General features: G+C 38.4%; 5 protein-coding genes and 1 long non-coding RNA gene across 9 annotated transcripts; 4 read left to right on the plus strand and 2 right to left on the minus strand.

Moving 5' to 3' along the window:
• Window positions 1-41,152: 41,152 nt before the first annotated feature.
• Window positions 41,153-56,853, plus strand: LOC121396044 (flocculation protein FLO11-like). Its single transcript, XM_041570633.1, has 11 exons — window positions 41,153-41,225; window positions 41,316-41,591; window positions 44,571-48,256; window positions 48,356-48,704; window positions 49,008-49,631; window positions 50,606-50,724; window positions 51,924-51,991; window positions 53,344-53,531; window positions 56,132-56,294; window positions 56,408-56,657; window positions 56,743-56,853. Exons 1-11 carry the CDS (start codon window positions 41,153-41,155, stop codon window positions 56,851-56,853), a joined length of 5,907 nt encoding a protein of 1,968 aa, XP_041426567.1.
• A 2,609-nt stretch (window positions 56,854-59,462) lies between these two features.
• On the plus strand, window positions 59,463-84,246 carry LOC108697246 (mucin-3A). The gene is made up of 14 exons (XM_041570634.1): window positions 59,463-59,982; window positions 61,720-61,841; window positions 62,692-62,759; window positions 65,159-65,346; window positions 65,788-65,950; window positions 66,475-72,767; window positions 74,269-74,393; window positions 75,088-75,152; window positions 77,009-77,205; window positions 78,066-78,231; window positions 78,920-79,084; window positions 80,123-80,196; window positions 82,628-82,776; window positions 84,196-84,246. The coding sequence occupies exons 1-14, from the start codon at window positions 59,463-59,465 to the stop codon at window positions 84,244-84,246; spliced, it is 8,346 nt and encodes a 2,781-aa protein (XP_041426568.1).
• A 5,831-nt stretch (window positions 84,247-90,077) lies between these two features.
• Window positions 90,078-183,160, minus strand: LOC108697669 (uncharacterized oxidoreductase YjhC). Of its 4 annotated transcripts, none has more exons than XM_041571464.1 (16): window positions 182,836-183,160; window positions 166,400-166,476; window positions 163,786-163,888; window positions 160,350-160,460; window positions 150,123-150,207; window positions 141,677-141,750; window positions 140,059-140,118; window positions 137,048-137,155; window positions 134,099-134,155; window positions 131,154-131,284; window positions 129,067-129,121; window positions 127,787-127,879; window positions 119,334-119,468; window positions 117,994-118,095; window positions 91,460-91,624; window positions 90,078-90,762 (listed from the first exon to the last, which is right to left on the minus strand). In XM_041571464.1, exons 4-16 carry the CDS (start codon window positions 160,353-160,355, stop codon window positions 90,634-90,636), a joined length of 1,200 nt encoding a protein of 399 aa, XP_041427398.1. In that variant the 5' UTR covers window positions 160,356-160,460; window positions 163,786-163,888; window positions 166,400-166,476; window positions 182,836-183,160; the 3' UTR covers window positions 90,078-90,633. The 4 variants fall into 4 exon arrangements, with proteins under 4 accessions (XP_041427398.1, XP_041427399.1, XP_018083414.1 ...); XM_041571465.1 differs by having other exon boundaries at window positions 163,780-163,888; XM_018227925.2 differs by having other exon boundaries at window positions 163,530-163,888.
• On the plus strand, window positions 152,206-155,665 carry LOC121396511. Its single transcript, XR_005963076.1, has 2 exons — window positions 152,206-154,070; window positions 155,403-155,665. It is a non-coding gene; the product is annotated as an uncharacterized LOC121396511 (long non-coding RNA).
• Window positions 183,161-183,281: 121 nt separating the features above from the next.
• On the plus strand, window positions 183,282-187,453 carry ptmap12.S (prothymosin alpha like S homeolog). The gene is made up of 5 exons (XM_018227927.1): window positions 183,282-183,521; window positions 184,787-184,861; window positions 184,956-185,016; window positions 186,450-186,559; window positions 186,711-187,453. Exons 1-5 carry the CDS (start codon window positions 183,471-183,473, stop codon window positions 186,777-186,779), a joined length of 366 nt encoding a protein of 121 aa, XP_018083416.1. The 5' UTR covers window positions 183,282-183,470; the 3' UTR covers window positions 186,780-187,453.
• Window positions 187,454-203,741: 16,288 nt separating this feature from the next.
• On the minus strand, window positions 203,742-222,702 carry slc45a1.S (solute carrier family 45 member 1 S homeolog). The gene is made up of 9 exons (XM_018227928.2): window positions 222,514-222,702; window positions 218,245-218,654; window positions 217,202-217,294; window positions 215,612-215,836; window positions 213,955-214,688; window positions 211,518-211,671; window positions 208,486-208,662; window positions 207,492-207,697; window positions 203,742-204,111 (listed from the first exon to the last, which is right to left on the minus strand). Exons 2-9 carry the CDS (start codon window positions 218,636-218,638, stop codon window positions 203,848-203,850), a joined length of 2,247 nt encoding a protein of 748 aa, XP_018083417.1. The 5' UTR covers window positions 218,639-218,654; window positions 222,514-222,702; the 3' UTR covers window positions 203,742-203,847.
• Between the last annotated feature and the right edge of the window lie 65,656 nt (window positions 222,703-288,358).

A 288,358-nucleotide genomic window follows, 5' to 3' on the forward strand; every position in this document is an offset into this window, starting at 1 on the left:
TAAAAAATGTTTTCCCATTCCCACCCCTAATTTGCATATGCAAATTATGATTCAGATTCAGTATTCAGATGAATCTTTGCGAAGGATTCGGGGGTTCGGCTGAATCCAAAATAGTGCATCCCTATCTAAAAACTTAAAGGGATACTGCCAAAATGAATCATTTAATAGTGCTGCTCCAGCAGAATTCTGAAATCCATTTCTCAAAAGAGCAAACAGATTTCTTTATATTCAATTTTGAAATCTGACATGGGGCTAGACATTTTGTCAATTTCCCAGCTGCCCCTGGTCATGTGACTTGTGCCTGCTTTCTGGCAGGCTGCTGTTTTTCCTTCTCAATGTAACTGAATGCGTCTCAGTGGGACATGGTTTTTCACTATTGAGTGTTGTTCTTAGATCTACCAGGCAGCTGTTATCTTGTGTTAGGGAGCTGTTATCTGGTTACCTTCCCATTGTTCTTTTGTTTGGCTGCTGGGGGGGAAAAGGGAGGGGGGTGATATCACTCCAACTTGCAGTACAGCAGTAAAGAGTGATTGAAGTTTATCAGAGCACAAGTCACATGACTTGGGGCAGCTGGGAAATTAACAATATGTCTAGCCCCATGTCAGATTTCAAAACTGAATATAAATGAATCTGTTTGCTCTTTTGAGAAATGGATTTCAGTGCAGAATTCTGCTGGAGCAGCACTATTAACTGATTCATTTTGAAAAAAAAATTTTTTCCCCATGACAGTATCCCTTTAACATAAGCAATTGTTATTTTGTAAAAAATGTGGAGGAAAAGCATATCTTCTGCCACATTTGAACCAGCCATTTTTCTGCAGCAAAGAGAGAAAGCTCTTGACTAACCTATATACATTTAAATGAATATTATAATGAATAATGTACCCTGCTAAAATGTATATAAGATATTAAAAGTCACGAGGAGTTACGTGACCATAAAAAAGGACAAAGCTGCAGGACGAGTGCTTTTAAGCAAAAAAAAAAAAAAAAAAACATGTACAAAAAAAAAAAACAAGTATAGGTATGGTATTGGTGTAGTTCCTCTTCTGCAAGAGGATATAGTTCTCTACATACCCCTCCAAAATTAAACCATTATCTATTTTTTCATAATATAACAGAAATATATTTTATGCTATTTTGTGAAAATACAGCTGATTTGGAAAGCCCATGTCTCCCAAATGAGTCAATACCAATTATGTATAGTTTTATGGCATCTTGTTGTATAGATTAAAAACCCACAGCATACGCATCACATGGTAATAAAAAATAGTATAAAAGTGTGGTTGTGTGTTGTATTTATTTTCTCTTTTGTCTTCTTACTTTTTCCTTACCTGTTTCTGTGTAATTTATAAAACTATAAAGTACATAAAAAATGTCTATGAGTATATATTTATGTGGACACTTTTATATCTGTAACACTTTCCTGGGGTATGTAGACTGGCAGGAGACACTGGAGAGAAGCAGGATTGCATGGACTGTGGCCATATTCTCCGAATGGCCGGGGGGAGCTGTGTTGTTGCGTCCAGAAAGTTCAGAAAACAGCAACATGTCTTCTGTTGCCTGGTGCTCTTTGGACAATTACTGTCCAGAAACCACTTGTTTCCCCCTATCCCTGTTTGTTACGGAGGGGCATGAAGGGGCTTCTTTAAAACCACTTCTCTGCTGCCCAGAATGTCAATTTTAAGGTCTGAGGCAGTTAAGAAGTTAAATCAATTCATGGGTCACTAAGATGACTTCCAGACTTTATTTTGGTCCCCTGATTAAGAGGTTAGGACCCCTGCTTTTTATAGAAGTTCAACATGTAGGTAGACAATGATAAAAGCTTGAAGTAGAATTTTTTAAAATTTTCAAACAGGATGTTAATCCTTTCACAAGAATAGACTTTATCTGGTAATTATTTTCTGGTATTTATTCAGCGAATGGCAATAAATGAATCACAATCAATGATAGGTGTTACACAAGTTTTCTTTTAGTGTTCTACTTGATTAATAGTCACTTGTGTTTATTTAACGTCATTTATGATTACTTTCTATGTTATATAAATAGAAATAACTTGAAAAAGCAGAGGCTGGCCATTGGGAATCAGGTTACAAAGTACAAAGTAGGAAGGAATGAATTGTGATTGGAATGGATCCAAGCATGGTAGTGATGCCCACTGATAATTGGCAAATAAAAGATGTTTCCCAACAACAGTGTCGGACTGGGATGCCAGGGGTCCACCTGAAAACCTTAGACCATGGGCCCGCTTTCCAAACTATTAATCCTCCTCTCCTCACTCAACCTCTTTATTCTCCTAGTCTTTTATCTTTACATACTGTACTCTATTCTTCCATTATTAAGCCCCTTAAGAAAAAGGCAATACCCATGAAATAGGCCAAATGGTTATAAGCAATAGGGCCCACTGGGAATTTTCCTGGTATCCCGACACTGTCCATCAGTTTGATTGATCGCAAACCTCCTAAAAGATTCAGTGCTGGTAGATCTCAACCTAGAAGCAGGCACTTAGGTCGATGGCAAATTGAGATCTGTGATTGGCACCTTTGTCAAGCATGCTTGACAAAGGGGTACTACCCCGAAACGTTGCAAATAAATACGCCAGTGATCTTCTTAGAATCATTTGTTTGGGAGGGTGCCGATCCCCCCCTTCATCGTGCACCGGGCGTTATTTTTAGAAGGCCAGGGTGTGCGAGCGGGCAATAAAAGCAACAAGAAGCAACAAGCTTTAAAAGAGGAGAATAGATATAATCTACCTGCACCATTAATATTACAGCAAGCAGCTAGACTTAGATCTACTGTTTAAGCAAGATCTGCTGTACCCCCATCTGTTTTTTTTACACTACTTTTTGCATTTTTGACAAGATTCGGAGAAAGTTGATAAGGTGCAGCTGGCAAACAATTTTAGTAGAAGAAAAAAAATTGCTGACATTTTAAGAAAATATATTTGAAGAATCTACAGTTCCTTGCATAAATACCCACCCTTTGAATTTTTCAACCTGGAATTAAAATGGATTTAATTGTGACTTGTCTTACCAAAAACTATTTGACTTTGTGTTTGGTTGAGTTCAGTTATGGTCTCAGACCAGTGAACATTTACACATATTTGACAAACTCTTAACCACCCTAAAATAAAGTCCAGCTTTGTAGGCAAAAACAGTTGTCCCATGGATGGCTTCTCTCAGCTCTAGACCTCTTCTTTCAGAGTTACCACTGTCCTATTGGTTGCTTCTATGACTAGTGATTTCCTTACCAGGTAAATTAATTTTAGTGGACAGGAATGTGCAAAATCCAAGGTGGTAAATGCACTATTAGCCTTATGAAAGGGGTTACTATAACATATACCAAAATCAGAACTCAGGGATTCATCATATTGTTTTGTGGTTTAAAAAGATATGAGTTCCTGGTTTCAGTTTTGTGAGTGCTTTGGGCATCTCTGCTCCCTAAGAACATTTTCTGAGACCCAAGTTAGTAGGCTTCACCACAGTCTCATACACAGACATACTTTATTTTGTGATGGCCTTAACAAAATTCTGCTGATGACAATCATAATTCTCCAACAGATTAAGGTTTGAGGTTAACCATTGGTGATTTAACATGTAGTTGTTTTCTGAAGATGCAGAGGAACAGACTTCTTACAGTTGTTAGATGTTCATTAAGAAAGTGCTTAAAAACGCTGGTTTAATAATAACGTTTGTTATTCAACATACCCAACAATGAATGACAACACAAGTTGGGTTACTTACTAGCAAAGTTAAAAGTACAGGTATCGGACCTGTTATCCACAATGCTTGGAACCTTGGGTTTTCTGGATAAGGGATCTTCATACCTTTCTTATGCTAAAAAAAACTTTTAAACATTACTTAAACCCAATAGGATTGTTTTACTTTCAATAAGGACTGATTATATCTTAGTTTGGATCAAGTACAAGGTACTGTTTTATAATTACAGAGAAAAAGGGAATCATCTTTAAAAATTTGAATTATTTGATTATAATGGCATTTATGGGAGACAGCCTTTCCGTAATTTGGAGCTTTCTGGATAATGGGTTTCCGGATAACGAATCTTATACTTGTACATAATTTGTCTTCATGTCTTAAAAAGATGTATTTATTGTAGTTAATCATTGCTCTGTGGCGTGAGTAAGAGTGTAACTTGTATTTGTATAAACTGTAGCTGAATAGGCACATGCACTGTTATGTACAGTATAAGCAAGAGGACTTTAAGATAAGATCTAAAGGCATCATATATTATTGCGTAAATGATGTGCCACATAGTCTAAATATGAGCAAACTGTTTGCTGAAGGAGGAGAGCATCACCTTGTTGTAAAGATAATTATATTGATGGATTCTTTCCTTTAACCAATAAAACTGATTTAACACATGTATTGTGCTTTGGCTACCGGATCTATAAAAAGATGCCTTAATGGTGTGTACTCACCAACTTGTTGTGAGTAAGGGAATGAATTAAAATAGACAAGATATACTTTATTGTTCTATATCAGGAAAAAAAATCAGAAAAGATTGATATTACATTTGAAGCAGTGTAATGACTATACTTTATAATTGCACTATATTGTATTATTAAAAAGTTGACTTAATCAACAATAAAATGTATGCCATTTGGCTTCAGTATATTCACACTCACAAACACTGCTGCACACTTATAATATTACAACCCAATCTGCTTTATGTCTATCCTTTGTCTTTACTTGTGTCATAATGTACCCGCCAGCCTGATTATGTGTTGCTGTGGGCTGGTTTGGGAGGATTCTCAGAAGACAACAAAAGTAAGTAGGAGAAGCTGTAGAATAACAATACACACTAAATTAACGTGAACCACTTATGATGGCACTCTAAGAGGCCCATTTAACAAAGGTTGAATTCAGAGTTCATGTGAGTTTTTCAAAAACTCCCATGAACTCGAAGTTCGCCCAGTCGAAATGTATTAAAAAAAAAAATAGAATTTTTCAAACTTGGGTGAATAGGATCAACCTGAAAACTCGAATCGAATTAGATTTGAGTTTTAAAAACTCGATTCGAGTTTTTTCTCCGAAAAAAACTTGAATGTCAGAAAGGCTGCAAACAACTCCAAATTGATCCCAGGATTTGGCAGGTTTTAGGTGGCAAATAGTCGAATTTGAGTTCTTTATGGGAACTAGAGGGGGGCGGGCCCTGGCGCAGGACGCGCAGCCGGACCCCCGCCCCCCTCCGTACACCCGAAACTGGCCCAGGAATATGCGCCGCAAATCGGCGCACGGACTGCCGGGGGGCCCTGAGGGGGTGCGGACCCTGGCCCGCTCGCACCCCCTGCTCCCCCAGTAGTTCAGCCCCATGGCCACTGTATGATATATCTTGAAAATCAAATTAGAATTTTTAAAAATAATCAAATAGAATTTCAACAATTCCCTAGTTGAATTCAACAGTTTTGGCCATAAATAAAACTCTAAATTCTGAATTCAAAATTCATATTCAAAATTAGAATTTTCACTTCGACCCTTGGTAAAGCTGCCGCTAAATATCACTTTTAGGGATTCACCAAATCCACTATTTTGGATTCGGCCGAACCCCTGAGCTGAACACCGAACCAAATTCGAATCCTAATTTGCGTACGCAAATTAGCGGTGGGAAGGGGAAAACATTTTTTACTTGTTTTGTAACAAAAAGTCATGTGATTTCCCTCCTGCCCCTAATTTGCATATGCAATTTAGGATTTGGATTCGGTTTGGCCTGGCAGAAGGATTCGGCCGGATAGGAATCCTGCTGAAAAAGTCTGAATCGTGGCCGAATCCCTAACCGAATCTTTCTATTATAACTTTCTATTATGGATAACTTACCATTCGTAGGGAATAGGAAAGCACAAAGACAGATATATTGAGAATTATAGAGGAATTATAAAAATTTTGATGGCCGAGACCAAAAGTCAGAAGCAGCAGATATCTATCTAATTTACATTAATGATACTCCCTTAGAGAAAACCTTGTGTATAAAACCAAAGGACTTCACCCATCATTATGTGAAGGGGAAAATATTATAACCTGCAAGCAAAAAAAAAAAAAAATTTAAATGAATTAAAAATAACTTCAAAAAATATTGGCTTAGCTGTCATGTACTGCCATTGAACCACATAATAAATACTCCTGTTTAGATCACCCAGGAATCCAAGTTTCTATTTACAGTGTGCAAGCTTTTGATCCAGTAAAAGCCTTTGTTAGCAATGAACCAATATGAGAAAGTAAATGTGCATTATGTCTCAATATAGTAAATAACTATTACGTGCCAATGAATCTGAGCCTTTTGTCCGTGAGAACATATACTATCAAGCACATAGACAAATAGTTTAGAAACCAGAGCTTTGTGGTCAGTGCCACGTATGTAACATGATCATCAAGACTGACATGGTCTATCAGATGTACATATGCAGGATAAATTGAAGATGAGAATTTTTCCCAAATGGTATAAGTGAAGATGTACTTTGCTTTCAAACCTGGTGTATATAGTTAAGAAGCCTTTTGGTGACAAACTGAAGGAGACTTGAGCAACAAGGTGATCACATGCTACTGTTTGGCGATAAGTACAATAACGTTCACATTTGGCTCTGGCTGGGATTTCAGTGGAAGGCAGTATGTATCCCATGGAAATAAAAGTGTCCTCCGGACACTTAATGATACTCTCCCAATGGGGATTTAACAGGTAGCCAACTTGAGAAAGTAAAATACTTGAGAATCTCACAGAAATATGTGGAGTGAGCAGGGCAGATTGAGAATCAGAAAATGCACTGATAGCGCAAAATCTCCAGGTGAAGACAGGGCAAAACTATGTCTTATGTTCAACGATGGCCATCAATGAATAGCATATAAAAAAATTGGCAAAGATTACAAAATAAGATAGAAAATAATCCTAATTTTGCCATTATGCCAGGAGAGTATGTTGTGGATGCTAAAGAGGCTGCTGTATATTCTAATGGCAGTTCACCAGCTTGAACCTGGTGAAGTCACTTTAGGAGAAACAAAACATTAATGAGCTTGATAAATTGGCATTTTTCTGAAGTTTCACTCTTTTGTAATTAAGCCTGATAAAAAGGCAAATTTGCCAGCAAAAAGTTAATATGTCACAACTTCTTTGTTTTAGTCAATTTGCCGATGTTGCTGCAAATGTTAATTTTTGGCAAAAAAAACATTCAGTTTCATATTCTAAGCAAATATGTCCAATGTATTCAAGTCAGGGATGTCCAACCCATGGTCCTGCATTGGCTTGGGTACCTGCAGAATATTCGTAAATGGGTCTGGTTGTGAGCAGAAAGTCCCAATTCCCTGACCAGGCAGGCTGTCCATGGGTAGCCTACCTGGGTACCCTGGCTGGCTTGGATTCCCCCTACCTCCCTAAGTAAAAAAGTATTTTTTTTGGCCTAACCTGGTTGATCTGCCTCTGAAGTGATGGCACTTCCTCCCATGGGTGACATGACTTCTGCTTTTGCGGGTCCGTGGGTCATGTTATAGTTCCAGGTAGTGTAGGTAGGGTTGGTTAGCAGGGACAGGGCAGCTGTATAGTGGGTGAGTGGGTCCAAGTTGATTTGTAGGTCAGTGGATCTGGGCTGAGCATGGGTTTGTCCAACTGGACCCACATATCACTCTAACCTGTGTCCCTTAACTGTAATTTGCAGAATCCTTCAGGCAACAGAGAGGTATTTTTATTGACTAAATACACTTGTGACAAATGAGCTGAACAATGGCAAACAGTTGCTTGTACAAAGAATGTGCAAACGATTGTAATTCCATGCCTAATTTACGCCACTTTACGCATACTACTGTCTGTTTTCCAAGGATAGGAGTGGTGCAGTTTTCTGCTACTTGTAATTTCTGGAACAAGTAGACGTTTTCACAACAAAAACGTAAACATAAAACCTTAACCTGAAATGAAAGGGCTATAATAAGAAAAATCATAATCCAGTATTTACTACATGGCACTGATCCAAATATATCCAAATATTTATCCAAATATATAAAGAAAAAGAGAGGAAAACATCGCACTACTTACATCATTTGGTCAGTTCAATGAGTGGTGAAATGAGAGTGTGTAGGGCGTATAATTCACATTTATATAAACATTTATAAATTGCTCCCAGTCTATTAAAGGTTTTATCACGTAGGATAAATAATTCTTATTAAAGTCCCAGTAGTATCCTATTATTGTTTGTATTGTCCCTTTAAAAGAAAACATATGATAAGTAAGCAAATCAGGGCTATAGGAAAATATATATACTGTGTGGGTGATTCCCGTTGCTATTTAAAAAGCGGAAATAACAAGAATATTTACACTATGATTGAATCAACTGCTATAACTTGAATTTCAGAACTGATAATAGAAAGAACAAACTTTTATATAAGATTAACTTAAGATCAAGGTTAAAGGAACAGTAACACCAAAAAATGAAAGTGTATTTTATAATGTAGTGTATCATGGAAAGCCTGCCTTGTACTGGTAAAACTGGTGTATTTGCTTCAGGAACTCTACAACAGTTAATGTAAATAAGCCTTTGTGTAGCCATGGGGCAGGGCTGTATTTATATATAGGCCCCTGAGGGCCTTTTCCTAGAGCCATGGTTTTGGGGCCTGCCTTAGGGGTGCCTATTGTTTTAGTTTTTTTTTTGAACTCTCCAAACCCTTTTGCCACGGATTTCCATAGGACATCCCGTGACAGAGCTAAAGGGGTGAGCTGTGGAAGAATGCGGAAGTGATGTCACGCCCACGGCTCACTGATGTCACTTCAGTTGAATACGTTGCGTGACGTCAAAGAGCAGAATCGTAACTTCAGCGCGCACAACGCATGCCTAGGGCGGCATCAGACCTAAATACAGCCCTGCATGGGGACAGCCATTCCACATAGAAAAAGGAGAAAAAGGCACAGGATACACAGCAGATAACAGATAAGCCCTACAGTAGTACAATGGGATTTTTCAGAATGTATCTATCTACTGAGTATCCTGTGCTTGAATGACCTCCATGGCTACACAGTAGTGGTTTATATAGGATAGACAAATTATTGGGTGGTGCTGGGCATGACCCAGCTGTCTTAGTGCATATCGGTACTAATGACAAAATAAAATGTAGATGGAAGACCTTAAAGAGGGATTTCAGGGATCTAGGCTCTAAGATCTAGGAAAGGTCTTCCAATGTCATCTTTTCTGAAATTTTGCCCGTGCCACGTGCAAGTTTAGGAAAACAGCGGGAGTTAAGGGAGCTAAATGCGTGGCTCAAGTCTTGGTGTAGGAAGGAAGGGTTTGGGTTCCTAGAGCACTAGGCTGATTTTTCCTTGGGGTACAACCTATACAGTCGTGACGGTTTGCACCTCAATGGAAGGGGGTCCACGGTGCTAGGGGAAAGAATGGCTGAGAGGAGTGTTTAAACTAGGCAAGGGGGGGGTGAGATAAAGAATTATGGGGAAGCTAGGGTAGACAGGGCAGTGGGATTAGTAAGGGGTCATGGGGGAGGAGTGCGGGGGCATATAGTTTACCAGCTAAGGAGGTCCCTCTGTTACAAGGAAAACAGAATAATACTAACTTAACATAATAATTCTCCGCTAAGTAATGCAAATTTCTCTTTATATGTCCCTGGTGAGGCCTCATCTGGAGTATGCAGTGCCGTTTTGGACTCCTTAAGAGGGATATAAATGAGAGAGTGCAGAGACATGCAACTAAATTGGTTAGAGGGATGGAAGACTTCAATTATGAGGGTAGACTGTCAAAATTGGGGTTGTTTTCTCTGGAAAAAAGGCACTTGCGAGGGGACATGATTACACTTTAGAGGACATTATAGACAAATAGCAGGGGACCTTTTTACCCATAAAGTGGATCACCGTACCAGAGGCCACCCCTTTAGACTAGAAGAAAAGAACTTTCATTTGAAGCAACATAGGGGGTTCTTCACAGTCAGGACAGTGAGGTTGTGGCACGCCCGAAACGTTGCACTGCGTTAATAAAATTGCAAGGGCTTGCCCTGCTAACTAAACTCCTGTGTGCCGGTGATCCTTCTACGTACCTTGGTTGGGTGGTTGCCAATTCCCCTACCACCGAGCACCAGGACACGCTGCTTGGGTTTTGTGAGGTGTGCGGTTTCTCCAAATTGGCTCTTAACTATGGGCAAGAACATGTCATAACACCCTTGACCCCAAAAAGCATAGGTAACAGTAACCAAGACTGAGCAAGTATGGAAAATTTACTCTATGGTTAGCTACACATAAAATATGGCAGTCCCACTGTCACGAACGGCACCCTAAATCCAGAATCCAAGCTAAGCTCCCTGGTCTCGGCTCTCACTTCTGCCTATAACCGCCGCCTTTTACCTTGGGAGGAGCCCTCGGCTAATTGGATGCCGCCAGGTCTTATTTGAGAGAGGAGCAAAGCTAACGGTTCTGGACGAGCAAAGGGGCACAATTGTCTCACCAAGGATACTGGATGGAAGACGCCAGATAACACAGCGTGGAACAGGCAGGCCGGGCCAGCACAAGCAGAGTAGAATCAGAATTGGTGAGCAAAGAATAGTCAGTGGACAGGCGAATGGTCCAGATTGGAGAGATCAGAGTAGTCATAGGCAGGCAAGGGTCAATACACAGAAGATCAATCAGGATTCAGTTAAGCACTCAGGAAACAAACTGAATTGAACCTAACAATGGGCAATGAGCTATACACTGAATTCCCCTTTTATACATTTTGAATCTCGTGCCATTGTGCGATGACGTCATCACGCCGGCCCATAAACCCAGAAGCGCGCAGGTGCATGCGTCATAGGAGAACCGGCACTGAAGGGGAAGGCAGCAACAGTGCGGCCGTCCATGCCGAAGGAGCGACAGTGGTCCCCGCTGCTCACTAGACCACCAGGGTGAGTCCTTACACCCATACAATGAGAAATTGCTTTACTGTACCAATGTCAATGAGTATTCATTCACTACTTACTGCTTCTATATACAGTATGTGCTATACTATTTTAGTTCTATCCTAATTTCCATATTTCCTTACTTATGTGCCACAATCCTACATTGCTTAACTGCAAAATGTTGAATAAAACAGCATATTAGCATATGAATCAGATATGATGAGGAAAATCACTAGAATGCAAGCACCAATATATTTTGAAAGCCTTACATGATGTACCAGAAGGCAGCAGTCTGTAAAAGGTTAAAAAAAACCTTTATTGGGACATAATTAAAAGGCTTTGTGCCTTGTTCCCCAATACATGTTCTGGTTGAGCAGTGTATATTTTGTCATTAGAATAAGGATGTATTTAATAATGGAAAATACCTTGTTTTTGGCCAGGATAACCCTTCCTCCTCACCTGCATTTCCTTTTAGTGCTGCCAAAAGCAAATCTGTGTGCCCAGTTCTCAAAGTACAAAAGTTGATGCTTGACTAGCAGGCTCAACTTGCACCACACGTATAGGGGTGCATGTACTTGGCTCATGGTGAAAGGGTTACATAATTATTTACAATGATAAGTTGAGTTGAAAAAAGACCAACAAGTTATGTCAGTGACATCATATCTTTTTTCATATTTTAAAGCAGGATTGTCTTTAAAAGTTGTAACTATTAAAAATGTTTGCTTTAACATTTTTTACCATTTGACGCTTATGCCACATTTGTTTTAGGGTGGGCTCATGTCGAGGGCATTAGAGGATCTCTTTTGTCTTTATTTTGCTTCCTTGGACATTTTTAATCAGTGGCCACTTCAAGCATTTGCACCAACATCTCTAATAAAGACATATATACATCCTATATGTACCTGCCCTTTTCAAATTGACCTAAGTGTAAGAGTACTAACGAAGTTTTGCTAGGCAGAAATGAAAGTTAGGGAAAGTTCGCTATGAAATGCTCGCACTGACGAATTAATGTTAGAGAAACTTCACATGACTTGGGGCAGCTGGGAAATTGACAAAATGTCTAGCCCCATGTCAGATTTCAAAATTAAATATAAAAAAAATCTGTTTGCTCTTTTGAGAAATGGATTTCAGTGCAGAATTCTGCTGGAAAAAAAATGTTTTTCCCATGACAGTATCCCTTTAAGGAGTGCTCAGTGCATCATAGTAGGGGGGAGCATCACAGTAGGGGGCGGGGGGTCGGAGGCGGCCCTGGACAGTAGTCCCACTAGGCGCCGGGCCCCCCAGTCTGAGCCTGGGTGTATACTGTCCCTTTAAAAGAATCATGTGCACATACACCTACTGATGCCAGGGAACCAAGAAGATACAATCAAACTTGACGTGATAGTAGCTCTAGAATTCCCGTTGTGAGTTATGCCCACAGCCACACCAGACTTGCATCTAAAAAATTTTACTTTTACACACTAAATTTACTGGATAAATTCTGCTCTATATCCAGTAAATTGAATATTTTGAACAGGACAATCTATCCCTCTGTAGTCCTTATAACTAGCTGCCAGACAATATTACTCCAGACTACCCCTGCTCTTCGCTACAGTACAATATGGTTTTAAAATACTGATATTTGGCCTAAATATATTGATCTATCATGAAATTTATTTTACGCCAAAAATGATTTTAGATTCAATTAATTGAGAAAAAAAATTCTCATAGTTTATCTCATGAAAAGTCATGGACGAGATTTAATTCGTTGAGAAAAACTTTTCTCCAAATTCAGTCGAAATTTGAATTCAGAAAGACCAACCGAAATTAAGTCGTTTTTTTTGAGTCGAATAGGACCATTTTCGGTCAAATAGGTCCGTATTTGAATCGAAGGAATAGCACATTCGATCGAATTAGATTAAAAAATTCCCAAAAGAAATCTTTGATTTTTCAAAGTCCACCAATTGACTCCAAATAGGGTCTAGGTGGTCCCCCATAGGCTAAAACAGCAATTCGGCCAGGTTTTAGATGGCGAATGGTCGAAGTTGAATTTTTAAAGAGACAGTCCATGATACATTTCGATATTCAAATTTTTTTTCGACTATTCCCTAGTCAAAATACACAAAAAATAGTTCGAAATTTTTTTCATTCGAAAATTCACCTCAACCTATTATAAATCTGCCCCTTCATTCCACTTTGGCACAAAAATGATCAAAAAAAACAGAACAGAGAACAAATTGTTTTGTATCCTTACAACACCCCTGAAGGTTTTCTTATAGCAAGGTACATAATCATAAGCAGACAGAAAAATGGACAAAGGAACTGATATCACAAATCAGAACTACCTCGGCTAAAGGGATACGGTCATAAGAAACATGTTTTTCTCAAAATTCATAAGTTAATAGTGCTGCTCCAGCAGAATTCTGCACTGAAATCAGTTTTTCCAAAGAGCAAATGGAATGCTTTTTATAATTCAATTTGTAAGCGGATATGGGGGCTAGACATGTTGTTAGTTTTCCATGTGCCTCCAGTCATGTCACTTGTGCTCTAAAGAACTTTCAGTCACTCTTTGAGGCTATGGACACGCATACATTTTTTCGCTGCGGTTCATGCCGCAGTTTTTAAAAAATGTAAATAGGGTAGCGGAAGTGCCATAGCCTAAACTTGAAACCTATACGTGTATTTACATAGCAGCCGGCTTTTTAAAAAATCGCGGCGCAAACCTCTGCGTCCACTAAGTATATTTACACAGTGGTCTGCAGAATTGCAGTAGAAAAACTTATGTGTGTAGCCTTACTTCTACACTGTGTAGCTATACTTCTACACTGCAAGTTGGAGTGATATTGCCCCCCTCCTTTCCTTCCCCCAATAGCCTAAAAATTGGGACAATGGGAAGGTAACAGGATAACAGCTCCCTGGCACCTGCATTGTTAGGGGTAGATATGAGAACTTAACAGTAAAAATCATCAAATAGGAGAAACAAAAGCTTATCTGAAAGCAGTTCAATTGTGAAGTGCTGGCTCCTTCTGTAAGCACAGGATTAGGCACAATGACCTGAAATAATTGCCTACACACCAATATTACAGCTAAAAAAATATATTTGTTTGTACAGGAATACAATTTTATATGTTAGAGTGAATTATCTATAATGTAAATAGCTTAATTTCAATGAAAACTACACCATAAAATAATTACAGAAACCCTTTAAAGATATAAAAAAAAGATAAAGATTTGAAACCACTGAATAAACTTGTTACGAAATCTTGCTTCAATACATCGTTAACAACGCATGACTTAATACCTAATGATGCAAACTACATCCATAATGAATATCTGTTTCGTGAAGTGAAATCAAATACCCTTTCGGCTGCCAAATATGAAATAAGAAAACGATTTAACCTTACCATATAAGAGCCCTGTTGTCTAGCTGCGTTGTTGAGTGAATGGATCAATTATATTGATCCCTTGTATATTAAGTCATTCCCTGCCCCCTATTGTACTGAAGGATGGGATTAGTTGATTGGATGATTATTAAATTCTAATGCTAGTTTCACTGGTTTCTGTGCTGCCATGTAGTAATGATCTGTATTAATTACTAATCAGCCTTATATTGTGACATTTCTATTCTATGTGTACTGTATATTGTGAGTGGGTCCCTAAGCTCAGTAAGTGACAGCAGCACAGAGCATGTGCAGTGAATCAGCAGAAAAGAAGATGGGGAGCTACTGGGGCATCTTTGCTAAAGGGCTGTGGTTGCGTTTGGCTGGTAGAGAAGCCCAAAACATAATGTACAACATTTCTAGCTACTTCGTTGTTTAAGCTTTAGTTCTCCATTACATGAAATTGCCATTTAGCTCATCCACAAAACATTTAGAGCTGAGGGAGTATAAATAAGATTATCTACATATCACTTGTAAAATATTACACCTGTGTTCCTTCTGCCAACTCTCCAAAGGTGTTGGTCTCCTCCCACCAAACCATGTTCAAGTTGGCTTACAGGATCCAGGACTGGCTAGCTACCTAAAAAAATCTAAAAAAAACACAAGCATCCACAGGTTTCATTTTGCATAACCTATAAGTATTAGCTAAACACCTCTCTCCTTTTCATAGAAGTAGACTTTATTGATGTCTGCATGTGTTTGATTCCACAGTGGATCCAGTGTAAGTGTTTTTCTTTTCTTTCTTTGCTCTGCTGGTTATTATTTATTTATAGTTCTTAAAAACTCGTGACTGCAGATCAAATGAAAAATATTTAGGTCATTTTATGAACAAAATAGCGATACATGGACAAGCCACATTGACGCACCCAATAATTATGATATCTTTCATTGACTATCTAATGAAAAAGGTCAGAGCTATTACCTAAGTCATTGCTATCCATAAATTTCCATGACGTAGGCTAAATTATCAGTCACATTATATAAATGTGATTGGGTGCTGCATTATTATGAAAACAATTATGTCATATAAAGAGGTCTATGAAGATTTTTGGCATCAGCCCTTGGGCCTCCACTTGGACAGCCATGACTGTATGAAAAATCTCGAAATAAAACTCGAATCAAATTTGGATAACTCCCTAGTTGAATTTGAGAGTTTTGAATTAAATTTTTCAATTTGACCCTTGATAAATCTGCCCCTAATTGTTGACTCATGGCTTGATGGTTCTGTGTGATTATTGCTCCAAGCACTATCCACTATGTCTATTCGTGATGGCAGGCAGTGTCCACACTGGTATTATCCTCTATGAAACTGTAGCTCCAGTTTAGTAGCAGGGACTATGAATGACTTTTCTAGCCTGAAAGTTATATTGGATGCCTGTATGAATGAGCAAACCACCTGACTATTCAGGATCAACAGCAAAAGGAGAGGCACTTACCCTTCTTTTCTTTGAGCTCAGCCAACATATACAGAGCTGATGCTTAGCACTTCTATTTTTGCACTTTGCTGTTTACCCCACATAGTAAGAGAGCCGTGCTTATACAAATATTGAACAGGTTATTTATGGCTGGAAGTATTAATATGTTTTCAGTAAAAAATTAAGCTGCTATTGTCACAGTACCAAACCACAACGCACATGCACTACGTCATTCTTTTTATTAATACTGAGAGTCCTCACCTATTACCTGACAAATATTTATTTCCATCGTCATTATTGATCAAGTAAGAAGGCTTTAACCCTTTCATCACAAACTGCTCATTCGCCTTCCAAACATTGTTTCAGCTCTGCCTTTCTATCGACCCATGCAGCACCTGCTAAACTTTCTTTCTTATTCTCACCCAACAACCATCCAGAGACACACATGGATATTCGGGGAGATTTAGTCGCCCGGCGACAAATTGCCTGTTCTTCGGGCGGCTAATCTCCCTAAACTGCCTTCCCGCCAGCTAGAATCTATATTGCCGGCTGGATGGCACTCGGAACGCTTCATTTTCCATAGTCGACCGAAGTTTCCTCGTGAGGCATTTTGCTAAACTCCTACACACCAAAAATACTTCCTTTTTCACCTGCAAAGTTACCTATCAACCCTTATCACTAGTGCTCTGCCCCACCCGTATTCTTTTCAAGCCATTCCCTGTTAAAGGGTGATTGATCAGATTTATAAAATAAAGCTTGTTATCGCTGGCAAGTGTTTACTGTACAGCCTATTCACTACAGAGATTAACAGAGTCAAATGGGAACGCCAATGGTCATTGGTTGTGTTTGGGAAGTGAAGAGATAAGATAAAGACTAATAGAATGGATGGCACTCCTATAAAACACTAACATAAATCCATTGCCACAATAAACAATTATAAGGAAATTGTTGCTTACAAAAAATGTATTAAATAGTATTGTAAAAGTGTCCTCCAATCAAAAAAAGATTTTTGCACAATAAAATATTTTATGATCTGCATCAACTTTCCCAGCAGGCCGCATTCATTAAACATTTCCAGTGGCTTTAAAGTTATTTTCAAAGGTAATTGCACGGTTTATTTATCCCTTTCTGTTTTCTGTACCTGACTCTTACAACAATTTAACAGGAGTTACATTTACAAATATATTTAAAAACATCAAACGTTTGATGTGTTTTGAGAGGTTGATTAGAATAACATGTTCTTTCACTGTATAGAACGTTTCGGGGGTTGAGGACCCTTTAACTCAAAGAGGTCTATAACATTTTTAGAAACAACAATTGTTCAAAACGAAACAAGCTTTTGTTGTATATCTGTTTCCATTATCTTCATAGTTACCTGTTCCTTTAGTAAATATATTGTTTCTGATACATTCCAACAGGCTTCCTTCACTGGAACTGCCATTGTTTTCTCTCACTGCTTGGCACAAAGCTAAGTGGCCACTGGCACAGCAAACACACCCACATTTTAATAATATTTCTTATAGAAACCTTCATTTTCTTATGAAAATCTTCCCTATACAGGTATTGGACCTGTTATCCAGAATGCTCGGGACCTGGGGTTTTCCGGATACTAGAAAATCATGGAAACATTAAATAAACCCATTAGGCTGTTTTGCTTCCAATAAGGACTAATTATATCTTAGTTAAGTACAAGGAACTGTTTTATTATTACAGAGAAAAACGAAATCATTTAAAAAAAAATTGGATTATTTGATTATAATTGAATCTATGGGAGACAGCCTTTCCGTAATTCAGAGTTTTCTGTATAATGGGTTTCAGGATAATGGATCTCATAACTGTACTTGTTTTATTAACTCGGGGGAAAACAAAGAGCCCTTAACTGACTTGTTAATGTCCATAACCTTCCTCTCACTTTGCGTAGGTGCTTCTAATAAGTTCCTTATAGAAGAACTTTTAAAGGTGAAATCCTCACAACTCCAAGTTTTGGGGGTTTCTGTGCAAGCCAAGGCAACCGTATTCCTTTATCAGTGAATATCTGTGTCTTTGGAGATGCGCCAGTGCTTCCCCATGAATCAGACCATTTCAAATACAAAAAAACTGCTCTCATTAACTCTTGGGTTCAAGATCTAAAAGTAAAAGTGACACCAATAAAAGAGAATGGTAACAAGAAAATGTTGATACTTATCTAGCATATATTTGGGTTAGTGAAGGCACCAGTTATTATTCCGCATTAAAGAAGTATACTGTGTATACTGTGACCCTTATTCCAGAAAAAACTGAATTATGTCCCTTCCTAAATCTGTAGTCTACTATCTAGGTTTTGGCTACAAAAACTGATAAATACTGACCATTTTTTGTAATTAATATCAGATGTCCAGTAATTTTAGGGTTAGTTCACACAAGGAGATTCGTCGAGATTTTGTCGTCTCGTCTTCTAATCGACAATCTCCCCGAACTGCCTCAGCGTGTTTTCCCATAGGCTATAAAGTCGCCTGTGCTAATTCTAATGCTGGGCGACAAAATCTCGCCTCGTGTGAACTAAGTCATATGAAATGAAAAGTGCCCTGTATGATGCCTACTGAGAATTTTTGCATGGAATTCTACTTCTCACCTCTCCATGTTTGTCAGTCAGTGACAGGCAGACAGAGGTGTTTTGGCCATCTCTCCTTTCTGCCAGCCAGACTGCCCCTTGTGCCATTAGCTTTAGTTTGCCCAGCAAAACATAATTTCGGCGTAAGTTTGTGCATAAATATTCGCCATACTGCGAAGTTTATTAAAGGGGACCCGTCGCCCCAAAAAAATACTCCAAATCCTATTTTATCACATTAGTCAAGCAAAATGAACTTTGATTACACTGTATAAATTATTTGTTTCCTTCAGTCTGGGAATTCATAATTATTGCAAGCAGGCAGGAGCCATTTTGTGGACACTGTTATTAAGACAAGTCTTGTATCATCTCAGAATCTTGTTTGTGCTCCAGAATGGGGGACCCGATGTCCATCCCCATGTCCTGGATACACAATTAAACGGTAAAGAGAACAGGGGAATGTGTGGAGAGTAGTGACATCTAGGAAGTGCTGAATGGAAAGTGAAAGTAATTGACTGCCTAAGGCATAGAGGAGGGGCAGACAATATTTGATTGACAGCTGAGATTTTTAAATGAGTTTACAACAGCTATGAATGCTTTAATAAAAAATAGAATTTGGATTTCATGTTTAATTTGAAAATTTTCAAAATCCCATAGAAATTAATTGAGAGCTGCGGAATTTCACTCTAGTGGCGGAACTTCACTCTTTGATAAATTTACCCCATAGTCTCATGTTATTGTGAAGTTGCGACCATTACAAAAATAATCATAGCAGGAGCAACTCACTATTCTTTTATTTAGCTTCCACCGAGGCACATTATCAAACTACTAGCCTAGGTTATCCCTGTTCAAGCACGATTCACCTGGAAGATATACATATATACAGTATATATAAGGTTAGAGATGCTAAGCCTCATTTACAGCAGCAGTGTAGTGCGCAACAAGCAGTTTCAGATGCAGATCACACAATGCAGAGTTTTCCTCGCAATTTACCTATTTGCATGTATTCACATTTTCATGGTAACTCCAGAATAATTACAAATGATCTGTACAAAACGATTGCAAATGATGATGGAGACAGTCTGTTAATTTAGTGCCTTTATGTTGCAGTAATTACTTCACGCTTTGCCCTACTGCACTTTATTAATTAATTATAACAAGGTAAATAAACTGACTTTTGGGTAACAAAGCTAATCTTCTGACTTGTGTCCCCAGGGAAACTATTCACTATTGGGGGCCGATTCACTAAATTCGAGTGAAGGATTCAAAGTAAAAAAACTTCGAATTTCGAAGTGTTTTTTGGACTACTTCGACCATCGAATGGGCTAGTTCGACCTTCGACTACGACTACGACTTCAAATCGAAGGATTCGAAGTAAAAATCGTTCAACTATTCGACCATTCGATAGTCGAAGTACTGTCTCTTTAAAAAAAACTTCGACCCCCTAGTTCGGCAGATAAAAGCTACCGAAGTCAATGTTAGCCTATGGGGAAGGTCCCCATAGGCTTGCCTACGTTTTTTTGATCGAAGGATATTCCTTCGATCGTTGGATTTAAATCCTTCGAATCGTTCGATTCTAAGGATTTTATCGTTCGATCGAAGGAATAATCCTTCGATCGTACGATCGCAGAATTTGCGCTAAATCCTTCGACTTCGATATTCGAAGTCGAAGGATTTCAATTCCTAGTCGAATATCGAAGGGTTAATTAACCCTCGATATTCGACCCTTGATGAATCGGCCCCTTAGACTATTAAAGGCCAGTAAAAGCAAAATGTGAAAAATATTATTTTTACATTTAGGGAGTTATTTACTATACTCAGAATCACGAAAAATTCTTGATTTTTTTTAAATCGTATTGGACTTTTAAAAAATCACAAATTTTTCAGAATTTATTAAACCCTGAGGATGAAAAAGTCAGAATCAGAAAATCCGGCATCTCAGAACTGTCGAGATTGCATATAAGTCAATGGGAGAAGTCAATGGGAGAAGAATTTTTCGGGCAAAAATCTGAGTTTTCCAAAATAAAATCATGAAAATCAGATTTTTTCCCACAAAGCATATTTTGGGGAAAATGTAATAATAAAAAAGTTTGTAGCAGAAAATATTGAGATAAATTCGGACTTTGATAAATAACCTCCTTAATCATTAGCGAAGTTATTTACTAAAAATTTGTGATTTTTTTTTTTTTATAAAATCTGGCTTTTAAATAATCACAAATTTTTCGGAATTGATTAAACCCGAGGATGGAAAAGTCTGAATCAGAAAATCCGGCATCTCAGACCTGACGAGGTTGCATATAAGTCAATGGGAGAAGTCTCAATGATTTTTTGATGTGCGCTGGGTTTCGTGCAATACCTCGAAGTTTTATGAGTTTTTTGGCAAAAATCTGAGTTTTCTGGTGAAACATCTGAAAAAAAATCATGAAAATCAGATTTTTGGGAATCACGAGCGGATTTGATCAGAGTTTGTAGCAGAAAATATTGAGATAAATTTGGACTTAAACTTTAGGGGAGTTATTTACTAAACTCTGAATGCAAAAATCACGAAAAATTCACGTTTTTTTTAAAATAAAATCTGACTTTTAAAAAATCAAGAATTCTTCGGAATTTATTAAACCCGAGGGTGGAAAAGTCTGAATCAGAAAATCCGGCATCTCAGACCTGGCGAAAAGTCTGAAAAAAATTGTGAAAAAAAATTGTGATTTTTTTCCTGCAAAGCAAATTTTCAGGAAAATATAAATAAGCGTAAAAAACACGAGAGGATTTGATCAGAGTTTGTAGCAGAAAATACTGAGGTAAATTCGGACTTTGAGAAATAACCCCCTAGATCTGTTTATTCATTACCTACAATTCGACCAATAAATTATTTTATGGAAATAAAGGTCCGATTTTAAATATAAAAAGAGAAGAATGAAGGGCAATTGGAAAGTTAGCCATTCTGTGACATACCAAAAGTTAACTGAAAATTCAACCACTCCTTTAAATGCAAATAAAACTGTTTCATTTTTGGTGTTACTGATCCTTCAAATATTTGATACACTGTAACCTTATACTAAGACTCTGGTAATTTAGGAATCAGCTTCAGTCTTACAAAGCACACGTTGTAGAAAGAACTTTTACATTAGTATAAATCTTCCAATCTGTCTGTTCGCAGGGCAGCAATATGTTAACTGCCAACCAACAGCAAATCATCAGTAAATCACAGGCAAATATTTTCTCGCAATAGCTCACTATCAGGCTGTTGTTTGTTTTGCAGCCTTTGAATCCAAATTCAGTAGGAGAATGGAAACCTTTGTTGATTGCCAAGATTCGTTTCGTGTTTCGGTCAATATTATGTTGTTTATAATTTATTGGGGCGTGGTGCTCGACCTGCACTGAACAGTTTGTTCCCTTTTACCTTCATTCAACTAGGGCCTTGCTGATCCCATTGTGGGCTAAAGTATAAACCAGAATCAGATTAGTTGTACAGGTATGGGACCTGTTATCCAGAATTCTCGGGACCTGGGGTTTTCTGGATAACGGATCTTTCTGTAATTTGGGTCTTCATGCCTTATTTCTACTAGAAATTAATTTAAACATTAAATAAACCCAATAGGCTGGTTGTGCATCCAATAAGGATTAATTATATCTTAGTTGGGATCAAGTACAAGCTACGGTTTTATTATTACAGAGAAAAAGGAAATCGATTTTAAAAATTTGGATTATTTGGATAAAATGGAGTCTATGGGAGACAGGCATTCCGTAATTCGGAGCTTTCTGGATATCGGGTTTCCGGATAAGGGATCCTATACCTGTACTCACTTTGTTTGATATACAGTATTACTTTTGCCTGAAGATACAGTACTGGAATACAAGCATGACTTTATATCCCATCATGCAAACTGAGGTCTTCACTAACATGACAACATTACCACACAGACACAGTCAAGGACACATTAATGGGGTGGTTCACAATTAAGTTAACTTTTAGGTGGTTATATATTAAAGACCAAATGTTAAAGTGGACCTGTCACCTAGACATAAAAAGCTCCTTTTTAAATTAAACATGAAATCCAAATTATTTTATTTATTAAAGCATTCATAGCTGTTATAAACTCATTTAAAAAAATCTCAGCGATCAATCAAATATTGGCTGCCATAGGATTTGGAATATACAGTATTATTTGGTTGACAGGTTTAATTTTTTTTTTAGTTTTTTTACACTCCGATGCTGCAAAAAGCTTGACTCCAAAAATCCGCCATCTCAGACCTGTCGAGGTCCTGTATAAGTCAGTGGGAGAGGCACCTATCTCAAAATGAAGTTATCGGGGTCTTCTGGGTTTTCTCCAGAAAATCCAACCTTTTTTTAGGGTTTTCGGGCAAAAGCACGAAAAAATTCATGCAGTTCGGGAAAAATGTGTGTAATTCGGGGTTTCATTCGATTTTATCTAGTTTTTCTGTGATCCGATTAAATTAGGGATGCACCGAATCCAGGATTTGGGATTCAGCCAGGATTCGACCTTTTTCAGCAGGATTCGAATCCGAATCCTAATTAGCATATGCAAATTAGGGATGGGGAGGGAAATTGCATGACTTTTTGTCACAAAACAAGGAAGTAAAAATGTTTTCCCCTTCCCTAATTTGCATATGCAAATTCGGTTTGGTATGTGGCCGAATCTTTTGCGAAGCATAATGGATTCGTGCATCCATAGATTAAGGGGCCGATTCATGAAGCTCGAGTGAAGGATTCGAATTAAAAAAACTTCGAATTTCGAAATGTTTTTTGGGCTACTTCGACCATCGAATGGGCTACTTCGACCTTCGACTACTACTTCGACTTCGAATCGAACGATTCGAACTAAAAATTGTTCGACTATTCGACCATTCGATAGTCGAAGTACTGTCTCTTTAAGAAAAACTTCGACCCCCTACTTCGGCAGCTAAAAGCTACCGAAGTCAATGTTAGCCTATGGGGAAGGTCCCCATAGGCTTGCCTGAGATTTTTTGATCGAAGGATATTCCTTCGATCGTTGGATTAAAATCCTTCGAATCGTTCGATTCGAAGGATTTAATCGTTCGATCGAAGGAATAATCCTTCGATCGTTCGATCAAAGGAATAATCCTTCGATCATTCGATCGCAGGATTTGCGCTAAATCGCTCGACTTCGATATTCAAAGTCGAACGATTTTAGTTCCTAGTCGAATATCGAGGGTTAATTAACCCTCGATATTCGACCCTTCATACATCTGCCCCTAAATCAAGTTTTTTTATTAATAAATAAGCAAAAATCAAGCATGGGAGTTTGGTTGTGTTTTTTTTAAAAAAAATCTTTAGATAAATTCAGATTTAAGTAAATAACCCCCTCAGTATGTTACAGAATGACTGTTCTTCGTTGATTATTATTTCTTTATAGTTTCTGAATTATTCACCTTCTTCTTCTGACTATTTTCAGCTTTCAATGGGAGTCACTGATCCCATCTAAAAAAAACAAAACAAATGTTCTGTAAGGCTACAACTTGATTGTTATTGGTTCTTTTTATTATACATCTTTCTATTCAGGCCCTTTGCTATTCATGTTCCAGTATTTTTTTCAAATCAAGGCATGGTTGCTAGGGTCATTTGGACCCTAGCAACTAGATTGCTAGAATTGCAAACTGGAGAGCTGCTCAATAAAGAGCTAAATAACTAAAAAAAAACACAAATAAAAAATGAAAACCAATTGCAAATTGTCTCAGATTTCACTCTCTACATCACACTAGAAGTATGAACAATGTAGTTTGTAAGGTCTCACAAGGGCAGCAAATACAGATAGAAGAAGGCTTTGTAGCTCCGCCCTTGGACTGTACTATATACAGTAACTTGCGTTATGGTGGCATTATAAAGTTATGATGGCATAACTAAAGGTTTATTATGGATTAAAGTGAAATTGCCTTGTGTTTAAATATATATATATTTCTATTTCTTAGAACACACATTAAAGCTACTTAGTGTTTTCCATTTGCAGCCTCCCTTGAGCACCTTCTATTATATACGCAGTGTAGGTCATGGGAAAGAACACTCAACAAACAAAGCCCTTGTGTCGAATGCATCATCTACTGATTACTTTAAGTTGTGCACTCGTGTACAATCATGTTCTCCTGCCACACTTTTTTGTAAATATTGTATGATCTTATTTTGTTTCAACTACCACCCCTACCCCTTCCAATAGGACACCACCTCTGAAATATATCAATAAAATGGACAGTAATGTTACCTTTATTTTACAAGGATAATAAAACCCATCTCTTATGCAAAGTAAAACAATTATCAAAAATGTAAATCACAGTCTTGAATGATTCTGGAAAAAATGCTAAAATCTTAAAGGGGCACCAAACCCCTTATTTATAAAAACCCCTACCCCCCACCTTACATAGCTCCGCTCCCCCCCAGGCTAGTTATAAACTCTGGTAATTGCCCCTAAGTCTTTACTTACCTCTCTTTGCAGATTCAGCGCAGCAGTAAGTAAACACCATATCGGCAAATCTGCGCAACTGCACATGCACCGAAAATAATGAAATAGCTGAAGGGAAGGAAGAAGAGCCAAAGATTACCGAAGCGCCAGAAGATGTACCCCGTGAGCTCCCAGCGCTGAATCTGCAAAGAGAGGTAAGTAAAGACTTAGGGACAATTACTGGAGTTTACACCTAGACTGGGAGGGAGCAGGGCGGACTATGGAAGGTAGGGGTTTTTATGAACAAGGGGTTTGGTTCTCCTTTAACTCATAAAACCAAATTGGAAGGAAAAATGTATGCAGGAAAAAAGTCTGGTGTCATTTGGTGGAAGGAAAATACATTGACAATGATAGTTCTCAGCTAATATTTATGTTACTTTATCAATAACAATGACAATAATTCTGAAAGTAGCTTAAACGGTTTAATAATGTTTCTTTTTGTCAAATTAGAGGTTCAGATTTTAGTGATTTCATTCATAAGGATTGCCTCCTTTTCATTACGCAGCACTGTACATGTTAATGAGTTTTTTTTTATAAAAAATGCTATTGATCCAACATTTTCTTACTCTGATTCCAAGAATAAATCTAAAACTGGGCTGAGCAGGGCTTGTGGGTCGTATGTGGTCCTTTAAGAGATATGGCCTATGGGTCAGACTGCTCAAGAACCTCATTGACCTCTCTGGAAAACATCACCATGACTGTAGTATTCTCTGTTGTTCATATTATTTCAGGGGTAATTTAATAGTAAAGTATAAACTTAGCTCCAGGTTTAGTTAACCTGTAAGCACCAACCAGCCGGCAGCATTTCATGGTCTTCTCATTGGAAACAGTTTGAAAAGCTAATATCTGGTTGACTTCTATAGCCATTAGACATGTAGCAAAAATTGGGCCTGATTTCCCATAGTGTACTCTTTATAGCATAATATAATGCTGCAAAGTAATAATCATTTAATACAACAATATTTTTTTTTCTACTATAAAATCTGAATGGCAGAGGTCCTATGTGCAATTTGAAGATATTATGGCCTGTGCTGGGTTTCGTAAGGTAATCCGAACATTTTGGGCTTTTCTGCCAAATCCCCAAAAATTTTGCCTTTTTGGGCATCAAATCTGAAAAATGTATATTTTTTGTGCGACAATCTGAAAAAGTCACTGTGTTGTCCAAAAAAGTTGTGCTTTTCCCCAATCCGATTTTTTTCGTGTTCTTTTCAATGATAAATAAGGGTAAATTGTGGATTCTAGTTTGGTCAGACTTTTTTTTATTTAATAAAGAAACCCCTTAATATTTTTTGAAATCATTTAAAAATGTTGGTGTGTCATCTATGAAATATTTTGGTCATAAAAAAATGAGGCTTTAAAACTGGCTTGAAATGACAAATGACTTTAATTAATGATAATGATGTTTACTTTTACTTATCACCTAAACTTCTAATCATGGTGATGTCAGTGCCAAGTTTGTTTTAATTAATCAGCCACTGATTAAACGCTACTGATAATTCCACTGATTTTGTAGACTTCAGACACTAAATCATACAGAAGAGCTGTATGCAGCAGCTGGCCACAGATGTTTTTCATGCAATGGGTCTGATTCAATACAGCAAGAAAACGGTTTATCATTAAAAACTAATAGAGGTATATTTATCAATGATTGAAGTCTGAGATTTTCCCAGTCCGCTAGAGTGAAATTCCGCCACTCTCAAATCATTTCTAAGGGATTTTAAAAGAGCATTTATCAATATGGGAAAGTGAAAGTTCACACTTTAAATATGTATAAAAAGTCCCAAGGTTGAGGATTTGATTACGACCAGCGTTGTCTCCTTAAGGTAGAATATCGAGGGTTAATTAACACTCGATATTCGACTGTCGAAGTTAAATCCTTTGAATATCGAAGTCGAAGCATTTAGCACTATTCGTTGGATTAAATCCTTCAAATCCGATTAAATCCTTTGAAATTGAATGATTCGAAGAATTTTAATCCATCGATCGATCGAACGATTTTCCTTCGACCAAAAATTTGTTAGAAAGCCTATGGGGACCTCCCCCATAGGCTAACATTGAGGTTCGGTAGGTTTTACTTGGCGAAGTAGGGGGTCGAAGTTTTTTTTAAAGAGACAGTACTTCGACTATCGAATGGTCGAATAGTCGAACGATTTTTAGTTCGTATCGTTCGATTCGAAGTCGTAGTCGAAGGTCGAAGTAGCTAATTCGATGGTCGAAGTAGCTAATTCGATGGTCGAAGTAGCCAAAAAAATCATTTGAAATTTAAAGTTTTTTTTTATTCTATTCCTTCACTCGAACTAAGTAAATGTGCCCCATAGTGTCCCCATTATTCCATTACACAGTGGCCCAAGCAATATATGACACAGTAACCCCAGCATTTTATGTAATAGAAACCCAAGCATTTCATGACACAATAGCCCCAAGATTGTATGCCTTAATAACCCAAGCAGTGACCCCAGTAGTATATGATACAGGTGTGGGATCCATTATCTAGAAGCCCATTATCCAGAATGCTCCGAATTATGGAAAGGCTATCTCCCATAGACTCCATTATAATCAAATAATCCAAATTTTTAAAAAGTATTTCCATTTTCTCTGTAATAATAAAACAGTATATTGTAGTTGATCAAAACTAAGATATAATGAACTAAACTAAACTGAGATATAATGAATCCTTATTCGAAGCAAAAACATCTTATTGGATATATTTAATGTTTACATGATTTTTCTAGTATGAAGATCCAAATTACGGATTATCCAGAAAATCCCAGGTAGCTGTACCTGTACAACGAGTGAACTCAGCATTATAAGGCACAGTGTTCGTAGCAGTTCTTGACACAATGGCATAACAAAATATTACAGTTTGTGTGTAAATTGCTACATTGTGTTTGCCATCATGCAATTTAGCAACAAAAGAAGAGGTGACATGATGGACCGCACTATAAACCACTGTCTTTTAATTTAAAGCTATCGTGAAAATGAAAATTTAATATAAGCTTCAGCATACTGAAATAACGCATTTTCTAAATACAAACAATTGCAAATTCTGCATCACTTCTGAAATAATCAAGTTTATGTTCACTATCCCTCTCTCAGCATCTGTTTCAATCTTCAATGTCTTCATGCAGGAGCTGTCAGATATTTATTGACAGTTAGATCCAATATATCTTATAGGGGGGCTTCCTTTCCTAGCACATATATTATAGCTCATTCAAATAACGGATTCCAGCACAAACAAAATCTATCAAAATAACTGCCTTTTGCACAAATTCTGCATGTAGAGAGACAGGATTTCTGGTGATTTTAATAGAGTGAGCTCTAATACATCTTCTAGGCAAAAGGAGCCCCCCTATAAGATATATTGGATCTAACTGTCAATGAATATCTGACAGCCAACTCCTGCAAGAAGACAGAATGAAGAGAAACAGATGCTGAGAGAGGAATAGTGAAGATTAACTTGATTATTTCAGAAACGATACAGAACTATTAATTTTCGCGATAGTTCCACTTTAAAAATGTTAGACCCTGCTCCCATACCACGTTATTGTGAAACAATGAAACATGCATCGTTGATTACAACTTTTCCACACTGGAGTGAGGCCCGATGCAGCTCCACAACTTAATATGCTTACTTTGATTGCTGACCTTGTTTTTACTCTTAACTTGCCTTTTGGATTACCAACTATACTTTGACTCTCATACCTCCCTTGAGGGCATACTGTGTGGAGTGTTATAAGAGAGTGTCCTTCTCCCAGCCATCGGTTACAGACACTCAGTAAGACTTACATAAGGTATTGCTAGAAGAAGGGTATGGAGGATGCCAGCTTAATAAGTAAGTTAAAGGGCAGATAAACTGGATGTACCCAATAAACTTGTGTTTGCATGATTCTTGTATGCACCCTGCATGCATTGTAAACTTTAACTTTAACAGCTGTGGGCTGTAAGGGAAAATATAGAAATAACTGTACAATAACATATAACTCTGGTATGGAATGCCATAATTATGCATTAACTGACTTTATTGGGTAGCGATAAGGTTTCTTCCTAGACATACTTGGAAATACAAACATGTCATTAAAATAGTTGATACACAGTTTCATAGCAACAGAGTAAAAACAGCTAAAAGGAAGAACAGGGCAATCATCAAGGTAACCATGCCTTCGTACTGTTTAATGAGCTTGGTATGAAAGACTGTACAACATGAGTTATTATGCTTTGCTATTTTTAAGAAAAAAATAAAAATTATGAGTTACAAAACAAAGTACAATGACCTTGTGTATTTTCTAGCCCTTGGGGCAAAGGAGAATCCCCATGGCTTTTCATACAGTGGGGCTTATTTATCAACACTGGGCAAATTTGCCCATGGGCAGTATCCCACAGCAACCAATCAGTGATTGTTTTTTTTTAGCCAGCTGCAGATAAAACAATTATTGCAACAATTTGATTCCGGATAATGGATCTTTATGTAGTTTGGATCTTCATACCTTAAGTCTACTTTAAAATCATTAGGCTGGCTTTGCTTCCAATAAGGATTAATAACATCTTAGTTTGGATCAAGTACAAGCTACTCTTTTATTATTACAGAGAAAAAGGAAATAATGTTGTAAAATTTTGATTAATTTCGATAAAATGGAGTGTATTATAGCCAGGCCCAGATTTCCTTACTTGGCGCCGCTAGGCCGCCAGGTCGTAGCGCCCCTCAGCTTTTGTGCACACCTGCCCTTGCCCCGCAAACAGGAGCGTGCATTCATGTGCTGGATCGCTGGGAGCTGCAGCTGAACCTGAATCTTGGGGGCTGATTCACTAACATTTGGATTTCATATTTTTTTATTTACAAGTTTGTGGGGTTTTTTTATTTAGGGGCACATTTACTAAAGGCGAAGTGTGTTTTTTGGCAAAAATGTGCAACGACATAAAGTAAAACAATCCGCTAGTGAAAAAAACTCAAGTTTCACGCCATTTCACCAGGTGAATTTTCACCCAGGCGAACAATCGTCAATCGTTAATCCTTTTCCACAAAGTCTTTTTCACAAGGTTCTGGCTGATGAATTGATAAGATGGAGCTTCATCCTCAACATTATTATGTCAGTGACATCATATCCTGTACTCTAAATAAGTCAAAAAAAGAAGACAAAACTGTGGTGTTTTTTTCATATATTAATGTGGGATTATGTTTACAAGTTGTAACTGTTAAATATATGTTATTTACACTTTTTTAACCATTTGAAGCTCATGCCACATTTGTTTTAGGGTGGGCTCATGTCTAGGAGAATAGAGGATCTTTTTTTGACTTTATTTTGCTTCCTTGGACATTTTTAATAAAAAGTGGCCACTTAGAGCAGTTTTACCAACATCACTAATAAATATATACATATGACTTTAAGTACACACCATATTTAAATCAATGTAAGTACAAGTACTGTATGTTAACAAAGTTTTGCTAGGAAGAAAGTAACGCTAGAGAAAATTCACGAGGAAAATTTTTGCTGCTGAAAGTACTCTGGTATTTACTTGTCAAGAAGAAGTTTCGCATTTTGATGAATACGAACAACATCTAAGGTAGTTGTGTAAAATATGGCGAAGATTTCGTAAGGGAAAATTCAGACATAAGTAAATCTGTCCCTGATATTCTAAAACCATGAAAAAACTTTAATACAAAACTTCGGAAAGTAAAATCAATCAAGGTCCTATAGAAGTCAATGGGAGCTGTGCTGACCCTATAATCCGATAATAGTTCAATATCTTTCATGCAGGGGAGCTTCGCCAATGAGGCGAGTTGAGGCGGTCGCCTTAGACAGCAGCGCCCCACTAGGTACCAGGGGGAGCAACAATGCTGCTCCTGGTACTTTAAGAGAGAATTTCTGGGGGAGGGGGGCAGCAGCAACTGTTGCTGCCTCAGGCGGCAGAGGGGCCAGGATCGCCCCTGCTTTCATGCCATTTGTGTTTTTGAGGAAACGAGTTTAATGGTTTCAGAAAGCTCTAATACCACTAAAATTCGACCTTTAATAAATGAGCCTATTAGGGGTAGATTTACTAACCGTCAAATTTTCGCCAGCGTCAGCTGCACACCCAATGCAACACTTTGCCAGGCACAAATGCGATTAGACACTCTAATATAATCACTAATATGCAGAGTTTGGTCTGTTTCACTAGCAAATTGGTGCCTGTGCCTATTAGTAAATTGGTGATGTCCCTGCAGGTGGCAAAGCTGCCGAAAAGTCACTAGCGTTAACCACTTTGATCCAGAAAGAATGAAAACTCAGTGTTGACATAAACATTGGGACTGGCTCCAGCAATCTTTACAGGAGAAGGAAAGCTACGGAGGCATTTTATTGCCAATAGATTAGCTGCAATAATGAAAGCTAGAATGCTATATTTATTCTGTAGAATGTTTTACCATACCTGAGTAAAAAGCTCTAGAAGCTCTCTGTTTGTTTAGGATAGCAGCTGCAGTATTTGCTTGGTGTGACATCACTTCCTGCCTGAGTCACTCCCTGCTCTGGGCTCAGATTACAGCAGAGAAAGGAGGGGAGCAAACTGAGCATGCTCTTGCCTGGGGCAAGGAGGTTTAAGCTGACGGCAGGAAGTCTAATACAGAAGCCCATGTGTACACAATAGATGGAAAGAAATGAAGTGTTTCTTTTGACAGAGACTCAGAGCAGCACTACTTTGAGGGTTTACTGGTATATTTAGGTGGACCTTATTGATAAGGATTACTTAGTTTTAACCTTTCCTTCTCCTTTAAGAAGTTTTCTTTTAAACATGTGACCAATGGTTGTATTGCGTGTGTATTAAATTCTGTCTATAACTGAGAAAGAAACTGGGCATAGAACCTTGAGTTCACCTTGGACCTGTATAAAAAATTTGCTGTAACTGTTACCAGTTTGTAAGATACTAGACAGATAGCAACAGATACACAAGACACTGTGGGGCAGATTTATCAAGGGTCGAAGTGAATTCGAGGGAATTCGAAATTCAAAGTAATTACTTCGACCGCAGAATACCCAAATTCGATGAAAAAAGTTTGAATTCTGTATTGTATTTAACAGGGCTTGTTCTCTTATCAGGGGCGGATTTCAGCCGAGGGCGCCCAGAGGCCAGCATCCTCCGGTGCCCCCTCCCTCCCTGAATATTGCGCACATACTTTCTGACTGGATCGCTAAATGTCTAGCGCAGGGGCGATCCTGGGCACTTTGCTGCCCGAGGCAGCCTTCCTTTTGCTGCTCTCCCCACGGCACACTTCAGCCTTTTCAGCGACGGAGGGGGTCGGGGGTGGTCTGTGTTGCGACGGAGGGGGTCGGGGGTGGTCCGTGTTGCGACGGAGGGGGTCAGGGGTGGTCCATGTCATACTGGAGGAGGTAGGGGGCGCTCCACGTCGCTAGTGCAGAAAGCGCAATTACGATCTCTGCACCAGAAGAACCGAATTTCTAGGTTGAAAAATGGAAATTCAGATCATAGTTACCAGGAGCGCCATTTTTGCTACCCCTGGCAACCAGGGGGGCACTGCCGCCTGAGGCGGGTGTCTCAACTTGCCTCATTGGTGGAGCGCCCCTGGTCTAGCGTATGGTGCTCCAAAATCGATCATAATTACCCAGCGGCTGGGCAGCATGCTGCCCCTTAATTTATGCCGCCCTAGGCCTGGGCTTTTGTGGCCTCACCGCAAATCCGGGCCTGTCTCTTATTGCCCATTACTGTCTCTTGACCTGGGAGTGAAAATGACAAAGATAGTTTCCCCGGCTACAGAAGAAAACCCAATGCCCCTCTGCTTACTTAGGTCTACTTAACACTCTCTTTCCTGACCTCAGCTAAGTATATTACACCTAGGAGAATGGCTGAGTAATAGTGAGTGTGTTGTAAGTAAACATTGTCGACAGAAATTCTCTAGATTCATATAGATATGCCATTACCTACAGATCCAGTAAGGGGGATATTTATCAAGCCTTGACTTTTTCTGGTTGAGTTTTAAAGGGGAGAAAATCAAAATTTTTGAGGGAAAAAAACTCTAATTTGCTATCCTCCTTACTCCAGCTAAAACCTGTCAATGTAGAAGTCAATGGCAGATAGTCCCTTAAGCAATTAGAACAAGTTTTTCAGGCCACTGCCAGAATATAGGCTACGGTTACTGCTTACAGATTGAGCAGTATAATACAACTACTAATACAAGTGCCAACTCACTTGTGTGTCTAGGGGCAATCTTCAGGTTTGTAGTATTTTCTATAAAAATGAGAATATTTATTGCTGTTTCAAATAAACAAGTTACAGCATAAATGGTAAATACAGGTTTAAGGTGAATCAAATAGATATACAGGGAGACAGCAAAGATGTTCATCGCTGCCCTCTTGGGTTGGCTGAATTTATGTTTGTGGTAAAAAATGCTGACACTGAGGGGCCGATTCACTAACTTCGAGTGAAGGAGTCGAAGGTAAAAAACTTCGAATTTCGACGTTTTTTTTTGGCTACTTTGACCATTGAATGGGCTACTTGGACCTTCGACTACGACTTTGAATCGAAGGATTCGAAGTAAAAATCGTTCGACTATTCGACTATTCGATAGTCGAAGTACTGTCTCTTTAAAAAAAACTTCGACCCCCTAGTTCGCCATCTAAAAGCTACCGAAGTCAATGTTAACCTATGGGGAAGGTCCCCATAGGCTTGGCTAACTTTTTTTGATCTAAGGATATTCCTTCGATCGTTGGATTAAAATCCTTCGAATCGTTCGATTCGAAGGATTTTATCGTTCGATCGAAGGAATTATCCTTCGATCGTTCAATCGAACTATCTGCGCTAAATCCTTCGACTTCGATATTCGAAGTATTTTAATTAATTTAATTTTCTCCTGAAAATCCATTTTAATGAAGTAATTTTCTTTATTCTTTTAAGCATGCCCATCCCAAAAATGAAAAAAAAAAACATGTTGAACAATGTTAACGTTTGTCCTTTAAGGATCCATAAGAACATACAGTACATAATTGAGTTGGTTAATGTTGCATTAAAAGAATGTGCTGAATCTGAGAGTTTTATTAATGCTCATCCTAGGCACTAAAACCTTGGATTTAGATTCAATGCAACATATACTTCAACATCATGAGGCTCCTTTGTGGGGACAAGTATGATAATATAAAAAAATGCTGCTAAAGGGTAAAATCAGAAATAAATTACATATCTACGCACATTTCAAATACAGTGGAGCTGACCAACCAGTTTCAATAATCTTCCTATTATTCTCATTTTTGACTTCCCCAGCCTCCAATTAAATAATTTCCAACAACAAGAAAATAAAACTGTAATCAACTGTTGAATGCTTTCAATGCTTAAAATAACTCATGACGTAGAGAAAGTAAATGCTACTGAACACTGTAAAGTTGCTAATGAAGAAGTGATATTGGCTTGCGTGTGCTTTTTGCAATATTAGCTAATAAGCCAATAAGAGACGTTTGCTCAAGGTGTGGGCAGCTAAAGCTAAATGTTGGCTTATCGTCTCTCACTCCGAAAGCAACACCTGAACAAGGCTTGACTTCTGAAAACTCACACATCTCAATATAGCAGAGACATTTTCTGCAGTTTGGAAATACGAGTTGATATTTTAATAGGAAATTTCAATAGATTTGAAGGCATCACCTAATACATCACCAAGATCTGTGTTGGGTTCCTTCAAAAACATTTTAATGCCGCACTTTTGTTCAGAACTCCTTTGGACTGAAAGGTGACAATATGTTGAAATTTAATGGAAAACGATGGACTTATTGTATAGCTATAAATATTTTATTGTTTTCATTGAACTTTGGAAATGGAGGTAAGAATCTGATTTCTACATTATGTAAATAAATTTCTAAGCAGAACTAGATATTATCTTCTCTTATTTCTTTTATTGTATTTAAGTGGAACTGGAAATTATGTTCTATTTTTTCATACACATTTTTACAGAATGAAGTGATCAGCTGATCCAGAGTATAGTGAAATTCAATGGCTATTGTTTAAGTCTGATATAACCTTTATAATATGTTTACGTTTTTCGCATCTTTTAGTGTTGTTTTCAGTTCACTGCTTATAAAAGTTCGAATTTATGCTGATGTAGTGCAAATATGTTTATTTTACTCTAGAGTCTTTTGTACCTAGAAGTGCAGTTCCCTTAGTGTAACCCACAGTCTATGTCATGCTGTGTCCATAATACTTTAAAGGGATACTGTCATGGGGAAAAAATTTATTTTCAAAATGAATCAGTTAATAGTGCTGCTCCAGCAGAATTCTGCACTGAAATCCATTTCTCAAAAGAGCAAACAGATTTTTTTTATATTCAATTTTGAAATCTGACATGGGGCTAGACATATTGTCAGTTTCCCAGCTGCCCCAAGTCATGTGGCTTGTGCTCTGATAAACTTCAATCACTCTTTACTGCTGTAGTGCAAGTTGGAGTGATATCACCCCACCCCCCCTCCCTTTTCCCCCCACAGCAGCCATAGAAAAGAACAATGGGAAGGTAACCAGATAACAGCTCCCTAACACAAGATAACAGCTGCCTGGTAGATCTAAGAACAACACTCAATAGTAAAAACCCATGTCCCACTGAGACACATTCAGTTACATTGAGAAGGAAAAACAGCAGCCTGCCAGAAAGCATTTCTCTTCTAAAGTGCAGGAACAAGTCACATGACCAGGGGCAGCTGGGAAATTGACAAAATGTCTAGCCCCATGTCAGATTTCAAAATTGAATATAAAAAAATCTGTTTGCTCTTTTGAGACATGGATTCAGTGCAGCATTCTGCTGGAGCAGCACTATTAACTGATGCGTTTTGAAAATAATTTTTTTCCCCATGACAGTACTGTATGACAGTTTTGAAAAAAACATGTTTTCCGATGACAGGATCCCTTTAATGTCAGTTTCTGTTGCTAACACATTAGTTCTAGAAGGTACTTAGTTTAAACTTTGTCTTGTTTGGTAGCAAATGCAAGTCAATTGGATTACAAGTGTCCTCTCCACAAATAAAGATAATGTTGCTTGACCTAGGAAAATAATGCTGATTTTATTTGATAGATATATGAAACATTTGTAGCTTCTGAATTTCTAAAGAATATGAAAATGTTGCTGAAACAGTCAAGGAATTCTTTCTGCATATTTTCTGGAACAGTAGCATTTTTTTGTAAACTGAAATATAAACATTTCTTCAAAATGTGGAATGTAAAAGTTCTTCATATGATTCAAATCATATCATACCCATTGGGTGAAATCATACTGTATCTTTAACAGTTTCATTAAAAAAAAGTATTTCCTTGACTAAACCTCAGATTTTAATAAATACAAAATCATTTGAAAGAAAATATCATGTCATGTTGCCCTGCACTGGTAAAACTGATGTGTTTGCTTCAGAAACACTACTATAGTTCATATAAACAAGCTGCTGTGTAGCAACAGCGTAAATTGGAAAAAGTCTATATGGCACAGGTTAAATAGGGGATAACAGATAACTCCATTATGTTCTACAGAGCCTATCTGCTATCTGCTGTGTAACCGAAGTTATTTTCCTTTGAATGGCTGCCCTCATTGCCACACAGATTATTTATATAAACAAAAGTAGTGTTTCAAAAGCAAACACAGCAGTTTTATCAGGGTAGGGTAACACTGCATTATATTTGTACAGGTGCTCTGGACCTGGGGTTTTCCGGATAACGGATCTTTCCATAATTTGGGTCTTCATGCCTGAAGTCTACTAGAAATTCATTTAAACATTAAATAAACCCAATAGGCTGGTTTTGCTTCCAATAAGGATTAATTATATCTTAGTTGGGATCAAGTACAAGTTACTGTTTTATTATTACAGAGAAAAAGGAAATCATTTTTAAAAATTTGGATTATTTGGATAAAATGGAGTCTATGGGAGACAGCCATTCCGTAATTCGGAGCTTTCTGGATATCGGGTGCTTTATTGAAACTGACATGTCTAGTGCAATGTCAAATGTCAGAATCCTGCTAAAGCAACGTTATTAAACAATGCATTTTGGAAAAAAAACCATGCTGTCCTGTGACAGAATCCCTTTAAGGAATGTGGTTTCTGTAGCTTCCATACATATTCATTGCTTTTTGAGGCTAATAATGGAATCCAAAGGAGACATATAATAAAATATTAGTCAGTGGGAAATGTAGTAAATGAGGATAATGAGCTTGGGGGTCTGAACAAATAAACAAAATAGAAGGGAGCACATGGACTAAACAGACAAAATAGAAGAAGCATTAAAGTAGAGTGGAAAGAAAGTTAAAGATTAGGGTTAGACGTAGTGAAGGGAACCTGGCTTTGAATACATGTTTATGAAACTGCAGAATTTCTCTAAAATCCATTGGAGTCAATGGGAAGGTTTAATTACATTGTGGTTAAGATGTTTTAACTCTGCAGTAACATATACATTGGCAGACATTTTAAAAATCTGGTTTCCACAATCGTAGGGGCCCATTCACCAAGCTCGAGTGAAGGAATAGAGGAAAATTTTCGAATGGTTTTTTGGCTAATTCGACCATCTAATTGACTTCGACCTTCGACTATGACCTTCAAACGATTCGAACTAAAAATATTCGACTGTTCGATAATCGAAGTACTGTCTCTTTAAAAATTTCTTCGACCCCCTAGTTCGCCACCTAAAACCTACCGAGGCCAATGTTAGCCTATGGGGAAGGTCCCCATAGGCTTGCTAACTCTTTTCTGATCGAAGGATAATCCTTCGATTGATGGATTAAAATCCTTCGAAGGATTAAATCGTTTGATCGAACGATTATTCCTTCGATCGCTCGATCAAACGAATTTCGCAAAATCCTTCGACTTCGATATTCGAAGTCGTAGGATTTTAATTCGGCAGTTGAATATCGAGGGTTAATTAACCCTCGATATTCGACCCTAGGTAAATGTGCCCCGTAGTGTCTATATATCCTTTAACTCAGTTGCTCAGGCCACAATCATCAGTTTTCCCAAAACCCCCTCTTAGTTTTCCATTAATTTTGCCCTGTAGTGAAAGCAGGTGTCTCTCCTGAGTGCATAGAAGCAGCAGATGTGGAAGGCAGGGGGCAGATAAATGAACTCTAATGAGATTGTGGAAAACAGCAATTCACTGGAACACAAGGGTAATGCTGGCAGGGTGAGTCCTTGCTAATTTATACAGGATGCAACATTTCGGGGTAAGACCCCTTTGCCAAACATACAGGAAATCAGTGCATGTAGAATTGAAAGGTTGAACAATAAACAATAAACTGGACGTGGCAACAGGTGCTTATCAAAGGTAAGTTACAGAATCAAAAACCTTTGATAAGCACCCGTTGCCACGTCCAGTTTATTGTTTATTGTTCAACCTTTCAATTCTACGTGCACTAATTTTAATTCTGTATGCTGAACAAAGGGTCCTACCCCGAAACATTGCATTACGTAATAAATTAGCAAGGGCTCCCCCTGCCAGCACTACCGCTGTGTGCCAGTCAATTGCTTTTTTTCCACATTGATTACGAGGTTGCTGATTCCTCTGTCACTGTGCACTGGAGATACTGCCAGGGTGTGAGAGTGTAATTTGTATTTCTCTGATGAGATGGACCTCATGGAAAAATTCTAGCATAAATTCAGGACAAAAATAACTGCTGACAAAATCACAAACTTTGCAAATAAACTGTTCCAGGGGAAACAGTTTGCTCATCCTTAGTTGAAATACTTCAGGGTTCTATATATAAAACAAACTATTAAATTCTATTTCAAAGCACCCATCTATTGGCAAAATAAATGGTCTATTTATTAAGTATTAGGTAATGTTATGCCAAAGTATTTGCTGCTATCAGAATGGAAATTGCATCAATATAGTATAATAATCATATTCCTATTATTTTATACTATGTCGGTGTCTTCTGTTCTTTTCTTTTACAACAATTTAGAAAGAATGTTTTCACTAACTTTGCCAAGAACCAAAATAGCTAAACAATAAATGTTCCAAAAAATGCAAATTTTGGGGGATAAAATAAGAGAAGTTGATGCTGGCATGGCTACAAATACTCATACATGAATGTATTTACTTGCAAAGGAGATCATAGTTTTTGCACCCATATTTTAAATAACTTTTCTTCTCTGTGTCTACTGGTTTTTCACCCATGAAGAGTAAGAGATGCTTGTGACTGGGGCCATATTATTCCTGCACTACAGGCTCTGGTATTCTCTGTATTCCTGTCTCCTATTTTATATCCTATCCTGAACACTGAACTAAGGTGCATTGTTGAGTGTGAGGCATCATATACAAACATCTAGGGGCACATTTACTATGGGTCGAATATCGAGGGTTAATTAACCCTCGATATTCGACCATAGAAGTAAAATCCTTCGACTTCGAATATCGAAATTGAAGGATTTACCGCATTTACTTGGATTGAACGATCGAAGGAAAAATGATTAAAAGGATTTTAATCCATCAATCGAACGATTTTCCTTCGATTTTCCTTCGATCAGAAATTACTTAGAAAGCTTATTGGGAAGGTCCCCATAGGCTAACATTGGTGCTCGGTAGGTTTTAGGTGGCAAAGTTTTTTTTAAAGAGTCAGTACTTCGACTATCGAATGGTCGAATAGTCGAACGATTTTTAGTTCGAATGGTTCAAATCTAAGTCGAAGTCTTAGTCGAAGGTCGTAGTAGCCTATTCGATGGTCGAAGTAGCCAAAAAAACTTCGAAATGCGAAGTTTTTTTACTTCGAATCCTTCACTCGAGCTTAGTAAATGTGCCCCCTACTGCACATAGAGATAGCAGTCTTCATTAAACATCTGCCACCAGATGCCCCAGATGCAACTGGTTGTGGTCAGCTATAATTGCTGGGTAACATATATTTATTGGATGAGAGGCTGTCTGTTTCCCTGTTTATCTATATGGGACTCTTTATAGAGATGTAATAAAGGTTATCTAAATGGCAGGAATCGGCTGACTTCTGGAAATTGTATAGGATGAATGGGGGGAATATTGGGTTGGCAATAATAGGTGTTGGGTAAGAGGTTATTGAATGTACAGTAGGAATGTGCATGAGTAAAAAAGAAAAGGGAGTGGAAACACCATTCTCCTGTGTCATTGTGACAGATGGCTCAATACTTATCAACATTCGCCCAGTGACCCTTTCTGTAAATTGCCTGACACTCCTTAAAGGGATCCTGTTATCGGAAAACATGTTTTTTTCAAAACACATCAGTTAATAGCGCTACTCCAGCAGAATTCTGCACTGAAACCCATTTCTCAAAAGAGCAAACAGATTTTTTTATATACAATTTTGAAATCTGACATGGAGCTAGACATTTTGTCAATTTACCAGCTGCCCCCAGTCATGTAACTTGTGCCTGCACTTTAGGAGAGAAATGCTTTCTGGCAGGCTGCTGTTTTTCCTTCTCAACTATTGAGTGCTGTTCATAGATCTACCAGGCAGCTGTTATCTTGTGTTAGGGAGCTGTTATCTGGTTACCTTCCCATTGTTCTTTTGTTTGGCTGCTGGGGGAAAAAAAGGAGGGGGGTGATATCACTCCAACTTGCAGTACAGCAGTAAAGAGTGATTGAAGTTTATCAGAGCACAAGTCACATGACATGGGGCAGCTGGGAAATTGACAAAATGTCTAGCCCCATGTCAGATTTCAAAATTGAATATAAACAAATCTGTTTGATCTTTTGAGAAATGGATTTCAGTGCAGAATTCTGCTGGAGCAGCACTATTGATTGATTCGTTTTGAAAAATTTTTTTGGCCATGACAGTATCCCTTTAAAAGAAGAACTAAAGCTTAACCAAAGAAGTAGCTAGAAATGTTGTATATTATGTTTTGGGCTCCTGTACCAGCCCAAGGCAACCACAGCCCTTTAGCAGTTAATATATGTGTCTCCAAAGATGCCCCAGTAACCTTAATAAAATAAAATAAAGTTGCTATATTGCCCTACACATATGTTAGGAAATTCCACCTATCTGTAAATATAAAACCCATAGCAGACCCCATTCGAGGAGGAGGAGGTTGAGGAAGTAATGTTAAAAGTAAAACTATAATCAAAAGCCTTTTTTAGGATATTTTAGGACATCATCAGGAGAACACACGCTCCTGCATGCGCTCTCGTAAAGAAGTATGCAGTCTTTCCTCTTATTCTACTCACTTATCCGAAGAAACTGCAGTCACACCTCTGTGCTGCCCACATTTGCTGTTGCAATCTCCCCCCTCGTGGCTCATTCCTCAGCCCTCATTACAAAAGCTCTCCTTCCTCAGCCTTGTTCGACATCAGCGTGTCTCTTTGCTCTCTCTGTGCGTGCTTTGCTCTCCCCCTTCCTCCATGAATTGTTACATTGGGCACGCATGCACAAACTCGCCGGCTGGCATATTCACGGATGCGCTTGTGCGTGCTCGCGGACGCGCACACATGAGTACTCAATGGTGTGCCGGCAAGGGGACAAAGTGGATGACCGGGTTGCTTTGGGCGCCCGGCTGGCTTGGCCTGGGCCTGGTTGTGTGTATTGCCCCTTAAAATGAACTCGATCTGAGTCTTCGCTACAAAATATCTAGTTTTTTCATTATCTTTATTATCTTTTTTTAGGTACGAATACAACAGTGATAGAACAAAGCTCTTCCCCCACAAACCCTACAGTATCAGAAAACACTCTGAGTTCACTTTTCCAGTCTAGTGTTATAACTACAGCCCAACAGCCTCAATCATCAGTAACATCAAATAATACATCTGTGCAGGAAAACTCAACATCGTTAACTGCTGAAAATAGTACCACTCCTGAGTCTGCATCAGTGACTAAAAGAATGACAACTTCTTTCCCATCAAATACAACACTGAATGAAACAACGCCCTTGGACTCACAAAGTAATACACTTACCACAACATTTGCTTCTGAGATATCTGCTACAGTTGACATCACAACTCATTGGGAGACTTCACTTCCAACCACTTTAAGCTACACAACTATACAAGGTACCCACAAGATTTCTGCTAAAATAAACATAAAATGTTTTTCTTTTGGTATAATATTCATATTAGAGTGTATTTAAGAGTGCAAGCCCAAGTGCAAAGCAAACAAACTAGTGCATATCTAAAACACTAGGTACTTGCATCTATAAACACTGCTTGGAACTTGCATCTAGCCAATGCACTGATTCCGCCTGTTTTGATAAATTGCCTGCAAGGTGCAAAGTACAGGGTTATGAATTTATGGGAACCCTGGAATTAGACCCTGTCAAGAGAAGGTATAATTTCAAAGGTTCCTATAGAATATTCTACCTGTACAAGCAACAGGGTTGCTTATCCGCATTATGCTAATGAGGATTATGATGCAGTGCACATTGGAGGGCCAGAAGTAACGCTCTTGACACACACAATGACTACGATAAAATTCTGTTGCAACTTCAGCTGATTTTCCAACCTGGAAGCTAATTTGTACTTGCCTTGGTAAATTCATGACCATCTACTATTATGCTGAAATCCAACAATTGTATTGTGTGAAAAACATTGCTATTTGCGTGCATGGATGTGGACTTTCCTTTAATAAATGAGCCCTATTTTGCCAGAACAATGAAATTTTTACAAGGTAGTTGAGGTTAAAAAAAACATATCAATTGAGTTCAACCTAATGCCTACATCACTTATAATTGATGCTGAGTGGGTGGAAAGATCCATCTGTATTTTACTATTTTCTGTTTTTTATTTTAGTGATTCTTTCAATAAATGCTTCTTGTCCAGTAAAAACAATCGCTCAATCCCTTTATTGAAATCCCACATTCCATTTAATAGCTTTGTCTCCCTTGTCCAAAGTAATCTAATTTCTAATGTGCATTATAAAACAAAACTCTAAATTAGAAGAAAAATTGCATTTTGCACAGGACCATAACAGTTCTCTTGCATTTTATAATACGACAACAAAAAGGGACACATTCACTATGGCTACAGGACAAGTTGTTGAGCACCAATAGGCATAAGATCCCTAAACAGTAAGCACTTGTGTCATATCCATGTTTATATCTAGTGCAAGTCTGGTATTGAACTAACTTCGAGTGAAGGATTCGAAGTAAAGAATTTCGAAGTGTTTTTTGGGCTACTTCGACCTTCGACTACGACTTTGAATCGAAGGATTCGAACTAAAAATCGTTCGACTATTCGACCATTCGATAGTTGAAGTACTGTCTCTTTAAGAAAAAACTTCGACCCCCTAGTTCGCCACCTAAAAGCTACCGAAGTCAATGTTAGCCTATGGGGAAGGTCCCCATAGGCTTTCCTAAGTTTTTTTGATCAAAGGATATTCCTTCGATCGTTGGATTTAAATCCTTCGAATCGAACGATTCGAAGGATTTAATCGTTCGATCGAAGGATTATTCCTTCGATCATTCGATCGCAGTTTTTGCGCAAAATCCTTCGACTTCGAATATCGAAGTCGAAGGGTTTTAAATCCCAGTCGAATATCGAGGGTTAACCCTCGATATTCGACCCTTGGTGAATCGGCCCCTAAATAAAGGGCTCTAGATGAACTTCCATCTAGTGATGGGCGAATCTGTCCTGTTTCGCTTGGCAAAAAAATTCGCAAAAGGGAGAAAATGATATGCATTGAAGTCAAGGGGCGTCAAAACAAATTTTATACTCGCAACTATTTTCTCCAAATACATCTGAATCAATGGGCGTCTGAATAATTTTAATGCGGGACAATTTTTATGCGAGCATTAATTTTTTCAATGCAGTTTTGCAAATTTATTTGCGGATGACGAAACATGGAAATTCACCGCAACTCCATGCCTGACGAATTTATTCGCCCATCACTACTTTCATCCCCTGGCACTCCTTTATAATAGCAGAACCTCATACAGAGACAGCTGGAGCATTTTGTGCAGCATTGCCATACATTTTACATAGATGGGGAATGCGTGGTGAAAAAAGGCATTTTGCATGTGTTTTAATTATGCATATTGTAATAAACGAGCAGTAATATGTAGCTTGCAATTGCTAATAAAAACTGCTATGCTTGTTACTGTTAATTCCACAAGTATTATTTTCCCATGGTGGATATACTGTACATGACCTCAATATTCTAAAAAAAAGTCTAATATGTCTATGCTAAATTGCATGCTTCACTTAGATGACCAAATAGCCAAGTTGTTTAGGTTTCCTGCATGAAAAGTTGCTGCATGGACTGAAGATTTACATTTCACAGAGATAAAGTAAATATAATAGTAAGACTTTTAAAATTATATGAGATGGTCCGTAAATAACACCCCCATGCAGTGAGTGGACTATTTATGGATCAAACTGGGGAATCCAGACAGAATAGGGTTATATAATAATTGTAAGTTTCTTTTGCTGTTGAATTGATAGGATTTGGTAAGGATAGTATCCAATTAGTAGCCATGTCTTTGATGTCACTAAAGGGAACTGTAACAACAAAAAAGGAAAGTGTAATATATGCATTTAATTATAATGTACTGTTACCCTGAGTTGGTAATAAACTGGCATTTGCTTAAGAAACACTATTGCACTACTACTTTGATATAAAAGTTGTTGTGTAGCCATGGGGGCAGCCATCAAGTAAAAAAAAGGAAAAGAATATATAGAATATAATGGCTTCAGTTCTTACACAGGTTCCAAATGTCAGCCATGGCTCTCCACATAACTACAGAATAGCAGAATGCAAACCTCTTAGATAAACTAGGATGTCTGTAGTCAGCAAAAAGTTTCTTTATAGATGCTCTGTAAACTAATACACATCTAAATGTTACAATAGTACATTATTGGTACTTTAGTATTAGTAGAAGTATTTTGTGTTAGTACTGATGATTTAACATCTTCACATTTTACTTTTAGCCTCAACAACACAATCAACAAATGAAATTAAATCTTCATCCGTTGGTATTAAGCAAAATACAATTATCGAAACCCAGAGTGTTACTACATCACTTACAAGTACTGAAGCACCATCAACCAATATAAAAATGTCTAGTGCAATTCAGACTACACCTTCAGCTTCATCCCTTAGTACTGAGCAGAAGACAACTGCTGTAACAAGTACTGAACGGCCTTTATCCAGTACAGAAACCTCTAGTGCAATTCATACTACACCTTCAGCTTCATCCATTAGTACTGAACAGAAGACAACTACTGTAACACATGAAACCCAGAGTGTCACTACATCATTAACAAGCACTGAAGCACCATCAACCAGTACAGAAATCTCTAGTGCAATTCATACTACACCTTCAGCTTCATCACTTAGTACTGAGCAGAAGACAACTACTGTAACAAGTACTGAATTGGGGTTATCCAGTACAGAAACCTCTAGTGCAATCCATACTACACCTTCAGCTTCATCCATTAGTACTGAACAGAAGACAACTACTAAAACACATGAAAACCAGAGTGCTACTACATCATTAACAAGTACTGAAGCACCATCAACCAGTACAGAAACTTCTAGTACAATTCAAATTACACCTTCAGCCTCTTCCTTTAGTACTGAACAGAAGACAACTACTCTAACAAGTACTGAACTGTCTTTATTCAGTACAGAAACCTCTAGTGCAATTCATACTACACCTTCAGCTTCATCCATTAGTACTGAACAGAAGACAACTACTGAAACAGATGAAACCCAGAGTGCTACTACATCATTAACAAGTACTGAAGCACCATCATCCAGTACAGAAACCTCTAGTGCAATTCATACTACACCTTCAGGTTCATCCATTAGTACTGAGCAGAAGACAACTACTAAAACACATGAAAACCAGAGTGCTACTACATCATTAACAAGTACTGAAGCACCATCAACCAGTACAGAAACTTCTAGTACAATTCAAATTACACCTTCAGACTCATCCTTTAGTACTGAACAGAAGACAACTACTCTAACAAGTACTGAAATGCCTTTATCCAGAACAGAAACCTCTAGTGCAATTCATACTACACCTTCAGCTTCATCCATTAGTACTGAACAGAAGACAACTACTCTAACAAGTACTGAACTGCCTTTATCCAGTACAGAAACCTCTAGTGCAATCCATACTACACCTTCAGCTTCATCCATTAGTACTGAACAGAAGCCAACTATTGTTACACATGAAACCCAGAGTGTCATTACATTATTAAGAAGTACTGAAGCACCATCAACCAGTAAAGAAAACTCTAGTTCAATTCATACTACACCTTCAGCTTCATCCATTAGTACTGAACAGAAGACAACTACTCTAACAAGTGCTGAACTGCCTTTATCCAGTACAGAAACCTCTAGTGCAATTCATACTACACCTTCAGCTTCATCCATTAGTACTGAACAGAAGACAACTACTCTAACAAGTACTGAACTGGGTTTATCCAGTACAGAAACCTCTAGTGCAATTCATACTACACCTTCAGCTTCATCCATTAGTACTGAACAGAAGACAACTACTCTAACAAGTACTGAACTGGGTTTATCCAGTACAGAAACCTCTAGTGCAATTCATACTACACCTTCAGCTTCATCCATTAGTACTGAACAGAAGACAACTACTCTAACAAGTACTGAACTGGGTTTATCCAGTACAGAAACCTCTAGTGCAATTCATACTACACCTTCAGCTTCATCCATTAGTACTGAACAGAAGACAACTACTCTAACAAGTACTGAACTGCCTTTATCCAGTACAGAAACCTCTAGTGCAATTCATACTACACCTTCAGCTTCATCCATTAGTACTGAACAGAAGACAACTACTCTAACAAGTACTGAACTGCCTTTATCCAGTACAGAAACCTCTAGTGCAATTCATACTACACCTTCAGCTTCATCCATTAGTACTGAACAGAAGACAACTACTCTAACAAGTACTGAAATGCCTTTATCCAGTACAGAAACCTCTAGTGCAATTCATACTACACCTTCAGCTTCATCCATTAGTACTGAACAGAAGACAACTACTGTAACACATGAAACCCAGAGTGCCACTACATTATTAAGAAGTACTGAAGCACCATCAACCAGTACAGAAAACTCTAGTGCAATTCAAACTACACCTTCAGCTTCATCCATTAGTACTGAACAGAAGACAACTACTCTAACAAGTACTGAACTGCCTTTATCCAGTACAGAAACCTCTAGTGCAATTCATACTACACCTTCAGCTTCATCCATTAGTACTGAACAGAAGACAACTACTCTAACAAGTACTGAACTGCCTTTATCCAGTACAGAAACCTCTAGTGCAATTCATACTACACCTTCAGCTTCATCCATTAGTACTGAACAGAAGACAACTACTGTAACACATGAAACCCAGAGTGTCACTACATTATTAAGAAGTACTAAAGCACCATCAACCAGTTCAGAAAACTCTAGTGCAATTCAAACTACACCTTCAGCTTCATCCATTAGTACTGAACAGAAGACAACTACTGTAACACATGAAACCCAGAGTGTCACTACATTATTAAGAAGTACTAAAGCACCATCAACCAGTTCAGAAAACTCTAGTGCAGTTCAAACTACACCTTCAGCTTCATCACTTAGTACTGAACAGAAGACAACTACTCTAACAAGTACTGAACTGCCTTTATCCAGTACAGAAACCTCTAGTGCAATTCATACTACACCTTCAGCTTCATCCATTAGTACTGAACAGAAGACAACTACTCTAACAAGTACTGAACTGCCTTTATCCAGTACAGAAACCTCTAGTGCAATTCATACTACACCTTCAGCTTCATCCATTAGTACTGAACAGAAGACAACTACTCTAACAAGTACTGAACTGCCTTTATCCAGTACAGAAACCTCTAGTGCAATTCATACTACACCTTCAGCTTCATCCATTAGTACTGAACAGAAGACAACTACTCTAACAAGTACTGAAATGCCTTTATCCAGTACAGAAACCTCTAGTGCAATTCATACTACATCTTCAGCTTCATCCATTAGTACTGAACAGAAGACAGCTACTGTAACACATGAAACCCAGAGTGCCACTACATTATTAAGAAGTACTGAAGCACCATCAACCAGTACAGAAAACTCTAGTGCAATTCAAACTACACCTTCAGCTTCATCCATTAGTACTGAACAGAAGACAACTACTCTAACAAGTACTGAAATGCCTTTATCCAGTACAGAAACATCTAGTGCAATTCATACTACACCTTCAGCTTCATCCATTAGTACTGAACAGAAGTCAACTACTCTAACAAGTACTGAAATGCCTTTATCCAGTACAGAAACCTCTAGTGCAATTCATACTACACCTTCAGCTTCATCCATTCGTACTGAACAGAAGAGAACTACTCTAACAAGTGCTGAACTGCCTTTATCCAGTACAGAAACCTCTAGTGCAATTCATACTACACCTTCAGCTTCATCCATTAGTACTGAACAGAAGACAACTACTGTAACACATGAAACCCAGAGTGTCACTACATTATTAAGAAGTACTGAAGCACCATCAACCAGTACAGAAAACTCTAGTGCAATTCAAACTACACCTTCAGCTTCATCCATTAGTACTGAACAGAAGACAACTACTGTAACACATGAAACCAGAAGTGTCACTACATTATAGAAGTACTAAAGCACCATCAACCAGTTCAGAAAAACTCTAGTGCAATTCAAACTACACCTTCAGCTTCATCCACTTAGTACTGAACAGAAGACAACTACTCTAACAAGTACTGAACTGCCTTTATCCAGTACAGAAACCTCTAGTGCAATTCATACTACACCTTCAGCTTCATCCATTAGTACTGAACAGAAGACAACTACTCTAACAAGTACTGAACTGCCTTTATCCAGTACAGAAACCTCTAGTGCAATTCATACTACACCTTCAGCTTCATCCATTAGTACTGAACAGAAGACAACTACTCTAACAAGTACTGAAATGCCTTTATCCAGTACAGAAACATCTAGTGCAATTCATACTACACCTTCAGCTTCATCCATTAGTACTGAACAGAAGACAACTACTCTAACAAGTACGTGAATGCCTTTATCCAGTACAGAAACATCTAGTTTGCAATTCATACTACACCTTCAGCTTCATCCATTAGTACTGGAACAGAAGTCAACACTCTAAGCAAGTTACTGAAATGCCTTTATCCAGTACAGACACCTTAGTGCAATTTCATATACACCCTTCGCTTCATCCATTAGTACTGAACAGAAGACAACTACTGTAACACATGAAACCCCAGAGGTCACTACATTATTAAGAAGTACTGAAGCACCATCAACCAGTACAGAAAAACTCTGAGTGCAATTCAAAGCTACACCTTCAGCTTCATCCATTAGTACTGAACAGAAGACAACTACTCTAACAAGTACTGAACTGCCTTTATCCAGTACAGAAACCTCTAGTGCTATTCATACTACACCTTCAGCTTCATCCATTAGTACTGAACAGAGGAGAACGACTGTAACACATGAAACCCAGAGTGTTACTCCATCACTAACAAGTACTGAAGCACCATCAACCAGTACAGAAACGTCTATTCCAATTCTGATCTCAACTTCAGCTTTATCCCTTAGTACTGAGCAGAAGACAAGCATTGTAACACATGAAACCCAGAGTGTTACTACCTCATTAACTACTGTAACAAGTACTGAACTGCCTTTAACCAGTGTAGAAACTTCTAGTTCGATTTATACTACATCTTCTCTTTCATCGATTAGTCCTGAGAAGAAGACAACTACTGTAACACATGAAACTCAGAGTGTTACTACACCATTAACTAGTAGATTGCAAACTCAGTCATCAGTATTTACTTCAGAAACAAGTTCTCAAACTATTACCACAGATTTGGGAATTTCCACAACATCCAAAGCTTCATCAACTTCATGTTCTGGGAATTTAAGTGGAAATAATTGTCAGAATGGACAAAACTATGTAAATGTTGTAATAGGTAAGAGTATTTTTTTTTTTTTTAAATCAAATTATCTATTGTTTCATAAATAAGTCTAAAACCAGATTAACCCATCTAAGATAGTATATCAGAACCACAAGCTCTAATAGTAACACATTTTTAAGCTACATTTCGGTAATTGTTCTTAATTATGAGGAAAATGTCAGATATGTAGAATAAGACAAAGATGAAGTCTTTTATCTCTTGGAGATATTTCTACATAATTGATATCACTGCATATAAAATTAAAACATTACATCTACATCTGGCAAAATGCATATTTTTCTACAAGTGATATAGATAAAGGTAATGTTTTTAATGTGACTACTTATAACATTTTTTTCTTTTTGTCTTGATAATGGGGGGAAAATAATGTATTTTAACAGTAAAGGCTGAGAATGTCAACTGTAGGGTTTAGAGGTGACAAACCATTGAATCTCTTGGGCTAGGAGGAGGTAGGCCAAAAAAGCTTGAGTGGAAAACCTTCAGCAGGGGAGTGCATGGCTCTACGAGTTTCGTGACTGTATGGTCACTTCATCAGAAGCCAAAAGCACCACCTGCTGGCAAGATTCTTATACAACAGTTAAAACACACACAGGTGATTTCATCAATTTTAAAACGAAACAGTCACTATAGCGTCAACAAATTGATAATCAAAGCTTTTGGCTTCTGATGAAGTGGCCATGCACTCCCCTGCTCTATACATCCACTCCAAATAACAATGATGTTTTTAACGTATATTTAATAAAATGAGATTTTATACCAGTACAAGTTGTACCAGAATACCCCATCCTGTTTTGGATCCAGCTACGCTTTGAGTGCGTCTATCTGTTATTTTTTCAAGTGTAATCCACGTGACCAGAGTGGAATAGCTGCAGCTGTACGGAGGTTTCTCTCTCTCACCGTCTCTCATCAGTGCAGCTTTGGTATGCGTGCTGTTTTGATTATAATAATTTCCTATACATGTTTTGCAGGTAAAAATGCACCCCAGAAAAACATAAATTTGCTAATTTCATTAAATCTCACATTCACTTCAAGTCTGCAAGACAACTCTTCTGAAGCCTACAATTTACTTGCAACTGTAACTAAGAAGGTAAGATTACATTTATTAGTTACCTTATACTTTCCAGCTGTAACTGTAATTGCAGAATAATGTATTATAGACAGTATGGGGTGTAATTCATTGAAACTTTGGTGGAATTTGGGAAGAGCGGGCTGTGGTTGTATGTGACTAGCGATGGGCGAATATTTTCGCCAAGTTTTTCCATGAAAATGATGCCCATAGACTCCAATCGGTAAAAAAATTGTCGCATGTCAAAAAAGATTTGTTGCGCATCAAAAAGATTTTGTCACCCATAGACTTCAATGTGTTTCAGTGAATTTTTCGCCATTTCACGAATTTTTACGGCAAAGTGAAATGGGTCAGATTTGCCCACTAGAGGTGACCTGACATGGTCTGGGACATAAGTGATTCAATCGCTATTTAATCACTAAAAATGAGGTAGAGTACAGGGAAAACATTTTTATATTGTGCCGATATTAAGTTTGGAGTATACTTTACAATATGTTTCCATGTGATACAGTGTCTCCTATCAAACAGGCCATACCAACTTGCCCTCTAGGTGTAAACCTGCTTCTTATATGAGTATTGTAACACTAAGAAAAGGCAATGGAAGCAGATAAAGAAGAAAGTGACAAAAATAATAGAATGAAGAATTTGCAGAATTTATATTATATCCTCTCTTATACAGTAAAGGTGGCCATACACGGCCGATAAAAGCTGCCGTCAGACAGAGTCGGCAGCTTATTGGCCCGTGTATGGGGGGCCCCCGACGGGCTTCCCCGATCGAGATCTGGCCGAAAGTCGGCCAGATCTCGATCGGATGGGGTTAAAAATCCGGTCGGATCGCGGCCGCATCTGTTCGTTGATGCGGTCCCGCGATCCGACCGCCCGTTTGCGAACGTGAAGGATCCGATCGTTGGGCCCTAGGGCCCGCGATCGGATCAGCCCGATATTGCCCACCTCAAGGTGGGCATATCGGAGGGAGATCCGCTCATTTGGCGACATCGCCAAACGAGCGGATCTATCCGTGTATGGCCACCTTAAGTCTATTCCATTAGATAAATAGAAAGATAAACAGAAAAAAACAAAATCCCCAGTAATCGCCAGTAGCACGTTGATGTATGTATAGACTGTCTGTAATCAAAGGCAGAGCTTCCTTCTCTTAAATATTTATCAAGTTTCAGTTGTATACTGTATGTGTTGTTATTTTTATGTTATCTTTATTTTAGGTTTTTACTGAAATCTACAGTAAAGCTGCCCCACAATCCTTTGCCGGGTTTATTCTATATGGATTCAGGTATTTATATTTGACTTTATAATTTTTCATGCCACCGACATCATCTGCATTTCTTTTCTCATCCATGGTGTATTAATATATTGCATTTCAAGTCTTCAAAGGACACTGTGTTACAATGCAGTATATGTTTTATCTTCTTTTAATTTGCTAGGTTTTGAAGAATAGAGCTTAATAAATGTTTAAGCCCCATGCCCAGATGATGAAAAGATTTATCATATATAAACACTGAACTGGTAGGAGAGTACACAGTATAGACTTTTGCCCCACATCTCACTCTGGGGCAAATTAACTAAAGAGAACAATCTCCCACGCAAATTCGTTAATACTACGCTAATTCACTAAGATGTGAAGTTATGTCTCTGCAGTCGTACGCTGGCGAAGTTTCGTTAGCGTTAATATAATAGTGCAGCATTTCATAGCGAACTTTCGCTAGCGTTCATTTCTGCCTAGCGATACTTCGTTATTACTCTTACACTTAGGTCGATTTGAATAGGGTGGGTACATATAGGTCGTATAGACGTCTTTATTGGAGACGGTGCAAATGCTTGAAGTGGCCAGTTATTATTAAAAATGTCTAAGGAAGCAAAATAAAGAGAAAAAAGATCTTCTAATGCCCTGGGCATGAGCCCACCCTAAAACAAATGTGTCTTCCCCCGCAAATGGTTGGGGAAAAAAATGTAAACACAAAAATCTTTAATAGTTAGAACTTTTGAAGGCAATCCCGCTTTAAAATAGGAAAAAACACCAGCTTTTTTTTAGGACTTTTAGGACTTTTCGACAAACAGGATATGATGTCACCGACATAAGATTGAGGAGGATGTAGCTTCATTTTAACAGTTTGTCAGATCTAAGGTGGTGAAGGAAACTCTGGCGTAAAATACGCACTTAATGAATTTGCCGAGCAACGATCGTTCACCTGAGCATAAATTTGCCTGGCGATAGGGAACGAAACTATTCTAGCAACGGTCACTTTCACTAGGGAAATGTCCTGTACACCTGTTAGTAAATTAGAGATGGGCCTGCAGATGGGATTTCTGGTGAATTTTTGCTAGCGAAGGCCCCTTCACCCTGTGGTCTGGGTGCCTATCCATTCACTGCTTTAAGCCAGCAGCTCTGGATTTTAAGGTCAAAGCCCTCAAAATAAAATATAGCTTAATAAGAATAAAATAAATTAACATATTAATAAGGTATGATCTTTATAATCATCTTTTGACTCTTACATTGAAAGTGTATATACTTTGTTCTGACTATATAAATACTAGTATTTATTGTGGATCCCTACGTTTATTTTATACATAAACAGAATTTATTTCACACGGGCATTTCAGTAATAACACTCTTATTCACCCCAGTAAAGGAAGCGTCATTGCTAACACCTCTGGGATCTACAACTATCCCAACAATCAGACAGGGATTGACTTTATCAACAATAATCTGACAACGGATCTCATCTATGAAATAACTAACATGAACACAACTGAACTCAATACAACCGTGACTAATGTGACAGCAACAACACCTGAAGCCTCTCCAATAACAAGTATGTATTTGAAATGATTATGGTGGGAGAATGATACTAGAACACAGTCAAGTGCAGATGTACCACAGCTGTTAGGGCTCTGGATTTTATACACGGGGGTTGGAGAGCAATCATGTCTTATTATTTGCAATCTATTTTAAAAAATTGCAAAAGATAAATGCCTTTCTCTTGTAAATGTTGGCAGTTTATGTGATTTCGAGTTAATTAGAGTTATTTAAGTTACTCATTTGTTGTTAAAGTTACAGTACAATAAGCTTGTTTTACCTGTGGACTAGAAAGGTTGGCCAGTACTGGTATGGGACCTGTTATCGAGAATGCTTGGGACTGGATATCGGAACTTTCCTTTATTTGGATCTTCATGCCTTAAGTCTACTGGAATATCATGTTAATGTTTAATAAACCCAATAGGCTGGTTTTACCACCAATAAGGATTAATTATATCTTAGTTGGGATCAAGTACAAGGTACTGTTTTATTACAGAGAAAAACAAAATCATCTTTTAAAAAAAATTGGATTATGGCCTTCATGAGCCTTCTGGGTTTCTGGATAGTGGATCCCATACCTGTATTGGGACCTATTATTGAATCAGTGCCATTTGAATTTTTTCTTAGTTACATTTTCTTATTCCTTTTACAATACCCAATAGGCTGGTTTTACCACCAATAAGAATTAATTATATCTTAGTTTGGATCAAGTACAAGGTACTGTTTTATTATTACAGAGAAAAACAAAATCATTTTTAAAAAAAATTGGATTATGGCCTTCATGAGCCTTCTGGGTTTCTGAATAGTGGATCCCATACCTGTATTGGGACCTATTATTGAATCAGTGCCATTTGAATTTTTTCTTAGATACATTTTCTTATTCCTTTTACAATTTGCATATTATGTACTAATACAGATGCTAGAATGTGGGCTGTTGCTCTGTAGGTCCCGACTAAGGACCTACAGAGCAACACTACTAGACAAAACAGTCACAGCTACTACTAGACAAAACAGTCAAAAGTCACTAATGGCTAATCTACAATTTTGATCAGATTTATCTGACCCACAAAACCTTTATGGGATGCTACAAAATCAAATCCCCCCTGTTGTAATGTAAGTAGGGTCAGATGAAGTCAGATGGTATGTGACACTCAATGGGGCAAATACACTAAAGAGCGAATTTTCACCAGCAAAGGCTCCACTACACTTTGCGCCACTTCGCCAGATGCAAATTCGCTACCACTACACTAATTCACTAAAAATGCGAATTTGGGTCTCTGTAGCCTCACGCTGGAGAAGTTTCACTATCGTTAATTAATCAGCGTGAGCATTTCATGGCGAAATTTCGCTAACCTTCATTTCTGCCTAGCGAAACTTTGTTAATACTCTTACGCTTAGGTCAATTTGAATAAGGAGGGTACATATAGGTCTTTATTAAGGTGCCCATAGACGCACAGATTATATAATACAAAACAAATTTTCGTATGATATTCGGAGCGTGTATTGTGGGAAAAGAGCCGACCGATATCGGCTCATCGATTGGGCTGGATGGAAAATTTTGATCAGGTACATTTGAAGGCACCCAAACATCGGCTATTGTTACTGCTGAATCGTCACATAGAGGTAGAATTCTATTGTTTCTATCTGTATATCTGATGATTCAACTCTACACGTGTGTATTGAACAAATGATCTTTCTTAGAGAGATCTTTTCCAAGAAAGATCGTAATTGTTACGTCTATGGCTAAATGGTGCAAAAGTGGACACTTATTATTACAAATGTCCAAGGAAGCAAAATAAAGACAAAATATCCTCTAATGCCCTAGACATAAGCCCACCCTAAAACAAATGTGGCATGCCCCTCAAATGGCTGGAAAAAAAATGTTAACCCAAAAATCTTCAATAGTTAGGACTTTTGAAGGCAATCCCACTTTAAAATATGAAAAAACACCAGCATTTTTTAGAATTTTTATGACTTTCCGGTATGCAGGATATGATGTCACTGACATGAGATTGAGAAGGATGCAGCTTAATTTTATCAGTTCACCAGGTCTAAGTTGGGGAAGGAAACTCTAGCGAAAGAGGTAACGTTCTGTAAAATTTGCACTTTAGTGAATTTGCAGAACAACGATCGTTCTCTAAGCCTGTTAGTAAATTGGCGATGTCCCGGCAGATGAGATTTCTGGCAAATTTTCACTAGCGATGGCCACTGCACCCTTTAATAAATCTGTCCCAATGTATTTGATGAGAGAAAAAGACATAGCATGGAGCAACCCTTTCCAACAGACGTGCCATGTCACATGGCAAATCTTTCATGTAGTTCACCCATTATATTTTGATCTGTGCAACTACACCCAACTTGTAGGATCAGATCTGTCCCTCCATCACCACCCTACAAAATCTCCAGTTGTAGTTTACTCCTAATGGTTAGAAAGAAACAAGTGTAATCAGTTTGCTAGCTTTCCTGGTCAAAAAAATATGATTTGTACAAGATGAACAGACAAAGCAACTTTTTGTCCTGGACATTTTTAATGTTCCATCCATTATACATTGATATTGTGACTATTATAAACATATTTAAGCAAAATCTTGAACAGTTCATGTTTTGGTTTTTTAGATGTATCCGAACTACTTAACTACATGTCATGCAGTCTGAACTTTACTGGTTATAACATCACTTGTAATGAGTCTTGTGCATGTGTGGGACCTTGTGAACAGAATCCTGGTTACTGTCAACATGAAGGCACTTGCTACAATCAAGCCAGTGGACCAGTATGCAAGTAAGTTTACAACTGACATGACAAAAGTACGTAATTTGCAGATTAGGGATCAATAAACAATGTAGCATACAGACGTTAATGAAATAAAATTAAACATGAATTTGTTCTTATAGTTGTACAGGTCCATATACTGGAGACCAATGTCAGGATCAAATACAGACACCACCTTCCATCACGACAGACCTTTCTCCCACAAGTGAAACAGTAACTTACATTTCAACTTCTACCCCTGAGTTACCAACAATTACATCAGCAAAAACTATAGTTCCAGAAACTTCAGCTTTGTTAACAAGCATGTCTACAACCACAGAACTTTCTCCCACCAGCGAAACAACAACTTCAATTTCATCTTCTACCACTGAGGTACCTACAACTACAACTACATTAACTATAAATACTACATTTTCAAAAGCGTCTGCTTTGTTAACAAGCACGCATGAAACCACAGAACATTCTCCCACTAGTGAAACAACAACAACTTCAATTTCATCGTCTACCACTGAGGTACCGACAATTACAACATCAACTTCCACAGTTCCAGAAACGTCTGCTTTGTTAGCAAGTACTTATACAACCACAGAACTTTCTCCCACCAGTGAAACAACAACTTTTATTTCAACATCTACCAATGAGGTCTCTACAATATCAAAAGCAAAGGCTACTTTTACAGAAACGTCTGCTTCATTAACAAGCACACATACAACTACAGAACGTCCTTCCACCAGTGAAACAACTTTAATTTCATCTTCTGCCACTGAGTTACCTACAATTAGAACATCAACTTCTACAGTTGCAGAAACTTCTGCTTTGTTAACAAGCACGCATAAAACCACAGAACGTTCTCCCACCAGTGAAACATCAATTTCCATTTCATCTTCTACCACTGAGTTACCAACAATTACAACATCAAACATTACAGTTCCAGAAAGTTATCCTTCTTTAACAAGCATGTATACAACCACAAAACTTTCTCCCACCAGTGAATTAACTTCCATTTCAACTTCTACCACTGAAGTTCCTACAATTACAACGTCAACTTCCACAGTTCCAGAATCCTCTGCTTTGTTAACAAGCACGCATACAACCACAGAACTTTCTCCCACCAGTGAAACAACAACTTCAATTTCAACTTCTACCACTGAGTTACCGACAGCAACAGTATCCAATTCTACTTTTTCAGAAACTTCTGCTTCGTTACCAAGTACACGCACAACCACAGAACATTCTCCCACCAGTGAAACACCAACTTCTGTTTCATCTTCTACAATTACATCAACTTCTACAGTTGCAGAAACTTCTGCTTTGTTAACAAGCACACATAGAACCACACAACTTTCTCCCACCAGTGAAACAACAACTTCAATTTCAACGTCTACCACTGAGGTACCTACAATTACAACTGCCTTTACTACAAATACTAAATTTTCGGAAACGACTGCTTCGTTAGCAAGCACGCATAAAACCACAGAACATTCTCCCACCAGTAAAACATCAACTTTCATTTCATCTTCTACCACTGAGTTACCAACAATTACATCAGCAAAAACTATAGTTCCAGAAACTTCAGCTTTGTTAACAAGCATGTCTACAACCACAGAACTTTCTCCCACCAGCGAAACCACAACTTCAATTTCATCTTCTACCACTGAGGTACCTACAACTACATTAACTATAAATACTACATTTTCAAAAGCGTCTGCTTTGTTAACAAGCACGCATGAAACCACAGAACATTCTCCCACTAGTGAAACAACAACAACTTCAATTTCATCTTCAACCACAACACTTTCTCCCACCAGTGAATTAACTTCCATTTCAACTTCTACCACTGAAGTTCCTACAATTACAACGTCAACTTCCACAGTTCCAGAATCCTCTGCTTTGTTAGCAAGCACACATACAACCACAGAACTTTCTCCCACCAGTGAAACAACAACTTCAATTTCAACTTCTACCACTGAGGTACCTACAATTACAACTGCATTTACTACAAATACTAAATTTTCGGAAACGACTGCTTCGTTAGCAAGCACGCATAAAACCACAGAACATTCTCCCACCAGTGAAACATCAACTTTCATTTCATCTTCTACCACTGAGTTACCAACAATTACAACATCAAATACAACAGTTTCAGAAACTTCTGCTTTGTTAACAAGCACGCAAACAACCACAGAACTTTCTTCCACCAGTGAAACAACATCTTCGATTTCAACTTCTACCGCCGAGACACCTAAAACCCCAGTATTTACATTTTCAGAAACTTCTGCTTTATCAAGAAAGCCTACAGCCACAGAACTTTCTTCCACCAGTGAAACAACAACTTCAATTATAACTTCTACCACCGAGGTACCTACAATTTCAACCTCATTTACTACAAATACTACATTTTCAGAAACTTCTGCTTCATTAGTAAGAACACATAAAACTACAGAAGGTTCTTCTACCAGTGAAACATCAAATTCCATTTCAGCTTCTACCACTGAGTTGCCAACAATTACATCAAATATTACATTTCCAGAAAGTTTTCCTTCTTTAAGAAGCACACATACAACCACAAAACTTTCTCCCACCGGTGAATTAACTTCCATTTCATCTTCTACCACTGAGTTACCTGCACTTAGAACATCAACTTCTATAGTTTCAGAAACTTCTGCTTTGTTAACAAGCACACAAACAACCACAGAACTTTCTTCCACCAGTGAAACAACATCTTCGATTTCAACTTCTACCGCCGAGACACCTAAAACCCCAGTATTTACATTTTCAGAAACTTCTGCTTTATCAAGAAAGCCTACAGCCACAGAACTTTCTTCCACCAGTGAAACAACAACTTCAATTATAACTTCTACCACTGAGTTACCAACAATTACATCAAATATTACATTTCCAGAAAGTTTTCCTTCTTTAACAAGCACACATACAACCAAAAAAATTTCTCCCACCAGTGAATTAACTTCCATTTCATCTTCTACCACTGAGTTACATACACCACCAATATCAAATGCTACGTTTTCAGAAACGTCTGCCCTGTTAACAAGCACGCATACAACCACAGAACTTTCTCCTAGTGAAACAAAAACTTCCATATCGACTTCTACCACTGAATTACCTACAATTTCAACATCAAATACTACAACTCCAGAAACTTCTGCTTCGTTAGAAAGCATGCATACAACCACAGAACTTTCTCCCTCCAGTAAAGCAACAACTTTGATTTCAACTTCTACTAATGAGTCACATACAATTACAATATCAAATGCTACATTTTCAGAAACATCTCCTACAGAAAGAACAAGCTCAAATTCCAATAATCTACACACCAGTAGTGAACCATCTAAACCCCACAGTGTTACAACATTTCCTTTTACTGGTATTTCTGAAAATACCTCAGGCTACTCTACATCTTCAAGTATCATTAAAGGGACACCAACAAGTAATTTACAGAATACCACAGCATTTGAAATATCAGTCCAGTTTACATCAGAGTCATCAGCAAGTACCCACATATCCGGATCTACACAAGAGACAACTGGAACCGTTTCAATTACTCAGAGCAGCATTCCTGTGTCTAAAACTATTTCATCAAGTCTTTCTGCTACAACCAAAGCTTCAACCACTTCATGTTCTCAGTATTTAAGTGGAAATGATTGTCAGAATGGAGATAACTATATAGGCCCAGTAATAGGTAGGTGTATTCTATATTTCTCAAAACACTGATGGGGTTTTTTTTGCCTTCCTCTGGATCACCTGGCAGTTAGGCAGGTTAAAAAAAGTTAAAAGGTTAAACTTGATGGAGTTGTGTCTTTTTTCAACCTAACTTACTAGGTTATTGCATTCATCTTAAACAAAGGCTGTTACTGCTCTATTGTTAATAGTTATGTTACCCTCTTGATCATCTTGTTAGAAATAGCATCTTCCTTTATAGACCAACTCTTTTGCCTTGTTTGAATATTTATAGCCTATCCCAAGGGTTTCCCAAATTAAGGTCTGGAAGTCCAATACATAGAAAAATCTGAATAGCACCAATCTAGCAAAACGTTTTAAGGTTAATGTGAGACAGAATGAAGATAGCAGTGTAATACAGGGCATCTCTGCAATTTAAAAAATTAAATGTTGCAAGATAACCGTGTAACAGCTACAGATAAAGTATATATATGGTTTTCGCATTAAACATAGCATAGTATTTTAGGTTGAAAAAAAAACCTTTCAAAGGAAACAGGTGTTATCACAATTTATTTAAACAGAGACCTATGTTAGGACTTAGTGGGTTTGCACCGTCTGATCTTAATATGATGATGAATATTTGCATGTTAGATGTTTCAAATCTTTTCCAGCCTAAACAAATGCCTTGATCAGTATATATATATACTACATGGGGCACCTTAAATAAATCATTCCCTCAACCAAGCTTTAGGTTATACATTTATAAACATTACATTTCAGTTTCTTTAGCTATTGACCTTGTTATATTAGGGTATCTTCAACTCTTATATCTAGAGCAGGTGGTAGGGGATGGTCTTATACAGTGTTTGCAATCACTTTAGTAATAAAGCATGGAGTAGGATAACCTGAATTATCAGGTTAAATTCTATCAAATGCAATAAGTGGAATTGCTTTAATATCAAACTGCATTTTAGGATTAGGCCACACTAGGGGGCAAATTTACTTATGGTCGAATATCGAGGGTTAATTAACCCTCGATATTCGACTGCTGAATGGAAATCCTTCGACTTCGAATATCAAAGTCGAAGGATTTACCGCAAATAGTTTGATCGAACGATCAAACGATTAAATCCTTCGAATCGTTCGATTCAAAGGATTTTAATCCATCGATCGAACAAGTTTTCTTCAACCTAAAAATACTTAGAAAGCCTATGGGGACCTTCCCCATAGGCTAACATTGACTTCGGTAGGTTTTAGGTGGCGAACTAGGGTTTTTTTTAAAGAGACAGTACTTCGACTATCAAATGGTCGAATAGTCGAACGATTTTTAGTTTGAAACGTTCGATTCGAAGTAGCCCATTCAATGGTCGAAGTAGCCAAAAAAATCATTCCAAATTCGAAGTTTTTTTTATTCTATTCCTTCACTCGCGCTAAGTAAATGGGCCCCTAGGCGTTTTGGGGAGATTTGGTTGCCTGGCGACTCGCCTCGTCTTTGCGGCGACCAATCTCCCCAAACGCCTCCCTGACTCTGCGCCTCCCTGACTCCGGCTAAAATGAAAAACCGCCGGCACTAATCACATGCGGTGATTCGTTTTCCGAAGTCGCCCGAAGTTTCCTCATTTCGGAAAAAGAATCGGCGCATGTGTTTAGAATGTGAAACCCAATGAGTTATAGTTTTATTGATTCTGTTCACTGTGCACTTTCAAATGTGAAGAATCAAATGCCTAGAAGCATGATCATGTGTTTTCTATATTTGCAGATTACAACGCTGTGCCCCCTAAAACCATCAATTTGGCAATTTCACTAAATCTCATTTTTGTTGATAATCTGAAAAATGATTCGTCACAAGACTACATTAACCTGGCAAATGTGATCAACAAGGTAAAAATACATTTAATTACAATGCTTTTGTACAGGAATTGAATCGATAATAAACGGTTATACAGAAAGTTTAGGAATACAGAAATGCAATTTCTTTATAGTGCCTTTTTAAGAAATAATTCTTAATTTTTTTTAACTGATTTGCTTTCTCTCAAAAAGATATTACCATGTACGTTATGTACATTGATGTGTTGTACCCAGTACTATTCAGGTTTGGAATATTAGGCTCCAGTTTAATGATATGCAGCCAAACAGATATGATATATAAGTGAAAATACTATAATCTTCATGTCTGAATTGTGTTTTGTGTACCATACCTCTCAGTTTTCATGCTATGGTATAATCTATGGCATGTCCTTTTACTGGCTAGGAGGTACTTTAGTGGTGCTGTGATGCCAGAACTTTCTTTAAGGAGTAGTATAACAGTACAGGAGAAGTACCGTATATACTCGAGTATAAGCCGAGTTTTTCAGCCCCCAAAAACGAGACGCCGGCACCTGCAATGGGAGCAGAAACCCTCAATTTTTTGATTGAAACTTACCAGAAGCTGCTGCATTTCTCACCCTAGGCTTATACTCGGCTTATACTCGAGTCAATAAGCTTTCCCAGTTTTTGGAGGTAAAATTAGGTACCTCGGCTTATACTCGGGACGGCTTATACTCGAGTATATATGGTACTATAGCACAATAGTTGCAAAGCTAAAACTGAGTTGTAAAATTGAATAGAAGAGTCATAAGTAATTGTATATACCATCTTCTAATAGCCAAAAGCTGAGTTTATTTCTGTATCTAAGGAAACAAATCTTTGAAATATCTGTGTGATATATTGTATATATCTTATTCTTTTTTAGGTCTTTAGTGAAACGTACAGAAAAGCGGACCCACTATACTTTGTAAAGATGATTCTGCATGGATTTAGGTACATCTATTTAATGTTATGAAATTTTTTCTGCTATATTTTTTGTATTACATTTTTGTTATTTAAAGGGGTTGTTTGATTTATGTAGCTGCAAGGATGTGAGGGCATGGACAAAAATATAATAAATAATCAATAATACAATAATAAGAGTAACAATAAAGCCGAAACCTCTGTTTATCAGTGACGCCTGACAGCCAGATTGTAATTGAATTATGGCCCAGGAGAAGGCAGAATAATACTTAAATCGATAAAAATATATCCAAAATGACTTGTATACTTTGAATCGGAAACCAATATTTCCTAGTTTAATAAAAAATTGTAATATGTCTATTTAATTCTAAACCAATATTTGTCATAAAGTTGATTTATACATGTACGCTGGATCCCAAGTAATGAGGTTTAAGAATCCCTAATCTAAAACATACTAAACATTTACTCGAAGGTTAACTCCCCCATAAAGGAGAACTAAACCCCCAACTAATGAGAACCCCTACCCCCTACCCTCCATAGACCCCCCCCCTGTTTTCCCCCGCACAGGTGTTAATACCTGTAAATGCCCCTAAGTCTTGAATTACCACTCAATGCAGAGTCAGTGCAGCGGAGCTCACGGGTGCCATCTTCAGCTCGTTGGTAATCTTCGTTAAGTAAGCAGCGTATCAGTGCATGCACAGTTGGAGCAGTCTTCCGCTTCGTGTTAACTGCACATGCCCCGACAGTGGTGAAAATTACTGAAGCACCGGAAGAAAACCAGAAGATTACCGAAGCTTCGGAAGATGTTGCCCGTGAGCTCAGCTGCGCTGACTCTGCATTGAGGGGTAATTAAAGACTATGGGGCATTTGCAGGTATTAACACTTGTGCGGGGGGAACAGGGAGTTGGGACTATGGAGGATAGGGGGTAGGGGTTTTCATTAGTTGGGGGGTTAAGTTCTCCTTTAAGGGCACAGTGACATGGCATGCAGTAGAAAGTTTTTCACCCTGCTGATGCACCAGTGGGTCAGAGTCTGTGATAAATTTCTGAGTAGTACTCTCCTCACCATGGGTGCACTGGCAGGGTCAGGACGATTCCTATGTTTGTCTGTGAAGAGACATAGCTGAGCTTTTGCTTGAGGCATAATGCTCAAATATTGGCAGAGTACCTTTGCCCTTGAAGGGAAATTATTCCATTCTTCATGGATAGAGATACCGAATGTTAAAGGAGAAGGAAAGGTTAAAACTAAGTAAGCCTTATCAGAAAGTTCCACCTAAATATAACAGTAAACCCTCAAAGTAATGCTGCTCTGGGTCCTCTGTCAAAAGTAACACAGCATTTCTTTCCTTCTATTGTGTACACATGGGCTTCTGTATCAGACTTCCTGCCTTCAGCTTAAACCTCCAGGGCTAGGGCTTGAGCATGCTCAGTTTGCTCCTCTTCCTCCCCCCTCCTTTCTCTGCTGTAATCTGAGCCCAGAGCTATGAGTGAGCAGGGAGAGACTCAGGCAGGAAGTGATGTCACACCAAATTTATTTGGCAGCTGTTATCCTAAACAAAACATAATGTTTATAGAGCTGTTTACTCATGTATGGTAAAACATTCTACAGAATAAATATAGCATTCTAGCTTGCACTATTGCAGCTAATCTATTGGCAATAAAATGCCTCCGTAGCTTTCCTTCTCCCTGCTAATCTATAGAGATGCCATATTTATTTTGCTCACTTGCTTCATTCCTTAGAAACAACAGAAAACATATACTGTATATGTTTTTACAAGGGATGATACTTTATTATGGTTTTTGGAGAATGTTTCAACAGGATGGTGCATAGATGATAAAATCAAGTGTAGGACAGAGGAAACTTCAGGCGCACCGAGTGCCATCCCGCCGGTGATTTAGATTCTAGCCGGTGGGAAGGCTTTTCAGGGAGATTAGTCCCCCGAAGAAGAGGTGATTTGTCGATGGGCAACTAGATTTCCCTGAATCTTACCGTGTTACCAGCTTTAGAGGTCTTGTCTCAGATCTGTGTCGACCAGTTGAAAACATATGGCTATATAAATAGCAGCGACTCTATTACGGTTTCAGAAGTATGCACGGCGGCAAATAAGCCTTCACACCAAAATGACTCACTCCCATATATTTCATTAGGCCCCACCGTTTAGCAACCTCTGAGCAATTTTTTCATACTAGAACATACAGTAAGTAAATGAATATCAAAAGAAGTTAAAAATAAACACACCAATAAGGTAAGTGCTTATTATGCCAGCTTTTCATGGTGGGGTAATGGCACTGACAAATGGCCTTTGACTATATAGATACAAGAAAGATCAATTCATGAATTTTAATTTTGTCTATGGTGGTTATGTAATAGAATTTAGCTCACAAAGGCATATCAATACTAACTACTCTTTTGCTTATTTAACTGTAAAGTAAAGGAAGTGTCATTGCTAACACCTCTGGGATCTACAACTACCCCAACAATCAGACGGGCATCGACTTCATAAATAATAACTTGACTTTGGATCTTGCTAATACATTCACAAACCTGAACGTAACCGAACTCAACACAACTGTGACAAACGTGACAGTGACAACACCTGAATCATCTCCAATAACAAGTATGCTTTTCATATTATTATTATATCAGGAAAAAAAACAAAAAAAACAAAACAATCCCAAGTTCTACTTCTATTATTCTAAATAGAAATTGATTTTGTATTGAGACAGATAGACAAACACTAACCAAATAGGCAACAGCAGACCAACCTGGTATAATGGTATAAACCTTTCCCCATTCATACTGCCTACAGTTGGTGCTTTGCTGGACCCACAAAACAACAAGCCCCCCCAGAATCCCCCTTTCTTCCATGACAAATACTTCTGCATGCACTGAAGATCATTTTTACAATAAAGGCAGGAGATTTAGTAAAGGACAAAGCTAGAATAGTTGATTTTAAAAAATCCGTATGCTCACTTAACTGAATTGTACAAATACAGCAAATTCTTATTGCCCATCAAATATAATTCAATAAACTTCAAAATATATTTTGATCTTTTAGATGTTGTGCAACTCAAGAGCTACATGTCATGCAATCTCAGTTTTGCTGGTTATAGCATCCTCTGCAACCAATCTTGCTCGTGTGTGGGACCTTGTGAACAGAATCTTGATTACTGTCAAAATAATGGCACTTGCTACAATCAAGCCAATGGATCTGTCTGCAAGTAAGTTAAAAGCTTACATAGAAACATATTATTAATGTTTACTGCACAGTATAACAACATATTTATAAGGAGATACAAATATGTTTTCAATAACTGTGAAATTAAATGTAATAACATTGTATATATGTATATATATGTGGTGGCTCTGTGTACAGGTATGGGATCTGTTATCCAGAATGCTTGGGACTTGGGGTTTCTGGATAACAGATCTTGCCATAATTTGGATCTTCATACCTTAAGTCTTCTAGAAAACCATTTAAACATTAAATAAACCCAATAGGCTGGTTTTGCTTCCAATAAGGATTAATTATATCTTACAAGTACAAGGTTTTTATTATGACAGAGAAAAAGGAAACAGTTTATAAAAATCTGGGTTATTTGGATAAAAAGGAGTCTCTGGGAGATGGCCTTCCTGTATATATGTAACATTTATATAAACAGATCATTAAAATAACAGAAAAACAGTAAAACAAGGCAGCATAAATAATAATAATTTGACAATATACATGATTTTGTCTTTATAGCTGTACGGGTCCATACACAGGAGACAGATGTCAGTATGAAGTACCAGCAACATCCTCCTTCCCTACAACAGGTGAATCGGTAACAACCTCAACTGAAACAACAACATCCATTCCAAAGCCAATAACTGAGATACAAAGTGCTACATCTTTGGAACCATCAGTTCAGTTTACAGAGACCTCTGCAAGCACACATGCATCAAATTCTCCCCCAGAGACAACTGAAACTGTTTCCATTACTGTATCATCTCCAAGATCTGTCATAACTACACATGAATACACCAGTCTAATAGAAAGTAGCAGTTCTACTGCAGTCCTTACTGAACGTTTAACCTCAAGTTCAACCCAACCAGCGAGTTTGACTACTGGAACATCAGAATCCCAAAGTATATCTAATCATATCTTTTCAACTGCTAGTATAACAGAGCCAAACACGCTGCATCCGACATCATCCAGCACTGAAGTGCCCTCCACAAACACAGAATTCTCTGCTCCAATTAAGACTACATCTTTACTGCCATCTTCTACAACTGAGAAACCTATAGTAATTCAAACAACTACATTTTCTTCTGAAACACCTTTTCAATATACACAAACACCAAACAGCACCAATATTCAGAACACTACACACCAAACATCTGAAGCCAGTTCAAACACTATTATGTCAACAGTACATGAAACTGAAAGCAGGATTAGCAGCGCAACCTCTTCAGACAACCCTGGCTCAGGTTCCACCACCAACACCACTGTAACAAATGAAACCCACAGTGTTACAACTCATCCTGTAATTAGTTCTAGGACATTACAACAAAGTACCCTGTATCTCACATCAATAAGTAGCACTGAAACTTCAGCATTTTCTCAATTTTCCTCAGTTTCACCAATTCCTACTGAATCCTCAAAAGTTAGTTTAGAGAGTACCACATCTTTGGAAACATTGTTTACTGAACTGTCAAACTCAACTCATCTACAAACAAGTATAAGTGGAACATCTGAAACTCACAGTGTTACAGTCTATCCAGTTTCTCCTACTGTCATTTCAGAGCAAACCACACTATATTCAACACCATTAAGCAGTAATACATATACAGAAACAACAACCAGCATGAATATACCAAGCACTACAAATCAAACTTCTGAAGCCATTTCCATTATTGTATCTTCTCCAAGAACTGCTATGTCAGCCATACTCACAACTGGAAGCAGTATTGGCAACACAATTTCTTCAGAAGCCCCAAGCTCAGTTTCCATCTATACCACTGTAACAATTGAAACCCACAGTGTTACAACTCATCCTGTAACTAGTTCTGGCACATCACAACAAAGTACATTATATCCCACATCAATAAGTAGCACTGAAACTCCATCATTACACACTGAAACTTCTGCATTCTCTAAATTTTCCACAGTTTCACCAATTCCTACTGAATCCTCAAAAGTTAGTTTAGAGAGTACAGCATCTTTTGAAACATCTTCTACTCAACTGTCAAGCTCAAGTTCAACTCATCTACAGACAAGCTCAAATGGAACATCTGAAACCCACAGTGTTACAGTCTATCCAGTTTCTCCTACTGGCATTTCAGAGCAAACCACACTATATTCAACATCATTAAGCAGTAATAAATATACAGAAACAACAACCAGCATGAATATACCGAGCACTACAAATACAACTTCTGAAACCATTTCCATTATTGCATCTTCTCCAAGAACTACGTCAGCCATACACACAACTGAAAGCAGTATTGGCAACACAATTTCCTCAGAAGCCCCAAACTCAGTTTCCACCAATACCGCTGTAACAAATGAAACCCACAGTGTTACAACTCATCCTGTAACTAGTTCTGGAACATCACAACAAAGTACATTGTATATCACATCAGTAAGTAGCACTGAAACGCCATCATTACACACTGAAACTTCTGCATTCTCTAAATTTTCCTCCGTTTCACCAATTCCTACTGGGTCCTCAAAAGTTAGTTTAGAGAGTACCACATCTTTGGAAACATCTTCTACTCAACTGTCAAGCTCAACTCATTTACAGACAAGCTCAAGTGGAACATCTGAAACTCACAGTGTTACAGTCTATCCAGTTTCTCCTACTGGAATTTCAGAGCAAACCACACTATATTCAACACCATTAAGCAGTAATACATATACAGAAACACCAACCAGCATGAATATACCGAGCACTACAAATAAAACTTCTGAAGCCATTTCCATTATTGTATCTTCTCCAAGAACTACTATGACAACCTTACATGCAACTGAAAGCAGTATTGGCAACACAATTACTTCAGAAGCCCCAAACTCAGTTTCCACCAGCACCACCATTTCTGGAACATCACATCAAAGTACCTTATATCTCACATCAATAAGTAGCACTGAAACTCCATCATTACACACTGAAACTTCTGCATTCTCTAAATTTTCCACAGTTTCACCAATTCCTACTGAATCCTCAAAAGTTAGTTTAGAGAGTACAGCATCTTTTGAAACATCTTCTACTCAACTGTCAAGCTCAAGTTCAACTCATCTACAGACAAGCTCAAGTGGAACATCTGAAACCCACAGTGTTACAGTCTATCCAGTTTCTCCTACTGTCATTTCAGAGCAAACCACACTATATTCAACATCATTAAGCAGTAATAAATATACAGAAACAACAACTAGCATGAATATACCGAGCACTACAAATACAACTTCTGAAACCATTTCCATTATTGTATCTTCTCCAAGAACTACGTCAGCCATACACACAACTGAAAGCAGTATTGGCAACACAATTTCTTCAGAAGCCCCAAACTCAGTTTCCACCAATACCGCTGTAACAAATGAAACCCACAGTGTTACAACTCATCCTGTAACTAGTTCTGGAACATCACAACAAAGTACATTGTATATCACATCAGTAAGTAGCACTGAAACGCCATCATTGCACACTGAAACTTCTGCATTCTCTAAATTTTCCTCCGTTTCACCAATTCCTACTGAATCCTCAAAAGTTAGTTTAGAGAGAACCACATCTTTGGAAACATCTTCTACTCAACTGTCAAGCTCAACTCATTTACAGACAAGCTCAAGTGGAACATCTGAAACTCACAGTGTTACAGTCTATCCAGTTTCTCCTACTGTCATTTCAGAGCAAACCACACTATATTCAACACCATTAAGCAGTAATAAATATACAGAAACACCAACCAGCATGAATATACCGAGCACTACAAATAAAACTTCCGAAGCCATTTCCATTATTGTATCTTCTCCAAGAACTACTATGACAACCATACATGCAACTGAAAGCAGTATTGGCAACACAATTACTTCAGAAGCCCCGAACTCAGTTTCCACCACCAGCACCACCATTTCTGGAACATCACATCAAAGCACCTTATATCTCACATCAATAAGTAGCACTGAAACTCCATCATTACACACTGAAACTTCTCCATTCTCTAAATTTTCCTCAGTTTCACTAATTCCTACTGGGTCCCCAAAAGTTAGTTTAGAGAGTACAGCATCTTTGAAAACATCTTCTACTGAATTGTCAAGCTCAACTCATCTACAGACAAGCTCAAGTGGAACATCTGAAACCCACAGTGTTACAGTCTATCCAGTTTCTCCTACTGGAATTTCAGAGCAAACCACACTATATTCAACACCATTAAGCAGTAATAAATATACAGAAACACCAACCAGCATGAATATACTGAGCACTACAAATAAAACTTCTGAAGCCATTTCCATTATTGTATCTTCTCCAAGAACTACTATGTCAACCATACATGCAACTGAGAGCAGTATTGGCAACACAATTTCTTTAGAAGCCCCAAGCTCAGTTTCCACCAATACCGCTGTAACAAACGAAACCCACAGTGTTACAACTCATCCTGTAACTAGTTCTGGAACATCACAACAAAGTACATTGTATATCACATCAGTAAGTAGCACTGAAACTCCATCATTACACACTGAAACTTCTGCATTCTCTAAATTTTCCACAGTTTCACCAATTCCTACTGAATCCTCAAAAGTTAGTTTAGAGAGTACCACATCTTTGGAAACATCTTCTACTCAACTGTCAAGCTCAAGTACAACTCGTCTACAGACCAGCTCAAGTGGAACATCTGAAACTCACAGTGTTTCAGTCTATCCAGTTTCTACTACTGGAATTTCAGAGCAAACCTCACATTATTCAACATCATTAAGCAGTAATAAATATACAGAAACAACAACCAGCATGAATATACCGAGCACTACAAATACAACTTATGAAACCATTTCCATTATCGTATCTTCTCCAAGAACTACTATGTCAACCATACTCACAACTGAAAGCAGCATTACCAACACAATTTCTTCAGAAGCCCCAAGCTCAGTTTCCACTACCATCACTGTAACAAAGGAAACCAACAGTGTTACAACTCATCCTGTTACTATTCCTGGAACATCACAACAAAGTACCCTGTATCTCACATCAATAAGTAGTACTGAAACTCCATCATTACAATCTGAAACATCTACATTCTCAAAATTTTCCTCAGTTTCTCCAATTCCTACTGAGTCCTCAAAAGTTAGTTTTGAGAGTACCACATCTTTGGAGACCAGCTCAAGTGGAACATCTGAAACCCACAGTGTTACAGTATATCCAGTTCCTCCTACTGGTATTTCAGAGCAAAGCACACATTATTCAACATCATTAAGCAGTAATAAAGTATCACCAACTAGCATATCAACATCTCCTGTATCAAATTCTTTGCCAGAGACAACTGAAGCTGTTTCCATTACTGTATCATCTCCAAGATCTGTACTATCTACACATGTATACACCAGTCTACAGACTGAAATTAATAGTTCTGCTACAGTCCCCACTGAAACATCAACCTCAAGTTCAACTCATTTTGAGAATTTGACTGCCATAACATCAGAATCAAAAAGTGTAACTACCAATCTCCTTTCAACTGCTAGTATAACAAAGACAAATACACTGAATCCAACATCATTTAGCACAGAAGTGCCGTCCACAAGCACAGAATTCTCTACTGCAATTAAGACATCATTACTGTCAACTTCTCCTATTAAAACTACAACAATAGTTTCAGAACAAAGCACCTTGTACCCCACATCACAGGGCATCAGTGAAAAACCTTCCTTAAATACAGAAACATCTGTTGCATTTAATACTACATCATCTGTGTCACAGAGGAGCACAGGACCTGTTACTTCACATAATATTACATCTACAGAGTCTCCAACAAGCACAAACATTTCAAGGCCTTCACTACAGACATCTGTTTCTCTTTCTACATCTTCACTTATACCAGTTGTATCTACAACACTAAGAACGAGCAATGTAACCACTACAAATAGTAGTTCCAGGACTACTAGTTCTACTGCACTCCAAACAAGTAACAATATAACTCTATTTACTACAACACTAAGAACAAGCAATGTAGCCACTACAAATAGTGGTTCCAGGACTACTAGTTCTACTGTACTCCAAACAAGTAACAATAAACCTCTATTTACTACAACACTAAGAACAAGCAATGTAGCCACTACAAATGGTAGTTCCAGGACTGCTAGTTCTACTGCACTCCAAACAAGTAACAATATAACTCTATTTACTACAACACTAAGAACAAGCAATGTAGCCACTACAAATAGTGGTTCCAGGACTACTAGTTCTACTGTACTCCAAACAAGTAACAATAAACCTCTATTTACTACAACACTAAGAACAAGCAATGTAGCCACTACAAATAGTGGTTCCAGGACTACTAGTTCTACTTCACTCCAAACAAGTAACAATATAACTCTATTTACTACAACACTAAGAACAAGCAATGTAGCCACTACAAATAGTGGTTCCAGGACTACTAGTTCTACTGCACTCCAAACAAGTAACAATATAACTCTATTTACTACAACACTAAGAACAAGCAATGTAGCCACTACAAATAGTGGTTCCAGGACTACTAGTTATACTACACTCCAAACAAGTAACAATAAAACTCTATTTACTACAATCAGCCAATCAACACCTACTCTTTCAACTGCTTCAACCGGAATCAGTCAAGGCAAAACAATTAATTCAACTGCCTCAGTTCAAACAACAAGCACTGTTCCAAACACATATTCTACTTCTACTTACACTTCTACTCTTCAGTGCAAAAGCAATGCAAATCAGAATTGCACCTATAATGCTTTTACACAACAATGTGACTGTATTTGTAATCAATACTTCATTGGAGCATCTTGTGAATACGGGCAAAATAGCGCTTCTGCTATTGTAGGTGAGTATTCCAGTCCAAGTATTTTCATTTTAATAGAGTGTATACTTAACAGTTGATGCAGTTTAGAGGGCATATCAATAGCTCTGTCATGCAGCTAATGAGAGAAAGATACAACCACCAGAACCAAGTGGCACCATCAACAATTCAAAAGTTCAATAGTCATTCTCCTTGGTACTTGAGATTGTAGAGATTAATACTTTAGTTGTGCCATATGCTTTATACAACTTTCTGAGACTTCCCAGGAACCCTGTCTCTAAATACGATTGATTTTATCTGCTGCATATAGGGTTGAATTGTTAATATCCAAATGATGACCTTTCCACCAAGCACAGTTGTAGCTGTAATGTAAATGAGAAAAATGCAAATTGCAATAAATTTCAGCAAGAAGGGGAAATCATGTGAGAAGCATGTGAACATGAAGATCTATTGTATTTGGTGCATATAAATATGTAGATTAAATAAGTCTAGTTTTTATCTTTGTTCTTACTTTTCTACTGATGGTCCACTTTTTTTTGATGAACTGGTGATATGATGGGCACGTTGCCCACCGTTGCGTTTCTAAAAGAAATTCTCAGGTGCTTTAAAAACATTTAGCCTTATTCCAATTTAAAAAATACCCTGCTCCCCCTTGCAGCTCACTGCGGATGTGATACATTTAGTAACAGAGGTAAAAAAATATGTCAAGATACATACAATGACTAAAGAAAAGTAGGAATTCTTCCATAGCCTACCTCAAATATGATTTGACAGGAGATGTTTTAATGAATTAACACAGGCATGAAATGAGATTTTCTGAATAAAGGATCTTTCACAAATTTGGAGCAAAATGCTGTAAGACTGCTTGTGTGAAAGGAAACCAATAAAAAAAATTATATTGCTTATTAATGAAAATGACATGCCGGTATTTTGGTAATGTATAAAGGCTGGAGTGACTGGATGTCTAACATAATAGCCAGAACACTACTGCCTGCTTTTCAGCTCTCTTGGTGTCCCCTGGTTACCAGGCAGTGACCAATCATTGACTTGAGGGGGGCCACTTGGGCCATAAGAGCAACGGCAGGGGCGCCCACTATGTAAATCTGGCCCTGCTTGCACCTTGAACTAGGGGAGGGAGGCACAAGTGTTTTTGAAAATGATCATACTTAACTGACCTTTAAAATAAATAGAAACTAGCTCTCAGTTAGTCTTTTAAAATTTGTCTCATAGCTCCTCTCCAGCCCTATCATATACTGCAATTCATGTTTGACTGAGGACTGCATATGAACATGAATCCCATATTCAGGACAATCAGTGTAAAGTATTTTCCCATCTCTAAAATGCACAGGACTACCTTGGATGAGACAGAAGTGGCTCTGTTCTAGGGAGAATTAAGGAATTGTTTCTACAGAGAAAACCAGTGTTGTAACTTCCCTTATTAACATTTTGCAAATACACATGACAGATAAAGTCTATAAAACACAATACAATATATGACAACTACATTCTGGTTGAACTTTTACAGATAATAGCACGGTTCCAAGGAAGAACATTACAGTCGAACTCTATGTAAACCAAACATTTTCTAATGCCTTACTGGATAAAACGTCACAAAAATACATCGACATGACAGATGGGATGATTAAAATTGTAAGTATGGTAGGAAATTCTGAGACTTAATTTATAAACATGGTGCAGCATAAGCAGCTCTACCCCCCATACCCTATACCCCAAACCCTCCAGTAGGTGGATTATTATATCTGTCCCTAGCAATGGATTAAGTAAATGGCAATGGTATGCGCCTGTGTATGATAGGTAAATTAGACTGTTAACTCCCCTGGTAGAAGCATTCATGTGTATTACTGAAAAATCCTGTTTAATGTGTTACAGAACATACCAACCCTATAGTCATTAGGAATGGCAATGATAAAGGCTATAGTTTTAAGAATGTTAAAACTGGGTATACCTGTACACTTCCCTACTAGCCTATTGAGTGTTGCACCAACAGTCCACAGTCAGCACCCAGTAGGCATTTTTATACAAAGGGTAATGTGGAATCTCTATTGGCTCCCAAGGGCTTATGTGCCAGAACTCTTCAACCAGTTGTAGTTCTATAAGAGGGTGGAATCTGCAGGTTGGATTATAAATAATAAGGTTCAGTACAGAGGATTTCCCCCAACTGTCTAATAAAGATAATCATTGATACTAGAATTATTAACAGGGGGAAAATATATCAGAAAAGTTTACATTGTTGTATAGTTTATATATTTGCCATCAAACGGATAATTGAATCGCAGCCATAATGATATCAGTGTTGACATTCTCCTTATTTCTTTCTTAACAGCTTACGCCAGTCTACAGAAAAGCATCTCCAGAATTCTTTGATCGAGTAGAAATCACTGACTACAGGTATGTTATGATGCAAAACGTTTTCAGAAAATTATTCAGAAATAAGCATGAAAATGCACCAAAAAGGAGATGTCCTTTCTGTACAAAACTTAGCAGCCCCCGACAGCAGTTCAACCACATCTGTAGAGCTACCGGCTGCCTATCTCTGAGGGCAATGTCTTAGCGCACAGATTGAGCACAATAACGTTTCAATGTAATGGGCAAAATGATGGTTTAAATGTGAACTAAGTCCTAAAAATGAATATGGCTAATAATGAACTTATTGCACCAGCCTAAAGTTTCAGCTTGTCAATAGCAGCAATGATCCAGGGCTTCAAACTTGTCACAGGGGGTCACCATCTTGGAAAGTGTCTGTGACACTCACATGCTCAGTGGGCTCTGAGCAGCTGTTGAGAAGCTAAGCTTAGGGGTCGTTGCTAATTATCCAACAGAAAATGAGGTTGGCCTGTAATATAAGATGATGCTACAGGGCTGATTATTACATCCTGGTGCTAATTGCACTGGTTTCTGTGCTGCCATGTAATAATGATCTGTATTAATTACTAATCAGCCTTATATTGTGACATTTGTATTCTATGGGGCCCATTTACTTAGCTCGAGTGAAGGAATAGAAGAAAAATAGTTCGAATTTCGAATGTTTTTTTTGGCTACTTCGACCATCGAATGGGCTACTTTGACCTTCGACTACGACCTTCGAATCTAACGATTCAAACTAAAACTCGTTCGACTATTCGACTATTCGATAGTCAAAGTACTGTCTCTTTAAAAAATTCTTCGACCCACTAGTTTGCCACCTAAAACCTACCAAGGCCAATGTTAGCCTATAGGGAAGGTCCCCATAGGCTTCCTAACAATTTTCTGATCTAAGGTATATCCTTCGATCGATGGATTAAAATCCTTTGAATCGTTCTAAGGATTTAATCGTTTGATGGAACGATTATTCCTTTGATCATTCGATCGTAGGAATAGCGGTAAATCCTTCAACTTTCGAAGTCAAAGGATTTTACTTCGACGGTCGAATATCGAGGGTTAATTAACCCTCGATATTCGACCCTAGGTAAATGTGCCCCTATGTGTACTGTATCTTGTGAGTGGGTCCCTAAGCTCAGTAAGTGACAGCAGCACAGAGCATGTGCAGTGAATCAGCAGAAAAGAAGATGGGGAGCTACTGGGGCATCTTTGGAGACACAGATCTTTACTTATAAAGGACTGTAGTTGCCTTGGACTGGTACAGAAGCCCAAAACATTTCTAGCTACTTCTTTAGTTAAGCTTTAGTTCTCCTTTAAGAGACTTTCCTGTGCCTCTTTTGTATGTAAATACTTTTTATCACATCAATGTGTTTGTCTTATCAAATATTTTCATACAAATCAAATCTCAGTTTAGCATTGGAGAGTTATATAACGAATGTTTATTTTATATCAGTGCCTCCATGAAACCTGGATGTATGTAATGAGTGTTTTGCCAGTCAGTCAGTTCTAGTTAACTTAACCCTTTCAGGACCGAATGTCACCAGCAATCCCTGAACAAACAGAATAGTATTATTTGCCCATGTGTGGATGGCCAAAATCAGTCTGCTGGGCCAAATGGTTTAATACCTGCAGACATTAAGGTAGTTGACATATGGATATACTACTGGTCTCTCTGCTAGCCAGGTTGTAGTTCAACTACTGGATGCTGTTAGATAATATATTCTGCATCTTCTACAAACACAGAGACAAAAGAGAAGCTAAGCAGTTGTACAGCTGTCACTTAACTAGTGTACAAACCAGACATATAAATTGGGCATTAACTTTTAAAACTGGTATGACATGAATTAAGTAGAAAATGCACATCAATCTTTTCTGTATTTCGACAGCCGAGGAAGTATTATTGTGAACAGCGTAGGACTTTACCTTTACCCTAATAATCAGACTGGGATAACTTTCCTGAACACCGATCTAGAAACTGCGGTGAAACAGACTTTCCTGGAATCACTATCTAATCTATCAAATCAACTGAATAATGTCACCACTTCTTTGCGTAATATAAGCGCAGGGGCCTCAACTATAACAGGTAAAATAGGAGTTTTTATTTATTTACTGTCTTGCTGACTTCTGCACATGCCAGCTTGAGCCTGTTAGTGTCATTATTCATGTTTTGAACTAACTCTCATATAGCCTGTGTTTTTGGATTAGATATAATCTTTTAGTCTTAATTTGGTAAAATAATGCAATACCAAGATTTCCAGATCACTTGAAAAACTAGGGATACCTGCAATAAAAGCAACTTGCTGGGCAGTACTGATTGTAGGCTGATGGTGTTTACATTTAATTCAATTAGCACATCAGCCCTTCTAGTTGGTCTTTATCAGAGGCTGAATATTTTATGAAATATTATTAAACATTATTATCATCGTTATCATTATATATGAATACTTTTGAGCTGGAGAAAAATGATGGAAACAGTCCTTCTATATATGAGGTGGGGAGATTTGTTCTCCCCTTATATAATATAATAAAATATCATTCTCCTTTGGGCTGCCTGGTTTTATACACTGGAAGGAGTTCATTATATTTTGAAGAGTAATGTTCTTCATGCCATTGGAACTAAGGGCTAAGGCATTTCCCTGTGTATAAGGATCTCCAGCCTCCTATTCTGGAATGGAATGCCAAGAGTATTCATTAGACAGGTATTCACTAGTCCAGCTCCCTCTAGGATACATGCCCTGATGTGCATTGTTAATAAAAGATAATTCAAATATATTTTACTTAGAACAACAGACTGTCTGACTATTGTATCTACAGACACCATCCTGCCTTCCTCTTAAAATCCAGATATTGTTTTGATATTAAGATCACATTTTTCTAAACAAAAGTACAATATGAATGTTGAGTGCCTTGTCAAAGTACTTACTGTACCCTTTGCTTTAACAGACATTCATCAGATGAAAAACTATGTTTCCTGCAGTGTCGTTTATACAGGTTACCTGGTCAGCTGTAATAATCAGACCTGTTCTTGCACCGGCCCTTGTTTTAATAATTCATCCTACTGTAATTACCACGGAGACTGCTTCAATTCACTGGATGGACCAATCTGCCAGTAAGATTGTGTTACGTTGTTGATCCATGCAACATCTTAGATAATACGTTATATTATGTAACATTACGGTAATTGAAACCAAGGCAGCGATCTTTGCATTAATTAGGCCAGGATAAGAGGTCTAGACTTGTCCGATAACAAGTGCAAATCTGTTCCATAATCCACAGCAAAGGGTCCAACAATTGTTAATATTAATACAGTAGAAAAATACACTAGGGCAGATTTAAGGTGTTTAAGGTGTTTACTACTTAAAACAAGTGAGATTTATCCAATGGTATTTTCAAAGTGTAGTGTTGGTTCAAACTGCAAAAAAAAAACAAACACTAACCACTAGCAATGGATGAATCTGTCCTGTTTGATTCGCCGAAAAATTTGCAAAACTCCAGACAGAGGGGACGATGGAGGACGCTGCCTCCAGGCGCTCTCAAGGCAAAGCCGCTCCAGTTAAAATCAAACATACTCTTTATTATTGTTCACTAGACTTTTGAATTTAACGTGTCAATTCCAACTCAATGAAACATAGCGAAAAAGTGTCAGGAGTTAATAAAAGTCAATTAAATTCAACTGCAGGAGTTGAAAAAAAGTCCATTAAATTCAACTGTTCAAGTACCATATTTATTTTGATGCATTGATGATTATTTTAAATGTTTCGAAAACATATGGCTATAACTGGCTTCTCTTCATTTAGGTGTTACACTTTCCAATATTACCAGTATGAAGGAAAGCAATGTGACCTATTCGCGCGCACGGGAGGTTTTTACGGAGTGCTCTTTGGTGTACTTGGCTCGGCCTTGCTTCTTCTCATTGTGTTATTATTTGCAATATTAGTCTTCAAAAGGAAGAGAAAGTTTGGGTAAGGAAACGTGGCTTTTATTTCTGCATTTAACTATAAAAGCTATCTGAGCAAAACTATGAACTACACGCACATTAGCTATTCTGTACCCTAATATGGATTCAGTATAACAATATTAAATATCAGACAGGTGGAAATGGTCACTTACCATGTGTGCTAATTATTGTAAGTTCCATTACAAATAATTTACAATTGTTACACCCATTTTAATACAAGATAATATATATAAAAAGAGAGACAGAGAAAAAGATATATACATACAAACTGTCAGGAGCACCCGATGATGCCATTATCAATCACTGTCACATTCAAGATGGCAGCGCCCATGATACACGTGGGCCGATGCCGGGAAACCTTGACGCTGGCGCGAAAATGTAAAATAAAAGGACTTCCAGATCACGGATTCAATGCCCGTTTATTGCTGTAGTGTTCCTGGATTCCTGACCCTCTACTAGACCCTGATTCTACACCTGACCCCTTTGGATACCCCAAATTTGGACTTTAACCCCTAAGCTTCCTCCTTGGTCCGGAGTTCTCCGCTAGGAGCCGATAGGCTGACACATATAACAGCAGTTATACATCAGCTGCACACCAGCCAATATCTCTATAGTATCAGCTACATCTGTTACTTGCTAGACTGCTTAATAATCAGCTCCATAAACATCTCCTAACCCATTTATCACTAACCAGCCAATTAATGTATGTATCTATATTATTTTAGCAATATAAACATTAATAAAGTTCATATCCTCCCACCGCACATGATACTATAAATTAAATTAGGCGATATAAAAAAAAATCTCATAGGAATAAATAGCGAGTGAGTGAGTTTCACATTTTAAGAAATCTGCCCCGATATGTCACCTTACGTACCCTGTGATTAAAACATTCTCAGGTTCTCTTTTATCTGAATAGAATTAATTAGTAATTGTAACACTCCAATTTGAACTGACGCATTAAAAATGTTTTTTTTAATCTGCTTTCAAAATGTAAAAATAAGCTGTAATATTCAATTCACATATTATTTTATTGCTTTAGTGCATTTAAAGAGCGACGGGATTCTCGAAGGTGGTTTACACTTGAAGAAGAGTCGTCACACTTTCCTCACACTGGTAAGTAGTTCTTTATTACACTATTCTCCTGGGGTTCCTTTTTATAACAAGGTTCTTTAATTTCTTCTTTTACTAAACTAATGGCATCAGAGGTTCTTTATAAGCCAAGGCAAGACCCTTAGTAACTTATGTAAATCCAACATTCTAGAGCCAAAACTTGCCAGAGTTTGCTTGCTATTGTTGCCATTATTTACAGCCACAACTCTAATCAGCTTTCTATCACAAGTATTTTGCAATGCACCAGACACAATATTGCACTGAGACACTATTTTGGTATTCAATTGCTCATCACTGGATGGTTGGCACAGAAGCTTTTATTTTCAATGTGAAATGTTGGAGAGCAGAGTATGCAACATGCCTTCATTTTCTCCATTGGCTGAAGGAACTACATTCATCCTGTACATGAATACAATTAACATGATACAGTATGTTCTATGAAAATAATACCTCATAAACCAGCCACCATCTGTGTACACATCACTCATCATAGTGCATCAATATTTCAAATAAATGTGTGCAGACTATGTGCTGCACCAGAACTAAGGACTTAATATGTTGTCTCTAATAAAAGCAACTTCACCAGTACCACCACCATGCGGACACATGGCACCACGCTCCTTGAACAAGATCAAAGAGGGTTAACACTAAGCGTTAGCTAGAAATAAACCTTCAAGAGGATGTGTAATTGTAGGGCTCCAACATATCCAGAGGTCACCCTGCTTTATCAATATATGTTGAAATGCTTTATTATCAGGACCTCATGCAGCTGCAGGGTCTGCTTCTTCTAAAAAAAAAGTCTAAAAATCAGTTCAGAGAAACAAGGAGGGCACTGGTAAAACCATCAGGATTCATTGTGACAATATTCACTGTATCAAGGAAGAATTGAAAAATGTAAACAAAACATAGACAGTAGAATAATAACTGTGTAAGCTTGGAGTCATGCAGTTCTTTATACTTTTGCTGTATTTCAACCCTTGCAAATCTTTGGCAAATAAACACCCAGATCATAAGGGATGTGCTTATAGAATGACTTGTCAAGGTGCAACTGGTAGCCCTCTTCAAAATAGGCGACAGGGCTACGATCCATCGTGCAGCGCTTGATTTCTCCTCCCTGGCAAGGAGGTGAAATCGAGCGCTGCATGATGGATTGTCGCCTTGTCGCCATTTCTAAAGAGGAGTGCAAGCGGAGAATCGGTAAGTTATTTCTTAATAAAGACTTAGCGAATTTAAATTTAAATGTGTCTTGGTGGTTTTTTTTGTTATGTAGAAACGATTTTAAATTTTTTTTTTTATTATTATGTTACTGGTCTTTTAACTCTCTGCACCTTTCCTGGGTACACCTACAAAGATTCTAGCAGAAGAAAGGTGCAGAGCGTTTTTTTTTTAACAGCATCATCAAGTTTAATTCCATCTTTAAAATTGTGTTGCTTATGACAATTTTATTCAAACATTTATTAAATCTCAACTAAAGAATTCTTAATAAATGTTCAGTGGAGAATGGGTGATAGAACTGGTGCAAATGTTGCCCTGGGCCTAGGTGAAGTAAACCATATCAACCAATTCATGGGAAAAGGAAAAAAAGAGTGCTTAGGGTGAGAGAAATGTTATATACAGTAAATTAACCACTAGGTAGTATTATACTGTACTTATGGAAAATTCCAAAGAATATTTAAGTCAAGCTCTAATTTATGCTGGAGGCGTAATAATAAGTAGGTTCCTTTTATTACATTTGGTTCCGCATATTGGGAAGAAATCTGCACTTGTATCTATAAAACACATACAATTTCAGACCATGATTTACCTATAGTGTTTTTTCATTTTGATGTTAGTAAAAAAAAGCTATTATAGGTCATAAACTGGCATCTCGTGTGCTTCAGGCAGCAAAAGCAAAGATACCTAGAAAATAGGAAACAGTGCCACCTCTAACATTTTTGGAATGGGTCACACTGGTGGAGACAATGAGAATGATGGAGGAAATAATGTATATGTTACACAATGAGATATCTCTTTAATTGGTCTATATGGACACCTTGGTTACAAGGAATTAAGGTGCAGAGAAAGAAAGATTAATATTAACCAAGGTAGTGGACATATTGGTGAAGAACTATCAAGGAACCCATTTGGTGGTGATAACACATGTAAATACATGGCGGTTCATTATGAGGCATGAAGCATAAAGATTTATTACTTCTTATATACTGTTTGTATAAATATATGTATATTATGCAATTTAACGTTTTATAGATTTATTGCAATGCCCAATTTTTACTCTTTTAAGTATTTCTCTTTTTCCTTTTCTGTACGCCTTCCTTCATCTTTATATTGTTTTGATAATAAATGATGTTGTTGTGTTTTTGTTTTTAAAAAGAACCTTTAGTGTCTTCTTGATGGTGATCAAGATTTAATGTATATTTCAACATTTTGTTTTAAGATATGGACGAAGTGTCAAGAGCCTCAGGCTTTGGAAATTTAACATTCGGGTCTGGATCTTATAATGTTCAAAGAAATGAACTTGGCCAAAGTGATCTTTCCCAAGGAGCCTACAGGCCTAATCTGGATAATATAGATACTCTACAATCGGTAATGTCTTATCATTAAAATATAGAAAAATTGAATCTCAAAATAAGAAACAAAAGAACAATTTGAAAGTAACCAGATAGCAGCTCCCTGACACAAGATAACAGCTGACTGGTAGATCTAAAAACAACACTCAATAGTAAAAGCCCCACTAGTCAAGTCTCACTGAGACTGATTCAGTTACATCAAGTAGGAGAAATAACAGCCTGCCAGAAAGTAGTTACATCCTAAAGTGCAGGCACAAGTCACATGACTGGGGCAGCTGGGAAACTGACACTATGTCTAGGCCCATGTCAGATTTCAAAATTAAATATAAAAAAATCCATTTGCTCTTTTGAGAAATGAATTTCAGTAAAGAATTCTGCTGGAGCAGCATTATTAACTGATTCATTTATACTGATTTCTTAAAGGGATACTGTTATGGGACATGTTTTCCCATGACAGTAACCCTTTAAGAAATCAGTATAAATGTATACTAAGGGGGTTATTTACTAAACTCAGAATGCAAAAATCACGAAAGATTTGTGATTTTTCTTTTATAAAATAGAATAGAATTTATTAAACCCCAAGGATGGAAAAGTTAGAATCAGAAAATCTGGCATCTCAGAACTGTCAAGGTTGCATATAAGTAAATGGGAGAATTCCCAATGATTTTTTGATATGCGCTGGGTTGTGTGCCAATACCAAGACGTTTTCAGAGTTTTCGGGCAAAAATCAGTGTAAAAAATCCGAAAAAACCCCGTTAAAATTGGATGCAAATTCCAAAAAATTTTGAAAATCAGATTATTTCCCGCAAAGCACATTTTCGGGAAAATGCAATAATAAATAAGCACAGAGTTTGATCGGAGTTTGTAGCAGAAAATTGAGATAAATTCAGACTTCGAAAAATAACCCCCTAAGTGATATATTTCTCACAAATTGCAGAGATACATTTTACGGAGTTTTAGTTTAGGATTGTAAAGAGATTTCTGATGCCACTAGATTTCCCTTTCTAATATGATGTGACTTTAAATTAACTCAAGGCCAGTTGTAAGGAAGAGAGGCTGTTAAGTACAAAGGGCATATTGTATTGTGTAGGAGCCATTCGTTTTAATATACACATAAGGGGTGTCCAATCAGCAGCCTTCTAGCTGTTGCTTTAATGTGACTCTTGGAATCCATGACAGTTTGCAGTTCAATAACTGCTAATTAACCTAAATGTATGGAATATTTTATATATGTAATATTTCCTATCCTGTATTGCCAAGAAGTAGGGCAGATGTATGGCATGTATAAAGAAGAATTTGCAATGTTGGAAAAAGAATTAAAAAAATACATAGAGCCCATTGCACCAACAATTTCCATAAATCATTAATATTAATCATTAATATTAATTATCTGTAAACATGTCTCATTTTTAATAACGCTCTCTCTTTTTGACAGTTCCATATACAAAGACCACAACTGATCGTCCCCAGTGATGAACAAACATAATCCCAGGAGTCAACTTAGTAGGATGTATTCAATATTATATAACTCCTGCTTACAGTAATGGGCTAGGCCATACCAAGCTGTACTACTGATGGAAGAATAGGTGTGACTTACAGTAATATGGAAGAAGTAAAACAGATGGGGGAAATTACAGCTGATGGTTGAATATATATGGAAGGAAGACAAACTTATGTATAATTACATTTAAGACCCGACCATTTGATTACAATGATTAATTGTTCTATTCCCATTAATTAGCTTTTTTTCTCTGAGTCAAGTAATATTATACTAGAATAACACCTACTTCCACATCTCTAAAGAAAATGGCTAAACAATGATGTATAAAGCTTTAGGGGCAGATTTATCAAGGGTCGAATTTCGAAATTTGAAAGACTAGGAAATTCGAATTCAAAAAGACCAACCGAAATTAAGTCAAAGTTTTTTTTTTTTGCCCGAATTGGTCCATTTTTGATCGAATAGGTCTGTATTCGGCCGAATTCGAATCGTACGAATAGAAGTAATATTGCATTCGATCGAATTTGAATCAAAGTTTTTCCCCAAAAAAACTTTGATTTTTCAGAGTCCACCAATTGACTCAAAATTCATACAATACAATAGAGCAATTCGGCAGGTTTTAGATGGCGAATGGTCGAAGTCTAATTTTTAAAGAGACAGTACATGATAAATTTCAAAATTCATAATTTTTTTTTTAAATTCAAATCGAATTTGGACTATTCCCTAGTCGAAGTACACAAAAAATAAATCGAAATTCGAATTTTTGGAATTTGAAAATTCACATCGAATTTGAAAATCTGCCCCTTAATATACCTTTATACAGGGGCGTAACTACAGAGCAAGCAGACCCTGCGGCTGCAGGGGAGCCAAGGAAGTATAGGGGCCCCATGAGGCCCTAATTCAGTTTCAATAAAAATTGTTAAACCTCTAGACGTTTTGAGGGCCTAAAAAATTATTTGATATTGGCCCAGTCATATCTGGTTAAGCCACTGCCTTTATACAAGGAATAAACCCAACCCCCCTTCTTACTCTCACCCCAAAAATGTTTGATTACCCTTATTTATTTAAATAAATGTGTAGGCAAGAGCTCCTTTTGAACATTTATATGCCGAATTGTGTATGTTTATATACAGTATATTAAGATTAATATATTTGACATATTTTTATTTTGTCTACCAGTAATGAATATTTGAACAAAGCCATATTTGTATCTATGTTTACTGCCGTAATAGTGGATAAAGGGAAGACAATGCACTTATTTTGCACATGTGAAAATAATGAATGTATTTGTTTTAAAGAGGAACCGAATGTATTTACAGGTTAAAATATTATTTATCTACTTTGCTGTTATTATATTGAAGGATATTTCATGAAATGATGGTAATTAAAAATGTTACCAGATGATATCATGAGAAGCCAATAAAAAAAATTTCCAGCCTCTAAATATTGGAATGACTTTTATGTAGTCTGGTTTTGTTTTATGAAAGACTGACACATCTGCAGTGGAGTAAAATAGTCATTTCCCTTATATTAAACTCATCTGACATTTATTAGTAAGATTTCTCCCCATGTAAGATGAATCGGAAGAACAAAAAACTGCTCAAAACGCAATGCTTCCAGGTGCAAGGCAGTACTTAAAGTAATAAACATAACTTAAGCTTTTCTAAAAGTAAACACAATTTCAAGCAACTTTGCAATATACATCAATTAAAAACTATGCAGAATTTTCATGATTTTTAATGGTTTGGAACAGTTCCCTAAGCCTAGCCCCCTGCTCTCCTGCTGATCTGTCTGACTACTTTGCTGAGCTGACTGACTACGGTTACTTTTTATCAACAGCCATCTGTCCTTAGCATGCATCCTCCAAACCCCACAATTCCCTGCACATGTGACTTCAATAAGAAATGGAACATCACAGTGCAATGCATTGTGGATTATGTAGTTCCTGCATGTTGTCTGTTAGCTGTGGAGAATTTGTAACATCAGTGTTTAGTCCCTTTCTGTATATTATGCAGAAAGAGAAGAACTGTTATACAGCTGGATTTCAGCATATAAAATGGCATTTATTCATACTTTTTGAAGAAACAGCTAACTGTGATGGGTATATTAGGGGTTTCTGTGTTATGTGGGCCTCTTTATCAAATTTTGGTTTGGAAGCTGGAGTTCCCCATTTAATAGCTGCCACAAGCAGGGCTGAGCAGGTGTTAAATTCAGGGCTGCATAGTTCCTGGCTCCCCTGATGCTCCTGTTATATGCCTTTCATTAATAATGCTCAAGGAAGGGATGAATGAAAGACACCAACATCCCACCCAGAAGCCACCCCTCCTGTACCCGGTCCTGCATTCAGAAACAGATTCAACACGGGGAGGCACATTTATCAAGGGTCGAATTTCGAATTCAAGTGAGGTTTTTTTAAACTCCCCTAAACTCCCATAAATTCGAAATTTGACTACATGGTAACATAGTAAGTAAGGTTGAAAAAAGACACACGTCCATCAAGTTCAACCTTTTTTTTTTTATCATATCTGCCTAACTGCCAGTTGATCCAGAGGAATGCAAAAAACCCATCTGAAGCCTCACCAAAATGGCAATTGGACAAGTCCCTGGATCAACTTGTACTATGAGCTATCTCCCATAACCCTGTATTCCCTCACTTGCTAAAAAGCCATCCAACCCCTTCTTAAATCTATCTAATGTATCAGCCTGTACAACTGATTCAGGGAGAGAATTCCACATCTTCACAGCTCTCACTGTAAAAAACCCCTTCCGAATATTTAGGCGGAACCTCTTTTCTTCTAATCGGAATGGGTGACCTCGTGTCAGCTGGAAAGACCTACTGGTAAATAAAGCATTAGGGAGATTATTATATGATCCCCTTATATATTTATACATAGTTATCATATCACCCCTTAAGCGCCTCTTCTCCAGCCTGAACATCCCCAATTTGGCCAGTCTTTCCTCATAGCTAAGATTTTCAATCCCTTTTACCAGCTTAGTTACCCTTCTCTGTACCCTCTCTAATACAATAATGTCCTGTTTGAGTGATGGAGACCAAAACTGTACGGCATATTCTAGATGGGGCCTTACAAGTGCTCTATACAGTGGAAGAATGACCCCCTCCTCCCTTGACTCTATGCCCCTTTTAAAACATCTCAAGACCTTATTTGCCCTTGATGCTGCTGACTGGCATTGCTTGCTACAGCCAAGTTTATCATCTACAAGGACTCCAAGGTCCTTTTCCATAATGGATTTGCCTAGTGCAGTCCCATTAAGGGTATAAGTGGCTTGGATATTTTTACATCCCAGGTGCAGGACTTTACATTTATCAACATTGAATCTCATTTGCCACTTAGCTGCCCAGATTGCCAGTTTGTCAAGATCATGTTGCAAGGATGCCACATCCTGGATGGAATTAATTGGGTTAAAATGTATTAATAAAATGAAATTTTTACAACTCAAACAATTTTAAACGACCCGAAAACTCGAATAGAATTCAATTTGAATTATAAAAACGCTATTCAAATTTAAAAAACTCAAATCAAGTTTTTTTCGGAGAATGTCAGGAAGGCTACAAACGTTACTAAATTGATCCCTGGACCTCTCCCATTGACTTATACAGTTATTTGGCAAATAGTCGAATTTGAGTTCTTAAAGGGCCAGAGTATGATAAATCTCAAAATTTTAATTCAAATTAAAACTTGAATTGTGTTTGGATCATTCACAATTTCGAATTTGAGAGTTTTGACCAAAAAACAAAAATTCTAATTAATAAATCTGCCCCTTCATATTCTATTCTTGAGTTATAAAGAGTTGCACCTGGAGCCAAATATTGAGGGGGGTGGTTTTTACAGTAGATGGGCAGGTGAATGGTGGACAAAAAAAAACCTGGTTCTTTGTCCTACCTCACGTGTCTGAATGACACATAAGTTAGTGGACACCTAAGGCTAGTGCCACACGGGGGTGTTTCTAAACTTGTGAATAAATGCAAGAAACAGCCTCTCCACTCTCATGCGCAATCTCCTGTGTCTGAACTGTACTGTGTTGGCCTGGATGCAGACATAGCAGAATTTTGGTGTGAATATATATATATAATACACAAAAGCCATGAATATCTTGTAAATTACATCCTTATAAACGGTGAGTTCTGATGTCATCAGTTATAAACGGTGAGTTCTGATGTCATTTCTGTCACATGACTCACTGAAATTGTGTATTATAATAAATAAAGTACCCCCAGTTGCAAAATATGAGGATATTAGAAGTTACCTCGGAGTTCCATGACCTGTATAAAAACACTCAGCCTCGTACTTTTATATGGTCATGAAACTCCTCGGTAACTTATAATATCCTTATATTTTACAAGAGGGGGTACTTTATTCACTATATACACACAATTCAAATATGGACCAGCACTCCAGTAATCTTCAAGCAAAATGTGTTTATTGAGTCATCACTCGTGAAACCAATGTTTTGGCCCTCATAATACTTCTTTGACCAAGCACCTGACATTGAATAATGGAGTAAGAGTGCGGGTACAGTTATATATATATATATATAAAATATATATATATATTTATTTATATAACAAACAAGGGAAAGTTGTGCTCACCACTATTTTTTAAAACCATTAGACGGGGGTGCAATGAGGGTGTGACCACAAAATACATATAGACAAATAAAAGAGTCCTTGTAATTAAGCGTAGGACTGGCCAGATATGGGATGACTTTGACGTAGTTGGCCAGCTTAAATATATTGCAATATATGGACAAACAATCCCTGTTTTGTTTAAAGGGTAAGGCATTTTTTAGTAGCAGTATGCACAAAATGTCTCTGTCTTAAATATATTGATAATGGGTTGAGTGCAGAGGACTCATATATTTATATATATATATATATGTTTGCTGACAGTGCCACCTGGGTGCAGACACAGGACAGAGCAGATGACAATGGATCGGCTGAATCAGCCATGCTTGGCATTAAGCTAAGTCAGTGATCCCCAACCAGTGACTTGCCAGAAACATGTTGCTCACCAGCCCCTTTGATTTTGCTCCCAGGTGCATATTTTTGAATTATTGACTTGGGGGCAAGTTTTGGTTCCATAAAACCAGGTGTATTGCCAAACAGAGCCTCCTGTAAGCTGCCAGCCAATCACAGCCCTGCCCTTAGTGATTTGTTTGCACTTTGTACACTGCAAGTTGTAAATAACCCCAATAGTCTCTCACAAAGCAGCATTTTTGTCATGTTTTATGAATGAACTTCCAGATATGTTTATAGTATTTAGTCACATCTTATCTGAGACCCATTGATTGCAAATAATTAACAAGACTAAGCAGTGGGCCAATTGAGAAAACAACTCCAACACTGGATACCTTTCTTAGAGTACTGGCACATAAAGAAATTTCACTTGCGTTAAATCTGCGCTACTCTGGACATCACATATGCTGAAAATGCTTTCCCCTTCACTTACCTTTGGCTCGCTGCTAGTAAAACCCATCTGGATTAATTGCAGAAAAATGTGAAAGAAGGCAAGTTCCCACAATTAAGCCAGATCACTGCAAGTAATGTGTTTTATTAGCAGCAATCCAAAGCTTTTTTGTTAGGTGGCCAACACTTTCAGTTGAAATCGTCAGATCTTGGGCAATATGCAAAAAAACTGTCAGTGTTAGTTGAAAATCCTGCTAATTTACAAACTGAATGAAATCGACAGCCCTGATTACTTTACTGTATAAAAAGGGAGGTAGATATAAACAGACTTTACTTCAAATAAAAAAAAAAAACACTCTACAGTTGTATATTACACAAAAAGACCAAGAGATGGTTATATAATATGGTTTTATTATACAATGGGTATTATTATACAATTGACTTTTCCCCCAAAACATAACGGTTAGTTTTTAAATGGCAGTACAGGTATGGGGCCAATTATCCAGAATGCTCAAGACCTGGGGCTTTCTGGAAACCAGATCTTTCTGTAATTTGGATCTTCATACCTTACATCTACTAGAAAATCTTGTAAAACTTAAATAAACCCAATAGGCTGGTTTTGCTTCCAATAAGGGTTCATTATATCTTAGTTTGGATCAAGTACAGGGTAATATTTATTATTACAGAGAAAAAGGAAATAATTTTTTAAAAATTTGGATTATTTGTATAAAACAGAGTCTACGGGAGATGGCCTTTCTGTAAATCAGATCTTTCTGAATAACGGGTTTCCAAATAACGGATCCCATACCTGTACATGGATCTAACATGAGCTTTTGTTAAAGCCAGCAAATAGTACAGCAAATGACCAGACACATAATATATTGTACTGTATTAATTCTAAAATAAACAGCGCCAGGCATATAAAACATACATAAAGTAATGCTTTCTATTCATTCTAGCTTGTCATTGGCTAGATGCACTACTATGCTCTCCTTTCTTGATCTCTCAGCCTCAAACACCAGCAGGTGACTTCTAAGGGTTTCATCAGGGCCAGAAAGTATACGCGAAGGGTCATTATTCTGTTGGCAATAATAAAAAAAACAGAACATAATGAAAAAACGGTGACATTATATTTAAAAGTATTGTCTGTTTAACTCTCCACCTGTGCATAATTGTTAATTATTGGCTCAAACTGATGTTTTAATGATTCTGCAGTCAGGTCCATTTTACACCAGTGTCCTTGGCACAGTATTAATGAATGGCAAAGTCAGTTGGTTCCATTAATTGTTGCCCAGGTGATCAAAAATTATATAAAATTTAGAAATCTGACATGGGGCTAGACATTTTGTCAATTTCCCAGCTGCCCCTGGACTTTATTCTTTTTATAAAATCGACTTTGTCTGTATAATAGAACACAATTGCTGTTGCATCTTCCATGAACTGCAGTCCTATACAGCTCAAAGTTCAGCCTCTTGTTTACCCCCTACTTACCTTCCAGGTTGGTACTTTGCAACCCACCTCTTCCTCTGCTTTTTCTGGATCAAAGTGCTACTTGTTGACCGTAGGTGCAAGAGACCAGCACATTTGCACATCAAATACCCTGCACCAATTCCCTGGTCATTTATTAACCCCAGCACAAGAGGAGCAAGAGGCTTACATATGAAGAACCCAGAGGGTATCTGTACAAACACTCCTGTTACATTAAAATGAACAATGCAATACATAAAACTGCTTATTATCGAACTGTGGTTAGAAAAGCTGATTTAAGGTGCTTACAGCAACAGCAGAAATAAAGCTCTCCATGATGTGATAGTCTGCTCCACCGTGCGCCATTAATCCCATTGGGATAAAGGCAGGCTTTGGAGCGGCATACTCTGTCTCCTTCCTGGTGAGAAAATCAAATACTCGAATTGGTCCATTTCCCCGACAATTTAATTCACCCTGGAAAATGAACAACAAAAGTCAAACTAATCTATTTTATTTGTATATTATGGGATAAAACACGAAACAAATATATACTCTAAGTACAGCTATGGGACTTTTTATCCAGAATGCTCTGGGCCTGGGGTTTTCTAGATAATGATCTTTCCGTAATTTGGGTCTTCATACCGTACTTCTACTAGAAAATCATGTAAACATTAAATAAACCCAATAAACTGGTATTGCCTCCAATAACAACCAATTCTATTTTGGTTTGAATCAAGTACAAGGTACTGTTTTATCATTAGAGAGAAAAAGAAAAAAACTTTTTAAAATTTGGATTATTTTATTCTAATGGCGTCTATGGGAGACAGACTTTCTGTAATTCGGAGCTTTCTGGATAACGGGTTTCCAGATAACGGATCCCATACCTGTAGTAGCATGTTTTAGTCTGCCTACTTCTTCTATAAACATTCATTATTAGCCACTGACTTCAAATTTCAAGATAAACTATAGATCATTATTTATATTTACTTGCTTCTGCAGAGTATAATCTGAGCAGTGTCATAAGCAAATATTTTTGAACCCACACCAATAAATCAAGCACTTTTAACCTTGGGCTGGATAGAATGCCCAATTATCTGACTCAATATCTGATTAAGTCCATTGTTATTTTGATATTTCAGTTCTAAAGAGCGATAACTAGTAAATCCTTCATCCAACCACTAGAGGTCACTCTACACATGCTGCATCAGAAAACAAATCCAATTTATAAACAGTTGGTTCTGCAGGATTTTTTAAAGAGAGACTTGTAAATGGAAGGCAGCTGACCAGTAGGGTGTGATTTTTAGATCACTATAGAAAGTATCTCCTTGTGGGCAAATTGTGTGTTTTTTTTATTAGATTGTATACATAAAAAGGTATTTGGACAGTTAATGCTGAAGAAAGAGATCAGGGTATTAAGTGGATGAAACTCTTTATGGGTTATATAATAAAAGGCGCTAAGTTTGCTCTAGGGCAGTAACCCATAACAACCAATCAGCAGGTAGTATTTATTGGTCACCTGTTCAAATGGCAGCATCCTATTGGTTGCTATGGGTTACTGCTCCTGGGCAAACTTAGTGCCTTACAGGGCAACCATCAGGGGGGGACAGGGGGGAGAGTTGTAGGGGGCCCCGAGGGTAAGGGGGGCCCAGCCACGCCAAACTTATTTGATTAGCCGAGGCCCCCCAACTTTCTGAGAGCTGCTGACTTCAGGAAGGCATGGACGTTTAAGGGGCCCTGTCCAACAATTTTCTCATAATATGGGGGGGGGGGGCTGGCCACCAATTTTTTTTCTCATGTGGGGTCCTAGCCACCAATATTTTTTAATGGGGGGGCCCTGGCCACAAATGTTTTTTTATGGGGGGCCCTGACCACAGGGCGAGAAAAAGCAGGTGGGCGGCTATAAAGCCGGAAGCCGGCATTTGAAGGTGGCGGGAGGGGAGAGCAGGAGAAGAGCTCAACCCGCAGCCCGCCACCAGCGAATAGGAGTATGAGGTCAGCCCAAACCCACCCGACCCGTGATCACTTCCAGTATTTACAATTAGCGATAGGCAAATAAATTCACCAGGCATGGATCTGTGGCGAATTTTCACATTTAAATGGCAACGAATGTTTGTGCGAAACTACGTCAAAAATTTGCCGGCGAAAAATCCGGTGTGACAATCATTGACTGTAATTGCATTTGGACAAAATAGTCGCGCGTATATAAATTGTCACTCACGTCAAAAATTATTTTGACACCCATTGACTTCAATGCGTTTCACAAATTTTCAGTTTCGAGATTTTTTCCACCATTTCGCAAATTATTCGGGCGAAACGCCCCAGATGCACTGGACTCAGTTTGGAACTGGAGGATGGATAGACCAAGCAGCACAACTATAAGCATGTGCAAGGAGCGCCTTTTGATGCAATGACGCCCATAGACTCTAATGGGTGAAAAAATTTGTTGAGCGTCAAAAATTTGTCCGGCAATTTGTTGCGAGTTAAAAAAACAATTGTTGTCCATAGACTTCAATGCATTTTGGCTAATTTTCGGCGTTTCACGAATTTTTGGCCGAAACGAAACAGGCCAGATTTCCCCATCACTATCAATAACCTTTAATTAATGGGATTTTTGTGCCGCAACTGCTGCCAAATCTGCACTGCTGTAACTGTACTTGTGGTCCTACATTCAGTTTTTTCCCTAGGGGGCACTAAAACACTGTGGGTTGCCTATGGTAATACATACTGTTTGATACATTTGTTTATGAGTATTATTTTAACCAGACACTTACATTGGGGAGCTGCTGTACTATACCTTTAAGCAAATCAAACCAATAACCTTTTCTGTCCTTAACTGTTAAGTTGTTGAAATAAGAAAGCTAAGTAAAAGAAGAAAAGAAAAAAAAACCCCAAAAGCTGCTTTAGCCCCAGTTATGCTGTGGAGTTCAGCTGATGAATCCAGGGACATGTCATATGAGAACATTGCAAAGAATTAGTTCAATCACTATCTTCCTGTATCCGAGATACAAATAAATTGCAGGGCACTCAATCTCCCTTGATGAATTCCTTATAAAAGTATTGCTTTTGTGGAAAAGTACAGCTTTGATTTCGGCGGATGGATTGAATACAAGTCACCTCTGATCAGACTAAAATAAAAGAGAAAAAATACAATATTATAAATAATGACTTGAGACTAGCAAACATGGGCTGAGTTTTAGAAACAAAGCAAAAAGAATGTGACCTGGTGTATAACAACATCTCTGAGTGCTGCCTAAAGGTTCAGGTCAGGGGTCGGGTGTGTGAATGTAATCAGAATTAGCATTAGAACAGCAACTTTCTTCTGGCCCACACGCAATTAACTCCCACAATTCTTTCACACAATAGATGAGTAAACTCCAGCAGGCCGTCCTCTAAGCAGCAGCCAAATCTCAGCGTGCTGGCTGCATTTACATACAGAAACACATGTGGCTTTGTTGTAACATTCCTATTCTTCCATGCTGTTGGCTGTTCTGCTAGGAGCTATTTCTTTCTATAAACACTGCTAATCCTTAATTCTTTACAACTACTGTACGGGGGTCACTGCATAAAGTATACTGCCAACATACTGGAATATGAAATAAATTATCCATCCATCAGCACTGCGCAATATGTTGGTGCTCTAAAAATACATGGAAGTAATAATAATCCATTCTTAAAGGACCAGTAACACCAAAAACTGAAAGTGTTTTAAAGTAATGAAAATATCATGCAGTGTTGCCCTGCGCTGGTAAAACTGATGTGTTTGCTTCAGAAACACTACTATAGTTCAGGATAAATAATGGATAACAGATAGCATTATGTTCTACAGAGCTTATCTGCTGTGTAACTTGAGCCTTTTCTCCTTTCAATGGCTGCCCCCATGGCTACACAGCAGTTTATTTATATAAACAATAGTAGTGTTTCTGAAGCAAACACAGCAGTTTTACTAGTGCAGGGCAACACTACATTATATTTGTATTACTTTAAAACAATTTCATTTTTTGATGTTACTGGTCCTTTAATAGAAACAGATACAATTTCCTCCTTCCCCAAAATAGCAAAATGTGCTGTCAGTTTCCTTGTATGGGCTATTGCCTTTTTGTATAGACTTAATTTCACTTGTGCTGCTTTTTCGCTACAAAGTGCCAGAAACAGCAATCGACAGAAGACTTTCTTATGAAGTCAATATGAAAGTGATGATGCTATCAGGCGATTCTCATAGGGGCCAATGGAAAGTTATATTGGGGCATTTTCTCTGCACATTCGGGCTGCTAAAAAAAACAGGGTGGGCAAAACTATTGCTCTAAGGGCAGAGACACACGTGGAGATTCAAGGAGATTTAGTCGCCCGGCCACAAATTGCCTCTTCTTCGGACGACTAATCTCCCCGAAGTGCGGGATGGCAGTCGGAGCTCTTTGTTTCCGAAGTCGAATCACAAGGAAACTTTGGCCGACTTTAGATTTAGATTTTAGCCAGCGGGAAGGCAGTTCGGGGAGATTAGTCGCCCGAAGAAGAGGCGATTTGTCGCCGGGCGACTATTCTCCCCGAATCTCCACGTGTCTCTGACCTAAGAAGTCTGTTAAGACAATCTGCACCAAGATATTTCTGCTTATCTCGCAGGTCTGATCATGCTGAGAGGGCTGCTTCCTTTGTTGTTGGAATTCTTGGCAGCAGTTACATTTTTCCAAGGGTTTTAGTCAATGTCTCTGCAGAATGGTTAACAAATCATTTATAAGTTACAGGTATGGGACCTGTTATCCAGAACGCTTAGGAACTGAGGTTTTCAGGATAATGGAGCTTTTTGTAATATGGATCTCCATACCTAAAACTACAAAAAAAAAACCATTTAAACATTAAATAAACTCAATCGGGTTGCTTTGCCACCAATAAAGAGTAATTATATCTTAGTTAGGATCAAATATAAGATACAGTTTTATTATTACAGAGAAAAAGGAAATAATTAAAAAAAAATGTTAGCAAGATTTATTTGATTAAAATGGAGTCTATGGGAGATGGCCGTACGAATAGAAAGGAAAGTAGCTTTAAATCAATTAAAGGAATTGTTCAATATAAAAATAAAAACTGGCTAAATAGAAAGGCTGTGCAAAATAAAAACTAATTGTATTATAGTTAGGTAAAAATGTAATGTATAAAGGCTGGAGTGACTGGATGTCTAACATAATAGCCAGAACACTACTTCCTGCTTTTCAGCTCTCTTGGTTTCCACTGATTGGTTACCAGGCAACGACCAATCAGAAACTTGAGGGGGGCCACATTAGTCTTAACTAGGGTTGCCACCTTTTCTGGGAAAAAATACCGGCCTATATATTATCTATATATTAATCTTTTTCCCTATTAATAACATTGGGATCAAACATAATTTTTACAGCCAGGCCGGTAAAATACCGGCCAGGTGGCAACTCTAGTCGTTTTTGAATCTGAGCTGAATGCTGAGGATCAATTGCAAACTCACTGAATAGTTATGTCCCATGTGGCCTCCCTTATAGTTGTTTTCCTTTAGATAAGAGTGAACTGTTAATCCTCTACTACACTTTTCTTTGTCCACTCAGTGGCATAACTATAGAGCTTCCACTATAGGGAACTTCGGACGACTTCGGAAAACGAAGCGATCCGAGTGCCATCCCACCGCTGATTTAGATTACATTATATTATATATATATATATTAAAATATATTATTATTAACAGCACTTATTTCCTAGTCCCTATTAATAAATGATGTGTAAAAATGTTCAGCTCTGAGTACTACAGTGTACACATAAAATCCATCTCCATAAATCCTGTTGGCTGTTACAGAAAAACAAAAGGCTTGATAGCGATGGGTGTTTCCCTGCAACATGCTATTATACATTAACCAGCTCCTTGTGTGCACTCTGATACTAACAGATTGGGCTGCAGAGGTGAAACCTGATCCCCAGCATTGGAAGGCAGGCACTGAACAAAGGCAAACACCACTGCTGCTGCTGCACACGCTACTAGTTGTTTCCTTGGCTACTCCAGGATTCCAATCTACACAAGATTATTTTTTTTTTTCTGTATTAATGTCATGGAAACCCCGGTAGGGCGCCATCACCTGTCACAAACAAACGTCGTTCACGGCAAATTTTTCGGTCTATACCGAATTTGTGTCTTTAATGCTTGTGTTTCTATGGTTTTGGTGGCATATAAGTGAGATATATACTTAATGACCTCCTGTAGGCTGGGAAACATGAGCATCTGAGCACCAGTCTTTTCAACAGCAGCTGCACCTCATTGGGAATAGTTCTGTCTACTCTCTGACTACTCTTCAAAATCATTCTCATTTAAAGGCAGTGGTCACATGTTAAACACAGATTTATCAAGGGTCAAATTTCGAAGTAACGGGAGTTTTTTTGAACTCCTATAACTTCGAAATTCGAATTAAAAAAGACTAATATAAATTTATAGTTTTTTTTTGGGGGGCAACAGGTCCGTTTTCGATTGAATTAGAATCGGACGAATCAAAGTAATAGCGCATTCGATCGAATCCGATTTGGAGTTATTCCAAAAAATAAACTTAGATTTTTCAAAACTCACCAATTGACTCCAAATGGGTTCTAGGAGGTCCCCCATAGACTAAAACAGCAATTCGGAAGGTTTTAGATGGCGAATGGTCGAAGTATAATTTTTAAAGAGACATGATAAATTTCAATATTCAATTTTTTTTCAAATTCAAATCAAATTTGGACTATTCCCTAGTCAAAGTATACAAATATTAGCTCGAAATTCAAATTTTTTTAATTCAAATTTTCACTTCGACCATTGATCTGTTTTAATCTGCCCCTATACTATGTTTGGTGAATAAACAATTTATTTGGGTGCACGCAGCCTGCAATGGATTCCATGCAACATGGCATTCATCATTAATGACCCTGCAATAAACCTGCTTTTTTTCTGGAGTGCCGTCTTTCTTTGGTTGTGGATATTGTGGGGACGCTGTGGACAGAGCACCCGGATTTTTATGGGGGAGCAGCCACGGGAGCATGAGTTTTTGAGCGGTGCCCTTTGTTTCTTTTGTATCTACATTCATCATTAGGATGTCAAGGTGCCTGATTCTGAAGGTGGCCACCCTAGATGACTTCCTAAAACACTTCCATGAAAGGATCACTTCCATTGAACAATGAATGTCTCTATAAAAATATTTTGCATAAAACAGCTTATATGTAAAACCCTGCTTTGTGTAAATGAACCATTTTGATAATTAAATTTTTTTTTGTAGTATGTGCCATTGGGTAGAAAACTAAAATAGATAAACTATCTGTTGCTGAAGTATTCATTTTGGGGGTATAGTTTTCCTTTAAGAATCAGTGTTCTGACCAGGGCCCGATTTCTGGGGTCTGTGTTGCCAGTCTAAATAGGGCAGCTGAGTATCAGGGATGTGCCGCAGTTTTCAAGGCACCGTTAAATTACTATTTAACAAAATGTCCCAGTACTCATAAAATTCAAAAGTTCATTCAATCAGCATCATAATAAAAATTAAAACATACTGACCCCGTGTGATCCAACAAGTTTCCTCGTGAGGCAACTTCGGGCGACTTCAGAAAACAAAGCACCGCGAGTGCCATGCCACAGGCATTTTTCATTATAGCAGGTGGAAGACAGGGGAGCTTAGTCGCCCCAAATAAGAGGCGATTAGTCCCGAATCTCCCCCCCCCCGAATCTCCAGGTGTGACCTTACCCTAAGATGCTAAACATCAGTAAAACTCAGCAAGAGACATGAAATGATACTTTTATCTGTGGAATCAAATTCCAGAAGACTTTATCCCAGGCTGACTGCCACTCGACCTACCAGGAAATGGTTTATAACAGCTAGGGGGCAGGAAGACATTAACTGCTGATGAGGGTTACTAGATCTGATCACTGGAGGACACTTAAAAAAGCAATTACCCAAACTGAACTGATTGCATTAAGACAGGGGTGCCCAAACTTTTTGCTACGAGGGCCAGATTTGGTGAGGTGAAAATGTGTGGGGGCCGACCATTCATCCTGACATTCTTTGAACCATTAACATTAAATTACAGGAATCGAGTAGTCGTAGCAGTAATATTTGGGCACATTAGTGAAATGATCTGCTACTTGGTCTATACTGCTGCCTGTATGCTGAATGTGTTAGCAATAGACACGTACTGGCACGTAGTGACGCCATACTTCTTTAGTTTACTGTACTGGCACGTCAGTACGTCACCTTGAGCCCTAAAGAAGTATGTGAGAGTGGCATGTCTCTACTTGCCAGTAAGTGTCTATTGCTAACACCTTTAGCACACAGGCAGTATAGACCAAATCATGTGCCCAAATATTACTGCTATGGGATTCCTGATCGCACTGTGCTGGGGGCCTCATTATTATTAATTTCATGATGGAGGCTGAGGGCCGGTGTAAATTTGAAAAAGGGACGCAATTGGCCCCCGGGCCGCACTTTGGACATGCCTGCATTAAGATGTGCTGCGTCCTATTGTACAGCTTTGTACATGTGTTTTTAATATGTGTTCGGATTGCATAGTGATCTGTTATACAATGTTACTGATTTAATAAACATATACTGTCCTAGTGCTTACTGTATATTAGCTCTTATTACGCATAATCACAGCATATGCAGGTAATATGAACACCAATCAGGAGTCCTTGAATTAAGGAGTCAGAAAGTGAGCGGGCAGCTGCCCAAGTTTCAGTTGTGCTCTAAAAAGTGCATAGACAAGCATGTGATGGTGGTCATTTGTGCACTTTTAATAAAACCTATAAAACCTATGAATTACAGTTGATACCTACATATACATTGAATGCATGTGAATGCAGCACACAGCATATTTAAAAAGGTTCCAAAGGCAATGTGAATATTCAGCACTTTAAGGTATACATAGGAGCAAATTCACGACCCTCCAAAAATTCGCCAGCGACGGCTTCGCTCACATCTCAACACTTCGCCAGGTGAAGAATTGCCAGGACAACGCTAATTCACTAAAATCCGAAGTTGCATCCAGGGCGCCGAACGCTGGCGAAGTTGCACTTGAGTCACTGCGCCAAGCGAAGTGAAATTGTGCTAGCATTGCCTAATTTGCATACGACGGAAAGTTAAAGTTGAATGGACGTATATGTTGCAGCAAATACATTACACTACACAAGTTCGGGAAACCTTGATAAAATAAAAGAGTTGTTATATTGCCCTACACATGAGCCCAGTGTATAGTTTATGTGCCATATGTTAGGAAATGTAGGGGGGAAGCCGGTTACCCCCCAAAAAAATATGTTCTACTCTATTGCACTTCGCCTGGTCTGAGGTGGTAAAGGCAAGTCTGGTGCAAGAGCTAACATTCAGTAAAATCCGCATCTTAGTGAATTTGCATAGTTACGTCCATTCGCCAGAGCGCAAATTTGTCTGGCCTTAGGGAGCGAAGTACCGCTAGAGTCTATCTCCTTCGCAAGCGAAGTTATGCGGGCGAACGTTAGTAAATCGCCGAAGTTCAAAGATGACGTCACACTGGCGAATTTTCGCCAGCGTTAGTCACTTCACCCTTTAGTCAATTTGCCCCATAGTCTGAACTATTATGGGAGACTTTTGTGTTTTAATATTAGAAAGCCTCTGGCCCTTTATTGTTGCAGTCATAAATGTAGGTGAAGCTGTTGCCAGCTATACTCTTACTATAGCACTGAACTGCCATCTCCTGTGTTGGCCATAAAGGCTGGACTAAGTAATAGGGGTTGTTTTATTAAGTCTTGTTAGATATTGGCTGTGAACTACTGGTCACGGTGATCTTGGCCATACTGCTGGCATTAGGTCATTAGAAAGGAGGTCATGCAGTAAGAGCTTAATTTCCTGTTTAAAACTTGACTCCTAAAGGTTCATATATTTTTAAAGGAGAAGGAAAGCCCCAGGGCGCAAAACCCCTCCCCCCCTCCCCTGTGTTGCCCCCCCTCCCTCCTCCCCCTGGCCTACCTGTCCCCCTGGGCAAATGCCCCTAACTTGTTACTCACCCCTCTGCGCAGGTCCTGTCCACGGAGTTCACAGTCGCCATCTTCTCCCACGCGCGTCTTCTTCCTGCTCTGACCGGCGTCTTCTGGCGCATGCGCAGTAGGAACAGGTACCGGTACAGCTCTACTGCGCATGCGCCGAATGTCACGAAGTTTTCCGATTTCACTTCGTGACATTCGCGCATGCGCAATAGAGCTGTACCGGTACCTGTTCCTACTGCGCATGCGCCAGAAGACGCCGGTCAGAGCAGGAAGAAGACGCGCGTGGGAGAAGATGGCGACTGTGAACTCCGTGGACAGGACCTGCGCAGAGGGTGAGTAACAAGTTAGGGGCATTTGCCCAGGGGGACAGGTAGGCCAGGGGGGAGGAGGGAGGGGGGGCAATACAGGGGAGGGGGGGAGGGGTTTTGCGCCCTGGGGCTTTCCTTCTCCTTTAAGGAACATTGGCAATGTTCCACCTCTGCAGTAGTCCCACCTCAGGTAGAAATGTTCCACCATCACAACAGATACTCACCTGCAAACAATTCCCTGGCCTACCCCAGATGCTGAAATACTCTTGACCTCTGCAACTGAGGCATACCTCCCAACTGTCCCTTTTTCGGAGGGACAGTCCCTCTTTTGACAGCTCAACCCGCAGTCCCTCATTTGTACTGGAAAGTCCCTCTTTTCTATGCACTGAACAGCCAGAAAAAGAAACAAAGTTTCTCACTTAATTGGCTTTTAGCAGAGAGCCCAGAACAGCTAACAGGTGCAAATAAGATACTTTGTAACAATTTTGAGACACAAAAATACAGTTTAGATAAGGAGAAATATTTTCAAACTTTCATAACCTGCCAAATTTTGTAAAACAAACATGGTAATAAGGGGGTGTGGACACAGAAAGGGGTGTGGTCAAAAATTGCTGCGCTACGTGTGGGAAAAAATTTTTTGATCCTCTTTTTACTTCCAAAATGTTGGTAGGTATGACTGAGGCCCTGAGCCTACTACCATGTTTGATCTGGCTGCACATCCCATGTGGAGACTTGTATCTGCCACAGACAAGTTTCTACTTTACTGAAACACAGCCATCTGAAAAACATAGGCCAAGAATCAGCCCCTATGCTGGCATCAAACTTCTTTTTTTGCCTGTACCTGGAACCATGTAATGCTTCCAGGTGCAGGCAAGGAAGAAGGCCGATGCCAGCATAGGGCTGATTCTTAGCATACTTTTTTTCTGCATGCTGAGATCAGCCAAAAGCTACTTGCTTGCCCATAGGGAATCAACAAAAAAAAACCAAGGGTATTAGGACATGGTAGTCAATGCCTTGTGGATAACTAACCCAGCATACAGATATATCAGTGACAAAAAAAAAATACCTGGGATGTTTAATTAATTTTTAATAATTTAGCATGGTGATCCAAATCACTTAGAGGCATATTTATCAAGGTTCGAATTTCAAATTCATGTGAGTTTTTTTATAACTCCTCTAAATTCGAAATTCAACTAATCCAACTTTATTAATAAAATCGAATCAAATTGTCGAGTTCTTAAAGGGCCAGAGATTGCATTAAGATTCGAAGCGAGTTTGGATAATTCACAATTCGAATTTGAGAGTTTTGACAAAAACAAAAATTTGAAAATTCAAAGTTCAAATTTTCACTTCGACCTTTGATAAATCTGCCCCTTAAAGAAAGTCCCTTTACCTAAAAACCCCCATATCCCAGGCTGCAGATAATAACATCTGTATTATTAACCAGTATGGAAAAACATAAATTATAAACAGTTTTGGAAACATTCCATTCTTATTCCATCTTATGAAGAAATTAAATTCACCTTTCAAGTAAACAGAGGTGACCTATTTACAATCCATGGTGAATTATTTCCCAGATTCCTTAGATTCTTTCATTTTAATTAGGTTGGCATTATAGGTTTTCCCTTAACAGCAGGGCAAGCTGCTATAATTTATGCATAGAAGTATTAAAGCATGAACATACTTGTCCTTCTATGTGGAAAAATATTCTTTGAAACGCATTACTGCTTTAGTGAAATCGTACAAATATTTGTATTCTCCACATCCTTGCTGCTGGAACATTACCATAATACATTCATTTGAAAGGGTCACTATTACCTATGACTTTTGGCGAACTTATGTTTAGTACAGAGGAATATGTACAGTGATATGGATTTATATGTCCATGATATGCAGGTCCATGCTACACAGAACTGTTGAATTGACCATTCCCCATATACCACCCTCCCTGGGCTATTAGGTCATGCCTTCTGCTTCTCTGCAATGCAGTTATAACACAACAGGAGGACTATTCAACTAAAAATTCTAGGTGAGTCAGTATCAAATTATAGACAATAAGATAAAAAATAACAAAGCAAACAACTAACTATACATTCAGCTCCTAATTTGAACAGTACACAAACCCTACCAGTTACCAGTTCATGCTTCAGTTGATGCCACTTGTATTTTCCATTGATATAGTATTTCTGATATTGGAGAAGTGTCATCAACTGTTGCACACCATTCACATACCCTAATACAAACTAAAATGTTAATATGTACGTCATTAAAAACCAAACTGTAAGACTGCTGCATTGTGGTTTAGAATATTTTGGCACTTTATAAATACATGTATTATAATAACATGTATAATTATAATAAGTGCATGTTTTTATTATTATTAATAATAATAATAATAATAATTGCATAATGTTTCTGCACAGTTAATCAATACAGAGGACTAGAGGGCTTAGACTACAGAGGTTGAGTTGAAATGCATGTAAGAACTTGTATGTACATGTTCAGCATTTAGAAATATGTTGGTGGGAAGAGTAAAAAGATATTAAAAATGTAACATACATTCTTGGACCATTACACATCACAGGCATTTAAAGCATCCGTTTAATACATTAACTACAATATATATATATATATATATATATATATATATATATATATATATATAATAAAGAAGAAATATCTGTCACTCAGGCAGTGGAGTAACTAGAGTGCCCCAGGGCCCCATGCAAAAAATCTTTTCAGAGGGGCCCAGCTCCGATCCCCTTCCTCTTGTCTCCACCCCACCCAACTCAGCCCACTCCCCCGCCCCCAACTCCGCCCACTCAGGGCCAACTTGAGTCCCCCTTCCTCACTGCAGGTTAGAGAGAGGCTGGGGAGGAGGGGGTTTTCTTATTAACTATAGAGGAAGCAGAGCACCCTGTTCCCTGTGCCCCCCTGAGACTGCAGGGTCTGCTTCCTCTATAGTTACGCCGCTGAACTCAGGCTGACAGGTAAATCTGCCTGGCTGCCATCCACGAACATATGATTTACCCAATGGAGAGAGGTCTGCACTCACCTGCCTGTATATATTCAGTGTAAATATAGAAATGGCTACAAAAACACAAACTCCAATATGGGGTGTGGTACCAACAATATGGATTTATGCTGAGTTAACAAAGTACAAAATATTGTTTTATTATTACATATAAAAAGCAATTTAAATCAAAACTGAAATGTTTGTTTAAATAGGACGCTATGGGAAATGATTTGTCGCTGCACAACATCACTAAATGGTCATGTGTTTTCCCTATCTGCCACAGGAAGACAAGCAAGATAAAGTAATAACGTTGGGTAGACTGGTAGTCTGGTATATAGTTGGTGCTGCTGAACCAGTTTAAAAATCTACCTAGAAGATGTCATTCATAATGCAAAATAATAGAGGAAAGGGTCCAGTTTCTGTTTGTGCCCTTACGGATGGAGTATTTTTATGATTAATATTATAAACTGATACACATTGCAGCATTATCACAGAGTAAATACACAAGGTTGGTTCCACCGTGAAAAAGCATCGACTCTAAAAGGGAGGGTGAGTATGGATGTCAAGGCAACACCAATGCCCACATTTTACTATACACCCCGTCCTTGTTCCTATGTCCAGAGACTGCATAATTCCCATGCAATACAATGGGAAGCAGATTTTGCACCTGGAGCTATGATAAGTGTATTTATTCATGAAGATTGAAGTAACCAAAACAATTGGTGTCTCCTCTGGGCAATGTCACTCAAGGCATTTTAAGGGATGTGATCTTCTGAGCTCCCAGAAGGCAACAACACTGAGGTCTGTCTTTTACTAGTGACCCTCACTATTACACCCAGTAGAAGCTTACAGCCTGCAGAAAAAAATAACTAATGCATGGCCATATGAGTGCTTCTTCAATCTTGGGTGCACCAAACAACTGGTCTACACATCTGAACTATAGGTGCCTGAAACACTCACAGACATATATATATAATATTGAATTGTTCACAATATGCAGTATTTAAAATGTAGTTGGTTTGTCTTTCATAGATTTCTTATTTGATTTTCTTTCAGCTTTTAGGTTTTTTTCTCTCATCTGATTTCCAATCAGATTATTGGCTTTTATATACAGAAATCATCGTAAAAGGCAAGTGCAAAGAACATTACAGTAGTAGCCTTTGCAAACACGTTATGTTATTCAATATTACATGATTCCTGATAGCTGCCTTCTCTGCTGGGATTTTTGTTTTTTTGTTTGGCTGACAGAGGTTGCTGGGAGTTGTTGTTTCATAAGGGCTCTTACACATGAGCGTTTTTACCTGCGCTCCCCTGCATTCCGTTTTTCAGCGTTCAGCCGCAGGGGAGCGCAGGAATAGACGCATTTAATTATTTCAAATGGGGCTGTACTCACACAGGCGCATGTAGGCGCCGAACGCAGGTTGAGACGCAACATGCTGCATTTTTCCTGCGTTCGGCGCCTACATTCGCCTGTGTGAGTACAGCCCCATTTGAAATAATTAAATGCGTCTATTCCTGCGCTCCCCTGCGGCTGAACGCCGAAAAACGGAACACAGGTAAAAACGCTCATGTGTAAGAGCCCTAAAGATCTATGGGAGCCAGATTGGAAAGCCTTGGTGAATTTATTCACATTTAAACTCTGTACTTACTGTCATAGATTGCATTGTATCAGGTTTTGCATGATTAACAGTTTTGCTGGCAAGTATTTCATTGCCTGAGGTGCTCAAGCTTGCCTGCATTCCATTCACGTTTTCAATCACTTCTTTGAGCAATTTGTATCAGGTTACAAAGTGATTTGGCCCAGCCAATCAATTGACAGTTTATTTTTAAAGGACTCAATGGGAAAACAGGAGAAGGAAGGGAAAAAAAAAATACCTTCAGGTACAATGCAGATAAAGAAACTCAACAGTCGTAATTGAAAACCAACAACAGTAGAAACTGCCTGCCTTTCTAATATTATATTTTTCCATTAATAGCTTTAGATATTAATCAATATTTTTACCAAGGAGGTAAAGTACTGTCAAATTGGCAACCCTATCATAGTGCCATGCCATATTTTCAGAAGTAATAGTGATTCATATAAACAGGAATGTAACAACAGAGAGAACATAAACAATTGATAGGTGGCCCAGGAATGTAGGACTGTTGGGATCCTAAATCCATCCTCACAGGTTGAGGGTTCATTGGTTCACTTGAGGCAGTGAAAAATTTAATATTCTTAATAGCCACAGTGCACCAAAGGCCACTCCGAAATGTCCTTCCTACTGAGGCCATTGCTGATGTGCCATCTTGCTCATAAATCCCATGGGGGGCCATGGATATAACTATCCCTACTAGAATGCCCAAGACTCTAATGTGTTACAGTACACTAGATTTTACATTTTTCAGTAAGATTTGCGAAAATGTAGAATTGGGTAACTATATTATACATAATATACAGGTGGGACCACAACAAAAATTATGTAAAATTATGATATGGATATGTTCCTGTGATTTTTATAGGAACGTGTCGGTATTGCTTTAATAAGGTAAATTAGCAAATTGTTTGTACACAGCTTTGAGCACAGACAGATCACTGCTTGGCATTTTCCAGTCACTTCTTCACTTAATGCTCTTACATTTTTGTACAATCAATCAACTGAACGCTCCCAGCAGGAGGCCAAGAGTTCTGGTCTGACAACTTTCTATACAATGAAAGGCCATGCTTGAGTATGAAGAAGAATTATATTGTCTACAGCTATGAGTAACTTCCTTTATACAAGTACTGTAACACCCATTTGTATTTAAATTATTGCCATGTATAATTCACATATTGAAAGGTCCACTTGTTTGCTCAGGTTGCCAAATCTATTTGGTGTGTAGAACTGACTTTCCTTATCGCTTGGCCACGGATCAAATCATCCAAGAACCTGCAACTCAGTCAAGGACCACGTGGGTAGTCTGTTTGCCCCTATTGAGTAATTTTGCTCACGAATCATATACCAGTGACTATATAAGTAATAAATAATACTGACCAGACTGTATGAAAACAGTGTAGCCAATTTAAAAACTTCTTAATTTAAGTGATAATAAATTAGATACTTTTCACAACAGTTTTATATTTATTTATATCCCTAAAGGACAATCGCAGCTCCTACCTATATATATTTATATGTCTCTGTGTAAGCAACCAAACTGTTAGGCCATTCTGTAAAAATCTAAATAGTGCAAAATATTTCTTGTGTGTTTCAGACCCACAGAAACAGTGTTTAGTGTGGCACTTGCTGATTGTATTTTTACCCTGTGATATAAATCAATTTACTAAAAGTGACCTATTTAAAAAATTAGGGACACCATCACTTTAACGCAAAATGGAAATTTCCCAGGTCCCACTAGGATGGGGGGGCATCATCAGCCCTTTTATCTGCATCATCTCCCATAAATGGCAGACCTCTCCCTTTAATTGAAGAGCCCACAATATTGGCAAATTTGGTTTATTTTTCTATACTTTTCTTTAGAGACCTACGCTATAAGTTTGTTTTTTTCCACTGTAGGACCAACAGAAATAGGTGACTAATCAAGCACATTCCAGACTTAAACCATCTTCAACTTTTAGCCAGATTATTTTTATTTCAATAAAGGTTGAGTACATTTTTATCCTTCCAAAGGGGGCAATGCTACCAACATAACACAAGCTATAATCAAGAAGCCCTGATGGAGCTACAGTACCTTGTTCACTTTAATCACAACACCTGCAGACGAACTGGTTAATACATTTTCGGTCCTGTTTTTTTTCTGGGGGGCCCATGGAGGTTTGGCTATAAACCTGAGTTTAGAATTCTGTATTTTCTTTTAATTACAATTGTCTGTTAAAGGGAAATTATGTGAGTTTGCATTTTCAATTTCATTATAAGTTTGAGCTGTTTTAAAAAATCAAAACAAGGACTACAGTTTTGAATAGTGCTGTGTCTGTTGAGGAAAAGGCTTTGAGGAAAAGGCTGTGCAAACAGAGATTGTGAGCAAAACTAAACACAGAACAGGATATGATAGCAGCTATCAAATTACATGCCTTGCCCCGCAGGCTTTGGCACTCTCCCCCAGCAGGGAATTTCTACAAGGAAACTCCTACACATATGTTTTCACAACAAAGCAATGAGCACCAGAAATGCTAATACTAAGGCTGCGGACAAACGTGGATGTAGCGAGTAGTTTCAGCATGGTACTTGCCGACATGTATGCGCTACCGATATTGCACCGATAAACACAGCACGGACCGCGCCGAGACCGCTTGCTACATCCGCATGTGTGTCCCTAGCCTTAGTATTAGCATTTCTGGCGCTCATTGCTTTGTTGTGTCCATAGCCTAACTGCACATGCTGTTTGATAACATCTCAGTTCCATTAAATATATGATACTTTGTTATCAAGGAAATTCTTGGTTCTTGGTCAATAACATAATAATATTCTGGCAGATGAACCATGTCATTATCCAGTAATGTTTATGACTGTGATATGGATTTTACTGGAAGAACATCCCATTAGCCAAGAAACATATCATGCATGTATGCAGTCTGCTGGTGACTGCCCTGCACAGATTCCAATTGTGATCTGATTAATGGTCTTGGGGCTTAAAGTTTGGATCAGCCCAATTTGGTTCACCAATTAGGTGGCAATTAGTTATTCAAATATTCACTTATTAAATTGGCCAGACTAGTAGATCTTAAGGGTAAGGACACACAGGCAGATTCGGGGAGATTAGTCACCGGGCGACAAATCGACTCTTCTTTGGGGAGACAATCTCCCAGAACTTCCTTCCCCTACCTTCCCGCCGGCTGTAATGAAAAATCGCCAGCGGGATGGCACTCATCCTGCTCATGTTATCATGTTCTTTATCATTTTCTTACTACTATCATATCACAATGATACACCCATCATATCTGACGTTTAGCATTATTTATTTAACATATTGCACCTGCTGAGTGTGCACTGTCTTGTCTTGTCCCTGCACTATGCTGTCCTGTCTTGCAGGAGTTGCATATTTTTGCACTTGCACTTTTCGTCTGTTGTCCAGTACATCTATGTTGTGTGTAGCACCATGGTCCTAGAGCAGTGATCCCCCAAACAGTAGCTTGTGAGCAACATGTTGCTCACCAACCCCTTGAAATTTTGAAACGACAATAAACTCACTATTGACTCTCTCTTGACTCTCTCTCTTGACTTGCGGCGCTTCATTTTCCAAAGTCACACAAAGTTCCTTGTGAGGCAACTTCAGGCAACTTCGGAAAACTAAGCGCCGCGAGTGCCATCCCGCTGGCGATTTTTCATTATATCCGGCCGAAGGTAGGGGAGGGCAGTTCAGGGAGATTGTCGCCCAGAAGAAGAGGCGATTTGTCGTCGGGGCAATTAATCTCCCTGAATCTGCTAGTGTGTCCTTACCCTAAAAGGTGGCCATAGAAATTACAATTATGATATTTCCTGGAAAAGATCTTTCCAGGAAAGATTGTTCATTTCAATACACACGTGTAGAGTTGAATTGTCAGATATAAAGGTAGAAACAATATAATTTTTCCTGTATCTGACGATTCAGCACTAACAATGCCCGTTGTTCAGGGGCCTTTAAAGGAACCCAATAAAAAAAATTTCCGTCTGGGTCGATCGACTAGTCTTCTGCTAATATCGGTTGCCTTGTCTCCCACCATACACACACCATACACACACCGAATATCTTACGATAATTTTTTTTGTACAATATTATCTGTACGTGTATGGCCTTAAGTCTTCCTTAAATCTATGGTGAGCTTTATTCTTAGTTTTGCATGAGTGGCAAAAACCCAAATATAACATTTTGTACAATATGCAAGCATATTAAAACATTTACAGGGATTGGAAAGATATTTGTAAATGCAATTGCTATTAAAACCAATATCTGTTTGTCCTTTGCTATTTTCTGGTTCCACCACACACTGTCCATTACTATGCAATAGGCCTGTGACTGAGAATATATATTATTGCATATCTGAACAAAATTTTTAACTATCTGTTACTCTAATAATTCCTGAATAAGGCTTGTAAAATCTGACCTATTCTAATTACCTCCAGGTTTCAGCCCTGTAATTCTGAATATTTCCAGCAGAGGTCAAACTTTGCCTATTTGTACAAATAAGGGCTTATTTATCACGCTGTGTAAAATGCTTTATACTGGAAAAATAATGTAAAAAGCAGTGTGAACTGAATGGCAACTTTATAAAGGTATTTATTTTCTTTTATGCCACCTAAGCATGGTATTTTACTCTGTTATTTTATAGCATTATCGTTATAAAGTAATCCATTTAAGTCAATACGAAAAAATCACAGCAAGCTAATTCTGGCAGTAAAAATGGAGTAAAACCAGCAATGTATGCTCTTTTTTCCCATATTTTCTGGTGGCTGCTGCATTTTACATGGAAAATTTTTGTGCTGCTTGACAGCCTGATAAATTCACAGTTTTTTTTTTACAGAGTGTTGCCTGGGGATTCAACAGTGATGTGCAGTGTATTTGATCACCATTATTTTAAGACACACATTCTTAAATAGGTCCCAAAATGTACATAGTAATTTCTTATTTTTAAATATTGTGTACATTTAAGGGAAGCAAGCAAACTGCTAGCACAGCGTGGCAGCAACCCTTACTATACAACTTGTTTGCACTTTCTATATAGTCAGTTAACTGTGAGAGAGCTGTTTAGCCAAATGTCTGGTATTAGCAGTCTAAAATGGCTAATGTCTCAGAAAACTGAAATTGCTTTGGTGTTCATAGAAGTATTTTAAGTAAGTTTACAATGTTTGATTTTTAGATCCAATTCTAGCCCGACTGCATAAAAGCTACATGCCATAACATTAATAATTATCCATACCGTGAGCCTTCTTTAATAAGAGTTTATACTTACACTCAAGAGCATATGGTTCTAAATGAACAGGGACTATATAATGAGTTAAAAAGAAGTCTAACCTGCCTGCACAACAACTGTTTCATTTTTCATGTCAAGGAAGGAGCTGCCACCCACTAACCTTTCCCACTTCTATTTATGGAGCCCTGTTTGTGAGATACAAAGTCAATCTGAATAGGGAGTTGTTTTCCAGTGTGTTACAATATATATATATATATATATATATCTCTCTTGTAAAAGTGTATCCACCCAGCAGTGTTAGCTTTGTATCTTATCTGCTAGATATTATATAGCAATATATCTGAATCCATGTGTGAGACATAAGAATAACGCACCACTCTGTAAAGAGAAAAAGATAGAAGGTGGATTATTCTCTTTATATTGAATTTAATCCTCAATAGGACCTTGGGGATTGAAGGTGTGTATTCCTGACCAGTAAAATAACTTTCCCTTTAATGTCACAAGATCTCTATTTGCAAACGCAAAACTCTGTGTTTTATTATCATCATTTACATTACAGATTGTAAAGCGGTGACATGCATCCTATGGCCTTTTGATGTTGCTTAACTACAACACATATCTCACCAACAATTGAGTGACTCAAGGAGTGGCCATACACGGGCAGATAATGCTGCCGATATTGGTCGTTTAGACCAATTTGACAGCTAATCTTGCCTGTGTATGGATCCTTCCGACGGGTCTTTCTGATCAATATCTGGACATGATATTGATCGGGAAGGTTTGATTTTTCTCCCGACCGACCCATCGGGGCCCATTGCGCTCATCATAATCCGATCGTTCGGCCATAGGCCCGAACGTTCAGATTACCCCTGATATAGCCCTGCCGTTAGTGGCATATCAGGGGAAAAGATCCGCTCGCTAAACGAGCGGATCTTATAGTGTATGGCCACCTTTAGATAAGATAGTCAACTTGCATCCACCTGACAGATCAGCTCACTGGCAGACTGGTTGGATATTTTTTATATATATTATGAGGCCAGCTCAAGTGTATTTATAATAAATCCCAGGTCAGATGGGGATTTAGGTATTGCAGCGCACTGAACGACAACTCCCAGCCTTATACTAAATATACTGCTTGTATACCACAGTGCGGGTTAAGGTGGCCATACACAGGCTAAGTCGGCATCTTATTGACCAGTGTATGGGGCCCTCTGATGAGCTTTCCCACCCGATACCTGGCCAAATTGGGCAGCTGATTATCGGCAGGTTTAAAAATCCCATTGGATCAAGTTTTGAGTACTGAATTTTCAGGCAGCCCAATAGCAGCCCCAGTTGCCCCCTCGACTTACATTTAGGGTTGCCACCTTTTCTTGAAAAAATACCGGCCTTCCTATATTTTTTACACATTTCCCCTATTAATAACATTGGGATCAAGCTTAATTTTTAAAATTAAAATCCCGGGCAGGTGGCAACCCTACTTCCATTGTATATGCCTAAAAGCCTTTCTGCAAGCTTGTCAGGTAATACCACATTTGCAGCTAACTATCTCATGGGAATCATTTTCAAATTGGACATAGACGCAAAGATCCGATCGTATGAATCATCGTACGATTGGACTTCCCCATCTCCCGACCTGCCGTTAACCATTCTGATCAAATAAAGTAGAAAAGAACAGATCAGCCGATGTTCTGCCCCTGACAGCAATCGTACAAAAGTTATGTCCGACCAAAGCTGGTGACAGTCTCTCTCTGAAAATCGTACGATCAGCCAACAGAAATCTTTTAACCTGTCCGATCGACCAAAAGACCGATCCCCCGTCGGACGAAAAATTTCGGGACTCTCCACACACGGTCCGAAAATGGTACGAATCCTCCATTGGCCAGCTTAAGGCAATAGTTGGCAATTTGGGACTACTTAAAAGCATGGTGCACCCGAAGGCACCCGTGTGTCATTACTCTTAGAGTTACCCCTAAGCCTTCATGAACATGATCTGGTTCTGTACAAATACTGAAATGTTTCATTGGACAGGATGCCCTGTGAACCCTTTATGCTTTTTTGCCCCACACCCCTCCCCCCACTTTATCTGTTACCTTTATTAGTAGGGTTGCCACCTTTTCTTGGAAAAAATACCAGCCTTCCTATGTATTTATCTTTTTTTCCTATTAATAACATTTTGATCAACCATCATTTTTACCGGCCAGGTCCCTAATTGTTAGGCTCTTGTGATATGAAAAAGGCAAAGGCCAAGATACAGGATGATCATTTAGATACTATTGTAACATGGATAACCACGCATAAATGGGCAAGGGAAAAAGATGGAACTGGTCTGCAGTTTGTGATTCAGGTGATCACATGATACATGAGCAGAACTGGATCATCTTGCTGTTTTTCTGTCTTAAACAATCAACTTTGGCTTTGATCACCTTGGCCTGTGGCCATCACAGGGTGTTTTTGACTGCTACCGTAATCAGGCAGAAACAGTCTCCCATTGATTTAAATAGGAACCATTCTACATTTAATTTCCCATTGGTGGTTCTAAAGACTTAATTAGCATTGATTAACCTGTTTAGGTTTGAGTTCAATTGGGTCTAATTAGACATTTACGCGTATGTCGTTGAAGGTACGCATGAAAATCCGCATTTATTGCATCAACTCTATCAATTGCACCAACTTCCGCATAATCGTATTTAACGCGTAAATTACAGCATACGCACTGCGTATTAAAACTAAGTTAAATTCCGCAAGAGAAATAAAAGAATCAAGAAATTGATATACGAGAATGGAGCATATGATAAATACGCATTACGCATTAATAACATACGTGTAAAAATAAAATGTTACGCATAATTAACGCGTAATGCGTAAGTTACTTCAACTCACACTCTTTGATTCAACTTAGTATTACGCGTAAGAATACGCAAAGTACGCATTAGATAAGTTTAAGAAACTACAATAGATAATTAAACATAGACAACTTTATCTTTTTATCTATGTATCTTTATATGTTAGCAAATTATATTTGTTAAGGCCTCATTGATTAAAACAGTCAAGTTTATATGTTGATGTAAAAATCTTACTAATATTGAGGATATTTCATTATGATGATTGCTATTTTCCTGGAAAAAATTTTCAATAAAAATTATTGAAACCTAATTTCCCATTGGTTCTTGGCCCATGGGAAAAGTGGAGAAAATGCCCCGTGTGACATGAGCCTTAGGGGTAAATAAATGTAAGTTAAATCCTGCATAGAAATAGGGTATATGTTCCACACTGAGCAACATGCAAAGTCAGAGGATGTTTTCCAACAAGCCCGTCAGTTGAACTGCTCTGACATTCGGAGGACTGGCTGAATGAGATCACAGAGATCTCCATCTGCTCTTCCAATGGGGCTTTTGTTACACAAAACAGTGAGGCTGGCACTGTAATGAGATAAGGGGAGGTTAATGACATCAAGGCTGGATATTTGGAAAAAAAAAACAAGATTAAAGCCATCCATGAGGCCTTCTGTGCACTGAGGAAACCCATATAAACCTACTGAAATAACGTACATGTTTCATATTATCTGTACCTTTTAGAAGACAAATGAGTTCTGATGGGCAAATCAATGCTCGAGTACCAGTAACAAAGATACAGCAAAACACATTATTTATATGATTTGAAAGACAGAAAAAGCTAAACAAAAGCATTTGTTTTTATGGAATGAGGAAATGGGCCCAGCTGTGAAAAAGAGACATCATGGGATAAATTTACAGTATATCTCTGAACCTGTTTGTTTTTACTACTACAATGTCAATATTCAGTAATTTATGGCAAAAGGGCATTATACTGATCTAACTGATAATGTATATGGCACACTCATGATGATTCATTAATATGCAACATGTGGCCACCAGAACTCAAGACCTTGTGCTGACCCCCTGATATTCAGCTGAAATGGCCAATTTGCTTCTGGCCAAATAATATCTATGTAGCGCTGCTTACAAGACTAAACTGCTAGGAGACTGTGCTCTGGAGGGCTCATTTACACACCAAAGGGGCAAATGCTAGTCTGGAAGCAAAATTGAGCACACATTGACATTATTCAGAAAAATACTAGCATTAGATACAAGCAATGCAAGGGAATTCTGGAATGGGTTTAGGTTGATGTCAATAGCCAAAGTGAATTGAATGATCGTGCTATTATTAATGCACAACAAGCACAAGTTCACGTGTGATTTATGCTTATACATAGGTAACACTACTATGGACCCCACATGAAAGCTCAATGTAAATATCTCTCTCTGAATGTGCACTGCTAGAGCTTATATTTAGTGATGGGTGAATTTATTCGCCAGGCGCGAATTTGCGGCGAATTTGCGCGATTCGCGTCCAGCGAATAAATTCGCGAAACGCCCGCGAAAATTCGCAGGAAATTTTTTTTTTCGAAAAACGTGCGCCGGCGTCAAAAACGGGCGCCGGCGTCGAAAAACGAGACGCTGGCGCCGTTTCGCAAATTTTTCGCCGTTTCGCACGAAATTCGCGAATTTTTCGGCGAAGCTAAACGGCGCAAATTCGCCCATCACTACTTATATTCAGGAATTTATATGTCTTATGTATTTTGAAGGGAAAAAAAACATCAGCAGACCAATATGGAGAGGTGTATTTGCTGATTTTTGTGGTAGCTACCTGCATGAGCTTCAAGGCAGTTTTATATATCTGAGGTGTTGTGTGTTACTACATATTGTACCTAGTTACTGCATAGGGTATTTTTGTGTGGGCTGTTTAGAAGTAGTAACTACCAGAGAGAGAGCGAGCGGATTGCCTGCAAAATGTTACAGGGGTCAGAGACCCCGTGGCTAAGTCCTAGGTCCAAACTGAGAATTAAACTAGGCCCTGTCATTTCAGTTACAGAGAGGCCCAATCAGCCCCACCAGCCCACTAAATACTGACTTTCTATGGCACCTTATAGCAGCCCCTCTGGCATTTGCTAGAACCCACAGATTGCCAGTCTGCTTAGTCCTGATAAATAAAAATAATCTAGAAATGAGTGGAAAAAATAGATAATACTAGAATTATTCCATCACGGATATATAAACATAAAAAATGGCCAACACATACATGGCTAAAGTCTGTGTCATACACTATTTTTAATTCCATATGACCCAGACTGAAAGGGTAGTTTAGGCAACATCTCAAGTCAATTTGCTTGCCCATGCAAATTCACATAGGAGTAACCATCAAACAATAATCAATTTATGTTTTGTTATTGAGATCCAGCGAACTGTCAGTTTAACTGATTTTAATGGAAAACTATACTGCATTCTACCTGTAGCAAAGATTTATATAAAAAGGAGATTTGGTCAATGACGGTGATACAGTCTCCAGACATTATAGTCCATAATTCAACCAAAAAATAAAATGTAGGTATTTCCTCCTGGCAAACCATCATAGTGTTAGTCTATATTACAGTGCATGCCCCAATATATTATACCATTGGTAATATGACTCTGTGAATCAGACATTTTATTCTACTTTAATAATTAATGTTGTTTAATGGCGTTTGCACTGTTACAGCAGATGTTTTTATGAGCTTCAAAACTGATGAAAGGTCTGAATGTGGTAGACTTCATTCTAAATATCAGAGTCAGACCAGAGCATTAGCAATGTGGTTACTATATATCAATAATGCCTTTAAGTAAATGTGTAGGTAAATGTCATTAATGTTATGCTATATTCAGTGATGGCTGAATTTCTCCGAAACATTTGCGAATTTCCGCGTCAATTTTGATGCTGGTGATAAAGTCAATGGGCATCCGAATAGTGTTGACACATGACAATTTTGACGCAAGCGACTTTTCAGATGCGCATCCAAAATGTTTGGACGCAGACGAATTCTCGCTGGCGAATTTTCACAAATTTATTTGCCTGTGCCGAAAATTTGTTGCAGTTCGCCCATCATTAGCTATATTTCTATATTTCTATAAATCCTATATTTATGCATTTTATTTACAAAAATCTTAAACACTCTTGTACCCTGTGGGTAACTGTCTGCTTGGCACTTCAGAAACAAAGATCCAGTAGTTTGCACAAGTGATAAATCATATGGCATAAAACTGCTAGTTTATCCAGCTGAATTATTGTATTACAAGGGGCCTGAGTTTTGTGTGTGATAATCCTTACAGAAATGTAATACAGAAAAGTAAATGCCCATTATACCTTTATTTTTTAACATTTCCCTTTCAATATGTCCAAGTAAAAATATGAATTGTATTATAGAAACCTTCTTGCAGCTGATATTAATTGCAGTAGCTTTCTTGGTGAGAACCTTTGTGGGGCTTTTTTTTTAGCTGCTTACCTTTATATTAAACAATAAAAGCATTGTCTGTGGCACACCCTTGTACCACATGCAGAATATCCCATTTGCCATGGTGCTTAAACTAAGTCTAAAGTAATTTTTTAACCATAGGGATCCATCACTAGTCCCTTGACCTCAAGAAGGTTCCCAGAATGGGCCATGTTCATGAATGCTATGGGCTATTTAGCTGCTTACCATTCAGGTGAATAAATTAAGATTTGTTTTAAAACCCTCAATAAAGATTGCCTGCTAGGTGATTTGACAACCTGGTAACTGTGTGTGGCCACAATTATGAAGGGTAACATTTCACTTTCTTTGCAGCCATTAAGAAGATTTACCTTAGATCCATAGATTGTGGTAGTTCTTACTCCTAGAGCATGCGTGAAGGCCATCATAGTAAATGCAGCAGTCATCCCACCCTCAAACTCCATATTAACGACCTATTCCGTTAGAAGAAATCAGTTACCATGCTGCAGTGTGCCACATTTGTAGAGAACAGAAGTGGTAGTAATAACAAAAAACAAACAAACGAATGTTTCGAGTAAGGATGAGAATAACACAGTAATGGAAGAACCAAAAGACATTATTGAGAATATAAAGATGCAATTGCTAGAGAGCTAAGGGATTTTAAATCCCTTGGCAGCCATACATAAAGCATTTCTACTTCTATCTTCTAGAATTGGCAGGTGCAAGCTGTGCTCTGCACCTTCTGTTGCCCTTCTGGGGACAAAGGGAAGCCCTGTACTTAAGGCTTGTCTTGGGATCAGCCGCCTGAGGCAGCAGCAGTTGCTGCCCCCCACATGCACTTACCTTTTTTGTGCCTGAGGGGGTTCAGGGGGTCCACGAGGGCAGCAGAGAGGGCCAGTATGCCAGTGCAGAGAGCCCAACTGTGCTCTCTGCGCTAGAAGAGCCGAATTTCTGGTTTGAAAACTGGAAATTCTGCTCTTAAAGTACCAGGAGCAGCATTTTTGCCTGAGGCAACAGCCTCAACACTCCTCATTGGCAAAGCGCCCCTAGGGTCACCTTAGAGCTTTGATATTACCAGCACTCCCCAACTGATACCTCAAGGAGCAAAGCAGCAAACTGAATGGAACATGGTTCAAACACAAAAAAACACATGCTTTGCACCCAATTACTGCAATTTACACCATGCGCCAATTTTTTTGCTTGGCCATTAGGGCCAGTTTGTTTGGTCATAGGGGCAGAAATCAGAAAGCAGAGAGAGCCTGTGTGGTTTGCAACAGATCTCCTCTTTTATGTCATTTTGTAGTGGCTGAACTATTTTTAAGTGCCAATATATTTTACAGCAATGTTTCAATATGATGTATTTAAATGAACATTAGCATTGCACCTGCATTATAAACTGACCTAGCAATTCACTCCAAAACACTTATATTTAAACCTAATTTGATGCCGGAGGCTGATGCTTGGCTATACATTAGGTGTCAGGTTGCCCTATAATGTAATGGTCACACCAGCTTAAAAGTAGGGTTAATGTTCAACATTGACCTTTGGCCAGGAAAAGAGTTTTGAGACTCCCTATGCTACCCCTGGGGAAAATTACTGTCACAGCAGGGAACACTGTTTGATCCAGATCCTAGTAAGATTGCAATGAACCAAGGCCTCTGAGTCAAAGTCTAGCGCATAAGAAACAAGAAGATTTTAATAATAGATGTACCTGGTTGGAGACAACATCATTGTCACATTCGTAAACACATCTTCCATATGGTCCTGTCTTTAATGCTTCTGTTAGTGATTCGATATCGTAAACACCATTACTGCATACCACAGATACTGGCCACATAAAAGAACCCTATAAAAAAGTAAATTGCTGTTACGTATACAGGTATGATTTTCAGATTTAGGTATGAAATGATTTCTAAATGCTAGCACTGTTACAGGATATAGATTAATAATTCTCATACCCTCAATTATAGAAAGTGTAAAATAAGAATTAAAAGTAGAGAAGCAGAAAGAAACAAATTGAAAGTGACATCCAATAATCAAAAGTTAAGAAAGGGAAAACTAGAATAGTTTTTCTAACAGTAGGGCATGTCCAACAAGACCAAAAGAACATGGGTCCTAGTGTAGATGAATGTGGAATTTGATCAGTTGTGGCTGAATATAATATAGTAGTGTTGAGTTATGGAAGACTAAACCTGGGTAGACAAACAGTATATCATGCACATAAGGTACTGAGAATGTGAGGAATGATTACAGAGTTAACAATATGAACTGAAAGTAGTGTCAGGCTGTGAATCCAATATATGTAGAGAAACCAGATGCAAAAGTGTTTGGTGAGATGTGGGCCAAAGAGTGAATGAAAGCACAGATTAGTAAAGGTTAAAGGATCCTGTTGTCGGAAAACATGTTTTTTTTTCAAAACGCATCAGTTAATAGTGCTACTCCAGCAGAATTCTGCACCGAAATCCATTTCTCAAAAGAGCAAACAGATTTTTTTATATTCAATTTTGAAATCTGACATGGGGCTAGACATTTTGTCAATTTCCCAGCTGCCCCCAGTCATGTGACTTGTGCCTGCACTTTAGGAGAGAAATGCTTTCTGGCAGGCTGCTATTTTTCCTTCTCAATGTAACTGAATGTGTCTCAGCGAGACATGGGTTTTTACTATTGAGTGTTGTTCTTAGATCTACCAGGCAGCTGTTATCTTGTGTTAGGGAGCTGCTATCTGGTTACCTTCCCATTGTTCTTTTGTTTGGCTGCTGGGGGGGAAAGGGAGGGGGTGATATCACTCCAACTTGCAGTACAGCAGTAAAGAGTGATTGAAGTTTATCAGAGCACAAGTTACATGACTTGGGGCAGCTGGGAAATTGACAATATGTCTAGCCCCATGTAAGATTTCAAAATTGAATATAAAAAAAATCTGTTTGCTCTTTTGAGAAATGTATTTCAGTGCAGAATTCTGCTGAAGCAGCACTATTTACTGATTCATTTTGAAAAGAATTTTTTTCCCATGACAGTATCCCTTTAGTTGACCGGATTAACACCGACACGTGATCTTTTTAAAACAGAATATGTTTTTGTTTTAAAGATCAGTGGACGTGTATTTCATGCTAATAATTATTACAATGAAAACTGGAAATTTATTCCTCAGTGATCCACCAGTAGCTTTAGTAAATCAGACTCTTCCACAGACCAATGGAGTAGCCATCTCCACCTCAGTAACATGAAATAACAAGAAAGTCTGGAGAGTCTTTGCAAGTGTGTAGTTTTATTATCGCACTAGATGTTTCGGACCCATCTGGTCCTTCCTCTGGTGCATGTAACATGCACCAGAGGAAGGACCAGATGGGTCCGAAACATGTAGTGCGATAATAAAACTACACACTTGCAAAGACTCTCCAGACTTTCTTGTTATTTCATAATAATTATTACTACAGGAACTATAAGATCTGAAAAGGAGGGAGAAGTGATGGGAGAAACATCAGTTAAAGGACACCTATCCTATTACTTATAAATTGTTGCCTGCGCTTTAGATAGGGGAAGGTCTCCCACTGAGCAAGCTCCCAGTATGGTGGGGCACATCCATGTTTATAAAAAGCTAGTTCCCTTAGCGTGCTCCTTATGAGAATGACGTAGATTATTCAGTGCATTCCCCGTCATGTCACTTGCATGTGCGTTATGAACGAGCCATGGCATCCATTCATTATGTTTTTGACCAAGCAAGCCCCCGGAAATTCATCCTGTGCACACTTTGTTGGCCTTCACCTTCTGAGGGATAACAATTTTTGACACTTTAACACTGAAACTTCCTGAGGTATTTTTCTCTATTTTTTACTTAATTCTGACAAAGTGTGTTTTTCTTTAACCAGAAAAAAATATGATTTTAATTACAAAATTTGTGTTTAAACAATGTACAAGTTTTCTCACCACTAATAAGTACAAGCTTGGCCTTGGCATGCCCACTTGCTGGATTTGCACAAACCATACCACAAATATTAGAGTAGGACTAAACAGACGTTTTTGGCGCGATCCAACGCGCTGCGACAAAACGCCTGTGACAAAAAAAGCAACGGAAATAAAGTAAGTGAATGCATTGTTGGATGAAGTCACAGTGTTGATCCGACGTGACACGACTGTTGAATGCAGACGCAGCGTGCAGCTGCTCGAGTTCTAGGAAGTAAGGTGGGGGTTGCCCCCTGACGTTTGAAAGTATGATTGTTTCCCTGCAGAGCAGTTAGGGACCATCTATTCCTATCCGCAGCAAGTAAATGAAGGGGGAATTTCACTGCATACAGTCAGATTTATTATAAAAACGGTACATTTTTTTTTTAATTAAAATATATTGGAGATATATTTATTCATTATTGCCTTTATAGACCAGTTAAGCCTATTATCAAATCAGACTATAAATATGTGCTAACTAGCTTTCACTGGGGTATCATAAAAGCTGCCATGTTTGCCCCAGGCCTAGTAACCCCCAGCAGGTTGCTAAAAAATAAATCTGAATAAGAAACCTATTATGCCCTAAAGTGAAAACCATGAAACCTATTTCTATCATGCTCTAAATTCTATAGGTCTAATAAAAAAAAATCAGTTTATATAACAAAACAATTTCCCCACTATGTTTAATTTAACAAAGGGGCAAGATTAAAAAAATAAATCTTAAAATATAACCCCTCAATTTTTTTTTTTGTATAATGACCACAACAGGAACTACAGCGAATCTTCATGCTATGTGTGTGCTTACAAAGAAGCTCTGCGATGATAATTCTTGGAAAATCACAATAACAATTTAAAAAAATCTAAAAGCAGATAGTTAGTGCGTCACTTCCGACTGGAAAGTGCCGATTTCATTCATGGTTTTCACCACAATATGATTTCACTAAGGACAATAATCCAATATTAATATGCACATATTTAGCTGAACTTTTCATTGCTGAGCCAACCCGTGTCTCTCATCTTAAAGCAAGAGGGGCGAACAGATGTCATGTTCAATACATAAAGGAAAAGGGAAAAAATACATCTAAAGGCTTCTGCAGCTTGCTTAGCAGATGTATAATAAGTATCTTGTGTCTGGTTCTTGGCAGAAGTAAGGGCCTTTTGTATCTGCTTGTGGAAGTCTCTGCCCCTTTAACTTTTCTATTCATGTGGATTTTATTCTGGATCATTTGTCTAGCATACTTATGTTCCAGGTTTGGCATGGCTTTAATGAGCAGATGGCTACCTCCTATATAGCTGGCTTTGAACAAAGGAATCCATAATAGCCAGTGCTCCTATACTGTCATTTGTAAAGAGACTGCCTATTGGTTTAATAAGGATAAAAGGATTTTTTTTACTGTGGAGTTTATTAGCCATCCTCTTATACACTGGTGTGTTTATTACATTACAAGATATTATATTGTTAATAAGGCACAACTCACACATTATAAAACTACCGTTCACATACTATAAAACAATAATAGATCAAATAAACTGAAAGGAGCTTAGGAATAGAGATAAGCAGAATTACTCAGTGAGTTTTAGTTTTCCAAACTTCATTGAAAACATGAATATGCAGCTGGAAAATACTTAAATGAAATCATTTCAGAAACTGCACTGGATAATCAGACTGCAGGGATTGTGGCCTCAAATTCTTATAACAGCCTGTCTGGAGTTGACCCGGGGACCTGGTTTTTCTGTGCTGTCTACATTGCCACTGCTCTATGTGAGCAGAAAGCTAAGGCCCTGGTTCAGTGTTGGACTAGGATGCCAGGGGCCCACCAGAAAACCTTACGCTGAGGGCCCTCTTTCCAAACTATTATATAATAGCTCCTCTCCTTCCTCAACCTCTTTATTCTCCTAGTCTCTTTTCTCGACACACTCTACTCCAGGGGTCCCCAGCCTTTTTTACCCGTGAGCCACATGCAAATGTAAAAAGAGTTGGGGAGCAACACAAGCATGTAAAAGTCCCATGGGGTGCCAGATAAGGGCTATGATTGGCTATTTGGTAGCCCCTCTGTGGACTGGCAGCCTACAGGAGGCTCTACTTGGCACTATACTTAGTTTTAATGCAATTAAAACTTGCCTCCAAGCCAGAAATTCAAAAATAATCACCTGCTTTGAGGACACTGAGAGCAACATCCAAGGGGTTGGAGAGCAACATGTTGCTCGGGAGCTACTGGTTGGGGATAACTGCTGTACTCTATTCTTCCATTATTAACCCTCTCAGTTCCCAAAAAGAAATAGGGAATAACCATGAAATAGGCCAAATAGTTAGAAACAAGAGGCCCACTGACACCTGGGCCCACCGGGAGTTTTCCTGGTATCCCGGTTGGCCAGTCCGACACTGCCCTGGTTCACTACTATGGCTATGCTTTATAAATGCAGGTAAGCATTGCTAGTTTCACCTGTTTCCAATCTGGCCACAGGTGATCTGTGTAAGCCATTAGTCTGGCTATAAAACCTCCTACACTGTACTGACTAATTGCCCAACATAGGTCTATTTCCTAGGTGTGATTTTCATCTTATTTTCTGGTCCTGATCTTTGCCTGTTTTTGTTTCTGAGTAGCAGAGGGCTCCCCCGAAGCCAAAGGCAGCTGCTATAGGTGGAAGCGTAAGTGGAGGCCAGGACCTTGGGGTTTGTTCTGGATTTTGGATACCATACATTACAATTCCCTCCTGTACAAGTTGCCTCAAATTCCCTTCTGTACCATTTGCAATTATACTCCATTGAAGGTGAGGCAAAGCATTACTGGGGCCAATATAATTTATGTAGAAAGTATGAAATAAACAGGAACAAGTCAGGGCGGGACAGCATGAACAGAAAAGCGTGAAAATCATTTCACATACATAAGTACTTTAATTATTTGTATGATCAAATCAGTAAGGTGCCACACTTACACTAAATCGCCTTTTGCAGCGTCGGGTGCACAGCTGTGTTCCTCTCTGCCCAAGGAAAAACTCCACTGTAAATCAATAATTCCAGCAGCAGTCCGATATGTGAATCAATGATTATTTATTCATGCCATTAGCAGAGCGACGTTTTGGGCTATTCCAGCCCTTTATCAAGCCCAAGGCTTGATAAAAGGCTGGAATATCCCGAAACGTCGCTCTGCTAATGGCATGAATAAATAATCATTGATTCACATATCGGAGTGCTGCTGGAATTATTGAGTTAATTATTTGTATGTCAACCATGCATATTTATCTTGAAGTTGTTCAGAGAATATATTAATGCTGATGCTACATATTGTTCCTCCTACTACCACTGGCCTGTCTGATTCCACAGACCTTTATAATTGTAATATTATTTAGCATTTGCTTATTGTTTTAAGAGTGGTGTAATGGATGTCAGGTATCCTGGTGGGACCTAGAAAGTCAAGTCTAACAATGCACTACCTATAAAAAAAAAAAAAACAGAGGGGGCATTAAATAAAACTTTAAATAAACTATTAGTATGAAGTAGAGAGTGATATTCTAAGACAATTTGCAATTGGTCTTCACTTTTTTTATTATTTGTGGTTTTTGAGTTATTTAACTTTTTATTCAGCAGCTCTCCAGATTGCAATTTTATCAATCTGGTTGCTATGCTCCAAGTTACCCTAGCAACTATACAATGATTTGAATTAGAGACTGGAATATGAATAGGAGAGGGCCAGAATAGAAATATAAAAAGTAATAAAAAGTAGCAATAACAATAAGGGGCAGATTTATCAAGGGTCAAATAGTAAATTCAAATTAGAATTTTTGAGTTTCACACATTCAAATTTTAATCTGCCTATTTGGATGTAAATTCGAATGTGAGATTTATCACACCTCGACCATGGAAACAGTCCTAATTCAAATATTTGCCACCTAAAACCTGCCAAGTTCATGTCTGCCATGTCAAGTCAATGGCAGAGGTCCAGTAAGCCATTTGGAGATGTTAATAGCCTTCCTGACATTTAAGGTTTTTTTTAGGAGAATAATTTGATATGTATGAATTTTCAGGTCGGAACCATTAATCGGAAACTAACCATTCAAATTTTCTCTTAAATAACCTCCCAGTCGAATTATGAGTATATTCGAATTTAAAAAAATTCACATGAAATTCGACTATTGATAAATGGGCGTCTAAATGTGTAGCCTTACAGAGAATACAGACCCCCTATTTGAAAGCTGGGAAAAGTCTGTCAAATAAATAAAAAACTATAAAAAATAAAAAATTAATAGTTGCTTAGAATTGGCCACTCTATAATATACTAAAATTTAACTTAAAGGGATACTGTCATGGGAAAACATGTTTTTTTCAAAACGCATCAGTTAATAGTGCTGCTCCAGCAACATTCTGCACTGAAATCCATTTTCAAAAGAGCAAACAGATTTTTTTATATTCAATTTGAAATCTGACATGGGGCTAGACATATTGTCAGTTTCCCATCTTACCCCAGTCATGTGACTTGTGCTCTGATAAACTTTAGTCACTCTTTACTGCTGTACTGCAAGTTGGAGTAATATCACCCCCTCCCCCCCCAGCAGCCTAACAAAAGAACAATGGGAAGATAACCAGATAGCAGCTCCCTAACACAAGATAACAGCTCCCTGTGAGATCTAAGAACAACACTCAATAGTAAAAGTCCCACTGAGACTGATTCAGTTACATTAAGTATGAGAAATAACAGCCTGCTAGAAAGTAGTTCCATCCTAAAGTGCAGGCACAAGTCACATGACTGGGGCAGTTGGGAAACTGACAACATGTCTAGCCCCATGTCAGACTTCAAAATTGAATATTAAAAAATCTGTTTGCTCTTTTGAGAATTGGATTTTAGTGCAGAAGTCTGCTGGAGCAGCACTATTAACTGATGCGTTTTGAACATGTTTTCCCATGACAGTATCCCTTTAAAGTTGAACAACCCCTTTAATTATTGTAAGCCATGCTTTTAAGTCCATGTACATTTCAGGGGAGTAACTACATAGGAAGCAGACCCTGTGACTACAGGCAGGGGCGATCCTGGCCCCTCCGCCGCCTGAGGCAGCAGCAGTTGCTGCCGCCCCACCTCCCCCATGCGCTTACCTTTTTGCGCCTGAGGGGGTCCACGAGGGTGGCAGAGAGGACCAGTACACTAGCGCAGAGAGCCCAACTGCACTCTCTGCGCTAGAAGAGTTGAATTTCCGGTTTGAAAACCGGAAATTCGGCTCTAAAAGTACCAGGAGCGGCATTTTTGCCACCCCTGGTACCCAGTGGGGCACTGCCGTCTGAGGCGACTGCCTCATCTCGCCTCATTGGCGAAGCACCCCTGACTACAGGGGGGCCATATGACGCCCTAATTACAACATATATTGGTAAAAAAGAACAACTTCTGAATATATTGGGGGCCCTAAAACTAATTTGCTGTGGAACCCAGTAACATCTAGTTATGCCACTGGTACATTTCAAAGAGAGTGTGAAGCCTGATTCTCAGAAAGCTGTGATTCACACCGTGATGGATCTCAAAACACTGCACATATGTGTTACTTCTGCTAGTGTGTTCTGATTTCTCTCTGGATAAAGTCTAACTTGTGGAATCCCGGGGGAGTGAACTGACATGCTATTTGGTTTTCTTTCTATAAACACCCAGTGACAGCTTGGTGAACTATTCATTCACATAAATGACTCTCTGCTTACTCTGTTCTCTTCTCTTGAATAAGCTTTCTGTAGAGTGTAAGCTCTCTTGCTACAGTTTGCATTTGTATAAATTATGTTATTTATTTAATATTGTACAATGCTGTTCTAAAGGTTTGGCTCACTATACATAAACATCTACCATCACTTTCAATAATTTCCGGCCATTCTTCCTAAACTTATTCTCTCCAATTTCTATAGTAGATAGTTAAAACAGAATAAAAAGAAGGAATTACACAGGCTATTTTGTAAATTAGTAGGAATATTATGTTGGGTAATAGCAAATAAAGTTGCTGTTCCATGTTAGCCAGTAAATATGTTACTGGGCAACCCTTTTGAAATAAAAAAAATAACAAAAGTGGTATAAAGGTGATACCTTTATTTAACTAATATAATCATGTTGGCTAATACATATGGGAATTCCTCTTTTTGTTTTTTTGTTTTGTTTTACTGACCATATTGTTCCCGTTACCTATATAAGTATAACTTCAATATGAATTAAAAATCTATAAAATCACAAGCAAGAACAGCTTACAAAATGCTCTTACCTGCTCTGCTCTCTTGAGATAAATCTTCTTTGCAGAAAACGGACACTTTTCTTCAACTGAACAATCCATACAGCGACTGCTGGCGCCCTTGGGCTATATATAAAAACAAGAGGAGGTTTTTGACTACTCATTGGATTAGAGAAAAACAAGAGTAATTTGTCTTAAATGTCCCCAAGTGAGACTGCCTCAACTGTTATGGTTACTAATCTATTAATTGAAATGAAATAAAAACAGTTTAGCACCACGTCTTTCAGATAGGGGATCTATACTTTGAATGATATTGGTATGACATCTGAAAGGAAGTGGACAGACGAAATACATGCCTATATTCAATAATAACACTTCAAACTTTATGTCTAAAATCTGTGGTAAACATATCTCCTTTGTACCCTGGAACCTATATTCTATTGTATTAAAAGAGCTATAATGGTACATGTGCACCGCAAGCTGCAACCCAAAACTAACAAGATCTGAGAAATGGAGAGGAAGTGAGAATTAAATCTTGTTAAAAAAAATAATTAATATTTTTTGTCAGGAAGGAAGCAAACATGAGTGCCAGGAAACACATTCCCAGAAAAAAAACACACAAAATGCTTAATGAAAACATCATCAAGCACATTTTGCAAACATTGAACACTATTTTCAGTTATTTTAATTTGGCTGCCTAGGAGTTATTAGCTAACTGTAGGTAGCATTACGGAAAAATGTTTCAAATTATTTAACAGTCAGGAGCTTAATTAGGTGCATTTTTGAAGAAATACTCCCTTTTCATGATATAGCTTATTCCACAAGGACAGTAGTCTAGACTGAGTGGATATTCATATACAGGTCTGAACCACTGGTTTGGTAAAGCTGCAGTATATCCTAAAGTTCAACACAAGTTCAAGGAACGCTTCTGCTGAACATCCTTTGTCCTATTTATAAAACATCTTTAGTTATTATTTATTCTCAAAACAGGGCAAAGACAAATTACCAGATAAACCATGGCTGCGTTGGTCCGGGTGCAGGCACACAATGCAGAAAAATCCCTATAAAACAGGCCTATATCTGATCTTGTATCTTTCCACTTCTAGCCCACCTAACAGCAAATTTTCATTCAGTTTGATTAATTTCTAACTAAACTGTACGACTGAAGATGTTACCCTCCTAAAATGTAAAACCAGGCTGTACACTGTCCTGTTTCTCCAATGGTATCATATGCCATCTTGTAAAGGCTCTTTGTTAAATATTTTCTTTTTCATTTATTCTGATCATCCATGCCGTCAGTTTTAAATACATACCTTATTTTCCTTAGTAAAATGTGACAGAGTCCCAAAAGAAGAAACCTTCACGCATCTACAGAAGAAAAATAATTTTAGTTTTACTTAAAATAGCTTAAGTTTTTGCTGTCTTTCAGCAAAATAAGATACTAATTATACAGTATTGAGTGGTTCAGTTACCAACATTCGGATTTCTGTTTTTTCTCTTAAAAATTTATGTTTTTTATATATTACTGTAAAACTCTAAACATTCAAAATGTATTAAGTGTAAAAACTACAAAAAAACTCTGATACAAAACTGCGCCAAGTAAAAGCTGTCGAGGTCCCATAGAAGTCAATAGAAACTGTGCTGATACTATTGGACTTTTTTTTTAGCCTTTCAGACTTTTGGAAGTTATTGGATTTTTTTCCCTCTATATACATACATACATGCATTTTAAATTTGGATCTTTTAATAACTTTCATAACATTCTTGGTTTTAAAAAAACAAAGTTTAATTGTGGTTTGAAAAAGCGCTCATACTAAAATTCAACCTTTAATAAATGGGCCTCCCCATGTCATTGCTGGTAAAATCTGAATATTCGACCTAATATTCCAATTAAAAGCAAGTCATTTACATATCTAGTGCTGTGATTAGTAGAAGAATAAGTATAGAAGTATAACACAATTAAATAAATCTACTAGTGATGAGTGAATCTGTCTCAATTCACTTCAGCTAAAAATCGAGCGAAACTGCTGAAAAATTCCCAAAACGGTAAGAAAAATCACAAAATGACAATTTTTTCTTATACACATGACTTTATTTTAGGCGCACAACTTTTTTTATTACTCCAAATGCATTAAAGTCAATAGGCACTTTTTCTTACAGCAACTTTTTTTGTCTCAGCGACTTTTATGTCTTGATGAATTCTTTTTGTGGCAAATTTTTGCATAGCATTTTTATGGCAACCTATTAAAGGAAAATATATATTTCTTCATCACCAAGTGCATTTATACAGTTACTAAAGTTACTACAAGGTGACTTTTAATATTTTTATAAAGTTTAGCAGGGGTACATTATTAATTATAATCTATTCTAGTCTTAAAGGTTTATAGGTTAGTCGAGAGCCTTCTCTCTTTTCTGCAGAAAAATGGCTCGTACATATGTAGCATATGGTATTATTTTTTACAAAATAATAATTGTTTATGTTAGTCATAGGCAGTGTGAGATCCCAATAAGTTATAAATGGCGCACACTGTATGGGAATGGATGTATTTTACAGTTTGGTCCCATAGAGAAATGATCAAAATGTAGATCATAGATCTCAATAAAAATGAAACAAAAACAATACTCCCCCCAAAAAACACAAGTCATTTAAGGTATTGTATTTACCCCCCTCCCATGTAGATTTTGAGTAGTATACATATATATTGAGGGATTCAAAGTTTACTGTCCCAGATTTTAGAAAAGGGTCTGATCAAGTATCTCTAATTTCTATATTACTTTACTGTATCAAGCTGGAGAGTTGCTGAACAAAAAGGGGTAAGTGGACGTCTAAATCAATTAATATTCAATCCACCAGGGCACAATCCTCACCCCATACCTTTGTTGTTACTGTTTTGTTAGCAGGAGTTTATTAAGCAAGTTATTTGTCCACTGGTAATCTAATTATCTACCTTGCAAGGACCAAACATGGAGTAGCTTCAGTTTCCCTGTTTGCCCTTTCTAGCTCAAGAAATAATAAAAAAAAACCTTAAACTTATTTAACTTGAAAATAGTGGTAAATCTGTGATCTTTAAGGGGTGATACTTGTCCTTTCTTAGTAAATGAACTTGCTTATATATTCGTGCCTGACTTTAACCATTTGGTTTTAGCTAATCAGGAACATTTCCCAGGAAGGAAAATAACTGATTTAAATGATTGGTTTTTATATTTCCTAGAAAATATAAGCTCTGTTGCTTTTTACATTCAATACCGTTGCCTTTGAGCAGCTAATTTTGCACAACATTCAAAACATACTGTTAGGAAAAACCACTATATGATGCAAATACTTGCTTTAAGGACTGCAAAGGTAACACCATTTAGAACCAGAGCTATTAAAGAGAGCAGTCACTTGTTCATTACATACCTTTTCTTTCCAGTCCAAAAGCATATGAGGTCAATATCATGGCATGACTTGGCAAGAAGTGAGAATGTGCTCTCCTCTTCTTTCCGCCAATTTCCTCTAACATAAGAGTGAGCAAAATGCCAGTCCCCAACCTAAAAAAATAAATAGACTTGATGCAAGCATGTGTTTTTATTTGCCTTGGCTGCCATCAATGATTTTTTTTACTGTTTTTAAAACTTTTTAATCCAAAAGGAATTCAGCTGCTACAGCCACCATGCAGGGAGGAAAAAGTATGTTCACTGCTCTCATATAACTTTATATAATAATAATTATTAACCATCATTTTAAATTAAGACAGAATGCTCAGTGCCTGGACTGGACTCCATATAAAGTAGAATTGGGTTCCTTTTCTATAAAAAGCATATTTTTTCAAAGGAAGTCCCTTGAACTTCCTGTACACAAACATCACCACTATCTCCTCAAGCTATTGAAAATGAAAATGTTCTCCTGCACTTTTAGGTAGTTCTGGCTGTCCTAAAGATGATGCTATTATAGTTGAGAATTGATCTCATCTGGGGTGATATTTGTGATGTCATACAGATCTGATTATATGGCAGCTTATATGCTTGGCTAACTTGCACTGGGTCTTGCACTGAACTTGGCCATTGCTTGGCCCTTTTGTGCTTTTTTTAATGAACCTTTTCTTTTTATTTGCACCAATAGCATTCATATATGTCAAGAAACATACATGGGATCTGTTATCTAAAACCCCATTATCCAGAATTACAGGAAGGCCATTTCTCATAGATTCCATTTTAATTAAATCATTCACAATTTTTAAAATAATCCAGTACAGTAGAATGAGTACATTGTACTTGATCTCAGCTAAGAGATAAGTAATCCTTATTGGAGGCAAAACAATCCTATTGGGTTTATTTATAGTAAGATTTCAAATTTATGTGATTTTTTTTTTTTTTACTCTAATAAATTTGAATATGCAGGTATGGGATCTGTTATCAGAATGCTCGGGACCTGGGGTTTTCCGGATAACGGATCTTTCAGTAATTTGGATCTTCATACCTTAAGTCTACTAGAAAATTATGTAAACATTAAATAAACCCAATAGGCTGGTTCTGCTTCCAATATGGATTAATTATATCTTAGTTTGGATCAAGTACAAGGTACTGTTTTATTATTACATAAATAATTTGGATTATTTAGATAAAATGGAGTCTACGCGAGATGGCCTTTCTGTAATTCTGATAATGAATTTCTGGGTGTTCCGGATAACAGATCCTATACCTGTACTCACAACTCGAATGGGAGGTTATTTAAGAAAAAATTCAAACATCTAATATTCCATTGAATAATCCCGACCCGAATATTCGAATCGAGTTTTCCCTCCGAAAAAAAACTTGAATGTCATGAAGGCAATTAACATAATCAAGTGGTTCAACAGACCCCACTGACTGAATGAACTTGGCAGGTTTTAGGTGGCGAATATTCGTATTAGAACTGTTTCCATGGTCGAGGTGATAAATCTCACATTGAAATTTACATTCGAATGGGGGGGGGGGATTAAAATTTGAATGTGTGAATTTTGATAACAAAAAAAAAATTCAAAAATTCGAATTTGAATTTACTATTCGACCCTTAATAAATCAGTCCCTTAAAGTTTACATTATTTTTACTAGACTTTTAAGCTATGGAGATCCAGTTACAGAAAGGCCCCTTATCCAGAAAGCCTCGGGTCCCATGCATTCTGGATAACAGGTCCCATTCCCAAAGACAGAAGAAAAGTCACAGCTCTGTCATGTCAGCACACCTTCTACAACATCCCATTCATGACAAAAAAAGTTGTTTTTTTGTGTTAATTTTTCTGTTCAGACCCTCTTCTATTCATATTTTAGTTTCTCGTTTAAATCATTGTTTAGTTGCTATGGTAATGTAACCCCTAGAAACCAGGTAGCTACTAAAATGTCAAACCAGAGAGCTGCTGAACAAAAATCTAAATAATAAGAAATGAACTCTCTACATCATGCTGAAAATAGATTAAGGGGCCCATTCACTAAGCTCGAGTGAAGGATTCGAATGAAAAATACTTTGAATTTCGAAGTATTTTTTGGGTACTTCGACCATCGAATGGGCTACTTCGACCTTCGACTACGACCTTCGATTCGAACGTTTCGAACGAAAAATCGTTTGACTATTCGACCATTCGATAGTCGAAGTACTTTCCCTTTAAAAAAAACTTCGACCCCCTACTTCGGCAGATAAAACCTACCGAAGTCAATGTTAGCCTATGGGGAATGTCCCCATAGGTTTGCTAACCTTTTTTTGATCGAAGGATTTTCCTTCGATCGTTGGATTAAAATCCTTCGAATCGTTCGATTCGAAGGATTTAATCGTTCGATCGAACGAAAAATCCTTCGATCGATCGAACGAACGTTTAGCGCTAAATCCTTCGACTTCGATATTCGAAGTCGAAGGATTTCAATTCGAGGGTCGAATTTCGAAGTATTTTTAACTTCGAAATTCGACCCTTAATGAATCTGCCCCTAAATGTTTAACAACCCCTTTAAAAGTTGGATAAAGTACTTCATTATTATAAAACTTATTTGACTAAAAACATCCCACCCATTTATCTGCTCCTCCTTCCCGGGGATCACATTAGCTGTTTAAGTATACCTGATATCAAAGTAGAAATCTTTAATGATAGTATTGACATTATATGTGAGGGGTGTGTGTATGGATGCTGGGTTTTCATTTGGAGGAGTTGAACTTTATGAACTTTGTCTTTTTTCAACCCAATTTAACTATGTAACTATGTAACTATATTAACATCTTGCTAGTTCTTCGGATGTATTTATGAGAGGGTGACCCTACACACATGGAATGGTGACCATACAGTTTGTTTTTGGAAAATGCATGAAAAACACTGTTCTATGTATTGCCAGGATACTTACGGGTTCTAAATGTTGAATGTGTACAACATCTCCAATAACACCAGACTCTACCAATGCCTATGAAAACAGATTTAGAAACATCAAAATGAGTGACTGCCATTATACCCTACATAACCTAATTCTGCTTCTTTTCCTAATTCTGAACTTCAACCTAAAAACACAGAGCTAAAGAAAATAATAGTCACTCGTTTTGTAATTTGCATGGTTCTTGGCAGTGGTGTAGAGTGGTGCACAAGGGAGCGAAATTGTTTTCTCTGCTCTAACATTTCCAATTTATGGTAAAATACAATACAAAAAAACAAACAGAAACTTGATTCTTCAAGTCACTAGGGATGTCTTCCCAACTGCCTCATTACAGAAGGGGTTCTCTCTCCTTGCCCTTACACCCCTATCTTGTTCTCTCTAAACATGTCTTCACACCACACAGTCTCCATCTCACTCTCTCACTAGACATGCCCTCTCTACACAATTTCAATTTTGTTGTCTCTAAACAAATAGTTCCATCACACATACATCATCTGACATGTCCTCACTCTCTATCTTTGTGACCCACTAGCATAGCAGTATTTTGAGTTTGCGGTTCTCATCCACAAACCGTGACCACATCCTTTAAAAAGTACAGTAGAATTGGTAGTTCATATAAACCTGCTCTGTACACTAATAATCATTAGTGAGTTGTATATCAACAGAGCAGCAATGGCTGATGTCCTCATGAGTGGAGCTAAATCAACTCTCAAAGTTTATGCTCAGATGAGCAGATGTGAATATCTTTTTCGGCTGTATAGCTTTAAATGAGTGACATATGTGTTATCTGATCTTTAACTGCTCACTGAATTTGCTACTTATTAACACAATGGTTAGTTAAAAGCTCAAAGATCACAATTTTGCAGTGTCCAATTACAACCTGCAGAGACAAAAGTAAAAAATTTACTTTTTTAATGAATATAGTGCTCCCTTGACAAACTGCATGGAATTAGTGACAATTATTTGCACTGGTATAATTTCATGCCCATTTGTCAAAGATTTATCTGACAATAAGCGATGATGATGCTATAAAGGGGGCAATACAAATCAGGAACTGTTTTAGTTCAGAATATATATATATATATAATATATAATTGTGATTCATAATGTACAAATTCTCACACCCACTGCTGAAAAAAACACTATTAATTTTTGCATGTATCTGAATCCAACTCTTTTTAATTCACACATTTCACCTTTATTTAGAAGAGCATTACCGTATATACTCGAGTATAAGCCGACCCAAGTATAAGCCGAGGTACCTAATTGTACCTACGAAAACTGGGAAAACTTATTGACTCTAGTATAAGCCTAGACACAACTACAGCCCTGTCTCCCAGCAACGCACATTCTGCCAAAGCGAACCCCCCAGCGATCAACCGGACTTCTTTGCAAAGTTGATGGTGACAGAGAATTGCCAAACGGATTACTGACAGAGAATTGCCAAACAGATTACTGTGTGCATTGTCCCACTGTCCCACTACCATGTGCAGAGGGTGCTGTGTGATATTGCCATCACTGTTAATCTTTTGTATAACCAACAGGGGGCGCTGTGTGATATTGCAGTCACTGTTATTCTTTCATATAACCAACAGAGGGCGCTGTGTGATATTGCAGTCACTGTTAATCTTTCATATAACCAACAGAGGGCGCACTGTTATTCTTCCATATAACCAACAGATGGCGCTGTGTGATATTGCAGTCACTGGTATTCTTTCATATAACCAACAGAGGGCGCTGTGTGATATTGCCATCACTGTTATTCTTTCATATAACCAACAGAGGGTGCTGTGTGATATTGCAGTCACTGTTATTCTTTAATATAACCAACAGAGGGCGCACTGTTATTCTTTCATACAACCAACAGATGGCGCTGTGTGATATTGCAGTCACTGTTAATCTTTCATATAACCAACAGAGGGTGCACTGTTATTCTATCATACAACCAACAGATGGCGCTGTGTGATATTGCAGTCACTGTTATTCTTTCATATAACCAACAGATGGCGCTGTGTGATATTGCAGTCACTGTTATTCTTTCATATAACCAACAGAGGGCGCACTGTTATTCTTTCATATAACCAACAGAGGGCATTGTGGGATATTGCAGTCTCTCCCCAAGTGTACTGTTGGTATAGGAATGATTAAAAGTGACTGCAATCTCAGCTACGCAGGTCGGGTACTGCTGACACTAGTATAAGCCGAGGTAGACTTTTTCAGCACATTTTGGATGCTGAAAAACTCGGCTTATACGGTAATTGCAGGCCCGGACTGGCAATCTGTGGGTTCTGGCAAATGCCAGAGGGGCTGCTATAAGGTCCTATAGAAAATCAGTATTTAGTGGGCTGGTGGGGGCTGATTGGGCCTCTGTGTACCTGAAATGCCAGGTCCTAATTTAATTCTCAGTCTGAACCTGATTAATTGTTTACACTCTTATGAAAACAACAAGTGGATTTTTCCCCTTGTATGCAGACCAAAAGCCAGTGATATTTGCACACATGATTGGATTAAAACAATGGGAATAGGCACCATTGGGGTGTCAACCACATCAAACCTGTCTGATTGACATGTGGCCAATTTTTGGCCAGACAACAGTTGGGGAGGGACCCATACACGAGCAGTTAATCAGTCTAAAGGACCCAAATTAGCATCTGAAATCTGCCCGTGTATGGCCAACTTTAGAAAACAAAGGCAAATATCTAATTGGTTGCTATGGGTAACAACACTTGAGAAATTCAACCTTGTTAACTCTCTTAGGTTCAGGCCACACAAGCAGATTCTGGGAGATTAGTCACCCCAGCGACAAATCTCCTCTTCTTCGGGGCGACAATCTCCCCGAACTGCCTTCCCCGCAGCACTTTGTTTTCCCCTAATCTGCTTGTGTGGCCTGACCCTTAAGGTATTATTAACTGCTATGAATCTTACCTTTATTTCCCGTGAGACAGGATGATAGCGCATGACATGTCCCACCGTAAGCATGACTCCATTCTCCTTGCACACCGATACAATTTCTGAACAGTCTTCAGGGGTAACCTTAATATAAAAGGAAATATAATGCTAAAATGTCCTCTATTATAAAGAATGCGTTCCTAATACAGCACAGGCATGGCATACCATTTTCAGAGTTTTCCAGCCTCTGGGTTTAATAAATTCCGAAAATAATCATCATCATCATCATCATTTATTTATATAGCGCTGTCAAGATAGGCAGTGCTTTACTGCAGTTATAGCAAACAGGGAATAAATGGTGGATAACAGACAAGGATTACAGAGTACAATAGGGTTTACAAACTAAAAGGTTAGGGTACAATTGAGACATTAGGATTATATAAACACTTTGTCATTTTTGATACAGCAATGATTAATTAAGGTACATCGAATAGGCCTCTTTAAACAGATGGGTCTTTAAGGAGCGCTTGAAAGTTTGGAAGGAAGAAGAAAGTCTGACAGCTTGTGGCAGAGAGTTCCAGAGAAAAGCAGAAGCCCGAGAGAAGTCTTGTAGACGAGAATGGGCAGAAGTGACCAGAGGAGAAGTGAGGCGAAGATCAGAAGCAGAGCGTAGGTTTCGTGAAGGAGTGTATTTGGAGATTAGTGATTTTTGCATTCAGGGCTTAGTACCACGCTTATACAGTTACCAGCATTCCCACAATGCAATCAGATGATTCCTGTTGTTATATATATATATAGTTGCTCAGCTAGTAAATTTATTTTGTGTTTATTTTATGTTAAACAACTAATTAACTAACTGCGATTCACAAAACCGTTAATGTACTCACTTGTGCTAGCAGAAGATAATGACTGCATAAATGATATGTTAAAAACAATTAAGGGTGAAACATTAAAAAAAGGTGCCATTAATGTGTCTATAGCACTTATTTAAGCAAAATCAAATGCTTTCCATCTGCTGCAGATTCATACAATAAAAGAGCAGCCTCAGTCTTGTCTATAGCTATGAAATGCTAAAACATTACACATTCCAAGTGGAAACCATTGCTGTGTATAGGGGTTGATTCATCTGACAGCAGCATGGTTTTCCCTCTACTATTTTGCTTTTTATTCTTCTCATTCTGTCAGCCCCTATTTAAAATTACCCCCCTGCTCCAACATTATGGTACATTCAATTTCATCAGAAAGCTGTCATAAATAGTCCCTTGCAGAAAAAGAATCTGGGCATATATTTATCAAGCAGCAAATTGTCAGCACTTTTTTTATATACCTTAAACCAGAATGCTTAGTATAATCCAACCATTTTTTATTTTTAACCTTTGCATCATGGATCACCCATCACTTACACTACAAACAACTGGTGGATGCAGGAGGTAAAAAGTGTCCAGCTCAGCTTACAAACAGGGAAGCACAAAGTGCAAATACAGGTGCAAAGCCTTGGCTAATATGTTCTTTAAAAATACAGTTACAGTAAGAATAAGTAATCAAGAACTTGTTGATTAGCAAGTGTGCAACCCGTAATTGTGTCTGTAAAAAGGTTCTTACCCAAGAACACGGGACTTGTCTTCACAATTCTCAATTTAGACACTTGGGGGCAGATTTATCAAAGGTCGAGGTGTATTTTCGAATGAAAAAAAATCTAATTTCTAGCAATTTTTGGTGTACTTCGACTATGGAATAGTCCAAATTCGATTTGAACTTGAAAAAAATTAGAATATTGAAATTTGTCATGTACTGTCTCTAATTAAAAATTCGACTTCGACCATTCGCCATCTAAAAACTTCAGAATTGCTGTTTTAGCCTATGGGGGACCTCCTAGAACCTATTTGGAGTCAATTGGTGGACTTTTTTGGGAAAAACTTAGAATCGAATTCGATCAAATGCACTATTCCTTCGATTCATACGTTTCGAATTTGACAGAATACGGACCTATTCGATCGAAAACGGACCTATTCAACCAAAAAAAAATTAGACTTAATTTCGTTGGTCTTTTTGAACTTAGAAGTTTTTTAACTTCGAAATTCGACCCTTGATAAATATGCCCCTGAAATTTAAACATATGTAAACATAAACAAACTATAAAAAGTGTTAAGCTCTCTATAAATAACCCACGTTGTTGGTGACAAAATATTTATGGAAATGTTGCAATGGTTATATATATATATATAAAATACACAAAAGCTATGAATATCTTGTAAATTATATCCTTATAAACGGTGAGTTCTGATGTCATCAGTTATAAACGGTGAGTTCTGATGTCATTTCTGTCACATGACTCACTGAAATTTGTGTATTATAATAAATAAAGTACCCCCAGTTGTAAAATATGAGGATATTAGAAGTTACCTCGGAGTTCCATGACCTGTAAAAAAACACTCAGCCTCGTGTTTTTATATGGTCATGAAACTCCTCGGTAACTTACAGTATAATATCCTTATAATACACAAAAGCCATGAATATCCTGTAAAATATATCCTTATAAACGGTGAGTTCTGATGTCATCAGTTATAAACGGTGAGTTCTGATGTCATTTCTGTCACATGACTCACTGAAATTTGTGTATTATAATAAATAAAGTACCCCCAGTTGCAAAATATGAGGATATTAGAAGTTACCTCGGAGTTCCATGACCTGTATAAAAACACTCGGCCTTCGGCCTCGTGTTTTTATATGGTCATGAAACTCCTCGGTAACTTATAATATCCTTATATTTTACAAGAGGGGGTACTTTATTCACTATATATTTTTCAAGAGGTGGTACGTTATTCACTATACAAATAACCCCAAATAAAAAGTTATTTGCTATGAAAAAGGAAAATTCTTGGAACAGCACAGACAAATAATGCAGTCAAGCGGATAACCCTTCTCATACCATCTTACATATTCCACACATTGAATTCCAGATGTGCTCATAAAGATTTCTATACAGGAGCTACTAGTGAAACATTTTCTTTTACACTAACAACAAATATGATGATCTCATAACTTACTGCCATAGGCTTTTCCAGAAAAATATGGTACTGTTTCCTAGCAAAGGCTACTGCTGGATCCTGTAAAAAATAACAGATTACCATCATTTCAGCATCTCGGCCCATGGGTTATAATTCAATGCAATTTAATGTTATCAGATATTGCAGACCTTAACAATGTCCGCAAACAAATTTATCAGATTGACACATTTGGATGCAGTATTCGATTTGTTTAGAAATAAATCTTTGGTAGTATATCTTTCCTCTATCCATTCCTTGTCTCCCAATGTATGAGTAGTTTTTAAGGACAGAGAAATGCCACTTGGAAACTGTGCATGAAGGGGACATTATAGCTGAATGATGGCCCATTAGGAGACTGTTTAGGAACCCAGGGAAGATGTATAAGAAGCTACCATTGGGAGGTTGTGTGAAAGGTTGCAGATGACCTCTAGTAGCCTGTGATATAGGGTGCAAGTTTAATTGCAGGGGTATTGGGAGGCTTTCATGTAATGCAGGGTGGTTGGAAGGCTTTAAAGGAACACCATAAAATTAAAGTAATGATGACCTGTTTGCTTCAGAAACACTACTATAGTTCATATAAACAAGCTGCTGTGTAGCAATGGCGGAAATTGAAAAAAGTCTATATGGCACAGGTTAAATAGTTATCTGCTGACTTTATAGTGATAAACTACAAGGTCATGAAGTGGTTATGATGCACGGCAAAGGAATTTGTAGCCTGTGGGGACACTTATGGATGTTTGAAACCTCTGATGCACTGAAGGACATGGATATTGCTTGCAGTTGTAAACAATGTCTCCAAACGTCAGATAAAACAAGATAGTAAGTTGGGGCTCTATATTTTAGATGATGTCCACACTCAGACACACATGTTTTAGCTTTTCTCTGTTTTTTAGTACAGGTATATGATATGTTATCCAGAAACCCGTTATCCAGAAAGCTCAGAATTACAGTATGCTGCCTCCCATTTTATCTAATTAATCCAAATTTTAAAAAATGATTTCCATTTTCTCTGTAACAATAATACAGTACCTTGCACTTGATCCCAACTAAGATACAATTAATTCTTTTTGGGAAAAAAATCTGCCTATTGTGGTTATTTAAGGTTTAAATGATTTTCTAGTAGACTTAAGGTATGAAGATCCAAATTATGGAAAAATACGTTATCCAGAAAACTTCATGTCCCGAGCATTCTGTATAACACGTCCCTTACCTGTATTGAAAAAGCAAGGAAACCGTATGTTTAACGTCATGTAGTTTCTTTATTGCTAAAACCGGGTCGCCTGTGGTTGACTGGACCCTTGAGCACCAATGTATGTCAGTGTGACCTAAACTAAATTCAAAATTTCCAATATTTACCAAATACATGCCCACATTCTGGCAAATACAAATAAATCAAGATTCATTATTTCTTTTGGGACTTCTAATTAATGTGCATTGAGAAGTGAGTACTTGAATAGTAATGAAATGCAATTTCTTAAATTTAACTCCACTGTGTGAATTTAAAAGCATGATTACGAGAACTAAGAAATGTCATTTTCCAGCTGCTTACAAAGTGTAATACAATGCTATTAACATAAGTTTGGAATACTGTGATCAAAAATAATCCAAAATAATGTACCTTATGCACTCGGTCTGGGGTCGCAATAACTACTGCGTCAGCAAATTTTTCTCTGGCTGCTGCGTCTCTCCAGTCTGAAGAAAGCAAAATGTGTGTGTGTGTGTGTATATATATATATATATATATATATATATATATATATATATATATATATATATACAGTATATATATATATATACAGTATATATATATATATACAGTATATATATATGTATATATATATACAGGACCGCCATCAGAAATCGCAGGGCCCCATATGACAAAATTTCCTGGGCTGAACCCACCGCAAGCCCCACCTACAGGTCCGCCCTCCCCACCCCACAGGTCCACCACACAGTAAAAAAACAAAAAAAATTATTGGCTAGGGTTCCCACATGTTAATAAAAATAAAAAGATATTGGTGATCAGGGCCCCCCATAAAAAAACATTTGTGGCCAGGGCCCCCCCATTAAAAAATATTGGTGGCTAGGACCCCACATGAGAAAAAAAAATTGGTGGCCAGGGCCCCCCCCCCACATTATGAGAAATTTGGTAGCCAGGGCCCCTTAAACGTCCATGCCTTCCCGAAGTCAGCAGCTCTCAGAAAGATGGGGGGCCCGGCTAATCAAGTAAGTGTGGAGTGGCCGGGTCCCCCTTACCCTCGGGCCCCCTACAACTCTCCCCCCCTGATGGCTGCCCTGGTCGTGATGGATGCATGCAGTTTGTTTTTTATTATTATATTATATTTGGTGCATCCGTCATGTCGCATGTGCTTCCTCTCAGCGTGTCGGATCTGAAGACATTGCGCTGTGTAGTTCAACCCCTATGCTGGTACATGAATGTGGGGTATATAATGGGGTAAAACGCAAGCTTTGTGATGATTTTCAGAAATTTAATAAAAGGCATTATGTTTAGCATAACTTTGCAGTTTGGTAGTTTGCAGTAGAAAGACGTATTTACCCGTTTCAGATTTGTCTGAATGTGTACTTTCAGAAAATATATGGTTTTCTAGGGTCTCCACACTGTTAGGGGGTCTCATGGCGCATAATACACATACTAGGTGCTTATATTGTAACAGTCAGTGGAGGTCATTTATCAACACTGGGCAAATTTGCCAATGAGCAGTTACCCATAGCAATCATTCAGTGATTAGCTTTTTCGGACACCCAAAAATGCTTAAATGTGACATGTTTCTCTACCACCAATGGCACTCTTTGTGTACCATTAGGCTTAATATTTGAGGGTGTTTGGGTTTTTTTTTTTGATAAAAGAATTTGTCTATGTATATTTGTATTATTTTTTTATACTGTGCTACTTATGTTCACTTCACTGTACAGCATAACAATAAATTTATTAAGGATGCACCGAATCCAGGATTCAGTTTGGGATTCGGCCTTTTTCAGCAGGATTCGGCCGAATCCTTCTGCCCAGCCAAACTGGATCCGAATTCTAATTTGCATATGCAAATTAGGGGGTGGGGTGGAAATCATGTGACTTTTTGTCAGAAAACAAGGACGCAAAAAATGGTTTCCCCTTCCCACCCCTAATTTGCATATGCAAATTAGGATTTGGTTCAGTATTCAGCCAAATCTTTAGCAACGGATTCGGGGGTTTGGCCAATTCCAAAATAGTTGATTCGGTGCATCCCTAAAATTTATAGTACAAACGGGTCACTACATTTTTTAAAAAATATTCTAAGTACAATTTAGATGAAGAGCTTAGTGTCAGAGACATTTTTGCCATGCCCTATTGATCTTACCATCTGAGTGTATAGATACTATTTCTGTGTTGAACTCTGCCTGATAGTATATTATTTACATGTTTTCTCCACATATTTTGTTTAGGCAGCAATGTATTACATTTTTTAATGTGCAGTTTAGCATCAGATATTGTAATCCTATTTTGGGATCTTTTCTTCACAAAATAAATTGAGCTTTTTAAGGTACCCCTATAGGGTGTGTGGTGAAAAACAGAAGTCTCTATCCCTTTTTACATTAGAAATGATCTTGCTGTTGCTGACTGAAATTGCTACAGCTAATACAGTCATATACTTCCTTCAGCTTCCATAATTGAGTCCTATTGGGGATGCTTATTGTTCAGTGTAATAAGTGTGTGTTTGTGTCTAAGTGTAACACTAACCTGGGGTAACACCATCTGGGGTTGCAGAAAAGGAGGCAGACGATTTGGTGATGATCGAGTGAGTGGGCGGTGCTGTGGGTATATGAAGTGCAGGCAGCAGCAGGACACGTAGAATTTACGTGCCTACTGCTACCTTGGGGCCCCTGGGCGATTGCGCCCCAGGGGCCACTGGATCCCCCACTCTGCTCCGTTGCCTAGAGGTGGGGGAATGAGCAGGGATGGAGCAAGCTGCAGCCAGTCCCCCCTCCTCCTGCAGTCACCCCCCCTGCAGCCACCCCTCCATGACGTAGAGAGTGATATTCTCAGACAATTTGCATTTGGTTTTAATTTTGTATTATTTGTGTTTTTTTTAGTTATTAAGCTTTTTATTCAGCAGCTCTCCAGTCTGCAATTTCAACAATCTGGTTGCTAGGGTCCAATTTACTCTAGCAACCATTCTTTGATTTGAATAAGAGACTGGAATATGAATAGGAGAGAACTTGAATAGAAAGATGAGTAACAAAATGTAGCAATAACAGTAAACGTGTAGCCTTACAGAGCATTTGTTTTTAGATGGGGTCGGTGAGCCCCCCCCACACTTGAAAGCTAGAGAGAGTCAGACAAAGGAGGCAAATAATTCAAAAACTATATAAAAGAAAAGATATATGAAGGCCAATGGAAGTTGCTTAGAATAAGCCATTCCATAACATACTAAAGTCCAACTGGCAAAGGAGCTTAGAAGATTCAGAGAAGAGTAGGGGGTCTATTCATCATGCTGCATAAAAAGTAGAGAGAAGCATTACTGGTGAGATTGCTCAGAGAAGAAACCAATCAGCAATTACATGTCAACGGGTCTGATTGGTTGCTATGACCAACATCACTGGTAATGTTTTACTCTACTTGTTGCACAGCATGATAAATAGACCCCTACATGTGTGGTTTAGACCTAAGTACTGTTGTGTGGGGTCAGGTCAATCTCACCCCTCTGGGGGGGGGGCGCTCTACATCCACTTCCTTGTTACTACAATGAGGATTTATGCACTTCCCACTGTACAGGAACAAATAAGTGAACTGGCCCAAGTCTCCTCTATGGACACTGTACCCACAGGAGCGCAAGCAATGCAGATAACATTGGCCATTCCCATGCTTCATTCAGCATTTACATGTGCCTCGCTGGCTACACTCCCTATAGAGGAGGCGCGGATCAGTTAATACCGGTGATTCGTTGTAACACAACAAATCTACTTCATGAGAGGAGCTGTTACAAACTCCTGCGTGTTAGGTTGAAGAAGCTTATTAATAATAATAATAATAATACAAAAAAAAAAAATTGCCACTGTGTGTTGAAGAAGTGTAATAATAATATAAAAACCAAATAATTTGCCACTGGGGAAAATGTAGCAGAATAATGATGATTTTGTTTCCCCAGAAGCTATTTATAAATGGTATCACATATCAAAAATGTGGCCCTCATCACTGCTCTAAAGTGCTTCATGGTTAAGACTGTTACTTCTGTCATCTCTTCACATTCATTAGGGCAGCTGATGTCACAATACAACAATGACATCCACTGCTTTCAAACCTCTGACAAGACCTTTAATCAATATTATTGATACCGCCCAGAACATCAATGTTACAACATTATCAATGCAGACAAGCACATAGATTCTCATCACCACTGTAAACTGCCCTCTTTCACCCTTGCTGCCCCTCCCACATTTGAATAGCTTGTGATGTCACAATGCCCTGATGTCACAATGCCCTGATGATGTCACAATGCCCTGATCTCATAATGCAATGATGATGTCACACATACTCAAACACTGAAGTACTTGATTCAGTCTTTACAGACATTCATTCCTTACAGACATTCATTCCTTACAGACATCTTATTCTAATCAGTCAGAACTATGGATATTCTTCAATATTACATTATTTTCATGATATTTTCTATTGCCGAAGGTATTTCCGCAGATACCATTCACTGTAAGTATTTTTTTATTTATCATTAGCTCCTCTTGCTTTGGTGAAACCCTTCAGGATGATTCCTAAGCTCTTACATATAAACATAAAAACACAGTGGGTCATTTATAAATATTGGGCAAAGTATGCAACGGTTTCACCTGTCACTGTTGCATTTTGCACTCTTCCCAAACGAGGCCCATAGTCTAAGCTTTAGGCTTTCCTCCCTCACATTTATAAATTATTATAATATAAGGAAACTTTTCTATACCACAATGGTGGTCTATACAATAAATGGCCTTGCAGTAGATCTAATTAAGGAATTAAAATACTCAGAGGCATTTAAAGGGCAACTAAAACAAGAAACAGATAAGAATTTAGTGGCAAAACTAGACCAACTGCTCCTGTTCTACAGTCAGTCTATGTAAGTTTAGTAATAATATATGTTTTTCTCTATTTGTAGGGTCGGACAGGGTACCTGTTATAGGCAGCATTTATCATTTTATGAGCGAACAATTGACGACATTTTGTGCTGTGTGCGTTTTTTGCCTGGGTTGTTGTGTGTAAGTATTGGTTAACTTTATCATCTGTTAATTCTTATTTCCCGATAACAGAAACAGAAAACAATAGAGAACTAACATTTCTCCCCTCTTTACTTGTACTTCCGGTGCATTGCTATATATATTCCTTTTCTTTTTTTTTGCAATGCTAGAATCCAGGATACTTGGAATCTAGGTGAACTGTGAGTTTCCTATAGAAATGTAATCATCTGACACTTTCTTGGTTATTCTTCCCCTTGGCAGTTTCAGAAGTGAAAGTTTTAAAGTGTGTATGAAGGACTTATGCCACTTTTGCTTCACTCCGCATAAACCCTATGATGAGGATGAGCCACTTGGCGAAGTCATTACTGGAGAAGGTAAGGCACAAATATATATATATATATATATATACACACACACACACAGAAAGAATATACAGAAAGCAATAGCAGTAATGTGGCCATTATTTAGAACTGAAAGTGGTCCCTATTGCATTTTTTTATCAGTATTATTTTCTGTTTTTCAGATTTGCTCCAGATGATAAAAGCACAAGATGAGGAAAATGAATCATATGTAAGTGAATCATATGCAAGTGAAGCAACTACAAGTGAAGCAACTACAAGTGAAGCAAGTAAAAGTGAATCAACTGCAAGTGAAACAAGTAAAAGTGAATCAACTGCAAGTGAAACAAGTAAAAGTGAAACAACTGCAAGTGACACAAGCTAAAGTAATAAAAGTGATAGTAGCGAAGATGAAAATAACAAGAAGCGGAATTTTCGCCACATTGTCCCAAATGTGTTTTGGTAAAAGCTGTCACTATATTGCCTGGTCCCAACAATGGAATTTAAAGCACCCACAACTCTTTGCCAGTGGAGTGGAGATGTATCTACTGTTTTATATTAATTGTTTTCAAGCAAGATATTAAGCGAATATTATTGCTAATTGTAAAAGCATTACAATATATTATATGGTATCTTGTATTTTCTATCTGTATACATATTAATAAAATTTACCAATTAAATGTTTAGTCTCTGACTCCATGTTTGATACAAAATGCACGGTCAGCTGTTCCAGTGTAGGTGGAAAGAAATGGAATCCTATACACCCTAATTATATCCGCAGTCACATTCTGTACAAACTGAAATGGAATGTGTCACGATCAGCTCCCTAAATCCAGAACAAGTGCTAGGCTCCCTGGTCTCGGCTCTGCTTCTGCCTGTAGCAGCCGCCTTTCACTTCAGGAGGAGGCCTCCGCTAATTGGATGCCGTCAGATCTTAATAAGAGAGGAGTTTTGGACTGGCAAAGGGGCACGGGTGTTAGCAAGGTTTTGGACGGAAGGTGCAGTTCTAGTAATAGACAAAAGAGTAGTCAGACAGGCAGGGTCGGTGCGGGCACAGTTCAAGCAAGGTCAGACAGCAGGCCCGGACTGACAATCTGTCGGCTCGGACATTTGCCCGAAGGGCCGCTCCACTTACTATTGAAATGGGCCGGGCATTACAGCGCACAGGCTCTGCTTCTCCCTTCTCAAACACTGAGCTGCCTCCTCCTCCATTCCTCCCCCCTCCTGTGATTGGCTAGCAATCAGGAAAAGGCAACGTCCCTCTCATTGGCCAGCAGACAGGTTGGGAGGCGGCTATCTGTCGGGGAAAGGCAGCGTCCCTCTGATTGGCCAGCAGACAGGTTGGTAGGCATCAGAGAGTTCCAGTCTTTTTACACAAAGCTCCGGGGAGAGAGGTAGCGGGAGGGGAGTGTGTGTTTGTGTGTCTCTTTGTGTGTGTTTGTGTGTGTCTTTGTGTGTCTCTGTGTGTGTGTCTGTGTGTGTCTCTGTGTTTGTGTGTGTGTGTCTCTGTTTGTGTGTGTGTGTGTCTCTGTTTGTGTGTTTGTGTGTATCTCTGTGTGTTTGTGTGTCTCTGTGTGTGTGTGTTTGTGTGTCTCTGTGTGTTTGTTTGTGTGTCTCTGTGTTTGTGTGTGTTTGTGTGTCTGTGTCTCTGTGTTTGTGTGTGTGTCTTTGTGTGTGTGTGTGTGTCTCTGTGTGTTTGTGGGGGCTGCTTTTTACCCCCAGCCGGCTCTGTCAGACAGGCCGGGTCAGGGCAGACGGAGTTCAAAGAATCGTCAGGCAGGCAAGGGTCAATACCGGTAGAATCTGAATAGTGCGGCAGGCAAGAGTCAGGATTGGCAGAGTTCAGAATAGTCAGGCAGGTAAGGGTCAAAACAGGAATCAAACAGGACAAGAATCACACCCAGGAGCTAACAAGTTAGACCTAACAACGGGCAATGAGTTTTAGCCCGAGGCCCTTTTAAATAATTTGAATTTTGTGCCAAAACGCAGTGGCATCATCACGCCGGAACATAAATTGCTGAGGAATACCGTGCGCCATAGGAGTCCCGGTGACAGAGGAACCAGTCGCACAGGGCGTCCCTGCCAGCCCACCAGGATGAATTTTCATTACAGAATGGGTCAGAAACATAAAGGGTTAGTTATTTATACACAGTGGCATGGCCCAGGTGCAGGGTGTGGATGCGCCAGGACCAACTAAAAGTTCCGGTTGCAGAAAAAGGGCCTGGATACTAAACACCTGTATATACACAAATATAATATAAGAAATGGAAATATCACACCTAGAAACTGCATGCATCTGACGACTGTCGGATGAAGACGAAACATGCGGCATTCTCGCATCTGACAATTGTGTCGTGATCAGGACTGCCATCAGAAATTGCAGGGCCCCATATGACAAAATTTCCTGGGCTGCACCCACCGCAAGCCCCACCTACAGGTCCGCCCTCCCCACCCCACAGGTCCACCCCCCACCACACAGTAAAAAAACAAAAAAATATTGGTGGCTAGGGTTCCCACATGTTAATAAAAATAAAAAGATATTGGTGATCAAGGCCCCCCATAAAAAAACATTTGTGGCCAGGCCCCCCCCCCATTAAAAATATTGGTGGCTAGGACCCCAGGGCTTTTAAAAAAAAAAAATCATCAAGGTAGATAGAGGGTCCATGGACTCAGTCCTAAGCCTTCAGCCAGTGGAGAAGACAAACCTTTACAGGAACAAAAAAACACATATTTGGCCTTAACATTCCCTTTACCCAAATTCTGCCATATCCGGATATGTGCAGCCAAGCTGAATGTATTGATTACGACTAGTTACATTTTTATCTCAAGTGAGACAGGTCAATGGCTTGATAATCATAAAGCCAATATCAGATGAGGTGGTTTCCTCATTGGTGTAATGACCTCCGCTCAATTTTATAATTGATAAATGTACCTGTGATTTACCTATACAATTCTGTATCTGCCTGAGTTTGTGCATTATACTATTATACTGTATGTATGTCATGTTGTGATATATTTTCTTTTGTTTTTATTGTAAATTAAATAAAACCTTAAACAATAAGCTGTATATTATATATGCTTTTGCTAATGGCATGAGAGACATTTTGACTATATTGATATATAAATAGTTAAATAGATGGATATATACATAATTCCTCATACACTGTACTAGGATGAAACATCGATAATCTTCACGTTCAGTAATTAAAACCTCCCTGCGGAATTTCTTTAGATGTTTCTCTAGATGAGTCCTTAAGTGTATCAATGGGACCCCATCCGTTTATTATATTGTGTAATCAACTGTTGCCACAGTTTATATTTATCATTTGGGAATAAAAAAAAACTGGTTGTATAAAACTGGTTTGATAAAGGATAATAATAACTTGTGAGTTCTAATAACCTTCACAGGGGCTACTCCTGGCCCATGATCTACATTATGTTCTATACCAAGTACAAGGACTACAAACAAAGATTAGATATCAAAAAATTAAAACTAACATTTCTTACCTTCAAATATTTTGTCATCATCGATATTGTGAGTTTTTTTAAAGTCATCTCTTGTGCATGAGCGGGGATCAGCAACACCAACCACCTGAGTATAAATTAAATAAAATAGTTAATACATGGATATCAGGTAAGAAAACTTGCATGCAGAAAAAAATATTTTACTTAATCATTTGCAAACAGTAGATATTATAAATTATATGGTAAGTGTAAATTATTTGTGAATATCTTCGTTTACAAGAAGCCAGGGTTCATTTTGCTTGATATAACCTGTTTTTAAAGTAACCCATGCTATATTGTTGAAATAACTTTATTATTGATGTTGGAATCATGCATTCATATCTACATAGTTGCTAAACTTTGCCAACACCAACTCTTCCATGTTTTCTCCTTCTTCACTAGTCTTTTAGTTTAGCCATATATTTTTGGTATTTACACAACGATTCATATCAGCAAGTAAGCCGACAGGTTTGCTGATTGTCTTTCAATAAACACCAGACTGACTGAAGCCGTCTGAGTATTTTGCTTGATTACCATGTTAATGCTCAGACCCAGTATTTTTCTGCCATTAGAAATATGTGTTTTTTCTAATATTTGAGTATGACGTAAACATTCAGACTGATATAAAAGTTGTACCACTTATTTTATCCCAACCTGTTTTACAGAGGAAGAGGTAAAAGCTCCCACTAGTATTCCTTTGCTTGGTTTATTTATAAGCTTTTTGTGGTATAGTTGCTTTCCTATGGTTTCAGATACGCTAGGTAGCTTAAAACTTGCTCTTTTTTTAGGATTTTTTTTTTATTCTTTACTGTACAGGCACACTGTTTATGGTTTTTAGCAGAAAACACTTTGTTGCAGCCCCACCAATATTCCAATTTCACTATTAAAGCTGCAGTCTTCTCTCCAGCAATACTAAGTTTCCAATGTGTTTTACATGTTTTCTACTGGCTATTAGCCATTGCTACCCATGGGGTCTTATAAGAGGCTGAAGTACCTTAGTATACCTTGAATATTACTTTGAGATTCTTGGCATTCCCCCCACTGCAGCAGCCAGGTATTGCACTTATCTCACTTGAGCATCTTATTTACCCATGTAACAGAACCTTAAATACACAAAGCTCTACATTGGTTTAAATTAAGGGCTATGCTGTGCATTAATCATCTGAAAATCCCTAATAATGAAGAAAAGAGTTTTCTGAGAAGGCTGGAGCTATTATATTTAACAGTGCCAACATATTCTACAGCACTAACAGATATGATCCATTAGTCCCTGCCCAACTGAAAGGAGGGATATCATTTCGCTGGGACATACAGGCAACACAGACAATTTCTGTTTCATCCGAGCCAATTAACCTTTCACAATATTTTTGTACTTTGTTAATCTGGATTGCTCAAAGGAGATTAACAGATAGAACTCTGGAAAGAAACAAGCCCAGCCCAAAGTGCAGTGGAGTAGCAAAGCTTGTTTAAAAGCAACAGTTGTAAGCAAGGGCCACATGAGCTAATTATCAAGCAGTTCTCAACTGTTTGGACCATGGGTTAGTTATATAATCACATAATGGGGCCCATTCACTAAGTTCGAGTGAAGGAATAGAAGAAAAAATACTTTCGAATTTTGAAGTGTTTTTTTGGCTACTTCGACTTTTGACTACGACTTCGAATCGAATGATTCGAACTAAAAATCGTTCGACCATTCGATAGTCGAAGTACTGTCTCTTTAAGAAAATATTTCGACCCCCTAGTTCGCCACCTAAAAGCTACCGAAGTCCATGTTAGCCTATGGGGAAGGTCCCCATAGGCTTTCCAAGTTTTTTCTGATCGAAGGATAATCCTTTGTACGATGGATTAAAATCCTTCGAATCGTTCGATTCGAAGGATTTAATCATTCAATCAAACGATTATTCCTTTGATCGTTCAATCGAACGAATTGCGCAAAATCCTTCGATATTCTAAGTCGAAGGATTTTAATTCACCAGTCGAATATCGAGGGTTACTTAACCCTTGATATTCGACCCTTAATACATCTGCCCCAATATGTTGTTTGGTTACACATGTGAATAGCATGATTTTGCAGAGTCCAGTCACTTCGTGATCTCACTTCCATCCCACCTGCTGATTACAGTACTTCTTCACAGGGGTAGGATGGGGAGGCAGTTCAGTACTATGGAAAGCATTACTATTTTCTGACATTAGGAGAGTAGAACAACATGATCGGAGGGGTGGGTTATTCACCCTGTCACTCCTGCAGGATGAATAACAGTTGAGACCACCGTAGCTCATTGAAGAACTCCCTAGGGGGCCTAAAGACCAGTTATAATTAGAATTAGGAAAAAGTACCTAATTGCTACCCAGCTTGAAGGGACATTAATGTGAGATTGGGGGCTGAAAACTTTTTTTCTTGAACTCTGGAAGAATGAGCAATGGTTTTCTATATCCGTAACCTTGTTATAAGCTAAGGGTCGTTGATAAAATGCTGGACCCCTCAAGGAGGGCTTGAACATAAACCACTGCTCTACACCCCCAGAATAGGGTACCTGAATGATTTTCCATCTGGAATGGTTACATTCAATCACAAGATTGATCTATTTGAATATGAACAAACAGACCTATTGCATATGGGTATATTTGTGTCCACCTTAAATAAACTGCTTACATTTGCATGCTTTATAGCCTATTTCAGAACGTCCCCGAATACGACAGCTAAATTGCCCTGAAAGACTTCTTAGTGCACTTGTTCCTATGGCCCAAAATTCTTATTTCATATGGTAGACTCGCACTTTTACCTCTGTCAAATCACTATTAAAGCTTAGTAATGCATGGTGATCAGAACAGCAATCTTGCTTTAATATGCTCAATGTGATAATAAAAGCTTGTTTTTATTTTCCTATATTCTTGACATTTTGTGGACTGACAGTTGCATTTTTTTTTCTCCAGTCAGCCACATGGAACAGTGCTACAATTTTAAATCTGCCATTTGGTTTCAATTCCTTCTTCCTCTGGGCTGCTGGTCTACTTGAGCACGCCTCTTGCAGCCATGATATTATAAACCACAACTGCTGCTGGAGGAAGAGAAATGAGGAACTGATTAACAGACACACAGAATGCTCTCGTAACTATTTCTCTTTTTTTTTTTTTTTAATCATTTTAAACAATGCACACAGTAAAAAAGTAATAAAACACGAAGCCACAATATCTGGCTTAATTAATATATTCTGTTAAAGCTTAAAACGAATGGCAGTTTATTCTTTTGTTTATGAAATGCAACATAAAGCTTTAATTGTGATGATATCCAACAACAAAAATCCCATCATTATCCCTGTTTAATGGCCAGTGCTCTCTCATTCTGGGTGTCTCAGCTGCGTGTATTGTTTCCTTTGCACACTGCCAGTGAATGAAGACTGCATTGTGTGCCTGGATTCACGTACAGCCTAGCCCTTGTGTTTACAGCTTTTGTTACACTCCTGCTAAATACCCTTCATCCAACAGAAGGCAGGGGGTGGGTGCTCAAGTAAAACCAAACAAGGAACCCTATCTACAGTATAATATACTATGTAGTTTTGTTGTTTGTAAAAGCTAAGAAAAAAGGAGGAAATTACATCACATTCGTTACTTCCAAGCAAAGAGTTAAAGCAGTCCAAATTCTCTCTCTGCCCTCCCTCTTACTGGAGAGATGTTTGCTGCAGAATCCATTACAGACGTGGATAAAGACACGTATTTAAGCAATGCAGACCATTGCAGCAGAGTCTTCAGGGTATACACATAAATGACAGGCATTTAAGCAAAAGCATCCCATAATAAAAGGACTACATGTATGCGCTTTTTTTTGGGACCGATGAAGATGAAGATAATTTTTTTTTTTAAGTGAAGGAAATTTTCAAGAAAGAAACAACAATTGATTTTCCTCACTTGGACTTATACACTAATCATGGTATTATGGGGGCAATATCAAAGGTGATTTTTCTTTCTGCTTATATCATTATTATGTGGTTAAATCAGTGTTAAAGATGGCTTGCCTTGTAACGGTATTATTAATTGTTGAAAAAAACAGATTAATATGAAAGGACATAGCTGTATTCTGATACTATGGATTCCTTGATAATATATCACACAAAAACTTACAAAATTGTCTGTCATTTAAATAATGGTTTCTTATTTTACTTATTTTTTCTGCTAACCTTCTGTAAATGCATCAGAAAATCAGAAAAATGGCATATGATATATATATATACACACACACACACAAAATTAGCTAAGTAAAATATATAAACTGACTGCTAGACATTGGTAACACCTCTAGAATAAACAGGCTGAGAATCATCCCATAGTGCTTTAGAACCATTTGTGCCTAATTGGTGACTGCATTAACTTGTTTTGTGATTATACTGACTGCCAAAGTTTCAGCATTACTCATTGTACAGTACAATAAAACTGTATCTTATTTCATTAAAACTTTTCCCCCCATTTACTGCACTGGCATCATTTGTTCAGTTATATAAATGGCATTGTGGAGGTGGTAGAATGAGCCCTATATTTTCATTGGTAGGAGAATAATTCCATGAGGCAGAACACCATTCATCTGTAAGGAATAATCAACAAGATTTGCAGCTGGCTACATATTTAGAAAATACACAGTTATCAATTAAATAGTCTAGTTTGAAATGTTCCTTTTGAATGGCTATACGATTTTTCTGTTATTGCTAGTAAAATTGTTTTTAAAAATGTAATATGACTCAATGTACTATGTTTAGCATTGCATCCGGTACAGTAGGCAGTGATAAGTGAAATACACAGATAAAATTATCTGTAGATGAGGATCTTGCCTGGAAAAGGGCTGACAATGTTTGAGGAACAAGGTCAAGTAAAGGGTGAAGGTCAAAGCAGGCAGATATATGGGGAGACTGCATTAATGTAAGTTTAGTATCAAAGGACATAATACAGAATATTATAGTCTTTTTGAATATCCTTTATAAGCCAAAATATTTGTTGCCACATATATTGTTACATATAGACAGACAAATGCAAAGTTGCTTCTAGCACTTTGTAACTATACACACTGTCACTGAGACAAATCACACACTGAACAGAAACAGCTTTAACTGCAAAATAACCAACCCCTTCCTTCCCTGCTTTTGCTTTTTGGGTACTTACAAGAATGACATTTACCTAAGGAGGAAGGATTATAACATTCTAATGATGAATGCGTTTTGAACTGTGAGACATAACATAAGCACACATGCAGACTTTATTAGCATGCATCTCTATTTATATTTTTTTTACTTAAAGGGTATCTACTCTGCCACTGCCTATGTATCCAAAAGCCTCACAATACAATATGAAGTACTTATTATTAATAAATCCCAAGGAAATGAACACAGGATTGTATGAGATCCACAGTAGTTCCTTCTCTCAGCTTCTGGATGTTTCCTTAGCGGATGAGGCAATTAGCAAGCACAACCCACAGAATGAAACCATAAGAAGAAGGGGATTGAAGGACACTTTACATGAACTGTACATTAAAAAAAAAATTAAAACCTGGAGAACATGAATTTGCCTCTGATTTATTGCGTGGAATACAATACTAGAACTTAGGTTCCATTTTTCCTATTCTCCTTCTTAAAATGATGCATTTAGGCTCCATTCAGTGTTGAGGGGGGGGCAGACAATCTGCAACTACTCAGCTGTCACAGCAGTAGAGGTTGCCTGTCCCTGGAAGGAGCTGTAGAAGCCTGACCAGACATTGTAGCAACCAATAAAATAAATATGTTCTTTGTTTTTATCTCTATCTTACAAACCATAGTAGTGTACATTTAATATATTCTATTTGCAAGGAGCACATTAATAATTGTATATAATATAAAAGGTCCTGTCTCCTAACACATTTCAAGCCACTGGATTCTTCAACAGTAAGACCTTCATTTCATGAGGTCTTACTGTCAAAAGTTATAAAGTATAACTAGGTGGCCATACACAGGCTGATAAAAGCTGCCGACAGAATGAGTCGGCAGCTTATTGGCCCGTGTATGGGGCCCTCTGACAGGCTTCCCCAATCGAAATCTGGCCGAGAGTCAGGCAGATGTCGATCAGGCAGGGGTAAAAATCCTGTCAGATTGAGGACCACATTTGTTTGTTGATGTGGTCCCACAATTCGTTCGCCCATTATGATCTGATCATTGGGCCCTAGGGCCCACAATCGGATCAGCCCAATATCGCCTACCTCAAGGTGGGCATATAGGGGAGAGATCCGCTCATTTGGTGAAAACGAGTGGATCTCTATGTGTATGGCCACCTTTAAAGTCTTATGTTAAAATATCTTCCTCCACCAGTTACTACTACATCAGTGATCCCCAACCAGTAGCTAAGAGCAACATGTTGCTTTCCAACCCCTTGGATGTTGCTTTCAGAGTCCTCAAAGCAGGTGCTTATTTTCGAATTCCAGGCTAGGAGGCAAGTAGGCTGCCAGTCCACATAGGGGCCACCAAATAGTCAATTACAGCCCTTATTTGGCACCCCAGGAAGTTTCTGCATGCCTATGTTGCTCCAAAACTCTTTATTTTTGAATGTCGCTCACGGGTAAAAAAGGTTGGGGACCCCTGTACTACATAATACTTAGACAAGCAATAGTAACAAAGGAATGAGGAATGAAGCACCAGAAGTATGTATATGTTGAGGTAATTGATCAAAGAGGTAATTTATGGAGGAGTAGGTGGCTTGCTAATAGCACTTGCATGGCACATGTGCCTATCCACGATGCAGTGCAGGAGCACTCTATCAGTGGTTGTGCATTTGTCATCACTGTATATGGCAAAAAGAGCTGTGATATATAGCTCAAAGCTCCTTCTGGCACCCATGGAACAGCTTGTTCGTGGATGCTGGCCTTGAGTTGAATTCACTGTCAGCTCAAATGTTTGCACCTGATTCAGGAGGCACAAAGACATGTGGCTGACAAAAACAGCAAGCAATGTGTATTGTGGACATAAACATACTGATTTGTGTCAGTTTTTTTAAGTGAGCCCTTATACTGTATATCCTACTAAGTGTCAGCCAGTAGAAACCAGTATAGTGGCAAATTTCACAGATTCAACAACTGGAAAAAAAATAAAAAAAAGTTCATATTACTTTTTGTAGTGCTATATAAATATGGATATCTGCATGCATGAATAACATGCACTGATGTACAAATACTCTTTAGCTATATTGTGTTGTTTATTAACACTAGGGTTGATACGATAACAGATGTAGCAATAGGCAGTTATGGAGGAGGCTTTGCCTGCTCTCATGCCTCAAATGAGGTTATGTGGTTTATTATGCTGTTAAGATAAGATCTCTTTGATCAGCCCTGTCACCTTCCTTGCTTGCTAGCCTGCAGAATCACTAGCTGGTAAAGGGCACACGTTTGTTATTCCACTGAAAAAGAAAGGACATATTTACAGACAAGGTTTCTAGAAATAAAGAACATCACCCTCGCAGTCCACCCATTTCATATTACTGGCAGCAAGCACCATTTTTACTGGCTGGCTGGAAAATAAGAAATATCCAGGTGGCAACACAAGTTATTCAAGTTAAATTCTTCTATATTATTTACTTACATGTTCAATTAAATTATCTTTTTGTGGCAATTAAATTATCTTTTTGTGGTTCTCGGGGAGTGTATTTTGCCAAGCGATACCAGGTAAAGATGACAGTAGACATTACCAAAAGGAAATGACAGTTTGCTACAGGTGAACCATAAAGCTCTCATTTGCATAGAATTTCTATTATCATCCTTTATATATATAATGCAAATATGTTCTGCAGAGCATACATCATTCACAGCATTTCTGGGCCCAGGTGAGCTTACAATCAAATGTCCCTATCACACACTCACACATACACTGTTGTCAATTTGTTTTTATAAGGAATCAATAAACCTACTTGTATATTGGGAGAACACTGGAATATGCAGAGGAAATCACACAAGCAGTGGGAAAACTCCCTACTGGGTGAAATTAAAACAAACCCCCCAGCAATGCAAAGCAGCAGTGCTATCTATTTTAGTAAAATGTGGGTAACTGTCTTTTCACCCTTTGATAAAGTTTAAAAATGATACAGGGTTTGCAGTGCAGTCCAGCATGGGTTCAAAAACAAAAGTATTATCAATATCTAAGTGCAAAACACTATATACGGCATAACTACAGTTCATTTTGAGTTGCATTTCAAACAAAATTTCAGTCAGCCTCCACAAGGTGTCGTTATTGCTACGTTTACATAAAAGCACAATATTCTGCAAAAGATCAGCTTTCCTTGTTTATTTTTCCTTCTGCCAGTATTATAAGCATTTCCCTGGAGTTTTTCTCTTCACAGCTATTATGCAGTTCATAAAAAAAAAAAAACCAAAGCAAGGAAAGATATTTTTATGAGTATCCCTGGTGAAAGCTCAGCATAATGTATTTTTAGAAGCTATGAAAAGAAAACAGTTGCTAGAAATCTGCAAAGCTCTATAAAAAAATCCTGTGCTGTAGATTCTCTTTTAAAATAATATCATTATCACTTAAGATTGGTTGTATGCTGCAAACACAGATACAAGTGAAACAAAGCATTGATGAAAACAGGACCCTCAGCTTTGGCCCTATGCTAGAGGACCCATCAGGTCACCCTTGGTTGCTCCTTGCATAGATATAGCGAAGTTCTCAGAAATGTTTGTATGCATGCACATCTAAAAAATAATGACAATTTACTACATTTAATATTAGTACAATGACATTGTTTAAATAAAAGATCTATTAATTGTTAATAACAACCTACTGGGACAAATTTACTAAAGGGCAACTTGGCCGTCGCTAGTGAAAATTCAACAAAACGACTCTTCGCAGGATCGTTAGCAATTTGCTAACAGGCATAGAGGGCCATTCGCTAGAGAAAGAGCTCAGTGCTAACAAAGTTTCACACCCTTTCGCCAGGTGAATTTTCGCTTAGGCGAAGGATCGTAACTTTCCACTACGTAACCCCTTTCTCAGACTATACCTGGCGAACTGAAAAGATGACGCTACATCCTACTCAATCTTATGTCAGTGATATCATATCCTGTATGACAAGACGTCATAAAAAAAAAAAAGACAAAACACTGGCATTTTTTTCCTATTTTAAAGTGGGATTATGTTTAAAAGTTGTACTGTAACTGTTAAATATGTTTTTTTACATTTTTTTAAACTATTTGAATGGCATGTCACATTTGTTTTAGGGTGGGCTCATGTCTGGGGCAATAGAGTATCTATTTTGTCTTTATTTTGCTTCCTTGGACATTTTTAATAATAAGTGGCCACTTTAAGCAATTTCACCACCATCTCTAATAAAGACATATATATATATATATATATATATATATATATATTATTTATTATTATTAACATGTTTTTATATAGCATATATATATATGACCTATATGTACCCACCCTATTCATATTGACCTAAGCGTAAGTGTGTTAACAAAGTTTCGCTAGGCAGAAATTAACGCTAGAGAAAGCGAATTTTGATAAATTATCGTATGCACTGCGAATTAACATCGGATGAAGTTGCACAAAGTGTGGCGGAGCTTCCAGAGGCGAAAAATTTGCCCTTTAGTAAATTTCCAGATATTTCCTGCAATTGCAGCATACCTGCATCCTCCAAAAGTTAAACATTTTTTTCCCAGATAGTGTTTGACACATAGTTGCACCAACAATGAAATGTGCTCTATACATGTGGGACAGTTTTAACAAAAGTGGACTGTACACAAGCAGTGGGGTAACTACCAGGAGTGTGATCACATACTTTCAAAAAGAGGGGGGATTGATCAATGCATATTCTCTGGTCCCCTTTCTCATACGTAATCTAGTATCTATGCAAGTGCATTACTAAAACAGCGATTTTCATTTACAAAGTTATGATCATAAAATTGGTAAGCCACCATACCACGTTATGGTAAACCCATTTAAATGATATAAATCTACATTTTCCAGAGGACATTTTGGATAATTTGCAGTTGTTCTTAATTTAGTTCTTTGCATAGTCATGGTTGTAATGGAGGCTTGATGTAGGATAAAACTACAAGCATTGAACAAGAGCTTAGTAGGTGTAGGAGATGTTTTTATGTTGAAAAGTTTTTTAGTAGCTTTCTTGCAGCATGCCTGTGCACCATGGATTCAGATATTCACAGTCTAATGACAGGGACATCACTCTAAAAGGCCACATATACTAAGACAAGAAACTGTTTACCTTCATTCGCTTGGGGAAATATACAGCATACCGGGAATAACATTCTCCACGACTTCCAGCACCCACAATTAGAACATTAACGCACTGAATGTCTTCTTCAGGTGGTTCTGGCTGTAATAAAGAACAAGGTCATTTTTATCACCAATAACTAATATCATTTCTGACACTATATACCAATGTATGAATGCATTTTACCAATGCAGGCCCAAATTAGCAAAGAAAAATTGAGTCAAATTGACATCATTTCTGGCCAGAAATTGTGCAAGAATGTGATTTACTATGTTCAGTTCAGTTTTGTGTATAGAAAGAACATGCAAAGGTGTGTCTTTTTCTGGCTGTTCAGTGCAGGAGATCAAAGAGAAAGTCGGGACATTTCAGTAACAAACCCGAACTGCGGGTTGAGCTGTCAAAAGCTGCACTGTCCCAAGAAAAACAGGACAGTTGGGAGGTATGCACTAGTTGCCTTGATAGCATGATTCAGCCTAATGCCTAAAACGGAGTGTAATTGAACTGATTTCTGCACTCTTGTTCCGCCCTTCCTGCATCCTCCCTAAACAAACTGCCAGAGAACTACTTCTGTGTCTCCAACCACCTTTCTGAGTCACAATTGGCTCAAGCTTAAATGTCTAAATAAAAAAATGAAAGTCACAGGAAGAGAGAACTAGAGCAACAAATGATAAGTAAGGAGTGAGCACATTTGAAAGGTACAGAAATTGAACATACTTGTTGATTATTCTAATTGTGCCCCACCAGTCAGTCATTCCCAAATCACTGTGTCATAGCAAGATTAAGAAGACTAAATAGAATGTAGATATTATACCTGTAATGTATCAGACACCGCTGATGCTGTTCATTAAAGACTTATCACAATAAGAATGATAGCATCTATTATTTTCCAACTGACACTTATGCACAATGAAACCGCTAACAAGATTGTATCATGGCCGGTCAAAACTGAACACTGACCTGCCTTAGGCTAAGGCCACACTAGGCGATAGCGCCGCGATTTGACTCGCGGCGACTTTTCGCCGCGACTTTTAAGCCGCAATCGCTGGGGAAACTTTTGCACTGGCGTCTATGGGGAATCGCGAAAAATTGCCAGCGTAAAAACACACGCGGCGATCTTTTTTCTATTGTCGCTCGAAATCGCCTAGCGAGGCAATTTCGAGCGACAGTAGAGAAAAGATCGCCGCGTGTGTTTTTACGCTGGCGATTTTTCGCGATTCCCCATAGACGCCAGCACAAAAGTTTCCCCAGCGATTGCGGCTTAAAAGTCGCGGCGAAAAGTCGCCGCGAGTCAAATCGCGGCGCTATCGCCTAGTGTGGCCTTAGCCTTACAGGCCCACACAATCTGTAAGTATGGTTGAAATGGACAGAACTGCCCAACTGAATATTGCCATGTATGACCAATTTTACTGTGTTTTACTTTAATATGAGATGAAATACATATTGGTTGCTTGGATTAATAATAGAAGGTACTAGATGCTATGCTGATGCTAAACTGTTGTTCAACATGCACATTGGTCTGTAAAGCACTACACTACACTGCTGGAATGCCTGTGTTAGGAGAATGCACAGGCCATATAGGACTCACAGGGAGCTGCTGGGAGTGTTCCACACAGCCAGGTAAAAATACACAGTGTGAAGCAGTAGCTCGAAATGGACCGAGGAAATAGGGACAGTCGGAATGCAAGATTTAACGGAATTGTTCAGTATAGAAATACAAACTGGGTAAATAGATAGGCTGTGTGAAAAATGTTTTCAAGTTAGCTAGTTGCAGTCCTCTTGGGTTTTCACGGATTCCACTGGTTCCAGGCAGTAACCAATCAGAGACTTGGGGAGGGGCAGGTGGGTTATAACCAGGGTCGGACTGGAGGGCCCACCTGGGCTGCTGTTTTAGGGCACACTCCTGAAATCCAGACCCCTGCCCACGCCTCCAGAAACGTATCGCATGCAAAAGACGCAATGTGCATGTGCAAAAGACGCGATGCTCCTTTCTGGGGCAGCAGGTCTGGGCTGAGGGGGTCCATGAAGGACAGGGCCCATCGGGTTGTATTCTGTATTCTTCTATATATGACACTTTTTATTACAGGGACATTTTTGATGGAATGTGTTGGTAAATATGGTCCACTGGCTGCTGAATATCTGACTTATTTTCTTGACATTATCTACCTTTGCCCCAGACACCAACACAAAAACCTGCACAATGCTTTGTACAGTATAATTAGTACTGTATATGAATAAATATATTGCTAAACTGCATTAAAATAAAACTATAGGGGTCATTTACATTTCCTCAGGGTGTGAGTGCTATATTGCTATGTGGCGCAAGACAGTGCCCTTAGTGCGCCCCACTATGGTTTGTGCCTTCTATGGCTAATTTGTTATTCCCTCCGCCCACCCCTCTTGCAGGCAGGGCCCTATTTAAGGTGCTTATTTAAGGTGCCAACTGCAGGTCTCTGCTCTCTGATGCCCGATTATGTCCTTTTGTTGGTGCACTTTTTACACTGTGTTTTTTTAATATCCAGGTATGTAATCCCCAGGTCCTGACAATCTAGGCACAATATTTTTCTCAGAGTGCCATATTTTTAGCATTACAGCAGCTCTAATTAGGGATGGACGAATAAATTCACCAGACACGAATTTGTTGCAAACGTCCGTGTTTCACCACAAGTGATGCAAAAAAAATTGGTGTGCGTCCAAATTGGTGTGCGTCAAAATTATTTCCGTTGACTGATGCATTTGGACAAAATAGGGGTATAAAAATTGTCGCTCGCGTCAAAATTATCTTGATGCCTATTGAACTTCAATGTGTTTCACGAATGTTTTGTAATTTTCGTGAATTTTGCGCTAAATTCTCTAATTTTTCAGCAAAATGAAACGGCATAGATTCGCTCATCACTAGCTCTAATGTCTTCACACTAATTAGTATAGGAAATTGAGTCTCTTACTGCATTCTTTTGTCCATGAAAACTGTGTGTTAGGTGGGTTTGGGCAGGTGGTGATGGGTGAAGGCTCCAGTACCGCAGCCAATAGCGCCTTAGCACTAGTGCCTGCTCTTTGGCCTTTATTAGTGGTGGTGGTTTCATACTGGATCCCAGGTCCCTCATATATCAACCCAAAAATGTGGAAACATGCAGTGAATTGGTTAACATCCTGTACAAGAAGAGAGCTAATTACCTGCTGTGAAGAGCTGGGTGGCTTGTAGTCTGACTTTTTTCTGCTGGATCTGAAAACTCGCGAGAAGAAACTCATATTGTTTGTTTCTAGGAACAGTAAGACTTTCTGGCAGAGGAAAGAGGCATGCAAGGATGGGGATTTGTATACAGAACTAAGAAGGATTGTTATTACCGTCCAGCTCCAGACTACTTCCCTGAGCAATGGTTAAACTGAGAAGCCACGCCTTCAAAATGTAAATGATACACTTTACCCTTACTGAAACGTGTATGTTGTGATGTCAGCAAACCGGATTTGTTTTCTCAAAGCTGGGAGTGTTCTGTATCCAGAAGTATTACAATACAATGTACTTCAGTGGAGACCTGGAAGCAGAAATCCTCTTCTTACTGAGCATGTGATACATAATTATAAGAATACAAACTTCCATACAATAATCTTTATATGCATGTCAGTAGGATTATATATATAGTTACATAGTTAAATTGGGTTGAAAAAAGACAAAGTCCATCAAGTTCAACCCCTCCAAATGAAAACCCAGCATCCATACACACACCCATCCCTACTTTTAATTACATTCTATATACCCATACCTATACTAACTATAGAGCTTAGTATCACAATAGCCTTTGATATTATGTCTGTCCATATATATATATATGTATATATAGTGCTAGGTTAACAACTCTATATCTCCACGTGTGGTTTATTATTTTAACATCTCTTTCTAAGTAAGTTTACTAGATTATCCCATTCTCTGTGGATATTTATAGCAATGAAGTACTGCAGGGAATCATCTTAATCCATTCTTCCCTGCAAATTATATGTTTAATTAGTTAAATAATATGGGAAGTTTACTTAGTTAAAATACAAGGACATTTAAGGGGGGGGGGATACCAAATGTTAAGTATTCCCAAGTGATTAGAATTGCTTACCTGATACCCTGGGCTGATGCACCTGTTTGCTAAAAACTGTACTGGGCTGTGGTATATCTGTAGGAGCACCACAGTATCATCTACTTCACTTCTTTGTTCTCCACAACAGGTGCGCAGTAAAGTGAAGAGCAAAACGTCAGAATTTTCACTCTTCATTGTATGCACTGGCCTAGGACCAGAATGGAGAAGTGGAAATGGAAGAAGAGGATTGCTCCATGGTGCTATTACAAAAACTCCCAAGGCTGGTACCGTTTTCAGCAAACAGAAGCACCAGTATCAGGTAAGTGATTATAACTTTACTTCTCCTTTAAAAGGGTTGTTCACCTTCCAAACACCTTTTTTAGTTGAGTTGTTTACAGATTGTTCACCATAAACAAAGACTTTTTTCAATTACTTTCCATCTTTTAAAATGTAAAGTTTAATGTTCCTGTCTCTAGTGTTTCAGTATGGCAGCTCAGTAATCTGAAACAATTACAATTTGCTACATTTAGTTGATACAATTAGTTAATACATTTCTCAGCAGTATCTGGGGAATATTAGCAATTATTGTATCAATTCTAACAGCTGCCTTTAATGAAACTCAGGGATTCTGTTAAGCAGGGATAAAGATAACAATTTAAAACTGTTAAGGAGTCGTCGACCCCCTCCCCTTCCAGATCTGCTTTAGAAAAAACTAAAGTTATAAACTTTTGGTTTCCCTGGGCCACATTGGAGGAAGAAATATTTTCTGGGGCCACACTCGAAATACACACAAACACTAACGCTAGCTTTTGATTTATTTTATTGTAAAAGTAAAAGAAAAGAGGGTATTATAAACCTAGTGGGATTTTTGACATTGTTTTTGACATTTTTAGATAGAAAATTTATATCAATATCTGGTTCAATGGAATTAGTTGCAATTCTCATGGTGCTCATCAGATAATGTGGTTCTAGTTTTACTCTTAGGGGGTTATTTATAAAAGTCTGAATTTATCTCAATATTTTCTTCTGCAAACTTCAATTTTTTTTTTTTGCGCTTATTTATTATTATATTTTCCCAAAATTTTGCTTTGTGGGAAAAAAAAGTCAGATTTTCATAATTTTTTCAGATTTTTCATCCGAAAACTCCGCTTTTTGCCTGAAAACTCCAAAACCTTTGGGGTATTGCACGAAACCCATCGCACATCAAAAAATCTTTGGGACTTCTCCCATTGACTTATATGCAACCTCGACAGGTTTGAGATGCCGGATTTTCTGATTCTGACTTTTCCATCCCCGGGGTTTAATAAATTCCGAAAAATTCGTGAATTTCATGTAGGTGCTGCATTAATCCCTAGCATAGCGGGCGATGTGGCTGAAGAATGCTTACCTGCCTTTGTAAGTAACCGAACGCTCACTTGTTAACTGCTTTTCCTGCTCTAGAAAGCCTCACACTGCACACCCCATGTAAAATTTAAACCACACATGCACACAATTAGCGACCGTGTACATACGTGTTCTGTGCCTGACATTGCAACATGACATTTCCTGGATTGGGGAAATTCAAGCTGGGCCGCATTCATATCCATCCTGGGCCGCATGCGGCCCTCGGGCCGTGGGTTGGACACCCGTTATAAAACTTTACACTTTAAAATGAGAAAAACGGTCACAAATACAAAATAGAAAGTAGTTGAAAAAAGTCTGTTTATGGTGAACAATCTGAAACCAACTGTACTGGAAAAAGTGTTTGAAGGTGAACAACCCCTTTAACAAGGAATGTTGGGGCTCATACCCTGTGCTCCCGTCAGGGGCAGAACTAGGGGTAGGCAGAAGAGCTACCTTCTCTGCCACCTACCCCTAGTTGGGTCCTCTGTCTCCACTCTCCTCTGCATCTGTCTGCATCTATGTGTGCACGCTCTTTCGCATGTGCATATTATAATATTACTTATAAAAATAAAAACTAAATAGATAATTGTTACATACCCATTATTCCTTGAAAGCATCTTTTTTTCTAAAGTACAGCATGCTGTGTAGAGCTCAAGAACAGTGCCATCTTCTGGCTGTATTTTGTAGTAAAAATATATTGTACAATTAGGGCTTATTTAGTAAAACAGGACAAATGCAAAAAAATTGTTAGCAGTTCAGCAAAATTTTTCTTACCCATAATACAATATTAATTTCTAGAATTCCAGCCAGACTGCACAGAATTTTTAGACAGATACCTGATGTACAGATGTTTTCTCTGATTGATACATTGCATCTAAAATACTTGTGTCTGCGATGTAAGGGGCCGCACATAGATGAGATAAGAGCATACACTTACTGTATATGACCTTCAATCGCATTTCAGAATAAGATGGAGTGCCTTTATTTATGCATCAGAGTATGTAGCACATGCACAGTGTCGGACTGGGACACCAGGGGCCCACCATAAAACCTTAGACCAGGGTCCCACTCTTAGTACTAATATTCTTCATCTCCTCACTCAACCTCTATTCTCCTAGTTTGTTTTCTTTACATACTATAATCTATTATTCCATCTATTTAGCCCCTTTGTTCTCATATAATAGGGAATGGTCATGAAATAGGCCAAAAGTTTAGCAGCATGAGGTCCCACTGACACTTTGGCCCACCGGGAGTTTTCCTGGTATCCTGGGGGTCCAGTCCGACACTGCACATGCATACTGGCACAGAGCTCTAGTATATGTAAACCCAAGTGTGGGTAGGTTTAAAGGGGTTGTTCATCTGTAAATAAACTTTTAGTATGATGTAGAGAGTGATATTCTGAGACAATTTGCAACTGGTTTTCATTTTCTATTATCTTTTTTTATTATTTATCTTTTTATTCAGCAAAACTCCAGTTTGCAATTTCAGCAATCGTGTTGCTAGGGTCCAAATTACCTTAGCAACCATGCACTGATTTGAATAAGAGACTGGAATATGAATAGGAGATGGCCTAAAAAGTAATAAAACAAAAAATACAATAATATTACATTTGTAGCCGTACAGAGCATTTGTTTAAAGATGGGGTCAGTGACCCCTCCCCCTTTTAAAGCTGGAAAGAGTAGGAAAAATTAGGCAAATGATTGAAGAACTGTAAAAAATATGAATGAAGGGCAATTGAAAAGTTGCTTAGAATTAGACATTCATTCAACATACTAAAAGTTAACTTAAAAGTCAAGCACTAGTGATGAGCAAGAATTTTTTACAAAGCTAATTAATTGCTAAGCTAATTGTTGAAAATTTGTCAAGAATTTGTGGTGCAAGTTGCCCATACACTTCAATGCATTTCGGCTAATTTTTGCCCTATAGTTAGTTTTCAGCGAAACTGGTCAGATTCGTCCATATGGCTGAGACTGTGTGCCCCTTTTTCTTACCTAGTCATCCAAACATTCTTATTTATCTGTTTTTGCTTACCCTTTTAAATGAAATTATTTTTGAGGATATTCACTTCTGCACCAATGTCACAACTAGGGATGCATCGAATCCACTTTTTTGGATTCGGCCAAAGCCCGAATGTTTCTTGAAAGATTCGCCTGAATACCTAACCCTAATTTGCATATGCAAATTAGGGGTGGGAAGGGGAAAACATTTTTTATTTCCTTGTTTTGTGACAAAAGTTATACGATTTCCCTCCCGCCCCTAATTTGCATATGTAAATTCGGATTCAGTTTGGCCAGGCAGAAGGATTCGGCCGAATCCGAATCCTGCTGAAAAAGGATGAATCCTGGCCAAATCCAGAACCAACTCCTGGATTCAGTGCACCCTAGTCATAACACAGGGTAAATTTTAAAGGGATACTGTCATGGGAAAAAACATTTTTTTCAAAATGAATCAGTTAATAGTGCTGCTCCAGCAGAATTATGTACTGAAATCCATTTCTCAAAAGAGCAAACAGATTTTTTTATATTCAATTTTGAAGTCTGACATGGGGCTAGACATTTTGTCAATTTCCCAGCTGCCCCAAGTCATGTGACTTTGCTCTGATAAACTTAAATCTTTTCCCCCCAGCAGCCAAACAAAAGAACAATGGGAAGGTAACCAGATAGCAGCTCCCTAACACAAGACAACAGCTGCCTGGTAGATCTAAGAACAGCACTCAATAGTAAAAACCCATGTCCCACTGAGACACATTCAGTTACATTGAGAAGGAAAAACAGCAGCCTGCCAGAAAGCATTTCTCCCCTAAAGTGCAGGCACAAGTCACATGACCAGGGGCAGCTGGGAAATTGACAAAATGTTTAACCCCATGTCAGATTTCAAAATTGAATATAAAAAAATCTGTTTGCTCTTTCGAGAAATGGATTTCAGTACAGAATTCTGCTGGAGCAGCACTATTAACTGATTCATTTTGAAATATTTTTCTTTCCCATGACAGTATCCCTTTAAGTTCAGTGACTTCCAGACTCAGTAGAATGCTCTTATGTAGAACCAGATTAGAAAAACAGAACAATCAGCCACCACTAGGTGGTCTTCCTTTCCTTTCCTTTCCTTCCCTGTCAATAACAAAACCAGTAATATACCAATACCAGCCAGGTGCAAAACCAGCCATTAATTCTTAATTTTGACCAGAAATATAAAGGTAAGGGGTCTGTACATTAGGTTGGTACCTGGAGTGTTCCACATGAGGGTACTGATTGATTATTATGATATTTCCTTAATGTAGAGCACAATGCATCACAGGTAATAAAAAACATTGGAACGGAAAGATGTAAACTGCAGGATTATTCTGCACACAATTTATGCCATCAAGGTGAGGCAGACACACATGCACAGATATTATTGTATAACCAGCAAACAATAGAAAGCCTGGTCATTTAGTATACAGAACACTTGCTTGTTTTTAGTCAAGTCTGCTTAATCAACGTGACCAAAATGAAACCTTGCATCCAAATATGGTATGTCTACCTGCATGGCCAGCTTAACTATCCTACTATCACAGAGAAACATTTTCTCTATAATAGGTTTCTGAATAATAAATCATATTCCTGTACAACAAAGTGAAATGAGGTTAAAATTTACAATGCAATGTCATTAAGTTGTGAACCTGGTAGATGCCATTGGGCAAGGAGGAGTGCCATCTGATAAATGAGCTCCTTGCACCCAAGCCTTGCTACAATGCCATTAACAGGGTCGGACTGGGCAGCAGTACATAGGGAAAAAAACCTGATGGGCCCAGCCAACCCAGACCACTCCCTGCTGGAAACTGGGTACTTCGTCTGAACCCCCCCCCCCCCACACACACACATCACAGCTGCAAAGGAAAGAAGTTAAAGCCACCTCAGTCCGACCCTGACCATTAATAGTAAAGACTTAATTTTCTTCATTAGTATTTTAGCTTACGATGGTTAATAAATATTTTTTTAAAAAATGGAGAAACTGTGTTAGACCTTAAATATTCCTTATTTTACCCCACATATGAAATGAAACATAATCATCTAGAGGTTCATCTCAGAGGAGGGGGGCATTTGATTTGGGCTTCCAGCCATTGGCTCCTTAAAGGTATAGCTGACATACTGTAACCTACATATACTGTTATAATGAGTAATAATTGTTCAGAATTGTCCACTGTATAGTCTACCAACTATTGCTGAACTACAAAACCTAGGATCTTCCCATTGCTTGCCAGATGAGAATTGTGCTTCATTGATAGCTAGAGGGCCTCCCCTCAAGTTGGAGGCTCAGCTTTTTTTGCATTGACCTTGGTCCTTCTTCATATGACACAAAGGAAATTTTCATTAAAAAGTGGTACTGAAAGGCCTCTGCATTTAAGATGCATTATGACAATGGATTCTTGAAGACAAATGAAGGTATATTCTGATAAACCTCGTGCTGGGGGGAGGAATATGAATACTGTGCCTTTGTGGGGGATGGAAGGCAGATGAGACCATGGCAGGGGGTGGGAGGATGCAGATACAATGGAACCTTTGCAAGGGAAATTGAGTGGCATTTCAGTACAGAATGTAAGACACCATCAAAGTGGACGGCACACAAAGAGAATGGCCAGCAAAAAAAGAATGGAAAAACGACACCAGGCAAGAAAAATGGACCTGTGTCTTCTTGCAAATCAAGGCTTAAGTACACGAGCAAGGATTTCTCTACAGGGTGTTTGTTTTGTTTTTGGATTATTCTATAGATACAAAGCTGTTGGACTCAGGTTAAGACACAGTTAAATTACATTCAGCTTTGATTTCAATGGTAGAAGTAGAGCTGATTTTAAAAAATACATCTGACCCTAGAGTAAAGTTATTACATTATGGGGTCAATGTTTCCAACTCCGCTCGTTAAACTGTTCACAGTTCAACCCTGTAAAAATGAGGAGATATGAGAGGAGTCAATGATACTTTAGTATCCTTCAAAAACATACAAAATGCTTGAATTTTACTAACATTTTAGTGTTTTGCATCATGACATAAATCTGCATTCAACATTTACCTTTTATTATTTACCTTTCATTATTATTAATATGTATTTTTATAGCACCAACATATTGCATAGCACTGTTTTCAATGATTTTTATTAGTAAATGTAATTATAAAGTATTTATTTTCTTTCTTTTTTCCAGTTATGATTCTTGAAAGATTGTAGAAAAAGTATTTTCATTTCCCGGCCTGTTGATAAGCAGGCTTCTGATACATTCTTTCAGGAGTCAGGACCGGTAGTGCAGTGAATGTAAACAGCCGAACAAATGGTGCTTTCAATACCAGTTGTAAAGGACTATTTGGAAAGTTGCTTAGAATTACATTTTATTTCACTGATGTCAGGAAACGAGCTTTGGGGTGGAGATCCCCTTTTTCCAATTACTACAATTAACAGCTATTTCGTTATCCACTCAACTTAGGCAGAAACTTCTTAAAGCTTTCTTAATAAACAATTTCAATTGTGATAGACTGTTAAAGGCTTTATATAGGGCCCACAGAAGTAATAGATAGGAAGAAACTTTTGATTTATCACCTTAATACAAACAGAATCTATTTTTTGTTGTTTCTTTTTAATCATGAGAGTACATGTATTTTTAGTGCAATTAACAAGGCAGTGAGCCTCAATTTTACACTGTCACGGTGCATTCAATCAAATTATGGGGAAACATTGTAATCAATGAGGCCCACCTGTTAAATAGGTAGCATTATTAGGCTTATTAATGGTTTTGATATATACTAATTGATTTTGGAACTCTGCAATCCATAAACATTTAATAAACAGGTATGGGACTTGCTATACAGAATGCTCGAGACCTTGGGTCTCCAAGATATGGGGTCTTTCCATAAGTTGGAATTCCATACTTTATGTCTACTAAAATATTATTTAACATTAAATAAATCCAATATTATTGTTTTGCCTCCAATAAGGATTAGTTAGGTTACGTGCAAGGTACTGTTTTACAGAGAAAAAGGACATAATTTCTAAAAATTTAAATTATTTGTTTTTGGGACATGGCATTCCCATGGTTAAGAACTTTCTGGATAATGGGTTTCCAGGAAGTCTTGCTTCTTTTCTAATGTGCTGCATCAAAAAGCAGTTAGATCAAGGGTTACATAAAGTAGTCTTGTTCCGGTACAGTGCTTAGGTGGAAAGCAGCAGTAGTCAAAAAAACCAGCAATCGTTTGTCAGTGTTTTCCACAGAAAGCGTATGGTACAAGCTAGAGCTAAAAGGAGGACTCTGCTTATAAATACATTAACATACAATTTCAGGTATTAAGACTGCTGCTGTTGTCTGCCTGATCACACCAGCGGTCAAAATGACCCATGTGCCACAGGCTTAAAGGGGAACTATCGCAGAAATTAAAATTTTATATTAGCTTCAGCATTATGAAATAAGAAACTTTCTAAATACAGTCAATTAAAAATTCTGTACTGTTTCCGAAATAATCAAGTTTATATTCACTATTCCTCTCTCAGCATCTGTTTCTCCACATTCTGTCTTCATTCAGGAGTTGGGTGTCAGATGAATATTATATTCTAGGCTCCTTTTGCCTAGAAGATGTATTAGAGCTCACTCTTATTAAAATCACCAGAAATCCTATCTCTCTACATGCAGGATTTGTGCAAATGGCAATTATTTTGTATATTTTGTTTTTACTGCAATCAGTTATTTGAGTGAGCTCTAATTCATCTGCTAGGAAAGGAAGCCCCCCTATAAGATATATTGGATATAACTATCAATGATTACCTGGCACCCAACTGCTGCATGAAGACAGAATGAAGAGATGCTGAGAGAGGGATAGTGAATATAAACGTGATTATAAACCGTGCAGAATATTTAATTGATTCTATTTAGAAAGTTTCTTACTTCAGTATGAGGAAGCTCATATTAAATATTCATATTCACGATAGTTCCCCTTTAAGAAAGCATTCCCCAGAAAGGAAAACATTTGCAAGTGATGTATTGCTTCTACAAATTCTTCATGCCTGATACTTCTGATCTTATACTAAACTGTAGAATTAAAACAGGCATTGGCAGGCTTTGCTTTTCTCTGTGGGGTACCTTTTGGGGTTAACAACGGCATATGCCCATAACTATACATACTCAGGCAATGCTTGTGGTTGGGTGCCTGCCAACAGCACTTCCTGTAGAACTTTTAATAGAGTTGTGGAAAGTTTGCTTCACAAGCCCCAGCCTTGGCTCTTGGTAGTCTAAGCAGAATTATGCAGTGTCTGTGACTGGAAGGCTTTAATGCCTGCTGTGGGCCACTTTGAAGAAAGGAAGGGGTCATCATCTTGTGCCACTGTGTGACCCTCTTGACTTTATAGAAGAGAAACACATAAGGACCATCTCAAACTCTGAGGCTTGGATAAATTACAGTTAAAGGAAAGTTTGTACAAAAAAAACACGTACCCCCCACCCCACGTAGACCCCCTCCCCCCAGGCTAACTGCCCCCCCCCTGGGAAATGCCCCATACTTAATACTTACCCCTCGCCGCAGATTCTGGCAGCGGATTTCACGGCATCCATCTTCCCGGGTCCTCGGTAAGCTGACTGGGAGATCAGTATGTCGGAGTATGCGCAGTTGGAGCAATTTGCCGGTTTTTGACAACTGCACATGAAATTTTTCTTTTCTTTTAAAGGAGAATTCAACCTGTTCTGAAGAAACCCCGTACTCCCCACCCCAGGTAGACCCCCCCTCCCTCCAGACTAAGTACCCCTCCGTGGGGAAATGCCCCATACTTAATACTTACCCCTCGCCGCAGATTCTTCCAGTGGAGTTGCACGAATCCATCTTCCACGATCTCTGTAAGCTGACTGAGATCAGTATTTCTGCGCAGTTGGAGCAGTTTGCCGGTTCGCGACAACTGCGCATGCGCAAAATTACACGGAAATTGCCAATCTCTCTGTCAGTTTACAGAGACCGCGGAAGATGGATTCATGCAACTCCGCTGGAAGAATCTGCGGCGAGGGGTAAGTATGGAGTAAGGGGCATTTCGCCGGGGGGGGGGGAGGAGGGAGGGGGGTCTACCTGGGGTGGGGGTACGGGTTTTTTTCAGAACAGGTTGAATTCTCCTTTAAGAAAGCATCCCTTTAAGCGTAGGACTACATGGACGTTTTCGGCGCGTTACAATGTGCTGTGGCAAAACACCTGTCGGATGCAGACACAGCGTCTGAATCCGACAGTCGTGTCGGATTAACGATGCGACTTCATTGCAATGTTAGTTGTATTATCTTCTAAATAATAAGTATAAAGAAATGTTTAATTTCATTAAACTAGTTTGCTATATATTCCAGAATGATATAACCCTACTGTCAGTGGCATAACATTGCTACTGCTGAATGGCAGCGAAAGATTAGAGGCCAGGGGGAGGACAGCTCAGCAGTAGCTCACTTTTCTCAGCATCAGGAATAAATTCTTATGAGCACTCATAATCACAGCAATATTAGTTGTGCAGGCCATGCAGAAGGATTCTAATATGCCTATTTACAAATTTTCAAGGTCGTGAAAGCACGTAAGTAAACAACTGCCACAAAACTGGTGCAACTTTTTTTCTCGAATGCTAGATTAAGAAAAATCTGTGACAGGATATTCCCGAGTCACACACCTAGAGGCACATTGATCAAAGCTCTAATTTAGAATTTTTGTGAGTTTTTAAAAACTCCCATAAACCTGGAATTTGAACAATCGAAATTTGTTTAAAAATGTAATTTTGTAAACTCGGATGAATGTAATTGACCCGAAACTCGAATCGAATTCAAATCTAACTGGATTCGAATTTTAAAAACTCAATTCGAGTTTTTTCTCCAAAAAAAAATCGGTCTGGAAGGCTGCAAAAAACTCAAATTTGATCCCTGGTCTCGCATTGACTTAAACAGCAATGCGGCAGGTTTTAAGAGGTGAATAGAGCATGATACATCTCGAAAATCTAATTTGAATTATTTTAAAACATTGAATCGAATTTGAATAACTTCCTATTCGAATTTGACAGTTTTGACCATATAAAAAAAAATATCTAATTTTCAATTCCCTTGATAAATCTGCCCCCTAGGGTTGCTACCTCACCCTTAAAAACCCGAACACATATGGAAGGCACAGCCTGCATGGCTAATTAGCAATTCATTTAGATGCATGCTGCATTTCTGCATATAAATAAGTACAGTCTACATCATGCATCTAAATGAATTGCTAATTGGCCATGTAGGCTGTGTTTTCCATATGTGTTCAGTTTTAAAGGGGTGAGGGGGCAACCCTACACACGCCAGCAGGAATCACATTGTTCCATTCATTTTCAGTGAGGCTAAAAACTTTTAATGAGCCAGAAAAAAATATATATAATTAAAGCTGTTAGAGACAATTCCCATTGACTCCAATTGAACCTAGCCAGATTTTACTTACCGAGTTTTTTCTGGTGACTTTTCCTGTTTTTATTCTTTAATAAATGGTGACTATTCGCTAATATTTTTTTTTTTTTACTGCGTTTTTTTCTCGAATCGTGAATAGAAAGAAAACCAGACTTTTGATAAATTGGCCCCTTTACCGGTTCATCAGTATTTATAGTGACATCATCTAGAGACTGTCTGTGGGGTCAATGACAATGGGTAGCAGGTGCCTGTTTGAAAGAGTGCCTTAAGGGTATGCCCAACCTACTGTAATTTATAAGAAATTCAGACACCACAGAAAAAGTATTTGGTTGTACAAAAACACCAATGAAGAGAAAAGCACTTTCAAAACCAAAAATAAAATAAACAAGTTCACATTTCCACCATGAAAGTGCTAGATGCCTATAACAAGAGTAAGAAACACACATTCCACCCTGCTGGGCAACCAACAAGCCATTTTTTAAAGTGATGTTGCACATACCTAGTATTTTAGCAATATAAAGGGCAGCTCTCCAGCTTCTCATCCCTCAGTCTCTCTTCATACACTGGCGTCTTTCAATAGATTCTTACAAAATCCCTAAACTTTGTGGTAAGCCTTTATGTCTTCATTAAGGATATATTAAAATCACTTTGGAGTCCTATTACTTTTTCAAAGACACTTGGTTTGTCACCTTATACCATACCGCTGCCTTTAGCCTCATCTTTAAAATGTTAGTGCACAAAGGGCAATTTCAGGGTGGAAATCTACACTTAAGCTGGCCATAGACGCAAAGATCTGATCGAACGAATCATCGTACGATCGGATTTTTACCTGCCACTAACCATTCCGATCAAATAAAGTAGAAAAGAACAGATCAGCCGATGTTCTGCCCCTGACAGCAATCATACGAAAGTTATGGCCGACCAAAGCTGGTGACAGTCTCCCTCTGAAAATCGTACGATCGGCAATACATGCAGAGATATTATCTGCAGCCGACAGAAATCTTTTAACCTGTCCAATCAACCAAACGACCGATCTCTGCCGGACGAAAAATGTCGGGACTCTCCACACACGGTCCGAAAATCGCACGAATCCTCGATTCGTACGATCAGATCTTTGCGTCTATGGCCAGCTTTACACATTTCTGTGCAAAAATCGACTACATGTGTGCAATGACAGGTAAATGGTGAGCATATGGAGATGCACTTAATCGGTTGAATACAGAATTTTCCACAAAGGGTTTGGCCGACTCCCAATCAAAATCCAAATTCTAGTTTGCCTATGCAAATTAGTGAAAATCCCATGGGGTTAAATATATGCGCTGTGAAAAACCTGGCGCTTTTGGTTGTCACATAGTTTAAAGTCATGTGTTCAGATTCAGTTCGCCAGGCACTCAGTTTTGGCCAAATATGAATCTTGGCCAATCAAAGTGCCTGATGAACTGAATCTTGCCAATAAAGGCTTGGGCACAGATTCACTAAGCGTCGAATTTGCGCTAGTGTCTGCTTCGCTCACATCGCAACACTTCGGCAGGCGTAAATTCGCCAGGACAGCACTAATTCACTAAAATCCGAAGTTGCGTCCAGGGTGCCGAATGCTGGCAAAGTAGCGCTAGCGTTACTGTCGCAAGTGAAGCGAAGTTGAACTAGCGTTGGCTAATTTGCATACGGGAAGTTAAAGTTGAATGGATGGATATGTTACAGCAAATACATTACACAAGCCCGGGAAACCTTAATAAAATAAAATAGAGTTGTTATATTGCCCTACACATGCACCCAGTGTATAGTTTATGTGCCATATGTTAGGAAATGTAGGGGGGAAGCCGGGTACCCCAGAAAAAAATTATGATCTTTTGCAGCCTATCACCCTGAAAAATGAAAAGTTGCCAGCGTTTTTTGGGACTTAGAAAAATTTTCAACTATTTTTTGAGGAAGTCCTATCTACTCTATTCCACTTTGACTGGTCTGAGGTGGCGAAGGCAAGTTCGGCGCAAGAGGTAACGTTCAGTAAAATCTGCATCTTAGTGAATTTGCGTAGTTACGTCCCCTCGCCAGAACGCAACTTCGCCAGGTGTAAGGGAGCAAATTACCACTAGAGTCTATCTCCTTCACTAGCAAAGTTACGTCTGCGCCCATAGATCAGCGAAGCACGAAATGATGTCATGCTGGAGAATCTTCGCTAACGTTCGTCACTTTGCCCTAGTGAATCTGCCCCCTGGATTCAGTGCATCTCAAACTGTATACACTGCACCTCTCCTTTGCTAAAGTAGGGCTGAACTGATACAAATATAGTAAGGTGGTATATCTGCTTAGTTTGTTTCCCCCAATGCATTTGCCATAAACAGCAAAAATCACGACTTCTGTTTTTGTTAGCCCATGCCAAAAATGGCTGGTGTGCACATGTCAAATAAATTATTTTCAACTTTTTTTTTTTTTTTTTAATTGCTTCTTTAATAAACAATTAGCCCTTATTACATGTCTGTGGTAAAAGGCCACAGTAAGTTCCTTCTGTTGTCACAAAATAGCTCAACAGTTCTGTCCAGTTACTTAGCAGATAGTTTAGTCACACAACATTTTTCAATTTCTGTTTCCACTACTCAGGTCAAACTCGGCTTCAATGGTTATTCAGATATATGAGGACATTTCTTTACTGAAATTCTATACCTGCTGTTTTGCATATTCTATTTATCTGCTCTAACATCTGTGACATCCAGTAGCCCTATTACTAGCTCATCTTCGATTAACTAGGGTCTCATGTTCCACAGGCTGTCTAGTTCACTCCTCTGCCACTTTTCCTCTATGGAAGTTTAAAGAGACTTGTTTACCCCACTTTGCATCGTTTCTAGACTACGGAGAGAGACGTAATCATGTGTCACACGAGGCTAAAGTGATCCATCTCCCACAGAACCCCAAATACAGTGGTGCTACCAGAAATGTGCTCCCGCTTGGGGCATTGATGCACAGGCTGTTTTATTACCCGTGTTTAATTTCAGTTAGCTCAGGCAACAAAACATCAAACGTTTCCTTACTGCTGGCACTGATTTAAATCACCATCTTTCCCCGCGCCAGAAGGGGGCCACATTGCTAGTGCAGAAAGTGAAGTTGCGCTCTCTTGCTCTTAAAGGTACCAGGAGCTTTTTTTTGCCTGCTTGAAGCAGTCACCTGATGCGATATATTTAAAGTTGCCATGTGTTTTCCCATCAGTTATTTAAATTATTACCAGTGGGAAGGGGACTTTGGACATTTTGTTGCCCACACTGAAAGAGAGAGTAAAAAAAGTGAGAGCAGAGCTTTTTATTCATTCCTATGGGAATTTAAGAAGTGTATTTATAGATGAATGTTAAGAGTTCATTTCATAAATACACTTGAGGTGAAGGCTAATAACTAACACCTATTTGGGCTGCATAGCACACAAATAGTTAAACTGTCCAGCTAGCAGTAGAAGCATGGGTTACACTGCGACTCACACAACAGGGTCAGGGCCTTCGCCATGTGGAAGTGTTCCCTCTATGGTGTAGTCCAACTACATCCCCCAGGCTACTGTGCATACAACAAAAGATGGGCGCCAGGAGGTTCTTGCAGTAAAACAGAAACGGTTTATTAACTATGCACGAGGCAAGTGACCACAGGTTTAGTAGTCACGCAGGAGCTGGGGCAATAGCACATTTCTCACACAGAGCTGCAGGCATTAGGCATTTCTCACAGAGGAAAGGTCTCCATTAGGCATTTGCAGAATTCACACTCATTCCCTCCTGGAAGTTGTCAGGAAAGCAGCTTCTACCCTACAGTCCCTCTTCACTGAGGTCCCTGACTGGAGGCAACACATAAAGCCTCTGGGAAGCTACTCCCTTACTGCAAATCCTTGTTGGAGCTTCAGCTGCTCTTTCTCTCTCACCTCTCTGCCTTTCTCTCCTAGAGAGACTATTACAAGTCTGCCCTAGTGTAACTATTCCTCATTCACGGGGTTACCTGGTCCCCGACTTCTTCTCCAAAGCACATGGGCCTTTCTGGGTCTAACTGTACCCAGGTTCCCCTGAGCACATCCAGCTGGATCAGCATCCACAGACAAAGAGGAAGTGGCCACTCCCTACACACACTATATAGCAGTGTAGCAGGGGAGTGTCATTCTCTCCTGGCAGATCACTCTAAGAAAAAGGTGGGGGCCTTAAAGCTGCAGGGCAGATTAACCCATAGGGGCCCCTACATAACATTTTGATAAATATGCCCCTAAATGTCCCATTGCCCTAACTGTGCCGTAAACCCATATTAATAAGCCCTACCCTAGAGTCTAGGTTGGACTCTGTTTAATACCTCAACTGTCACTGTTCATGCCCAGTGAGTGTATTTGTGATTTAGAAACATCTTAAAATCATTTCCAACACCCACAGCTAATTAACTTAAAATAAATGATTGTAAACAGCTGCATAATGTGCTGGCACTGTATAAATGAATGGTGGTGATCCTATATAGTAGTCATGGCTGGGCATGGCCCATTTGATACAAGTGACTTGTAAATGTTTTTAACAGGAGAGGGAGATGGTGCAATGTTCCTCAAATAAAAAAGTACACATCTGACAGACAAGATGGCTCCTGGAACAAAACAGGTCGTTTATTAATTATTTTCCTTGTTCTTCCAGCTCTTTCCGGCTTTCAAAGGAGGGGGTCACTGACCCCACCTAAAAACAAATGCTCTGTAAGGCTACACATTTGGGGACACATTTTGAGTGAAGGATTAGAATGAAAAATACTTAGAATTTCAACGTTTTTTTTTTTGGCTACTTCGACCATCGAATTGGCTACTTTGACCTTCGACTACGACTTCGAATCAAATGATTCGAACTAAAAATCGTTCGACTATTCGACCATTCGATAGTCGAAGTACTGTCTCTTTAATAAAAACTTCGACCACCTACTTCGCCACCTAAAACCTACCGAGCACCAATGTTAGCCTATGGGGACCTTCCCAATAAGCGTTCTAGGCAATTTCTGATCGAAGGAAAATCGTTCGATCAATGGATTAAAATCGTTTGAATCGTTCGATTCGAAGGATTTAATCGTTCGATCGAACGAAATGGGGTAAATCGAACAAAATGCGGTAAATCCTTCGACTTCGATATTCAATGTCGAAGGATTTTACTTCGATGGTCGAATATCGAGGGTTAATTAACCCTCGCTATTCGACCCATAGTAAATGTGCACCTTATTGTTATTGCTACTTTTTATTACTCATATTTCTATTCAGGCCTCTCCTTTTCATATTCCAGTCTCATATTAAAATCAATGCATGGTTGCTAGGATAATGTGGACCCTAGCAACCAGATTGCTGGAATTGCAAACTGGAGAGCTGCTGATTAATTAGCTAAATACCTCAAAAACCACAAAAAAATTGAAAACCAATTGCAAATTGTCTCAGAATATCACTCTCTGCATCATACTTAAAGTTAACTCAAAGGTGAACAACCCCTTAAATAGGGTGATTCACCCTTAAGTTAACTTATTAGTTACTTTTCAGTTGCACTAGATCTTTTTAATCGTTTTTGAATTATTTGCCGCCTTCTTCTGACACTTTCCAGCTTTCAAATGTCACCGACCCCATCTAAAAACAAATGCTCTACAAGGCTACAAATCTATTGTTATTGCTACTTTTTATTCCTCAACTCATTGTTACTATTCAGGCCTCTCCTATTCATATCCCAGTCTCTCATTCAAATCAGTGCATGGTTGCTAGGGTAATTTGAACCATAGCAACCAGATTGCTGAAACTGCAAACTGGAGAGCTGCTGAATAGGGAAGTGAAATATTTTGTTGAGAAAAACACCTACAGACGCTAATGTATAGTAAGAAAAATGGTGTAAAAAATGCCCATTGGCGTCAATGAGTTTGGTGAATTTTTTGCTGTTTCACGAATTTTTGGCAAAGCGAAACAAGTCAGATTCACCTGTCACTGCTGCTGAATAAAAATCTAAATAACTTAAAAATCCACAAATAAAAAAAATTAAAAGCAACGGCAAATAGTCTTAAAATATAAATTTCGACATCATACTAAAAGTTACGTTTTGAACAACCCGTTTAACGACAAATGTGTCTGCAGTGCTCGGTTTGCCCCTAGCTTACAGGTCCCTGAGGTGCGGCGATAGTGTGTGTCTGAAGGATTACTGGGCGCCCAATGAGATGCTCTTTCAGGCACGGGATGTTGAATTCTGACTAAAGAAATCTTTCTATGGTTCTGTCGCGCTGCTACTGACCAGGATTGCCAGGTTTGGCGGTTTTCCAACCAAATTGGGCTACTAATTTAAAGCGGTTTTTGAAAGTACAAACTAGCCAAGGTACGGATTTGGGCTACTTTTTGAGCCTTTGGCTGGTTTGTTGTTTGGAAACTTTTTTTCTTGCCCTAATGGGCAGAGCCTGCGTCTCCCAATGCATGTTGGGTAATGTAGTTTTTGTCTAACCATTTGGCAACTGCCAAGTTTAATATGAGACTACAATACCCAGCATGCAATGGGACTGACTTGTGTAGAAGTCGGGAGTTACCAGCCAAATTGGGCTTCTAATTTAAAGCGGGTTTTGAAAGTACAAGCTAGCCAAGGTACGGATTTGGGTTACTTTTTGAGCCTTTGGCTGGTTTGTTGTTTTGAAAGTTTTTTCTTGCCCTAATGGGCAGAGCCTGCGTCTCCCAATACAATACCCAGCATGCCCCTAACGTTTTACTTACCCCTCGGTGCAGATTCAGGCCCCCCTCTGTAATATTGCCCCAGGTGACTCTGTCCCATTTTGTTTCATGGAAACATTTGCCAAAAAGTAAAAATTTAAAAAAAAAAGGTGTATTTACACATATATCCATTAATTTTTTAGACTTTTTTTCACTGTACAAACTGTGCTATTTTGGGGCTACTTTTAGGGTTGCCACCTGGCCGGTAAAAATGATGGTTGATCCCAATGTTATTAATAGGGAAAAAAGATAAATATATAGGAAGGCCGGTATTTTTTTCTAGAAAAGGTGGCAACCCTAGATACTTTTGAAGTGCCTCTTGGGCTAGTTTTAGGCTGGTTTTGTAGCCGACTTTGGCAACCCTGCTACTGGCTGACCCGAGCTTCACGAGAGAGCCAGACGTTTCTTTACGTTCCTTATTTACACATATATCCATTTATTTTTTAGACTTATTTTTTCACTGGACTTATTGTGCAATTTTGGGGCAACTTTTGAAGTGCGCCTTGGGCTAGTTTTAAGCTGGTTTTGTAGCCGACTTTGGCTACTGACCGACTCCTGAGCCAAACTTCTCTTTACTTTCATTATTTACACATATATCCATTTATTTTTTAGACTTGTTTTTTTCACTGCACTTATTGTGCTATTTTGGGGCAACTTTTGAAGCGCCTCTTGGCTAGTTTTAGGCTGGTTTTGTAGCCGACTTTGGCTATTGACTGACTCCTAAGCTTCACGAGGGAGCCAGACGTCTGTTTACTTTCATTGTGAACAAGTAAAGACCTTTGTTTCCCAACTAAATTCTACATGACGTTACGTGTCACCGCAAATAGCCCTCAGAGTCCTCTCCACACGAGCCCTGCTGTTTATGCGAGGGAAAGGCGGCTAAACACAGGCCACGGCAAGATGTTTCTAATACTATGCCATTACCTGATAAATGAGTCGCTGCTTTCGCTCCACAAATGGTAACACCGGAAATATTGGTTTTAAACTCAGGAGAAAACAGAACCCCATCCCCCAGAGTAAGATGCGCTCCAAGCAGCACACTCCTTCCCCTCCGAGAGATCCCTCATAACAAACCAATAGTAACAAGAGAATAGAAAACAGGACGGACCGTGGTACCAGCCAGTAACAATGAGCCGTAACAAAGGGGCCAGGTTTATGCCATTCAATGACACTGCTTAACCAATGGATGCTGAGGAGCATCTATTCAACTGAACAGGGGTCATTACCATATTGGGCGGGGAAAGCCCCGACATCCAGCCAATTGCAACGCGGCTGCCTAGGTAACTGTACGGGGCTGGATTATGTTTCATAATAGACAGTTTTGTGCGCAAACCAAAATGAACACACATCGTCCAGTCAGCCAGTCAAAAAGCCAGAATCGCTATAGTCCCGCCCAACTACAGTCCGTATTTAATTCTCTGCCTGTGGTACAATTGTTTCATTCCTCTCCACTGGCTCGTGCGGTTGGTTGGTGACTTATTTCCATCCATTCGTCACTCGAAAACCCGGGAGGACTTTTTCGTTTTTATCTTTTCCCTGAATTAAAACTCGCAAAGGAAATGGCAGATACCGACGTTGATACCACCACCGCCGAGGTCCCCGTCACCAAGGTAAAAAAAACGCCTTCGCTGCTGTGTTCTCCGTCTGCCCCATTGCCTTTCCATTGTTCGCGGCAGGTTTCTTTGTTGTCCTTCCGCGCACGCGGTTTGGCCTGTGAGGGGGAGCGAATGACCTGTTCCCTTTTTTTGACGCCTGAACTTTCACGCGCCGAGCAGAGCGCGCTCGGACACAAGGAACCTGTCAGTGATGATGGGAGTTTGGGATTTTCTTCAGAATCCCTGCGCTCAACGCCGGCGTAGAGAGAGGGCAATGGGGTTTCATTGAGCCGCTGATTTATAAGGAACTTATTACGCTTCTCGCTTTGCTCGTTCCTTCTCCTTCCGCGCATTGTGTTGGCTGCTTTGTGTCTCTTTATAGAAACAAGTAGTCCTTTTGTTTAGCTCTAATAGCCTTATAGGAATCGCTTCTCTATCCTGCCGGGCGCAACCATAGCTACCGGGTAGACGGGAGGGTACCAATATCTCATAGAGTTGGAGCATCCCAATGCGCCCTATACCTGTGTAAAGGTGTTCTGCGCGCATCGTTTATGTAAAGTTCTGTAGCTATATCTATGTGTTCTAAGGTAAATTGTTGTTTTTTTTTGTTTTAATTGCCACCCGCCTCCCCCTCTTCGAGTCTGCCACCTGCGCTGGCACCGTTCCAGGCTTCTTGAGAAGCGCTTGAGTTCAAAAGCTTCAGGGAATCGGCGGGAAGGAGGGAGGGGGGTGTGCGCGTGCGCGAGAGGAGGGGGTAAAAGTGCGGGAGAGTGAGCTGAGGGGACGCGCGCTCTCTGGCGCTCGTGCACGGTTTCCTCTTGCGGAGGCGGAGAGCCGAGAAGATGGCGCTGGAAAGCGCGAGGCTCCTTTGTCTTTCGCGCACTCTCCCTCCCTGAGCGAGAGGCGGCGGCGCGCCTGGCAGATGTTGCTGGGTGCACGCGCTTAATTAGCTGGTGGTTTTGCTTATTCTCCTGCCACTTGCTCTCTCCTAAGGCAGCCTTTTTATATAGAGAATTTATTATACACTAGAACATCCCCTGATTTTTTTTAACTTTCCCTGCATTTTACATTGTTGTTTTTGTGGTCCCACTTTTATATTATGCTTAATACATTTTCCTGGATTTTACACCATTTTTCTCTGGTCCCCTGAAAAACGTAAAAAGGGAGTTCTACTGTAAATCCGTAATAAACCGCAATATTTGTTTGTTTGGTTTTTTTCGAAAGTGTATATCCTGAATCTTTTTAGATTAAAAATGATTTTTTTTTTTTCTTCTTTTAAGGATCTTAAAGAAAAGAAAGAAGTGGTAGAGGAACCAGAGAAGGCAGAGAATGGAAAGGGAGACGCCAATGGCAAAGTAAGTGTCTCTGCCCCTTTAAGTTGCTGTCCAGGAAGGTGCCAATGTGGGCAGGTGCTGAACATGACTTCATGCTTCTGTTTTTCCCCTATAGGAAGAGAATGGCGCTGACCATGGTGCACAGAATGAGGATGCAGAGGAAGAGGATGAAGAAGGTATATATTATGTGCCCCAGATTATTCTATTATAAAAAAAATAGCTTCTAGAAAAGTCTCTAGGCCATGGTTGGCTAAAGAATCCCATTAGGGGGATCAGTGTAGGCCTTTTATATACAGTTCAGTAATATGGAAACTTGAAGTCGTCCAGCTGGTGAGCTACATCTTCTAAGCAGACTAACAAGAGTGTCCTTAGTGTGCTCTGAGTTGTAATTCAACGGACATAAACCACAGTGCTCATATTGCGTTAAATGAGTGATCTCTATTGTACAAGCTTTTAGTCTTCACAATGTGACTTTCTTAAGAAAATCAAACAACTGCTGAACTATTGCCCTTTCTACATAGAGCACCCAGGGCATTGACTTACACTTAAATAGGCAGGGTACACTTGTATACACCCCTACAAAGTAAACAAAATAAGTTCAGTATATATTAAGTTTTAGTAATGGAGACATTTTTTGCTTTCACACTTAGTAACACCATCCGTTTTATTCAATATGAGCTCTGTATAAACAACCCCCTTCATGTCCTTCTGACTGTTAAGGCTTACAGATAAGTGGAAGCCTATTATGCAGAGGGATTGTCTGCACAGCTATTCTAATCGCCTACCAAATAAATGAGAGAAATAGAAGATATGCCAAGTTTCTTTTTGCCCTGTTTAGCTGATGAAATGTCAACAAAGAATTTTCTCTGCAAATCAAAATAGGCAAAAAATAAATATTTCAACTAAAGCCCTATTCACTGTGCACTGTCCTTTAAAGGGCACCTACTGGGCAAAAATATCCCCAAGAAAAGGTGAGGGTTAACAGAGATAAATGTAGTTTTTTTAATTGCATTCTTCCATCGCTGGGCCACCCGCACCAGGAGGGAGCTCCCGATACAAGCAGCCATTTTGGGGCACACACATGTGCATAATGAACGGATGCCGCAACTTGCTCATTATGTGTATGATGCGGTATTCACAACATGGCCGCTCCCTCCCAATGCAAGTGCCTTAGCGCTGGTGGGGGGCAATTTCGGGGGAAAAAAACTACTGTTACCCCCCCCCCCCAACCTGAGTGTGGTTTATATTAGCTCACACCTTTGGTTGGGGATAACATTTTTGCCCATCAGGTGCCCTTTAAGCATCATAATGTTTGTATGTGTATTCACGTATGTTTAAAGCAAAATATTTAACTGGCTGCTGTCTTATCCTTCTTATGGATCCACACACACAACAAAGATAAAGACACTGTCATTAAACATTGGGACCCCTTGACTCTGGCAGCCCCCCCCCCATCCCATTTAATAAATACCACATTTCTTGTGGGGTGGGGGTTGTTATAGAGGTCCTTGTATAATTCTTCATATCTTGAATATTTACTTTGATTAGGTGTCTTACATGGTTTCAGTTCTGAAATATGCATTTAAAATGACCAATTCCAACCTTCCAGGTGATGTAGAAGGTGAGGGTGAAGGAGAGGATGAAGAGGATGAGGAAGAAGGTGAGGGAGATGAAAATGAAACAGATGGCCTTTCAGTAAAACGTCCTGCAGAAGATGAGGTGAGTGCACGTTGCCATTATGTTGTATTGTTGCCGTGCATAAGGTGACCTTGCTTGCGCTTTCACTTACTGATGCAGCTGCTTGCTCTATTTTTAATCTGACCTGTGCAGCTAGTAAGGACTGTAGCTAACCTCGTTGTTTGCGTTACAGGAGAAAACTGAAACTAAAAAACAGAAGACAGAAAACGGAGACTCCACAGAAGTGAAAGAATCTGCCTAACTCTCCTTCCAGACATTTTATAGCTCAAGTGACATGGTTGACTTTAAATTGTAGAGAATGTGCTTTATATCTGTACATTTTACAAAACGACGTTTTTTATATACTGTAAACCTACATGCACTAGAGACCTGTAACATCGCAGCAAGACAGCTAAGGTTTTTTGTAAAATGTTATTTATTGGTGCTTGTTTGTACTGGTTAACTGCTTCAATAAAAATCAACTTTTTTTTTTTTTTTTTTAAAGTGGTACAGCTTTGCTTTTGTACATCATTGAAGCACATGTCTTATCATATTAGTGCAGCCATGTGTATTCTTGAGTGAAGCTGCCTTCCTGTAATATAATGGTGGTAGGCTAGAACGTTCATATGCAATGAAGGCCAAAGATGTGGATCTTATTTAGCCAGACTCAACCTGGGTATTCTGTATAGATCTTTGGGCTTAATTTTGTTGCTGTTCGGTATATAGTTGTGGTGCAAGCAAGGCTTGACAATTGCAAGGTTCAATATGTAAATTTCTGTGTATCCTAAAGTGTGTGTTCTGCAGAGATTTTGAGGCATCAACAGTGTAGTTTTCATCAATTGTAACCAAGCTAAAAACTGTATACCTCATTAGTTTATGCTTACCACTACTTTGTATATTCAGGTTAAGTACTATAAATAAATCTTTTATATATAATAAACGAGTTTGTGCTTCATTTACACAGCAATCTTCTAATAATGCATATAGCCTTTCTTCAGTGATTATGTGTGTGTGTGTGGATCTGACTGCTTGTATGAAAAGCACCGGAGCTTTGCAGGAAAGATCAGTGATTACAAATGAATATAAACTGGGCGCTTCCCCACCTGTAACAGGTTAATCAAGCTGTTCTCACATATTGCATCATCACCTTGGTCTAAATCATCAACTGAAGTATCGTTCTACAGTATCAGTTTAGCAGGTGACACCTGTGCAACAGCCATAAAGGGCAGTGTTGCAATGTTTAGTAAATTAGATCTTATCCTATTTTGGATGTAACATTTGAACTAGGGATGCATCAAATCCAGGATTTGGTTTGGAATTCAGACGAATCCTTGTGCATGGCCGAACCAAATCCTAATTTGCATATGTAAATTAGGTGTGGGAAGGGAAATCACATGACTTTTTGTCACAAAACAAGTCCCACCTTTTCCTTACCCTCCCCTAATTCTGTTTGGTATTCGGCCGGATCTTTCATGAAGGATTTGGGGATTCGGCCGAATCCCAAAAAAGTGTATTCGGTGTATCCCTAACTTGAACAATCGCACCTAATATACAATTGCTCAGGCTGCTGTTATGAGCACATTGTCATTTACCTGTTTATTGTTTTGTGATCATTGCAGATGCTTCACTGGGGGGGTCTGAGGAATTGAGGCATTTGTGGCTAAGGTTAGCAATTAGGGATGCACCGAATCCAGGATTTGTTATGGGATTCAACCTCTTTCAGCAGGATTTGGCCGAATCCGAAAGGAAATCACGTGACCTTTTGTCACAAAACAAGGAAGTAAATTTTTTTTCCCCATCCCACCCCTAATTTGCATATGCAAATTAGTATTCGGTTCTGTATACAGTCAAATCTTTTGTGGGTTCGGCCGAATCCAAAATAGTGTATTCGGTGCATCCCTTTTAGCAATGGTATTCACTGGAGGGGCCCCAGATACTGAATTTTCACTTTACTTGTACTGCTAAGATATTGATGAAAGACTTGTCCTGCTCGGTTCTATTACCCAATGTCCGAGGAGGGGTAGAATTGAACAAAGTGTTGGAGCCTTTCTGCTAATCTGTTTAGGTGCCACCAAGACAGATGGGGATTATTCTTTTGCACATTCATATTAGCAGTGTTAAATTGAGAATAAAAAACTAAATGTTAATTTTAGGAGAGCACTTGCCAGTTTCACATTATGTTGTGTGGGAAGGTTCAATTTCCTCTTTTACATAGTAACGTAGTAAGATAGGTTTAAAAAAACACACATGTCCTACAAATTCAACCTTTTAACTTTTTTTTTAACCTGCCTAACTGCCAGTTGATCCAGAGGAAGGCAAAAAACCCCATCTGAAGCCTCTCCAAATCCTAAATTGCATATGCAAATAAGGGGTGGGGAGGGAAAACGCGTGACTTTTTGTCACAAAACAAGGAAGTAAAAAATGTTTTTCCCTTCCCACCCCTAATTTGCATATGCAAATTAGGATTCCGTTCGGCGTTTCGCCGAATCTCTCGCAAAGGATTCGGGGGTTTGGCCAATCCAAAATAGTGGATTCGGTGTATCCCTAATTAAAATATATCCTTGGGAGTGTTTTCTACCCAACTATGGCGATGTGCTAACAAGTCAGGTATTGCTGACCAGGCCTGTGAGTAATTGTATCAATTATTATAGTCTATAATGTGCAGGTATGTCCTTATGGACTGGGTGTATCAGCAGAATATATATATATATATATATATATATACATACATATATATATACATACATATATATATATATATATATATATATATATATATATATATATATATATATATATATATATATATATATATATATATATATATATATATATATATATATATATATATACTATAGTAAAGTCTATAGTGGTTAGGAACAAGGTTACCAAAAAAGTTATTTTTAAATCCCAGAACAAGGTAAGTGTCTGGGGTCATGTGGAATTAATTTAAATTAATCTTATTTATTACCCTTTGACAATTGCATAATTCTGTGAGTAGACATTCCTCACCTGTATTTCATGGTTTTATACCAATATTAATTCCTGCACCCCTTTCCTGGTGGCTGAAGCATGTCTGCATGTGCCAGTGCCTCACAAACAGAGGCCAAGGTACCCTTGCTATCCATATCTAAAATATTTTTTCCTTTAAACTAAATAAAGGAATGTCCTGTAATAGTACCCTGCCCTCCATTATTACTGACTCTATGGAGTATAATGCTTGAAAGGAAAACTATACCCCCAAAATGATAGTTTACATCATATTAAGTGGCATATTAAAGAATCTCACCAAACTGGTCTATATCTTTAAGTAAATCTTGCCCTTTTACATCTCTTGCCTTGAACCACCATTACATGATGGTCTGTGTGCTGCCTCAGAGATCACCTGACCAGAAATACTGCAGTTCTAACTGTAACAGGAAGAAGTGTGGAAGCAAAAGACACAATCTGTCTGTTAATTGGCTCATGTGACCTAACAAATATAGTTTGTTTGGTATGTTTGTGTGCACAGTGAATCGTATGATCCCAGGGGGCGGCCCTTATTTTTTAAAATGGCAATTTTCTATTTATGATTACCCAATGGCACATACTACTAGACAAGTATATTATTATGAAAATTGTTTATTTACATGAAGCAGGATTTTACACATGAGTTGTTTTATGCAATATTTTTTTATAGAGACCTACATTGTTTGTCTCGGCACAAATCAGCATTTAATTTCTAGGTGCCGGATATGATTTGCCTTGAAAAATTTCCCTTTTTTTACCCTCCACTCCTCTACAGAGCACATGTAAAGTACGGCTATCGCCTCTTGGGTTTTACAGTGTCACTGAATGGTAGAATAGAGCATGGGTTGGCAACCATAAAACAATTCATTTTTATTATAGTCAATAAATGTTCCACCACTATACATATAAAGGAGACCGTAGGATCAGCAAACAACTCTTGTTTTCATGTACCCACCTCAAATTTGCACCATTTTCTTTTTCTTACAAAGTATATTTAGTTTGAGCAGTATCTATAACGGGTAATGGAATGTCAGGTTCAATGTTTACTGAATATCTAGTATCCCTACAAAACCGATGTGTGCTGTCATGCTGTAGAAGATGATGGTTACCTGCAGATTGGGTAATGGAACTGGAGCTTATTCTGCCCTTGTTGCTGCATAACACATCTACAGTTTGCTTCTCTACTGTAACAATGTCAACCTTATTCACCCCACTATAGCAATTCACAGCACTTTCAAGTCTGTAACATGTTTTTGTGGATTTGTTTGGCAAACACACCTGCTGACGTAGAATGGTTATAAATTGTGTTCATACCTCTATATAAAAAAAAACCTTCATATGGTACTAACATAGTTTTACAAATTTCTAGGCTTGGGTTTCTGCATATAATTTTTGTTTTTCAAAAGAATCCTGCACTTTCATGAAACCCATTGTGTTCAAATGGGACATCAAAATAATGTGTTTACTGAAATTGCTTTCTATTCTTTTTAAACATTGTGTATATGGTTTCAGGGTAACATATCTGTGCAGTTTAGAAGATTTGACCATATTTCAGGATTCGGCAGAACCCCAAATCCTTTGTAAAAGGTCCAGCCATATACCATACCTGATGAAAAAGGCCCGAATCCTAAACTGAATCAGGGTCGGAATGGGCCGGTGGGACACCGGGAAAAAACTCTAGGCTTCCGGCTCTAGTGGGCCCCGCCGGCCCAGATCCGGAACCTGGATTTCTTTCCGTGGCTTCTGTCTCAGGACCCCACCTCCGGACTCTGAGGGCTACTGCCTCAGGGCCTCCCTTCCGGCAACCTCATTGCCGCTCGTGTGCGCAAGTACTCACTCACGCGTCAGCGCACACAGTTTTTTGCCGCAACCAGACAGTGCGTGCGCTGACACGCATTTGCAAGTGCTCATACGAGGAAACTTCGGGCGACTTTGAAAAACTAAGCGATCCAACTGCTACCCCGCTGGTGATTTAGATTCTAGCCAGTGGGATGGCAGTTCGGGGAGATTAGTCGCCCAAAGAAGAGGCAATTTGCCGCCAGGCGACTAATCTCCCCGAATCTCCACATGTGTCTCTGCACCTTTAACTCAAAGTTTATCTGTGAGTGAATCACACGTTTGATTGTGCCTACAGTAAAAGTGGAGGTTCCTCTTCCCACAACAGTCATGACACAACTGATATGATTGTTTCATGTTTGGGAAATTTTACAAACTCTTGAATGTCTATGTTTACTTTTGGTTTATTCTCCTTTTGCTGAAGTTAATTCTTAACACCTCTGTTTCAGATTGCATGTTGTCATGTAAATCTACCTTGGGTAAAAATTCATTATATGTTTGTTAATTTAAATGAAATATTGGCAGCACTTACAGTGTAGCTGAAGCCTCTCCCTTTCCACCCTGAAGAGAAGCTATTTGCAAACCAGGTAAACTGTTTTACGCTACCAATTCTGACATCCAAAAGAACCCTTGTTAGTTTTAAATGGGATTCCCCTTCAGGCAAGTCTGTGCTTCTTCAGGGAGGCACTCCTTCCGTATAAATCCACAATCCTGTACTAATTGCTCTACTACACCAGATGTTAAATGGTTTCACCTAATTTATCTTCTTTGTGTTACACACTTAACCTGAAACTGTGAGTTTCTTTAATTTATACCCCTTTAGCAAGGTCACAGTTGGTAACTTTTATAAAACATGGGTAAATTCAGTACTGGAGGTGATCATTTAGTTACTTTTGTAAACAGTAAGGATAATAGAAGTGTTGTGACCAAATAAAAGCTGTTTATATATACAGCGCTATACAATGAGTTACGAGTTATGAGTTTTACTTTGGATTGATTTAGTGATGCAGGCACAAGATAATTTAACCCTGAAAACTCCTTATCCAAAAGCTCTGAATTGCAGGAAGGCCATCTCCCATGGACTCCATTGTAACCAAATCCGATTTTTAAAGCGGACCTGTCCTTTGCAAATTAAACATGGAACACAAATGATTTTTTTCATTAAAACATCCATACCTGTTATAAAGGTGTTTAAATATCGGACCTGTCAATCAAATATTATCTGCTGAGGCATAGAGGTGGGGCAGTTAATTACTTTCACTTTCCATTCAGTAATTCCTACATATCACTGCTCTCCCCACTAGGCATGAGCATTTGGTCCCCCATTCTGGTGCATACACAAGGTTTTGGGGTGATACACAATTTGTCTTAAAAACAGTGTTCACAAAATGGCTCCTGCCAGCTTGCTCCAAGACTGAAGCAAACAAAATTTAAATAATAAATATAGTGTAATTAAAGTTTATTTTGCTCAACTAACATGATATTAAAGAATTTGGAATTATTTCTTAGGGTGACAAGTCCCTTTAAAAATGATTTCCTTTTTCCGTTTAATAATGAAACAGTACCTTGTACTTGTAAAATGAATCCTTGCTGGAGGCAAAACAATCCAATTGAGTTTATTTAATGTATGTAATGTTGATGACTTGATGTGAGGCCATGGGTGTCTGCAGAAGGGGGCAAGAGGGGGCAATTGCCCAACCCTGACTTTTCCAAAAAATTGTCTGTAAATTGAATTCCCAACAACACAAGGCATTTTTGTATACTTCCCACACAAGGCAAGCCTTAATTAGGTAATTGTCATGATACAGGCCTGTAATAGTTAATAAAACAGGCCAAGGTATCATGAGAAATATTTCTGCCAGCATCTAAATCAGACACATATTAAGCCTCTTTTCACTATGACTGTGGTCAGAGGGGTCAGAGCTGTAATGCCCTTCTGTAAGCCCTGGCTGATAAGAGCCATTTCATGGGGAGGGGGAAGCCCAAGGAATGAGAACTTAAAGTTCCCAGTAAGACCCTCAAAGGTGAAGTGAAGGTCACATATAATGTATACTCAAATATATTTATCCTCACAGAACCCATACCTGTTGTACCAACAGTATAAAAAACTGGTGATGGGCTCAAGGAAATTTCAGCTTTCTGATGAGTCCAAACATGACTAGGTTTGGTACTCTGTATATCAGATGTGAATATCTGGGCAGGGGCAGGTCACACAGTATTGATGTTTAGTATCTATGGAATCCCTGAGAGAATTAATAACCAATGAATATAATATCATATCTCTCCTATGTTCCTATAAGGAATTATGGTCATTATATTCTTGGTCCAGTTCCTACTCACAGGAGGTCATAAAAACTCAATCTGTGTCCTGCTAGGCCACACCCCCTTACATTTCTGAGGGAGGGGGGAGTGTGCAGTTACCTGATGCCCTGAAATCACTAATAAATAGTCAGCTCTTCTGACTAAACTTTGAATTTACTTTGGAGGACCAATTGCGATTGGAAGTTATCCTGTTTGTTTCCCCTTGCCTCCAGGACCAGGAATTCTATATCTTTTGAGTTAAGTATAGGCTTTCCATGTTTTCCCTTTTATTTTAGAACTGTTTGTAATTGTATTATTGAATGTATGTCTCTTTTTGTAACATCTTTTGTATATTGCACTGTTATACCTTTTATAATATTAAAGAGAATTTAATAAGATTGTCTTTGATGCTCTAAACGAACCTAGCCTGAAAGAGTGTAACTGTGAGCCTTAACCCTCTGCATGCTGAAGTACTTGTTGAATCAGTAGGAACTAACTGACTATAGTGAGAGAGTGTTTAATTCATTGGTGTATTGTGAGTTATTACCTGTTAGAGAGAATAGGGGAATCGTCACATTAGGTTTCAATCGCCTGTGAATGATAGATGGTGGCAGCGAATGAGTGTTGTGGGTGTTGGTTGGTGTTTGGGGTGCTTTTGTGTTAGTCTAACCTGTGTGCAAGGTGGGTGAGAGACCCCTGATAGCCACACCTAAAGTCACGTGCGGCTGGAAGTACCGTATCCGTGACAGTTATCTTCTGCATTGGGCCACCCATCTTCATCAGTGAGTGCGAACAATTTTCATATATACATTGTTTATGTAACAGTGCCGAGAAAGCTGATCCCCTTTAGAGACGGACCAGGGGCTTTGCACCCAGGTCAATTTTCATACAGGGTGAGCTTCGGCTTTTTATTCGAAATAATTAAATACTGATAGAGCAGCGGGTTTTTCTTCTTGTTTATCTTCCGCATTGTCAAGAATAAGTTCATCTTCAATGGGATGCTACCCTATGTGATATAAGCTTACTTGCCCCCCTCCCTGGAAAATTTTCTGTGGACACCCATGTGTGAAGCGTTACTACTGGCCTGGTCACAGCCGGCCCCAGCCACCGCAGTTGCCATCCCATCTGCCACTCTAAACCTACTTAACAGCTACCCAAGTTTGTTGCATGCACAGCGCTCACTTCAAGTTCAACAGTCCACTTCACAGGCTCCACTGTCCGGGAATGTCTGGTCCACACCCTCTGTCACACTGTCGCTACTCACCCTGTTACTCCTGACCTGTTATCTGTTCACAGTTTTTTATGCCTAATTATGCCTTACTTATGCCTCTATCTTGGGCCTTGGCTTGCCTCGGATGTTATTGTATCTGATGAAATCTTCAATGAGGATGGTGATTGGGAATCATGATTTAGGGCCAAATATATAAATATTCTTTTTCTGGTTTAGTGCCTCCCACCTCCACCTGTTCCATTGCACAATAAATCAATCCCAGTGTGTTTATTTTATTAAATAGTTTTTGCCTAGTTATGCCTTATGCTTCTGTATTGTGCCTTGGCTTGCCACATTATTATCTGCTGGAATCTTGGGTGAGGATGGTGATTGGGGCCAAATATAATATATCAATTCATCTTTAAAGTGCCTCCTCCTCCCACCCTCTCAATATAAATCACATGAATTGCCTTGGGAAGAATTTCTTAGTTTTCATGAATCCATTTTGCAGTGATCTTATTTTCGTGTCTGGGTTAAAGGAATGATCATTGGCCATTTCTGTAGTCATCGTCATTGACATGTCTGGGGTTTTTCATTGTTTTGGGTTTGTTTTTCTCCATGGTATTTGGGTTGTGGCTAAATATTGGGCATGGTCAAAACGTGAGTAACGTGGCAAGTAGCAATATCCCTCTTTCTATTTTTTAAATGTTGGGAGGTATTCTAACTGTCAATCTGCCATACAGTCATTATGTATGTGTGTCTGTGTTGTATGGTGAAGGCATTGGAGGACAAGTTTTCTGCGCATGATGTAGGGGCATAATATAATGGTAGGGTGCTATAGAATTAAAATTAATAAAGCATAACAATACTTTGAGTGGTTATAATGCTGTTAGTGCAAAATGTTTTTGCTGCTTATTTAAACATGCTGCATCCTTATGCTATATTTAAACATCTCTTTAGCAAGGTCACAAGTGTTCATTCCCATAGAAGAAACATTTACAGTGGAATAATATGACCTCTGCGGACCCTGCTGTCCCAAAAAAAATATTCCTGGTGATTTCTGCTTTCCCCTACACTCCTGGATGTGAGCTTAGTTGAAATGCCCCTAAACATGTAAATTGGATTGTAAGCTCTTGTGAACAGGGTTTTTTTTACTTACTATATCATCTATATATCTGTCGTTGTGTAGCCTTATGTGTAATGCTGTGAAAAATGCTGTATAAATGAATGAAATAATAACAATCATAGCGCAGCGTAAATTACTGCCTGTTTTGTCCTCTGTGATGCTGCCCTCTGCTGGATTTCACAGATTTTACTAATTTGTCTCCGCTGTCTCCTGCAGTAACATTTCTGTACAGCAAGTTTTCTCAGTCCCCAAGGTTTTACATGCTCATTATTATAGCTATAGTCTAGGTATCACCTATTGGAACAAATACTCAAAAAAAATATTCTTTTTCTCTGTTATATTATACAGTACCTTGTACTTAATCCAAACTTATATATAAAACATCATCATTGGAAGTAAAACTAGCCTATTGGGTTTATTTAACATTTACATGATTTTATAGTAGACTTAAGGTATGAAGATCCAAATTACAGAAAATTATCTGGCAAATTCTGGGTCCCAAGCATTCTCGATAATACCTGTAGTCATAACCCAAAGAATACAGTGTTTTTTTTTTACAGATATAAAAGAAAATATTTTGTACAACTCATAAAAATTGATTCAGGGACCATTCATTTCACTACAGGAGGTGAGTGGCAATTTGGATAGACTCCATAGTGAAAAAGTACAAGTGAATTGAAAAGTACTGCTGTTTGTCACTGTTGTTGATACTTAATTGAATCTGGATTATAAAACAGCTGTATACCCCAACTCACAGTTTCTGCCCCCCTTCCTTTTCCCAAAATGGAAGCGCCCTGGGCAAGTGCCTCTGCTGTCTGCCCCTAGTTGGCCATGGCCTAGAGTCTGTGGCGCATACAGAATGTTAACCATTGCCACTTGCAGCATTAATCAAAATGACATTACCTTCCTGAATTAACTCAGATTGACTTAAAGGGATTGTTCCCCTTTAAATTAAATTTTAGTATAATGTAGAGAGTGAAATTCTGAGACAATTTGCAATTGGTTTTTGTTTTTTATTATGTGTGGTTTGTGAGTTATTCAGCTTTTTATTCAGCAACTCTCCGGTTTGCAATTTGAACAATCTGGTTGCTAGGGTACAAATTACCCTATCAACCATGGACTGATATGAATAACAGGCTGGAATATGAATAGGAGAGGCCTGAATAGAAAGATGAGTAGTAAAAAGTAGCAATAACAATACATTTGTAGCCTTACAGAGTGAATTTAGATGGGGTCAGCAACCCCGGTTAAAAGAAGGAAAGAGTCAGAAAAAGAAGGCAAATCATTTAAAAACTATAAAAAATAATCAATGACAACCAATTGATAAGTGGCTTAGAATTGGTAATTCTATAACCTAATAAAAGTTAACTTAAAGTTGTACTACCCCTTTAAGGTAATACTGCTTTCCCAATGACCCAGTTCTTTAAATTATATGGGTTTTTTTAGGCCTAATGGCAGATGATGGAGGTTGGCATGAACCAGGACAGAATTCTTTACTGCCACCACAAGTATTAGCAGCCAAAACACGTGCTAGAATCACATGACTGGAAAGTAGCAGATTGACCCATGTAGACCATGAAATATTCAAGTGATTTTTCCATGTGAAATAAAATATTATTTTTTCCACCATTCACACTGTTTTCAAGGAAAAGCAAGAACGTTTATTGTTTTTTTTCCCATTAACACAAAACATACCAAAATGTACCTCTGGTTTCTTCCTTTCTCGGTCTGGTTTCCAGCTGTTCATTATAATGTGTAATGTACGCAGATGTATATAAGGTAGGGCTCTAAACTACAACATTTGACAGCACTTTAGACTCAGGAGTTATGCAAGAACTAACTGTTGACGTCAGTATATCAGCGATGCCTCCTTTTTGCACTTGGGGTTGATTATTTGATATATCACCTGCTTGGGGGCAATAATTTAATCAAATGATGTCATGCAAAGAGATATATTGAGTGATTGGTAAAGAAGGAACCTGTAACAATCATTTGGCTGATGAATTATCGACAACTATTTTATATTGCTGTAGCATGCTCCCTGAACTTGAGTACAACATACCTGCCCATTCATTGTCCATTGCTACAGATATCCAAATGCATAATACAAAAGTATGTAGGTAATATTGCTATTGTTACTGCTTATGCTTGTGATGCACAGGTGATTTGTGTCAAAACTCAACTGTTTTATCAAACTGTATGATTATTGGTACCAACCAGTTTTGGTCAATTCTCATGCAGCAGCAAAATCCAGCCAGAACGAACAAAACTGCCAGAATGAAAAAAATTACACTGAATAACATTTTAATGACTAGATTTTCTTCCACAAGAAAGAAAAATGTATGCAAGAGTATAACAGTCAATAAATGTATGGAAGGCACAATGGCTTAACCAGAAATTTTATTTTTATTTACATGATTTCTCAACTTCCAAAGATTTCTCTCATAACTGTCCCTCATTTCTTCTGCCTCCACCTCTCCCGAAACCTGGCCCTTTACTTCACCTTCTTTCCCTTTTCCCTCTTCTCACCTTTAATAATAACAACAGTTATCCCCAACAGTCCCCTTACAAGAATGCTAAACTTCTTCAAGGATCTGTAGACACCTTCTAACGGCAGTACTCACTAAGTAATACGTCTAGAGACTTGAGCAGGTCTGACTTGACCCACAACCTATCCCCAGGCTTATAACCCATATTTGTACCGACGCTGACCCATCTACAATAGCTTCACCTGCACTTTGACCCTCTAGCAACTGCTTTTAGAGAAGTAGAGCAAACTATTCTACCATACCTGACCATAACGTTATTAAGCTTGCACCCAGATTTTACTAACTAGTACTTCACTGCTTGCCCATTTGCGGCATTAAATTGAGAGTTCCTGACCTTTTTGATGAATTTTATGCAGTCTGTAGAGTAGAGCTTATCAACAGAGCACATCACTGAAATAGCAATGGCGGAGTAAAAAAAGATTCTATTCACTGAAAGATTCACTTATGTATACTCTCGACATATGCACCAATATTTTATGCAGGTCAATCAATTTCTAAGCAAACTCGAACTATGAACCTTGCTGTGTGTGTCTCTGACTAGTTTGATGTAATCATACTAAAGTTCATTAGCCATAATTGAAATCCAGGCCATACAGTGGCACTGCACCAATCAGGTGGCAGTGTCCCAGTGATTACCAGGTGTGGCAAAAATGCAGTTCATGGTACATTTAAGAGCTGAATTTCAGTTTTTTTGGCTCTCCAAGCACAGAGAGCAATTCTCTGCATTAACGTTGTGGACCCCACTGGTCCCCCTCTGGCGCCAAAAAGGTGAGCTGGGGGGGGGGAAATGGCAGGATTGCCCCTGAGGAGAGGTCATTTACAGAATGGTGAAATGGGCCCACCATTAGATAATAAATACTGAGCTTGTTTATGTTACACTTTTGAAGTCAGCACCCAGGGCTATCCTTATTCCCCCCATAATCTCATTGAAATCCATGCATTTACAACACTTAGCACAAGAATGAAGTTCTTTAAAGATGATGATTTAGTGGATCCTTGTGTAAATTTTGAATAATAATACTGATTAGTTTGTGTTGGAGACACTCTTATTCTGTACACAATCTTCTGGGACTGTGTTTGAAGGTTTATAAATCAAAAGGTTGAATTTTAGATGGGGAATTACAAGCTGTATCTTAAATGGTGATTTGTGATAACTATATATAGAATTTGGCGGAGGAGACTCATACTTTATATTATCATGACAACTGTGGGCTGTTTGAAATGTACATTGTCCCTATCAATCATTTAGTTAAAAAAAACCTCAAAAGAACATGATTGGCCTATAAGTCATTTTACAGTTTTTGACCTTTGAAGAAATGAGGAGTGGTGTAATTGTCAGGCATTCTATTTGTTATTGTCCAGAAGCTAAGGGATGTAACTGTGTTTGTTTGCTGCCAAGTCAGGATGGATGGTAAATTCATCCATGGTACCTTGTACAATCCTTTAATCCCTTTGTCACATTGAGAATAGAGTTACAGTATATTGGTAGTCATTAATGCCACTTATCCACTGTAAGTAATGTGACTGTTTTAGATAGTAATACCAAAATAACTCCTTTTGTGCCATTCTATAGACATTTTAACCAGGTCCTTTACCATCCAGATGCACAGTGTCATCAGAGTAACGTAGTGTCATCATATTTTTCCCAAATAAGTACAGACTGGCTGTTGTTTTTAAATGAACATTTTACATACAATTTGTGGAGCCAAAGAAAGGTAGTAAGAAGTGGTAATTATGAAGGAGACTAATTGGTTCAGTTGTTGCTTTCCATGTTTACTTGACAGGGGCGTCGGCATAAAACCTATTGCCTCTCTCTCCTGGGGCTTCCAGTCCCACCACATCTGCTTCTCTTTCGATGCATGCACACTTTGCTGAGCAGGTTTATATGCTGCATCTCTGCTGTCATCTTGTGAGAGGCATTTAAATAGGCACATTTTATCTTCCAAGCTAGCATCTGCATTACTGCTGTTCCTGCACAAGCTTAATTTCTCAGTGCTGGATAACTTTTTAGATTTTGGACTAGGGGCCTATTTTACAGTACCTTTTTTACTGCCTGCCTGGGACCTTGTTTGGACCCTTTTCAACAATTAATGTTTCCTTACTTTACCTTCCTCTGGTCTCTAACTACATCTAGAGTGCTGAATTGTTGTTACGTTAGTCTCTTCCAGTGGTTTAACTAGTAAAGGCTGCCCCCCCATTACAAAAGAAAACTTTGATGGGCCTATAGTTCAGCTACCACCAGCTGCCTGCCCAACAGCTTGTTTATTTGGACAGGTAGCAAACATTAAACCAGCACAAGGAAGTGGGTAAATTCACTACCATAAAGCAGACCCCTCAGTCCGGGACCTCCTCCTGCCCCCCAGACCCCCTTCCCTTCCTGAGGTCTGCTGTATTATAGTCATGTAACTGGCCTATCAAATGTTCCACATTTTCCAACCTTTCCTGGTTCCATTTTCCTGGAAATGTTTTGACAAATTGACCCACTGATCAAATTCAATTCATTCAGAATGTGTCCTGCTTTGAGAAGTCAAATAACATTTTGTTCAATGAGGTGGTAGTGCTCAGAATTGCTCGGCACCCGAACTGAATCTTTAATCCCATAATCAAATCACATGCAGGAAAATCAAATTGTTAAACAGTAAATTAGTTTTTTTGCTGAGTGGTAACAAAAGCAATAAAGATACTGCTTGGTAAAATATACCAGCCATTGATAAATCAGACCCACATATTTCTCCAGTGGTATTAACTAGGTAGGCTGGTCAGTGTCAATATTTATTTATTAAATAATATTTATAATAAATAAATGTATTAGAATTTCAGTCTCCCACATTTTCAGTCTTGCATGCCCTGGTTATTCACAACTCATGCTGGACTATTAAATGTCTTCATGGGTTGTTTTATGCCAAATTGTAAAAAGGCGTAATATATTTGTTTCCTTTAACATGTATTCCTTTTATTTTCATGGAACCCTTGCTTTCCTGCTCCCGTAGCTATTTGTGGTTGTTTGTTTGGTCTATGTGTCTCAGAGGTACTGGAAGATGATCTGCTGCCAGGTGAATCCCTGGAGTGTAGGGACTTCTCACAACCACAGCAGAGACTAAGAATTCAACTGATAAAAACAATAACCTATTACTATGTACACTGTAGAAATTCTGGTAGATCTTTCACACAATAATCAGTGTGTGTGGTGGGAGACAAGGCCACCGATATTGATAAAAAGCCTTGAATATTAGTCGTTTCATCTATTGTGCAGGACTGAAAATTATGATGGCGCCCGAACATCATAACATTAATGCTGAATCGTCAGATAGAGCTAAAGAATTATTTTTGTTTTTACCTGAATATCTGATGATTCAGGTCTTAACGTTAGTAGAGTGGCCAAAAGTTCTTTAGTAAGGCCAATGGTCAAGGGAAAGATGGTAATGGTAGCATATACTGTATGGCCACCGTAAGAATTAAACTGATAAAAACAATAGTCTGTTACAGTGTACACTGTAGATATTCTGGTAGCTCATTATTTCTTGATTTTTCTATTACACAAGGAAAGCAAATACATATTTGAATTTTTGTGTGTGTTATGCATGTCCACACCCGAGCTACATTTGTAATGTCTGGGTTGTGGATCTTTATATATTTTTTGTAACATTGCTCCACCTTGTGGTTTAGAACAGATATTGTTAACTGTGCATATTGTAATTGTTTGCAAATCAACAACGTTCATGTGGTCGCTGGTGGCTCCATAGTTCCATACTTAATCCAGTACTGGAATGTAAACTTTTTAATAATTGATACATTACATTAGATACAACAAGGGCTCAAAAATCTACAGAGCAAATGGCTCACTTTGCACAACTCATCCCCAGTACTTGCTATACGGGATATGGCCATCTATGAACGTAGCCTGCCCCATCACAGTAGGGTTAAACTCTTTCCTTAAAGGAATACCAGTTTGTAGTTAGTATAGATTTTTCAAGATGAATTATTACTGATGGGAAGTTAAATGGACACCTAATTCTGACTCTTACCACGTAGCCATTTAAGAACTAAGGCAGCAGATCCAGCAGTTACTGAGGTCCTGAATAGGGTTTTTATTTGGTAGAAAACAGGTCATCTATGTGATCATCTATGTGAAACTCATTACCTTGTGTTTTGGGGCCTATTAGCTCCAAGCCTCCAAGTTTTGCTACAGTTAGTAGCCATAAATTCTGTTCCTATGGGATGGTCTTTTTTAACCTTTACAACTTTGTACTGACTTAGTCATTTGCTTGTCCTGTACCTTGAATGCTTACCAGTTTGTTCTTCCTTACTTGTTCCTACAAACCAGCTTTTTTACCTATTTTATTCTCTGTGCACTGTGGTTATCCACCACTTTTTGATATTGTCTCTAAAGGACTAGGGTCCATGTAGCTCTCACTTCATATTTACATCACCTATCACATTGATAAACAGTATTACGTCTGATCTGGTTAATACTTATTAATAAGGAATATTTCATATTTGCACATTTTTCCCATTACTGTGATGTCCATGCTCTAAGTAAAGTGGATGAGCATATATTAGCCTGGGACACAGCAGTGTCTAAGTACAGTTTATGATTTAGTCTGATGGGTCACACTTTTGTATGTTCTCAGTAAAAGAATGGATACATTAAAACCCGTGAGCATGTCTTATAAACTGTTTTATGCTGTAGAGTAAATTTATTATAGTGTAAATGGCATGCAATGGTTATTCAAGTCACTAGATTTGAACCCATCTCAATTTATGGGATATTCTGGGGTAGCTTTTCTCACTGCATAAACCAATGGAACTTTTTTTTGGAAAACAATGCATTTTTATCTCGCTTCATCTGGTAGGCCCTATCATCAAATTCTTTGCTGCAATACTGCCATCTTAGTGGGCTCATCTCAGCTACTTTATCCAACAACTTATTTTTCTTGTGGTCTGCCCAAGACAATAACAGCTTATTTTACTAGCAGTAAATGTGAATTGCTCATTTTGTTCATGCTGAATGTTGCTTTTTTGTTGTTGGTTTTAGTTGTATTATAGTTTGTAAATTATATAAAATGCTTTACCTATTGACTTTTCTTTATGATTCCTTTTAATTATTCAATAATGGATAGTTTCCCATTGTGATGCATACATACAACAGTTCATACAACTTTTGCAATAGGAGTTACTTTAATTTTGTTGAACTTTGCCATGAACTTGTAAACAATTGGCTAAAAAAAAACAGGACTGTTTGAAATTAATAATTTTCAACTTAAAAAATAAATAAATACAAAACAAGTTCATTTCTTCCTCATATGTTAATCAAAAGGGGTTGCTGCTCTTCTTCACAATCTCCAGATGGAACTTCATATATGACAAACAGAGAAGAGTAAAAGCAGCCAACGAATGCCATGAGACTGGAGAAGTACATCACTCCATTGGCGCTGCCAACTATAGAAGTCAAAGGTCCCATCACAATGGATACAATAATCTGTGCAAGGAAATACTGACAGCTTAGGAGAGATATGTCCATGCCCATGCCACGTTTAGATCCATCAGAACTTGAACCTACAAACTGATTAAAAAGATTAAAAAAGGAATATTTAAAAAACAAATTGAAATATCCAATATCTATATTAATACACTTTAAGATATTTGAACACATATTTCATATTTCTTAAGGCAAATTGGTGTACTACAAATGAAATGTTATCCTCTTTCTGTTCTGAAGATCTAAAATTTACCTTGATCACAATGCTGGACAAAAGAACAAGAAGTTCCCAGTTAAATACTTCAAACATAACATGTATAGCTGATGAAATTCAAATAGAACCAGTACGTTTTGCAGTCATTCTTGCAGTATTTTTCTATAAATGAGGCCACATAATGGGGGTGGGGAATGTAATAAAAGTTGTTAATGGAAAACATATTCACTATGCAAAAATGTACAATTTTTGCGCAAACAGTTTTTCCTTTGCATGAATTTAATATAGCTTTTTGTGAACTCAAAAACTGTTTAGCAAACACATCTGCTACAGGAAGCAAGATTGTAAAAAAGCTTTTATTGTGCCACCTTTAAAGGAAAACTTTACCCCCAAAATTAATATTTAAGCAACAGATAGTTTATATCATATATATAACAGATAGTTTACATCATATTAAGTGGCATATTAAAGAATCTTACCAAACTGGAATATATATTGAAGTAAATATTGCCCTTTTACATCTCTTGCCTTGAACCACCATTTTGTGATGGTCTGTGTGCTGCCTCAGAGATCACCTGACTAGAAATACTACAACTCTAAGGGGCAGATTTATCAAGGGTCGAAGTGAATTTGAGGGAATTTTCGAAGTAAAAAAATTCGAATTTCGAAGTAATTTTTTGGATACTCCGACCATTGAATAGGATACTACGCCTTCGACTTCGAATTCGATTCGAAGTAAAATTGTTCGAATATTCGACCATTCGATAATCGAAGTACTGTCTCTTTAAAAAAACTTCGACTTCAATACTTTGCCAAATTAAACCTGCCGAAGTGCTATGTTAGCCTATGGGGACCTTCTAGAGCATTTTTCTAAGTTTTTGGAAGTCGAAGTAAAATCGTTTGATCGATCGCTGAAATCCTTCGAATTGTTCGAACGATTTTACTTCGACCATAGGATACCCAAATTTGATGGAAAAAACTTTGACTTCGATATTCGAAGTCAAAGTATTTCAATTCCATGGTCGAATTTCGAAGTATTTTTAACTTCTAAATTTGACCCTTGATAAATCTGCCCCCAACTGTAACAGGAAGAAGTGTGGAAGCAAAAGACACAACTCTGTCTTACATGAAGCAGGGTTTTACATATGAGCTGTTTTATGCAAAATCTTTTTATAGAGACCTTCATACTTTGGGGGGTATAGTTTTCCTTTAAGCACATCTTAAAAGTGAACAATGCATAATTAATATTCACAATGCAATAACTGTCTAAAGAACAATATGAAATTATGATTTGCATTTTTTTAAATTATTATTTATGCAATCTTTTTCCATTTGTGGCTTTTATTACACCCCCCCATGTCATTTCTTTTTTAAATAAGATACGAACATTGATATGATAAAAATATATGTAGGGACCCATAGGTTTACTAATGTCCCGTGACTTTAAATCCAAACACTTCCTCCCTACTTGCTGGGCAGATGCCCGTAGTCAGTGTCGGACCAGGTGCCCACTCTCGGTACTATTATTCTTCCTCTCCTCACTCAACCTCTATTCTCCTAGTCTTTTTCTTTACATACAAGTTGCACAATATCATGGCTAATTGTATATTTGTTGAACAAAATATTGCAGTTCTTGCTGGGCAGGAAAAGGTTAAGATTTTCTTCACAGATTGGCCACTGAAAAACCCTTTTCCATGAGCAAATACAAATTAAATTTAATAGACACATATCATCGCTGGGCAAATTTGCATCTGGACAGTTGTCTATAGCAACAAATGAGTGATTCGATTTTTCACACGGTAGAAGTTTAGAACAATAAAAGCAGATCCCTATTTGCTTAGTGTTGATAAATGAGCCCCAGCATGTTTCACTAAAGACTTTGAAAAAATGTAAGCAAAAAACATAACTATAAACTAGGAGTTTCTCTTTAAAGACACAGGGGGGTCATATGCTTATGCACAATGGTTAACACTGCTACCTTGCAGCCAGTTCAACATTGTTGTCACTTGTCCAGTTTTGTACCAGACAGCCAGTTTTTCAATAGGTTTTTTGGTTCAAATGGTTTTAAAAACTGGACAATTATCGTGGAAACCACACCGTGTGTGATGTCAAAATCACTGCCTCACCCCCTTCATCATCGGTTCTCCCCCAGCATCATTGCTCTACCCCCTTTCTCCGACTTTCACTGCCAGCAAAGTTGGGAAAGGGGTAGTAAGTCGAGTCCAAATAAGGCCCTTATATGGCAGAATATGTTGGAACTATATAAAAAATAATAAAATAACCTTTTATAAATAAAAAATAATAATAACAAAATCAGTACCAGTATTGAATCTATTATCCAGTATTCATGGGACCTAGAAATTTATGAGCAAGGAGGCTTTCCATAATTTGGATCGACATACCTAGTTAAAATAATTTATGTAATAAATAAACCCAATAGGACTGTTTTGCCACCAATATGGATTTATGCAGGTACCATTTTATATGGGGGGTGGCCTTCCCATAATTTGGAGCTTACTGGGTTTCCAGATAAGGGATCCCATAGCTGTCTGATTTGGTAACTGGCCTGCTAAATCAAATGTATTTGCACAAAAGTGCAATTGGATTTGAATATGTTGAACGCAACTGGACTTAACAATATTGTTAGTTAAATTTAAATAAATAATACGGAAATATACAGTATTTTATATATGGTGTGCACTGTAATGCTATTATATTTTGTGTGTAACCACAGGTCAAAATGATTTTTGTCTCGAAACAAACACATACAGTAAGGGGGTTATTTATTAAAATCTGAAAATTTCTCACTATTCTCTTCCACTTCGACCAAACTCCCATAAACATTTTTACTGTATCAATAAATTAACTCGAAAAAATCTGGTGCGAGAAAAGACTCTTGTATGATTGTATGATTGTTTCGGAATTGACACAGGACAACTCAGATATTTTCAGATTATAGCCTGAAAATCACCATTAATTGGATTTTTGTGCGAAAACCAGAACAGATCATGATATCTTCCAATTGTAAATGGGACATCTGCCATTGACTTCTACATGACCTTAGCAGGTCCGAGATAGAGTACTTTTTTATTCAGACTTTTGGCAGCCTCTGGATTTAATAAATCATGAAAAATTCAAGTTTTTTTCCTCCAAAAAAATGGTGTTCTCCCCTTTAAAATGCCAACCAGGAAAAAAATCGGACTTTAATAAATAACCCCCTTTGTGTATATTGTAAACAGTCATGGCTTACCTTTTTATTCTGGTAATAATCACACAGTAGGGAATATGGCAGTATGCAAAGCGTGGAGAACAGGATGCCATGAGTTATGCACAGCGATAAGATAATATAGTGATTGCTAAATAGAGTAGCTAGACCGGTGCCCAATCCAAATGCGAGGTATGCAATAAAATACAGTGTGCGAATACTGAAAACATCCTCAAGCTTTTCCAATATGGCTAGAATGAGAAAGAAAAGAGAGGTTTCCTGGATGAATTGGGTTGAAGTTTAATACTAATCTGACTAACTAGTGAATAAATATTCATACAGGATCATATTATCAAATGTAATTGAAAACGACTGCATTTGTTCAGCAGCAATTAACCAGCACAAAAGGCATACGATCTTAGTGAAAGAAGGGCCATTATTATAAACTGTGTTCCCTTTAAAGTTGTTCTGAGAAAGCTAAGCTGTAGGCCAAATGTGCTTTTTCCACAGAATGTTTATTGCTGACTACATTTTGAACAAATGTTTATGTATCTTTAATAAAAGCAATGTGGGCTGTCAACTGGGAATGATTACTTTTTGATCCTTGGAAGGAATCAAAATCCCATCACATTACATGTGTTTGCCCAAAATAATAATTCAGGTGGCTTTTCACGTACTGACCATGGAGCAGACAGACTGGTGTAATATTGGACATACACGCATATGGCTAAATCATCAGTTATCATAAAATCAGACCAGGGAGCCCAGGGAGGAATAGGGGGCCCAATGAGGCCCAAATAAAGAGCAATTTCAAAATGTATTGGTGAAACAGGACAACCTTTGGATATATTGGGGGTACTAAAATGTATTTGCTGTGGGGCCCACTAACATCTAGTTATGGCACTGCAAAGTGCAAAATGCATTGGTTTATAAAGCAGCCTGTAAGCATCTTAAAGATGACATTTAAACCTTTATCAGTGTTGCAAACTATGCTTCCATCCATATCTAAAGCCGAAATCTAAAAAAGTTTATAGTTTACCTGAGTAAAAGGCAGCACTGAAAGCATATATACACATCCCCCAACACCCCATCGTGACACCAGCATTGTATTTGTGGTATTCATCAGAATCATGGGGGGCCTTAGGATCTCCTTGAAATACCACCTCTCCCATAAAATCGGTATAAAACAGCAGCATGCCTTCAAAAGATAGCCATCCTGAGAAAAGCAAACGTAGACAAAGTCAGTTGCATGGCTTGTTTCTCGGCAAGTTAATACATTTCAAATCGCTCTTCTGTAAAAATCTAATTATAAAAACATACTTTACTATGTTCCTTTGTGCTTTGAGTAAAGGAAGTATTTTTCTTCTGTTCATATGATATTAGCCTGCCCACCAATATATTACAAGGACATGTGCAGCATGCCTATTACAGAAACATGATAAAACATATATCCATATTGATGTGCCAGTAGTGATGGGAGAATTTGTCCCGTTTCTCTTCGCCACGAAACTGGCGAGAAAATAACGAAATGCGAGTCTTGACGCCGGTGCCAATTCCAATGGCGCCATCATTTGATGCGCATTAACGTCAATGGGAGTCCGTTTAATTGACACCGGCATCAAAATTGTCGCCGGCATCAAAAAAAACATTGACGCCGGTGAATTTTTGCGGCAATTTGGGGAATATGTTCACCAGCGGCGAAACATGCAAATTAGCCGCGAATTTGCGCCTGGCGAATAAATTCACCATCGCTATGTACCAGTATTGCACTACTGTATCACTATGCCACTGGGGCTCATTTACCATTAACAGGCAAATTTGCCCCAGTACATTCACCTATAGGAAAAAAACCAGCAACTAGATTCTACTTTAGGCTTAATAATGAAAGCAAACTCTGATTGGTTGCTGTGGATTACTGCACTAGGGCAAATTTGCACATATCGGGGCAGATTTATCAACGGTCGAATTGAAAATTCTATTTTTAAATTTTTTTTATGGTTAAAACGGTCAAATTCAACTAGGGTGTTATCCAAATAAGATTCAAGTTTTTTTAAAAAAATTGAGTTTTGAGATTTATCATACAGAACTTGAATGCGACTATTCGCCACCTAAAACCTGACAAATTGCTGTTTAAGTCAATGGGAGAGGTCCAGCGATCAATTTGGAGTTGCTTGCAGCCTTCCTGACATTCAAGTTTTTTTCATAGAAAAAACTCGAATCGAGTTTTTAAAATTTGAATTGAATTCAATAAAAATTAGACTTTATTAATAAATTTCGATTGCTCGAATTTCAAATTTATGGGAGTTTAGGGGAATTTTTAAAAACTAACATGATTTCGAAATTTGACCTTTGATAAATGTGCCTCCCATTGTAAATGAGCCCTGGCTGGCTATGTGGTGGTACAGAACTAGAATATAATTAAACTAACATATATGTTTTTAACCAATTTGGTTTTTCAATGGACTAACAAAACCCTGTTGTGTGAATATTTAATTACACTCCTGGGAAATCTGCATTTCAATTGTATATCAAGAATGGAAATGTATAATAGAGTTTTCTATATAAAGGTAAAGACATATAGACATAAATTACTTCTAATGAAACTGACCTTGGTTCAGTGGTTCCAAAACTTTTGAGCTGACCCTGAGAACAGGGACTGAATGCAGTCCATTTAGGGCGTCAGGAAGATTTGTAATTGAATACCTCTTTACGTTCTGGGATATCGCTAAAAGCTCTATGTTCGAAATGGCCATGTGTTCTTTTATCTGTACACTTGTTATGAACTAAGGGGGCCAACCAAATGTTGGAAGAAAAAAATGAGGCCTTTACTCAAAAAGTGAAAAGAAATCTGGCTTGGTATTTGCGTTCTTAAGATAGTGTCCATGGGGGCCAGGGACAGGGTGATATTAAGAATGAAACATTTTCAATTAAGTGCTAGATAATATTGTGGTGCTATATAAATGAAGGAATATGAATAAAGATAGACAGTTTGATTCTGTTCAAAATAACAAACAGCATGTGCCAGGGGAAGAATACATTTTAGTTTATGCAGCAATGACCTATTTAATGTTTAATGTTATGTAGAGACCCATAGGTTTTACTATGATCCTATGGCTTTAAATCCCTATCCTTCTCCTTTACTTCTCTAGTTACTAGGCAAAAGTCTATGTGGTATATTTATCAAAGAGTGAAGTTAGAGATCACCACTGTCCTCTAGAGTGAAATTCTGCCACTCTCCATTCATTTCTATGGGATTTTTAAAAAAGTATTTATCAGTGGGTGAAAGTTGATAAATACGCCTTTCTAAATCCCATAGAAATGAATAGAGAGTGGCAGAATTTCACTCTAGAGGACTCTATACCCCTATGTATCTATTTGAGTATTTGCATAACCAGTATTTATTGGCCAAAGGGTGTAATGACCACTTCCTGCCACACTTCCATATAGTGTGTGGAAAGGGGTGGATCTTCCTCTTTGGCTCCTGGTGTCCTTCCAGCTAGGTTGTTCCCATTGAGCCTGGGTACACCAAGGCCCAGTAAAGCCACCACCCTAAAGGGACAACACCTTTAGTGTTCAAGTTGGGGACCAGGAAACCCAGTGAATGTGGTTAATAAGCACAGGGTAATTTATTTATAGACTCTCTATGAGAGTAAGATAGTCAGATTATATAGAAAGAGCAGTTGTGTGCTCCATCAAGGATAATAGCAGGGAATAGCTTCCCACAAGGCTTCCTTGTATGCCTTTAGTTAAGGGACCACAGCGGATAGGGTGTTAGACTAGACCACTTAAAGGTGTATCATACGTGAGTAAACCTGTGGTCAATTGCTCTTTGTACAATAAACCATCTTCCTGTTTTTATCATAAGAACCTCCTGGTCCAATTGATCCTATTTTTGTTATACAGTAGCCTGTGTGTTATAGTTGCACTACTTCTTAAGGGAACCCATGCTCATTACCATTAGCTGGACATTAACTATCTGGATAGCCCAGATTAGCATTACAGTTAATTAATATTTTGTTTTCCATATAATAGAGGGGCCAACAGAATATCTAGATGGCTGCATAAGATTACCTAGGAAATGATTGATGCAAAGGTTACGTAGCTCCTTAGGCATGTGGTAGATGGATGAATACAGAAGTTTCATTGAAAGCGGCTGCTGAGACATCTCAGATGATCCATTAAGATCACTCTCATACTTTACGCCATTCAGCAAGACATTAGCCACCTGCACCATAAGAACTCCATATCAGCACACAATACAGAAATACCTAGAAATCAAACCATGTACAGTAGCATTAAGTCATGCACAGTTTAGCTTTATAGTACCTCAGTGACAAGAAAAGCAGCTAAAATACATTGGCAGCCTGCATGAGTTAAACCTCTTGTTTAGTTAAATTTATACTGTATTTCAGCCTACTTACTAATCTAATGCATGCATCAACATATTTTTTTAATCTTTTAGAAATGTGTATTACTTTGCATTTTTTACAATGAAAACGTATTAAAAGAAAAAAATACCCTCCCTTTCCACACAATATATATTTATTTTAGCAGTCCACTTTATGCACCTTTTTAAGCCTTCCTGAAGTAGCTTAAAGGGCATATCAACCCCAAAAATAAAAATTTCCCTAATAAAAGAAAACACAATTCATTTATTTTAAAAATACGGTGTTTTTAAAGTTATTTGTAAATGTAATTGCTTTTGAAAACAGCCCTTGCTTTTCAGCAAATGTTGCAAAAGTCTTCGTTCCTGAGCATGCGCAAACAAGCGCTCTTCCGGTGACGTGCATGTGAGCTCTTGCTACCGCTACCCAGGGGAGTAGGAGATTGTTTTAAGTAAGTGGGAGCAAGGTCCTGGGCTAGGGTAGGCTATAGAAGAGGTACAATACGTGCCTGGTAAACCCCCGCTCCACCACCATTGCACCCTAGGCCTTGTCATAGCCATTAGAGCAGAAAATAGAAAGGGACAGACAAACACTGCTTTCAATAGGAATGCATATACATATAACTAAGAAGCCATAGAAAATGTGTAGTGGCTGCATATCGCAAAGTTACTTAGAATTCTGTTTTCATTTATTAGACTTTTTTTATTTTGGGGTTGACTTGACCCTTTAAGTCAAAAATAGGAGTATTATTTCTGTTTGATTAAAAGTTTCACAACATTAGTAAATTAAAAGGATACGGGTATATCAAACCTAGAAATGAATCTCACTTGGCATATACTTACAAAGTGCAGTGGTTTCGATTAAAATAATTTAGCATTATACTCTTCTTGTCATTGATAACTAATTAGCCATTTATTATATCCATGTTAGCACTCAGTGCACAATAGAAAAATCTTGTTGTTAAGATATGCACAGCATGCAGTTTCTCCAGAGGCTTATCCCTGCCTGCCTTTTAGTTTAATGGAAACTGTCTGTCACTGCTGGCACAGGTATTTTTCTGAAAATTCTCAAATGCACAGAAACTAGGGATGCACCGAATCCACTATTTTGGATTCGGCCGAACCCCTGAATCCTTCGCGAATGATTTCGCTGAAAACCGGACAGAATCATAATCCTAATTTGCATATGCAAATTAGAGGTGGGAATGGGAAAACATTTTTTACTCCCTTGCTTTGAGACAAAAAGTCATGTGATTTCCTTCACAGTCCCCTAATTTGCATATGCAAATTAGTATTCGGTTTGGCCGGGCAGAAGGATTTGGCCTAATCTGAATCCTGCTGAAAAAGGCCGAATCCTGGCCAAATGCCAAACCGAATCCTGGATTCAGTGCATCCCTATTAGAAACATAGGTTGGGAGGTAGTGGCCAAGAGAATATCAAAAAATTGTGCTTCGCCTTTTATTCCTCCATGGTGGAAGATGTAAGTTTCTTGAAGGTTGCTGTTCAACACAAAATCTGTTTTCTCTGTTCAGAGAAGCTTGTGTTTGGGTCCTGGAAGCTACAATGGTTTGGAAGGAACAGAAGAGCCACCTATTCCATTCAACTGATCAAATTAAGGCAGACTTTTCTTAGGAAAGTTGTTTAATTGCATTTAAAAGCTCAATATGGTCTCTCTGAACAGGACACAGTGGGAATGGGGTGCTGTGTAAGGGAGGCAGGGAAATTAAAGAAATTCTATGCTGTGGATTCCCTTGTAGGACCACCTGTACCATTGGTGGCACTCAGATTTCAATAAACATAATTAAGGGCAAACCAGGCAGTTCCAGATGTTTTTCCACCAGTGGTAACTGTCAAGACATTTGCATAAAAGGAACATTGCTTATTTGGAGCAATAATCAGAATTATCTAATAATAATAATTAATATGACTAATTGAATGACTGTTATATTAAATCCCAAAGACTAATGATGATAATTATGTTTTCAAACATTCTAGATGAGATCTTAGAGACCACTCTAATGGTGCCTTCCACATTTAAAAAAAATACTTCCACACAGAAGCAGCATGAGTTTAGCTACATTCCATTTAATAGCAGAATAGCAATACAAGCACAGGAAGAGGTACCTGTTGACTGAATGTCACATTTCGTCTTCTGCTGCTCTCAGGACACGTTCCAGTAACCACATCTGGTATAGCTAAAGACTGAGGCCTTTTCAGAATTCCTGAGGATTGAGGCTTTGAAGCATCAAGAGACCCAACTCTTAAGTGACTTCTTTCTGTTCCAGGAGACATAAAGTTTTCCACAGAACCTCTTACTCCATTTTGAGAGCAATGCAAGCTCTCTGGTAATCGAGGAAGACTACTTGCTTGTCTTGGCAGACTCCCAGAGGGTGCTGAGTAATTCTCATGCCCTGCTGTAAAGCAGTCTATGAGAACACTGTCAATATTTGTAGTTCCAAAAGAAGAAGCAAATTCATTAAGGCCAGTTAAAGAACTGTCCCTGCTCATCAAGCTGCCATACTTTGGTGTAAGTGGACTAAGAGGTGAGATTGGACTGGTAAAACTTGCATACAAATGATTTGAATTCCGGGTACTGGGGTCTTCAGTTTGATTCTCTTCAAAGAAAACAGGTGGAGAAGGGGGCAGTGGAAGACTTGGGCTTTTCATGACTTTGGACTTCTTATTAAACAGCTGAAGTGGCCTTTCTGGGATGCTAATTAAGGTTAAGATGGTGGTGATTGCCAGTGTTATTGAAGTAAAGATATAGATGACTCGCAGCTGTCCTCCCATTGCTTTCCCAAAGCTTGTTTTGTTCCAGTTTATTCCGCCAACTACATAACCAAAACCACCTCCAAGGCCTGTAAAATAAAAATATGGGTTTACATTTTAGTTTACCTGTGTATTTTTCTTGTCTGAGACGATCTCTGTCCTTGTGTTAAGATTCAGAAGAAGTAAAGGTGGCCATACACTATAAGATCCGCTCTTTTGGTGGACAATATCAGGCTAGGGACTTGGATCACAATGATGGGAATAGGTGCTGTTGGGACAATGACCGCATCAACTAGCCAATGTAGTATTCAATCCAACCGGAGAAATCATATGTGTCCAATCGACATCTAGTGGATTTTTTTTTAGACTCAGTCTAAAAGAGCTGAGTCTTAAATCTGCCCTTGTATGCCTACATTAAGCGATTACATACAGTATATAAGACTTTCTTCCTTTAACTGATTTAATTATGTTAGAGGGCAATAATCACATACAAGGAGTAATTTACTATCTCAATCATAAAAAAACACCAGCACTCAAATGCTATAAAAAAGAGAGTAATTAAAGTGTATATAGTATAGTATTTTCAACTGACACACCAATTTGTAAGTGAATAGAATAAAGGGAATAATACACCCCAACTGTAATGTAGGAGGATCACCAAGACATTAATGAGTTCCATGACCTCTATACTGTAAAGGCACAAGGCCAAAGTGCTTTTATACAGGTCATGGAGCTCTGCTTCTAATACCTTCATATTCTACAACAGGGGGTACATTATTTTTTTTTTATAAAACACAAGTTTCTGTGTCATGTGACGCAAGTTTTATCACTATGCTGATTATAACATATGACATAACCAAGCACCATTTATAATGATACAATTTGTCTCTCAAAATAATGACATTTTGCAGTGTTGTTTTGGTATTGGTACTGATTTATATTTCTGTTGCACTACTTACACATTTATTTATACACACTATGAATAAACATTATTAGCAATAAAAATACTTACCTGCTAACAGAGCATGTATATTGAGCCCCCGATCTTGATCCTCTGGGCTGCACACATCCATCATGTAGGCATGACTGGGATTATCAGCGGAATCTGCACTGAAGTCCATGAGAACTACTCCGCAAATCGTCAAGATGAGTCCCCATTTATGATTATTCACAGTGTCTGCCACTGACACCCCTATATCCCTTCCATTGAGCAGAAGGGTAAGCCCAAGTAAGGCTCCTGATAACCGTAATTAAGAAGAGAATGATAAAACAACAAATACATATTAAAATGAAAGTTAAAAAAATGTAATCAAAGTTACAAAAGTAAAAAACACTTTGGGATCTTTACAAATGTTTTTATTATATATATATATATATATATATATATATATAGTATGTGTCAGGATTATCCCCATTATCTCCCATTATCTCGTTTGTTGAACATGCTAATTCCATTGGTCAGTAACTACCCTGTGATTAGTCATATGATAATGGACAACATTGGCTTATCGGACCCATATCATTTGGTTATGATTTGCAATCTGGATTCTAGATTCAGCGAATCATTACTTAAAATGAAGGCATTGTACAATAAATGTTTTATTACATTGGCTCCTATGCCCAGAAATAAACATTGTGCAACATTTAGCTTAAATGGGTGTATGTGTATTTATAATCTGAAATAGCAGTAAGTTGAAGCAGTTTTATTGTTATGTTGTGATTGCCTAAAAAGGTCTATGAGATAAATTTTTCTGACACCTGTCCCATGTGTGGCCAATTATTATCTACTGATTATCTTTTCTCTGTAATAATAATAGGTCTCATTTACAAGTGCAAGTGCAAAGAGCACGATTGTACGGGTGCTTAAATCACAAAGTTTGTTGCACCTTTACACGTTACTTTTGGTTTGCACCAATGTGCTGATTTAGACTGCTTTTCTAAATTACAAACAGTTAGGGATCATTGTTCCTACTGCCAAAGTGGATTCCCTAGGCGAAGTACACAAAAAATAGCTCGAAATACGATTTTTTTTCATTCGAAAATTCACCTCCACCGTTGATAAATCTGCCCCTTAGTGTGAGTCATACACTTATGCTGTTATAAATGTCACACACGTAGGCGTACTGGAAATGATGCCTTTCACTCACAATGAATAAGAGAAAACTTGCTTAGACTTGTGCTCAGTTTATCAATATGGATCCTAATCTGCTCCTTTTTTGGTAACTGTGTGCAGCACAATCTGCTATTGCAATTTTGTGAAACTCGCTGCTTGTCACAATTGCCTACAAAAATGGCAAGCACTTCCAGGGCCAGACCCTCTCTTTCTCTCGCTCAGGGTCTCGACTAGATAGATAAACAGATACGGTACAAGCTTAGCAACACCCCATCATTGCCCGGGCATGTGCTAGTCTGTCTACCCCTATTTTCAGCCTTGTAAAGTTAGGTTTGTTTTTTTTAGCATGTAAATGTAAAAGGTAAGGTCAGGTGCTCCATATCAAATAGACCCCTTAATAGGAAAATCCTCAGCACATAAGACATAAGTATTCCAGATTATAGGTATTTACCTGTCCTTTATTGGAATTATTGTGCAAGGTATACCTACCTATGGCAAGAACTAGAATAAATGGCCTCCTTCTACCAAACCTTGATGTACACGTGTCACTCCATGCTCCTAATAATGGCTGAAGCATAAAACCTTTAAGCAAAAGAAAAACATTGTTACTACATGCAGCCTACAGTTCTGATCTTCAAAAAAATGTTTATGCAGGTGTCAATTATAAATAATAATAGTTAACCTCAGTTAACTAATAGAGACAAAAAAAACTATTGAAGAAAAATGAAGTTTTAAAGAAAAACAGAGAAAATGCCGATACTGCCCAATACTGGCTCATATCTGTAGTCATCAATGTCAGCCATCTGTCACTGCATGCAAGAACCAGATTCACCAGATAAGCACACACTTGAGCATTTCTGGACTAAAATTGATCCCATGAGCTCAGTGACAGATTGCGTCATTGCCTACAGACATGATGGGTAGTTGGTGAATTTTTCCACTGCAGTGGAAAAAAATTATTTAGCCTTAAGGTGAGATTTGGGGTGAATGCCTAGTTAATAAAGCTTGAAGGTCAGTTTGGAATAAAGAGAGGTTTGGAATAAAAAAAGTATTTGTAGTCTGATATTCTTGGAACCAGGCCTAGACAGGGACTCAAAATAGGCCCTGGTGTTTCAAGTACACAGGCCCAAACAGCCAATCACCAGCCCACTAATTAGTGACTGACTATGGCAATTGCAGTAGCCCCTCTAGAATTTGCTAGAATCTACAGATTGCTGGACAACTGATTTACTGAGCCTCATATTTTTTGTTGACCTTGAGCTAAGGTGCATGGTGACCTCACCTCTCTAACACAAATGAATTCACCAGAAATCTAGAAGTACATCCCTTGGAAGTACTTACACAAACACAGAGAATTGCACATTTACAGAAAAAACAAACATTCATGCCTACTCATGTAGGGACACCATTAAAAATACTCACAGAGCATTTGTTTGTAAGTGGGAACATAAAAAAAAAACACTTGGTACCAAATATAATTTGAAGTCAGATCTTATATTACAATAGTAATAATTATTTAAAAAAATTATTACCCAGTATTGGACTAATAAACCACACCATGCTATACAACTCATCAGGGAGGCCCATCTGTAGAAGCACCGGCGTAACATATGCAGTCTCCATTGCATAGCAAAACTCAATTCCAAACAATATGCAACCATTGAATAATAGTTCCAGAAAAGACCTTCGAGGACGAAGATCAACAAAATCAATCAGATCAAGAGGACAAGGAGTATTGGGAGGTGGGGGTGGTGAAGGCCGGATTAGTTTTCTTCTCTTTGGATGTCTTTTGAAATTGTTGGCTCTGTGACTGATATGACCTGTCACCGAAGTGCTATAGGCACAAACCTGGGACCTCCAATATTCTTGAGATGCCACATTAGGGAGAAGGGTGTCAGCTGGTGGAGACGTTACAAATGAAGACATGATGCTAATTTTACTTCTGTGGAGAAAAGTAAGAAGATGGTAAATTTTCTTTATTTGATAGCAGCTCCACATTATAGAAATTGTGTCTGAGATCATGATTGCTCTTGTATCAAAGAGCATTCTGCATCCAATCTTTGCACTTTGCACCCTGCCTTGAACAAAGTGAATGACCCCTAATAGGTTTTTAATTTAGCTCAGAAATAAAACATTGCAGAATTGCAAAGAACAAATAAATCAAGTTCTGTCTTTGGGTGAGATGTATAGATGGATAGTACATTGTCCTTATATTAGAATGCAAGTATTTAGTATCCAAGTGTGTGTACAAAACAGTTGGGGAAATATACAATAAAGTCACAGCCTGCACTGCTGGTTATATGGATGTATCTAGGCTATCTAATAATGTACTATCCCTTACTAAATTAAATAAAGGGGGTATTTTATTAAAGTGGACCTGCCACCAAGACATACAAATCTGTATAATAAAAGTCCTTTTCAAATTAAACATGAAATCCAATTTCTATTTTTTATTAAAGCATTCATAGCTGTTGTAAGCTCATTTAAAAATCTCAGCTGTCAATCAAATATTGTCTGCCAAGGCATAGAGGTGGGGCAGACAATTACTTTCACTTTCCATTCAGCACTTCCTAGATGTCACTGCTCTCCACATATTCCCCCCATTCTCTTTACCATTTAAATGTGTAGCCAGGGCATGGGGATGGATATCAGGTCCCCCATTCTGGTGCACAAACAAGATTCTGAGATGATACAAGGCTTGCCTTAATAACAGTGTCCACAAAATGGCTCCTGCCTGCTTGCTATAATTATGAATTCCCAGACTGAAGGAAACAAGATTCAAATAATTTATAAAGTGTAATTAAAGTTAATTTTGCTTGACTGATGTGATAAAATAGGATTTTTAATCATTTTTTTTGGGTGACGGGTCCCCTTTAAGCTCCGATTTTTTTCTGGTCGAACTTTTAAAGGGTAAAATAAAAAATTTTCGGAGAAAAAAAAACTGGATTTTTTTTTCAGGATTTTCAAGAGCGCTGGTGTTAAAAGTCTGATGAAAAAAAGTACTATAACTCAGACCTGCCAAGAACATTTAAAGGTCATTGGCAGATATCCCGAAAAAAACGGAGGTTTCGAGTGCAAAATCTGAAAAAAATCATAGGATATGGATTGTTTGCAATTTTATTGTGACTTTTTCTGCACCAAAAAAATTTTTGGGAATAAATAAGGGGGAAAAGTCAGTGTGGATTTGGTTGGAGCAGTTTTCAGAGAATATTGAAACTTTTCGGATTTTGATAAATAAACCCCTTAGTCTCATTTAAAAAAATCGGGAGCAGAATTCTGTACTATTCACATTGCTCGGGGTTTGGACTCTAAGGTCTATGCACCTGGAATGGAGCACAAAGAGCTTTTATCATGTCTGTGGTTCCACATATGTGAGTAACAACAAACCAATCAGTTTGTGTGCAACTAAAAATGATTAACTCCGAGTTTCAACTTGCTGTCCCTTATTTCTAATATTTCTTTTAATAATGCCAAAAAAGGGATTTTGAATTTCACCTGCTTCCATATGCATCTATATTGTAAATTTGCAGGTACATTCCTTGTATTTAAATGAAAGTACCAACTGATCACAGTTGCTAAAAGTGTACGTGCAAAGCATGAGCTCAGATCACTGGTACAATGCTGCTGGGGTGAACTGAGGAGATGCAATTTCAGATCAATAAAAGTGGAAAGTCAGGCGCTTTTATTCTCCTCCCAGGAATTTTCACACTGAAAATCTTAAGGTTGGATCCAAGATCATCATTTATTTATTTATACAGTGCCAGCAAGTAATGCAGCACTTTTAATTTCAAACAATGGTTTAACAGACAAAGGTTACAGAATAAAAATTGGATCCGAAGGCCAAGCTCACAAGAGCTTATGATCGAAAGGTTCAGAAACAGAAGAACTATGAAAACAGTTGGTGTTTCTTTATGACCAGTTGATTTTAGAGCAGTCATGAAGCATTAAATATTCCTCTCATACAGTGTCGGACTGGGCCGGTGGGACACCGGGAAAAAACCCATTGGGCCCCGGGCTCTTGCGGGCCCAGATCCGCATCCAGATCCCACATCTGAAGAATTCTTCCAGCCGCGACCTCCCCTTTTCAGATGGTTTAGACAAAAATCATAGTGTGCGAGCAGGGACAACAGCACCGGTGGGCCCTGGGTCCCCCAGTCAGACCCTGCTCTCTCATGATTTCTGTGACAATGTCCTGAAGTATGGTACAGCTATGGGATCTGTTATTCAGAATGCTAGGGACATGGAGGTTTTCAGATAAGGGATCCTTCTGTAATTTGGGATCCCATATCTGTAAACTCACAATTTTGGTGGCTGCGTGAAACTTTAAGGGATCGACAGTAGACATAAGGTATGGAGATGCAAATTATGGAAATACCCCTGACACAATAACCCCCAGGTTCTCCACATTCTGGATATAATAGCTGTAATTGGATAATACACTTTACTGATGGGTTACATCTAAGACCTCCCATGCTGAGAACCACAGTATCAGACAGCAGGTTACCCTAATTTAACAAACCAATGTTTTTTGACAATTTAATTCGAGATGGCAGATGGCAAGCAAATCAGCAGCAGAAGCTAAACACAACTCCCCTGGACATAAGCAAAAGAGCCAGACCTATTACCTGATGTTCCCTGAGGCCACATTGTACCATATACCATGGCGGTGCATTGTTTTGATTTCTCCCAGATTCATTTAATTGCACAACACCAATGCCACAAAAATGCTCTTTCTTTTATCATTTCTGTTTAGCTATTACATCTGAAATGTTGCTTCAGATAAATGCAAGTCCTCCATGTGAGTTATTCCCCATGCAGATAAATGTGTTCACCTAATAAACCAATTATGTTTGATTTGTGGTTTTGGAGACATTTACATTGCAAATAGTTGCAGGGAATTAAACTTGTCATGAATGATCCTGACAGCGGGGCCATTTATCCATTGAGAGCATTAGCATGACTGCATTATTATTTATTTAGTGGGGGAAATAACAGCGTATAGAGCATGGGATGACCGTGGCGGCAGCTGAGTCAGCACCAGTTGGGCTAGGCCCATCTTTCCAAGGGGTGAACAAAATAAACAGATTTACTGCAGCAAAAAAAATGACAGTGAAGCCACAATTAAGTGAAATAGCAGATGTTAAATTTAAGGCTCTCAAGCTCTCAGGGAGTTACAGCTTGAGCGACGCAGTTTCAACACCCCTGCAGTGGATGAAATTTAACCCGACATAACAACAGCAAAGTGGGAGGGATAGTGGATTCTAGTGCTGGATAGGGGACATTAGATGTCAAGCAAGTACTGTAGTATAAAAGATCTAGGATTATTGTTTATTCTGCACCAATTGGGGTTCTGCACCTTGTATTCATTCTGAGCAGTATTGCAGTACTACAGGCTTTCAGGCAGAAGGAGAAAGTACACACAGTCACATTAGCAGCCAAGCATTAAAATGTGTGTTTTGTTAGACAAAGCCTGAATATTGAATGCAACCCCATCCTGGCAGATTGTAGAGTAGTAGCCACAATAGAAAGCACATGCACAGGCTCAGCCATATGCAGGATTGTTCCTGAACACAAATACAGCCTTCCATAATGCCTCCCTGCAGTCACCGCAGGATCCTGTTGGTTTCATATTCACTTCTCTGCCATAGGGCACATGAATTTGATACAATCGCATATTTAGAACAAAAGGACACCACCCGTATTACCTAATCTTATGCCCCAGGCCATACATAGACAAATCATACCTGCAGCACCTTGACAGTGGGGTGCGGAAGGCTGGAATGAATAATGTGCTTTCTTACCTGAGACTGTAAATGAAGGGTCATAATTTGTCTCTGCTCTTTCACTGGTGGGATGATGCTGGACAGGGAATCCCAAGCTGACACTGCTGCATCCTCCCTTCCCTTCATCCAAGATCCCCCCCCTGCCGGCAGTCAGAAGGTGGGGGGAGGCGTATGTGCTGACATCACTGCACTCTTTTCCTCCCCACTCTCATGTTTTTCTGCTCAGCTTATCTTCGGTATTCGGACTCTGGTTCTGGAGGATGGATCCACAGGGAGAGAAGTGATAGCCCACGGATGACTGATAAAAAGGGTCACGATGAATAATGCTGGGACTCATCTAAAATGCTGTATATTATAATTATTGCTTATGTAAGGCTACGCCAAACTGGACCTATAGACGCTTTGGCCTCGGCCTCGGATGAAATTTGATTGGCCTGTGTGATGAGTGATAAAAAGGGTCCCCTGTGAATAATGCTGGGACTCTTCTAAAATGCTGTATATTATCATTATTGCTTATGTTACGCTATGCCAAACTGGACCTATGAACGCTTTGGCTTCGACCAGAGATGAAATTTGATTGGCCTCGGCCAGAGATGAAATTTGATTGGCCTGTGTGATGAGTGATAAAAAGGGTCACCGATAAATAATGCTGGGACTCTTCTAAAATGCTGTATATTATCATTATTGCTTATGTTACGCTATACTAAATTGGACCTAGTTTAACCTAACCAAACTGTACTGCCTCAGCCAGGGATGAAATTCTATTGGCCTGTGTGTGCAAGTCAAGCAATTGGATCCCACAGATCCCACAACACTATCTATTGTCACCTTCTACATCACCACAGGGCTCATTTACAAACTCAAGTGCAGTGTGCAAAGTGCAATTCATCAGGTTTTTAAAGGGGTTGTTCACCTTCCAACACGTATTTCAGTTCAGTTGGTTTTCAGATTGTTCACCAGAAATAAAGACTTCCTATTTAATATTTGTGAGCTTTTTCTAACACTGAAGTGTAACATTCCATTTTTCATCTTCTTATGTTTTACTAAAGCAACTTTGGGGGGGGGGGGTCAGTGAATCTGTAACTGCTCTAAATTCATACATTTAGTTGATACATTTCTTACTTTTGGTCCTGCTTTTCATTAAAGGCAGCTGTTAGAATTGATACAATAGTTGCTAATATTCCACAGGTGCTTCTGAGAAATGTAACAACTAATGTAGTAAATTGTAACAGTTCAGAATCTGCAATGGATCACTGAGCTGCCAGACTGAAACACGAGAGACAGGAACATGAAACTATAAACCTCAATTTTGGAAAAAACTTAAATAATAAAACATGCAAAGCAATTGAAAAAAAAAAGTCTTTATTTCTAGTGCACAATATGAAAAAAAAACGGAACTTAAAAAAGTGTTTGGAAGGTGAACAACCCCTTTAACTCGGACTACAGGGCCTATGAGGGGAAGTTGTGTCTGAGGCAACTGCGCCCAGTTTGTCAAAACACAAATGCATGTGAATTATTTTGTAATGAAAAATGTATGAAATATAAAATGCATATATATAAAATTGCCTTAAAAGCATAGAAAATATAGTCAGTCTTAGACAATGATACATGAGCATGACCTTCACTTATTTTAAAATAGAGTATAGAAATTGTATGCCATATATACAGTAAATATATATATATATATATATATATATATATATATACACACACACACACACACACACATATATATAATTAAGTTAAAGTTGAATTAAGAGAAAAGTCTGTTCACGTGTATTGTATCACTGCTTAAAATTGACTGCAATAATGGAATGTATATGTCTAAATTTGAGCACTAGTCTAAATGATGAAGATGGTTTACTTTTTGGATCTAAATATTTCTGTTATGTTTTGGGTAGCCGAGGATGAGTAGAGTATAACAGTGCTTTATTAGCAGAGTCATGCAGGCATTACACAACAGGAAGCTTTCACTTTGAAAGCTACCAGGAAGTATGCACAGTACATCTACAGGCCATTTGCATGAACACCACAATTTACTTAGTAGATGGCTGCCTTAGTTTGCCCAAAATGCTAATTTGGCACGATTCTACATTTCCAAAATCTGATACACAGATTGGGGTGGGGGGGGGACTCCCGGGTGGGGGGGACTCCCAGCATAGAAACAATAGCAACAGAAACTCTATTCCAAAAGAGCCTAATGAGTTAGAAAAGAGGGTAGAGTCTCACCCACAGGTGGAACCCTTCCTGGTGCTGGATGCCCAGAGTGTATCCAAGGAAGAGAAGTGAACACTGTTTAATATTCACTGTGGTCCCTACACCAGTTGAGCATTGATCAGCTAGTAGACAGAACATCCCTTGATATTCATGAAACCTATGTAACCTGTTTCCCTATTTTACAACCCTCCATCACCAAAACCTCAGCATGGGTAAAAACATTAAAACAGCATATGAATTTAGAAGCATCTTGGTGACTGGGTTTCCCTAAATGCTCTGAATACAGAATCTTTCTATAAAGAGGTAAAATATTTCTATATAAGTAGTAACTGTATGTGTCTGACTCTTGACTCAACTGGATGGTTCTTATTTTGATACGGCAGCTTATTACCGCCCCTTGTAACCGGACACTCGCTGCCGCCTGAGGCGGTTCTCACCTTGCCTCACTGCAGAAGTGGCCCTGGCCATGAACAATATCATTGCTAACACTATCTTTTTCGGTTTCAGTTGGAGTTGTTCTGGTGGTGGAACACTGAAGGCTGCAATGTCTGGAATGACTTTGGGACTTGGGGGCCAAAAAGTGTCAAAATTGGTAAGAAGGTCAGTAGCCCCTAATACATGGATTGCAGGACTGTATGAAAGTTGCAGTGGTAAAACACAAGTAGAGGATAAGAGAAGACCTGTTTTATTTTAGCTTTTGTGTGTGAACTTGTCTAGTCTTTGCTTTTTAAATGTCAAAATCAGTCTCTTTTGTTTGGCACTCGTATGGCATTTTCTGTGGCCTTCTCTGGAGGAGCTGGCCTAGGTTATAAGTGATATAATGGCTACCTTGCTTGCTATAAAGTGCTTTTAACTGCTTTTGGAGAAAAGTACCTGGGAGCGCTAGTCATGTACTGTTTGTCTGGCTACTCCTAGTCCATGCCCATCCAGGAAATCATTATCCTATCACTTACCTGCCCTTTCCCAATGCTCTTTTATCTCTTCACCCACCCCTGTTATCATCACAGTGTGCGCAAATGCATGCTTGCACTGCCAGGGGGCGTAATTGGGCCAAGGTGGCTGACCAGGTTGCCTATGGGGTTCAGAGTAAGTAATTCCACTGGCACACAGGTAGTTGCAAGCAGGGACAACCCTTGCTGTATTTTATTTGCGTGATGCAACGTTTCGGGGTGATCCCCACAGATCAGTAATTCCACCGGCACACAGGTCTTAGTTGCAAGCAGGGACAACCCTTGCTGTATTTTATTTGCGTGATTACTGATCTGTGGGGATCACCCCGAAACGTTGCATCACGCAAATAAAATACATCAAGGGTTGTCCCTGCTTGCAACTAAGACCTGTGTGCCAGTGGAATTACTTACTCTGAAGTTTGTGGGTTTCCGAAGCCTTCTCAGCCGGGCATCGGGCAATATAAGATTTGGAGAGCCAGGGAGTGCAAGCAGGTAACTATACCTGTGCCTATGGGGTTCAGCCAGCCTGGTCCAGTACTAAGTCTCAGTAATGAACAAGTGATGAAACTGAGGAAGTGGGAGTTCAAGAAATGTCACAGGGTTGCAGCTATGTCCACATTTGTTTGCTACAAGTATACATATTATGCTCATTTGAGTCCTGGGGCGATTGTTTGTTTATCATGCCACTAGGAGGGCAGCAGAACATCTTCAGAGTAGGCAGTCGGGTTTGATAGGTAAGACTGCAAACATTAGATTGTTCGTTTTCAGGAGTAGGGTTTGGCAGCAGTTCCTATACAGGTTTACACAAGATCAGTTTGACAGAGCCCTGATATTTTTATCTTGCATCTGGGTAGGAACGATTTGGAAATGATGCTTCAGCTCACACATACACAACACATACACACTGTGACTAGTGATCATATATGTAAACAAGAGATTTGAAAACGTCTCCAGTGAAGCTCGTTGTTAATGCGGCAAGAGCGTGGAATGTCACCCCTGAAACTTTGCTGCCCTAGGCATCGACCTGAAATAATGCATTTGCCCAGTGAATGAGGATTAGTCAGGTCTAGGTCTGCACTGCAAGCCCAGGTACCAGGAGTAATAAATATTCAGGCCTAGATAGCGTGCAGCCAACCCTTCACACAGGAATTGATTTGGTTTTACTACACTGATGGCATTTACCATTCTAGGAGAGTATTGCTGATTAGAAAAATCTAAGCTGCATCGATGCACTGAATCTGAACAGCAGGCTTCCCTGGCTGTGCTTCAAAACCCAGTGGTCTAGGGCTTCCTTCCCAAAATTCATGAATATATGACATGTATGTGTTACTTTACTATTAGGGTTAATTGCTATGCAAAAAAAACTGCTCTGTGTTTTTCATCTGCTGGGGTCAAAATGACATAGCAAATTGTATGCACTATTCACATTTTGGGGTCACTATATTTTATACAGTTGAAAATGCTAAAAAGTACACATTTCTTGTAAGATAATAGGCCTGCTTTATTTTTGTTCTCTATACTTCAAAAAGGCATAAATTCTGTGAAAATTTTGAATCTAGGTAAATAACACAGCTTGTCTAAATGCGACCGCAACAATACTGCGCCAATTCTTAGAAAACATAAAATCTGCGCCAATTCTTAGAAAACATAAAATCTGCTGATGTAAAATCAGGGTTCTACTGTATTTGATACAACTTGTAATTTGCCCAGTAGATGGCAGCAACAACACACAATAAATTAGACATCGCACTGACCATGAACTTTATTCTATTGGAATAAACACACCATGTGGTAAGATATCATTACTAAAATAAATTGGTCTGAAGCTGGTCATACACATGCAATGACAACATGACTCACACCCCTCTTTAAACCCACTAATTTAATGGTGGGCTGAATTCAACATGATGCGAGAACACTGCTACTGTGGCTCCTTTTCACCAGTAGGGATATACTATGTCCTAAAAGGATAAAAAAAACTTTAAAAAATAATGTAAAATTGTTTGGGGTGCTTTTCCAAGTGCATTTTACATTACATGGGTTGTTTACCTTTGAACTAACTTTTAATATGATGTAGAGAGTGATATTCTGAGACAATTTTCAATTGGTTTTCATTTCTTAATATTTGTGGTTTTTGAGTTATTTAGTTTTTATTCGGCAGCTCTCCAGTTTGCAGTTTTAGCAATCTGGTTGCTAGGGTCCAAATTACCCTAGCAACAATGCATTCATTTGAATAAGGGACTGGAAGGTGAAAAGGAGAGGCCTGAATAGAAAGAGGAGTAATTAAAAGTAGCAATAGCAATACATGTATCATGTTACAGAGCAATTGTTTTTAGATGTGGTCAGTGACCCCCATTTGAAAGCTGAAAAAAATGGCCAAAAATTCAAAAACTATAAAAAATAAATAATGAAGATTAATTAAAAAGTTGTTTAGAATTGGCCATTCTACAACATGCTAAAAGTAAAACCACCCCCTTTAATTGTTTATTTTTTTCAGTTTCATTACTATTTACATTTTAACTGCCAATGTAATTAATTTTGTAAGCACAATGCCACCTGTTGGTCAGTTCCTGTAACTGTACAGTGAAAGGCAGCAAAAGTAACACAGATGCTTTGATGTTGCTTAACTACAAAAACCCCATTGACCCTTTTACATGCACAAAGATTATTGAAGTTGACAGATACTGGTCAAATATATTGGGTTAGTTCTGCTGCAGCAGGTGCCTCGCAAATGTCACGGGAGCTTCTTGGTGACGGGATAGAAATAAATCAATAGGAGTTCAACAGCCATATTGACAGCATTCAATAAAAGGTACATGCATCAAAATATGCTGCTTGCACTCGGCACTTATGTGTCTGTTACATCCGAGCTGCACCTGTTGAACTCTGGACCTGCTGCAGCTTTGCATGTGGCTGTAATTTAATGGTTCCCTCAGTGTGTTGGGTCAACAGGCGCAGCCGCGCAGCAGACTTGCACTCCAAGAATAACAGGCAATTACTGTTTGGAGTTACATTTTTTCTAATTTCCAGGTTGCAGTAGAAGGTCCTTGTTCTGTACAAAGCAATGCATAGCAGAACAGACGTAAGCAAATGTAACAAATAGTGCAAACTCAGTATTTACTGCAATCTGTTAATACTTTATCGAAATTCCTGGCTTGGGTCTGCTGTGTGTTTGCTGGCACTCCTCCCACCTCCACCAGGCTCTATTGCACTCCCTGCATGATGGTAAATTATGTCTTTGGCTTGTACTGTCTAGAGATTGTTCCTCTTGTACCACAATATGGAATTCAAGGGGGCTTTATGATCTTTAAGCAACTGATCATGTTTTGCTATGCCATAAATTGTATACAGTACAAGAGAAAGCAAAATCATCCCTAATACAGGTATGGGATGCATTATGCAGAAACCCGTTACCCAGAAAGCTCCGAATTACAGAAAGGCTGTCTCCCATAAACTGTATTTTATCCATATAATGCAAATTTTAAAAATGATTTCCTTTTTCTTTGTCATAATAAAACAGTACCTTGTACTTAATCCAAACTAATATATAATGAATCCTTATTGGAAGCAAAACCAGCCTATCGGGTTTATTTAATGTTTACATGATTTTCTAGCAGACTTAAGGTACAAAGATCCAAATTACAGAAAAATCAATTATCCGAAAAACCCAAGGTCCCAAGCATTATGGATAAAAGGTCCCATATCTGTAATACAGAATGTAAGACAATATCCTTAATGTAGTAAGTCTTTTGGGGGTTGGGCTGGGGGAGGCCATACATTTGTGTGGAAGTTTGCTAACTTACCAGTCTATAAATATTAAATACACCCAAGGGCCAGAAAGTATTAACCCCTCTTATCTGTGGCCCTCCTGCAGTCTTCTTGAACTTCCCAGATCCTGCTTATTGTCAGTGTGGTCATCAGGTGGGAGTTTACTGTTTCCTTGTATTTAATTTTTTCAGTTTCAATGTGACTTGTTTCTGTGTATCATATGTAGGGACATTCCACATCAATCAACTCTATTGAACATGATATACACACACACACACACACACACATATATATATATATAGAAAAATTATATAGCAACAGTTCATACATTCAGTTCATATAGCAGCAGTTCATATACTTCCTTCTGTAATAGAAACTTTTCAGTAATGCAACAGGCATTAAATCATATAGCTTTCCCTGTGAGCTGAAGCTGCATGTTGAGTGATTGGAATGGTTGGCAATGTGAGACGTTTAATTGTATAATGTTTCTTAGGCTTTTGCTTCAGTGGTATCCTCAGTTATATTACTGCAAAACAATTACTTACCTGCCTCATGATACCCAGTAGCACACAAATCCGTTTTGGTAAAGCAAAAAGTGACTTTTATTGGCTCATTGCAGACTTCAAAACATGGCAACGTCTCGGGCCACACAGGGCCCTTTCTCAAGCCTGTGTGGCCTGAAACGTTGCCATGTTTTGAAGTCTGCAATGAGCCAATAAAAGTCACTTTTTGCATTACCATTAACGGATTTGTGTGCTACAGCAATTTTGGACTTTGTTGTAACTGTGTTGGCTCTTCGCAGGGGGCCTTGTATGCTGTTTAGCTTCAGACACCTGAAAAGGTCTATGGAGTAGCACGTGAGCGCTCTAATTTGTGTCATGATACCCAGTAGTGATGGGCGTATAAATTCGGCAGGCACAAATTTGCAGGGAATTTCCGTGTTTCGCAGCCGGTGAATAAATCCACTAAACTCCAGTGACAATTCGCCGGTGTCAAAATTTTTTGGATGCGCGCGTCAAAATCATCTTGCATCAACACTATTCAGATGCCCATTGACTTTAACGTTGGCGTCAACATTTGCACAAGTGTCAGAATTGCCACGAATTGCCACAAAATTCGAGTTTTGTAATTTTGGGAGAAATTCGCCCATCACTAATACCCAGCACTACGCTTGTGGGAGATAAGGAATTGTGGAAGAAGATGGCTCGGAGGCACACAGGTTGTGGACAGTATCTGAAGCATCCCCAAAGCTTGTAGAGAGAGACCTATCAGTAGGTTAATCTTGTAGAAGTGGTTATTTAGGGCTCTGTTTGATGTACTTGCATGGGATATCCCTGCTAAAGCCCTAGAAGAGAGCTGGGGGTTCCTAATTAAAGTAGGGATGCACCGAATCCACTATTTTGGATTTGACCGAACCCCCGAATCCTTTGTGAAAGATTAGCCGAAATACTGAACCGAATCCTAATTTGCATATGCAAAGTAGGGGTGAGAAGGGGAATTTTTTTTTACTTCCTCGTTTTCTGATAAAAAGTCACGCGATTTCCCTCCCGCCTCTAATTTGCATATGCAAATTAGGATTCTGATTCGGTTCTGCCGGGCAGAAGGATTCGTCCGAATCCGAATCCTGCTGAAAAAGGCCGAATCCTGGCGAATCCCAAACCGAATCCTGGATTCGGTGCAGCCCTAAATTAAAGTGTTAAGGATATACATAACCCTGTTCTTTTACCCATAATTCCTGCATAATTGCAACTGCTGAAGGGAGATTCACAGCTTTGACTGATGTGTCAAACATTGTGTTTGCCTTGTGACATGAATCAAATGCATATACACAATCACATTTTCTAGGTGGCAGAAGCTTCAGGGTTTCCCAGCACCAATAGGCGCACATGTGCACAATTTGCAAAAGGAGACACAACTAGGCAAAAGTTCAAGGAGTGGCTCCAATTTCCTTTAATGGGGTATATTTATCAAAGAGTGAAGTAAGAGATCACCACAGTCTGTTAGAGTGAAATAACGCCTCTCTCCGTTAAATTCTATGGGATTTTTAGAGACGTATTTATCAAAGGGTGAAAGTGAAAGTTCACCATTTGATAAATATGTCTTTAAAGATCCCATAGAAATGAATGGAGAGAGGCGGAATTTCACGCTAGTGGACTGTGGCGATCTCTAACTTCACTCTTTGATAAATATACCCCAATAATGTGTGATTGCAAATGTGCTTACTCTCCTATGTGTGCCCTGCTGTATACAATATATACTGTACTTACTAACAGTGGTGTAAATAGAGTGTGCCAAGCCCCCCTGCACAAATTTTTTTAGAGGGGCCCAGTGCACTCCGATCCCCATCCTCCAGCCCACGTCCCATCCCTTCTCTGCCTGCCCGTGTCCTGCCTCTGCCCCGCCCACTCCCCGCCCTGCCCCCACCCACTCCCTCCCAACTTGCATCCCCCTTCCTCACCCCAGGTAAGAGAGCCGCTGGGAAGGAGGGGGTATTTTATTAGTTATAGAGGGAGCAGACCCCATAGTCCGGGGCCCCCTGCAACTGCAGGGTCTGCTTCCTCTATGGTTACTCCACCTCTTACTACAGAAATCATCTAGCTGACTTCCTTTTTTTAAAAAGTGAAAATACACAGACAAGGAAAAGGAATCCCGAGTAAATCAGTTGTCTTTTATTATGTAGATTGTGTTGGTTGTGCCTGTAAATCAGAAGCCCCAGTCAGTACAAAGGTTTACCAGAATTTATCATAAACCAGGGATTCACAGAGCATGCAGTTACTGAATGCAGAAATTAAGGGTTATTTATGAATGCAGGTGCAAGTGTGGTCACACTAAAATGGAAACCTATGTATATATGTTGTTTGTGTTGTTGGAACTTATTAAACCTACTTGCATCAAAACAATCTCTTGTCATATACAGCTGTGTTCAAAATAATAGCGGTGTGTTTAAAAAAAACACGAATAAAGCTCAAAATCCTTATAATAACTTTTATTTCCATATACGCAAATGCATTGGGAAAACTGTACATTCTATTGCAAATCAAAACATGAAGAAACATTTATCAAATTTCTTCTTATTTTTGTGGATAATAAACTTCATAACTTTAGACAATGTCACTCATACAGTATGCACCGGGATTCGCTTGAAAGGGTTCAATTTGGATTTAATTGGAATTATGTCTTTTTTTTCAACCCAGATTAACTATGCAACTACAAAGACACTTACATTGTTATCCTGTATAATGTGTTATTAATTATTTTAGCTTTACATATGTATGTGTGAGTGGTATGGTAAATAAAATAAATATGTTGCTAGCAAACAAAGGCAAACAGAAGCCTTATATATTATTCATTCAGCCATATCTTTATGAATGCAGTTGCCACTACTGAGCCTGCATGAAGTATATGGTTGATCCTATACCTGTAGACATTATCAAACATATTTAAATCTATTCTCTATACAGATATGGGATCTGTTATCCAGAATGGAGCTGGAGCTTTCCAGATAATGGATCATTTTGTAATTTGGGTGTTCATTGTCTTCAAGAAAATCATATAAACATTAAATAAACTCAATAAGATGGCGTTGCTTCTAATAAGGATTAATTATATCTTAGGTTGGGTCAAATAGTAGGTACTGTTTTATTATTACAGGCAATAATATGCTGAATTATTTGTATAAAATGGAATCAATAATTCAGAGCTTTCTGGATAATAGGTATCTTGATAACTAATCCCATCATACCTGTATAAAATTCTAAAATGACATCTTGGTCCAAGGTATCAGTACATATAATTGTATTTAATAACACAGATTTCACAACTAATAAACAATTGTAATAAATGCTATAAAATCAAGCTGGTACTGTATATAAACAATAATGCCTTTATCACATAGTAAAGTGTTCATTCAGTACCTCCAGCCTATCTAATCTTTTAAGAATGTGTTCTACTCTGCAAACACCGCCTTGGGAATAGGAATTAATTCTAACAAACAAAAACTGGCTCACCCAACATATTAGCTCATGTACTTGGTATTACTGAGCCAAAAGGAGACGATGGGAACCCAGCCAGGCCTCACAGTGCTAAATAACTGTGCAGAATCAATCACAGGGAACATAGCCAAAGCCCTCTGCAAGGAAATGTGATCATTGTGATCAGCGCAACCCGAGACTTGTGAAGTATTGGAAAGTTAGATTTAATATCTTAAACATATTCATAAGTCATCAGCTACCATCAAACTGTTATCTAAGTAGAACTGAGAAAATAGAGCAAGAAATGTGCAGGGCAAAATGGATTCATTTCCTGTATCAAATTTTTATTGAGGCTATAAACAAGGAGAACTGTGTGCACTCACTGAGCAGCTGGTGTATGTTACGTCCATATACACATCATGGCTTTGCTACCAAAGCTTGAAAATCCGATTCATTGATGATAATTTCATGGGGTGTGAAGACATCCTTTAAACACATTTTCAGATTCACATCCTGTTTTCTTTATCAAGTTACACTTCCAGAGATGTCATCTTTCCCCTGCTGATTCTCATATTGCCTTTGTAAGAGTATTGGGATCCACTTTGGCTTTGTAGTGAATTTAGTTTGCAATTCATAATACTTATATCTTTAAAACTCGGACAGTGGTAAATACTACTTAATGAAATGGAGGCTAAGCAACGTGGTATAAACATGCAGAAGAATTCTCTTAGGCATCGCAAAGAGTAATAAGAGTTTTAAATTGTGTTTCTGACCCTCCAGGGAAAAAAATTACAATCCTGAACTACAAGGGATGATATATAGTCCGGTATTATTTGTGTAATCCCTTAACTTCTAGCATTGTAGATGTTGCTGGCATAGTAAGGTATAAAGTGCCAGGAACTTAGATCCTGCACCACTGATAGTCAATGTTTGAGTTCTCCTTTCTTATCAGAGTCTTGTTGTTTCCATTAATCTGGCAGTGCTTTGCAGGCTTCTTAAACTGGTGGAATAAGTTTGTCTCCCTTTAGGTTTATTATTCAACAGCAAACCTCAAACTTTAGGGCCAAATACAGTTTTTGATGTCTCTTTAAAGATTGTACTGGATTAGTGGATTCGTTTTGAAGAACAAAATGTTGTTTCCCAGGTGGTTAGCAAATACTTTGCTGAAATGTGAAGAGTCTAATCAAGATTATACTGGAAGCTGACACAAAACTTTCCTTTATAATTCAAACACTGTCCGATGTAGAAGGCACCAGAGTTATTGCTGTCAGTGGCAGTTCATGGATTCTTGTGAAAAGGGAATTATGGGGTACAAGATGTTTTAAAGAGAAAAACATATAATTAAGGTCACACAACAAAGAGTGTCAGTGTTTATTTCCAAATGTTTAGCCAAAATAATGCTCTAAATAAGGGCATGAAAACAGTGTTAAATACTACTTAATGAAATGGAGGCTAAGCAACGTGATATAAACATGCAGAAGAATTCTCTTAGGCATCACAAAGAGTAATAAGAGTTTTAAATTGTGTTTCTGACCTTCCAGGGGAAAAATTACACTCCTGGACTGCAAGGGATGATATATAGTACCTGTATTATTTGTGTAATCCTTTAACTTCTAGCATTGTAGATGTTGCTGGCATAGTATGGTATAAAGTGCCAGGAACTTAGATCCTGCACCACTGATGGTCAATGTTTAAGTTCTCCCTTCCTATCAGAGTCTTGTTGTTTCCATTAATCTGGCAGTGCTCTTGCTTTCCACTGGTGGAATGAGTTTGTCCCAGAATAACTCCTTTTAGGTTTATTATTCAACAGCAAACCCCAATTATATTGAGGTTTCAGGGGAGTCAGTTTCTCTAGCTTTAACCAATGCAGTCTAATTGCTTCTAGTTCTGCCTCTGATGAAAGCACCAGTAGGCTCTATGTTGCTGCATTAAAGAACATTTTAGGAACACCAGAAATAAATGTGGAAATCATAGTGTGGTTTTGAATATCGTACGTCCAACATCCTGTGTTGGGATGTATGATGTTTGTAAAAGGTACTCAGAACCCAACAGATGTCTGCAACAGAGAGGCATGCTCCATACTTGCAGTAGAAGTTTATACACCATAGATTACCCAAACTTTATTAGAATCAGCCTATTGTTGTTGCAATATACTCTAGGCTGGGTCATTTTTCCCAGAGGGGAGGGGGAGTAGGTTATAAAAAGGGATGCTCGAATGTGTTCTACCTCTTTCTGGTGCATCCACTCACTGGAGGAGGTGGTGCATTGCTGTGAGGGCCTGAGGTGGAGGTAGACCTCAGTATAGGAGCAAACTAGTTTCAGGTCAGAAACTGTAATAGGTCACTATAGGAGTCACCGATAGGTTCAGGAAAGTTAGTGAGCAGCTAAAGCTCCAACAAGGAGTTTAGTGAAGAGTTAGTACCCTGCAGTGACAAGGCCGCCAGGTTAGGGACTAAAGTGGTTAGGCTCAGGGATACTTGAAGCGTGAGACCAGATGTGAGTTTCACCTGCAATGGGGATTGTGCACCAGAGGCAGGCAATGCAACCCAGTGAGAAAGCTGACCAACAAAGGATCAGAGAGGATCCGTATGTAATACATTTGTGTAAATTACCTGCTGTCTCTACTTGTTTGTGGAGTGTATCACCTGAGCATGCACCTGAGCATGCACCTTGAATATGTGAAGTAATTGACCATTGAGAAGTGTACCACCAGTTCAATAAATAGTTTGGGTGTTATATATACATATTTTATTGTGTAATTTTTGTCATTTATTTTCAGAACGTACATCAGGGATTTCTGACCTGTGGCCCTCTAGTTGTTATTGGATTGCAACTCCCAACAGCCTAAGGAGGATCAGATGGGGCCTGGTCTTCTTTCATTGCCATGTCCCCTCTCTTTTACAAGAGAGGGGACTATGCTGGTATTGCTTTGCATCTTATTACAATGCATGAATAATTTCTGGTACTACAATTGTATACAGTATACATAAAGTGCCACTGATTTTATAAACATGCAAACTGTTTTTGTGTTATTATAAATGTCAAACGATTTGCCATATTACATCATATTCATGATTCAAGCCAGAGCTTGATGACATCATAACATGGAGAGCTTTATAGAAGATTCCCAAGATTTCTTGCAACTATTCCCAGACAGATTGTATTTAGACACTATGGACAGATTTATTTTTAGATTTATAACTGTAGGTTACATTGAATTCACTTCTAGTTTAACAATAAATAACAGGCCCAGATAGTTTCTATGTGGCTAATTTGTTTGCATCACATGGTGTATGTGGTCATTCAGCTTTAAGATAATTAGATAGAAATAAGAAAACATAACAAACAAATTTAGGACTATAGATTTTTTTTTCCTTTTATAATCATACATTTTGATTTTAAAAATGTAAAACTTTAGAAATGTGCATGTAGTTGTGGTTAAGAAAATCCTTTTCTTCGAATGATTTGTTTAACACAGATTGTTAATTATTACTGAACACTTTCCATGTCTCAGGGGCAGAGGAAACCACCTGACAATAAACCTTTTTTCAAGGTTAAAGATGTTTATAAGAGCAAAGGTACATGTTGCAATAAAATAGCTTTGCTATACGTGCAGAGCAGCAGGCTGGCCGGCTTGTGTGTAATTATTGTCCTCGTTAAATCATCAGTTATATTCTAGGCTGGCTATTAATGAGCATTCACTTAAAGACACACTAACACAAGAATATTAAATAGCTTTGATATAAAATAACAAGCACAATCAAAAAACATGTTTATTTCGTTTTATAAACTTGGATAAAGAGAAAGCTTGTGACCCATCCCTATATTACTGATGAAGTTCAAAATGCAGCCTTGCACTACATCGGTTACACACTCGCAAAGTGTTGTTTTCATTCCTTTTGGATGTTTCTTGCAAATCATATTATTGATGACGCTCTTTATCTGTTAGTTGGACCAAAGTTAATTGGCCAAATGATTCCCTATACCCTTTCATTCTCATCAGCCCATGTGTGAGGTTATCAATCAGCTCAGAACTTTCTGAACATAACTGTACCATGTATACTATCCTACTGATAGACTATTGAGTTATTATATACTCCACAACCTGGCCTCTATGGTCAGCTTTACCTCTATCTACATCTGGACTCTGGACTTAAATATTGGGAAAGGTGCAAGGGTGCTGACACATGAGTAGGGTGCTATTAACTAATTACTTGAACCTTTCCTAAGCACAGTGCAAAGTGGCTGCACCTTGCTTAAGTATTTCTTTTCATGGCACATGTACATGGTGTAGTGTACAATTTAAGGAAACAATGTACTCAATGCCTATTTTAATCTCCAAATGCACCATGAGTTTACAGGTGCTCCCTGGGAGTACTTTGTGAATGATGCTTTGGCAAGTGCATCCAAGGGCAAACCCTTATGTTGACCCTTACAAACTGCGCCTGCCAGTTCTTCATTCGAAATCAGCTGCAAATCATTGCAGCCTATACTGGAGATGCAATCATTTGTTCCTTACAGTGGCATGTAGAAAAGAGTAAGGACAAGATGAATTGTGGAATTAAATATGGTCCTTTTTGCCTAATTTTTGTTACCCTGAAATCTGTTCGGAAATGAGCACCATGGTCTGATTAATATGTACAGGTATAGGATCCCTTATCCGGAAACCCGATATCCAGAAAGCTACGAATTACAGAATGGCTGTCTCTCATAGACTCCATTTTATCCAAATAATCCAAATTTTTAAAAATTATTTCCTTTTTCTCTGTAATAATAAAACCGTAGCTTGTACTTGATCCCAACAAAGGTATAATTCATCCTTATTGGAAGCAAAACCAGCCTATTGGGTTTATTTAATGTTTAAATGCATTTCTAGTAGACATAAGGCATGAAGACCCAAATTACAGAAAGATCTGTTATCCGGAAAACCCCAGGTCCCGAGCATTCTGGATAACAGATCCCATACCTGTACTGTATATACACTATTAACTGAAGCAACATAGAGTTGGCTCTGATTTCTTTCTTTGAATGAAAAGTGTTACTACCATTTTTGAATCAGTTAATACATTTTCCTAGCAGCATGTGTGAAGGTAAGCCTCGTTGGCACTATGTTTTCTGAAGTAGTTCTCTATTTTTCAGGTACTGTTTCTTATAAGAAAATATTTTGGCAGTAAATCTTGAGCGCACACAGTCTCATATTATGAATATAAATTTAATTGGAATTTGAGATAAATGTCCACAATATGATCTTGCAAGGGGGCAAAAGGTGTATACAAAGCAATATGCTTTAAAGGAAAACTATACCCCCAAAATGAACACTTAAGCAACTTAAACAGTTTATATCAAATTAAGTGGCATATTTAAATAATCTTATCACACTAGTATATGTATTTAAGTAAATATTGCCCTTTTACATCTCTTAGCTTGAACCCCCATTTTGCGATGGTCTGTGTGCTGTCTCAGAGATCACCTGACCAGAAATACTACACCTCTAACTGTAACAGGAATAATGTTGAAGCAAAAGACAGAACTATGTCTGTTAATTGGCTCATGTGACCAAACAAGTATGGTTTGTTGGTATGTTTGTGTGCACCGTGAATTATACGATCACAGGGGGTGGTCCTTATTTCTTAAAATGGCAGTTTTTTATTTATGATTACCCAATGGCACATACTAATATTATTATGAAAATGGTTTATTTACATGAAGCAGGGTTTTACATATGAGCTGTTTTATGCAATATCTTTTTATAAAGACCTACATTGTTTGGGGGGTATAGTTTTCCTTTAAAGAGATACTGACACCAGAAATTAAACTCTTTTTTACATCTATCATAATACTGGCTTTGAAAGCTACTTCTAACTTTGCCATAAAGTATGTGCACAATGCTTTTACATTACCTGTCTGATGCCCCATGTTCCTGTACGAGGGGGCTGCCATATTTGTGCAGCAGGAGTCCATTATAAATGTACTTTTTAATGTACATTTATATTTTAAAAAGTAGTTTTTTACTGTCAGTATCACTTTAATGTTTCTGTTTGAGCACCAGACAACTACAGTATAAACTGTAAATGCAAATGTAATTGCAGGTAAAGCTGGATGGTAGGATACCCCTAGATATTATATATATATATAGAGAAGAGAGAGAGGAGCATAAAAAGGTGTAAAAGGAGGGAACGAATGAAAAATACTTTGTCCAGAAGAGTACCAACTGGAAACAAATTTAGAACCTGGAGGTCTTGTACTCAGTTAGGCTTAGCCAGAGTAGGGAAAGATGGAGTCATATCTCAGTGAATCAGTGACATAAGGCAGCTCTGGCCTCACCAAGGAGTGAGAGGAGCATTGTACAATAGGTTACCCTGGTGAATATTGCTTTGGTATTGGGTGTGAGGAGTCCACCTGAAAGAAAATATTAGAGACTGTTGGTGCGAGTGAATGGAGTGACGAACATTACATGGAGACAGGGCTGTAAGATGCTTGAACTACAGATGAAACCATCATGGTTTCACATTTTGTCACACCTTGTCCAGACACCATTCTTTAGTGCTGTCCATACTTTGCTAAAAGTAGAATTCATATTAGTAATGTTGTCCCATTATGATCTACGTCCATAAAAGCATTGTTAGCATTTTGTTCCATGGAAAACATTACTTAAATATTATATTGATTTATGAAAGAATGTATATTTCTATGTTTAACAAACAACTATTGCTTAGCATAAAAATATTTCAATGAAAAGCATGAAACAAGAAGGTGGTTTGTTGATAGTGTCTTGAGATCTACTGATCATCAACTAAAGGTCTACTGGTAGATCATGATCTACCTTTTGGGCACCCCTGCTTTAGTGCTAAATCCTGCCTCTAGATGGTGCTAGAGTGCGATTTTTTTTAGTAAATTACTTCTGATGGACTAAGGCCTATGCACTCTAGCACCATCTAGTGGCACAATGTAGCACAAAAAAATACACGTTGCAAGAAAATGTGAAATCCCATGCCTTCATCTATTACTGTGAACTTGTTTGTGTAAGACTACTGAAACATGCCTTGATGTAAACCATAAAAACAAATGGCTTCCAAACATTGGGCCGGATTAAACTTATCTCATGGTTTATCTCATGAAAAGTCAATAGAAATCTATGGGGAAATTAAGAATTGAATCAGGAGATATGTTTTTCTCATCAAATTGATTAGGCTGAAAGCTTTGCTTAAAGAACTGCCAGCAGTGGTGCCAAATAAAAGTTTTCTTTGGTGCAGGATCTGCCCACCTTTGGCTCACATCATTGCCATCTGGGAAAGAACATCTTGGGTAAGTCTAGTGGGTCTGAAAACATCCTTCAATCTTGCTCATCTGGTAATTAATAGCTAGAAGGTTTTAACTTGTGCCAAGTTTGCCAAGTCTCTTTTCCATTACTAAAAACAAATTGTCATCAGTTTTTCACAGCGACTACTGCTCTTGGTCTTCTTTTAATGATTTTTCTGATTTGCTGCCCTCACACATTTTGCATCACTTGCATCACTACCTTATAGGAAAGCTTCTCTAAAGGAGAACTAACATCTTAAAAAGAATATGGCTAGAAATGATGTCTTTTATATATGCTTCCTCTCTTACTTACAATCTGTTTGACCATGACCTTCACATAAAAAATTGTAAATCTCTTGTTTCAGTTGAAAATACTGTTGGGCAAAGGAAGAAAAGTATTAGTATTAATCTATATAGAAATCAGAACACTTCAGACTGATGGATCTGGTGGTGGTTCAGCTTCCAATATGATCCACAGACAGTAGCTGACCTGGAAGGCAAAACCCCCTGGAGGATTTTGGGAAGGCAGCTCTTATCTCAGCTCTCTGCCTTGATGGGGTAGGTGGTCACAACATTTTTAACAATATATCTGTGCTTTGGTGTGGCGCCCACGTTTTTTTGGAGTCAAGTACTACAAGCAGCAATGAAAAATATCTCCACCAAGCAGCAAACAGTACAGGCATAGCTGATGGGTTACAAAGGTAATGTAGATAGCTTTTGTATTTTTTTTTCTTTTTACTTTTTTTTTAACATTATGTGGTGGTGTCCAGACTTTGTATAATGCTATGATTATTATAGTCATTTTTCTCCGCATGTCTGCACTAAAAGGAGCCAAAGTACACTCATTAGAACTTATTCATGCTTGCCCCTTCTGCTGGATTAAAAATCCCTAACATATGCATCTAATTGTTGCACCTCTGAAAAAATTCAGAGGTGCCTGAAGCACAAACATTGGTCCCCCTTGCCACAGTCAGCCACCACCCTCCCCTCGCTTACTTGCGACAGGCAAATTTTAGTTCACGTTAGGGGGACTACTATACAGCAGACCCCATAGTCTGGGACCCTTGTCCATGGGCCCCCTGTGGCGGCAGGGTTTGGTGTATGGTAATTAAACTGCTAGGTATAAATGTACATTTTTTGTAAGGCTAGCTTTATGGCAAATAAGGTGCTTTGGGCAATTTGCATGTGCAATTAAAAGTATATCTTGTGTCCTCTAAAGCCATACAGAATTTATAACACCCCATGCACAGGATTTAAATGTTTTTTTTAAATAATTCCCATTTTCCCCCATTTCTATTCAATGCAACAACATTATGCTATTCTGGTGTATATACTGTGTTTGATCTATTGGGACTTAATTGCACTGGGAGCAAGGCTGGAGCTGAAGGGCTTACAATAACATGATGAATGTATCAAAGTGTTAATAGGTGCAAAGCAGATGTAACTATATTTAAGGACTGTGTTTTTAAGTGAATACAGTAATATATGATGGCAGATAGCATGACTGCATAATCAAAGATTAGAACAAATGCATGAATAAACTAATTGGTTTGCACCTGCCTTGTATGGCAGTGGAACAACATCTGTTTCCCCAAGGCTGTGTAATTAGTATTATTATCTAAACTGCTGCTCTTCTAAGCATATTTCTTATCTTCCCGTGTACAATATTCATGTTGAAGCATAGGAAAAAAACATAAAAAACAGTGAGTTGGGCCTGTAACACACATGAATATATATTTCATGAAATAAAGGGTTTTGGCATGCCTTTATAAGGTTTGTTTCAATGCAGATATTTAGATCTATTAGATAAAGATTGTCTCAAAATGCACTGTTGTAATTATACATCGGTTCCATTAGGTGGTAGCATTGAGCCAGCTATCAGAAGCCATACACCAATTGCACCTGTGCTTGGCTATTAGAATATTGGCCAGATTTGGGGATCATTCTGGTTACATTAGTTAGAGCTTCTGCAAGCAGTTGGTGCCTGATACCAGTAGCACTATTTGTCCAGTGTACAGCTCAAACTTTAGAAGTAATACTAATGACAATACTATAAAATTAACATTATACAGGTATGGGAGCTGTTATCCATAATGCAAGGGACCTGGGGTTATCCGGATAAAGATTTCTTCCATAATTTGGATCACCATACCTTAAGTCTACTAGAAAATAATGTAAATATTAAATTAACCCAACAGGCTGGTTTTACTTCCAGGAAGGTTTTATTTTATCTTAGTTTGGATCATGCCCGGACTGGCAATCTGTGGGTTCTGACAAATGCCAGTCAGTCAGTATTTAGTGGGCTGCTGGGGGCTGTTTGGGCCTCTGTGTGGGCTGATTGGGCCTCTGTGTACCTGAAATTGCCTGGGCCTATTTTAATTCTCAGTCCGGACCTGGTATAGATCAAGTACAAGGTACTGTTTTATCATTACAGACAAAAAGGAAATCATTTTTAAATATCTGAATTATTTGCATAAAATGGAGTTTACGGGAGATGGCCTTTCCCGTAATTCAGCTTTCCGGAAAATGGCTTTCCGAATAACTGTTCCCATACCTGTAAATAGCTGTACATCAAAACACCCACATTTTGTTTAATTTTGTTATCATTTTTCTATTAACTTACATTTTTCTCAGCATGTCACATAAAAGGGCCCCAGCAATGAGCAATAACAACATGTCCTGCAGAATGTAATGCAACCCGCCAAAGCTGAACCTGCCATTCTTTATGATATTAATGATTAATGAATGATATTTGCACTCACAGACAGGTTCTGTTGCAGGAAATGAATCATGTGCATTGTCACTTGCTTTATATAAAGGAAACACTTTCTGCACTCTCTTAGGGCTTAAAGAGTCGTTCACCTGTAATTTAACTTTTAGTACAATGTAGAGAGTGATATTCTGAGATATTTTGCAGTTGGTTTTAGGTTTTTTTTTTGTGTTTTTTGTTATTTTTGTGGTTGAGTTTTTAGTTTAGTTTTTAGTTATTAAGCATCTATCCAGTTTGCTAGAGTCAAAATTACCCTAGCAACCATGCATTGCTTTGAACAAGAGACTGGAATATGAATAGGAGAGAGGCTGAATAAAAAGATGAGTAATGAAACGTAGCAATAACAATTAAATGTGTAGCCTTACAGAGCATTTGTTTGTAGATGGGGTCAGTGACCCCCATTTGAAACTGGAATAAGTGGGAAAAAGGCAGCAATTAATTAAAAAACTATGAAAACTAGAAAAAATGCCAGTTGAAAAGTTGCTTAAAATTAGCTATTCTGTAGCATACTAAAAGTTAATTTAAAGGTGGGTCACCCCTTTAAATGTAAAGAATCTTTCATGTTGAAAGGCAACGCAGGGTAAGGCTGGTGATCTGGGTTCCATGCAGTGTAGCTTGCTATGAACAGGTTTCTTAGAGTTACACTGGGCAACTTGTTTAAGGCTAATTGGAAAGTTTATATGAGTCCACAGATATAATATTTTCCTTGTCAGCAATAGCCAGACAGCAATGGGACATTAAACAGCTTTCCAAATAGCGTGGGCATGCCTGGAAGGAGTGAGAGCAGTGATCCAATGAGCACGGGACGTTCCTTCGTAGAATAAAGGTAAAGGGAGTCAGGTACCATGTAACATCAGGTACTATTGCAACATTGGCATCTTCTCCTCTTTCCGCCCGCTGTCCTGAAACGCAAAGGTCAATTTCAACCTCTGCTTTCCATTAAAACCTACTTTATTTATTTTACTCAGCAGCTTATAATGACCCTTATAATCGGGCTGTGACAGAATGAATAATGAATAGGAGAGGACATACTAAACGGTAATATACACCCAGCCTTCCAATCAATCCTGGTTCTGGTTGCTTATGTCACTATGTGGCTTTCTTTATTATTGTATTGTTGGCGTAAATGGCTGGTTCTCTCTGAAGTCAATATAGCATCTGATTTCAGCTCAATCAAGCCATATATAGAAATATTTGATGATGTGTTATATGAATAGTAGACAATAACCAGAGCTATAAGATCTGCATGTAGCCCTGACTGTGGCAATATACTGTATTTTAAGCCTGTTCTTTATTTGACTGCAGGATAAAATGTAACTAGTGCCAAGTGTGGAAATCTGGAACATTTTGTCAAATGCAGTGTTGAGCTTTGTAGTTCCCCTTGCATTAGTAATTGAGCCCCATACCAGATGAATTACAGTGAATGATTTAAAATAAAAAGTAGTAGTAAAGTAGTAGTAAAGTAGTAGTAAAGTAGTAGTAAAAATAGTTTTAAAATATGCCAACTGGATATATAAGAGACAGAATACTCCCCAGTACTAAGTGGATGTTATACAGTCAGTGGTGTAACTAGAGGATAGGGGACCTCACTGCAGACAAACAGGGGGTTGTCTCCAGTAACGTAACTAACGCACCTGGGGCCCCCCTGGACACAATTTTTTGCGTTGGATTTCTGTCGACGAGACCCTAGGGGTGCAGGCCCAAGTTCAATTGCCCCGGTAGTTCCAACACTGGCAGTCTCCTCAGAGGACTTTTGGGTCATGCCCAATCACTTTTGGGCCACCCCAATCACCCCATTTTACAAAACAATCCTTTTCCATGTTGGTAATGGCAGCAAAAAGCACAATGAGAACCATCTGATTTGGGTCTCACTGCTGAATATGAGGCTCTTGCAGATAATGGGTTCTCCATAAAGGAAATATTGGGCCTCACCACCCATGGCATGACTTATGAAATATCTATTCTACCGTATCTGGAATAGAGATAGCTAAAGAGAACAGCACCTTGTTTTTTTACATGGGAAGAAATTAAGAAGTATTGATTTAAAGGAAGAATTCAGTATACTAAGAACCTATTTAGGCTTTTATTGGCTTGGATTTCCATTTCAGTCAAGGAACATGCTAATCCTATGTTCAGAATTAAAGAGCTTGGTCGCCTTTGAGTCAACTTTTAGCATGATGTAGAGAGAAATATTCTAAGACAATTTGCAATTGGTCTTTATTTTTTGTTTAGATTATTTAATTTTTTTGTTCTGCAATTCTCCACTTTGGAATTTCAGCAGTTATCAGGTCGCTAGGGTTCAATTAAAAAGTTAAAACTAACAGTGACAGTAAAATTGTTGTTCTAAGCAAACACAAATACATTGCTTACAATGCAGTTATTACATTTGTTTTCTGCTTATTTATAATGATGTGGAATGCCACAAAATGCTTTTTGAAGCACAGTACCTTTTGTAAATATAAATGGGGAATGCTTATCATGAATACAAATTACACTTTTTCAAAAAATTTGAAGAAGCTGCAGCAGCACAATGCATCTGATAACATGGAGGGGTATAATTGCAACTGGATACCATGTATATTTTCTGCTATTTTCTTTTTCAGTCCTGCTAAAAAAAAAGGGTCCAACAGGGAACTAAGGGGCACATTTACTAAGCTTGAGTGAAGGATTCGAAGTAAAAAAACTTAGAATTTCGAAGTATTTTTTGGGGTACTTCGACCATCGAATAGGCTACTACGACCTTCGATTACGATTTTGATTCGAACGATTCGAAGTAAAAATCGTTCGACTATTCGGCCATTCGATAGTCGAAGTACTGTCTCTTTAAAAAATACTTTGACTACATACTTCGCCAGTTCAAACCTACCGAGGTACAATGTTAGCCTTTCTTTTTTGATCGAAGAAAAATCCTTTGATCGATTAAAATCCTTCGAATTGTACGTTTCGAAGTATTTAATCGTTTGATCGAACAATTTTTCCTTCGATCGATCGATCATAGCATTTGTGGTAAATCCTTTGAATTCGATATTCGAATTCGTAGGATTTTACTCCGAGGGTCCGAATTTGAGGGTTTATTAACCCTCGATATTCGACCCTTAGTAAATGTGCCCCTAAGCGTCATGAATGTTGAGTCTGTTCAATGAGACAATAGGGGGTCATGTAAAAATCAGGTGCTCCAGGTTTAGTAACACAAATCAACCAATGCCCAGGAGCAAACTTTGCACCTGTATTACTTTATTGCTATTATATACAGTATGAAGGTGTTTATAGTATATAATAAAAGTCTCAAGTTTGCCCAAATCGAGTAATTTCAGATAAACCACTAAAGAACATGCTACCTTATAAATGGTTGAAATGGGTTACTAGACAAGTAGAAAACTTAAGACTATTGTAAGGCTTTAGTAAATGGAGAGGAACTTTACTCAAACTATGAGCTCTGGATGGGTGGTGAGACCTATTATTCTCAAGTTGGGCCCTCACAACAATGTGGAGGCAGGGTGTAATCTGTAGATTTTGCAAAGAATGGGCATCAGTGGTTCTTATAACATTAACCAGAAGTGATTTATATACAACAATCCACAAATGAGGTGAATGAGAGCACAATCATTGACTCGTAAGTGCATACTCATAAAGGAGAAGGAAAGTCGTTTACCACTTGGGGGTGCCAAATGTTAGGCACCCCCTAGTGAATGTATTTGCTTACCTGAAACCCCGGGCCGTTGCTCCTATCAGCAGAAAACTGCACCGGCCCGGGGGAATTTCAGTGAGCACCACGGAGCTCTCCTCTTCCGGCTTCTTCTTTCTTCAAATTTTCCAGGGCAGACGCATGCGCAGTAGAATGAAAAAGCCGACTTTTTAGTTAAAGTTCTGCTTTTCACTCTAATGTGCGTGCGCAGCCCCGGGAGGAAAGAAGAAGCTGGAAGCGGAGCGGTCCATTGTGCTCACTGGAACAAGAGAAATATCATCCAGTCCACCCTTCTTACTTGGGGAACTACACTTTGAGTGGAACTTAGTGGTAACTAAAATCTACAAGATGGTTCCCTTTCTAGGCAACAATGCCAATGGTGGTCTAACCCTTTCTGCTTGGTGGAACCAAAACTTGACTATCTCTCCTAGAGAGACATATGATAGTTGCACCTTACTAAATCCTGCACATATAATGGGCTCCACACTTGACTCCCTTCCACTTACAGGAGTCTCTGGCAAAAAGCCCTTAGGCCTGCATGGCTTTCCTTTTCATATTAGACCACACTGTCTTCATGTGGCTAAACCAGAAATAACTAGGATCATTAGAAGCCAAACTTTGGGGGATTGCACAATAAACGAAGACTCCATTTATCAGTCCCCTACACTCTTTATTAGTTTACCCATTTAATTGATAAAAAAAAACAGCATTTGTAATGGAACAGCAACCCACCAACCGCTTTCCAGGTGATTTTTCAGACCCCAAGACACTTGGGGGCAGATTTACATAGGGTCGAATATCGAAGTCGAAGGATTTACCGCAATTAGTTCGATCGAACGATTAAATCCTTCAAATCGAACGATTCAAAGGATTTTAATCCTTCGATCGAACGATTTTTCTACGACCAAAAAAAGCTTAGAAAGCCTATGGGAAAGGTCCCCATAAGCTTTCCCCCCCAAACATTGCACCTCGGTAGGTTTTACTTGCCGAAGTAGGGGGTCGACGTTTTTTTAAAGAAACAGTACTTTGACTATCGAATGGTCATATAGTCTAACGATTTTTAGTTTGAATCGTTCGATTCGAAGTCGTAGTCGAAGGTCGAAGTAGCCAATTCGATGGTCGAAGTAGCCAAAAAAAATACTTCGGAATTCGAAAGTTTTTTTATTCTATTCCTTCACTCGAACTAAGTTAATGTGCCCCTTGGTGGCACATTTGCTTGTGTTTAGGTGCATAATTCACAAGATGGCAATCCAAGTTAAAAAAGATCTATTGGAAATAATTGGAGTTAACACTTAGGAAATGAACTCCACAGCTTGCTGAAATAATATTTAATGGTAGCTTGGAAATATATGACCTGCCAACAAAACTGCCATAGGGCATGTTTTCCTTTCTTTTCTTTTTGACTCATAATTATTCGCAAATGACTTAAAAATAAAACCATTTACTGTCATGTGAAGTACCAGACAGCATTACTATCACTTCTGCTTCCTTCCCCAAGCACTCGTCAACTCCAAATTCTGTCAGCGGGAACCCCCGCCCCTGTGAGTCACATTTAAAAAAACAACACAGAAGAGGAACTAAAACCAAGATAAACCTAAGCAGTTCATAAATACACTCAGGATATCTTTGGCCAGACACGGTTTATGAGATAACATTTATAGGCAAATGTAGTTCTGTACCATAAAAAAAAAAAAGGAGCCTGCGATCGTTAAGTAGAATAATTATTTAATATAATTTCAGTTTTAAGAAGAGGTGTAAATAGTGTAGGTTTATGGGGTTTTTTTTCTACTGAGGCTTAACAATGAGCATCCAATGTTTAGGTCACTGGGACCCACAGAAAATTCAACTTAGGGCCAGATTTCCTATTCCCATTTTCCCTATTTGTCCTTTCCATGAAAAAAAACTAAGTAAGAAAACAGAAAGATTATGCGAATCTCTTAATGAAACACCATTATTAATCAATATAAAGGAGAGAGTGAAAATCCAATAGGACTGGCATTTTATCCAAGACATGCGGCAGCCATGTGCACATTTTTTTTTCAGGTTTGAAGAATTTTTAAACAAATTAAGGACTGGGAAAGAATTTTGCACTGTGCATACATACTATACAAAAAACAACAAACCACACTTTATCTATGAAATGAAGCAGCCTTTGTACGGTCACAAAGAGAAAATTAAAGAACACTGTTGATCTTTCTGCTCGATAAAACAATATCCTATCAAAATAAAAGGCCGCAGTTAAATAAATATTTTCCCAAATTAAAGACGTGAATGCCAGATAAAATTCCTTTTTCAGCTACCTGACGTCAGTATGATGCCAAGACAGTAATACTGGAATTCACTATGGATGGATATTTTATCCTGTGATTTCTTTACACCAACACCCTGGTTAACTAAAATGTGTTTGCTTTTGCCTGAAAACTATGGGTGATAATGTATAAAATGTGGGTCTCTTTATTTTTGCATAGTGCATTTCCTAGTATTTGTATCATTATTTTTATAACAACAGAAGTCCTTTGCTTTATGGAAGGGATTTTACATATACATATAATATGAAAACTACAGGGGCACCATGTCACTAAGTGGCCTTGCAGTGCTGTGGTCCAGAGTCTGATTCTGATCTGAATTTATTTTAAGACCCATGTAATATTTCTCCACCACTGTATTTCAGCTGGTATAGCAGTTTCACAGTCATGTTTCTCCCTTGGTAGACAGTAGTGATCAATACTTGCCTGCCATTGGTTTAATCATCATATGGTTCATGTTGTATTAAAATGACTATGCCATGCAAATAAGTCTGGGCTCCTTTATTATGTAATAGATGAATTTATTCTAGGCAACTTTTGAATTGGCCATTATTAGTGGCCTTCTACTATGGATCTCCAATTCTGACTTCCAAACTAATCCCGGTAGTAGACCTTTACTAGGGTAATTAAGCCTAATTAGGCAATCGTATTTCAATCTGAGTGTTGCAAAATACTAATATTTAATATCAACAAACAAAATGTATAACTGCACACTATCTTACAATGCTGCTGTCCACACCAGTTAATTTTATGGTGAACTACCACTTTAAGACAAGTTGCTATTATATAACAATGTGTCAGCAAAAATGTTTTTCATGCATTTTTTACAGAATTGTCAGTAAAAATATTTAGCAGTTGACAAGAAATGTTTTACAAACAATTTCAAATAGCCAAGATTCTCCTTTTTGGATCTCTATGACGTCTCTGCATACTACCGCCAATACCATGATTTTTTTCTACAAATAAGGAAGATTCAGCACATTCACTCAATAACCTATCAATTGTTGTTCATGTTTGCGTATGGTTGCCATGACTCCATATGGGGGTCCAGTTGAAGAGATGGGCTCTTTTTACATCTAGCCGAACTATTTTTTAATCAATTTAAACCGTCTTTGCATTAGGTGCAATGAGGGTGTAACCGCAACATTCATAGAAAGACAAGATCTTCTGAACATACCCATTATCATTATTTTAAGGAAATTTAGACATTTTGTACATTAAGCTACTAAATGGCTTCCCCTTTAAAGCAAACTAGGGATTGCTTGTCCATATCTATTCCAGCTGGCCAACTTTGTCATCCCTGCTCCAAATATATTGCAATATATGGACAAACAATCCCTGGGGAGCAGCTTAATGCACAAAATATCTTATTCTATTTAATAGAGCACTCAAGGGCCACAGAACTTAATAAGACACATGTATGTCACAGGCCCATAATATTTTTCAATTACAGAATGTTAAGGCTCTTGCACTGTTTCTATACAGGCAGATATGACCATTCAATTTAATCATAACACAAGGGAATGAAGAACCAGCTTGTCCACAATATTTAGAGGCTTATTTATTAAGCTCAGAATTTTAATCAGACTTTTAAAGGGAGAAAACACATTTTTTTCAGAGAAAAAAAAATCTTTTTTCTCCGGGATTTATTAAAGTCTGACGGTGTTAAAAGTCAGATAAAAAAAAGTACTCCAAGATCTGTCGAGAACATGTAAAAGTCAATGGCAGATGTCCTGTCAACAATTGGAAGATTTTCAATCTTCACTGGGTTTCTGAAAAAATCTTAGCTTTTTGGTGATTTTATGAACATCTGAAAAAATCGTAGGATTCAGATTTATTTTATAATTTTATTCTGACTTTTTCTGCAGAAGAAAAATGTGTGAAAATGTATTAATAAGTAGGAGGGAAAAGTTTGTGCAGATTTTCCAGCATGATCATTACAAATTAGTGATGATGATCACACTTTTTTTTGCCAGGCATTGATTCATGGCCACAAAAGTCGCCAAGATAAAAATGTCGCTGTGCCAAGAAAGTCGCCATAAGAAAAAACACCCATTTACTTTGTCACCAAGACAAAGAAGTCAGCTCAAGAAAAAACGTCAATTGACTTTAATGCATTTGGAGTGAGAAAAAAAGCTGCATGCATGAAAAAATTGTTGGCAATTGACTTCAATGCGTTTCGCTAATTTTTTTGCCATTTCGCAAATTTTTTATCGGTTGTCGCTAAATATTTGGAAAAGTGTAACAAGACAGATTTTGCTCATTGTTGTTACTAATATTTTATTATTATTTTATTATTATTATTATTATGAGACTCTTAATGGAATGTTCGGTCATATTTGGTCTAATGCCATTGTTGGGTTAATTTGGTTGAACCGAGTAGGAAAAATTAACTTCTATGGCTGTATGTACCCATACTCAATATTCATAAATGTGCTTAGCTTCCAAACTCTAAGCAATCAAAGTGAATTGGTTTTTGAGTAATGTATATACATAATACTTTATATAGAAATCAGAATTGTTCTAGAAGGGTCCATAACCATCTCATGAAGTTTCATTTTCTAGTTATTAATTTTTTCCTAGAAAAATTTTTTCCTTAGAATCTACATATTCTAAGACAGATTGCTAGAAATGAAGGCGATTTTAATGCTATAACTAAAATAATGCTTGTCCAACAGTCATATCTTTATACAATTTTGAAACTATTTTAAGATTAAATAAGAAGCTTAAATTTTAGTGTAAGCAGGTAATGTTCAGATACTGCTGGACTACAAATGCACACAACAGACACACCATGGGGCAAATTTGCTAAAGGGCGAAATGGCTAACGCTGGCGAAAATTCGCCAGCGTGATGTCATTTCGGCACTTCGATTTACTAACGGTCACTGGCGTAATTTCTCTAGTGAAGGAGATAGACTCTGGCGCAACTTTGCACTCTAACGTCAGGCAAATTTTTGGCTCTGGCGAAAGAGCGTCACTACGCAAATTCACTACGTTTTTGATTTTACTTACTGTTACCTCTGTCGCCAGACTTGCCTTCGCCACCTCAGACCAGGCGAAGTGCAATGGAGTAGATAGGAATTACTTGAAACTTTGTTGAAAAAGTCCCAAAAAACACTGCCATCTTTTCCTTTTTACAGGGTGATAGGCTGAAAAAGATCGAAAACATTTTTTGGGGTACCATCCTTCCCCCCTACATTTGATAACATATGGCACTTAAACTATACTGTGGGCTCATGTGTAGGGCATTATAACAACTCTATATAATCTTATTAAGGTTCCCTGGCCTTGTGTAGTGTAATGTATTTGCTGCAACATATACGTCCATTGTACTTTAACTGCACGTCGTATGCAAATTAGCCAGCGCTAGCGTAACTTCGAACTGCTGATCGCTTTTTCACTATCGCAACTTTGCAAGCGTTTGGTACCCTGTGCGCAGCTTTGGATCTTTGTGAATCAGCGTTGTCCAGGCGAATTTACCCATGGCGAAGTGTTGCGATATGTGCAAAGCCAGTGATGGCGAATTTTCGCAGGTAAGTAAATTTGCCCCCATGAGGTCAATTACACCAGTCAATGAACTAGATGTGTATATTATACAAAGGTGGGAAGAAACCCACACAAACATACAAACTCCTCACAGATGATCTTGGAGCCCGGCGCTATACAGTAGCAATGCTAACCACTGTCCTTTTGTGCCAAAGGGCCATTCTTTCAAAAAACAGCATTTTAGAGGAAGATCCCCTTTGATCACTAATTTATCTGGAGCCTTGCAAGAACCAGGCCCTGATCTTTGGGCAGCCCACAACGGCCCAGGCCTAGGTGCGACAAAGATTGGGGGACGGCATGCCACCCGCTGGCATCTTTACAGTTGACTAGGCAGAAGATTTTGATAGCAGTTTGAATCTCTCGTCTGCCCAGTCCCCAATGGAACGGATAGCACGTGGCCAGAAGCAGCAGAGCAGACAGGAGAGAGAAATGCAAGCGGGGGGATTGGGATGTGCCTAGGGGCACCGAAACTTTAAATTCAGCCCTGGAAAGTACTATGATCATTTTAACCTGCCACATGTACCTAGACAAAACTCACCACAAACATTTGCCTAGATAGATGTCAGATTTGCAGGTACACATTGCTGTATATCTTTGTAATTATCAGAAAAGTTTAGCAGTAACGTTTTATAGACCAGGAAAAAATGGTATAAACCATATCCATTCTTCAAACAACTGGGGCATTTTATTATTCAAAACCAAGCAAAACAAAAAGTAGGACACAGAAAAGAAAAAAATAACCCACATTAAAGTTTGTTTTTAGATGCAGGTAACCATCTTTTGGTTGTGAATATTAATTTTACTAGTATATATTTGTTTCTCCATGTGGCCTTTATTGCCAACAAAAATGGTTATCATAAATTTGTCTCTAAGTTAAAAACTGTGCTAAGGTGGCAACATTCTCTGTAACATAGCCTTAGGGTTGAAGGAGAGGATGGTATGCTTCCTAGAATGCAATGCTAAAGCAGCAGTTGCAATTAACTAGATTATTGTAGGGGAAAGGCTATTGTAATCTGTTTCACCTTACTGATCACCCCCAACAGTTTCCAATTTAAAATATATTAAAGAAATATGTGGGTGAGTATAAGCTCTTATCCTTTGTACATTGTGTAACTACCATACAGAAGAACTCATGAGTCAGGAGGCTCAAGATACGAGGGGGCTCCCCAGCCTAATATGAGAAGTTAGCCTTTAGATAGACAACTTTATACCCCTTTATCGTAACGGGGTGTAGAACTGAGCCATGGTATAAAAGTGATTTTAATGCCACAACACGTTAGCCTTCAATCCACTGTCCCCTCTGGGCACCCACTACTAGTGCATGAAAATGTGCCAACAAGTAGTTGAAACTTGACTGTAGTAACAAAGAACAGCAATATAGGTACCACAAGTGCTTTGACCTAAAGAAGAAAATGCTATGAAGATTAATTTTCATGATTTTGATATATTATTTCCATGATTCAGCTCAAGAACAAACCATGGGACAAATTCACTAAAGTGCAAAGTGCCTAACGCTAGCGCAAATTCGCCAGTGTGACATCATTTTGTTACTTTGCCGATTTACTAACGGGCGCTGGCGTAAATTAGCTAGGGAAGTGGACCTACTCTAGCGCTACTTCACACCCTTACACCAGGCGAAGTTTTGCTATGGCGAAGGGACGATGTAACTAATTCACTAACTTGCGCATTTTACTGAACGTTACCTCTTGCGCTAGACTTGCCTTCGCCACATCAGACCAGGCAACGTGCAATAGAGTAGATAGGGATTGGTTAAAAAAAAAAGTCCCAAAAAATGCTGGCGTCTTTTCCTTTTTAAGGGTGACAGGCTGAAAAAGATCGTAAATTTTTTTCTTCTCCCCTACATTTCCTAACATATGGCACCTAAACTATACAGTGGGCACATGTATAGGGCAAAATAACAACTCTATTTTATTTTATGAAGCTTTCCCAGGCTTGTGTAGTGTAATGTATTTGCTGCTACATATACGTCCATTCAACTTTAACTTGGCGCCGTATGCAAATTAGGCATTGCTAGCGTAACTTTGCTTTGCTTGACGAATTAACGCTAAAGCAACTTCGCTACTGTTCGTCTCCCTGAGCGCAACTTCGGAGTTTAGTGAATTAGCAGCACCCAGGCGAAACTTTGACTGCCGAAGTGCGGCGAAGGCGTCGCTAGCACATTTTCGCTGCTTAGTGAATTTGCCCCATATGACTACTTTGACAGGAACTTAATGGGAGACGAGAATAAATATTTTCAAAAAAACTAGATAGGGATACATTCTCCTATGTATTTACATGCAAATTTCATGTGTCACATCTTAATATCTATTACCCTTAAAGGGCATGTCAAGGCAAAAAAATAAAATCCTATTTTTAATGAAAAAGAAACCTATCTCCAATATACTTTAATTAAAAATGTGTACTGTTTTTATACAGTAAAAAACCTGACTGTATGCAATTAAATTCTCCCTTCATTTACTGCTGTGGATAGGAATTGTCAGATGGTCCCTAACTGCTGAGCAGGGAAACAATCCTACTTATGAACAGCAGGGGGAGCCCCACCTTACTTTCCAGCCATGCAGAACTCAAGCAACTTTGTTTATGGCGATCCCTAAGCAGCCCAGACCACACTGAGCATGTGCACAGTCTTAGTCTTGCAAAGATGTTTAACAAAGTTACAAGATGGTGACACCCTGTAGCCAACTTTGAAAGCATAAATTATTTGTTTGATTAGGCTTGTGGTGCAGTAAGTTCATGTTTATGTTTAGTATACAAAATACAGCATTTCTAGCCTTATTCTATTTTAGACTTTACATGCCCTTTAAGGTAAGGAAGACAAAAGAAAGAAGATACTGTAGACAGCCGAAATAGGCCAGCACCAACTTTCACAATCCAAAATGCTCAACTTTTTTTTAATGTAAAGCTACCGGGAAATTTGTGAAATTGAAATAAATGGAGGAGTCTTTAGATCTCTTGCAAAACACCATGATTAATTAGGACTTGCTTCACAAAGGTCTGAGTAACAGGAAGGAATGTCACCATTATGTAGCACTTCAGGAGATAATGAATCATTACATTTTGTAGCAGAATGGCACGACACTAGTTGAATTTCATGAATTTTCATGTGTCGCCAGTGTGGGACAATAGTTCCAGTACAACCCTCATAGAGCATGCATTGCATACAGCACAAGATAACTCACCTCTCAATTCAGATAAGTAAAGTACAAAGTTTATATTTCAAGGGAACGTTCCAAGAAAAAGTGTTAGTTTTGCCATTTTGAGCTCCAGTAAAAAGTTCATGGAATATAGAGCGGAGACTAATAAGTGCAAGTTTATGAGCTGGAAGTGAGATTACTCAGAATGTTCCTATGTAACATGCACGCATATAGTAATGTGCCTAATATACACTTTGAAGATCATTATTGATATTTTTGGCATCGGGGTATACGTTTTCTTGCTTTAAACCATTATATTGCTGAAAATCTGGAAAGTGACTCACGTTTACCATCAACACTGCTTACAGTAGCACTAACTCTTGGGACAGGCAGATCTTTCTCAATACTATTTAATGACTTAGCAGTCAAGTGAGTCTTCTGTGTGTGATGGCTGCACATATTGGAGGATTGGAATCAATCCTTAAAGGGGTGGTTCACCTTTAAGATAATGTTTAGTATGCTATAGAATGGTCAATTCTAAGCAACTTTTCAATTGGTCTTTATTTTTTTTTATAGTTTTTAAAATTATTTGCATTTCTCTTCTGACTCTTTTCAGTTTTCAAACGGGGGTCACTGACCCCATCTAAAAACAAATGGGTAGTTCACCTTTAAGATAATGTTTAGTATGTTATATAATGGTCAATTCTAAGGAACTTTTCAATTGGTCTTCATTCTTTTTTTTTTATAGTTTTTTTTTTTAAATTATTTTCCTTCCACTTCTGACTCTTTTCAGCTTTCAAATGGGGGTCACTCACCCCATCTAAAAAACAAATGGGTGGTTCACCTTTAAGATAATGTTTAGTCAATTTTAAGCAACTTTTCAATTGGTCTTCAAATGCTCTAAAAAGGCTACACATTAAGGGGCAGATTTATCAAGGGTCAAATTTTGAAGTAATGGGAGTTTTTTTGAATTCCCACAACTTCGAAATTCAAAGAAAAAAAGACCAACCGAAAATTATTAAAATGATCAAAGTTTTTTCTGAGGGTGAATAGACCATATTTGAATCGTTAGAATCGAAGTAAGATCGTATTCTATCGAATTTGATTTTAAGTATTTAAAAAAAAAAACTGCTGAAATTGCAAACTGGAGAGCTGCTGAATAAAAAGCTAAATAACTAAAAAAACAAAAATAATAAAAAATTTAAATAAATTGCAAAATATCCCACTGTCTACATCACTGCATCTACTACTACGACTACTAAAAGTTAACTCAAAGGTGAACAACACCTTTAAAAGACTAAGGTTTTGGGACCTAATTCCCAGCAGTATTTCTTGGCAGGGATCTCTTCTACTAGACAAGGCATTCTTGAACTGGTGGTAGAATTCTACATGAAGTGTTACATGGATGATCAGTCCTTAAATTTAAGATGCTTATTTATTAGACCTTGAATTTTTCTGGTTGAGTTTTTAAAATGTTCAAGATTTATTAGGCTCCTAAACTGCTAAAAATCTAAATCCAAAAATACTGCAGCTAAATACTGTCAAAATCATGTAGAAGTCAATGGCAGATGGTCCTTTAACATATGTTTTACCTTCAGGATTCTGGCTGTTTGTGCTGGTTTTCATTCGATAATCCACTAAACTCAAGATGTCGCAAGAAGTCAAATCCTTGGGGTGTCAAAAAAGTTTTTGGACAAGTTTCAATAGCAAATTAAAGTAATTCAGGTTTGAGCGTTTGGTCAAATTTTTATTTACTTTGGTGACAAAAAGTTTGGTTATTTATTAAAACTCGATTTTACTTTTAGTCAAGTTTTTAAGTAAATTTTTTTATAGATAAAAATGATTTATTATGCTCCGAAGCTGTTAAAAGTCTTAATCCAAAAATACTCCATAAAAAAACCTGTCAAATTCATATACAAGTCAATGGCAGCTGTCCCTTGTAACAATTTGAAGATGCTTTTAATCTTCAAGAATTTTGGTAGTTTTGGGGGGTTTGATAAATTTTAGCTTTTCGAGTGCCAATTCGATAGAGCTGTACAATTCGAGTTTTTTTTTCCGATCCAATTTTTTCAGTTAGGTCAAGTTTGTTTATAGTAAAATATGAAAAGAAATTAGTTTTAGTAAATAAAACCCTAAGTAAATTCCCTCCTGAATGTCTAAGGGGCCCATTCATCAAGCTCGAGTGAAGGATTCGAAGTAAAAAAAACTTCGAATTTCGAAGTGTTTTTTGGGCTATTTCGACCATCGAATGGGCTACTTCGACCTTCGACTATGACTTCGAATCGAAGGATTCGAACTAAAAATCGTTTGACTATTCGAACATTCAATAGTCGAAGTACTGTCTCTTTAAGAAAAAACTTCGACCCCCTAGTTCGCCACCTAAAAACTACCGAACCCAATGTTAGGCTATGGGGAAGGTCCCCATAGGCTTGGCTAAATTTTTTTGGTCGAAGGATAATCCTTCGATCGCTGGATTAAAATCCTTGAATCGTTCGATTCGAAGGATTTAATCATTCGATTGAACGATTATTCCTTCGATCGTTCGATCAAATTTTTGCGCAAAATTCTTCGACTTCGATATTCGAAGTCGAAGGATTTTCATTCCCCAGTCGAATTAATTAACCCTCGATATTCAACCCTTGATGAATTTGCCCCTGAGTGTAGCACACTTATGGGGGCTTCAAAATAGCCATTTAGCCTAATTTAGCATGCCCGTGAACTTTTTACATACTTGTTTTGCTCCCCAACTCTTTTTGCATTTGAATGTGGCTCATGGGTAAAAAAGGTTGGGGACCCCTGTTCTAGAGAGGTACAGTATCAAACAGGCGGGTGAAGAGGAGTTTTGCAGGATGGTCTTTACTGGGAATAAATAAGAAATATAAACTTGTTTGGGGTTTCATAATAAACTGCAGAAAATCCCGAAGGACCAGTAAGATATTTGCTTCTTGTGGATTTACCATAATCTTTGTATTTTTATCTGTTACACTGTTATGTTCCAGTGTTTCTTCACTGACAACTGGACTTTTACAATTTAGTAGTTTGTGGCTATTGAGAAGGAGTGCAGTTCTCTAAAGGACTGATAGCTATATTAGATGAGGCCATATGATTTAAACTGCATGGGAGGAATTGTTTCGCAGTTTATTGAGATAGTGCAAAAAAGGCATCTGGATGCAAAGAAACACTAATTATATATCTAGGAAAAGTTATGTTTTAGTTTAGATTATCTTTTGGTTTTTCCTATGCATATTTTCTTTTTCCTTCCCCCTCAGCATGGCCACGATCACAATTATAACAATGTGGCAGGTGCAGAAAATGACTTTGTTTTGGGAACATCTTTCCTGTTGAGATTTATTGTATACATCTGGATGCATTCACACAATAATGAGGGTTAGGGTGTACATCTGTGCACTTTTGGGGAGGGAGCAAAGCTGAACTGGTTCTTCTCTTACAAAGATCACAGTACATATTAAGAAGATATTTGCCTTGTATTGATCATTATATACTGTGTATGCTGGGAAGAAGAGGGAATATTTAAAACAATGTTTTTTTGGTTAGAGACAGAGATGTGTGTGTCTTGTATCTATATGGTTTGAGCACCTTTATTATAAACATGAGCTTTTGGAGGTCCCTTGGAAGCAAATCTATTCTGAATCATTGACAATAAATTATGATCCTGAGATTAAGGGAATAGACGTGAATTTACATAGGGGCAGATTTATAGTAAATTCGAAGTTGAATTTTTGAGTTTCAAAATTCACACATTCAAATTGCAATTTCCCTATTCGAATGTAAATTTGAATGTGAGATTTAGCACACCTCCACCATGGAAACCTGCCGAGTTCATGTACAATGTCAATGGCAGAGGTCCGAGTTGAGCCATTTAGAGATGTTACTAGCCTTCCTGACATTCTAGTTTTTTATCGGGAGAAAAATTAGATTCGTATGAATTGAATACGAATGAAAATTTTTGGGTCGGAACCATTCCATCGAATTTTAGCCATTTGAATTTTTTCTTAAAAAAAAAAAAAAATGAACATGAATTCGAAATTCGACCTTTGATAAATGGGCCTCTTAATATGCAGCCTGCGAAAAACAGTTTCATTTTGACAAAACCCAGCTTTGCCATAGGCACTTGCACTTACATATACGTTAGTAACTGGTAAAATGTTTATTTTCAACTTCAAAAGAGTCAATAAAAAGACAGCTGATTATTTAAGGATAGAGTTCAGGTTGATACCCATATAATTGCCTATTATAGCGTCACAGTGGGTTTTCTGTAAGAAAGCTTTTCACATCCATTGAAACCTTCCTGAAGTGCAGTGTAAAAGGCTAAACTTGCGAAAGGAACAGACAGCAGGAAAAATGAGTGAAGCGTGGGCAGTTATATAACATATTCCAACTTGCAAGCTTTTAATCCAGCTGAATAAACACAGTGACACCATAGCAAAGATTACTTTGAAGTTGGTGGATTACAAAAATGAATATTGACATAAAGTGGAACAGAAATAATAGTGCAGTAATGATCACCAAACTTAGAAGAAACATTTTATTCCACCCAACCCACTGTGTTCCCTCCACAACTAAGAAGAGGGTGTGCAGCTTTAAAGGAGAAGGAAAGGTTAAAACTAAGTAAGCCTTATCAGAAAGGTCCATCTAAATATACCAGTAAACCCCCAAAGTAATGTTGCTCTGAGTCCCCTGTCAAAAGAAACACTGCATTTCTTTCCTTCTATTGTGTACTCATGGGCTTCTGTATCAGACTTCCTGCCTTCAGCTTAAACCTCATTGCCCTGGGCAAGAGCATGCTCAGTTTGCTCCTCTCCCCCCCCTCCCTTCTCTACTGTAATCTGAGCCCAGAGCAGGGAGAGACTCAGGCAGGAAGTGATGTCACACCACATTAATACTGCAGCTCCTATTCTAAACAAACAGAGAGTTTCTAGAGCTTTTTACTCGGGTATGGTAAAACATTCTACAGAATAAATATAGCATTATAGCTTGCACTATTGCAGCTAATCTATTGGCAATAAAATGCCTTTGTAGCTTTCCTTCTCCTTTAATATAGAAGACTAACCTGCTTCCTTCCAGCTGCTACTGACCTTCAACTTCCAGAACCTAATGATAACCATCAGCAGGAGATCAACAGATTAATGTCCATGGGATACGGCATGTAGGAGAAAAGGGATTAAATGAAGAAAATGGACAATCGGCTTTTATAGGCTTATGAAAACACAGAATTACTTTAAAAACACATAAGGCTCAATATAATTGGTAAAATGTTAGATAAAAAGATAAAGATTGGGCCACATCACACCTAAAAAAAACACGAAAGAAAATGCCAGTTTTGGCTTCAAAATACAGTACTTTGTGCCCAGGGTGGAGAGTTAGAACTTACTTGGGTGTGTCAGGAAATAATGTAAGAAATGAGAACATTTTAGCCATTACCATTTACGCTCCTTTCAACTTCGAAATAACAAACCACAGGCACCAAAGGTCAGATACACACGTGTGCAAGCATGAAAGGTTTCCTATATTCAAAGTTAAGTAAAACAAATCAGCAGCTTAACCACCTCTGCCAGGGAGACTGGAGCATAGATCCATATTGCCTCCACCTCAAACAGGATCTCAGAGGAAAACAGCAACTCTATATCTAATAATAAATGCAGTAATAGAAAAGCAATGCACACTCAGCAATATGAAGTGCAAAAACTTTACAGTACATCTTTGAACGACTTTGTAGCCATGTCCAAGTAGGGTCAAAGCTATCATATACAACATAGGCACTGACAGATTGGAATTCTAACAGTTATATCAGGAGTAAATACAAGGGACTTCTTCCCCTACATCCCAAATGCTAACATTTGTCTTCCTGTCTGGGGCACAGGTATAAGGATTAGTGGCTAAATATTTGTGATGAATATTTCCTTTTTAACTTTTTTCTGAGAATTTGTCCTACACTCACAAATGAATCTGGCTGTGCTTAGAGTATCTAAATATCAACATAAACGTACACATATCCTTGTAATCAATGGGCACATGTTTTAAGGTTACAGAGGCTACGCTTCTAGCATCCCAACTATTTCTAAGGTCTCATATGACCTAACAATAGATCTAAACTAATCATGCTGCCCCAGTTAAGAGCTATAATTCTACTCCTTCCTCCACTCCATATTACTTCTCTCATGCTTGGATTGGGGTGGGATCTTTAGTGGACAAAGCACAGTTGGACTCTCCAATATAAAAAAAATCTGAATTCCAAGCTTTATAAAACTGGAACACTTTATCTTACTTCCCTCATTCTCAGATAGCGGCAGGGGTGGCAGGATCATTAGTGAACAAAGCCCAGTTGGGCTTTGCTACATAAAAAGCAGAATTCCCAGCTTTATAAAACTGCACTTGCTGGTGCATGAAGAAAAGGGACCTACTAATGCTTCCTGATGATTGATTATATATTACATATTTTTTTCAGGTCTTAAGCAGGCAATTGGGTGACTTTTCCAATGGAACAATGCACTGGCCTATAGAATAAATAGTTCCAGTGAGCTTTTTGCAACATTATATTCATATTGATAATATAGATTTGGGCTGTCCAACTAGAGGCCAATTATGGCCCTCCAAAGGATTTTTATGGCCCCAATCTATTTTAAGGTTCCATATATGACATCATCACTTTAATTTAATCTTGCCACCCACTGATCTAGATCTAAGAAGCACCCAAACTTTGGGTTTAGCACCTAAAGGAGCATAAAGTAGTCATGGAGGCCTATCCTGAGATAAAGGGTGCATACTTGTATACTGTCCTGCACACTCCTGGAATTATATTTGTCAGGTTCTGCAGGAATTCGAGCCAGGGACCTTTGAGTTTCGAGCTTGGTGCCTTAACCATTGGGCAAGTGAGTTGCTTACTATCTATTACCTGACCTTTGCAGCCCTAGCCCAGCGGCAGCCTGATTGATGGTTTGGGGTCAGCAAATCAGGGCTAACCCTGCCCTATATAAAGCCAGCCCACCTTACCCTCCTTGCCTGAGCATTATCTATATTAGCACTGTGGCATCGCTCCTAGCTAAACGTTCCTGCTCTAACCTCCTTTCCTTGTGCTACCTTACATTGAACTCTGCCTTGTTTATCTTGCCTTGTTCTGGTCCTGTCTTGCCTTAACCTTATTCTGCGTTGTCCTTACCTAATCTTGACCTGACCTTGCCTGTTTCTGTTTATTTCTGTTTTGCCTATTTTGAACCGTGTCTTTTATCTTCCCTTGTCTCGCTCTGTATCTTGTAATGCCTTTTTTCTCCAGTCCTCCTCTCCCCAGTCTGATCTATTCCATGCCTGCTCCATCCTGTTCTGTCCTATCCGATCCAGCCTGTCCAGATCTATGCCCACTCTGTCCTGTCCTAATCTATACTTGCTCTCTCTCCTGTCCCGATCTATGCCTGCACAGTCCTGTTCCGATCTATGCCCACACCGTCCTGTCCCGGTCCAGTCTGATTCTTCGCCCTCTTCAAGGACTCACCCTTCCCTCATCAACCTCCACATCTCCCCCTACCTCACCCTTGACAGTGACAGACTATTTGACTATTTGCACATATCTACCTTTTGATTAGCTATGCATGGCCAGGAAATGTTGGACCTTATGGAGACGTTTGAACCCAGATGTCTGAAAACTGTCTGAAAACTGCTGATTTAGATGTAATGTCAGTTCCTACAAAATGTAATGGATGCTGTTACACTGGTTATATTGATATAATTAAATACCACAAGGATGGGCAAAGTAATACAGAACTCTGTTCAATTGGACCTTTGTGAGGTTTGGTTACAGATTCGTTTCGTGAAACCATATCACTTAATTAATTGCTTTACTATTTTGCTTCCAACCCATTTACAGATATACTTGAAAAAGAATAGCATTGTACAAACATGAATAAATCTTTACAGTTAAAACAAAGCATAAATCACACTTTCCTTCATGTCACTATCACTAGCAGAATTAATAATGTTGATCTAGGGACATGGAGTTTGAGGAAAGACTGTGGACTTGGCAAATTACAGTTTGGGGATTTAAACCCAAATACATTTTGCCAACAACACAGTGTGTGTGTGTGTGTGTATATATATATATATATATATATATATATTTGCAAAAAGAGCGACACTCACAGGGTTTTCTTTGCAGTCAAAATTGTGTTTTATTCCACTCAACGTTTCGATCCCCCACAGGGATCTTCGTCAGGAGATTACAAACAAACAACCAGAGAACCATTCCCATCCCAGAATTTAAACCCACTGGCCGTTTTTTGGCGCTCAAATCTGTTGCTAAGCAACCACCGTAAACAGTGACAAAGTATAGGGATCCGTGTTATAGGGTGTAAAATAAGGGAAAGTGTTTAGGAGCATCGGTGTGCTGGTTTAGTACAGCAGTGCAGGAAAGGTACGTGTGAGAAAGAGTTAGCAGAGAAAGGACAAGAGAGGCGCTTGCCTCCGTGTCAGAATAAAACTATTATCCTGGATGTTAACCGTAAACCAATCAGAGTCATCGCAAAGGTTACATTGTCCAATCGGTTGACAGTCTAGAGGTGGGTGTGCGCTTTAGCGCTCTGAGGCTTCTGTACGCCAATCGGGTGCTGAATGTTGGTTACCGGGGCAACCAGGTAACGCCGTCACAGGCTGAGAGCCGTATCGGCTTAAAACCTTCAATGCGCACAGAGGCAGAGAGTGGCGCTACGATCGCCAAAATACTTGGGTAAACACAGCAGCATTAATAGGGGCCCCAGGATCGCCACGTTAGTGGCTGGTCTGTGCCCCTAGTGCTTACCGGACGAGCCCCAGCGTGTATATATTAATTGTATGCGGGCACAGGCAGCCTGTCCGACTTTGACAGAATAATGGGTACTTAGGCCACTCCCCACATAGCACTGTCCTGTGGACATACGGGTCGCAACTTGTGACTTATCCAATAGTTACTGACATGTTCGGGGCAGCGAGACTGGGGAGAATAGAAAAGAAAAGAAAAGAAAGGAAGAGAAAAGGGGAGAGCATAGGTTAAAAAAGGGTAAAAAGAGTTAAAAACAATCAGAGTATGGCAGAGGCAATGAAAGAGAAGAAGGGGACAAAAGACATAATTAGTCAAATATCATATGGCAACAATGGTTATGGGTCCCCTAGCAACCACCATCCGTGGTTTTAGAAGTTGAATGATGGCATACAGCAATTGTAACTGAAACATAAGGTAAGTAGACATAGCAAAAAACAACAAGGTTCAAAGAATATAGGGGTAGTAGGTATAGTCCATATAGAGCTTATAGGAAGCAACTAAGAGGTAATGTTTCGTTGAGTCCTCGAGGTGTGACAGTGTCCAGTCGATGTATCCATCTTGCCTCCCTCCTGAGAAGAGCCTGATCTCTGTTGCCACCACGTGGCAAAGGTGGCTGAAAATCTATTGCCATACACCGAAAGGTAGGTAGACTGTGCCCCGATTGGAGGAAATGTCTCGCTACAGGTTGTTTAGCCGATTTTTCTTTGATGGCTCTGCTGATTGCCGATCTGTGGTTTGCAATCCTGTCACGTAAAGAGGTGGTAGCTTTCCCCACGTAGTAGAGGCCACAGGGGCATGTAACAATATACACTACAAATGATGTGGTGCATGTGAGTCTGTGTTGGATTTTAAATCGCTTGCCGGTATGTGGGTGAGGGAAATCTTTGCCTACAAGGAGAGACCTACATGTGGTGCAGTCTGGACACCGGTAACACCCCAATTTTTGCTGCCCACTAAGCCAGTTGTGCGTCATCTGTGATCTTTCAGTAAAATCTGTTTTCACCAGGATATCCTTAAGACTATGGTTTTTCCCATGTCCAAACATGGTAGGTTGGGCCCCAAAGAGAGACAGGCTATTGTCCATAGCAATAATAGGCCAATTTTTTCGTATACTGTTCTTAAGGTGCTTTGAGATGTGCGAAAATTTAGATGTAAAAATCAGCTGTGTAGTCGATGACTTGTTTGAGGCTTTTCCAATAAGTAGATCAGCTTGTGTGAATTGCAGAGCCTTCTGAAGCTGTTGCATCAATGTTTCTTCCTTATATCCCCTATCAAGAAACCTAGTGAACGATTCTCTTAGTTGAAGTTGTGCTTTCTCTGGGTCGGTATTGTTGCGTATAGTGCGCAAAAATTGCGAATAAGGAATCGCTCGGATTGTAGAGGGTGGGTGATCGTTGGCCGCATGTAAGTGGGTTTCCTGTATAGGCTTGTTCCCAAGCCACCTTGCGTCTTGTATATTAGTAAATCAAGGAATTCTATACACTTTGTGTCAAATTTCAATGTGAACCTGATGGGCGTATCCAGGGAATTTAGTGTGTTGAAAAATTCAGTCAGTGATGCCGCATCTCCATCCCATATTAGCAGCAGGTCATCGATATAGCGAAGGTATGCTACTAGCTTTTCCGCAGCCCTCGTGCGGATGTGGTTCTGTTCGTAGTTGAGCATGAAGAGATTCGCATAAGAAGGTGCCAGGGCACTGCCCATGGCTGTGCCGGATATCTGTAGATAAAAGGTGTTCTCAAACTTAAACTTTTTATATATATATATATAAAAAAAATGTATGTCTAGATTATATCAATATATATTAATTACACTTTATTAGGAAAGATGGCTTCACTGGGGGAAGACAATGTGTTAGGCCAGCTTTTTTCCTGGGCAAGTGCTCCACTCCCCACTCTGATCCTGAACTTTTGGCACTCTTTCCCTACCCCCAATCCCAGTGGCAATTTGGCTGCAAGAACAGGTATGTGGCACACTGGGGGGAGCTGAGGGAAGGTGTAGTTCGCATCTAGGGTAGCGGCCCTGTGTGACAGCCCCCGTGGGCCCTGGACACCCCAGTCTGACACTGTATTTCTACACAGCTCTGTGCCCCAATAATCTTCATCTATGTTTTTGTTTTCCATGTGTTTGTGACAACATTTTCAGGTTTCCTTTAGCGCAAGGCTATTGTCGCTCAATCTTGCTTCAGATTTGTATTTTTGCTTTACTTTTATTTTTTACTTTAAGTTCTAACATTTTTATCTACAGTTAAAAATACACTTATTCCTACGGGCACAGATTGACATCAATAAATCAAGTCAATGCCTTACTTCTAACATGTTTGTTAAAAACCATGATCTGTTAAAGCAGTTTACCTTTTTATCAGAGTTTTACCGACTGGGACATTTAGTCAAATAGGTTGCGGCAGTTATGAAAATACCCAGGATCTGTAGTCTATTTTTCTGTATAACAGACATGCCTGTTCAATTGCAGTTTACTGAAATGTAGCAAAACAAAACTTAACTCAGTGTTTCACCACAAACCCATAAAGGCCCAAAAGCTGACAGAATTGTTCTATAGAATTGTTGATGGAAACAAGTGGACTGCCATGTTTTGTGTATACTTTATAAGTTTTTGCATTCCAAACATTCCAAACATCAGTGATGTGTTTGCTCTAGAAGAAGAATTGCTCTAACAAGTCTCTATTGCAACCTGCACCAGCCTACACATTGAAGTCAATTTTTACGCACTCAACAATTTTTCTCGCCCCGAATCATCCGAATGCATTAAAGTCAATGGGTGTTTTTTCTTATGCGCATTTTTTTGCGGTAAATTTTCCCTCAGCAAATTTTTGCCGCAGTTTCATGATAAATTTCTAACATGGTGAAATTTGGAATTTCTCTATGTGGACTGGCAGTCTATAGAAGCCTCAGTTTGACAGTACATCTGTTTTATGCAAAAAAACTTGCCTCCAAACCAGGAATTTAAAAATAAGCTCCTGTTTTGAGGCCACTGGGAGCAACTTGCAAGGGGTTGGTGAGAAACATGTTGCTCAAGAGCCACTGGTTGGGGACCACTGATCTACACATATGCAGTATGTTTAAGACATTTGTTTTCTTAATATCCATGGAATGGATACTGCTTGAAAATTCAGTTAAAGGCATAGAACATCTTGCACTAGAATTAAACTGTAGCTCCCTGCCGTAAACATTGATCATCTGTGATTGACAACTTCTACAGGATTGCCTGAAAACAAGCTTTCCATGACTGCAATTTAGAATTCCCAAGTGAATGTTTATTTAAGTAAATTAGACTCTCGGAATACCCAGAAATCTTCTCCCAACCTTGTACAGTATTTTTAAGATTTACTTTCTGACCTGGATTGACTGGCTAGTATTTCTGTGTTTTCTCCTGCCTGGCTACACTTAAAAACACTTTGCTTAAAGCAACTGTTACATAACAGCAATGCACACATTTTTGTCTGTTTCTCTCTGTTGTTTTTCAAATGCACAGTGAAGAATATAGGGCTCATGTCCATATGGCAAAAATGCGTGCAGCGTTTTCAATTTACATGTAAATTCTATTCATTCAGGGTACTTATCTATACATGCTCTTCTATACTTGCTTCTTGAACCAAAACACTGTTTGCTTCAGCTTTTCTGCATAAAGAGCAAAGGACATGTGCACAGGCACACCAGAGCCTGAAATTGACTTGATCTGCTTGATACTTGTGGGATCACTCTGTGTGGTGTGCTTACACATTCGACCGACTTGGACCTAATGTATCACATACAAATCACTAATATTGATCTGCCAGTCTGGAAGCTTATTAGCGTTTGCTTTTTTTTAAAAATTGTGTGCAGCTCATGAGGATACCCACAACTATGCTGAAATGGAGAAGTGAAAAAACCATTGGATGCATTTACCTGCACTTCTGACTCTTGGGTTATTCATTCCGCATTTCGCCATCTGCAAATTTTTACGTGAAACGGTGGCATAAATTTGGTTGCGACAAAAAAGTAGCCAAGACAATTGTCACCAAGACAAAAAAGTCACCATAAAAAAACAACCCATTGACTTTAATGCATTTGGACAAAAAGTCACAGAGACGAAAAAGTGGCAGAGACAAAAAGTCGCCACAAGAAAAAGTGCCCATTGGATTTTTATGCATCTGGAGTTATTAAATGACCCCTTAAATATAAATTGCTTGTATTTTTGACAACAAATACATTAACATGCAATGGCCACTCTAGGGAACAGTGACCCCGTAACTTTATTCCATCCTCTAGCAGTTTTGGTTACTATCTGAATTATCAGTAGAGTCAGGATACTTTATAATTGAATTAAAGGAAATCTATACCCCCAAAATGAACACTTAAGCAATGTATAGTTTATATAATATTAAGTGGTATATTTAAGAATCTTACCAAACTGGAATATATTATACAGTGTGTGTATATATATATATATATATATATATATATATATATATATATATATATATATATATATATATATATATAGTATATATATACTGTATCTGAAATAAACCCAATAGGCTGGTTCTACTTCCAATAAGAATTCATTTTATCTTAGTTTGGATCAAGTATGAGGTACTGTTTTATTATTACAGAGAAAAGGGAAATCACCTTTTTAAAAATTGAGTTATGGACTCTGTCTGTTAATTGGCTCATGTGACCTAACATGTATGTTTTGTTTGTCTGCACTGTGAATCGTAGGATCCCAGGGGGGTGGCCCTAATTTCTTAAAATGGCAATTTTCTATTTAGGATTACCCAATGGCACATACTACTAAAAAGTAAATTACAGGCATGGGACCGGTCTTCTGGAATGCTCGGGACCTGTGGCCTTCCAGATAACAGATCTTTCCATAGTTTGGATTTCATACCTTAAGTCTACTAGAAAATCATGTAAACATTAAATAATAACCCAATAGGCTGGTTTTGAGTACAATAAGGATTAATTATATCTTAGTTTGGAAAAAGTACAAGCTACTGTTTTATTATTACAGAGAAAAAGGAATAATTTTTAAAACTTTGCATTATTCGGATAAAATAGAGTCAATGGGAGATGGCCTTTATGTAATTTAGAAATTTCTGGATAACGGGTTGCCAGATAATGGATCCCATACCTGTATTTTGAAAATGGTTTATTTACATGAAACAGAGTTTTACATACGAGTTGTTTTATGCATTTCTGATTGATTGCTACTGTTAACAGCAATAACTTACAGTTGCTCCCATGTTAGTAGTGATGGGTGAATAAATTTGCCTGGCATGAATTCGCGGCGAATTTCAGCGAATAAGTTTGCAAATCTCTTGTGAAAATTCCCCGGCGTCAATATCCGATTTTCACGTTTTTTTCGTGAAAATGTCAGATTTTCACGATTTTTGAGTGAAATCCTTAAAATTTCAAGATTTTTGAGTGAAATCCTTCAAATTTCACAATTTTTGAGTGAAATCCATCAAATTTTCAAGATTTTTTAGTGAAAACCTTCAGATATCATGATTTTTGAGTGAAACGTCCGATTTTCAAGATTTTTTAGTGGAAACCTTCAAATTTCACGATTTTTGAGTGACATCCTTCAAATTTCTAGATTTTTGAGTGGAATCCTTCTAATTTCACGATTTTTGCGTGAAAACGTCGGATTTGCACGATTTTTTCGTGAAAATGTTCGAATTTCACAATTTTTTCAGGAACTTTACGATTTCACGATTTTTAGCCGTTTTGCGAATTTTGTGGGAAATTCACCCATCACTACATGTTAGTAAATTGTCCCTGATTTTGTAACATTATTTCATTAGTAAGGGTTTATTCTCTATACCACAAAAGTATGGCAGCTTGTAAGACTTTGGACTTTGTAAGGAAGAACAACTACAGAAAAAGTAGTTCTAGCAAAAATAGCAGTGAATGTAAAATAAACTCTGGATGGTCTGTTTAGTAAGGCTACCAGTCGTTATACTGTAATACTCTGACATTTTAGTAAAGTTCCTATATATACAGATCTGTCAAGTGTAACGCAGTTAGCAGGCAGTTATGCTTTTGGACCTGTCCTAGTGCTCTCACGCTAGGAAAGCAAAAAGTCACCCAGTTCAGATCCCTCCCTCTCAGCAACTCGAATGATTATCGAGTAACTTGGATAATGCTGTAAAGCTTCCACCCCCAGATTCACCTTTAAGTTCACGTTTAATATGTTATAGAATTCTAGCTAATTCTGGCTTTTTTAAAAAAAAAAAAAAAAAAATAGCTTTGAATTATTTACTTTCTTCTTCTTCTTCTGATCAGTGTTGGACTAGGATGCCAGGGGCCCGCCAGAAAACCTTATGCTGAGGTCCCTCTTTCCAAACTATTATATAGTAGCTCCTCTCCTCGCTCAACCTCTTTATTCTCCTCGTCTCTTTTCTCGACACACTCTACTCTATTCTTCCATTATTAACACTCTCAGTTCCCAAAAAGAAATAGGGAATAACCATGAAAAAGGCCAAATAGTTAGAAGCAAGAGGCCCACTGACACCTGGGCCCACTGGGAGTTTTCCCGGTATCCAGGGCCAGTCCGACACTGCTTCTGATTCTTTCCATCTAAAAAAAAACAAATGCTCTGTAAGGCTACACATTTAGGGGCAGATTTATCAAAGGTTGAGGTGAATTTTCGAATGAAAAAAATTTGAATTTCAAGCTATTTTTTATGGGGAACAGTCCAAATTCGATTCAACCATTTGCCATCTAAAATCTGCCGAATTGCTCTTTTAGCATATGGGGGACCTCCTAGAACCTATTTGAAGTCAATTGGTGAAAAATCTAAGTTTTTTTTGGGAAAAACGTTGAATTGAATTTGATCGAATGCGCTATTCCTTTGATTCATACGATTTGAATTTGGCCGAATATGGACCTATTCGATACTAAACAGACCTATTTGACCAAAAAAATCCTTCAACTTATTTTTTTGAATTTGAATTTCGAAGTTTTTTCAATTGTTATTGTTACTTTTTATTATCTTTCTATTCATTCCCTCTCCTATTCATTTTCCAGTCTCTTATTCAAATCAGTGCATGGTTGCTGGGGTCATTTGGACTCTAGCAATGAGATTGCTGAAATTGCAAACTGAAGAGCTGTTGAATAAAAAGCTAAATAACTCAAAAAACACAAATAAAACATGAAAACCAATTGCAAATTGTCTCTGAATATCCCTCTCTACATCATACTAAAAGTTAACTCAAAGCCTTCAGTCCATAACTACCTCTTCTTTCCTACCAATGGAGATCTAGAAAGAGCATTCATATTTTAATGAGACATATACAATACAATTATTTATATTTATAACCAAGAACCATAAACTTGTGTTAACATGGTATACTCAAAGTTGATTGTATCCACTGAATATCCGTATGTGTTTATGCAGCTAAAACTCTCTGTATTATTTTAGTTGGAAACAAATGTATTTTTAGATTTTGGAAGAATTTTATTTCCAACAGATATAATTACAGCAGTGGGAAATTACTGTTGCTGCTTTCTAAATAAAGTAAAATAACATAGCAATTAGCTCACTTTAAATACTGGAATACTGTTTGCTCGGCTTGCAAAAAAGAAACATCATATTAAATTGTTTTTAGGAATTCATGATGCAATGCTAGTAGAACAGAATTGAACACATCAGAATGGAAATGGGAATATGTTAAATTGTTTTAATTATTTGTATATTTACAATAGTAAAGTACTTTCGGTGCATACTGGTGTGCTACCACCATTAATGGGGACATGGCCTTAAAAGTTCTTGTGGTAACAAGAGATTTGTTTAAAGATGGTGGTTTAAAAAAAACGCATTGACAGTCATTTAAAATTGCAAATTACGAATATTTTCTCCTCCACCAAACTCGTGGTGTAACTCGCAGAGTGTGCGCATAAATATTCACAATTTGTGATTTTTTCTATACTAAAAAAAAAACTCTTACGGAGCTGCTACAAACAAGAACATCAAACCTTTTTATTTTGATGAAAATATTGTTCTATTATGGACTTCTTCATGAAAAATTGCATGGTTATTGTTTTCTAAAACCAACAAAATGTTAGCAAACATATTCCACCCTACGATTAAATTATACTGCTTTACTTGTACTTATTGCTGCAGCTGCCCTTTGGGTATATATCATTGTGTGAGATCTGTCCAGTTATATTTTCTGCTAGTATGAACCTTGTGAATTCAGTTTGCTATGATTTTGGGGGCAAGAAAAACAAACCTTTGACCAACGCTCTAAATGCAGCTGTAAAAAAAGGTGGGTCCTTAAATCTGTTGGGAACAGAGTTGGATAAAATGTACTGTGTTCTGTTTGCTGTTTTCGGTATCTAGAAGCCTTTTTATTGCTGTGCAGTTCTGTAATGAAGTTACTGTCATGATTGGAGTAGACTATGGTGTTGCCAGTTGGCAGATCACAATAGAAATGTTGGCAAGTTAAGTAAGCAGAAGACTGTAATTACAGCTATGGGACCTGTTATCCAGAATGCTCAGGACCTGGGGTTTTCTGTAATAATGGATCTTTCTGTAATTTGGATATATATATATATATATATATATATATATATATATATATATATATATATATATATATATATATATATAAATAAAAAATATTCCCACCATGCAATTATGCACAGGTTACTACTAATAAAATAAAATTTGAAGTTTGTGCCTCTTTGTGTCTATAACAAGCAAAACACTCTGTGCCTCCACCCCACCTGCTCTTTAGGCCATGGGCTGCCCTCAACCTGCTTATTTTTGCAGGATGAGAGAAGCAGATCCACTCTGTTCCCAATCTCTATTGAATTAGATACCTTACTGGTGGTCACACATCGAAACTGGAGAGGCGGTCAGCCCAAATACACAAAAGGACCATCCTCCACTCCACGGTGTGACTACATGCATGCAGAAGTGGCTCAAATGAATGGAGCTGGGGCATGGAGTGAATTTGCTTCTCTCAGTCTGCAAAAATACACAGGCTTGAAGCAGTGGAGCCTACAGCTCTGTGTGCCCATGATCATATGGATAAGGTGCTGCTGAATGCAGGCAGTGACGTAACTAGAGGGGGCGGGCCCTGGCGCGGGACGCCCGGCTGGGCCCCCCTCCGTACACCCGGAACCGCCTGGGAATCGTGGCGCATGAGCTGCCGTGGGGCCCTAAGGGGGTGCGGGCCATGGCCCAATTGCACCCCCTGCTCCCCTGGTAGTTACGCCACTGAATGCAGGCAGCACTGTATTCATGGAGAATGACTTCAGACTCTGTGCTACATTTTTTACACATGTCCAGGGAATCTTAATAAAGACAATAGAGTTGTTATAATGCCCTACACATGAGCCCACTGTACAATTTATGTTCTATATGTTAGAAAATGCATGGAGAAAACCTGTTGCTAAAAAAAAAAATTTCAGGACTTTTGCAGCCTATCACTCTGAAAAAAGCAAAAGTCGCCAGCGTTTTTTGAACTTTGATGCATTTTCTACTCAGGGCTGCGGACACTCCCGCACTGGGCCACCGAGCCCAGTGCGCAAAAACGCGGTACGCCGAATTGGACGCCGGCGCGCCAAAATCGGATGCCGGTGTGTCCAAATTTGCTGCCGACCCTGTCCGACCCCCTGCCAACCCGCCCGACCCCCGCCAACCCCGTCCCCAACCACCGCCGACCTCAAAAAAAAAATTTTGGCAGGGGTCCCCAGTCCAAAAAAGGTTGGGGACCCCTGATTTAAGTAACAGAAGATTGAGGAAGATCTTTGTACTCCATTGCACCTAGCCTGATCTAAGCTGGCGATCGGCAAGTCTGGTGAAAGAGGTGACTCAGTAAAATCCGCATTTTAGGGAATTTGTAGAGTGCAAATGACTGTTAGCGACTTTCTCTTTCGCTAGCGAATTGGTGCCTGCACCCGTTAGTAAATTGATGATGCCCCTGCGGGCGGTAACGCTGACGAATTGTCGATGAATTGCCCTTTAGTAAATCTACCCCTTAGTGGCCTGATTAACAAATAATTCAATTTTATGCTTGGTCGTTGGCAAACATACAAAAAATAGTCTATAAAAACAGTCCCTGGAACAAAGCAATACATTGGTATCTTTGTAAATGGACATTTTACTGCTTCTTTTTTTTCAGAGGAATGCTAGGCCCTTTGTGTAGGGCAGTAAAGCGCTGCCAGAGATAATTGTGTAAGTTGGTTGGCTTTGCCAGAGCTCCCTGTTGTGTAGTTGGGATAGAAGATCTCTGCAGGAAGTTCTGGCTATAGCTGAGCAGTTTGTGTCCTGTGCATCAATACTGTTCAGTTCACTTGCTTGAAGTGCATGAACTCGTCAGTGAGTGGGCTGACAAAGAGACAATTATAACTAAGTTTCCCAGAGGCTCACTAAGTTTAAACAGGTGTGACATTTTAAATAGGCTTTTGTAACTGTCTCCTCTCCACTGCTTTCAAACTGAATAACTGACATTTCCATGAATTACACTCCAAATCAATTGTGCCGGATTGTTTTTCAAAGAAAATATAAGAAAACATTCGCATCTGCCATATTTTGTTGCTCTGGAAAACAGGTCACCCGATCAACACTGGGCACTCTTCCCAGCCCAGCGAATCTATCCAGCAGTACACAATAATGTATTTCAAGTGCAAAAAAAAAAGATGTCGGATCCTTCTCGACTGTGAATCTTAGTCACTCAGCTCAATCTCCAAGGTTGCAAGATAATCAGATAAGGCCAAACATAGTCCCACATGTATAACAATTAGAAACAAAAATAACGATCTTCTAAGAATAATATTTCTAAATTGCTTGGGATTAACTGATAAAACCATTAGTTGTTTCAAATATACAGAACAGTATGATTGCAGACTGTCACAGCATGATGAGCTGATCCAAAGAAAAATGGACTCAAGCATAGCTATGGAAGCCACTGATTCCAATAGATGTTAAATTGGGTTATTCCATAATTCAAAGTGCCCTGGGTGCAACAGGATTAAACCCTAGAAATGAATGAGGCTGAAAATGCCATATTTTATATACTGAACTTATTGCACGAGGCTAAAGTTTCAGCTTGTCAATAGCAGCAATGATCCAGGACTTCAAACTTGTCACAGGGGGTCACCATCTTGGAAAGTGTCTGTGACACTCACATGCTCAGTGGGCTCTGAGCAGCTGTTGAGAAGCTAAGCTTAGGGGTCGTCACAAATTATCAAGCAGAAAATGAGGTTGGTCTGTAATATAAGCTGATGCTACAGGGGTGATTAATAAATTCTGATGCTAGTTGCACTGGTTTCTGTGCTGCCATGTAGTAATTATCTATATGAATTACTAATCAGCCTTATATTGTGATATTTATATTCTATGTGTACTGTATTTTTAAGTCAGTCCCTAAGCTGCACATGCTCTGTGCTTACTTACTTACTGAATGACAGTGGAACAGAGCATTTGCAGTGAATCAGCAGAAAAGACGATGGGGAGCTACTGGGGCATCTTTGGAGACACAGATCTTTACTGCTAAAGGACTGTGGTTGCCTTGGGCTGGTACAGAAGCACAAAACACAATATACAGCTTTTTCAACCTACTTCTTTAGTTGCATTTTAGTTCTCCTTTAAACATTATTAGACCTCAAGTATGTCACCATTTCGGAAGCACCAAACTGACCAGTTGGCGGCTGCTTTATGTGTACTTGAAGGTTATAAAGGTATGAATGTGTTATCTGGAAACCAGAAAGCTCCCATGGACTCAATTTAAGCATATCATTCAAATTTTAAAAAATAATTTCCCTTTACTCTTTGATAATAAAACAGTACCTTGTACTTGACCCCAACTAAGATATACAGGTATGGGACCTGTTATCCAGAATGCTCGGGACCTGGAGTTTTCTGGATAAATGATCTTTCCGTAATTTGGATCTTAATCCCTTAAAGGAGAATTCAACCCTAACGTTGAAAAACTCCTAACCCCTACCCTACATAGACCCCCCTCCCTCCTCCCCCAGCCCTCAGTACAGATTCATGCATCAGAATTCACGGGCGACATCTGCAGCCGCTTCGGTAATCTTTGGAATGAGACCGGCGCTTTGGCAATTTTCGTGAGTTGCGACGTATTTGCAGTTGTCGCAAGACAGAAAATTGCTCCAACTGCGCATGAGCTGCCACGCCAGATGTCGTCCTGTAACTCTGATGCCTGAATCTGCACCGAGGGGTAAGTAAAACGTTAGGGGCATTTGTAGGTCTATGTAGGGTAGGGGGGTAGGTTTTTTTTAACGTTAGGTTTGAATTCTCCTTAAAGTCAACTATAAAATCATGTAAACATTAAAGAAAACCCATTAGGTTGTTTCTGCTTCCACTGAAGTTTAATTATTTCTTAGTTTTGATCAAGTATCAGGCTCTGTTTTATTATTACAGAGAAAAAGGAAATCATTTAAAAAATTTGGATTATTTGGCTAAAATGGGAGACAGTCTTTCCGTAATTCTGAGCTTTCTGGATAATGGGTTTTCGGATAACGGATCCCATACCTGCACTGTAATTAATCCTTATTGGAAGCAAAACAATCTTATTGGGTTTATTCAATTTTTAAATTCTTTTTTTGTATATTTAAGGTATGAAGATCCAAATTACAGATAGATAACAGGTCCCATGCCTCTACCTGAAACACTTGCTGTATTTTCTACTTGGTTTTACTTTTTACCTACAGTATGTCTTCCCATATTACTCAGCACAGGATCATGAATATGATATGTGTCCCTGTGCGACTGATTGATACTTGCTCATAATTTTACTATGATGCCAGTGCAAAGATGCAAAGGTTCACACTTTATACTTTAAAGGGATTTGACTTATTCATAATAACACAGGTTGGGGCTAATATTTGTTCTATAATGCATATGAAAATATATTTTCTTTTCTGCCCTCTTTCCTTCAGACATCATTATAACATTTTAATATTCCATAGTGTCTACCATTCAATGGCCTATCAAAGCCAAGTAATCGAACGGTGGGCACTATGTGAATATTAAGCTGATGTTATATGATGTCTGGAAAGAGGAGGGATGCAAGTAGAAAATCCTGTTCTTGTATTAACAGTAGCGATGGGCGAAAAATTGCGAAGTTGATGGAAAAATTGTGAAATTCGAACGGGTTTCACGAAAAATCGTGAAAATCGAACGTTTTCACAAAAAATCGTGCAGTTCAAAAGTTTTCACAAAAAAATCAAGCAATTCGAACATTTTCACTAAGGGGCAGATTTATCCAACGTCAAAGTTCAAAAAGACCAATCGAATGGTGGTCGAAGTTTTTTTGGGTTGAAGTGGGCCTACTTTGAATTGTACGAATCGAAGTAGCGCTACTTCGATCCACTTCAATTCAAAGTTTTTTTTAACTTCGACCTTCGATCTCCCAAACTCCCCCAATTGCCTCCATACAGGTTCTAGGAGGTCCCCCATAGGCTAAAACAGCACTTTGGCAGCTTTTAGGTGGCGAATGGTCGAAGTCGACGTTTTAAAGAGACAGTACTTCAAAAAAATTCGACCTTCGAATTTTGACGTTTTTTCAACTTCGAATCGAAGTTGGACTATTTGATGGTCGAAGTACCCAAAAATGACTTAGAAATTCAAATTTGTTAACTTCGAACCTTCACTTCGACCTTTGATAAATCTGCCCCTAAATAATCGTGCAATTCGAAAGTTTTCACAAAAAAATCAAGCAATTCGAATGTTTTCACGCGAAAAATCTAGCAATTCAAACATTTTCCAAAAATCGAGCAATGCAAATATTTTCATGAAAAAAAACGTGAAAATCAGAAACCGACGGCTGCCAATTTTCACCAGCGAATATTTCGTGGGAGTTTTGCGAATTTATTCGCTGGTGGCGAAACACGGAAATTCGCCGTGAATTTGTGCCAGTTGAATTTATTCGCCCATCACTAATTAACACAAAAAATTGATGCATGTAATTGAACATTCTATATTAAAGAGCTCCTAATCCTCTTTATACATTTTTTCTGTACCACTTACTTCCTAAAAGTCATGGTTGAAGTCACTCAAGATGACCCATCTCAATAGGTGCAGCACACTTGCGTACAAAGAATCAAGCTCACACTTCACGCTTAAATCTAACAAATTATGCCAACGAGACTTGGAAAACTTTTTGTGCAATTGTGTCCAATTTACATCCTAGTTAGAGCAGTTGTGTTCGTTTTGACTCACTAGTTGCAATTGGGTCAGACGCGACTCCCCTTGGGGAGCTTGAAATTGAACTTTGCTAAATGCAATTGTGAACAAAATGGCCTTTATATGATTTTATATGTTAAGAAACGTTATTGGAAGCTGTGAAAATTTGAGAGAACTTCCGGGCTATATTGTGGGTTGGCTCAGTATCAGCATTTTGACAAACCAATAGAATTGAGATATATATCATATACATAGGGTTGCCACGTCTTCTGCTGGTGGAGATTGAGCAGGGGACGAAGCCATGATGCGGGGGGGGGCTGGCCGTGATATCATGGGGCGTGGCTATGATGTGGTGATTGGCCGATCTCCATGTCAATCATGGGGAATATAATTTGGAAAACAGGGCAAGAAGTTTTGACCCGAGCAACTCTTCAAAATACCGGGCTGTCCGAGTCAAAACCGGACAGGTGGCGACCCTACATATACATTCATTTTAGTATTTTTGAATAGTTTGTGAGACATGTAAGAAGGAGAAAAAGAAGACATGTTTTTTTTTTGAAAATCTAAAGAGAATGTACACATTTGTATGCAGAAACATATACCTATAAATAAGCCTGTTCCTGTATGTGTTCTACAAACTGTGTTCATCTTTAATATTCTCTACGGACAACTTGCATATGAGAATATCTGTACCCAGCACTAAAGTGGTGGTGGTTTTTTTTTGTGTGTCCTACTTTGTCAACCCATGGACATGACATGAGAACATGCAATTCAGGGGCCCAGGAAACACATTACATGGGCTTTCTATGACACAATGCCGCCAGACTCTTAAAAGTTTTGTAAATGATAGCAATTTATATTCCACCATAGTGTAAAGAAAGTGATTGAGCTGTTGACTCAGTCATAGTCATAACAAGTCATAGCCCAAGCCTTTTACTTTCATGGCTAAACAAGAATTGTCTCTGTTTTTCTATTAATCAGACACACATGTTACTGAGTAAACGTTCGTTTTGTTATGAGTCCCAAACATGTCCTCGGCTAATAACAAGTCTGAGAAGGATTAAACACACCTTATTTTTCCTTGCTATAAAAAGAGCAAGTTTATAAAAATATATCATTACTCAAGTATGTTTCTGGAGGCAAGATATGACAGGCCCTAACCGAAATTTCAAATAAACTTTTTATCATTGTGTAAACTGCAGCCGCCATAATCAGGAGGAGGAAATGAAGTCACTGTTCCTAAAGGATATCACATTCTTCATACCGTATTCTAGCTGAGCTATTGTTGTGTGGGAAAGCTACAAGCCTGTCCTTACAGCTGTTGTCACCTTAGAAGACAAGCCGGCACAAGAAAAACATTTCAGTGGAGCACCGTGTAATACTCAACACAATTAATGTAAACAGTAGACACTGGCTTTATTGCACGTGTGCCCTGTGTGCTATTGACCTCATTGCTCTGCAAACCCATACAGTACATAAAAGGGGTGGTTCACCTTTAAGGTAACTTTTAGTATGTTATAGAATGGCTAATTCCTAGCAACATTTCAATTGGTCTTCATTATTCATATTTTATTGTTCTTGAATTATTTGCTTTTTTCTTTTGACTAGTTCCAGCTTTCAAAAGGGGGGTCATTGACCCCATCTAAAAACAAATGCTCTGTAAGGCTACAAATGCATTGTTATTGCTATTTTTTATTACTCATCTTTCTATGCAGTCCCTCTCCTATTCATATTCCTGTCTTTTATTTAAATCAATGCATGGTTGCTGGGGTAATTTGTACCCTAGCAACCAGACTGCTGAAATTGCAAACTGGAGAGCTGCTGAATAAAAAGTTAAATAACTCAAAAACCACAAGTACTAAAAAATGTAAACCAATTGCAAATTATCTCAGGATATCACTCTTTGGGAAAAATGTATTAACCTCTGAAAACACTTCGCCAGGCATATATTCACCAGGACAATGCTAATTAACTAAAATCCGAAGTTCTGTCCAGGGCACCAAATGCTGGCGAGGTTGCTCTAGCGTTACTGCACCAAACAAAGCGAAGTTGCGCTAGTGGTGCCTAATTTGCATACGGCGAGAAGTTAAATTTCAATGGAGGTATATGTTGCAGCAAATACATTACACTACACAAGCCCAGGGAAACGTTAGGGAGCGAAGTACCGCTAAAGTCTATCTCCTTCGCTCCTTATCTTCACTAAGTTATGCCAGCCACCGTTCAGCAAAGTACCGAAATGACGTCACGCTGGCGAATTTTTGCCAGCCTTAGTCACTTCACCCTTTAGTAAATTTGCCCCAATATGTCATACTAAGGGGCAGATTTGATAAAGAGCGAAGTGACTAACGATACGACTTTTCACCAGAATTGCCACCCGCAGGGACATCGCCAAATTACTAAAAGGCAGCGCCGATCCTTGCCTTTTTGCCGTCCCCACCCCTCCTCACGGCGCTCACCTTTTCAGCGCCGGAGGGGGTCAGGGGCCCTGCACGTTGCTAGAGCAGAGAGCGCAATTGTGCGGGGAGCGAAGCTAACACTGGCAAAAATTCGCCTGTTAATGAATATGCACCCTTGAGTTCATTTAAAGATGAACAACCCCTTTAATAGACACTCAGAACAATATTTTAATTTCTTGGATTACCAGGAAAAAACGTTGCCATTATCACAGGTGTGCATAGCCTTTTAGACAATCAATTCACTTCACTATGATTGAAAAAAGACCGAACTCCATCAAGTTTAACCCCTCCAAGCAAACCCCAAATGAACAAGGTTACACACCATTTTTTAATAAGAAGGTATCAGAACATTAAGGAAGTTTTTAGGATCATGATGGTGTTATTAAAAATAAATGCGTAACTAATGACTTTTCATCATATGATGTTGACATTCAAAGAATTGTGTAACTCGCTGGCACCAAATAAATACAGAAAATTGAGGATAAAGAAATTATGACCAGTGTTTCCGTACAATCCTCTGTATTTACCTTAAATGCTGGTAATGAAGGCAAACGGAAGTGAATGTTTTTTAATCCTATTGTGCCCTCTTTAAGAATAGATTGTGTACAATAGATAAAGGCGAATGTGATTACCGCCAGGATATAAAAGCCCACGACAACCTACCGGATTTGAAATGCAGTAGGCAAGGAAATAGCAATCGCTGCACGTTATGAGTTCCCAGACCTCTTTATCTTCACTGTTGTGAAAATATTTTCTCTTTGAACTGCTTTTACTTTTTAGATTGTAAGTTAAATTGTAATTAAATAATACAGGTATGGGATCCGTTATCCAGAAAGCTCCGAATTACGGGCCATCCCCCATAGACTTCATTTTATCCAAATAATCTAAATTTTTAAAAATTATTTCCTTTTTCTCTGTAATAATAAAACAATACCTTGTAATTGATCCCATGGGGGAAATTTACTTACCTTCGAAAATTCGCCAGCGAAGGCTTCGCTCACATCGCAACACTTCGCCAGGCGTAAGTTCGCCTGGACAATGCTAATTCACGAAGATCCGAAGTTGCGCACAGGGTACCAAAAGCTTGCGAAATTGCGCAAGTGAAAATACGATCAGCAGTTCTAAATTACGCTAGTGTTCGCTAATTAGCATACGTCATGCAGTTAAAGTACAATGGCCCTATAAGCTGCAGCAAATACATTACACTACACAAGGCCAGGGAACCTTAATAAAATTATATATTGCCCTACACATGTGCCCACTGTATAGTTTAGATGCCATATGTTATCAAATGTAGGGGGTAAGGAGGGTACCCCAAAAAAAATGTTCGATCTTTTTCAGCCTATTACCCTGTAAAAAGGAAAAGACGCCAGCGTTTTTTTGGGACTTAGAAAATATTTCAACTTATTTTTGACAAACTACATTGGACTTCGCCAGGTCTGAGATGGTGAAGGCAAGTCTGGCGATAGAGGTAATGGTCAGTAAAATCAAAAACGTAATGAATTTGCATAGGAACGCTCTTTCGCCTGGCGTTAGAGTACGAAGTTGCGCCAGAGTCTATCTCCTTCGCCAGCGTTTGCCACTTCGCCTTTAGTAAATTTCCCCCTAAGATATAATTAATCATTATTGGAGGCACAATTGTGTCCAACTTAATAGGCAAAACCAGCTTCTTACTTAAGGTATGTAGATCCAAAAAAAGCAAAGTGATGCCTTCTGGAATCAGAAGGTATTTACTTGTCTCATGCCATACTCACAGCACTGCCTAGATACCAAAAATGAGAGTTTTAATTCTCCCATAAGGCATCATGGGCAGAGACATGCAAATCACTCCTTTCTGTCCCTTTGGCCAACTATGCATTCAGAACCGCTGGTTTATAGCACAGTCACAGCCTAATGGTTCAGAGCCATATATCCAAACTTGCAGACAGCCTGTTTTGATCTTGTTAGATCTCATCAGTGGCTTCTGAGAGGTAGGACTTGGAGAGTAACAAAATGGGCCCTTATTATTTGTAATGGTGCAATTGGTGCCAATGGTAGATGTTTTTGTTTCTGATTTTTTTTTTTTTTTGCAAAAATCTCAGCAGGTTTTAGGTGGCAAGATGCAACCAACAATGCGGTGTGGGGAAAAAGCAATAGTAGATTAAAAATAAATAAATAGTAGATTAAAAAGTAGATTTAAAGCATGATCGCTAATGATGGATCTTAAACCCATCAAATGTTCCTTTTTTAATTGGTTATATGCAGAAACTCTTTCTCATTAGAGAGAGAGAGCAATGCATAGTGAGCACAGTGGTTTGGTCAAAAGATATTCTCAATTATGTATTTTACAAGTGAAGAAACTCAATGCTGACGCCGTCGGGGCTCATTTATAAACACTGGGCAAATCTGCACCTGGGCAGTAACCCATAGCAGCCAATCAGTGTTTAGCTTTTTTCAGCCAGCTGCAGGTTGAACAGTGAAAGCAATCATCTGATTGGTTGCCATGGGTAACTGCCCAAGTGCCAATTTGCCCAGTGTTTATAAATGAGCTTCAGTATCTTGAATCTGCCCATGAGACTTTTTACTATTTTAAATCACATTACATGGCCAAAGGTATCTATACACAATAAATTACTAAAAGTAATGAAAACTATTCATCTTCTAGGCAAAAGGAGTACCAATCTAATATATTTTGGATCTAACTGTCAAGGAATATCTGGCACCTAACTGCTGCATGAAGACAGAATTAATAGAAACAGATGCTGAGAGAGGGATAGTGAACTTGATTATTTCAGAAACAGTATAGAATATTTAATTGATTGCATTTAGAAAGTTTCTTATTTCAGTACGATGAAGCTTATATTAAATTTTCATTTTCGCGATAGTTCCCCTTTAACTACTCTTTACTTTTTCCATATTGTATATTGTGTATTCCTCCCCCTCAACAACCTAAGTGTTTTAGACCTTCATAACAGAGTCACAATCTGCTTACAGAAAGTCATAATAAAGTCAAGTAACAGGTGGAGTGTGCAGAAAAAAAAGAAGTTGGACAATTGTATTTACTCTTCTTTAAGCTACAATGGCTTCCAGTTTATTTCTCCAACACTTCTGCTTCCTGATTCACTTCTTAATTAATTTCAAATAACCCTTGTTTAATTATATTAATGCCAGTCAAGGAAGCATATTTAATACAAATACATTTTTTAGTGCATTTAGCCCAAGGTAACAAGTGTGGGCTAATATAGGATATTGCATTACCTGTTTGCTTTGTGCTTTGAGGAGGAGAACAGGGAACACCTACGCAATTTCATAATGATGACTCGCAGGCATTGGCAATCAAAATGTATTAACTATTCATACAGAAAAGAAACACTGGTTATCATGGGGGACCTGTTAAAGATGGGACTCTTCTCTCATTAATATATAGACACACAAGGACTAAAAAAAAAGCACATAATAGATATTTCTGTACATTTTCAGTTAGTAAAATGTTTTAAATTTAACAATTTTCTTTGCCATACTTTACTTTACAGTTTGTGCCTTGCCCACTAGTGATGGGCGAATTTATTCGCCAGGCGCGAATTCGCGGCGAATTAGCGCGATTCGCCGCCAGCGAATAAATTCGCAAAACGCCTGTGAAAATTCGTGTCAAAAACGGGTGCCGGCGTCAAAAATGGGAGCCAGCGTAAAAAAAAACAGGCGCCGGCGTCAAGAACGGGCGCCGGCGTCAAAAATGAGACGCCGGCATAGTTTCGCGAATTTTTCGCCGTTTCACAAATTTCGCAAATTTTTCGGCAAAACGAAACGGCGCAAATTCGCCCATCACTATTGCCCACCAATCATAGGACAAATAATTGTAAAGCAAAGGTAAATATAGTCATTCTCATCCTGTAAATATTTGTATTTTTAAAAGACTGAAGTTTCATTCATACAGATTATAATGCTTCAAAATGACTGCAGCAGGTGCAAGAAATGGGGAAACTACTGGGGGTGCATAGAGGGTACAATAACCTTGTCCCTCGCTGGAGCGTGTTATCGCAGGCGGAAGGGAATTTTTCAGTGCATGTGCTGGGAACACACTGCTGCACAATTCTTTATGGGGTACCTGCTTCTGCCGATCACTAGTTACGCCACTGACTATTAACTCTGGTTCAATTCCCTGTGACCCTGGAACAAGTCATTTAATCTACTTATTGCCATCATGGCTGCATTGATTGATGGAAAAACTTTATAAAGGGCAAAACTTTATAAAGGGCTTTCATTCCCATGATCGAAAAGCACCTTATAAATAATTTTCCTTAACTTAAAGGGATACTGTCATGGGAAAAAAACGTTTTTTCAAAATGAATCAGTTAATAGCGCTACTCCAGCAGAATTCTGCACTGAAATCCATTTCTCAAAAGAGCAAACAGATTTTTTTATATTCAATTTTGAAATTACTATTGAGTGCTGTTCTTTGATCTACCAGGGAGCTGTTATCTTGTGTTAGGGAGCTGCTATCTGGTTACCTTCCCATTGTTCTGTTGTTAGGCTGCTGGGGGGAAAAGGGAGGGGGGTGAGATCACTCCAACTTGCAGTACAGCAGTAAAGAGTGATTGAAGTTTATCAGAGCATAAGTCACATGACATGGGGCAGCTGGGAAATTAACAATATGTCTAGCCCCATGTCAGATTTCAAAATTGAATATAAAAAAATCTTTTTAGAAATGGATTTCAGTGTAGAATTCTGCTGGAGCAGCACTATTAACTGATTCATTTTGAAAAAATTTTTTTTCCCATGACAGTATCTCTTTAAGGGTCCGTCCACATGAGCAGAATCAGGGAGATTTTGTTGCCTGGCGACTAATCGCCTCTTCTTCTGGGCGACAATCTCCCCAAACTGCCTTTGCGTGTCTTCCTGTCCACTATAATGAAAAGTCACCTGCGCTAAAGCACACGGCGCCTCGTTTTCCGAAGCCGCCCGAAGTTTCCTCGTGAGGCAACTTCAGGAACGGAATGAAAATCGGACTCTCTGGAACATTGTAGATCACTGTGTGCCAAGCTGACCAGTGAATTCACTTCCTCTCATTGAAATGTGTTTCCATTGAATCACAGCCTTGTAGCTTTCATCTCTCTCTCTACACTGATAATAAACTGGGAGAAGTGTCACATTAGAAAGATTAATACAGCTTCTGTTTTTTATATTGATGATTTGGCCTAAACAAAACAAGCAAGAGAGGGTTAAGAAATTCCGTTTTTTTCGTTCAATTCCTGTAATTTCAAGAGGCCAGGTGTGAACCTATTTATTGATAAACATAACAGTAAAGGGTTATGAATAATAAAAGGGTTTTGCAAGTACAGAGGCAAGAATGAAAAATAAAACAGAGAAAATGAAACATTACAAAATTGTTTTAGCCACAATCACCGAAATACATCATAAGTAATTAAAAATGGAAGAGCCTTATTTTCATTCTATACTTGTCGAAGCACATAGAAAGTTACAAATGTAACACAAGTCAGGGGCAGAAATTAATACAGGTTTAACATAATATTAGTAAAAGGTATACTTCATATCTGATGATACTAAACTAAGTCAAACGATAATTACATTGGGCTGTTATTTCAGAATAAAATCTCATTGCTTGGCCTTTCAGGAAAAGACATAAGGGCACAGTCAATTGCACATATCTTCACTTTCATTAAAGGTACTTGCACATTTGTATAGTTGTACTCAGCACCAAACATAACATCCTTTCATGAATGTATATATTTAACCTTGTGTTATTAAGTATAAAGGTATCGTATCTTTTTCCCTGTTAATGTTTATAGGTTTTTCCTGATATATCAAAACCTCCCTGACCTTTACTATTGGTTTTACCTTTTGCAATACCTCTCAATGTCTTGGTCAGAAACACTGTGTACCATTGTGAAAATGCGCAGGGGGTTTACATATTAATCAAGTTCACCCATTCTCATCCTATCCGTGACTTTCTAAGGCCCAATGAACTATTGACCAACTTGCGATCAGTAAACATGGATTTGCTTTTTGGATTGTGGACATTGGTGCGTGTTTCCCAGAAGCAGCATAACCCAGTAGCAATTGATTTTCATCAGAACATCTCTTGTGCAATTGTTTCATTCACTGTACACACAACTCATCAGCGGGATTGTGAAAACTGCACAATTGCAAAATTGAATAGGGAGTATTCTTGGTGGTATGATAAACACTATGGGGCCGATTCACTAACTTTGAGTGAAGGATTCGAAGTTAAAAAACTTCGAATTTCAAAGTATTTTTTGGGCTACTTCGACCATCTAATGGGCTACTTCGACCTTCGACTACGACTTCGAATCGAAGGATTCGAAGTAAAAATCGTTCGACTATTTGACCATTCGATAGTCGAAGTACTGTCTCTTTAAAAAATACTTCGACCCCCTAGTTCGCCATCTAAAAGCTACCAAAGTCAATGTTAGCCTATGGGGAAGGTCCCCATAGGCTTGGCTAACTTTTTTTGATCGAAGGATCGTTGGATTTAAATCCTTCGAATCGTTCGATTCGATCGAAGGAATTATCCTTCGATCATTCGATCGAACTATCTGCGCTAAATCCTTCGACTTCGATATTTGAAGTCGAAGGATTTCAATTCCTAGTCGAATATCGAGGGTTAACCCTTAGTGAATCGGCCCCTATGTCATTGATCCCCAACCAGTAGCTCGTGAGCAACATATTGCTCCCCAACTCCTTGGATGTTGCTCTCAGTGGCCTTAAATCAGATGCATTTTTTTAAATTCCTGGCTTGGAAGCAAGTTTTGGTT

Source organism: Xenopus laevis, chromosome 7S, assembly GCF_017654675.1.
Source record: "Xenopus laevis strain J_2021 chromosome 7S, Xenopus_laevis_v10.1, whole genome shotgun sequence".
Classification (NCBI taxonomy): domain Eukaryota; kingdom Metazoa; phylum Chordata; class Amphibia; order Anura; family Pipidae; genus Xenopus; species Xenopus laevis.

Bases quoted from the DNA above. Each gene is read 5' to 3' on its own strand.
- LOC108697669 (XM_018227925.2), bottom strand. From the start codon at position 163,604: ATGAGTTTCTTCTCGCGAGTTTTCAGATCCAGCAGAAAAAAGTCAGAC. The intron at 150,208-160,349 runs GTAAACAGTTTC...ATTTATACTCAG, and splicing joins ATTTCCCCAAGCGAATGAAG to GTGGTTGGTGTTGCTGATCC. The intron at 131,285-134,098 runs GTAAGTATCCTG...TTATTTTTTTAG, and splicing joins ACATTCAACATTTAGAACCC to GTTGGGGACTGGCATTTTGC.
- LOC108697246 (XM_041570634.1), top strand. From the start codon at position 59,463: ATGCATACAACCACAGAACTTTCTCCCTCCAGTAAAGCAACAACTTTG. The intron at 61,842-62,691 runs GTAAAAATACAT...ATTCTTTTTTAG, and splicing joins TGGCAAATGTGATCAACAAG to GTCTTTAGTGAAACGTACAG. The intron at 82,777-84,195 runs GTAATGTCTTAT...TCTTTTTGACAG, and splicing joins ATATAGATACTCTACAATCG to TTCCATATACAAAGACCACA.
- ptmap12.S (XM_018227927.1), top strand. From the start codon at position 183,471: ATGGCAGATACCGACGTTGATACCACCACCGCCGAGGTCCCCGTCACC. The intron at 183,522-184,786 runs GTAAAAAAAACG...TCTTCTTTTAAG, and splicing joins CCGAGGTCCCCGTCACCAAG to GATCTTAAAGAAAAGAAAGA. The intron at 184,862-184,955 runs GTAAGTGTCTCT...TTTCCCCTATAG, and splicing joins AGGGAGACGCCAATGGCAAA to GAAGAGAATGGCGCTGACCA.
- LOC121396044 (XM_041570633.1), top strand. From the start codon at position 41,153: ATGGTGTGCCGGCAAGGGGACAAAGTGGATGACCGGGTTGCTTTGGGC. The intron at 41,592-44,570 runs GTAATACACTTA...TTTTACTTTTAG, and splicing joins AACGCCCTTGGACTCACAAA to CCTCAACAACACAATCAACA. The intron at 51,992-53,343 runs GTATTTATATTT...TATTCACCCCAG, and splicing joins TTTATTCTATATGGATTCAG to TAAAGGAAGCGTCATTGCTA.
- slc45a1.S (XM_018227928.2), bottom strand. From the start codon at position 218,638: ATGTCTTCATTTGTAACGTCTCCACCAGCTGACACCCTTCTCCCTAAT. The intron at 217,295-218,244 runs GTAATAATTTTT...TTTTGCTTAAAG, and splicing joins GTTTATTAGTCCAATACTGG to GTTTTATGCTTCAGCCATTA. The intron at 214,689-215,611 runs GTAAGTATTTTT...TTTATTTTACAG, and splicing joins TATACATGCTCTGTTAGCAG to GCCTTGGAGGTGGTTTTGGT.